Source organism: Platalea leucorodia (assembly GCF_965183815.1).
Source record: "Platalea leucorodia genome assembly, chromosome: 4".
NCBI lineage: Eukaryota > Metazoa > Chordata > Aves > Pelecaniformes > Threskiornithidae > Platalea > Platalea leucorodia.
In genome coordinates, this window is record NC_138826.1 from 48,339,706 (window position 1) to 48,548,517 (window position 208,812).

At 42.5% G+C, this 208,812-nt stretch overlaps 3 protein-coding genes across 3 annotated transcripts; 2 read left to right on the plus strand and 1 right to left on the minus strand.

Annotated features, from left to right (window-relative positions):
• The first annotated feature begins 812 nt into the window (after positions 1-812).
• MANSC1 (MANSC domain containing 1) lies at positions 813-7,975 on the plus strand. The gene is made up of 3 exons (XM_082308971.1): positions 813-1,183; positions 2,014-2,154; positions 6,757-7,975. Exons 1-3 carry the CDS (start codon positions 964-966, stop codon positions 7,749-7,751), a joined length of 1,356 nt encoding a protein of 451 aa, XP_082165097.1. The 5' UTR covers positions 813-963; the 3' UTR covers positions 7,752-7,975.
• Positions 7,976-23,705: 15,730 nt separating this feature from the next.
• On the plus strand, positions 23,706-151,724 carry LRP6 (LDL receptor related protein 6). Its single transcript, XM_082311049.1, has 23 exons — positions 23,706-23,786; positions 38,581-38,974; positions 79,166-79,363; positions 93,575-93,771; positions 94,512-94,643; positions 103,406-103,802; positions 104,334-104,505; positions 120,051-120,267; positions 121,638-121,927; positions 123,625-123,851; positions 126,033-126,217; positions 127,950-128,276; positions 131,832-132,034; positions 133,900-134,111; positions 134,302-134,492; positions 138,836-139,045; positions 140,377-140,502; positions 141,867-142,103; positions 143,820-143,930; positions 145,783-146,013; positions 147,257-147,393; positions 148,580-148,677; positions 150,478-151,724. The coding sequence occupies exons 1-23, from the start codon at positions 23,732-23,734 to the stop codon at positions 150,767-150,769; spliced, it is 4,839 nt and encodes a 1,612-aa protein (XP_082167175.1). The 5' UTR covers positions 23,706-23,731; the 3' UTR covers positions 150,770-151,724.
• Positions 151,725-170,900: 19,176 nt separating this feature from the next.
• BCL2L14 (BCL2 like 14) lies at positions 170,901-177,177 on the minus strand (the record flags this gene model as incomplete). The annotated part of the gene is made up of 5 exons (XM_082310645.1): positions 170,901-170,942; positions 171,705-171,977; positions 172,978-173,045; positions 173,989-174,153; positions 176,769-177,177. 5 exons carry the CDS (start codon positions 177,175-177,177, stop codon positions 170,901-170,903), a joined length of 957 nt encoding a protein of 318 aa, XP_082166771.1.
• Positions 177,178-208,812: the final 31,635 nt, after the last annotated feature.

Sequence of the window (208,812 nt, forward strand, 5' to 3'; positions counted from 1 at the left end):
TAAGGAAGAATCTTTTTATTCCTTGCACTTCTTACTCTCTGGGCCACTTTTACTCCTAAACACTGCCCCAAAAATAATAAGGAAAAAAAAAATTAAAAAGAGGAAACGAAACATTTCCAAGGAAAAACATTCCTTAAGCAAGCAACAGCACTCAGGCTGTTGAGGGAAGAACGGCCAGGCCGCCAGTCCGTGCTCCCAGTAGAGAGGCTTGTCCCTACAGCTCCCACCCCGCCAACAGCCTGCGCGGGGCTGTGGTTTGAACGGGGGCGCTCAGGGCGCAGAGGGGCGCCCGCGCCCAGGCAGACCAGGGTGTATGCACATGGATCGCTGTCATTGCAGCCTCCCGAAGCGGATCTCAGCCGGAGAAGAGACGGGTCGGGCTGCGAGCCCAAACCACGTCCCCGCCGCCACCCGAAGAGTTTCCCCGGGCGGGTTTCCCGTGGCGCCTGGCGCTCGGGACGAGCCCCGGGGGCCGGCGAGCGGCTGGAGGAGCGGGGACGCCACCGCAGCCCCGCCGGGCCGGCAGGCGGGCAGGCAGGCAGGAGGGCAAGCAGGAGGGCAAGCAGGCAGGCAGGCGGGCGGGCAGGCAGGCAGGAGGGCAAGCAGGCAGGCAGGCGGGCGGGCGGGCAGGCGGCCGGGGCCCGCCTCCCCCGGCCCCTCCTCCCGGACGTGCCGCCGGGCCGCCCGCCGTTCCCCTGCGCTGCCGTCCCGCCCCGGCCGCGGAGCGGAGCCCAGCCCGGCCCGGCCGCTGCCTTCCCGCCAGCGAGGGGACGGCCCGAGGGTGCCCCGAGAAAGGCGTCCCCGCCCCGGCGGCTGAGGAGGCATCTCGGCGGCGGCGGCTTCCCCGGCTGCCGGCGCTTGGGGCAGCTCGCCGCCAAATCCGGCGCCTGGCGGCGGAGGGTCCGGTAGCTCCGTGGTGCGGGGCGCCCCGCGGCCGGCGCCGAAGACCCCGCCCGAGCGACCATGCCTGCCGCCAGCCGCCGGTGGCCGGTGTGCCTGCTGGTGGTCACCTGCGTGGTGCCCGGGCCGGCCCTGAGTCAGCAGTGCTCCGCGGAGAAACTGGAAAATACCATCATCGACATAAACTTATCGCTGCCCAGAGGCGTCAGGGGCGCGGAGCCGGCGTACGCCCCAAGCCCGGCGGCTTGCCTTCGCGCCTGCTGCTCGGGGGAGAAGCTGTCAGGTAACCGGCTCCTCCGCGGGCTTCCCTCTGACGGCCTGCCGGCGCTTGGGAGGTTACTGCTGGAGCTGTCGGGGACGAGGCTGCTCGCGGTATTCAGCGCGGAAGCGTTCACTTACCCTGCCATTCACGCCGCGGCTGCTATCCTGTTTTGCCAAGTGTGAGGTCAGATCTTAAGGCAAGACCCCAGAGCGCTCAGGAAAACAGTTGCCGTAAAGAAACAGTGCTAACTTTAAAGGTTAACAGCTCTCAGACCCCCAAACCCTAAGGTGTGTAAGCTGTACTTAGTAGACGCACTACAAAGTAACTGACATTTTGCTCTACGGTTAATTTTTGCCAAAAATGAGAGTGCTTGCCCTTCTCTGAGGCAAGTGGTTTGCATCAAGCTCAAGTACAGCAGCAAGTAGCGAGGACAGTGGTAAAAGTAACCCCCCCAAGCAGCAACAAGCCAAGAGATTCCTGGGATGTGATAGGAAAAGCGTAGAAACCATTTCCTTCCCCGTGAGTATATCAAGGAGGTTTTCAGATTTATCAGGATTTGTAAGTTGTTACGTAAAGCGGTGCCAGCGCGGTACGGGCGAGGGGAGGATGAGGGATTAGACTCGTTATTTCCCCCAGTTCATCTGCACGGGAAGAGGAAGGTGTGACCTTTCGTGTATTGGCCCCGGGCCATTCTTTTTGCAGTCCTGGGTTGTTTTTCCTGTAGGAATGTTGTATGTTAGTACTTTTCCCCTTGCTCACACGAGGAAAAGCTAATTTAACAGACCAGAGCTTATTATCAAGATGGTATAAAAGTTCTTATTGCTGAAGTATGTATACATCATGTTTTGCAGGAGACAAGAAGTGTAATTTGATGATTTTTCATGATCGAAGTACGAGCGCACGTCCCAACTGCTACCTGTTTTACTGCCCGAGCACAGAGGCCTGTCCAATGAAACCGGCAACAGAATTTGTGAGCTACAAGATAACTAGAGGTAAATAACGGTAAAAGCCACCAATCCCCACACTAGATGACCTTTGCACCTGTGACTTTTCAGTAGTGACCAGAAAATTTTTGGGGGTTGCGTTTTTAGTAAAATGTTCTAAGCCGAGCACTGTAATTTGAAAATGCTGCTCTTTTGCTTTGTGGGAGATGGAGGGGCAGGTGTGTGGTGAGCTCCTGCATGAGCCCAGCTTCCCGGCTGGAACAACATCCCGACCCATATGAAATTCCTTCACGTTAGATTCAGAAATCCTCATAATTTTCCCTTGCTTAAAACAAAAAGAAGCTGTTTCCATCTTGATATATTCAAGAAGCAAAATTTTCTGTACATAACACTGAATAGTATCGCTGAAAGCAATGGAAATACGATGCCCTTGTAGCCGTCTGCGTATTCAAAGGATCCATGCTGCACTGATGAACGCCGTATACACACGGGCAGAAACACCGAGCTAATGCTGGGCCAGCCTTGGAGCACCTCTGTGATGTTACCGAGTAATTGGCAATAGTAATAATTCTTTTCTGCTTTCAGTTTGGGAACCTGAAGTGCAGATGCAGATGGACTAAGCTCAAAGCTTTATGGCATGTGGGCTGCACACTCAGAAATTTCTCGCTATCTGTCATGTGCTGTGCGATTTTTAATAGCAAGTCTTGTTGACTGGCGTTGACTTGCACCAGACCTGTTTGAACAGCTCAGATAAGAAACTGATAATTAGACTGTCCTCCTGCCAAGAGTTCACAAGGTGGTTTCAGTGTGGCTGCTTGAGAGAGCAGAAATTTTGTATTTCCAGAGACTGAACTTTTGCTGAAAAAGTGAACTTTTCCAAGAGGAACTATGCAAGGAGCAACAGCAGGATATGTAGAAAGATTATTCACATAATGTTACCAAATATTTTTGTGCAAGCACAATCACACAGGAATTGGGCAAAAGCGGCATGCAACAAATGAATTGCATGCCTGTAAAATTATCGTTAGAACTATTCTTTTCTCCAGCTCTTTCTCCCTTAGAAGAATATAGGGGTTTCAAACAAAGAAACAAAAAATGTAATCATGCTTGTGCTTTCCTCTTGCATGTAGTGTAATGCTCTGTTAACACTCGATTGCATATACCATCTAATTTTCATTTTGCATTTTATTAGCTTCTGTGAACATTGAATTATGGCAAGATTATGCTAGTTTATTTACTTATGTTCCTACTGAGTTTTCAAAGGTAGCACCTGAGTGGCGTTGGCACTGACAAACATTTCAAGCTCTGTTTTTTCACATGAGAATCTGCATGTGGTTACACTGAAAAACAAACTAAAAGGGGGAAAGATACTCTGTGGGTAATAAAGTAACTTAAAGTACTGATGCTATGTTAGTAATGAGGTGTTGTTTTTCTTTTTTTAACTGTTCTTGTGGCTTGGTAACTAATGGAAACAACGTATGGCTCGGGAAGTAAAACACTTCCTGGTCCCAGTCACAAAGAGCTATTGCTGAAAAGAAATAACATTTCTGATTTCTGCTCTTCATGTACTACTTTGGTGTTTGCCTTTTCTACTCCATTAAGATACTGGTGGGTTCTAGTAAAGTAAGTTCAGGAGGTTCTTTGTTTTTAAGTGACAACCCTGAAGTTTGGTTTCTAATGCAGCTTACTGATTTTGAGGTATCAGCAGGACCACTTTGTTTTTTTAATCTCTTTGTAGAGGTTGACTTGTGTAGTGCCCTCGTTCTTTCTTACTAACAAGCTTATCTACCTTAGTACCCCAGCTGTACCTCGCACGGGACAGTTTTGGGCAATTGCATTTGGGAGCTTGTAGTCTAAAATGGAGACAAAGAATACTATAAAATCAATGTTTGATGCTGAAAATGTGGAGTAAGAGTTAGTGCAGGCAGTTAATTAACCCGAGGGCTGCAGAGTAGCAGTGATACTTATCTGTCGTATGGGACTGGTCAGGTCGCCTCCCTGTGCTCCCTCCACCCGTCCTTTGAACGCTGCGTGCGTGCTCTCTGCTTTTCTAGCTGTTGCCCAGGCGAGCGAACTGAAGGTGCCATAGCATGCTGCAAGTCCTTTGTAGCTGTCACACTACATCCGCTGCTTGTTTAAATGCACGGGGGGGAGCATCCATGGGAGTGCATCGGGAACAGGGAAAAAGCGAGCTGGGGACGGACTCCGTTGTGGTGACACGCCGTTTCCTCGCTGGTGTGGAGATGTGTCCAGAGCTGCAGAAGCAGATGAGAGTTTGGGCGTCTTTGACCATACAGTTGCTGATTCTCTAATAACTAAATGTTTCATTATTTAAAGCCACTCTCTAAAAACAGAGTATGGCTTTTCTCTAATTCATACCTTGTGGTTGCAGTCCATTATCTCTATTTAGGATCTTACTTTGCTAACAAGCTGGTGCCTGACTGGAAGGTTAGGATAAAAATTGTTGTCTATGATTCAAGTGAAGTATTTGCTGTGCTCTTGTTTAAAGCATTGCCAGTTTTTTGGTTTGTTGTTTTGGTGTTAGTTTTTTTTTTTTTTATTTCATTTTTTTGTAGAGTCTTAAGGCTTGGAAATATGTATTAAGACAGCAGCCAATTAGGCTTCCTTGCATCTATAATAAAACTGAAACAAATCCATCCCTCTAGATAGGAGTTCCTACTTGAGAAAAAAGTGACAATGAAAGTGTCATGGACTTTTCGTTATTTATTTCAATTCCAGTGCAGTTAACAAACCTCTTTGTTTCTATGAAAAAAGAGATGAGTGAGAGTCAGAACTACTTGAGAGGATGTTCCCTTTTAATGTTCTGTGTGGCAACTGAATGATAACGATTATATATATACACACACATGCATATATTATATATATGCATGTGTATATATATATATATATATAAAATCTGAATGATAAGAAACCGTCTTCCCCAGAGCTTGTGCTCACCCAAAGTCTCTCTGTAATACCTGCGCAGAATCAGGTAGCTGCTTGGATTATCGATTGTATGGAATTTCTGTCATGTAACGCTGTTGCCCTGCTTCCAAATTCTATTAAATAACAGTCACCCACCTGGTTTCCAAGCAATACATACTGACTTCTGAAGAAATGACCAAGTGCAGTCTGCTTCTTGTGGAGGCCTTCACTTGGAGACTCTTGGAGCAGTGTCTTTCTTCTAGCATGGCAGTAGGAGCTCAGGTCTTTCCTACAAATCAGTATAAAATAGTCTATAAAATGAGGATATTATTGCTACCTTGTATCATAAGACAATTTTTGTATGAGAATTGAATTGTATCAAACAATCACAGGCTGCTTGGATATTACAAGAAAGGGGAGTATATTGCCATCCAGAGGGACCTGGACAAGCTTGAGAAGTGGGCCTGTGTGAACCTCATGAGGTTCAACAAGGCCAAGTGCAAGGTCCTGCACCTGGGTCGGGGCAATCCCCGCTATCAGTACAGGCTGGGGGATGAAGGGATTGAGAGCAGCCCTGAGGAGAAGGACTTGAGGGTAGGGGTACTGACAGATGAAAAGCTGGACGTGAGCTGGCCATGTGCTCTCTCAGCCCAGAAGGCCAACCGTATCCTGGACTGCATCAAAAGCAGCGTGGCCAGCAGGTCGAGGGAGGTGATTCTGCCCCTCTACTCTACGCTGGTGAGACCCCACCTGGAGCACTGCATCCCGCTCTGGGGTCCTCAGTACAGGAAGGACATGGACCTGTTGGAGTGGGTCCAGAGGAGGGCCACAAAAATGGTCAGAGGGATGGAGCACCTCTGCTATGAGGAAAGGCTGAAAGAGCTGGGGTTGTTCAGCCTGGAGAAGAGAAGGCTGCGGGGAGACCTTATTGCAGTATTTCAAAACTTAAAGGAGGCCTACAAGAAAGATGGGGATAGTCTTTTTAGCAAGGCCTGCTGCGACAGGACAAGGGGTAATGGTTTTAAACTAAAGGAGGGTAGATTTAGACTGAACACAAGGGAAAAAACTTTCACAATGAGGGTGGTGAAACACTGGAACGCGTTGCCCAGAGAGGTGGTAGATGCCCCATCCTTGGAAACACTCAAGGCCAGGCTGGACGGGGCTCTGAGCAACCTGATCTAGTTGAAGAGGTCCCTGCCCATTGCAGGGTGATTGGACTAGATGATCTTTAAAGGTCCCTCCCATCCCAAAGCATTCTGTGATTCTATATAATCATCTTGGCTGGGTGGAAATGTGTACATCTGACAAATAAAAGTGAGGTTGATAATATCTACTTCTTAACTGACAGAGGCTGAGAATGGTTTAAAGGCAATGGGCCTACTCACTGCATTGCACTGCTCAATAAAACACTTATATGCATGCAATACAAGTATAAAACAATCAGATTGGGATGCTCGCTCTGCACAGGTGAATCCTGTAGGAAGCGTCAGTCAGGGTCTGGTGTGCCCAGGCTTGAGACTGACAGGTCTTATGACACAGAATTTAAAAGTCACTCACCATGTTTTAAAGAAAGGAAGATCTTGATGCCTCAGTTTCATTAGTCATTACTTTCTGGAGCCCCCTTTTTTCTCTCTCTTACTAAGAAATACAAATTGTTAGAGTAAGCCTGTGGTAGTCAAAAATAGATTTAATAATTAAATGCTGGTATTTCCTTTCTGTTTGCAGACACCCATGCCCTGCAGGATACGTCCTTCAAAAGTGAGGACTTTTCTTCAAATGGCTATTCTTTGTCTTCGGATGCTGGAGACTTTATTTCTCCCAGTCAGACTAGCCATCAGAATCGTACTGCTGCTTTGCGACAATCTGTCTTTCATCAGGCACCTGAACTCCGGAACCACGCGGCCGAGCATTTAGACAACAGTGAATTTCATACAGTTTTTCCTGAATCTCAAAGGGCAAAACATCCTGACAGCTTAGACCCCATCCCGCGGCAGAAAGTAATTAACCTGCCGTCAAATACGTCTTCTGCTGTTCGAATTGGAAACCCCTCTGCTTTGTTCCCCACCATTCAGTCTAGCGTTGCTGAACCCAGCAGAGCTACTCTTACTCCTCTGCCTACAAGTACCACCAGCCTGGGATCTCGTACAACCCCTCTGCCTACTGGTGGTGGTAAAGCTACTGCTGTCACCACCACAGCTACCTTTCCGCCTACTGCGAACACTAGAGTTAAACCTGGTATCCCTGCCGCCACCATCACTGTTACTCATGTTCCTCTTTCCAGTCCCACAACTTCTGCTTCAGCTCCAACAACCCAGCGCGTGACCGCAAGTTCCAGATCTGCTACTGCCCCATCAGGGCACAGAACTCCAGCCATGCCTCCTGAGCCAACAGCTGTCTCTTCCAATGACACCAGCCGCGTTACCCTCCTCTCTTTTTCAGGTTTCGCTCTGTCTACTAGTGATTCCCCCACGGCTTCCCAAAACGACCCTCAGGGTTATGACCCATCTGATTCAGAAAGCTACCTGCCAGAGAGTGTTCTGAGAGGGAAAGGTGTCGTTCAGCTGGGAGAAAAAAGCAGCCTTGTAGCGGCTTTGCTTTTTGGGATGATATTCTTGTTACTAGTTATTGCACTGACGGGGAAGAAAATACACGAATCTCTTCAGAAGAGACATTACACCAGGTTGGATTACTTGATCAATGGAATGTATTCTGATGTATGATGGGGAGAGGGAATAAGATTTTGAGGAGCATCTCTCATCTTTGAGAGGACAACTCTGAAACGGAACAGTAGATATTGAAATCTCAGAAGAGGATGGATTCCTTTTTTGGCCACTAATGGGAAAGCGGCTTTGGTGGGGAAAAGAACTGCTTTTTCTATGCTGAACTGTAACGTCTATCATTTTTGATTTATTACTAAATCCAGAAAATAAACACTAAAATCCAAGTTAAGCTAAGAAGGTCTTATATTTAAGGAGAAAAAGCATTTGAAGAGCTTAATCTGTACTGTGACAAGATTAGTGGAATAGAAGTACACCTAATAAATTGAGTACCTGTGCAGCGCCTGAGTGTTTTCAATGCTATTTGCACCCAAATGCCCTAGTGTTACATGACTGTCTGGCAATCCTATTTACTCTATCTGTAGCCTTAAAGGAGTACTTAGTAGTAGAGCTTTGCATCCAAATGGGTTTTGGTACAAACAGTAAAAGTTGTAGTACACATAACATAGTTGGCTTAATTTTCCTTAGCTACGTATAGTTTATGGATATATATGTATCTTTAATGTTTTTTTATGCATACATTGCAAGTTATCCTTAAAACCATGTGCTGCAAATTTGAGTTTGCCTTTTCCAAAGAGCTCGCCGCCCTGTAGCACATTGGGTTTTTGCGGTATGTATCAGAGAGAAAGAGTTTTTATCATATCAAAGTAAAGCAAGCTGCAATCAAGGTCTTTCGTGACAAACGTCATGACCAAGTGACTTGGCATGTGCACGAGAGAGAATCTGTTCTAATACACCTAAATCCCTGACAGCTGAGACTCAACACCTGATCGTGGAGCAGGCAGGAACTTGTGAGGGGGCTTCGCAAAGACAGCAGCTGTATTGTTGGCAGAAGCCACAGAAAAGGTGTGGTCTCCGTTTGGTGAACATCTGGAGGGACTGAAGAGAAGTAAGAAAGTTTTAAAGGAAAATGGTGGCTATGTAGGAGGGTGCCAACCTCAGAGAAGTTTCCTGCAGTCAGCAGGAGCGGATGAACAAGGTTGCGTTATCTTCATGTTTCTGGCGTTCTCCTACTTCCCTCATCAGCTCTGGAAAGAGCTGCTTGCAACAGTGCTGGACTTGCTGTCCCTCCCGAACACACAGAGCTCTCAAAGCACGCCCTCTTTACTTCTAGGGTCATCTTCATGTGACTGGTAATAAACATAGCTGCTCTATAGGTTTCCTCACCTCTGGAATAAGAGATGAGTGAGAGTATGGGTGAGCATCTGCTGCTTGCTACACAACTTCCAGTCCGTATTATTCACATTTCCCTTCGCATACACCCAGTCTAAACCTGTTTTTAGAATGAAAGACTAGATTTCAAAGTATCTGTGTGGCAGGCAGCATAATCAACAACAAACATCAAGACAGAGAAGGAAGGGTGCCTCATGAATACAAGGAAATAATTCTATCACAAAATACGAAACGTGAGTCACGTCCAAGAGGTTCTTAGATCTGTCAAGCTCAGTGCAGTGGGAAGCAGGTGTGATCCAAAAATGGCCTCAAGGCAAGCTTTCTGAGAGCTCTAACAATAACTTTATGCAGAAAATTCTCTGAAAATTCCATTATTCAAAGATCAAAGAAAAGTCAGTGTTCCTTATGTCAAGAAGTTGAATTCTTACTATATGGGGGCTGCAAATTGCTTTACAGATACAAAACCAGCTGGTCTTCTACACTGCTTAAGTCTGACAATGCTTAAATGAAAAACATTCTGGATAACCTCTTAAAAGTGAACAAAATTACAAAAGAAAAGTATCTCAAGTTCATCAGCTTGTCTGTTGACTGCACTTTGTTTAACCTCAGTTTCTTTTTTTTTTTTTTTTTTTAATAGCTATTTTCAAAGGTTTCTGGTCAAGGAACATGATGAGGGGGAATAACATTTCTGGGAAATGAGTTAATAAAATGGGAAGTACTAGGCCCAGTTGTGGGCTGTAAAAATGCAGGCACAGATCTGAGGTTGACCGTAATCTTCTCTCAAAAGAACTACAACTTTGTGAGAAGCCTTCTACGTTGCCAATGCCATCACAGCAGCTTATTGCAGGAGAGGTGTTGAGAACAATCCCTGAATCCTCACTGTGTGTTTCTGCTGTAATAAAAAATTTGCTGGCGGAAGAGATGGTTGGTATTAATTGATACAGTCCAGTACAGTAGAGATACATTCAAGAGATGGCAGGCTCAGGGTCATTCAGAGGACTGGGCATGTATTTGGCTAATATCATCAGAAACATCACCCTCCAACCCAAACAGCGACGTATATCAAGCACGGTGAATGGCAGAAGTAAAGCAGAGAGGTGCACGGGTACCATGACTAATTTGGTGAGGATGCCAAGCAGAGTAGCCTTTCACAATTTTTGAGAGAAACAAAGAACTTTAAATGTTCTTACATTAAAAATTCTTTTTTATGCTTGAGCAAAGAAAAGTACGTTCTAGGCAGGCGTACTGAAATACTTATCTTTTTTTTTTTTTTTTTTTTTTCCCATCCATTTGCCTTGTTAGGTTAAGAGCAAACAGGGAATTACTAGGCGACCAGTTTCAATCTTTCTGAAGAGGCATCGACGAGCTGTGTTTGAACACTAGAGGGCAACAACAGTTCATCAAAGAGAACTGACAAATTTTGAGCATGCCTATTTAAAAATATTTTAATTAGCTCGGTTTTTAACTTTCCAGTCAATGGCGATTTCATTGCAAAAATGTTTTATAGGAAAACTGGTTTGTTTATTGGAAGGTTCTGTGTGGAGGATTATACACGCACACTTTTAAAACTTTTTACTGTATCGTACAGTGGTAGTGAACATCTACAGAAGACAACAAAACTGAGGATATTATCGTCTCTATTTTAATAATGTTAAATCAGATTGCATTTTTAGTCACATGTTGGCATTGCCAGTTAACAGAGCAGGTGAGAGAGATTTCCTATCATCATTCTTTCAACTGTGCTGCTTAATTATGTGCATTTTCAGAGTTTATTTATTTGTCTGGATAATGCTCTTGTATCATGAAACAGAAAGGAGTGAGACAGAGTAACTGTAAAAAAAATCCATCCGGTTTTTTATGCTTTTCAACACTTTATCTAAAATTTCTATGCACTCTTCTATTTTTCCGTTGACATCTGCTGTGGTCTTAACTGCACACCACGCTCATGTCACTGGATCATCAGCCATCGCAATATGATGACAACCTGTGCACTTGGGGTGGCTCTTTCTGCAGGTAACCAGTTATGTTATGGCTCAAGGCCAAAAGCTGATTGACTTCAGTCACTCGGAGAGTGTAAACACTGTAGCTGCTTGTTTTCCTGTTGTTGCTTTATAGTGCTGAGCAAACATAAGGTGTGTAACATAGACTGTCGTGAACAAAACTGTTTTGTGGTATTGTACAGTAAGGCAAATAGAAAGCCCAAATTTTATAACCACTGCAAAGAATCATAAATAAATTGCAGATCTATTTGAGATGGATGAGAAGAGTGCACAGTCCCTACCTCTGGGCTGCAAACCCAGTATGGCGTGTTCTCTTCAAATAGTGCTTCAGTGCATTGTAATTCCTGTAAGGGTAGGAAATGCTTATACTCAGGATTCTTTCAAGTAAATTACTAACCAACCAACAGAAACAAAAAACCAAAAAAGAATTACATGAGAAGACAGTTTCAAAACTGAATCTTATTTTCCTTCCTACTACAAAACCATCTTAGTGGATTTGAATCTGATGACACCATTCGATACCACTTTGATCCCACCACCCCACACTCCATGCTGATACAAACATAAAGTGCCATTATTGCAGCCAACAGTTTCCACCCAGTATCCCTTCATATAGAGGAGCTATACTCTGTGCTCCGTCACACTCCTGAAATTGGCCTAGACTGCTGGGCCCTTCCTATGCATTACTCATTCTCTCATATAGGTAATATACTTCTCTACCTCCCTGTTCATTGATAGTTATGGGATACGTGCATCCCCTTCTCGTTTAAAAGTCTTGCACATCCCTTCAGGAGTGTACATACTATTCCCAGATGCTTTACCAGCCTCTTCATGGGTAGGTCCTCTGAAGGACTGGGATATATTGAATATTTTTCTTCGTCTTCAGGAAGCCTACACTCACTCTTAATCTCACAGTCTAAATTTGTTTTTTTCTTCTAGGTCTCTACACTTCTTGAGGGTATCAAAGTGCAAAGCATAAAACTGCTGCTCTTCCTCTTTGTGTTTGGTAGATACCATAAACAATGAATAAATGTATTTTTAAGTTTCAGTACAACTACACTGGATCACTGTTTCCTGTATATTGGCTCACTTCATGAAAAAAAAAAACAAACAACTGAGGATTGTACATTAACTCTTCTCCTTCCAACCTACAAAATGCCATTGTCTTGAGTGGCAAAAGTGTTTAGATATACCATGTCCAAGGTGTTCTGATGCCTCTTCTTTTTGGTTTGCTTTGTTTTTAATAGAAAATTGACCCAGGAATAGTCACCAGGTAATTTGTGCACTCTGTATTTTCTCAAAGAAATTTAACAAGCAGCTAACATCCAGAACAACTTCAAGATGTTGTAGGTTTGACTGGCTAAACCATAGGCGTGTTTTGAAACATTTGCCGATTTGAGCAGTGACTTTGAAGACCACTTTCTTCAAAATGCTAGGATGGTAAGGATGGCTATATAAGGTATAAGTACTTATAAGGTGCTTTGGTGCCTGCCACATCAGAAAAGCAGCTGAATTCTGGCTGAATGTTCAAAAGCCACCAGAAGCAGCACCAGGTTTTCTCTGTGCCCCGATTTACACTGAAAGAAGGATGTGATCAGTGGTGCTTAGACTTTGATGCTGTGACTTTTGCAACTCTTCTCAACACCACCTAGATTGAAAATTTGCACAAAGTTCAAATATTTATTCCCGTGCCAGGAAGATGGTAGAAAGCCCCTCACTATGACACAAATTTCCTATTTCCTGCTGTTTAGTTAGTTTCTGAGTAAGTTTTTCTGTTTGCTTTTATGAAAGAGCCTTTTTTCCCTACACCTAAATCCAAGTTCCACTGACACTGCTGAAATCCTTCTGTATAAGGATTTGGATCCTCCAATTAAGTTATTTGGATCATCCAAGTAAGGATCCAAGTAAGTTTGGGTCCTCCAAGTAAGTTACGAATGAGAGGATCCCTTTACTTCAGTGGCCCTGTGCTGCTCTGTCTTTGTGCGTGCAGCTCCCGTTGGTGTCCATGGGAGGTCCTCCAGCACATAGTTTATTGCTGTAAGTCAAGTCCTCCCACTTAGTGGCTCATAACTTTCCAAAACAATTGCCTTATAGGATGACAGGACTTCTCAGCCCAGAGGTACAATTTCTGAAAGAATCTGAAGACCATTTTCCCAGCTGACTATGACGATGTTGTTCTTGTTTTGTCTCAGGGCACAAAATAAGGACTTCAAATGTTTTTCTACCATGTGATAACTCAGGCACTATTTCTGGAAAGACTCCAGATTTGGCACATGCTATATGTTGCCTTTACGGAGCATTCCATTTTAGAAAGGGCAGAAAATAATTTGATTGTGAGGTATAGTTTTAAACAAGCAAGAATAGCTCGCGGTATGCTGCTCACTACCAAACTTAACAAGATACACATGTGGCTTTCCTACACCAACAAACACATAAAGCAAGGGTATACCCCATTCAAGTGAATGTTGTAAGGGATGGTAGAGTTTGAAAAGTGAAGGCCTGAATGCTGAAGTCTATCCACATGCTACGTCTAGCAGAGTGAGTGTAAGCTTTCCCAGAAATATGTTGAAAAATGAGTTTGAGGGTAATTCAAGTGCCATGATGATATTGCAGCCGTCAAAAATGGGTATCACTGGTGACTGCAGCAATCTCCAGTGGCTACCCCATCAATTGGTAACGAAAGTGATTTCCAGGAACTCAGTCTGCACACACCGGCAATAGCAAAAAGAGCAACCAATAAAGTGCATACGTGGTACAAGCCGTTACAGTGCAGCTTACTTCCTCGTGTCTGGAGCGTCTCCTGACCTTGTAAAACGTCAGGCTTTCAGAACACAGCAGAAGGTTACCCTGGGCAGCAGTCCAGATGGAGTTAAAGTGGGCAGATGCAGCAGCTGGGGTCCATGACCCTGCACAACAGCAAGTCACCCTGCATCAGCTGGCAAGCGACACATGGGTTCTTGTACCCGTTCTGCTGGCTGACACCTACGTTCCAGCTGAGACTGCAGAAGGAAAGTAAGCTTGAAAGGTGAATTCAGAAGATGAGTCTTGTTTTTGGGGTAAAGTTTATAACTTTGTAACTGACCCCAGTTATTTTTTTTCCTTTATTTAATTTTCACCTGATTGAATGTTGATTAAGTCCTAATTAGAAACGATCTTGGTTGCAGGTCTCGTAATGGACCTGGTAAAACAAGATAGGTCTCTCCAGGAGAGACTTTGCATATTTCTCATTTGGCTTTTGACTTAAAATTTAACAAATCTTGTTTAAATCTTTAATTCAGCTCAACTTATATTTGTTTTACCCTATTACCATCAGTTGTGACAACTCAGTATCTATCCTCTACCTTCTTTTTCTGCACAGCCGTTCCGTTGTCTATCCAATGTTGTTCAAGGGTGGACGTTTTGCACAGGGAAAGAAAAAGGGAATTTGCCTTTGTATTTGCTAGGATGAGTTTTACTTTAGTTTTCCGATCTTCCCGTTTAAAACTGAAGAGTATTTTAAACTTGAATTTTGATGTTCTAAACTTTCTTTTGAAAAGGTATCTATGTAGCAAAATAATTACTAGGTGATCCGTATGTCAAGGACTCAGGGCTGCATAACGTTGAGTGCTTCTTGCTCATGAAGAGGTCCTTCTGAATCTATTGAAAGAAAAAACAGTATCTCAGGAAAAACAGATTTTGTCCTTTGTTTGTCTCAAAGAGCCATGACAAGTGTTCCAGCTACACCATAGGCACAAGTCTCAAACATTTTGTGTTTATGGAAGTATAAGCCATGGCACATCATATAATGGAAAGAATAATAACTGGCAGATGCATAGCTGAGTACCGGGGAGCTGCTGGGGCACTGAACGAGACCAAGAGCTACAGCTCTTCTGCTTGTTCGCTGTGATCACTCAGTGGGGTAAACCAAATAAATAACGTGAGAGCAAGTGCAGGTTGCCCAAACCTTGCTGTTTTGTAAAAGCTATAGTATGTGCAGATGTCCTTGTTGCTTAATTGGAGAGATATGGGTTTGATGGATGGACTATTTGATGGATAAGGAATTTGCTGGATGGCCAAATCCAGAGAGTTGCAATGGCAAATGGAGATCAGTAACAAGTGGTGTCCCTCAGGGGTCCGTATTTGGACCGGTAATGTTGAATATCTTCATCAATGAGCGGGATCGAGTGCACCCTGCAAGTTTGCAGATGACACCAAGCTGAGTGGTGCAGTTGATATGCTGGAGGGAAGGGATGCCATCCAGAGGAACCTGGACAGGCTTGAGGAGTGGGCCCGTGTGAACCTCATGAAGTTCAACAAGGCCAAGTGCAAGGTCAGGGCAATCCCCTCTATCAATACAGACTAGGGAATGTGTGGATAGCCCTGCAGAGAAGGATTTGAGAATACTGGTAGACGAAAAATTATATATGAGCCAGCAACATGCACTTGCAGCCTAGAAAGCCAACTGCATCCTGGGCTGCATCAAAAGAAGGGTGACCAACAGGTCAAGGGGAGGTGATTCTCCTCCCTCTCTACTCCAGTCTCATGGGACCCCACCTGGAGCACTGCATCCTGGGGTCCCCAGCATAAGAAAGACATGGACCTGTTGGAGCGGGTCCAGAGGAGGGCCACAAAAATGGTCAGAGGGCTGGAACACCTCTCCTGTGAAGAAAGGCTGAGAGAGTTTGGGTTGATCAGCCTGGAGAAGAGAAGGCTCCAGGAAGACCTTATTGCAACCTTTCAGTACTTAAAGGGGGCTTATAAGACAGATGGAGAAAGACCTTTTACCAGGGCCTGTAGTGACAGGACAAGGGACAATGGTTTTAAACTGGAAGAGGGTAGGTTTAGGTTGCACGTAAGGAAGACATTTTTTATGATGAGGGTGGTGAGACACTGGAGCAGGTTGCCCAGAGAAGCTGTGGATGCCTCATCACTGGAACTGTTCAAGGTCAGGTTGGATGGGGCTTTGAGCAACCTGGTCTAGTCAGGGATGTCCCTGCCCATGGCAGGGGGGCTGAACTAGATGAACTTTGAAGGTCCCTTCCAACCCAACCATTCTGTGATTCTATGGTTCTATGGCTCTAACTGAGGGGTAGCACACAAAGTGGGAGCAACAACTAAACAACTGGTATGTACGATGCTCTGCAAACATGTTTTTCTCCTATCTTTAAGTGGTTTGGCTCTGTGGCTCCCATTGCTTTTTTTAATATGGTGACTAGAACACCTTTTGATATACTGAGTTCATGATTTACTGCCACAGTGTATCATAGGATGCACATATCCTCACTAATGTTTCCTCCAGTTAAAGTGCCAGGATTCCTAAACCACACATGAAGATAGGACTCTAAATCATAATTTCTTTCAGCACTTAGAGCTTTACTTATCTTAAAAAAAAAAAAAAAAAAAAAAGTGTTTGGGGAAAATAGCATTTTAAAGGTATTGTTCAAAGAAAAGATTTCTTAATATGCCAAAGATTAAACAGGGATTTTGTTCTGTGTAAGCTCTTTTCAGATCATTCTAAAGGTATTAGATTTTTCACAATTGCAGTGAGGAAAAAAATTAGTAGAAGTTGCATTAACTGCAAAGCTCCAACTCTGAAGAAGATATTGGAAGAAGCTTTATGAGTCAGGGCTATTCAGACACGATTCCCTGTCTTTTATTCCAAGATCCATGTGACCAAAGACTGTCTTTGTGGGTTTGACTGGAGAGGGGGTGGAAGAAGGAAGGATGAGGAATGGATTGGATAGCCTCACTCTAATCACTCTTTTTTCTTGGGAGGAAAAAATATAATCTAATTATTCCAAATCAGAATATGATGATCCTTCAATAATATCTTTATAGCAGGCACAACTGTTTTAACAAATGCATTTGGGGAGTGGGTCTGTCTTTCTCTGTGTTTTCCTTCGTCGCTTATCTACATCTAGTTGCCAGCTGTACTGGAAGAGTCTTTATCGAAGTCCACACTGTGAGGAAATTATTCAAAGAACTAATGGAGATGGAAAAGCAGTGAATGAGACTTCAACCATATATAATTTCCTCTTCCATCCTCTCATCACATGAAGAATGAGTTACAGGCCATAAGCCACGGAAACCTTTATATACGGAGCCAGTGCAAGCTGAAGGACCCACATTCATTCCTGCTCTAACAGGCAGTGAAATCAATGGGAGACACTTTAGCTACTGGCTGGGGTGAACGTTTGCCGAGCTTTTTGCTGTCCTGTGCCTGTATTTCAAGTATCTTTTGTGGAAGCATGGGTGGTTACAGCATACTCTGCACTTTCAGTGCTGCTGCCAGTTGATAGCGGGGTAGGGGGGGCACTTTGGCGCTCTCTTTCCACTTCAGCCATTCCCTCCAAGTCCTATAGCTTTGACGCTAAGATCACCATGTTTCTAATAAACCAGAAATTCACTAACTAAATTACTGGCAAGGCCTGTTAAAAAAGGATAGACTGTAGAATCAGCCAGTGTCGACTGTCTTGGGATTTCATTAGTTGAGAAGTGAGCAAGGACTAATTAAAACTATTATCTGCATTGTGATTAGTTGATTTAAAGATAAAAAAAAAAAAAAAGAAAAAGGAAAACGTAAGGATTTTGTCCTTGAAGTTTACTCATTGAAGAGTAGTATCATGCTCTAGGGCACTCACAATCATTTTTATGATTCTTAAAGAAACTGGGGACTCACATGTGTCCTGCATGCTGCCTTTCCAGGCCTTGAAACACGTGTCCCACAGTGAAACATAAAACTTCTTATCAAATAGAGTACAAGTAATAGTTCTGAATTGTCAGAGGCATCGATTTTTCTCCAAGAAATCCTGGGTAATGGTAATTTAATGAAAATGTTACCAAGAATACGGCTCCTTCCTTATTTTTAATTACTATCTATAAAGCAATTAAGAAGGTAAAAAATATTTGGGTTTTCCTTGAAATAATAAATTGTTCCAACATCTTGCATTTGTGTGACTTTACCTTACAATCTCTTGAAGAGGAGGACTTCATAAAACGTCGCAGGCATTAAACCTAAAGATTAACCATTAGAGGGCACTCTTTTCTGCTCTGAGGAGCTTACCTTGCTTTTCTAGCCTATTTTGGGAACTTACCTAACTTAGCTAATAAAAACAACACCCCTGAAGAGGTATCACGATTGATGACCGATAACCATATTCTTGAGGTGCTTAGTGTCTTGGCTGAATTGCAGGCTAATTTGTATATGAATATAAATAATATAAACACAAATACAAATATAAATATGAAATGCAAAGATGAATCTTCCTTCCAGAGTTTGACCTGGAGAGGGATGAGTCTCTTTGCTTGCCATGAACTGCGCTGCCATGGTACAGCGCTTTAGCCCAGAAGTGGCTATTTCAAATTGCAAATGAGCTCTTTCCTACGCACGGATGGTGTGTCACGCTGTGTACATTACATAAAGATTGAAAACTGTTGTAGGAAAGATTGTGAATTACTACGACACAGTGACTTACCTTTCTTGACCATAGGCATAAATTCTAGTCATTAATCCCTGTGACTAAAAGAGTGCGAGCAAATGTACAATGTTTTACCAGTAACTAATTTTTAAACTTCAAAGGCTGCACTGCAAAGCAAAATTGTTAAATATTATGGATGCATATTGCAAAACGCTGAACTCCATAAAAGGGGTTTGAAAAGGAAATATTCTTAAGTTGTTGTTACTTAAAAGGCACGCACGTTATGGTTAATAGAGCCCAGATGCCGACTGGTTTTGAAAATTTGAGCAAACTAAAACAAAATAGTGTTTTGGTGTCCATCAGCCTGAAATGTGAGCTCTTTTAAAAGGATGTTTTCGCTGTGTCGACCTAGCATTACAATACTTTACAAATTTTAGAGCTGTAACTTTCTTAAATGACATTTTTATAATTTGACTTTGAAATGTAGCCACGGCTAAATATTCATAAGGAAAATCTTGGACTTGCCCTGTGGTCTGGTGGGCAGTGCCAAATTAAAATCAGAATCCTGCATGGTTCACACTGAAAACACAACCGCTGAAGAAGCGTATCCTCAGGCAGTGCTGTTTTCAACTCCCTGGGAGATGGAAGAGGAGAAAAGAGGTAGTAGGTAGACAGCCTGACCTTGGATGCACCATCAGCAGGAGTCCAAACGCTCCTCCAAAGGTGTAAAGAAAATGCCCAAGCCTTTCAGGTCATCTTATTTCATATTTCCCCTTGGGGATATCGCCGGATTCCTGTTGGACTAGCTCGCCTGTATGGGCTGCTAACTCGAGCACCTTCTCCTCTGTGAAGTTTTTGTTGTAAGGATTTTTTTTTAGCCACAAAGAAATGCAATTCCCACCCTGTGCACCAAGCAACCTCTTCTGGTAGAGGAGATGGGAAAGAAAGAATGGGTATTATACTTAACGGGGGGAAAAATAAGGTAGTACTGAAACACAGGGAGAAGAGGCAACTCCGTATGTGATAAAAAAGGGACTTGATGGGCTGTTTGATGGGAAAATTGCCACAGAAGTAGGAGTGCTCGTTTTTGCTGTGGTTTGACAGCCTGTGGGGGGAGCCCTGCAGACAATAACTGCAAAGACAAATGAGGTCTCATGTCCTGGAGAAAATTTCTGGACTAGAGACATGACTATCAGTCCAAGGAAATCTGCTCGTAAGCTGCCTACATCCCGTTGAAAAGGTGCAGTTCATATGGTATGGGAGTAAAAGCGACAGAAAAAGTATGTCTGCTTGTCACTGAACTTCAGGAAGGAATAGAGGAGGAGGTACTCATCGAAGGAGGGACACTGTGCTGAACCCATTGCACTCTTGGAACAGGATAAACCTCGTCGGGCGTATCTATCACATCTATTACAGCCGACCTTGTTTTGGGGAAGAGTTGGATGAGGCATTTTTCTTTATAAATATAAACTGTATTACCTAGGCAAAGTGGCAAGGTGATGATGCTGCAAGTCAGGGTGTCCTATTTGATCTGCGAAATGGTGGTAACAGGCATCATTGGTGAAGTCATCACTACTTCACGGACCATTTCCTAAGCTACGGTGCTGCAGACTTTGCTGCTGGGGGCAAGAAAGGACTTGAGCTAGTTTCAGTATGAAACCTTGGCCCTTTTGAAGTCGGTGAGAGTTTTGCCATTGACTTCAGAGGGACCAGGATTTCACCACGCCATGCCCATTAATTCTTGTTGAGACATTCAGCGAGAGAGCTAATTATGATAGTGGTTTCTGTGATGTGGGCAGCCACAAATTCATTTGCTGAGCAGCCATCTTCTCCTAACAGCTTTTGCTCATTAGGGACTTTGGTCCCGGTCCTACAAAAGATCCCCTTGACTCCACTGGAACTCGGGGCACAGTTCAAAGATAAAGTGACTTTGGCAGTCGCTGCTGGTTCCAGGAGCTCCAGCTGCCATCCCTTCCTCTCCTGTGTGCCGACACAACTGCTTGTGAGGCTGGGCCACCAACCAAACCAGGGAACTAACCCTAGCATAAAAAAAACCCCTCAACTTTGAAAGCTCTTGTATCATTGAGCCACCATCTAAGTCCAGAGGTAAGGGTAAGGCTGTGCAGGTTTCTTAGCAGTTGGAGCCTCAGACTTGGACCTGAGCCGGCAAACTGAAGTTTCTCTTTCTAAGGTTAATGAAAATAACCGTATCCAACAAGGGGAGCTTCTTACTAAAATAAAAGAGGGACTCCCTCTCCACTCCCATTTACTTTGACTGTAAGCTCAAATAAAGGACCATAATCATCTCAGAGAAACCTTGCCTGTCGGAGGCTTTTCTGTGTGCCTTCTATTTTATTTTGTAAAAACCTCTGCCACGGAGTTAATTCTACGTGTACGAATTAGAAGTAAAGCTGAGAAACAGTTACGACATAGGCTTGGTCTTGAATCCTAAGTATTGATGGAAAAATGGGTTCAAAAAAGTCTACCTGGGCTGGAATGTGCAGGCTGTGGGGGAAAGGGGCTAGGCTGAGGGAGGTGAAGCCAATAATCGTTAAATGGCTCAGAGGAAAACCTAGCAGGAAAGAAAAGGGCTTGAATTATGCACCAGTGCGAGGGGTGACAGCACATAATGTTCGAAAGCTAAAAATAAAATCAGTCAGCCCGGAGAGCAGGGAAGGCATCTTTAAGAGTAAGAGCAAGCAGGCAGGGGATCAGGCTCCCAAGGGAGACAGTCAAGACACCAGAGTGTTTCCAGCAAAACAGATAAGATGCGAGAGGGAACGGCACGTAAAGAAACGTGTGCTGTGATGCAGGGGTTCAGGCTTGAGGTTTTCCTCAGCTGTGCACTGTGCGATTAAGATACGAAGAATTCATTACAGATCTGCCGTACTTCACGAGAGGTTAATCACAGATTGCGCAACATTATGAGCGTACAGTATAAGGAAAATCAACCCACAAACCTCTTTTTCTTCCCTGATTCCAGTTAAACAGTGAAAATAAATATAACGTTGTACTCCTTCTGCCGGCTCCTGCAAAATCTAGTGGTGACAGCAAGGGTTAGATGCAGGTTATCTACTGTCTAGGTACACTTCTGCATGGGAAGCCCTTCCTCTCCGCTATCCGTGTGGATCTTGGTCGAGTTTGCTAATCCTCCCAGCTGACGGCGCAGTAACAGAGGAGGCTACTTCATCCGGCTGGGAGTCAAGGACAACGTTTTGTAACGGAGACCTGGCCTCAGGCAGGTATTGCTGTTGAGTTGCATTGTTTACATATTCAACATGTTTTTTTGCAACCTTGAAGGTTGGAAATATACTTCTTTTCGTAAAAAGCTCAGGGATTTTTTTGGTTTTCCCCAGTAAAAGCTGACATTATCATATGACTCCAGGAGCCTGATGTTAAGAGTCAATCTACAATGCCCGGGCCTTTAATCTGGCCCAGATGTTATCTCCTACTGTAATCACAAGAAAAGCTATGAAAATATATGTTCAACAGATATGAAATTAAAAGTTAAATGTTTCCATAAGTTTCTAATAATCCTGAAAATAATACAGACTTCTGAATGTAAGGATCTCAAATTTTGCTGTAAGTTGTTCTGCCTCGTATCGTTATCCTACTAACCAGCTGTCATACTCCAGGAGGGAGGGAGAACGTGATGCACGCATTTAATGTTCCTTGTAGAAATCCTGAAGTAGATTTTCTAATCTAGAGGAGATGCAAGAAAGCTGCGTTTCACACTGTTTATTAGGAATGCACAAAGTGGGTAAGGAGGGAAGCTCTTTTTAAGTGAGGCTGTATCACAGAATGGTAACTTTTTAGCTTCTTCAGAAAGAACAGGGTGCGTTTACATGGACACAATAGGGGAAAAGAGTAAGTTATGTTGAAAGACAGCACATTGGCCGCTCTTTTTTTTTTTTTTTTTTTTTTTACTTGTAACTACTGCTCCAAGCAGCACAAACCTGGCTTACTACATTTAGTTTAGCAAGGGGGACAAAAACGCCAAACCGCCCCTAAAAGCACCGGGAAATAAATCACAGCCCATCACATCAGGCAAGCAGCAAGCCCTGCTGATAAGGAACATCTGCCAGCTCTCCTCTGGGGAAGATCAAGATCACTGCTCTTGAATCTCCACGCTGGGGGTATTAATTGTAACTTCGTTTTACCACATTGCTTAATTTTTATCCCCCCCCCCCCGAGGGATACGCTAATATTACAGCCCGCTCCCCCCAGTTTTGTTTCTAATTCAATCGGCGGGGCAGCGCAGAGGCGATAAACGTTGAAACGCCAGCGCGACCCGCGGCTGGCTGAGCGCCGGGCCCCGGGCAGGGCTGAGGGGCCGCCGCAGCCCGGCCCGGCCGCCTTCGCCTCGGAGGTGCCAGCGCGCCCCCCGGGAGAGCGGGCGGGCCGGCGGGCAGCACTGGGGGCAGGGGGAGGAGAGGGAAGGAGCCGGTGGCCCCGCAAGTCCCCGCACTGCCCGGCCGAGCCGCGGCCGCCGTCACCTGGCGGAGGAGCTGCCGCCGCCTTTGTGCCGCCACCGCCGCTTCTGCTCTGTGGCAGAAAGTAGTCCCGTCCCTCCCGGTCCGGTTTTACTCCGCGGGCCGCATCGCAGGCGGCGGAAGGGGTGAAGGGCTGCAAGTAGTCCCGCTGGAATGCGACAGCGGCGGCGGCCGCCCCCCGCCGCCTCCCGTCACCCTGCCCGCGGGCGGGCACCTCGGGGGGCCGCCGCCACCCCGCCCACCCTCTCCCCTGCCAGCGGCGCGGCCCGGCCCCGCCGCGGCCGCCGCCGGGCTTTTGTCAGCCGCGGGGCGGCCGGGCGTGTGCGTGAGCCCGCCCGTGTGCGAGAGGCTGCGCGCGCGGCCGCCCCCGCCCCTCCGCCCGCCCGCTCCCTCCCTCCCTCCCTGACGGGAGCGGTGCCGGGGGGGCGGGCGCTGCTCCGGGAGCCGGGAGCTGTCCGGGCGCGGCGCGGCGCGGGGAGGCGGAGGCGAGGCCGGGCCGGGGGAGGAGGAGGAGGAGGAGGAGGAGGAGGAGGGCGACTGTATCCCTGCGCCTGTGCGCGCCCGGCGGAGGCGGAGGCCGGGCGAGCGAGCGAGCGAGCGAGCGAAGGAGGGGTGGATGGGGGAACGGCTGCGGTGAGGCGGCGGCCGGCATGGAGGGCAGCGCCCGCTCCCGCGGTGGCGCGGCGGGGCAAGTGGCCTGCTAGGGACCGGCGAGGGGGGAATCTCCGCGGCCGCCCTTCCCCGCCTTCCCCCCACCCTCCCCCGCCACCTCCCCCGCCCGCCTGGAAGCATGAACTGGCAGCGGAGGTGCTGCTCCTCGCCGCCGCCTCCCCGCCGGTGAGAGCGAGGAGGGAAGGAAGATGGGGGCCGTCCTGCGCAGCCTACTTGCCTGCAGTTTTTGTTCCCTGATGAGAGGTGAGCGGGGCGGCGGCGGGGAGGCAGGGGGAAAAGTTGGAGGGTTGGTGGCGAGGGGCCATGTTTGGGCGTGCGGGAGGGGAGAGGCCTGGCTGCCGGCGGGGCGCGGGGCCCGCCGCGGGGGCAGCGCTCTCGCCCCGCCGCCGCCACGGCCTCCCCGGCTCCCCAGCAACTTCCCCGCCGCCCCGACCTGCGCTTGGGAGCAGCCCGCCCTGCCAGCGGCCACCGGCCGCTTCTCTCGCCGCCCCATTGTTGCTTTCAAGTTTGTTTTTTAAAAAAAAAACAACAAAACAAAACCAAGCCCCCAAAATCAGCGCGCCCCCCCCCCCCCCCATCTCTCCCCGCACCCCGCAGCCGGCCGGGGGCGGCAGGCAGCGCTCGGGCCAGCAGCTCGGCCGCGGCAGCGTCAGGCTGATACCGCTGTTACCGTCGCCAGGCTCCTCTCGTTCCCCCCCCCCCCCCCCCCGGCCCGAGAGTGGGGTTTTATCCTGCCGGGTGCGGGGGGGAGCGCGGAGCCTCACGTATTCAGCGGCGGGGGGGGGGGCGGGTGCGGGGTGTGGAAAGTGCCCGGGAACTGGTGTTTTCAGCAAAAGCCTCCTCGCAGCGAAGTGAGCGTGCGGAGCTGGCGAGAGGAGGAATGAATGCTCCTTTCAGCTGTGCTGGCTCTGCGCTGGGACTTGGGAGAAGTTTGTGTTTCACTGGTGAACTGCCACGGATGTTCATGCAGCTTTAAATCAGCAGTCGAGTGCCTCACAAGGGGGTGTCGCTTAAAGCGGCTGAGAATTTTTATTCCGCTTCCTCTCTGCAACAAAATTTCTTGTCTTGTAGAGCACCATTGGTAAGAAAATCGAGGATTTTTTATTAGTGTTGTTTTTAATGCTGTAAACTCGACTACAATAACTATTTCTGTGTTCAGTCTTTCTGGGAAGAAATCACCTGTGGTGTTTGCATCCATCATTTTGCCATTCACTTGTATTTTTTCATACTAGATGGGTGAAGAGGTTAATTGCTGACAGTTAATCAACCACACTTCGATTTAGAAAATTCATCAACACTAGTGTGTTTTGATGAAAGCTAGAGTAGAGGTGGTTTAGGTTGAAGTAACTGCACAGTCTTCAGTTGCTCGGTACTCTGGAAAACAAAAATTTTCCTCCCCTCCATACCCTTTTTTTTTTTCCCCTATGCATCTGTTTGCCATATTGTATCCTGTTTGCAAAGATACAAATATACTTATTTAAGTGGACTGTGTAACATTTTGTACTCCTATTGTGGCCGTTAAACCCCAATTTTCAAAAGTTAAGTTGGGTCTGGAGTATAGAGAGAAACTGTTTCCTGATTAGTTCATTTTATTAAGTAACAATCATACCTGTTCTTACTAAACCATTCGTTTGGCTCTAACTTAGTGTTCAACCTAGTTCAAATGACAGCATGGAAATTGCTGTCATATATAACGTCACATAATATTGTCACTGTAATTTCTTCAAATCTCAAAATAGTGACATACTTTTGCAAATTTTTGTAGACTTGATGATGCTTGATAAGACACTTTGAAAGAAACATTCAGTTTATAAACCATCCAGACTGTCATTTCTTTTCTCATCTTTGTCTATTGCCAAGGACATTTGTATCCAAACAGCATTTTTGTTTCTTCTGTGTTCGTGGTCTCCTGCTGTTTGATCACCTACCTGAAGTCGTAATCTTCTGTTTGTGACACGATAGTAATTTTCCTACTGGCTAATTGTTACCTTAGGTAGAGATAAACAGCAGGAACAGCTGAACTCTGAAGAAACAAAAATCAAATTTTAATGCATGCATCCTCCCTAATAAACAACATCTATGCAAGTAGAATTGGTTTGAATAAGATGTGTTGAGTTCAGAAGAGGTGTCAGCCGTTCCTTAATGAGGCAGAGGCAGCGCCAGCGTGAGTATGAATAAGTTTATACATGAAAGTAGAGGTGAAGTTATGAAGTTCACTATTTGGTTTGTGAATTCAGTGCTGTGAAGGATGCCAAGCCAACAGGGCTGGAGACTGAAGCTCAGAAAATGTAATAGTGTGTATTCATGGATTGCAGCATCCTCTCAGCTTACAGAACTAGCCTCCCTGTTCTCGTTGACTTAAAAAAAGCAAATGGTCAGAGGTTTACAACAACTGAACTGTGATCGTTAGTCTGAGGAAACTGTGGTAGACTCATTTACCAATCTGGAAAGGAATAAAATTGGTAACCTGGAAGCGCAGTGCCCTGTAAACTAATGAGGACTTGAAGAAGTACCAGGCCGGAAATGTAGTCTAGAAGTACTAGCCAGAAATGGATGCACAAGGCAAGGCACCTGTCTTTCAAAGTCGTCCAAGGACTGCGATGAGCCAGATCCTACTGACATTTTCAGGGCAGGTATTTGGATTTCTAAGAGGCAGAAGGTTACTGTCATGACAGCTTGCTGTGGAGGTTCTGTGGTTTGGGGTTGTTTTTTTGGGTTGGTGTTTTTTTTTTCATATTCTGGCTGATGGAAGAGGGAGTCACTTTCCTGGAACCTCTTGACCCTTGTCACAGTCCAGTCTCTGTTGTTCTCTCTCAGCCCCTGGTTTGATTTGGGGGATTAGGCTTCCTCCTCTCTGACCATGAACAGTGCTTCTTGAAGCCGCTCCCTGAGGGTACATATGGAGGAGCGAGTTAGAGTTGCTTCATTGCAGCTTTGCTGTATTCTTCATGACAGCTGAAAAAAAACCCCAATCAGGGTCTTGTTAGGTAACTGACAGTTGCAAAGAGGGAATAGCAGTGGCATCACATCTGTCAGGGAGCTACAGATAAGCGTGAAACTCAGGTTTCAACTTTTTAATAAGTGATAAAGAGAGAGTTCTTCCTCCGCAAGTATTCATGGCTTACATTTCTTCCAGAAATAACTCTCCAGTCAGCATGCAATTGCTGTTTTGTTTAGGTTTAAAACCCTGATCATGCAGACAGTGCATAGAGCTCTTGTTTGAATAGGAATCTTATAAATGATGTTTGTGCAGACATACTGAACGTTGCAGGCCTCTGTGCTTAAGGTCAGTTAGTGAAGACATAAAAATGCCTGTTTGGTAACAGGCATTTTAAAACTACTGCTTCCCTCTTATGCATTCAGAATAGGGTTTGTTTTAATCTGTTGTTACTGTTTTAATATTGTTACTGTTTTAATTGGTTTTAATCTATTACTTGCTTTTGATAAACAGATCATCTTTGCTTTTTTTGTATCTTTTTAGATAGGCTTGTTTGCGCGTAGGTTGGAAGAGCTTAATACTCAAGACTTCCTAAGTTGTGACTGGAGGTGTTTGTATGTATTTTTCTATTAGAAGTCAGAGAAGGGGATGAGGAATAGGCTTTTTACTTCTGAATTACTCAGGTTGGAGATGAAGTGTGGCATGTCCAGCTGGAGCTATGTTTTTGCCTTCAGGCAAAGGGTCTCTTCACCTAGGACTGTACAATACGTAAGTTTTGACAGTGAGACTTTGAAATACCTTTTTTTTTTTTTTTCTTTGTAATCATCATGGTCTATTTCTTCACCTAAGCTTGAATCGACCGTATTCTAGTCATGTTTTTTCATTGTATGATTCCTCAGAAATCAGTGTGCCTTTGTCTGCCGTGATTTCCAATGCATTTTCCTCTTTCATCTCTCCATAGAACAGTCTAAAATTAGTGTGATCTAAGGTGTTACAAAATCCACCATTACTTTAATAGTTTTTGCAGATGCATCTCTGTGATATAGTTCACTTATCATCAGATTGCTTTAGCTTTTCTTTAAAACTGAAAAATTAGAACTTAGCAAGTTTGATGGAATTTTTTGCTGTATCTTGGAGGTAAGGTGAAGTAGCATTTTTGGCAAGGTGTACTGAAGATACAGGGAAGTTCTGGGTATATGGGTGAAGCTGTGTATATGTGGTCAGAGGTGTATGCAGGTGGTGGGCTTCTTGTTTTTATAAAGATTTTCATGAAGATTTATATGAAGATACTCGGGTGAAAAGCTGAAAGCTTTGTTCATGTTTCATACCAGTACTGGTTAGAGGGGCGTTAACCATCTTCATGTTTCCTTTTTCCCTAGTGAATTGATTACATCTGCATTACCTGAGTTCTAGGTAAGGAATTTGACTAGAAGATGTAAAATGGGTAGAGGGTTTTTTTTGCAGGAAGATAGGTGAAGTTCTGGGGCATAGGACCCTTTTAAACTCTCTCTCTTTGGTAGCTGGAGAAATCTGATTCCTTTGGACATCTGTAATCCACCTTTACGATGATGTCACATCTCAAAAATGCCAGCTTCAAAAATATCTGCTGCAGTGCACGTAATATGGGATTTACTTTTTAGTTCAAATCAAGTAGAGCAAAGATAATTTTTTTTTTTTTTTTTTTTCCCTTCTGAGGGAGTGGGGTAGAAACAGGGAGAAACAGGTCTTGGTTTCTGATCTTTCACCATTCATCTCCTCTGGCAGTCCGTCTGCAGACTTAAACACTATATTCTTTGTCCCCAGCATATTTAACCTCATTAATTTCCTATGAAATGCTAAATACTTGGATTGCTTTGCTGGTGGCTTCTTCAGAAGAGTCCACTTCCTTGTACTATAGGAAGGGATATGTGTTACTGTTGAGTGGCACCAGCAATGCAGTTGTTACTAAAGCTTTGTTGCATGCTCCTGCTTCTGGCTGAGCCGGTGGCTCTGCCGTGCCTGGGAGCGTGCCCAACTCCTCTCCCAGTTCTGCTGGCGAGCTTCAGCCAGCTCACCTGAGAAGGATTTTGTTAGTAAACTACACATGGCTGGGGAAATTCTTTGCTGCCACCCACTTCTTTGATGGCATGTGAGGGCTGTTCGTACTTTGAAGGCAGTTGTTGCCAGTGAAGCAGAATTTACATTGGTAAGGAATGTCCCACAGATGGACTTCCACTGGTGAGTGATACAAGTTGCTTAGAAAGACATGGGAGAATGCAGCTGCCTTGCAGACTTCAGGGATGGTCTGTTCACGTTCATATAAAGCAGTTGGCATTGCTCGCTTAAAAGTTGAGCCCTTGAACCTAAATGCTACAGCTCACCAAGGGTGACTGTCGGTGTGTGGGCATGAGGTTTAGGATGAGCATGCAGTGAGTACTTCTACTTCTTCTGTGCCGAGCGCTTTGTAGTGATGGCTCTTCTAGAGGGTAATTGCTGTTCAGTGAAATACAGTCTCTAATAATAACTTTTATTTTTTCAACTTATACCTCACTTGTGTAGTTTCAGAGTATACCACTTGCAGAGTTACAGAATGCGCAGCGCTCTCAACAAAGAAGCTGTGTCATTCTTTGGTGGTAATTGTCCAAGGCTTGGAAGGAAAGCATTGCAACTCTAATGGATTGTACATAAATGCTGGGTATTGACACCCTAAATATTAAGTAACTTTTTCCTATTTATGTATTTGGCAGGCAAGCTGACATAGAGAGCCTTCATTATCTCTCTAGATATTCTTGTAGTTTATAAATATTTATGGCAAGAGATTCACAGTGTGAACAGGCTTGATATATGCTCCACATGGACAGAACTTGGTCTGAACAGTGATGGTGTTTGCAAGTAGAAACGAGCTTGTTGTCGTTTCTCCTTTTCCTGATATTCTCCTGTGAGACAGTTATGAAAGTAGGGTGGGTTTTTTGTCTCCTGGTGACTATCTTGCTACAGACCTTTCTATTTCAATGTAATTGGCACAGTCCCCTACCAGTTTTGAAAGGGAGTCAAACCTACCAGCCTATGATAGAACGGGAATACTGTAATACCTTTTCCCATTTGATTTATAATACAGTTTTAGGAACATACCATTCAAAGTGTACGTTAAAAGAAGCGATGGTTTAGTTAGTAATACTTTGTTTCCTTTGCAAAATGTTATAAACTATTTGGAGAAAGAAGCATGTCGGTTTAAAAGATGGAATGCTTTCTGAGCTTCATTATTTATACAGAGAGAACAATAAGAAAATGTTTTTAATATAAACAGACATGGAAAATGGCAACATTCGTACAGTTTTTTTTAGTATCTTGTTACAGGATCACATTACCTAAATAGAATTACTCCCTCGTGATATAATCAATGTGGCAGAAATCGGATTATAGTTTTAATTCTGTTTATGAGGGCCATGTGTGAGCTCTTGATGTCAGATTTGAAAAGTAATCATATTTGAGACAGAAAATCTTAATCAACTAGCTGTATAATTTTGCTTAACCAAAAATCGTTTGTTTTCCTTCTCTATGATACTGAAATGTAATTTTTTCCTTTATATTTTTCTTCTTACTCTTCCCTGCCTCCCCCCACACCCCTCCGATCTGTTCCTGAAGGAAAAATGTAGTTCGTATGTTTTGGGGGGTTTTGTTTGTTTGTGGGTTTTTTTGGGTTTTTTAAACTGTTTATGCCTCCAGAACTCCTCAACTATAAGCATTCTCCTCTGTCCATTGTCAAAGAGTTTAGGCTTCTGGAAGGTGGCCGATGTGTTTACTTGAATTCTGGAAGTTAAAGGTATGTGGAAGGTAACAGAAACATCAGGTGTTGTAGTGTTTCAGACGTTTTTTCCTTTGTTGTTCTGTCAAAGCAGTGAATAAAACTCTTGCTTGTACAAATAATACTAATGTTCATTAAAATATTAGCACTTTGGAAATCCAAGAATCCTCTTGTCCACATGTGGATTAATAGAGTAGGAATATTAAGAATAATAGAAGAGTAGGAATTTGTAAACCTTCTTGTGACTCTTATTATGTCCATTTGGAAAATGCACTGGTGTTCTAGTAACTCAGAAACTTCACTGAGGCTCAACAGTTAGCCTTTACCCTGTAGGTAATGGTAAAACTCATAAGTAAAAGTTGAGTGGTTTTGTGTTTATGGGTTTGTTTTTCTTTTGGATTACCAGAAATGAGTCATAGTCAATATGAAAAAGACCAGATTGTTCACCTTTTTCAAGGGGCCCTGCATGTGTGTGTGGTTTGTGTTTGTTTTGGTTTGGTTTTTTTTTCATGTGTTGCTACATCTAATGTAAGCCTGTTGACTTGACATTAATAGTGCTGGGATGTAAGTATTTTTGAAAGTTAAAAAATAAAATAAATCACACGAGTCCAACTGTGTTTCCAAAAAAATCAAATGTGCAATAATTTTCAAAATTCTTGACATTTGTGCACATCTTTCCTTATCCTTTAAAAACAGTCCCTAGCTGTTCATTTGAACTGGAATTGCTATTTATTATATTCATCTGTAGTAAACTTAATAGTCTTAAGAATTTGACTGTTTAAAGTGTAATTTTGGTTTGAGAACTTTTTGTCTTTTGGCTGATGGAAAGTTGTTTTAAACTTGCACTGTGAGTATTTTCTTTCAGTTCTCTTATAAAATTACTTTCTAGTTCAGTGTGAATCCTTCATGTTTTTGCAAAATTGTTGATACTGTCTTGTCTTGAAGAAAGTATCTTACCTGCATGAGGAACAAAATCTGTGAAATTGTTTCACTAGTTGGAGGTATAGCTTATTTTATTCTCAATATTTGTTACAATGGACAAAGATGCCATTCGCCAAGCTCCGTCTGGAAAGTGTGCCACAAAGAAGTCATTGGATAGCTGATATGTTCTTCGCTGAAGAATTGCAGAGAAGTGGGGATGGAAATGTGATAAGCCTTTGAGGCAGTACTGCTGCTCCCCCCACCCCCTCTGCCCCAGATTGGTCCCACTGTTGTGTCCCAGCTGAGGGCTGTCACTTACTTTTGTGGTATACTTGTCAGTGCTGGCAAGTTTTTCTGTTTTATGGGTCATTCTGTCCTCCAGCTGGAGTCTGTTGTGCTAAATTCTATGCTCATGCCTTACAGCAATTTCCTGATAGGTGATTCAAAAATCTAAACAAGCAAAAAACCCCAAACACAAAAGAGAATAAATAAATTAAAAAGCTGTTTTCTTTTTTACCTGATGAGACAAACGGACAGACTTAAGAAATACTTTTTAAGTACTAGACATGCCAGCTCGGATAAATTGCTGAAAGTCATCTAAGGGTAGCTCAGTGCCTATGAACTTCTTGTGAATGTGGAAAAAGGCTTTGTTAGTTTGAAGGTAAACCAGTGTGCTGCTGCTGCTCAGGGTGTGGATTTTTTTGGTCCACATGGAACTATTAGCAATCTGGGTGAAACCCGTTGGCTGGGACTATTCCCGCACGGTGTCTGCCAGTATAACTAGGATCCTCCAGCTATGGAGGCAAGTGGTGATTGAGGGCAAACGCTCCCAAGCCACTCTTGACTGGATCATCACCCCCAAACACGTGTGCTCTCCAGGCTGGAGCAGCTCATGAACTGTGATTGCTCCAGTGCAGCAAAAAACTTGGGAGCATTCCCGTTTCAGCTTGCCAGGGTGTGCAAGGTGCATCTTACAGCCTTCAGCCTTCCTAGGCGTTGGGAAATGGGCTGCCTCTGTCACAGCATCGCAACGTTGTGTCTTGGTCCTCTAATTCAGTGGAAGGACTTAAGCAACACACAGTCTTCCAACAGCTTCATGAGGGATATGATAGAGGCTTTTGGTTTGTTTTCTTACTGTTAGAAGCTCTGTAGGAAATTATGATGCCAGAAGGTGTGAAGGGTAGTGTTTTGTTTCAGTGTGATCAGGTCGCCTTATCTGTCATCTTATGGCTTCAAGTCTGGATTGCAAAATAGCATCCCTATTCAGATGTGGGACTCTAATTGGTGCAGTATAGCAAAACAAGATTTCTTTTTCCGCATGAGCAAAGGTGTGTACTCGGGAGAACTGTCAGAAACATACCTTGCAGACAGGAGATGCTTTGCAGCAGTCTACATGCATACTAACTTTTTCATTAAACAGATTGTGTCGATTTAAGCATGGGTGTTTCCAGTAGAACTAGGGAAGTATTGCCAATGTGCGTGGAACTGGTATGACTTCATCTGCAGCGCTGTGTGTTATTCTGACAACTGTTTGAGACACCGGGAGAGTGTTGAAGGAAGGTTATGAGGACACCTGAGGAAATGGAAAGCGTAGTGTTGAGTTCTGCAGACGTTAATACGGATCATGGTGCTACTTGGTCACATAGCCCTTTGAGCCTTCCTGCTTTCCAGAGTCTGCTGCTGGCTCAGGGAAGTGTACTGTGCTGCCGCCAGGTCACCTTTATTTTCTTCCCACTTTGTAGCTCCCTCTTATAAGCTGCAGGGTAATGGAAGAAGGTGTTAGTGTTATATGGCAAAGCAGCTGCAAGCAGATGCCTGACCAGGGAGCACAGCTCTCTGCTCATCCTAGGCTGTTGTCAGCTGGGTAGATTCAGCATATTAAGTTATAAAGATGTCAACTGCCAGTCAAAGTAGTGTGTTTTATCCCCATGAGAGTGCAATGGAAAGAGCTTCAGAGTAGGAGAGTCAATGTTACGGAAAGATGAGCCGACTCACTTTCTCCGTGCTGAGACAGTGGATCAGTGTGAGTGTGCTACCTGACTTGGAGAAGAGACATGCTGTGATAACCTAGAAATCATCAACTGCTGGCTCTATGGCTCCGTTGCCAACAGGATGGTTTGGTGGGCGACGTCTGCCATTCAGAAAGTTATTTGCCTGTGATACGTTGGCGTATTTAGTGTACTTCAGTCATGCGTGCTTTTGCTATACTCTGCCAGGTCTGTTGACTTTGTATGCCTGGACCTGGTATTTCCATCCTTCCCTGTGCTCTTTTTCCCTCCACTCATTCTCTTGCCTCCATCTGTCTAGCTCTTTAGTAAGAGAATTTTTTTCCCCGCTATTCAGCAGGCTGAAGGATGACTTTCTGCCTTTGTACCAGCTAGTCTTCCAGGATGTCTTGGTCTCCACAGCTCTTATCTGGCCAAAGGCCTGCAAAACTAACAGTAGAGGCTTGACGCAGAACCCAAGTGCCATTGTTGCTGCTTGGTGTCTTTGCTTTTGCACTGATGTTTCTACTCATCTCGTTCACTGGCAAGCCTGACTGTTTCTGTGACCTTTTGAGTTGCCATCTGAACAGCCCTTGGGTGGCTTTAGCATGTGGAATATGCTTTGGGTTAGCTGAAAAGAGGAGAAAAGGTCCTCTCTGACAAGCTTGGGCTGCCTGCTGTGTCTTGCAAGTATGTTTGTGAGAACAAGGAGGTTCAGAGAGACGAGAGCTCTTCCGTTCACAGTGAAGGTGGAATGGGGGCTACTGGTATGTTGGTTCATTAGTTTCTGTAAAAATAATTGCGTAGGATAAATCAGGAAAGGTGCTGTGATGGAGCACTTGGTGCAAAATCCTGGCCTGCTGCTTGCTGTGCTGAAACTCTCATGTATTTCCCGGTGCTTTTTTTTGTTTGTTTGGAAATATAAACCGACTCTGTATAAGTTTATTGAGGCTGGGTCCCTGCTTTTTGCATAAGTTTATCTTCATTTGCAACTTGCTTCTCTTCTGACTTGTATCAAGTCTCTCAGGCTTTTATTTGTCAACTGTCCATGACAAGACTAAATCCCTACAAACATGGCATTCATCTACATTTTTCTAAAGACTGACGAAGTCTCAAGTTCTTATTGCAGCACTACCTCTGCTCCCACATGAGGGGCAGGAACCAAAAGTCTTCTGCTGGTTTAGCTCCCTGCATTGTCTCGCTGTGGACGAGTGCTAGGGCCAACGCAAAAGAGGGGTCGGGAACTGACAACTGAAAGTGGGGCTGGGGAGAAAGGATGTGGCTGCAGTCGCATCTTGAGCAGATCTAGGAGGCTGCCAGTGAAAGGGGGGAGAGCTGCTCCCCCGTCCAACTCCCTGCTGCTTGCCTTATGTTAGTTTTGGAGTTTGCTGGACCACTTCTTGAGTCGATTCAACTTGCTAACCCAGTCAAACCTTTCGCTGATGTGATGATTTGAATCAGCTTGGGGAGGGGCCCTTAACTAAGTGAGGGGGGAGAACAGCATTGCTGGGGGTTGGGAATGAGAAAAAAGGGTTTGGGGGAAACGAGATGATGCTAATTGCTTTAACCAGGCTAAATTCCACATCAGTGAAAGAGAATGAGCATGTTGAAAGTACCCACTGACCTCGTGGCACCCGGAGGAGTCATGGATCATTGAAAGTGGAAAAGGGGCAAGTGGGAACTTGTAGAAGAGGCCTCTGGACTAGTTAAAGAAAAGTGGGACAAATTCTGACAGCTTAAAGTAGCCACTTAAACACTAAAAAAATTGAAAAACATTTTTAGCTGGTGAAATGATCATCTTATGTTGGTTCATCACTTTGCATCCTGTGGGGTGCAGCATTTTTAAGCCAGTATCAGATGTTCACAAATCAGATGTACAAAGCAAGACTTAAGTAAACAAGTGTTAGGGAAACTAGACTTAAGTATCTTGGGGAATAGCAACTTCCAGTATGTTAGGGAGAGAGACAAGAGCTGTAGCCAAGAGAAATATTTGGTACAAGAACTGAAGTTTGGTGGCGAGGAGAAGGATGCTGATGTAGAATTCTAGTTGTAAAGGTAGGGCAAGAAAGGCAGTGGCTGGATTTTAATATTGAGTGTGGTAAGCCTGGGGAAGGTGTTATGTGAATATTGGAGTTAAGAAGCAGTTAGGCTCAGTGACCCACTGTTGGCAGGAGGTTCTTATGATTTAAATTAATTTTGTTGCAGTGTTAAACTTTAGTTTTTGTAACCTTTGTGTTCTCTAAGCAAATTTTTGTTCCTGCTGGCGGATAAAAAAAAAGCTTATTTTATAACTAAGCATAGGTTTTACTCTGTATTGGGTACTTTAATTAGAAGAATAAACTGCATGTAGACCTCTCAGGTGATAGAGGACATGGTAATATTCACTACTGTTTCAGTTGTTGATTTCCAAGATGGGTGTTTCTTCTTTTACTTTTAAAAATGTGTACTTCTCTTCAATGTATTATAGTTCATTGCAGTTAAAATATATATTTATATGATGTCTACAGAAAGGGAAATAGAAACATATATGAAGACTTCAGGTTTGACTACTTAAAAAATAATCTGAGGTGTATCTTTGCCCCATTATAACTTAAACTGTGAAACAGTTGCCTAGCTTTCAAAGGAGTTTTGGACTTCTTCCCTTAGGCTATTAGTATAGTTCATAACTGCATTGTTCAAGAAAGCCGTCTTTTCAGTGTTCTGTGCTTCTTTTAAATTGAGTTATATGGGGCAAGATGGGATCTTCTGCTACAATTTTCCTTTTAGCATTGCTGTTTGAGTCAAGTAAGTGGCAAAGACGATACTAGGTACTAATGCTGCCAACTTCAGTAATTGGTTTTTATTGGATATTTGAAGCCTTCGTGTTTTCTGGGAAGGGTTGGAGGGGGTGGAGGAACAAACCTGGTTTTTATTATTTTGGTGATGCATGCTTCATTCCTGAATGTTGCAACAAATTGGAAAGCTTAATATCCTCATCTGCCAGCCCTGTGGAATGTGTAACAAGTTGCGGCTTTGAATCAATCTGCATGAAACTACACATCCTAAGCGTAGCTGTGTTTCTTCTGAGCCATCATTCAAATAACTTGTATCATCCATGAAAAGGACATTTTCTCCAGTCCTTCCTCAGCCAGATCTGAGCTCCAGCAAGGAGGAATAACCTATGCAATGCAGTTGTGTTAGGCTCAGCAGTGCCTTCAGGCCTCAGTGATTACACTTGACATGCCTGGTGTTCCAATTCAGTGCATGCTGTATGCATGGGTACTCCTGCTCCGCGTTGCACGTCATAATGGAACCTGTATTTATTTGTGCGTGGATTTACCTTTTTTCAAATGCTGGGCATGCCATCTTATTAGAGAGAGCTCTGCCAGTTGGCTGCACACTTTCCTGTGGTGCACTAGATGACATTGAGCTGGCTACTAACTAGATTTTTCAGGTTACAATTGTATGCAGGCTTTAAAAAGTAGAGGGTTTTATTGCATATTTACTTTTTTACTACTTTCAGTTTATTGAATACTTTTTTCTGAAAAATGCAGTCATCATAAACAACCCGCACTTCAAGAAACTGTACTGTAATTAATTTTAAATCTTTAGGGGTGGGAAGTTAGGCAAGGAAGGGAAGGAGATAGCAAAGCAAGGTAATAAACCTACTTAATATAAAGATTCCGCTTTCTAATGTAAAGAAGTCTACCCCTTCTCCATGGAAATATGATCTCTAAACTGAATGTTTTGCTGCACAATAAAAACTTGCTTTCTGGAGGGGGGAACACAAATTTAGCATTATTAAAAACAACAAAGCTTCTCTCCTCCCCCATTTGGTAACTTTCTATCTAAAGATTGTCATAAATCAATTTATATTCAGTGTTTTGAAAATTAGGATGACAGCCTAAACAATTTAGGTGGTAGTTTTGGTTTTGTTTTTCTTTTTTAAAAAAAAAAAAAAAAAAAAAAAAAAGGAAGAAAGTAAAAAGCTTCCAAACATACATAGCAGAACTTGTTTATTTGGAGGTAGATTAAGGAACTTCTTAGTTCCTTCAGCTTCTCTCAATACACATGTGGCAGTGTCTTTGATAAACAGTTTTGTGATAATGAGGGAAGTAGCCTGATCTTGGAAACTAGCTTTTGAATTTTCTGAAGCGTGTGTTAGTATTTCTAATTTCAATGTGAGTTTCTCATATAAGGAACTGTATCTTTTCTGGCAGTGTAGCCTTTCACATTATTAAACCATGCACATCTTTGGTTCTGTAAATGTAAGCCTTTCGGTTAGGACATATATCCCACTAGAAGTTTAAAGTGCCCACCTGTGCTGATTAATAAATCTGCATGATTTTTGTTATATTTGTGTGGTGACAGGTAGAGGAGCATTTAGTATGCCAATCATAGTATGTATCTAAATGCTCTGTTGCTACGGTGCCTGACGAAACACAGGGAAAGGTAGAAATGTTTTCTGATAGTGGGTTTAAAAGGATGTGATTGTCTGCTTTATACAATTGTAGTATTTTTCTTAACCTTTTGCTGAAGTAGGAATGAGGCTGGAATTTTCATGTTATATATAGCTTATGGGTAACGGCAATTAAACGGCCATATTATATTTAAGAAACTACTTTCCATTAGTCATCTTGGGTGTTGTGTATGAAAAATATACAGACCGTGCAAACTGATAGAGTAAGCAAATAAAGCATATAAAGTAAAGGCTTTGTGATAAACAATTAAACAGGAGTGGTAGAGCTGAGTTTGAAAGAACTCAGTGTTGTCCATTCCTGTACATTTATTTTTCTCCCTACCTCCTCATACCAGCATCAACCCTCTAAAACAACATTCATCTCATGCTGTGCAATGAATTTTGTATTTGTATGTATGATATGTAAAATGTCTGAGATATATAATTTTGGAGAGTATCAACACACAGGTGGCTTTGATAGCTTGACATGAATTATGCTTTTATAGAAGTGGGGTGCATATTACTAAATTCTAATGAAAAAAAAGAATCTTTGCTCAGGTGGGCCAGCACTGAGTGCATAGAAAACTGCTTTATCCTTGTCTTTCAGACTCTTATTTAAGCATCCTTCTCTACAGAACAGTGTCATTTGGACACTTCAAACCTCCTTTTTCTTTGTTCTCTTCCTTTTTCTTTAATCTTATTTTAATAATGCACAGCCCAGAATAATGAGCTGCCCATTACGAAGTTCCCATCTTGAGTTGTAGCACTGTTGAAAGGCTTTGAGTCGGTGCTTTTTAGTCAAACTTCAAAATGTACCCCCACCTTTTTTTTTTTTTTTTTTTTTTATTTTTATTTCTTAAATTAGTAGTTATGGCCTGATGCACCATCATAGTGCAAGTTATACTTAATGTGAGTGGTGTTAATACATCTGTCTGTCCCCCCCCCCCCCCCTTTATTTCTCCTATTTAAAGCTGCCCCACTGTTGCTGTATGCGAACCGACGTGATCTGCGACTGGTGGATGCTGCAAACGGGAAGGAGAACGCCACGGTGATTGTGGGTGGCTTAGAGGACGCAGCAGCAGTGGACTTCGTGTTTGTAAAGGGGTTGATATACTGGAGTGATGTAAGTGAAGAAGCCATTAAACGAACAGAATTCAATAAATCTGGGAGTGTACAAAATGTGGTCATTTCTGGACTTCTGTCACCTGATGGGCTGGCATGTGACTGGCTGGGAGAGAAATTATACTGGACAGATTCTGAAACAAATAGAATTGAAGTTTCTAATTTAGACGGATCACTGAGAAAAGTTTTGTTTTGGCAAGAATTGGATCAACCCAGAGCAATTGCCTTAGATCCTGCAAGAGGGTAAGTCTTTGTTAAAACAAAATAATTACAAATATTAAAATTACTGCTAGTTCTTGTTTGTTGAGTGATGTTAAATAAGCGATGGTACTGTTGTCAAAGTTGTCCTAAGTCATTTTGCATTATTTGCTTCTCTTTCTATTAGTGTGATTTGAAAACAATTTGCACTTCTGAAATTGTATTCATATTGGTTTGTGAACAATTAGGAATCATCAGACATTTTAAAAAGTACTAGAAACTTATTTTGGCAGTAGTGCAGAAGATGAATGGAACTGGAGAAGTTCTAATGTAAAATCTGATATAGTCTGCTTGAAAGGCCATCAGCTGCCTGTGGACAGGCTTGTGCCTCTCTGCAGTGTCAAGTAGCAGAGTTTTTTGGTGCTTTGTTCATTGTTGATATTTACACTTTATCGAAACAGCAGAAGAAATGAGAGAAATCAATACACTGTATTAATAACAATTTGAGACATGTTTTAGCACTTAACCAGAAGATTTACAGAAGGGTTCCTCTCCCCACCTTCAGGGAACTTTTGTTTTAAAAAGTCCTGTGTTTTGGCTTAGCCCATTCTAGAGCAGGTCTAATTATTCTCAGCTCTCATTTCAGTCCCTGGATGTGACTTACAGTATAATCTTTTTGTTCTGTTCTTGGGACAAAGCTGTGGTTACCAGAAAGGCTAAATTCAGTGGTGTGTTTGGTGATGTTATGTAAAAGGCTAGCTTGAGGTTACCCTGTAAGTGGTCATCTGTGATAAAGAGACTGTTCTCCTGAAGTGAAAGACTAATGGAATATCCTTGATGCTGTGTAATTTTTTGATAGTGTTTTTTTAATCTGTACTATGGATCGTATTTATACTATCTTTTTTTTTCCTGAACAAGCGAGAAAATGAATCTATTGTACTGCCATTTCACTTTTTTTTTTTTTTTTTTTTCAGTCAACTTTTTGGGAGTAGAAATTGATGCATTGTTTCTCTGGAAAGATGAGGGCTGTTTTAGCTGCTTGCAGCTTCTTTACGTTATAATTTGTTGAACTTGTGTGTTTGGGTATTTTCTTCCGAAAGAAGAAAGTCTCTCTGTAAAACATGGCTTCTTTCCTGAACTTCATTGAAATACCATATCTTGAATATTTTCTTCCACAGTTTCAATAGGCCTTTGACAATATATAAAGAGGAAAGATGTTTCTATTGCATTACCTATATTTCCAGCTTTGGAAATAAAAAAAGTATGGATTTATGCTTTTCCTTTCTCTTTACAACTTATAAATTGGCGCCAATCACAGCATTAGTTTTATTTTATTAGATTCTAAAACCATTTAAGAATGCAAGAAAAGATGTAACACTTATGACCCTTCCACCCACCATCCCAAAACTGAGAGAGAAAAGGGAGGAAAAACACAAAGTGTTTTTGATTTGGCTTGTAGCCAGAGAGACAGAGATTCTCACTAGTTAGGAATGACGCGCTGTTGTCAAGCCAGTTGGGCTTTTTTGGAAGAGTATTGGTATTTTCTGAATATGCACAGTAATATGCTCAGTGATCAAAACTAGATGATTGGGTACCCTTGCACTCTTTCATAATACTTTACACAAAGAGGAAACTACAAGAAGAAAAATGAAGTAGATCAAAGGTAAAGTGAACTCATAACTTTTTCCATACTGATGATCTGTTAAAGCAGGAGTAAACACTTCAATATGCCTAGATTTAAAACAAAACAAAACAACTCAAACAAAAAACCCAAACACCAACCCCCCTTTCCCCAAACTAAACAAAAATCCACAACCAAAACAAAAAAAACCCTCCAACAACTGTAATTGAAGGACCAAATTTTTTTTTTTTTTTTCTTCTAAATCTTTGTAGACATCACTTTCTAAGTTGTTATACGAAGGATATGTTTTAGGAAGGTAAAACACTAATATATCCACTGTCTGTCTTACCATATTGCAGTTGCAAAAATTGCAGTTCTCTTACACACTTTTATGACAGAAAACCACTCAGCTTTTAACAAATCTGGTTACATTTCAGACCTTCCTTCAGAGCTTGAAACATAGGTGGAAGGGTGGCATCAGCACAGGCATATAAATAAAATAATAAAAAAGAAAATCCCCAAACTGTTCTTGTATGCATGCTTCTTGCACTAATATTTACATTTTTTTAGCTCTGTAAATGTCTTTTGGTTTCACACTGTTGCCTGGCAGACAGTGGTAGGAATAAGCCATAAAAGGGTCTAAGAACAGTTAATAAAATCTGAAACTTGGAAAAGCAAAACCTCTGTCATTTTCCATCAGTCTAATCCGTCTCCTGTTATGCTGAGTCGATGGTTATTCCAGATGCAGTTTTAGAAACTCCTGCAATTCATTGAAAGTAATGATTTAGCAGCAGAATTTACACTAAGGTCATCATTACCCACAAGTTCAATTTTTCATTAAAGTTTATTTGTCAAATGTAGTTGATCTAAAGTAGGATACATCAAGTATTTCACAATCAAGTTGATTTAAATACCAAACTTCTGTTCTGTGCTTGTGTGTACAGGTATATTTATTATATGTATCTATCTTACGGAAAACATGAGAATGCCTACTTTGAAATGAAATGTTAAGAACAATATAAGCTAGCACAACTGTGTAGTCATGAATAATGCATTTTCTATTACATGGCAGTGTCCCATGTAGAAAAAAATTAAATGTTTCACCAGCATTCTGGTGTTCTTAGCAACCTGTCTGTTGTAGGATACTGAATGGTCATTCTCAGAAGGTCACTACTCAGTGCTATTGTGATAGATTGGAGGAGTATGATTGGACTCTTTCAGAGCATGTTACAGCAACAGTAGTGGCAATTTAAGAATAACTGGTTTGGGTAGCCTTTGCTACCACTGCCAAAACCATCTGTTAATTGTGTGTGAGGCTGTATGTATAACCGAGATGCTGGAGTAAAAGTTAGACTTGGTTCCCACGTCTGTTATCAATAATGAGAAATGCAATACGTTTACTAATGGAAAATATTTCTCAGTTGGTAACTGAAACACAGCAGCCAAGTCTGATTTTTACTCTGGTATTTTTGTCTAGGAAGCCATCAGAATCTAAAATGTCTAGACTCCTCTTCCTGGCCATCTCCTACTGGGCCATTTTGAGGTTTGAGCTTCTCATTCCTCAGGTTCATACACTACTACTTACTTTACTTTTTTCTATTTTAGTTATCTTGATACTCAATAAAATATTGTGTGTGTTCCAGGAGAGAGGAGAAGGGATCTCAGATAAAGAGGAAGGGAATAGGGTGCTTATTCAGCCTTCTTTTGAAGTGAGCTGGGAGGGAGTTCAGGGCAGTTTCACGACGGCTTCTTGGTCCTAGTTGTCCTTTCTGAAACTGTTTATTCTTGACCTGTGTTAAACATGAGACCCTCTTAATAAGATCAGCAGCTGGGAATAACACATACTCTGACACTTTAATATTGACTTTTTGCCAGGAGAAGACCAGGTGTTAGACCACCAAGTGCAGGAGAGCACCAGATTTAGGAACTGCTCACATGAAAGTTGAGCCAGTGGAAAAGAAGTTTTTTCTGCTTCAGCACTCTAGACGGGGAAAAAAAAAAAACCAAACGGCATATTATTCGGATTCTTGAGCAAGTACTGCTTGAAAATGCAGTATTGTATATTTGTACCGCTCTTTTCTTGTTTTGTTGTTGTTTTTTTTGTTTTTTTGTTTTTTTTTTTTAATGTGTACAGCCCTTTTGTCCTCAGGGAAAAGACTTCATTATCATTGTTCAGTTCCCCAAAAATTACCCTTTAGACAACCTGATCAGCTTTCTTCTTAAGAAGCATTATCAAAATGAACTGTCTTTTCTCACTTCTAGATGTATTGTTCACCACAAAGGGAATTTCTTTAAGTGCTTCCTAGAAGTGCTGAGTAATTGCTTACTTTTCAGGACATGTTTTAAATCAAGTGACTCTATAGAGTTACCTTAATTGTTAAACTCTTGTAAAGCTTTTGGGTTGTAAAGGTTTTCAGTTAATGAATGGAATTAGAGTACAAAGAGCTACAACACTTTTTATGACAGCTGAAGTTGATTTCTGGATGAAGTAGTTTGCATGTTAGTGAAGATCTTCAGATTTAACACATACCCCTCCCCCAGCAGACTTTTCTCTTATTTTTTTTCATGCAAAACCTTTGCAGGGAGTACATATACTTTCTTTCTTTATGGTCTTACGTCTTTTGTTTCTTTGAAAGTTGGAAACTTGCGTCTGAGCATGTCAAGCACAAAAGCAATTGTAGTACAGGCCTTACATCTGCACATCATAACCAAAGATTCATGGGAACTGGTAGTATTTGTTGCAGAGTGGTAGATCTTATACAACAATATAAGGAAAGGAAAATGGACAGTTCTAATAACAGTTACAGTATCTTTGACTTGGGGGAAAAAACATTTTTAAAGTAAAAAATTCAGAATTTCTTTGTAAATTCACCCATTCAGTGAAGGTTTTTTTTGTTTGCATGCAAGTTAGTGTTATATAAAATGGCACCTGAGATGTAAATCCCAAAATAATGCAAATAACTGAAGGCTTTGCTTCATAGCTTCTCTTGCTTGATGCCACCTCTCCCCTGAGCAGATTGCTTCTGGCTGAAAATCTTTCTGCTGCTCCTCTGCTGATACTAACATATTTCACAGGCAGCAGATTAGTGCACTCAGCTAATTGTTTGCTGTATAGCCTGGCCAGTGCAGTAAGGAGTTAATTTTGAGGTTTTATAGGTGGCTTATATGCAAGTGTTAAGCTGATATGAAATCTGCAGACTGCTGTGGTGTTGGCACATAGATTTCTAAGGTGTATTTAATCTTTCTTCACCGAAGGAGGCTCTGTTGATCAGAAGATGTTGTTGGTTGCAAATATATCACTAAATTCTGGTAACAGCTAGGATGTTAAACAAACCAAAAGGTATTTTTTTGTGACTTAAAGATAATGAAGCTAACACAAAAGATTGTAGTAGTATTGCACAGATTGTCCTGATGACACTACATCAGGAGTGGCGGGCCTTGGCTCTTGAGCTGCATGTAACTCTTGGAAGATCTAAACTGCAGCACTGGTGTCTCTAGTAACTGGATGATCCTAGCACAGGGACTGTGCTAGGGATGGGACCTGAATCTCTAGGCATGGAAGACTACAAATCAGAGAAGATTGCCTAGGCCAGGATTATACCGCATCATTCAAAACCCAACAACATGCAAAGCAGCACTTCATCCTGCAAGGGGGTAGCATGCCATCTGAAATGTCCTTGCCGTCTTCTGCCCCAGAACTACTACAAACTCCCTCTGCTTCTGAAGTGTAAGGTGTTTGGGGTTTGGCTCTTGGGCCTATGAAGATCTTTGTGGCTTCTGGGAACAAGATCAGACACTATTCACTTACCGTAATAGCATTGAATATTAACTCTAGTTTTTTGGGTTTTTTTGTTTTGTTTTGTTTTAATCTCATTGACAGTCTGTTCATTTTGAAACGTTCTTTCACAAAACTTCGCAAGGTTTGTTTGAGACTTGTCATGTATGGTTCATGTGATACTGGTTTCCAGTCCAATGCTAGGATATTTCCATGTGGCTAGATGCTAAAATTGTAAAGGTGTCACAGCTCAAAATGTTAATTTCTTTCTCCTCCTCTCTTTTTGCATCATCTGAAGGAGGAGGTGAAGGAAGGTAACCAGAAAGTAACCAGAAACCCACATATTTAAAACAGAGTGAAGGCTTGGAGAGGTGACCTCTCTTGTAAATCTTGCTGTGCTGGTTTTAGATGTTACTGCCATTGACTGCCTATCCTCACCCTACTGCCAGAGGTTGCCAGGAACTCAGGGGAACATATTCACTAATATATTTTCTTTAATTTTCAGGCGTTTTACCTAGTTTTCTCTTTGTGGAAGGAGATGGGAGAGATTTGGCTTGTTAGAAATCAGGCTAGAGTGCACAGAATTGATTAGTGCAGGACAAACATTTTTCTTGTAGACTCAGGTATCTTAAAATTGTAGATGCATTTAGCTGTAGGCAAGTTTGAAAATAGCCTTTCATCCCTACCTCCTTCATTCAGTGCGTGGGCTGTGGACTGGATCAGTTTAAGGGGCTGTGCTTTCCTTTCTGCCAACTTTCCTGTGAATAGGCTAGTAGCATCTTGAAACACTGTAGAGTTTGTCAAAATGCTAAGTTCATTGACTTTTTTTTCACTGTGTGTCTTCAGTTTCAGACTTGTTCTGGTGAGGCATGTGAATATGGTATGTTAAATGACAGTCTGTTGACAATTTAAGGTAACATTCAAGAGGATGATTTGGCCTGTCCCTTAAAGCATACCTCAGTGCTGCAGTGATAAGGGTGATAAGAATTAGTAAACTTTATGCAACGTGCTGTAAAGTATCAATGTATACTTTAGATATTTGCATGCAGTGTTTGTTCAATAAGTTAGAACTAAGTATTTAAACTGAGGTGGTAATTTCTAGTCTGCGTGAATAACCTCTGATGATGAGTCTTTGGGCATGCTTCTGTTTATCTGCATTTTCAGTCCCTGCAATTATAACTTACCGTAGAAGTCTAGACTATGAAGGCCTGTTGTATTTAAAAAAATAAATTGTGAACAAACAAGTTTTCACTAACAACATTTTGAATGAAGCTTTATGCTGAGTGAACACAAGGAAAATTATTTTTAAAATAATGATTTTAGACTTCTGGTAAGCATTACTAGCTAGATGTTAATTAAAAAATGTTTGTTCACACACTTTTAAAAATTAAAATAATCCTGAGACAACTTTTAATAACTATTAACAGGAACTCAAAGGGGCCATATTAATTTACAGCAGAGAGTTATAGTCTGATATATTGTTCATTCTGCATTCTTGCTTGAGAAGTTCAAAGTAGCATTGCTGTTAAGGAAGCAGAGTGGCTTTAAAGGAATGTCTGTGCTACTTCTGGGGAAGGGGCCAGAGTAACAAAAAAACCCAAATAATCCTCCTATCCCCCCAGATATAACTTATATAACTTGGCGGCGTGTGTCAGGAAATCATTATTTCAGAATCCATGACATCTAATAAGACTTGTAGGAGAGAGCTTTTGATTGCTCACTAAAGCCATTGCAGCTGACTCAGCATAATAATTGCAAATTGCTGCAAGAAATTATTCTTATACTTCATTTTAGGGAAAAGTTTTGTTTGCAATCTCTTTACTATTTCAAGGCAGGGTATTTTAGAGGGGATTTTTTTGGAAATGATGACGAGCCTTACAGACAATGTGTGCTAAAGCAGATCTGCACCAGAAGAAATTTATTGGCAAAGTTAGTCTTTAGCGAATACAGCTCATTGCAGTGTGGTTTAAACTTTGTTCATCTTCTGCGACCATCTTCTTCCCTTTCTAAATAAGCTTCACTGTCAAAAACACACTTTCTGCCATAAACTGAGATTATACTCGTAATTCTTGCTGCGATGTATTGACCAACACATTGTACACCCGACAAGTGCATTTGCAGCAGAAACGTATAATGTAGACTCAGCCTGAGTTGCAGTGGGTAAGAGGGGCATGGTAGTGTCTGGCCTTACTGTTAACCAGTCTGCTTGTTCATGGGCGGGTGGAGTGTGCAGATGGAAGGAGGAACGCTGGAGGAAAAAAATCTTATGTTTTCTTCATTTAAAATCAAGATAGAGTTGGTTGTGGGTTGAGTGCCCCCCCCCCCCCCCCCCCGCAGTGTTCTGGGGAGAGACTGAAATGTGTCCATTTTAGAGTTTAAAGTTTGGTCCAAACTTTAGACCAAAGGTTTTGATCTGCGTTGTAGAAAATGGAGCAGAAAGTTGCCTTTGTTCCTCTGGAGAAGTTGATCATTGGATTTACGTTGTTGACAAAAAAAAGATTGATTTATGGCTCATTTCTTGAAGAAAGCAGATAAATCCACTTGCTAGCATGATTTGAAACAGACCAATAATATTGTTTAAATTATGGGTTAAGTTTGTTTTAAAAAATGAAAATCATAGCACTCAGTTGTATGAAGGTTCAGCATGATTAACAAAGAAGTCCATAGTCTAAAGTCTACAGAAGAATCATCTTTATTTGGCTGTGTTCCTGGAAAAAATAAAGGCTATCCCTGTGGAGAACGAGTGTATTTCAGTACTGTCTTCTCTGTAGAGTGGTCAGATAAAATGTCATGGGATAATACATTGTACAGAGGACATTGAGCAAATGCAGCTTTTACAGTGCAGCTAGTAAGAAAGGAGGACATACCAGGGACATAAATTGTGAGGTGGCCTAATAAAATACCTGAATAAGTGTTTCTAGAACTTGTGCGGTGACCCCAGGACAGGAGACGATGGTTCACATTACAGTCAATGTGCCAGGGATGTTAGTTGGGCCTGTATCTGAAGCGGTACAGTTCTACTGTTTCAGGATCTGTGTATAAAAGACCTGAAAATGAGCTGAGCAAAGCAAAAAGTTAGTGCTTTGGATTTCTGCTTGATGCTTGGAGAATTACTCCTTTTAACTCTTTATTGTATTACTGTAGCCCCTCTGTTGAGTTTCTGGTCTGTCCATTTCTTCGGTATGGGATGGCCCCTTCCAGGCTGTTTTTAAAACATCTGGGCCAGTTGTGGGTGTTTCATAATAAAAGAAAACAATAGAAAAACCTGAGCCTTGTCTGTGAGAGCAGAGTCACTTCAGATGGGCCAGTGATGCTGTTCCACAGTAATACTCTAGATTTTAAATTGTGCGCCTTAAATGCATATGTGTGGGTGAGAATGTATATGTAATATGTATTTGTGGTGTCTTTGTCTAGCTAGTTGCATCTTATACTTGAAACATGCTAATTGTGTTGTACCTTAAAACCTAAAAACCAAAGCAACCAACCCCTAAAATGTGTTGGTGTCTGTGTCCCATCCCTGTTCCTCCCCCCCGGCCCCAGCCCCCAAAAACAAACAAAAAAAAAAAAACCCAACAACCCAAACCCTCATTAACGTGGACACCTTTTTTTCCTTGGACTGGTGAATAGAAATATAAAGAATAGTAACACATTTTCTGGACCTTAATGCTTTAATTAGAATCCTTCTAACACCACTCTCTTAAAAAGTCAGCATCCATTCTGGGCCTCTCTCTCCCCCTGCCACCTCCTTTCTTTCCCCGGGGTTGTTTAACACATACTTTACATTTTCATTTCTCATGGGAACCTTCTCGTTTCTTACTTTTACATCTTAATTCCATGTTTCAGCATAAAGTATTACTTGTATTAAGTTTTCTCTGTCACTTCAAGCAAGAAGTGGGAAAGATAGGAGATTATGCAACTAAGAGCACTGTTAAGTCAGAGAGCTCTTTTCTAAATAAATCTATGTAAGTGTGAAATTTATTTTTCTTATTTAAAGGATAAGTATTATCTCTGCTGTAGCAGGTTGTTAAAAATTATCGTAAAATTAAAGAAAGCTGTCTTGCAAATTAAGCTTGTGTGATTCTTTTGCTGTGTATTGTGGTGATGCATAGAAATATCTTCAATTCTCAAGTAGAAGGTTCTTTTACTAAAAATGCATTTATTTGTTGTAGAATAAAACTGTATCTTATATCACTGTCTAACTTTAAAAGTTAAGCTCTGGCAAACTTTTGAGTAAGTGGAAATAAAAGATACTGGTTTGATATTTCTTTTTTATTTTCAGCATGCACTTTTCTTGTGTGCATCTAAAAAATCTTTCTGTGAAGTACATGTTTAGATCTAGAAATAAGCATGGTTAGTCTGAGGTTAAAATTAAGGGGTAGGGAAAAAATTGCTCAAGAGGTACATGCGGTTTATCAAGTAGTGGGCTCCAGTAGGTCTCAAACTTTAAGAAGATCCTGGAAGAGCACTTTCAGATGTGTAAAACAAAACCTGCCTATTTCTTACTGTAAACACTTGAAATATGATGGAACTTGAGCAGTTGGTAACAATTCAGAGTTGCCTGGCTTTATTGTGTGTGTGTATGTTGGTAAACTGGTGCTTCACCTGGTCATGAGATCTTATGCCAATGTTCTGTTAACTGTATAAAGTACGGGTTATGCATTGATTTTATTGTGCTTTCATGATTAAACAATTTGTTGTTTCATTGCGATAGCCTGACGTGCTATTTTAAACAGCATTTAATAATGTGCTTATTGTGGCCAGAAGTGATGGCTGGAGGTTCTGACTGAGAATTTCTATTGGCCCCTCGACATGCATAAAAGTAGTTGCTTGACTGAGGAGAAGGATTGTTGGATGTGGTGTTCAAGCCAGCACTCATCATTGAGCTGGCAGGCACAGAACAGCTTGGCTCAGTAGTCAAGAGCGAAACCAGAGATTTGTTTTAGTAAAGGTCTGATCGCTGCTCCTATGACTGGAGTGTTGGAATGGAAGGATACAGGCTCTTTAGGACGGACAGGCAGGGGAGACAAGGGGGACCAAAGAGGGTGCACAGCAAGCTCACTACCCTGGAATTCAGGAGAGCAGACTTTGGCCTCTTCAGGGATCTGCTTGGTAGAGTACTATAAGATAAAGCCCTGGAGGGAAGAGGGGCCCAAGAAAGCTGGTTGATATTCAAGGATCACCTCCTCCAAGCTCAGGAGCGATGCATCCCAACAAAGACGAAGTCAGGCAAAAATGCCAGGAGGCCTGCATGGATGAACAAGTAGCTCCTGGACAAACTCAGACACAAAAGGCAAGCCTACAGAGGATAGAAGCAAGGACATGTCGGTAGCCTGGGAGGAATACAGAGAAATTGTCTTAGCAGCCAGGGATCAGGTTAGGAGAGCTAAAGCCCTGATAGAATTAAATCTGGCCAGGGATGTCAGGAGCAACAAGAAAAGCTTCTATAGGTACATTGGTAATAAAAGGAAGACTAGGAAAAATGTGGGCCCTCTCTGGAGGGCAACAGGAAACCTGGTTACCCAGGATGTGGAGAAGGCTGAGGTACTCAGTGACTTTTTTCCTCAGTCTTCACCAGCAACTGCTCTAGCCACACCACCCAAGTCGCAGAATGTAAAGTCAGGGACTGGGAGAATGAAGAACCACCCACTGTAGGAGAAGATCAGGTTTGAGACCATCTAAGGAACCTGAAGGTGCACAAGTCCACAGGACCTGATTAGATGCATCCATGGGTCCTGAGGGAACTGGTGGATGAAGTTGCTAAGCCACTATCCATCATATCTGAGAAGTCGTGGCAGACTGGGGAAGTTCCCACTGACTGCAAAAGGGGAAACATAACTCCCATTTTTAAAAAGGAGAAAAAAAGAAGACCAAGGGGACTACAGGCCAGTCAGTCTCACCTCTGTCCCTGGCAAGATCATGAAGCAGATCCTCCTGGAAACTACGCTAAAGCACATGGAAAATAAGGAGGTGATTGGTGACAGCCAACATGGCTTCACTAAGGGCAAATTGTGCCTGACAAGTTTGGTAGCCTTCTACGATGGGGTTACAATGTTGGTGGGTAAGGGAAGAGCAAATGATGTCATCCACCTGGACTTGTGCAAAGTATTTGACACTGTCCCGCACGATATCCTTACCTCTAAATTGGAGAGGCATGGATTTGACAGATGGACCACGCAGTGGATAAGGAATTGGCTGGATGGTTGCACTCAGAGTTGCAGTCAACTGCTCAACATTCAAGTGGAGACCAGTGACAACTGGCATTCCTCAGGGGTTGGTATTGGGACTGGTGCTGTTTAACGTTTTTGTTGGCGACGCAGACAGTGGGCTTGAGTGCACCCTCAGCAAGTTTGCCGACAACGCCAAGCTGTGCGGTGCAGTCAACACACAGGGATGCCACCCAGAGGGACCTTGACAGGCTGGAGAGGTGGGCCCATGCGAACCTCATGAAGTTTGACAAGGCCAAGTGCAAGGTCGTGCCCATGGGTCGGGGCAATCCCAAGCACAAATACAGGCTGGGCAGAGAACGGGTTGAGAGCAGCCCTGAGGAGAAGGACTTGGGGGTGTTGGTTGATGAGAAGCTCAACATGACCCAGTAATGTGCGCTTGCAGTCCTGAAAGCTAACCGTATCCTGGGCTGCATCAAAAGAAGGGTGACCAGCAGGTCAAGGGGAGGTGATTCTCCTCCCCCTCTACTCCACTCTCCTGAGACCCCATCTGGAGCACTGCGTCCAGCTCTGGGGCCCCCAACATAAGGAGGACATGGGACCTGTTGGAGCGAGTCCAGAGGAGGGCCGCAAAGATGATCAGAGGGCTGGAGCACCTCTCCTATGAATACAAGCTGAGAGAGTTGGGATGTTCAGCCTGGAGAAGAGAAGGCTCTGGGGAGACCTTATAGCAGCCTTCCAGTACCTGAAGGGGGCCTACAAGAAAGCTGGAGAGGGACTTTTTACAAGGGCAGGTAGTGATAAAACAAGGGGTAATGGCTTTAAACTGCAAGAGGGTAGATTTAGATTAGATATAAGGAAGAAATTCTTCACTATGAGGGTGGTGAGGCACTGGAACAGGTTGCCCAGAGAAGCTGTGGCTGCCCCATCCCTGGAAGTGTTCAAGGCCAGGTTGGACGGGGCTTTGAGCAATGTGATCTAGTGGAAGGTGTCCCTGCCCATGGCAGGGGGGTTGGAACCAGATGATCTTTAAGGTCCCTTCCAACCCAAACCATTCTATGATTCATAACCACTAAAAGTTTTAGCATTAAATAAATTATATAGTCCTAATCAACATTTTATAGCTACAAACCAAATTTGGATTTGAAAAGATGAATAATGTGAAAGCATGAAAGTACAATGTGTTCTTGAGGTTTGACAGAAATTTGTTACTTAACTAGAGAAGAATTGTCTACTTGCATAAAAACGTTCTTCTATTTCAAGGCAGAAATGAGACTCGGAAAACCCTGAGTTCCTAAACAGAGTTCTTTTTATAAATATATTTGTTTTAGCCTCATTAAAATCAGTGAAATCTCATCAGCTTATGGAACCAGAGCATTTTGCCCATTGTTTAGTAAGTAGCCGAAGGGCAGCCTTGTTGATAACTGTGAAACATACAGAGGGGCCCTTTGCTCCCAGTCCCAAGTTCCCCTGTCTGAAGCGGATTCCCTATGAACTGTGGTCGATGGCCCTATGGTTGCATGCTCTGTCTTCTCTGTATCCCCCTTCATATAAAATGGATGCTATCAGCTGATCTCACACAGACAGTTAGCTAGTGAAAGTTAAAAAAGGAAAATCCAGGTCAGAATGTAGGGGATTTCTATGCATCAGCTTTTAAATATCCAGCAGGACATACCTGAAATGGAGCCAAACAACGACTGGGAGAAAGGCTCAGTGATTTTTGAGTTTTGATAGGCTTTATGGTCATCTGGGGGCTGTACAGATACAGAGACACAAGTCTTGCCATTTTCTTTAGTGAGAATAGGATTATGGATGCCAAAGAGCCACCCGTGCAACAGGGTGGGAAGATTAAGATTTTTGAGCTCTGGTTCCTATTTAAGTTCTTTGTCTCTGTCACTCTTCTTTTGAAGCCTGGCCCTCTGCAAACAACTGCTAGTAATCTAAAGCCAAAATCTTAGGAGCTGAATTTCTCATGTGTGGCTGTGAAAGTATTAGTTGTCTTCTATTAGTTGTCTTCGATGATTCTCCAAAACACACAACATGAGACGGACTGTGGATGTGTGTAGTTTGGGACTCTTCCCCCCACCCACCTGCATGGTTTGTAAAATCTCCCAAAGCATCTTGCCCGTTCCCTTCATCCTCCTTATAAATGACATATTAAAAGCTCCCTTAGAGAATTTGACGTGTGGCACCCTAGGAAGACATAACCTCAGCCAAAACTTTGAATATAGAGATGTGACTTTGTAAAGATGGTGGACTACATTATGTTTGCCCTCAAGTGCATGCATGTGGCTGTTGACATATGTAAGTGTGTGTGTGCATGCATATTTTATCTGTAGAGTTCACCAGTGTAAATATTAACAGTACATACACCAACAAATAAGTGCCTGAAATCTGTTACAGAAGTTGACCCATTGAAAACTGAATGGAGTTACAGAAACACTTGGTTTGGGCGTAGGTCCTGGTTTCAGCTGGGATAGAGTTAATTTTCTTCTTAGTAGCTGGTATAGTGCTGTGATTTGAGTTTAGGATGAGAATAATGTTGATACACTGATGTTTTGGTTCTTGCTAAGTAGTGCCAAGCTGTTGCTAAATAGTCGCTAAGCAGTGCTCACACTGGTCAAGGACTTCTCAGCTTCCCATGCTCTGCCCGGTGCACGGGGGGCTGGGAGGGAGCACAGCCGGGGGGGCTGACCCAGACTGGCCACAGGGCTATTCCATACCATATGACGTCATGGTCAGCATATAAAGCTGGGGGAAGAAGAAGGAAGGGGGGGACGTTCGGCGTGATGGCGTTTGTCTTCCCGAGTACCCGTTACGCGTGATGGAGCCCTGCTTTCCTGGGGATGGCTGAACACCTGCCTGCCCATGGGAAGTGGTGAATGAATTCCTTGTTTTGCTTTGTTTGCTTGCGCAGCTTTTGCTTTACCTGTTTAACTGTTCGATTTTATTTTACTTCAATTATTAAACTGTTCTTATCTCAACCCACAAGTTTTCTCCCTTTTACCCTTCTGATTCTCTCCCCCATCCCACCAAGGGGAGAGTGAGCGAGCAGCTGCGTGGTCCTTAGTTGCTGGCTGGGGTTAAACCACGACAGTCTTTCACAGACTAAAGCCTTCAGACTTTTATCTGGCGACTCATAAGCATGTGTTACTTGTGACTGCTCTGTTGATCTTGACAGTACTGCTCATTCAAAATTAAAAACGTACTTGAACATTTTGCAGGACCCAGGCTGAATACTTACTTAGCAGTTTGTGGTCCTGGATCTAGGAGATTGAAGTAGCTGTCAGTATTTTTGGAAGGATGGAAAGATGGAGGAGAGAGAAACTTCTTAAGATACTGTAAAAGTAACTTTATGAAAATGGGAAGTAAAATTTGTCATATTGGGGAAAGCTGCCTGACAACTCTTTTGTACACTAGCAGAAGTCCTATATTTAAAACTAGACGAAAGGAAAGAAAGCAACCCTGAAAAATTAAATAGGCTTAAAGAGAACGCTCCTGAAATCAAGTACAAGGTCATCTACGCTAGTTACTTGATACTTAAACCTTGACTTGAGTGCTGCCTGTCATATTACAGAGTAAGAAGTCTAATCTTAGGCTCCTGCTCATGAATGATTTGGCATAAGGCTCTTCCATTGTTGATTTCCAAGGCTGAGTTTGTTTGGGGATTGTCATTCCTGAATTCACAATTGCCTGCTCAAGTAAGAAAAAAAAATTTCTTTGTGCCAATGAAAGAATCTGCAGAGCCAGTTAGCTATAAAGTAAATTTATGAAGTGACTATATTAAAAAAAAAATCATTTTGTATTAATGGAAAAGCCAGTAATATTCTGGAAATAGTTGTACTCAATAAAGTTTCTGCATTAAAAAGATAGTTAGAAGCCAATATTTGCATTTTGAAGCGGAGGAAAATGAGACTTTTTAAAAAACATATATTAATCAAGATTATCTAATTGTGCCTTTCTTCTCTCTCTCTCTCTCTCTCTCTCCCTCTCTCTCTCTCCCCCCCCCCACCTCTCCACAATATTTGCCCCCACCACGTACACTGTCCACTCTTCCAACTTTCAATTTTCAAAGTATGCTTTACATTCAACTTTTTGAGGGAATGTATATAATGTAAACATTAAGCATATCCTCTGGGGCTGTGGCTTTTAAGTGTTTTTCTTTCTGAAGTTCTGTTTTCCAAAGTATCCGAAAGATGGTTCTTAGAATCTGTCTTGTGAACTGCCTGTTTTTTCAGGCTGGCTTGTTGTGGTAGACCGTGAAGCTCGGACAGATAAAATCACAGCATTAATAGTTATTTGGCGTAGCAGTGTTGAGTATGCTGCTTAGGTAGAGAACAGTGATTTTGCACAAAGAGAGCTTGTGGCATTCCAGTGTCCAGACTTAAATGATTGTTTTCTTAGTGCAGGACCCAGATGGAACTGCTGAGTATTAACTTCAAATGTTTTCCCTTGAGGTGGCAAAGGACATGAGTAAGCTTAATCTATGTATTTTTTCTGTTAAATAAGGGAAGACCAAAATCACATTTAAAGCAGTGTAAGGGATGACTGCTCTCCCCTATGTAAGTATATGTCAAATCTGGTTAATAAAATGGAGTTTTGCTGAGAATTTGAAAAACGCACAAGCTAGGTAGTGAGAACAAGTATCAGGTTAATTCTGTGCTTGATAATTTTTATTAATTTTAGTGAAAAGAATGGCTACCTTTTTCTCTTGCACATGCATCTTCTGGGCAAGTATATTGTTCTGGTGAACTGTGAAACTTGCCATTTTCATCATTCTCTGTTGCTTCTGGATAAGTTTCCTTTGGTGTGACCACGGTCAAGAAGTTCATATGAACGTAAGATGCAGCTTGTCAAACATATGTTCAGTGAGTGCTTGACTAACGTTTTTCTGATGGAAAAGTTCTGGCTCCTTTTTTAGAAACAATAAGAAAAATCTATGGGAACACTTAGCCTTTTTACGACTGACTTTGAAGACGTTACATGACTTGTTTCTTCATTTCAGCCTGTCCCTCTGGAATTATGAAGTCACTAAGTTCTGGCATCTATTTTCTTAGTACTGTCAAGAGCTGTGTATTAATCTTTACAGAGATAGTTTGGTGTTTTCTTTGTGTGACTAACTGTAGAGTTGTCAGTCTTTAAAAAAAAAAAAAAATAATTTTAATGCTCCAAAATCATAAAATGATACGAACAATTGCTGTATCCAGGGAGTCAACAAAAAGGTTGTAGGCAAACTATGTACAGAACAAACCTTTTGACCTTAAATCATTTTATTTCACCTAGAATTACCCTGTTTTGCGTAACTGAAGACAACACTGTTTTAAGGTAATTGTGTTTCTGTGCACAACAAGAAATCAAGTAAGTTAATAAAGTGGTAATTTATGGCCTGGTGCAACCTCCACCTAGACATTTGTAGGCTGAGTTATGCAATTCACATGCCCTGTTATATGGTTAATTTGATTACAACACCTTATTCAGTGTTTCAGTAATAGGAACTGTTGACAAGAAAGGCCATGCCCAATTTTATTTCAGAGCTTAAGTGTCTTATTTATCCAAGACCTTTTTTCATGGATAGATTTGTTACCCTCTGTAGGATTCAAAGTGCTTGAAGTTCTTCTCAAAAACCTAAGTTCTCTGTGGTCAGCTGGTGAATTCAGAGGCAGTAGTGGGTATGGGCAGCATTCTGGTTTGGAGTTGCCCTTCAGGAAGGGTAACTGTAGTTTAATAGTGGAAGATTTCTATGGGTTCTTTCAGAATTCAATTTTATTTTAGCCTTTGTGTCTTCTTCACAGGTTTTACTGAATTTTGAGTTTGTGTCTAGCACTATGCTAGCTGTTGAAGTGGGAAGGTGTGACAGTGGAGTGGAAAGACAGGAGGTTCTAACTTAAATAAAAATGACTGGTAGTGAGGACGATGTCTTCCACAAAAACACGTGAACACCAGGCTCTGTTTTTCTTCTTTCTACCACTTCTTTGCAACCAAAATGTTTTACTACTCTACCTCTTAGCAGAAGCCGAGTTGGTTTCGCATATCATAAAAGGAAGCAAACTTTTTTTTGTTTTGCCAATCACTTTTTTTAAGAGTTCCTCTGCTTTTTCAGCCTTTAATCTGCATTGTAGTGCTGTGTCTGTGTCACTCTTGACATCTTTCAGAGCGTATTGGATGAATTTGTTTAGCGAAGCAGTTCTTTTATTTTCCTTTGTGTCTCTTCAGAAGCACAAGAGTGGGCAAAACGTGTCAGCAGAAGTAAGCTGAATGATCCCACAGACAAACTCTTGTTGCTGGCAGAAGAAAAATACCTTTCAATTGAATTGGCATTTTAATGGTAACACCATGTGTATACAGTTATAAAATTGTCTCCCCCAGTCTGTGACAATTTCCAAGGTGACTGTGAGTGGGGTAAATGTACTGGGATATTTGTTCATAGATGGAGACTTAGGTAGGTGCTTTTTTTTATAATTAGCGGCTTTTTCCATAGACTGTGTGATTTGTGGATTGATTGTGTGAATTATGTGCGCACCAACACATGGAAATGGTAGCTGCTGGGTTGGAACACTTGGAGGTGTCTGTTGTCTTGCGCACTTGGTTGGCCAGTCAGTGTGCGGAGGTTGTGCGTGCGCCCGCGGCACAGAACTGCTCGACTGACTCTTTCTGGCTGTGTACAACTGCCTGAACAGCTTCACCTACGAGATGGCCAGATCTGCTCTGCGTAGGCTATAGGGAGCCTCTTCAAAGTGCTGATTGATGTCCACAGGCTCAGGGTGAAGCCAGGGTGGTTTGGAGATGGTGACTTTAAGAAATGCAGAGTGCCTTCCCTTTCGTATCAGGGTCTTGTGTGTTCTGATTCTCGGAGATGGCAAAACTATTTCAGCCAAGCAGCTGGTATTTTGGTCTTGTCACCTAGTAGTGCGGAGAAAACTCCCCAGGCGCTGCAGCTGAGCCAGCAGTGGTAAGTGGTACAGGGTCTGTGGTGGTACGGCAGTGCTGGAAGTCCTGCGGCTGGGTCGTGTTACATAGCTGTGGACGTTTTCTGAACTAGGCCATAGCGAGAGCCGTGTGGCACGAAGATACTTACTCTGCTGAAGGCCTTTGATCTTGTAGAACATAAAGGTAGCTATTGTGGAATATGTGTGGCCTTGTTTATAAGGGAAATATTTCTCCTCTGTCTTTAAGCATATACATGATCGTTTAAAAATCACAACACTGCACAAAGCCTAAAATAGGCAATTGCTTAGGGCAGTGCTAAATTGATGGTTTGCCATCTGTAAGGGCATGAGCTGTGCGTTTTCAGTGTAGTAAAGGTCTGAACGTAGCCCGGGGAATGGTGGTAGTATGGAGTCAGGAAGCCTAGCAACTGGATATTTTAGTTGATGGTCAGATGCCATTTAATTTAAAGTTAAAAGCTGTCAAACCACTTGCATAGATAAATAGGCGACCTCTCAAAGGGAAGGTTTCTGTGTGTAACCCTTGGTATAACGAAAGTTTAACACCTGTGTTTAGAAGCAATCAGGTCATGATATAAAGTAACAGGTGTCCAGACAGTGTGGTCATTCTTCTTAAAATGTGAACAGATATTTTGCACAAGTAAAATCAGTGTGTGGAAAATAATAACGGTATGGTTGGATTGCATTATCTGAGCTTGCAGAGCTTAATTCTTCAGGTAAGGAATGTTTGTGTACAGATCTAGTTGAAGACTCTATGCCATGGTTTGGCAATAGTTGCAAGCATGTAACTTTACAAAAACATCACACATTCAGTGGTGTAATGTGTCTAAAAAGACAAGAGTTTTGGTAGCTGCGCAGTCTGCCTTATCGCTATAGTTGGGTGGAATGAATGATTTGTGTATCACTGAGCCGATACGCTGCTTACTGCAACATTTTTCAAGGGGTAGATGACTGAGGATTTTGTTTCTGATTCTTCTTTGTGTGGCGTGTTGTGATTTTGGTTTTTGTTTGTTTGTTTTGATGAGAAATCTTGGGCAAATCACTATTCCTGCCATAGCTTTCTCTTTCAAGACATTTGATGTTATTTAGCTGGTTTGCAAGCACAGCACAGTTCTCTGCTTTTCCTTTTCCCTCCTCTCGCTCCTGCAGATGTCTGCTGGAAGAGGTACTGAAATGCTGGCTGCCCGAATGGCATAGGCCTGGGCCACCGCTGTGCCAGCCTTTTGTGATTGTGTTTTAAAACATACGAAGCAGCAGCTGTGCTGTTGCTCGTTCGTTATAACAGCACTGCTTGTCAAACAATTTAGATGAATTAGAAGGGGAAAAGCAAAAATGTGTTTCAAAACCTAGAATGAGTATAAACACTTTTGGGAACACTTTGGGGGATGCTGAGACAGACTCAAGGAATGTTTGTGATAAAAGCACTCCTTTCCATTGCTGCATCCCCAAATGCAAAAAATATGGTGCTCATGTGCCACTGAACTGTTCATAAAGAAACAGAGGTGCTGACCTGCCTTCTTAATTTGAGGAGATGAATTATATAGACTACATTAAATGGTGAAGTAAGAGCTAATGCTTTTATTAAAGGATTTTCAGTTCGTTGAAGTTGGTGTGGAGTTATCTGACAGTTTATTTTTGTAGAAAATGCCGATTCATCAAAATGGAAATGTTTTGTGGAGACATTTGTTTTGATAACTTTTCATCAGATTGTCATCCTGGTTTGCATGGTTGGAGCCTTGAGCTTCCAGCTCTCTTGCAGTCATCCCACAGTAGCTAGCTGTATGCTGGTGAAATGGTTGAGGATTTTCAGCTGTGGTAGCATTGTGATCTTCTCACTGTTCTTAGGTGCTTCTATCCAGGTAGATCTTTCAGTTTCAAATGTTACTGTCAAGTGTTATTCCACTTCAGTGATAACTTGTAAACTTTGGTTTTGTTTCATTGATTACAGCAAGACTTAGACAAGAGCAAAACACTTCCTGCTAAAAGAAGCAGTACTGTCCTTTCCACATCCCCAGTTCTCATTCCTTTGACAGCTCTTCTTCATCCTGGCACTATGGTTCATGCTACACTGGGTATTGCCTACATGGAAGGTAGGAGTAATGCTTGTCTGGGTAATAAGAATCTTGCAGACCCTAGAAGGCAAGAGGGTGATAAAAAATTAGAGGAGGGGAAAAAAATGGATTAATTTTTTTTATTTTATTTTTTTTTTTTATGGAGACAGGAACAGAGCAGCTGAGGAGACATGGGATTTCTTTCCCTTGTCAGAAGTTTTAGCTTCCTGTGCTGGTTGACCTGTATAGCCTTGGTTGTAGAATCTGGTTATCATATAGGAATGCTAATTATCCATTCGTTGTTTTCAGAGGCAGTCTTTTTTTTAAGAATTACTAGGCTGTCTATCAGTTTTCTAATTTTTGCTCACTGGTGTTTGTTCTCTAAGGTCATTACAAATTTTAAGACACTTTTCAACTTCTGTGTCACCCCTATTAAAGGTCTGATTTTCACGGTGACATATCAAGTCCACGCTACGAAATGCAGAAGCATTTTTCTTTATTACTTGTCAAAAGCAGTGTCATTAAATTGCAACCAGCAGCCTCCTAATTCACCCTGTGATTTGTTCATCTTTTGTTTGCATACTAAGCAGCTTACTTTGTGAAAGTCGTATTGTCTTTAAATATATGAGCAGATGCAAAAGAGGAAACATACACAGTTGCTTAACCAGGTAGATACTCTTGCTCCAGCACCTTCCAGCACGGGATGCATTCTTGCTTCTACACGTGGGACTGGAAGGATAGAAAAGAAGTAGCAGCATTATACTGCCAAAATAAATAGTTCATGGGCCTCATCTACCACTCCAATCTCATCAAGACAGCTGTTAGCCAAATGTTTGACCTGCTTAATGGTGTGGGGATTGGATACTATTTTGGTGGGGCAGCATAATTAGTGACAGGTGGTGCTGCAAACGAATACCTGTTTTCTCTGATAATTTTGACTTAAATATGCACAGCTTGAAACAATCCTGGCACAGATTAGTGCTTCCAGTGGAGGGTTTAACCAAATGAGCAGTAAGCCGTTCCCGTTGGCAGTACTGCAAGAGCTAATGTTTCTCTGTACAAGAAGCTTTACCAAGAGCTCTGTTAGCTGTCTAGCTTTCCACATATTTCATGCCATGGATGTTTGGTGTCTCTTGCTACCTCTGGGATTAAAAGCCAAAACGTGTTACAAGTGTGGCAGAGTTGGTGACGGGTGGCAATTTCCACTCCCGACCTTGGGTCGCATTTACGAGTGCTAAGGAAAAGGGTTGCTGCAGAATTTTGCTGTATTCTTAATTGGCTCCTCTGAGGTTACAGGTTTATGCATCTGAGGTTTGTGTAGCTGAGAAGAGCAACGGTCACAGCTCTTTACACTGAGCATATGAGATTGGGTTATGTTAAACTAGCAATGAGCGCACACACACAAAATTGATGGATCTAGGAGCTGACAATAGCCTAAAAATAGGGACAAGCACCATTTGTAGCTAATATATAAGATGCGTGTGTGAATACTATAGGTATCTGAGCCTAAGTCAGAAAATAATTCCCAATTTGATCTTTGCAATTTGTTGCTCAATTTCAGTCAAGTCTGGCCCCAGCTTCACCTTGCTGTGGGAGCCTGGTGGCATTGTGCAGGTCTGTAACAGGGCACCCATGTGGGACAGACCTGCTCCAAACACTGTAGCTGCTGGACGTGCTTCATTCAGTGCCTCTGTTTTCATTAGACTTCAAGGAATCCAGCCATGCCTCTCTCTAGAAGGCATGCATCACATGCCTCTCTCTAGAAGACCAAGTTTTCTTAATTCCAGTGTTCACAGAGAAGCTTGCATTTTTGGTTGTTTGTTCCCCCCTCCCCGAGGTTTTGCCTGTTAGTCAGTAACAGAGTTGTTGTGTCTTGTCCTGGAAGTATGGCTGATGGAGAGGGCCCAGGCAGATGCCAGTTCATTGCAGGGGATGCACAACAGAAAAAGCAGTGCATAGATCTCTGGTACTATTTTTTTTTTGGTAACAGATAGTCAATGTGTGTAAAGTTTATGTAAATGATCTAGAAAAAGCTTGCTTGCTTCTTTGTGCTGAAAAAAAAAAACAACCACCCCAACAGTCTGCTTTGACAGAAGTTTCATATCTCTTTAGGAGGAGCTACCTATGAGAAGGAGATGATGTCTCTGCTTAAATAGCAGAGTTGGTGCCTTCGCTTAGTCCCAGATATAACCGCCTCATTTACATCAGTTTGGATTGGTGATTCTTTGCCTCTTAAAAGAGCAAAAAACCACATAGTAACCTCTCTTGTTAGGATTTAAGTGAAAGCGGAGTTCTTGCCAAGCTAAGCAAGCCTTATTTCTTTCGCTGTTTTTTTGGACCCCAAAAAAGAGAGAGAGTTTGCGCCTTTCTGTTTGAAGGTTGGCCAGAAAATGATCTTTGAGGGGAGATATTCCCATGCCATACTTAGGTCCCCAACTGCTTGAGTTGAACTAGCCAGCTTAGCTGCCTTTACAGTCCCTGGGAGAAGGGTGGCTTTCTCTTTGGGCTGAGTCCGAGCAGCAGTGTAACCTCTGCAGGAAGCTACTACTTCTCTCCGTGTCTCTTGTTTGAGGAGCCTGGGTGGTGAGCTCACCCTTCGGAACTGGGTTCTGAAATTGCACCTTGTGATTAATGCCGCTGCCCCTCAGAGGACTCTCTCATTATTTAGAAATAATAATGATTTGTTTCAGTGCCAAATTTGGTGAGTGCAATTGCTTTTATGGACCATAAACAGGAAGGAGGCAAAAATGTACATTCTTGTTTTGAAAAATTACTGTAGTTTAACAATCGAGTTTAAAAAGAAAAATACCCCCTAAAATAAAACACCATAAATGTGAATTTCTTGGATAATTTCTTAATGTGGTGTAAAAGACTGAGCAAAAGGGTCATCTCTCTCTCCTATTCCAGTTCAAGAAACTAGAGCTTCGTAAAAATTCCTGCACCGGAGGCTCCCTAGTGGACATTGACCTTGATTGAGTAACACGAGATTGACTTGCATATATTTTAGACTTGTGCGGTCATTAAAGCACTGTTCCTGATAAAACTGTGATGAAAGAAAGTGTTTCATCTCCATTAAAATAATTGTTTTATCTATGAAGCAATTTGAAGCCTTATACTTTTTTTTTTCTTCTTTTTTTCGCTTTTAATAGCAGTCCTCATGGTTGTTATAGCATTATTTCCAAAGCAAATTCAGAAAATATTCTATTAGGCGTTGCAGCCCAACATAGAGGAGCACTGAAGGGTTCTGAGTAGAGAAGACTTTCATACTGAAAATCTTAAGGCAATAATAAAGCCATCAATACGTACAACCCTGTAATTTTATGTATTACTTGGAACTTCAGCTTCTTTGCTTCCCTGAGTACGGAGCATGGTATTGAATATGGTTCAAGTTCCTATCCTAGAAAAAGACTCATTTACAAAATGAATGCTTGCTGGCCTGGAAAAGCCCTTTCTCAAGTAGTTATGTCAACTCATTCAGTTGATCCTGAAGACATCAGGCAATTAGACTTGAGGGGGGAAAAAAATATCTCAAGGCCCCCACCCCCTTTCTTCAAATTTATGAGTTGTGACTTAGGGGTCGGCGTTGTTATTGATGTAGGAGGGGAGCTGGTTAGAAGCAGCTTTCAGCAGCTAGGTCTAGCCCTACTGCCATCAATAAGTCCATTTTCTTTCCCCATGCTGTAAAAAAGCTGCAGTGCCTATTTTCTTGGATTTTTAATCAGTCAAGTTAAGGTGAATAAGAATTTGTTTCCCTTCTCAAGTAACAGAGTGTATCCTTCTGGTCTAGCTATTCCTTTTGTGCAATTGGCCTGGTTCTGTCAAGCTGTCTGTGTCAGGTGCCATTGAATCACAGTCTTCCCTGGTCTGTGCATGTCCTCTGCCTCCTCATTATATATCAGTGTGCAAAACTAACCTGTTCTGGCAGCTTCACAGTGCAGTCCACGAAGAACCACAGGAACAAGGTTATGAAGAGTTAAGCCTCTCCTGAATAATTTCACTGTCTATATTTCTTACACGCTTGGGGGAAAGTCTTACCATTGCCACTACTTCTGTGTATTGTCATAACAACTCTGTCCTCTTATGTGAATTTCTTCATATAGTTCTTTCCCAAATGTATTTTTGTCCTCAGTGGTAATCCCAAAGTTGTTTTGGTTTTTTGCTTGTTTGGTGTTTTTGTTTGTTTGGGTTTGGTTGGTTGATTGGTTTGGGTTTTGGGTTTTTTTTGTTTGTTTGGGTTTTTTTTTGTCACTTACAGAACTGGAGATCCATTCTATTACAATTAAATTCAGTTCAGAGAAGAGTAGTTAAACAGTAATTGTCAATAAAGCAGTTAAAAGCCTTTGGTAAAATTGGATAACAAGCATGAAGGGATTACTGTTTGTGACATATAACAAAAGAAAGTATTGTTATCTGAAGCAGACCATGGAATGGACAGGCTAAATTGGACCTGATATGAAAGGAATAAATTAAATTTAGAGCAAAATACAATTTTTTTTTAGAAGTGTACACAGTTTTCAGAAATGGTTGCACTTGAGATTTGAGTGCATCCCTGATGTACATAAACTCAGCTCTTGGGGAAAGAATATCCATACGAATGCATACATAATCTGAGATTTTACTTTCTTATATTTTGTTACAAGTGCTGGCTGATGCAAAACTTTGAGGGGTCAGATTGTATGAGCATGTTACTGCATTTCCATGGAAAATGTAAGCTTAAAGGAAAACGCAGAACCTAGATGAATTAATCGTACTTTGCCTTGGGACAGAAATCATATGCAGCAAAACCTGTAAATTATGCATGGCTTGGACACAAGTCTCAAGCTGTCAGCAGTCATGCTCAGTGCTGCCACTATTAATGAAGCTATCTTTCGGCACCAATCTTTTTCACCCTTAAGGTTGTAATTGTGACTCATAGAAAGAGTTTTGGAGTAGAAATGCTTTGCCCTCTTCAAAAAAAGGATACTGACGCTGTCCTGCTTCAGAGTTTGTTAGCGTGATACACAGTTGCTTGGCAGACTTGCGTTGATGGCAAATGGATGCAGTGTTCAGTCAACTTGAGAAACTCTTAACTGAAGTTACAGTTAAGCAGTAGTGAAAAGGAACAGTGTTAATACCAAGAACTAAAACCTCTGCTTTTGGGTGTAACAGGGATGTAGTGAGAACAGTGAGAGAGCACTAATAATTAAAGTGTAGTTTAAGTGGCAAGAAATTTGACAGGCATTTTGTATCCTTGAAGTCTTCCCACTAGAGCAATTCCTGTAGCGGAAAAAGGGCTGAAACTCACCGCGTTGTATGGCAGTGGTCAGAAAGAAGAGAGTAGCGTGGCAGCTGAAAACACCGATCTCTCTCATGTGTTGCATTCCCACTCCTGGAAATTAACAGCTGGACATTGGAGAATAGTTGATCTTGCCTAGTGTAAAGACTACAGGTCAGAATGTGACCCGAGTTTGCATATTAGTCAGTAAACTATTAAAAATGCAATTTTTGTGTGAATTTAGTTACTAATCATGAAAGTGGTGTTGCTTCTGCTTAGCTGTAGCTTGCTGTTGAACTGCAGTTGTGCTGGGAGGGATGTATTGGGATACTTTACCTTCTTGAATTTGCTACTGAATCTACAGATTTCTGTTCATTGTTCCTGACTTCTTTCATATAAATTATTTAGGTAATTTTGGCAAGATTGGAGTGTTACTCTGCACTTATCTTCAAGGCTCAACCTCCTCCATATCTGGATTCCCAGCTTGTAATGTTTCTTCATCATGTTGGTCTTAGGTGTAAGACAAGATCATTGTCAGCCACCAGCTCTTCTTCACGTGTGCTTTGCTACACGTAATGTTTCCATATTCCCATGAGCTCCTCTGTGCTTTTGCTCCCTTGAAGCTTTTGCATCTAGTGCAAACTTCTAAAGTGTCAGTGACTGCTATCATAGTTGTATTCAGTTCTGGGTGAAGCTTACCTAAGGCTGGCACCACCATGAGGAATGATCTAAACTTTTTGCGTATCCCTGTCTCTGGGATTGTTCCTTGTATTTTTTTTTTTTTTTCCTGTGGTCTCAACTTTTGCTTTCACTCACCTGTTGGCCATAGGCAAGAATTTAGAAGATTACCTGATGGGGGGGACAGGTCCTTTATCCATCCCTACCATGTTATTTGTATGTCCTCTAGTACAATGGTTATCGCTTGCAAAGTAAATTTAATTGTATGGAGTAATTCACATAAAAACTCAGATACAGTCTGCTGTCCAGTTTTGTTTTGTAATGTTTAAAATGTGTGATTCAGGTTTTCAGTGGTGTATTTATAATTCAGAAGAGAGCTTGCTCTGCACTTGCCTTGCTCAGTTTCCAGTCTGTTAGGTTCTCACTTACAAATTCAGCTGCCCTGTTCTGCGTTTCGCAGGAGGAGCTCAAAAACACCTGCAGAGTGGCACAGAGGACTGTGGGTTTCTCCCTATTAAAACAAGTCTGGTAACAAAGTATTACGAAAGAAACATAAAGGTAAGGGTACGTTGCAATGCCAAGTTTAAAAGACAGAAAACCACCAGCAGCTTCAGAATCTGATAGAAGTGGAGTTCCCGGCTGTATATCAACACATGTATCACTTGCTCTGTATCTTTATAGATAGATGCACGTCTATCTCTTGCTCTGTTGTGCTCTTGCACAATACCCCAAAGGGACATTGTGTGTTGCAGGTTTTAAGCATTCCAGGCCTGAACTGCTCCGTTTTCCCTCTGGATGTTCTTACGTTTTAAATTATTCTTCCAAATATTTATTCTTGAGTTAGCTGGATATGTTCGATTCCTGTTAAATGAAAGAGTAAGTTTGGCCCTCGAGCAAAATCAAAACTAAAAATCAGTTTGCTACAATAAATACCTATGCACGGGCAGGAATGCCTTTTCATGTGTTGTGCTGGCTTAGATCCTGCTGCATGTGGGAGAGTGACTGTTCCCCTTCCCCTTTTGATACTGACCGATAGTGGTGGTGTCTCCAACCCGCTGTTCTGAAGGGTAAATTATGGTCTGTGTATATTATGCTTGTAAAATGAATTAGCCATCATTGTGCTGAGTATCCACAAAATTACTAAAATCACAAATATAGCAAGCACTAATTTGTTTTTAACAAGCTGTAACTTGATGGAGTTTTTTTTGGTGTTGTTTTTTTTTTCCCTGTAAAAGTCTCAAAGTATAGTGTAGGGAAGGAGTGGAGTAAGAGAGGCACTTCTAAAACTTCCCTCCTCCCTTTTTGCAACCTGTCCAACCCGGGTTAGTGCCTGAGCTCCTTCTGTGCTCCTGGGTTCAACAGGCAGATTTCTCCCACCGATTCAGAGCAGTATGAAATTTCCCTGCCTGTGTGTGCTGGCTTTTGCTATGCTGAAGTTTAATGTTCCCAACTCTTTATTTTCTCTGTGCCTTTTTCCTGTAGACTTTTAACAGATGAACTGTAGTGAGTGAAAACACTGCAAGAAATATTATATCAGATTAAATCACATGTTTAAAGTTGCCATTTTCTATTCCTACATGGAAAATTGGGGAGCATTTTATAGCTGGATAAGAGAGACTGCCAGCTTTCTAATATAACGCAGTTGTATACTAGAAAGATCTTCCATATCTAACAGTAAGTCTTTAAAGTACTGGACTGTAAATTCACAATATATTTAGACATAGAAAAGATGTCTATTTGTGTTTGAGGTTTTTCCTTATGCTTGTTTTACATGTATTAGCATATAATTTACTTTATATGCGGTTAGTGTTTTGTTTACCGTGACAGCTGGTTTTGCAAGTTAAATGCAAAGAACAATTTCATTGTTTTGTTAAAATACTCCAAAATATTTGTATGAGTTTTTCTGTAAAACCACTCAAATTATTATCTTCTGCAGGAAAAGCTTTGAATCGGACAGATTTTGTTATGTTTGTGTGGTTTCTCACTGGTTAATACCCTCTAGTGTTGCATTCTTCTGAATTGTGCCACGTAATGTTGGGTTTGGCTGGTTTTTTGGAATCGGAGGTAAACGCTAAGTAGAACGTCTGATTTTGAAAACAGAAGATAATAGGATTTGCCTAGGTAGGCTCCTTCACTATCAGCAGTATACTTGGGACTTCTGCATGTATCTACATTTTTCTCCTGTTGCCTTGTCACTGACACCTCTTTTTCACCTCTCTGGAGGGTTTCTGAGTGGAAGAAGAGCAAACGGGCCCTGCTTGCGCTGCCCTCACCCCCTTGGTTCCGCACAGCGCAAGAAGATCCTCCATGCTTCACAAAACCTGGGCCAGATGATGTCTTCTGGACAGAGGGGTGCTAATCTTTTCTGCCTGGGCTGGCAACAGCTAGCTTGCTTGAGATGCTTGGAGACTCTGTGTGTGTGAGATATAAGGGAAGAAAGACACGTATTCCTCAGAGAGGACCTGAAGGACATTTATTAGCACAGAGGAAGGTAGCCAGCCACTAGGTGTAAGGAGAGGAGTTGTTGGTCCCTTCTGCATCAGCGACTCAACTCTCTGCCTTCTGCATTGATGCAGGGGAGGTGGAAAAGTGGCAGCCCTGAGGTGCTGAGCCTCTGGCAAAAGCAACTGCAAACAGCTTGATCAGTTTTATCCATATAGTATTTATTGAGCAGGCAAGCAGCATTCTTTAAATAAGTAAAATATTGCTTGAATCTTATTTTCTGCTTTTGTGAACGTCAGTTTCACACTAAGAAAACTGGTTTTTTGCCGATTTTGAAAATCTCTGTTTTTTTAAATAAGATGCACAATTCCTAGAGGCTGCTTCTGTATGCAACAGTTTCCCCGCTTTGTTGCTAAATAAATGTAGATTTCCCTTTTCCAAAACGTTTATCAGTATATCCTTGTATCATTTCTGTAGCACCTATTTCCCACTCCCCCTCCCAAGCACGAGCTGAGTTTCAAAACTTGTGGTTTTATCTGATTAAGTTGCTCAAAATCTGATCCTTTTTTGTCTTTTTTCAGATGCTGTAGTGAAAACAGGGAAGAGCACTTCTCTGCTTGTTTGTAAACAGCCTGTATTTTTTTTTTAATGGCATTCCATATAATTATTTTAAATTCTATGAGCTGATGGCGAATGATCAGCCCTTTTTCTTTCTTCTTTTTTTTTTTTTTTCTTCTTCAGAGCAATTCAGGGTTGAGCTGAAAGTTTTAAATTGACACTTTTGAGTGATTGCAAGCATACGTGGGTTTCCCCCCCTTAGTGTAATAGGTTGGTGGGCATTTTCTTTGTGCCTTGTTAGAAAATGTCTTGTGAGTGAGGCCTGTGCTTGGGGTGGACTTTGGATTTTTTTCACCCCTTTCAATGCATCTCTGTGCCAGAAGTGATTTGTATGCAGTGTGCATGGTTAATGTTGGCTCTTACCAGAAGAACAGGTGAATGACCTGCAAAAGAAGCTTGTAGGGAGAAATGCTAATGACTTGGATTTAAAGCTGTTTTAATTGATTTTTAACTTCAGAATTCCAAGTGCATAAATACTAGAAGTGTAGTGGCTGTAGAATGCATAGCCACTTTTACCATAAAAATTGAATCTGAGTACTTGATATTGAGCTGTTTAAAGTAGGAATGGAAAAGTAAAAGTGGTCTTACTTCCTTTATTGCAAATTCAACCTAGAAAAAGATTGAGTGAGGTCTCAGACATCTCAGTTATTTGACAATAATGTTTTCAATAGCAAAATGAAGGGGTATTTGTTTCATCCGAGTGTGAAGCTTTTGGCTGGTATTCAGATCGCATTTAGTGGGCCTTTCTAAATGCTCTGTAAAAACATTCCTCCTTCTCAGTGAAAGCCAAGCCCACCTAGGTTTGTATCTCCAGAATCAGGGCTCTAACCAGCTCTCTGGTATAATGTAGCCTGTCTCGTTATGCATTAATTACACTGTGTCCCTTTATTTCTACTCTTTTTTACCATCTATAGAGCAATCTCTCCTCTTTCCCTTATTTTTGGTTTATTTTGTAGTGAACATCATGTAGCTTTTGATGGGTTAAAAATAAGGCCTTATTTTTGGTAATTTTGTACTATGAAAAGACTAATTGGTGCATGCTGCTTTCTTACGGGAGAGTAAGCGATTTAGTGGGTCTAGTGGATGATCAAAGTATAGAAGGAAAAAAACCCAAAACAGTCAAGGCAAATAAAGCCATTTCAGAAAAGCTGAAATGAATGAATTGCTTGCCTGCGTGTTCCTTACTGAGGGCATCAGGTTGGTTTCCATATCAACCAACTGATAAACAAATCACAAAGACAGGATCTGCACTGAAAATGTACTGAAGTCCTAAATGACATTATGAATTCATTTAACAAATAAAAAAAAAAGCCTAAGGAATGATGGTTACATGTAAGTAAGCTTGATTCACATACCAAACGATAGGATGGAAACTATGAAAAAGGAATTAGCAGAGTGCTGGAAATGTGATATGAAGGGTAGGAGCCAGCTTGGTTTGGTAGAGCATTAAAGTTTATTAAGGTTCCTTGGAGGAGTTGGGAATCACGAACATAAAAATGATCCAGTTGGTAATAGTGTACTGAGAGAGGGGCTGAATAACAAGGGGGTGTTTTACTGATGAAAGACTTACTTGCAATGACTAAAAAAAAAACCTCACTGAGGAAAAATTGCAGAAGGATCTCATGATACTGAACATGCTGTTCCCCAGTTTGAGTTGAGGAAAGACAGGGCAACTCCCTGATAGTTTTTTCTTTTCAGCTAATTTAATCCCTTTTCTCCTCTTGTTGCTGGCAGTGCCATCCTGCCTTCTCATGTTTTAGCACAGGTACTCACTCGATAGCATGGTGAGCTGCTCTAGGGAATTGATTGGGCCCCAACTTAATCCAGTAAAACAGAGAATAGAGTTAAGTGAGTAGGTCTTGGATAAAAACTTTTACTGTTGTAAGCTGCATCTGCATTAAGGATTGCTAGGATAGTTATACCAGCAAATTGTGTTTAATGTCAGTGTAGTTGACGTATCTCTGTAGTACCCTATGTGCAGTTCATAACTCAAAATTTTGCACAGCAATGTACAGTGGGATGACTAGATTTTTTGCTTGTAAGAAACAGCCCAGAATGCCAAATGACAGATTTCACGCACTGGATGACACGATTGGGATGTATGACTGTGCTCTCCTACCATGGAGGAGTGGGTGTGTTCCTAGGGCTTCAATTTAAGATACAAGTTTAGGGGAAATCTTCCTCCACTTCCTGTATTCGGGATGTATAGGGAGATAAGGAGAAGAATTCTCCCAGTTTTTTACTGAAAGATAAGAAGCGAGTTTGATTATGACTGTACTGAAGAAGATTCTTGTGTGTCAAAGCAGGGAGTGAAAAATTCATAGTAGCAGCTGACATGTCTAGTTTCAGCCCAAGGCTCTTTGAAATGTCTGAATTCTAATTTCTCATTTACAAACTAAATATTTACAGTGCAAATGTTTGTATTTTTAGTGCAAGTTTCTGTAAAGAAACTGATTCTTTTTCATTGTACAAAAAATTTTATCTGGGAAAGATGGTGAACAGCGATCCCACCGTTTTCTCACTGCTCTCCACCACTTGTAGTTTTAACGTAGCTAAATATTCTTTTAGACTCGCTTTCAGCATTTTGTTCAGTTCACAGGTGTGTGGGTCTGCACCTTTTAATAGGATCGCAAAGAGCTGTTTGAAACGGGTGGTTGCGTGTGCGTGGGCAATGCTGCGTGACTGCAGCTGGAGGCACTGCCAGGGCAGCCCTCGGTGAGACTCCTCCGCCCTGAAGAGCTACCCAGTGGCAGCACGCAGTCTGTCCTGGCTCAGCATCTTTCCTGGCCTCTTGAGAGACTGTGGCACAGTCGTTAGGCGTTTTGGGTTTTGTTTGTGTGTTTGTTTTTTGAACGTCTGTCAAAACTGCCAGCTGGCTTGCTTTCCTCTGCTATTTTATTGTTATAGTTCAAGAACCAAGGTAGGTTGGAAGGCAAGGATTTTCGTTTTGTTAATTTTGTCCATCTCCTGTTACATTAACTTCTGTTTTAGTTGTCTGTTGGCTTACCTGCCGCTAAAAGGCTGGCTGAACTTCGCAGGGTCTGGTGGATTACATCTGGAGTGATTCCTGTGCAAAGGGCTGGCTGAGCCCTTCCAAAGCACGTTTGCATCTTGCTTCCATCTTGCAGTCAGTTAGGGTCTAGGGATGGTGTTAAATAGGTAACAGAGAGGGGAAATTGTTTCTTTCTGTATTTATTTGGCTTAAACTGGGAAAATTGTTGTTTCAAATATTGTTTTTAAATGCTGCTAAGTTCTGACAAGCTCTATTTCCTGCTTGCTTTAGGAGAAACCAGAAAATGGCTTCTGTTTCGTAACTGTGGAAGGCATGTTGTTAGACCTTTTGTGTCTGGAGATAGAAAAGGTTAATTTACAAGTTCAAGGAGCAAGAGACCTTTCCACCTGCTCAAACAATTGAAATTCTGCCTTTGTGAGCATTCAGCAAAAATAGCTGCTTCTTGTTTTTTAATGAGCCTCTTTCTCTTTTTCCTTGGGATCTGTGACCGAAAGGACAACCATATGCATGTGACTCTGCAGTGCATCAGCGTTATGTTTGACAGTTAAGTCAAATCTTACTTCCCATGGACTCTCAGAAATGTCTGGGTGAAAATGAAAAACAATCTCTCATCTGTGTCTTTCTTATCAGATTGCCAGCATATTCTTTAAACTAGAATACCTGAAAACAGACGGCATGATGGCTGAGACATACTGAGTTGTTTCTTTCTGTTTATGAAATGAGAATATCATGCAAGTTTGTGCTTCCATGTTGATTTCTTATGAATGACTTTCAGTGGTTTTGCTAAGGTATTTTTTTTCAGACCTTGTGAAAACCATCTCCAAAATCTCATTCTAGTTTTATACTGTGTTGTTGATACTGAGCTAGAAACAAAGCATCAGCTTCTGATCACTTCATCACAGGTTTTCTTCTTTCCAAAACTGGAGTGTTTGCATTTATCCCTTATTTTAGAAATGAATTCCAAGAAAAGGGGAGGTCTGGTGACAATTTTCTTTATCTTGCTCAACAACGTCTGAATAGGAGACTAAAGCCAGCTCTAAAGTGGGAATCCTCAATATTGCCATAGTGGTTACAGGTGGGTCTTTGCCTAACTAGTATACTGCCTGATGTCCTAGGATAAATGCAGTCATTTCCATAAAAGTACTATCACCAGGATAACCTCTTCCTCTTGAGAAAACCAGTATAGAGTATACTGGGAAAAATATTTGTATGCCTTATAAATATGTGTTCCAGTAGACCTTTTTCTAGTGTATAGTAGACATACATAGATGTGGAATTTTGCACATTGATTTCTTCCTCTTGTCAGTCGAGTCTTTTAGCATTCCTGACAGATCAGCTATGGAGGCTGCAGTAGTTCATCGTTACTGACCTCTGTTTCTGCACAAGGTTACTGCTTTGTTAGCAGCAGTGGCAGAATGAGATGTCTCTGTTACAAGTCACTGTGTTGAAGTCAGTGGACAGACTCACGTCTAGTTTTGATGGTGTGAGCACTAATAATCTGGGCTGTGAAATGGAGTAGCTGAGGTGCAAGCACCTGTGGAGTTCTGCCAGGCCTCCAGCCTTCATCCCTTCATGGGATGGGGGGAGTTAAAAAGGTGCAGCTTGGTCCGCTGGTGGTTGCTTGTCAAGCATTTTGAGCACATCTGGGTGGTTCAGTTGCTTGCTAGGCACGCTGATGCTTTTGAGGAGAGTAAAATAAAAAAGGCTTGGTTTTCAGTGAAAGAAATCTTGTTTTGTTTTTGTCCGGTGTATGTAGCAATGCTTAAGACAGGTGGTTCTGAGCCAGCTGTGCCTAGCTGAAATGAGAAACTGCAGCTTTGTTGGGAGCCTGCGGGGTCCTAAAACCAGTAAGTTTGAGGCAAGAAAATTCAGTGTGTTAGGATGTTAATAGCTTTCTACTTCACACCGATTCCCCACATAGCTGCTCTTAGTACGTGCAAGAGTGATGTTGTAGAGGCAGCTGAAAAGCTGCATAGGGCAAGTTAAATCACGCAAAAAATGGTCTTGGGTGCACTGAAGGTTAACATAAGAAATTATTGTAGAGCAGCTCTGAAAATGACATTCAACACTTATTCACAGAGACACTCTGTTGTAAAAGAGTACAGTTCTCAGCTAGCTAAGAACATCTTTTCTCTCATGTTTATCTTGATTGTATCCCAAAGGGATATTTCTTCCTCTCTTTTATGGAGAATTATCTCCATATTTAATTTGCTGTGTGCGTTTTTCGCTTGTCTTGGAGGACTGAAAATATTTCCTGAATTTTGCAGTCAGTTGAGAAACTTTGTACTAAAACCTTCCTGTGGTACTTTTAGTCCTCTTATTTGAAAATCCATTTTCTGTTTCATTCAATACTTATTATGTCCTTCTGGATTGCTGTTTCCATCCCTCCTGTCAACCTGCCTCGAGAAGTTTCTGTTAAGGATACCTGAAGGGTCACTTGATTCAAATGTCTTTTCTTAAACTCCTGAAGGCCCGCGAACATTTCTTCTTAAGTCAAGAGCTATTTTCGATAGCCAAACACATTTATTGCGCATCATTTTCCTGAACTACTCCAGCGCCTATCATTTAACTTTGTATTTCTTTGTTAGATGAGTGCCAGTCCTGCTAGTGCCGGAGCCAGAGCGGGCTGCGTTTCACAAGGACCACTGCAGAGCTGATGAGCTCCACAGGGGTTGCTGCACTTCTGAAACCTTTGCGGGCTCTGAAGTTTGGCGGCTGTTTGGGTCCCTGTAGAGCTCAGAGGTTCTTAGGGGCTGAAACGAGCATAATTGCAAAGTTGGAGCATTCACTGTGAAGGGCCTCACCAAATAATTGGCTGTCCCAATTAAGCAGCTGTTCTTCCCACTGAATAATGTTCAGGAAGGTAAACGTTTGCCTGCCCTGTAAGGTGTCCCAATTAACTGCCTTAAAATCAGCTAAGTGTCGCGTGGGGTATCTCTGTTCAGTGAGTGAAACAGTTGCATGCATCTCGATGGGGGCTGGTGTTTTAATGACACTCCTAGCAGGAGCCTGGTTTCATGCGGGATAGTAGGGCCGAAAGGATCTGCATCAGTGTTGGGGAGCCGTGTGGATCAGAAAGTTGCAAAGCTGATGGGTGCTGGTGAAGAATTTCTCTCCCTCTGTGCATACGGTCGGAAATCACTGCTAAATTACAGCATTTATTCTTGGCATTTGTACTCTGCAAGCTTTTTTCTATGTATGTGGGATATTCTGCCGTTGGCATGCCTAGACTTTATGAGCTTTTTAGAGAAGAAGCTCTGTTATTTATTATATTTGTTCATCACACAGAATGGAACCAAGAAACACAGTTTCCTCTTTTTCTTTGCCATTGCAAAACCTTTTAATTTGGGGCAAATAAAAACTGCGAAGTTACAGCTGTACAGTGCATAGTGATTTCTGATGCCTTTTAGGAGGAGGTTTTATCGCCTGGATTCACCTTACCTACCTGAGACACAAAAATTTAAAAATGCCAAATCTAAAGATGCATAGAAAAAAGTTTGTAGGGAAAAACCATCAAAGTTTTTCCTCTATTTGTTCATAATTTTTATAGATGATATAACCTTATAAGATAAACCAACATTCTGGGCCACACTCAAAATACCAGCTAAGTACTGCAGTCTAAGAACTTTCTTCTTTTCTATAAGTATATGTCAAATACTTGATGTGCCTTAATTCCTTGGGGGGGGGGGCCGGGGGCGACTGTATAATTTCCTGACACGAGTCCCTAATGTTAAAATTACAAGCATAGATAAATAGAAATACACTTCGTTGTTTTGTTTTGTTTTGTTTTGTTTTTTTCTGTTAGATTTTTATAACAGCTCGCAGCCATTTCCAAAGTCTGCTAGTAAAGTCTGACAAGCATGGCATTTAACAGTACGGAGAAAATACAACACGTGAAAAATAACGAAGCAGTTCAAAATATTAAGGTTGTTTGATTAAAGCCAAAGTTCTTAAAAATACAGTGGTTAATTATTTAAATAGGAAAAAGACTACCAGATTAACAGGATCAGTTTTAATTAGCTGTGGAGTTATTTCTTATTAGGTTGAAGAGAGATCTGGCTCTATATGGATTGATTTGATACTAAATAAAAGCTCTTCCTGCTAAGTCTGGTATTCCTGTTAGGTAAGGAAGTATGCCATGTATGTTTAAAAATCCCTAGGCATAGGGGTACATTTATTCAGGTTTGCATTTTTTACGTTTGATTGTGTTGCTGCACTACAGCTTCTCCATACTAGTTTTAAACTCCTTGCAAAGATGAGTTTGGATGAAGTAGCTGGTATTTAAAGTACAGCAGCGAGGTGTGAGCTCGCAGTTCCCGTTCTTGACCCTGGTGGGGGATGACCTTCAGCACGGAGGCAGTAAAAAGCAGCTGGATCGGTCCAGAGCTCTAGTACCACCCTGTCCTGGTTGTAACTGCCTGGAATAGCAGTACTACCGGCCAAAGTTAAGAAGCATGAGAAAGCGTTCCTGTTTCTGGACCCCAGCAGGCTTGCTGAAGTCAGTTGCAGCATGTCTGTGTATTGCCCTCTGGATCTTATGGATTTGGGATTGCCCAGCATGGAGCCCAATTCTGTGCCTGTACCACTGTACAGTAAACATGCTACATATATATGGGTTTTGTTCCTTAAAATTCAAAGGGTATTGAAATTTTATAGCTAGGTATAACTAGGTGACAAGAGAGGCAAACAGAACAATAGTCTTCTGGTGGTATCTGAATGCCATAATTTAGCACAAAACATTACTTTTCAGTTAATATTTTGCTCTATCCTGTGGCCTTTGGTGGTAACTTCTTTTTTTTAAAAAATTGAAAAACTTAAACATGTTTGAAGAGGACGGGGAGGAGGGAGAATGACCCTTACCTTGTCAGTATGGCTGGCTTACCATCGTTCAGTAAGTCTGTATGTCATAACATCTTCCTTTCTGTATGGTCTCCGTATGGATTACTTACCAACCATTATATAATGAAACAAGAATCTGCAAGTCTTCCAGTAAGGAGGAACCAGCACACATATGTGAACAGTTTGATATTACCTGGAAAGAGGGATCTGATATCTCTGTGGAAGAATCTATAGAAAGACCGCTGCAGTAATGGGAATTTGCAGTCATGTCCGCCCCCCCCCACTCCCCTTGGATGTTAGTCAGGTCTCCCTTGCCTCTTAGCAGTTGCGGATAACTTAAAGCATGGTTATGACCGGGGCATTTCTTTCAGCTGTTCTACACAGTTCTTCCCATCCGCTCCTGCTCCTATACCTGGTGCGCATGCCCTGTACTTGCTTAGCTGTTGCAGAAAAGGGCCTAAGTACACTTTCTGAGTAAGAAAGTGACTGTTGTTGGCACCTGTGCTGGTTGAGGCAGCTTATAGAAACCTACACCCTGCATGCAAGTGGAAGTGCTCACGGAGCTGTGTGCTGGAACGCATTCAGACTGATGACTGATTTTTAGCCCAGACCTGTTCCTTGAATCCAGTTTCTTCCATGGCCATATAAGCCCTGTACTGGAAGCAAAGATGATCCGCAAGAAGTTGCTTAAAAGCAGCTTACTGAAAGAAATGGTCATCAAGCTGTAATCTGCATTACTTTTGCAGTGATGAAAAGCCCAGCTTCCCAAATGAAGTACAGCCCTTGATGCCATCAGCTGGAGCATGGCTGGTTCCAAAGATTTTTAATGGAGACATTAAAACCCATAGGCTTTCAAGCAAGGTGGAGGAAAACAAACAGGCGATAGTAGAAAAAAAACTGTTGGAGAATCTGAGCAGAGGTCACTGGAGCTGACTGGAATCTTAAAGCCAGTTCTGTGTGCATGTGTGCTCCTCTGACAAATAAAATAGGGCTGGTTTTGTGAAGTCCGAGAAGGCTTTGCTTTGTTTCCAAACTACCCTTACCTGTTTTTGCTTGAGTAATTGCAGTGTGCATGAGAGGTGAGAGGGAGACGGGGAAGAAGATGAGGCTGTGCAGCGACTAATGATCTGTTTCAGCCTGAAAAATTGGTCTAGCAGGGTGGCCAGAGCCTTGGGACCTATTAACCTTGATGAAGTATTTGGAAGTCTAGGACTTGACAGCTGGGGCAAAGACGGGTCCTTTAAAAGATGTTTAAATAAATCTCTATTTTTCTCTCTTCTTTCTCACATGTGCTCGCTAGTGAAATGCTGCCTGATGTCTTTTAACTTTTCTTTTTTTCGAGTATATAGTTCTCTTATTGCATAGCTTGAACAGGTGACTTGCTACTGTGCTACCTATCTGAAAATTATTCTGTTTTTTTCTTCTTCCTGATGGAAACCCAGTTTCTCTGTAGCACTTGTTCATGCCTACAGAAAACTCATGTGTTCTCTTCAGATATTTGTGCTCTGTGTTTAAGACAGGCATGTTGCTCCATAAAGAATGACTCACTTGGGATCGAATAGGGCAATATTTGTGTTAATCAGCTGCATTTCTGTCCGCAGATATAGCTGTGCATTAAAACAAACAGGCTGTAGACATGAATTAAGGGGAAAAATATGACATGGAATTTCCTGACTTTTTAAAATAAAAAAATAAATCTTTGCCAAGAATAACTTCATCTGCAAATGTTTCTTAAATGTGTTGCACATTTGTTTTTCTTTAAAGGATGGGTGGCCAGGCCTCTTCACATGTGGGCACCATATAGTGACATATTGTGGTTGTGTGATGATCTGGGTTAGTTTAAAGGCTTCAGATCTTTCCTAATCTGGATTGTTTTGACTGAGCCAGGTTAGGGAGCACAGATACAAGCAGGTATGCTGGCAGATGTCATGGGGTTATGAGAAGCAATTTAGGACAGTAGTCGTCTTGTCTGTCCCAGCTGCAACAACAAAACAGAGCGAGCTTCATTGACACACTTTGTCTAATCTGTTTATATTATATGCTACTTCTGTTTAGTTATGCATTCTGTTAACAACCCACAAAAGTAAATCCATTTTCTACCACCTGTAGAAAAAGGACAAATATTCTTCCCCCCACTAGTCTCCAGCCATAATAAAGTGGTTTCCCTTGCTTCACCTCAGTCTTAAATGCAACTAGATAACTTCGCCCCGCCCCGCTACTTGCTAAATAATATTTAAACATGTGCCAATATGTGCTAACATGTTTTAAAACTTGCTTCACTAGTCTTAAAAGATTTTATGGAGTGTTTTGCCCGGTCAGTGGGTGCAAACTGTGCTTTTATACATGTTGACTTAGCTGCCTGTCTCTGAATTTCTCTGAAAAAAAGGACATGAATTGGTCTTCCATCAAATCCACTTCACTCCTTCGCATGCAACTGCTATGTCTACTATAAGTCCACACACCTTTTTCCGTTTTCTTTTATAATAGCCTGTAATATCTACCTTTGCTGTTTAATGTTGAATTCTGAGATTATTGTCAAGATCTGTTGGATATCCCCAACTTTCTCACTTGACCCAAGGAAAGAAAGACACATCTGGAAGTATAACTTGACATAGTACTGTGGGTTTGTCTTAAGTTGTTTTCCTTCAGCTTTTTGTGAATTAACTTTGTTCTGTTGTGCTTCACAGGACGTGTACCTTACCCAGTAGAACAGAGCTCCACAGACACTCTCTGCAGAACAGAGAGCACCTTTGCCTTTCCTGAAAGTTGTATCCAGTTGTAGATTTATACATGATTGCTTTCTTTTTTTGTCTTTTCTCTTTTTAAAATAATTACAGGTTCATGTATTGGACAGACTGGGGAGAAGTGCCAAAGATAGAACGTGCTGGGATGGATGGTTCAAGCCGCTCCATTATAGTCAACACGGACATATATTGGCCAAATGGACTGACGTTGGATTATGAGGAACAGAAACTTTATTGGGCAGATGCTAAACTGAATTTCATCCACAAATCAAATCTGGATGGAAGTCATAGGTAAGAAGTTTTTGTTTGATGTGGGTAATGCAGTGCTTTTCTTAGAAGATGTTGCTTAAGCAACATCATAAGTTGTGTTGCAGGGAATTGTCATGTTAGCACTCACAAAATTTTAAGGAAACTAGTGCTATCAGAAACTTCTATCCTTCCTGATGCTTCCCTTTCCAACACTGTGAAGTTCAGCGTGTGGTCCTTTTTGGGGTATCCTGTAACTCTCACTAAGTCTTTTCTCAGAACCAGTCCCATAAAGAAATCCTTGAATCCTGTTGTTAAGTGTGTAAGACTACATAGCAAAACTGTCCCTTTTCAATAGGTCTTCTGTGCTCTGTTGCTGTGATATTCAGAAATGCAGAAAATAATCTGAAGAAATGGATCATTATATACTAGTATTTCAGTTTCATTAATCCTAGGGGTTGGGAAATTAGTGGAAAACAGTCTATACAGAGAACTATCCTAAAATGACTGTTTTTGTCTAACAGTTTTATAGCGATGATGTAATTCTTTTTGATCCAGTCACAGCTACTTCTTAATTAAGAGTATAACTAGTACTTTGTGTGTATGCATTTATCCCTGATTTGAGCGATGACCCTCTTTGTTAAATGAGAAAGCTTTGAAAAGGACTGTTTGCACACACAAATGAATCACAGTTAGCTTGTGCCCCAAGGTATCATATAGAGATATGATTTTTTGAGGTTATCCTTTGCAAATTTTTGTGATGCTTCAGCTGGTTTATCCAGGCATGAAATATCCTTTCTTATGCTCTTCATTCTGATCTCTTAGGGACTTGTCCCTTCTTTCACCACAAACATTAATCTGGCATAAAGAAATCAATCATATTGACAAGATAGGTGCTTTGTGTGGACTTGTGAGTTAGGAACATAGGCAGCACACATGAAACATATCCACTGTGTTCCTGTGGTATTTATTTTGAACTCCATAGTTTCTTGTGACACTGATTTCATAGAATCATTGAGGTTGGAAAAGACCTCTGAGATCATCGAGTCCAACCATTAACCTAACCGCCAGGTCCACCTCTATACCATGTCCCTGAGCGCCACATCCACACGTTTTTTGAACACTTCCAGGGACTGTGATTGCACCAGTTCCCTGGGCAGCCTGTTCCAATGCCTAACCGCTATCTCTGTGAAGAAATCCTTCCTAATATCTAATCTAAATCTCCCCTGGCACAACTTGAGGCCATTTCCTCTTGTCCTATCAATTCTTACTTGGGAGAAGAGACCAACCCCCACCTTGCTACAGCCTCCTTTCAGGTAGTTGTAGAGAGCAATAAGGTCACCCCTCAGCCTCCTTTTCTTCAGACTAAACAACCCCAGTTCCCTCAGCCGCTCCTCGTAAGACTTGTGCTCCAGACCCTTCACCCACTTCAATGCCCTTCTTTGGACACGCTCCAGCACCTCGATGTCCTTGTAGTGAGGGGCCCAAAACTGAACACAGTACTCAAGGTGCGGCCTCACCAGTGCCGAGTACAGGGACACCATCACCTCCCTGGTCCTGCTGGCCACACTATTCCTGATACAAGCCAGGATGCCATTGGCCCTCTTGGCCACCTGGGCACACTGCTGGCTCATGTTCAAGCGGCTGTCAACTAGCACCCTCAGGTCCTTTTCCGCCATGCAGCTCTCCAGCCACTCCTCCCCCAGCCTGTCACGTTCCATGGGGTTGTTGTGACCCAAGTGCAGGTCCTGGCACTGAGCCTTGTTGAACCTCATACAATTGGCCTCAGCCCACTGATCCAGCCTGTCCAGGTCCCTCTGTAGGGCCTTCCTACCTTCAGGCAGATCAACACTTCCACCCAACTTGGTGTCATCTACAAACTTAGGGAGGGTGCACTCAATCCCTTCATCAAGATCATTGATAAAGATATTGAACAGAACTTGCCCCAGTACTGAGCCCTGAGGAACACGACTCGTGACTGGTCACCAACTGGATTTGACTCTGTTCACCACCACTCTCTGGGCGCAGCCATTCAGCCAGTTTTTTACCTGGCAAAGAATGCACTTACCCAAGCCATGAGCAGTCAGCTTCTCCAGGAGAATGCTGTGGGAGACAGTGTCAAAGGCTTTACTAAAGTCCAGGTAGACAACATCCACAGCCTTCCCCTCATCCACTAAACGGGTCACCTTGTCATAGAAAGAGATCAGGTTGGTCAAGCAGGACCTTCCCTTCATGAACCCATGCTGGCTGAGCCTGATCCCCTGATTGTCCCGCATGTGCCGTATGATGGCACTCAGAATGATCTGCTCCATAACCTTCCCTGGCACTGAAGTCAGGCTGACAGGCTTGTAGTTCCCTGGATCCTCTCTTTTTTTCCTGAGTTGCAGCAGAAGCTCTCTGTTCAGCCAGGACAGTCGTCTTCCCCACCTGCTCATCTTTTAGCACATGGGGATGGCCTGCTCCTGTGCCTTTAAGACTTCCTTCTTGAAAAATGTCCAGCCTTCCTGGACTCCTTTGCCCTTTAGGCCTGCCTCCCAAGGGACTCTCTCAACCAAATTCCTAAACAGGCCAAAGTCTGCCTTTCTAAAGTCCAGGGTAGTAGTTTTGCTGACCCCTCTCCTTACTTCTCCAAGAATCAAATGGTCGCTGTGCCCAAGATGGCCTCCGACCACCACATCACCCACCAGGTCTTCTCTGTTCGTAAACAGCAGGTCCAGCAGGGCACCTCCCTTGGTTGGCTCACTTACCAGCTGCGTCAGGACGTTATCTCCCACACACTCCAGGAACCTCCGAGACTGTTTCCTCTCTGCTGTGTTGTATTTCCAGCAGATATCTGGTAAGTTAAAGTCCTCCACAAGAACAAGGGCTGGTGATCGTGAGACTTCAGCCAGCCGTTTGTAGAATGCTTCGACTGTTTCTTCATCCTGGTTGGGTGGTCTATAACAGACTCCCCCCAGGATATCTGCCTTGTTGGCCTTCCCCCGATCTTTACCCGTAAGCACTCAACCTTATCATTACCATCATTGAGCTCTAGACAATCAAAACACTCTCTAACATATAGAGCTACCCCACCACCTCTCCTTCCTTGCCTGTCCCTTCTGAAGAGCTTATAGCCATCCACTGTGGCACTCCAGTCATGAGAGTTGTCCCACCATGTTTCCATGATGGCAGCTACATCATAGTTTTCCTGCCGCGCAATGGCTTCCAGCTCCTCCTTTTTATTGCCCATGCTGCGTGCATTGGTGTAAATGCACTTCAGTTGGGCTATTGATCTCGTCTCGTCTCGTTTGAAAGGTTATGTCATTTTCTTCTTAAATTCTGCCTGTTAAGAGATGAAAAGTTCACGCAGTATTTTTGTAACGGTGTTTGTTTATAGAAGGTAACAGGAACTGGATGTGTCTTTGGATTATTATATTACACATATATATATTATAACTAGCTATGTTAATTCAAAACATGGAGATATGGATATCTATTTTGAAGTAGTCCTTCATTTGCTGTTTATTTCACAAGAAAGATAACTTAATAGTACCAAAAAAGAGAGAAATATTTCGTAGTGATAATTTCTTTAAAAAGGAAGACTCACATAATTTTTCAAGTAACAGAGAGAAAGGGATTAGAATTGTCATGTAGAATAATAACTTCAGTCTTTTTTTAATTTTTATTTTTTTAATTGGTGCTGGTTAACTGGAATACCCTAAAATCTCTTTCTCTGTTAAAAATGATTTATAATGTTGTATATCTCCTGTGATAAGAATAGAGAGATCATGAAACCAGATGTGTAATGGAACTTTAGAGAGAGTCATCTCGACTGAGAGCAATCAGATGTGGGGCTCAATGCGACAGCTCGCCACCTGAAAAACTGCAGTCCAAATGTGGGTTTCTCACACAAATATGAAATTCTCAGGGTTGCTGTAGGAGTAACAGAAACAAGCAAAACAGAAACAACCCCACCCTCCAAACGATAACGCCAGTGAGAAGAAAGTAGCACTCCAAAACGACGACCGCTATGATCACACCTAAACCCCACTTTGGTGACTTTGTCCAACAGGATAATTTGGTGGCTCGTGTTGTTCTTGAGTCACCCCTTTTTGTGCTCTTCTATTTATATGAGAGGGAAAGGGCCACCTTGGTATAACGACACACTACTGCGGTCTGGCTGATGCCTTTCTAGGAAGAGAATGTGTATCAGGTCCTGCATGAAATGGTACTGCTTTCGATAGCACCCCCTGGAAAATGACGCAGGATGTAGAGATGATTTTTTTAAATGCTAATTGCTTGAAAAGTGTCCACCAATCAAAAATGGACACTACCACCATCCAAATCTATATTTGTGTTTTTCCCATGGAGTACAAACCTCCCTGTCTTATCTAGTGTCTCCAGTCTTTCCAGCTCCAGAGCTACTTCGGTGTTTCCTGCTGGCACGACTGCATTTTCAATCTTCTTTTGCTACAGACTTCTTTGCAGTTTTTCCCTTCCTGGTGGTCTGTTGCACAGTGGTGTAAATATACTTCGGTTTGGTTTTTGGGGGGTTTTTTTGGTTTTTTGGGGGGTTTTTTTGTTTTTTGTTTGTTTGTTTGTTTGTTTGGTTTTTTATTTTTATTTTTATTTTAATGGTGTTTATTCTCTGGCCTGCCTTTGGCTAACCTGGAAGTGATTCATTCTAGCGATGAGGCTGTGAAGGTGCCGGTGTGAGGGGCTGACCAACCTTGTGTGTCTGCAGAGAGCTGCATCTAACAGCTGTCTCATGATATAGAAGGGAAGTCACCTGGGTCCCAGCAGTTACCTCATTCCAGAGTACATTCTTTGGAATTGGTGAAACCTGTAATAAAGACCTGTATAGAAAAGTAATTTAGATTTTTAGATCTACGAATTCTTTCTTACATATTCATTAAAAACAAAACAGTCTAATAGCTTAAAGTTGTTGGTTTTATTTTTTAAACTGATACTGAAATGTATCAGAAATATTTCATGGCAGTATGCTAATATGTTACCATTTGAGGGGGGAGAAAGGGAAATCGTCTTTAGAGAGGAAAGTGCATATGACTTCCCTTTAAGCACTTCTAACAGCACCTGTTTTTCCCTAGGCATGTGAGAAAGTTCTGAAGATTCAGAAAATAGTCAACATCTGTATCCAGGCACTTTTGTTTTTTATTCTTTGCAATTACATCATCGGGAGGGGAAAAAAAAGGAAACAATTGCAGAAGTTAAGCGGTTCTACAATGGGGTTTTAGGTTGGGTTGGTTTTTTTTTTTTTTCCCCTCTGTTGTGACCTCTTAGCCTCTGCCTGTCTTGAGAAAAAAGATCTTCTGGGGCTGTCTAAAGTGATTCTTTTTTGTTAAATACTGTCTTTCAGTTATTCAGCAAATTCACCTTTCTCAATATTTTACAGCTGTAATTATATTTTGGCTCTTAATTATTTTATTCATCTTTTTCAATAACTGATTTTCTAATATTAAAAAACAAAAGACAATTTCTAGTTCTGCAGACAAAACAAAAACCCTTGAAATCTTCCTTTTAAGTGAACAAAAAAATAACCAACCCAAAACCCACAAAGCCTTCAGTCTTTTCTCCTAGTCATCCCTGCCCCCCCCAAAAAGAAAAAATAACCAGATTTTTCTGTGAACAGTAGAACTAATAACATCTGGGGTTAGAAGGATTTCTACTTATCGCTCCACCCCAGCACAGTCCCTCTGGCTTCTCTCTGTATGTTCCTAAGCCCTGTGCGCACATGTATGTGCACACACACACCCACACCCACCCGCTTTTTTCTCCCTGCTTCTTGCCTCAAATGCACCCATGGCTTCTTATATTCCTTCACCCAGCGTTATCCCTTACTCCTGTCGCTGTCCCCTGGGCACTCTTCGTGGGTCTGGCAACTCGACAAAGTGTTCCTGGGCAGCTTATTTCAGCTGCTCCTCTTGTCAGGTGGGTCAAATATGGGGGGTTTAGGGTTGTTCGCATCTTCACAGCCATTCCTTTGTTAAGGAAAACTTGTAAAAAGTGAAAATAAAGATCTTTTTGTTATCCCTGCTTTCCTGAATGGTTCGCCAAGAGATACAAGATGCATTGGGTATGGAGTTGGAGGAGATGGATACTGTACAGACACAGCTAGAATGATCAAATACGCTTGTTTCCGTGTGAAAAGATGACATTGTGTGATTAGGCCAGCTTTTTTCCACCACCACTTTTAAAATCCCCTTTTAAGAGGGCTACCTTTTAGAGTAATTTTCCTTAAGAGTTAAGAACAGGGGAGGACAAGATCATTATCATCCAGTGCATAATCTAACTTAAACCAGACTTTTTGGCTTACTTAGAAGCTGCTAGTTTTAGTGATTTGTTCTTGATATTTAGACCATTCTTTTAACTGCTGTTTTATATTTAGAAGGTAAGTTTAATTTTTTTGTTGCTATCTAAATTTCTCCTGATTAAAACAATTTTTTTTATTTTATCCTTGTGAAGTTTTATTAGGTTTTCTTCTGCTTTACCTACTGTCAACATGTCTGGGAAAATATTTATGCTTCTGGAAGCTGGAGCTATTGAAGAAATTAAAAAGGCAATTGAGTTATTGAAAGACATATAGCTTCATAAAAATACGATGTTCTAGATCTGAGTAGTTTTGGTAACTCAGCAAAGGAAGCAGATGAGGAAAGATTTGATCTGTCAAGTTTTTTAGTGTTGCATAACATGAGGTGGGAGTCTGTAGCAGATAAATGTAAAAGTTTTGTGTAAAGCAGGATGACATGAGTTTTAATAGCTTAGGAGGAAGTGAGAAATATTTAACAGGAACTAACATCTTTATATCAAAAAAGAGTTTCAAACAGTTCAAAGAAACCCACTTTTGTGGTCTGAATAGTGAGAGAGAATACAATGTAAATAGGAAAAGATTTTAACTGGTGTGACTGACAGTATTAAAGTGTTGAGGTTCAGGTCTCAATGGTCTAAAATTTGGAATAAGTGAAAGGGAAACATTCTTGCCATATTTCTAAATCTGTAAGAAATTCATAACTCTTTTTGTCTTTTATTCCTGTAGTCTGACTATCGTGTCTCTACACCTGGCACTACACAAGAAATAAAATGTAAACGTTTGTGTGTAAGAGAAGGACATTGATATGCATGGATGCTTCACTTCTTGTTTGCAGGGGTCTGGATAGTGGAGGAGTACAGTAGGCAGGTGAGAGAAATACGCAGTGAGAGAACAAAGGAAGCCTTGATTTTTTTATTTTTTTTTTTGGTCACCTCTTTGGACAGGACCTAGATAAGCTCCCTTTGGAGTCAGTCAGCCTCTGCATCAAAACTAGTAAGCAGCACGACAGCACAGGCAGTAGCACTCAGTAAATATGTGGTAGAGTCGTAAATTCATGAGAGAATGTCTACAGCAGATTTTACGGGGATGATGTATCGTTCGTTACCTGCTAGCCCTGGGACTTATTAGCCCTAGCCACTCCAGTGATGGGCTCATTAGAATAAAGAGGAAGAGCACGGAAGTCGATGACTAATGCCCTTGGTTTGCCAGCGAGAGAAAGGAACAAACAGTTTTTCATGTCAGAATGTAATAATTAAAAAATTAAATTGGTGCATAGAAGAGATGGTTTTGTTTTTTGCAGCTCTCGCCCTGCTCTTATCAGAGCGAACAGTTGCTTTTTGTGGGACTAATTAAACAAAACTGAATTGCAGTCAGCTCTCCTGTGAGTAGAGTACCCGAGATAGGTTGGCCTGCTAAGGCAGCTCTTGAATTAATTTTCTCTTCCTTTACCCTGCAGCAGCAGTTCTAATTAATAAGTTAACACGTTACTGGCTGAAGGGAAATGCACTTACAAGGTCCCCCAGGAAGTGTTTGTGCTAATGAGATGGGTTTTGAGGCCACTGTAAGAAAACATACTTTCAGCAACTGTCAGAAAGCTGGGAAGCTCTTGCGAGGAGGTGAATGTCTTAAGTTTGTACTCGAGCATTGATTTTTCTAGTTTCTGTTTTCAAGCATCAGCTCATGTCTGTCTGCCAGATGATTAGTTGCAGATTTGATGAAACACTAAAAATACTGTGTCCCTGCATTTAGCAGAGTTTCTTTTTCATTATTTGCATATAATGTGTACAATATATGACATTACGTGCCAGGTATAAAATATTGCATTCTGTGTATATCTGTGAGTATATTTCTGTGAGATAAAAATGCTTAATACCCTCAAGCAGTGAAGAGGAACCAGTCTATGGTGAAAATCCTGTTTCAATACCTCACCAACACATTACAGGCCAGTGCAGAAGACAAATAGTGCCCTAATTAAAACAGCTAGAGAAGCCTGCATAAGCAGAATTAATTAAATTGTTTGGACACAGGGCTAGGGTGAATTTCTTGGTTCTTCCCCAAGGTGCTTCTGAAATAAAATGCTGGAAAGGTGGAGCATCTGTAGTTGACTGCATGTGATACACATATGCTGTGTATATAGCTAGAGTCACTGGATCACAGGTCTCTGCATATTTGTAGACTTTAAATAAAAATATATAGTACAGGGTGGTATGCCCACGTGGATCAATGGAGCAGCTCATCAATACTACTCCCAAGACCTGAGATGGCAAATGCAGAATTAGTTCAGAACCACGGCCCTGCTGAAAGCAAAGGAAGAGCGGCTTCGGGTTAGGAAGCACGTAAACCACTCTGCAGTCAGTGGATCTACTGGTGCACCTTCCTTCTAAACTCCATCTTCTTCTCCTGCTGGCTTCCCAGTCTCCTCCCCTCCTGCCAGAGGCCTTTCCTCTACACTGTGTGTCATGATAGTGTTTGCCTGAAAAGTGACCTGCACAGTGACTTCATTTCTCAACCACAGTTTTACTTGTGATTGACTTTTTCAGACTTACAATGAAGGTGGGATTTGAAATGTCATTGCTAGACCTGTTATTTGTTAGATAAACCTTCTGGAAACCCATGGCAATCATGGCTTAAAGAAGTGGCAAAAAAGAAATATTTTAGTTTTAAAAGACAGTATTATATCCCACAAGTCATGTTTCCTGTTTACTTTCTCAGGTAATTAGCACCAGGAATCCTGACAGGAATACTTGAACAAGCATTCGTGGTAAAAATCCAGCTTAGTTTTCCAAGTTTGCTTCGCAAATGTTTTTGTTAGGTTGTCAGGAGAGGAAACCTTGTAAGCTTCTGAGGGAACCAGAGCTCCCTGCCCTCCTTGTGGCATCCTTGGTGTGGTGTTATACAGCTGTCTGTTGGTCTTTCATCCCGCTTCATCTGATGGTGTGTGGGGTTTGTGCTGTGCTTCGGCCATTTGGTAGTATTCTAATTGTCACAAGTCAAAGCTGTGTTCTTCTTGCAGTTTGCTGAATGCTCAGGCGTTAAGTAATCTGTAGATGGAGAGAAACATTTTATGTAAAATATTATAATTTGCTTTATGCAAGCCTGTCTGTTATATGCTTTCTTTAACATGATGAGCACTAAAAGCAAGGTTCAGAAGACAAGTCTTTACATTTTTAATCCTTCATGAAGGAAGATGTGATGGTCACTGCAGCATAACAACTTTCTGTTTTGTTTTTCTTATACCTAGGCCTGATAAGGATGTAGCCCCCAGGTATCTTTAACTGAAAATTGATTTGGTATGGCATAAGAAGGAAAATAAATTAAAATACAGTAAATGCAGATATGAGCATCCCTTAAAGACTTTTTCAACAATATATAGACTAATCCAGCTCTTAATATTGTATGGTCATTGGATGCCAATATGGTAAATTTTGCCATAGTATTAAGTAAGAAGTCTGAAGATGAATTACCTTCATTTTTTCCCAGTCTTCACAGTTGTATTTGAAATGGGATTGCAAAGACTGATACAACAGTAGATTTTTTTTTTTTTTTTTTTTTTTCTCCCTTCTGATGGCCTAGGAGATGCTAATAGGTACGGAATCCTCCAGAGGGACACTGGAGAAATGGTTTGAAACATAAATGTGAAAATTCTTGCACCCTGCCCTGGAGATTGAGTGCAGGCAGCCTCAGAGGTCACCTGAAAGGAGCTTCGCTACTGTGAAGCTGGAATGTTAATGGTTTAGAGATGTACAGGCCAGGATGTCTAAAGTACCCCAGGTTTTCTGCAGGGGTTCTGATCAGTTTTTGAAATTAGAGGACTGTAATGCAGCCAGAAAATATTTGGTTAATGGAAAGTGTTTGCTTGTTTATTTTTATGGAGAAATGCTATTATCTTTGGATGTAAAACATTATCTGTAAAAATTCTAGGGAAAAAAATAATAATTCTGATGATATTTTAAATTTACATTATCTTGATTTTTGGAGGCTTTCTTTTGGTGTGAAGAATTCTTAAATTTCCTATCTATAATCTAGCTTTGGATTTGAATGCTAGTTTTAGTTGAAGAAGAAATAAAGGCAGACTGAGGAAATCCTGGTTGTGATAAAGGATATGAATTTAGTCTTTTTAGGTCATTTTACTGTTAATTTTTATTTCAAGTGAGTTTAGTCTTTGTCTGAAATGCATATTATCCTGAAGCAGCAGCTTTTTTGTAATTGTTAGTACAAAACTGGATAGATTGTGTGTGAATTTTCATGTAAGTATTCCATTTCAGAGTTCAGTAGCCCCTTCTGTAATGCCTGCTTTAACTTGTTTATTATTTGTTTCCTTTATCTTCACAAAGTATTTCACAGGCCTCTTTAACAGAATAAGAATAGAACAAAGGTGAACGTATTTAAATTGGATCTACATTTTCTTGGGAGTGCAGAAAACTCTTTACTATAACAAGTTTTTATTGTAATTGCATCTCAGATTACCGTGATGATACTATAAATAGTTGTATTTAGGAAATCGCGATATGCAACGCAGATTGAATTTAATTTCTGTGGAAACTGCTTGTTTTCTCTCTTTTTCACTTCCAGCCTTCCTTCTCTGCTGTCCCCTTGTATGTTTCCTTCCAAGTAAACAGCCAACTAAACAAAGTAGAGATGGTAACGTTTTAAATGTCAATCGTCATCAAGATTATTAAGGCAAATTTGTGTGATTATATGCCTGGCACAGGAAAGGTTATTAAAGTTAGTGTGTGCTTAGTGCCACCTAATAGGTAGCCAATTTGCATGTTGCTGAAGCCCTAGAGATGTCTCCTGAACGAATAACGTTACTCCTTGTCCTCATCTCTCACTTTCTCATCATCTCTGGTGTCTCTTTTTAACGAGACTAATGATACGAGTACAGCAGTTTGAAGGAACTGAAGAGCTTAGGGAAGGATAATAGGATGTAGTGCTTTTTGCTGTCATATTGCTTGTTCCAATCAAGCCTGGGCTGATAACGTAGAGGCTGAAGGTAGTTGCCACCAAAGAGCTGTCAGGTCACGTCAGTCTAGTTACACCTGCAGCGCCGTACCTGGTACCTGGGTCAGTGGCTTGATGAGCGAGGCCAAAATCGTGGAGACCTGGCTGCTCCCTGACCCCACGTCGGGGCTTGTGAAACGCGCTGTAGGTGGGAAGCGCCTGCTTGCGTCAGCTGTGTGCAGCACTTGAGTACTACGGGTGATGTGCTGGTCCCCTTCATTCACCTAGGTGTATTTAATAAATAATCGGTCAAGGCAGAAGTCGGGACCCGTCTTCTCGCCTGCCAGAAACAGAGCTCTGCAGTTCCTAACGCAGATTGCACTAAGAGTAACTGCTTCAGAAGCATATTTCTTGCTCCCTCTCCCCTTCCTTTTCCTGTTTTTTAGCACCTTGGCTCTCCAGCCCTTTCCCACCTCCCCTCACTGGGCTGTGGAGGTCCGTTCAGCGCAGCTCAACCACTGTGTCTGTGCTGACGTGCATCCTGTGGCTGCCGTTCAGCAAGGCCAGCAGTGCAGCCTGTGGAGTATGTTCGGAGGGGAAAAAAGCCCTGCTGGTTTTGCTGATTGGAAGTGAGCTATCACCTTGTAATGGCTTGCTGGAAACAAGGGATATGGAGGATGTATTACTGGTAATACTCATCTTAATGAGACACAAGAAATACATGCTGTTGTATTGGGCCCCAAAGCCATTTTCATGCGAGGGTACCTTATATCTGCTGAGAAAAATTATGCAAGTTTAAGAGTAATCGCTTCAAGGCTGTGGCTGATGGTGTAGTCAAATGAAGTGCTCCTGAATCTCTCCAGATAAGGGCTGGTTTAAACAAGGTCGCAGTTCACCTTATGCGTTTTCATATGAATAGATGGTTGTTCAAAAGCTGAGCACGTCTAACAGTGTCTATTGTACCGAAAGGTTTATTCCCACCAGGAATGGTGGGTACTAATGGCATTTAAAAATCCTCTGATTTTTTTTTTTTTTTTTTTAAGTGAATTGTAAGATAGTCAGAATGCTTCAGAAAAATGTGGCTTCCCTTGTGCGTGGGAATGCTGTCTTTGGTGCAGGTTTGGTCATACTGAGAGCTTTGGACTTTTATTGCTTCTGTCCCATATGACAAATGTCATAAGTTTTGTTGTAAAGACTTAGTCTCCAAGCCTTCTATAAACTAAAATTATTCAAATCTGAAGGCATTTAGGGTTTGGGGGTGGGGTTGGTAAAAATGTTTACGGAATTAGAATGCCTTTATTCTTGGTATGGGAGTGTGTTGTGTCATTCTGGCTTCACTGTTTGGCTGGTAGGTTTCAGCTGTAAATTATATTACAATAGTCTTTTGTAAGATGCTTAGTTGGTGCATTTAATTAGAAGCAAATACATACCTGACTCCAGACAAAGATAAGAAAGAAAAGATAGTATGTCCTACTTGTGAGTGCAAAATATCAAGAAATGGAAAATTTTGCTTAGTGTAGAATTGGAACACTAGAGTGACAAGTAAGGGAATGTATGTGTTTTTCTCGGGAGCAGAAAAAAATACATGCTTTAAAGATAATGCATCTTTTCCCAGAAGCTAAGGTGAAAGAGCAGTAATGACTGCAGTCTCTTTGTACTCAGAATCATTGGCAGAAGACGCCTTCAAGTTTCTTGCTTTAATATACTCTTCTGTTATATTTTAACAGAAAATATTTGGAAAATAAGAGTATTTTTGTCCTCTACTAAACCACTTAAGTTACCGACTTCTTTGCAACAGTGATGGATAGATACAGTGTGGGGGTGTTTTCTCCGTAAATATACAGATAATGACTCTCTTCCCTGCAAGAAGAAAATTGGGAGGCTGGTGTTCATAATGTACCCTATACTTGAAGGAGAAGCAGAGCTGTGCGTCAGTCCCTTATGCTTTCAGTCCCGGAGAGGGATGGCGATCTCCTCTGTTCAGTGGGAGCTTGCATACGCGTGTGTACCCACACAGTTAAGAAGAATGGAGGTGGGAAGAAACGCTCCTGTAAATAGTACTTGTGTGGCCCTGCTTTGAGCAGGGTGTTGGTCCAGATGACCTCCAGGGTCCTCTCCATCCTCAGTTTTTCCTCTGATTCTGAATAAAATATCCCTAAGAACTGAGCTACTTAATTCCACTTCTGAGGAACCTGGGTACAGATAATTAGTTTCTACATCACAAGAACCTGGAAAAACTGTCTTCAGTAATGTTTGTGCTGCATTTTTGTGATGGCTAATGAGCATGTGTTTGTATATATACATAAAATATATGGGTATACTCTTTAATTTTGTTTATGAACCTGGAAACAGGCGGTGACCCAGTTTGCTCAGAAATGATACCATTACCATGGCAGAAGATCAGTAGAACTCTGTTTAATGGCCCTGCTTATAATAAAAACAATAGCTTAATAATTAGCATAATAATGATTCATGAAAAGTAACTTTAAGGATTTCTTTATAGTGAAACTATTTGCCATTAGAGTATTTTTCTGATGGCTCAAAAGAGCACAACTGGAAGAGATGGATGGACTGCTAATTGACCAAATGCTGTCTCAGTTTGAAATCTGCTGAGGCTGAAAATGATGGAGATCATAACTCAGCAGGCAGCAGTCAGACTTGTGTAAAATCAGCTGGCATTCTCCCCACTTGTGCATGGTGACGCAGAGCCCCGCAGGTATTGAGTGTTAAAAGGGTGCTAAGAAATAGCCACAGACCTAAGTAAGGATTTCATTTGGCATCTCTTGGCCATCTCGGCATCGCTAGGCAGCCTGGAAATAGGACTCCTTTGTTGTTCCCCCATATCATTCCCCAAACTGGGTGCACTATATTTGTTCCCCATAAATAAATAGAAAGTTTTGATTAACAATACTTGCACTGTAAAACTTCTTTTCACAAAAGCTACATTCAAGCAAAACCATAGCATGAATTGTGTTTGAGCGTTCATTTTCTTCCCTGTACTCTATTAGGCAAGCAGTGGTTAAAGGCTCCCTTCCACATCCTTTTGCTTTGACGCTGTTTGGGGACACGTTGTACTGGACTGACTGGAACACGCATTCAATCTTGGCCTGCAGCAAGTACTCTGGGGAGGACCTGCGTGAAATACATTCCAACATCTTCTCTCCCATGGATATCCATGCTTTCAGCCAAAAGAGGCAGCCAAATGGTAAGCTGTCTTGCTTTCTTTTTTTAACTGCAAGTTGGAAATGATTTGCAAAAATCTGAATTAGTCTTTCTGTATGGCGGTGGGTGGCTTCACTTGTGTCATGATGCAATTTTTCCAATGCAGAGATTGGGAGAAGACCCAAAGAGAAACCAAATATTCTCTACATTGTTTTTTTAAATGCAAAAAAACCTCTTGCTTTTTTTCTGCCTGCCACATTTATCCTGTTGTTGTATTCCCTTCTCAGCTTCATGTGCCATAACTTTAGGCAACATGGTATTTTTATATTTTCCAAGTAGTAGTTCCTGAATGGAAAGTAGTGTTAATTTCGCAGATGATATTAAGCAAGACTAGCTCTGTGTAATAACCACTGTCTTAACCATTGTGTTAATTTACTGTGTTTGCATTTTGTTTTTATATATACAACCTACTATATGTTCAGCACTGACATGCTGAATAGTTTGTGAAAATGAGAAGGGCAGAGCTGAAACAAGGCTCTTGTTTAGAGCTAAGTGCTACTTCCCCAAGAAAGGAAACGTTCAACATCCATGCATTTTGGTACCATAAATACCCCACTAGTCAACACTTGGAATTAATTTTTCCTTGTTCTGTGTTTATCATTTCCTTCTTTAGTCTGCATTGCTGCCACCGATTCTACCACTCAAATGCCGTATGTGTCTTAACACATGAGATGAGGTCATTCATTATCAGAAGCATTAATCTGTGTGATTTATGTTTAACAGCTACAAACCCATGTGGAATTAATAATGGTGGCTGCTCCCACTTGTGTTTGATGTCTCCTACCAAGCCCTCTTATCAGTGTGCATGTCCCACTGGTGTGAAACTTCTTGAGAATGGAAAGACCTGCAAAGATGGTAGGCTTTGTTTTTGAAAATCCTTTTAGATTAAGCACAAAGTAGTTTTTGGAGGGAAACGGGTTCTTCCAGCTTCACTATATAATGCATATTAGGGATGGCAAATTGTGAAATCATGCATGCTTTTGCAGTACATATAGAAGTGATTGGAAAATGCCCTCTACTTTTCAAAAAAGAAAGAGGCTCATGGCTGAATAGCAGGTTACCTCCAGTAACAAAATTTAGGTTGCAATTCTGTCTCTGTCACTAATTCCCTGCAAGTTTTTGGGGGGCTCTGTTCTTCCCTTGTCTTAGAGAAAATGATACCTACCTCCTCTGTTGTCTCTAAAATGTTTCTAACATTATTTTTCATGAATATTTGGCTAACAGGATTGTACAATGAAAACAGTTGTTTTGTTTTGGTTTTGGTTTTTTTAAGATCTGATGTCTGTTTATTATACATGCATACACCTGGAATCTCTTTCAGTTCACATGCATAAAGTTAGGCACCTACATCTCTATATAGGAACTGAAAAGAATGGCATAGTTTCTAGAGGTGTTGAAAGTGTTTCCGCCTTAAAACCCAAGATGTGATTGAGACTTAGGGCTGCTAGCATTCACCCCAAACTGCTTTTAGTGTCTCATTGTGGGCTAACGTATATGATTTTAAGTTGTTATATTTTGTAAGTACAGGTCTGTGATGTTGTGCTGTGGTTGCTGTAGTACATTAACAGGATCAAAATAAACATTGGGAGATAATTAGCTCGCTCATAAATATCCATCTTTTATGCAGATCATCTCTCTATGACAAAGGTAAATGGAGGAAGAAACAAAGATACAGCAGAATTTACTCTAAATAGGTTAAATAAAATGTATACAGAAATAATTTTTGTTAAATTGTCATTTTATATTTTAAAAATTCTTCTAGGCTTGTCAGCTACTGTTCAGTGTTTTCTTTAATTTCATGCTATTTCATGCTTCCTGCTGATTATTTTTGTGGGGCTATTTGTGTCTGTGTGAACCTTGTTAAAATAAATTGCTGCTTTTATGTGAAAAACTCAAAAGCAGCTCCCAAATTAGCTTTGCAGGATTGTTTGTAAGAACTTACCAATACGTGCACAAGATGTTTTTCTTCCATTTCTGCCAGTACAAGGAACAAGCTTTAATAATACTGCTCTGGGTTCATAATATTTAGTCAGAATGTGACACAAATTCATGCGCTTTTTTAAAAATACTTGATACGCATGGATAAACTCCTTTGTGGCAGCAGATAGCTAAAGCAGTTCTTACCCAATACAGGTATGTTTCCAAAAGCAGAGCTGCACAAAACGTCCATGTGGGGGACAGGGAGCGGTGAAGGTTTGGTCACTTGCCAAGCAGAGGTAGAAAGGTAAGGCAGCAGAGGCTGATGTACTAAGGGCAACAGCTGGAACAAGCCCTGGAGAGATGGAGAGAAATTGCTTCCCTTTGACTTCCTGCTGATAGGAAAGGGGCCAGGGACTTCAGGCAAGAGGGGCTGTATCTTTTTGCTCCCCGCTTGCTGTGTTCCAAGGAACAGCTCGTATCACAGCAGGGCCCGCTTCCCTGCTCAGATGTGGCCCCATGTCCTCATGGAGGCAACCTACACACAGGTTAACTGCTCTGTGCTGAAGTGCTGAATGGCACCGTTCTAGTGTATCAAAGTAAATTACCAAAGGCAAGTAGAGGAATGGTATTTAAAAAAAAACAAAACCAAAAAACAAAAAACAAACAAAACACAACAACAAAAAAAAACCAAACACAACAACAAAAAAACCCACAACCACAAAGTTTGTTAAAAGGACTTTATTAAAAGGACTTTAACTTCTCATGCAGAGATACTCAAAATCATCAATTCACTTTTTCAGCCATTCCTTATGTCTCAGAATTTATAGCTGTTGCTCTTTTTTCCTGCTCCCTGAACACGAGAAGCCAAATCTTATGTTCCCAGTCAGCCATAAAGTATATTTGGCTCACAAAATATAGTTCCCAATTTGATCAGAAGTTTTGTTAACAAATTTACTACAGCATGTTGTCCATCTGTATGCAAAATCTTTATACAAGAACATTTATTTATCTTATGCTTGTTAATATAATGTTGCATTTTTAACCACTGTTTGGCTATTGCATCTTTCCAAAACACTCTGCCCCTCCCTTTTCAAGAAGAAAAATGGGTGGAGATAGGGGGGAGAAAGTTGAGTCTGTGTTTGTTTAGCTCAGTGAGTGTTGCATACCACTGCTTCTTGGACTTAGAAACGAGTTACAACCTACTCAAACTATGCATCAGATCCATTGGTTTCACTTAACTTCAATGATCCTGTGCAGAGCTAACTTCTGGGAGGAGCGTGAGGAAGCTTCAGGTTCAGCATTTAGAGCTGAGCTTACCCTGAAATAATGAAGTATTTGTCACTGTTTTTTTTACTCCTCTCACTGAAGAGAGGTGCAGGTGGTAGGCTTAGGGCTTTTGCGAGTAACCTACAACTTTCCAGAGCTCTTCAAGGCAGAGATTCACTGGAATTTCTTCTCGTAGTTGCGAAGGCTGCAATTATTGATTCAGGGAAGGGAGGAGAGCATGGCAGTCAAACAGAGCCAGACTAGCCGCAGACCAGATTTTGAGATGTAAATCTGTATGTGTTTGTGTGTTGACTTCCTTTCTTAGGCTGCTCAGTGACCCTGGGGAAGTAAATTTATTTTCTCTTTTTCAGGTGGGGGTGCGGGGTGGGGGTTGTGGTTTCTTGGGTTGCTTTTTTTTCCTCTTTGTACTTGCCTGTTTACAATATCTGCTGTGAAAATAGAGCTGAACCCTGAGAACTGCACATTTTTACCTTGAATCGTTTCAGTATCTATCTGTTTTGCTGCAACAGGCTGAAACACTGAAGGATTAAATTCCCATTTGCAATTAGAACATATGTATGACTTTTGGGAAGGGAAGGAGGGGGAATGACTTACAGGTGAAGAAAGGTGAAAAATGAGGCTAAGAGTTTCTCTTCTTTAAGACTGTCTTCTAGCAGTAGACTAAAATCAGACTGGTTCCTAAACCAAAATGTTTCATGCTGAAAGGAGCCTCTTTGAGGACAGAACTCCATTTCATGCTGTGCTGATGAGAGCACCGGCCTGGACTGGAAAGATTTTGACGGGTGAATTTTGAGTGCGTGTTTGTGGTGTTTGCAGTGCTTTGGCATTGACGGATGATCCTTGCAGCCAAAGGTGAGGCTGGCTGACCCTCCCTGAGCAGTTTCCATGACAACCTAGCATTTTTGAATAATCTTGGTTTATAGGAAATCTTTTCCTCCCTCCCCTTTCTCCCAGTGTTAGTTTCTCCATTTTTTGTAGTTTTTTTTCCATCACACCTTAGAGGAGTTTTACCATTTCTTGTGAGAGCTATGAATGTAATACACACCCCACCCCCACCTCCCCATTTAGAAACACTTCTCCATAGTGTTTCAGGAAAGGGTGATAACTTGGAATAAAAGTAGCTATTTTTCTAATAACTGATAATACTGGCTGGTGGTTCGTGTCCTAATTTCTGTTCCTCTTACAAAACAAAACAGTTATTTAACTGAGATTTGGGCTTTTAGCAAGCCCTTAGCTCGCTCATTGTCTAGGTGAAAGTTTGTAAAACCCTATCCCTCAAAGAAAAGAGGGGCAGAATAAGCAGTTTTCATGGCCAGCTATTCCTTGGTCACTAACGTCCAAAACGAAGAGTCCTATCTGAGCACCCAGGCACTTTTACCCAGGGAGCTTTTACCTACTGTTGTCGTATTCTTGGTAATTTATTGTCCTCTGCTGCAGGATATACTGGGATTTCTCTTTTTCAGTATTACAGGCACTGCTGAGTTTGGCAGTGCTACGTTTAAATGACCTGTTTGGTAGTCATTTTTATAAGAAAATTTAGGTTTGTCTTACGAGTTTGTCATTGGAGTTACGTTCCTATTAGTGCTCAAAGATGTCTCTGTCCATGGGCTCAGCTTCTGTCTTTGCTTGTAGTGAATTTTACTTATTTCCCGCATTTGCTACTATCAATACAGATGTATGCTTTGTACTGAGAAAACCAATAGTGACTTCAGCTGAGCAAGGAGATGCAAATTTCTTCATGAAGAAAAAGCACTGCTTCGGACTTCCATTTCAGCCTTGCTTTGGCCATTCCATTCTCTTCCAGGCAGAGAGTCTTTATTTTGCCCACCGACGCTCACATCCCGTTTCCTTTGTAGGCCTGGAGGCAGTAGTCAGAAATTTGCACTTCCTTGTGCAATTTAGGGCTGACGAGCGGGAAATTTGCTTTGTTGGGAATAGCCAGAATCCTGATTTGACTTCAGAGATCAAGATGTTAATTTAACGCCGTAATTATTTCTTTTTTTTTTTTTTTTAAAGGAAAGAAAAAATACATGATTAATTTCAGCTACCTGTCCTTTTGTCTTTGTAGTTGTAAGGTTGAGCTTGTCTAGATGAAAAAAATCTTGTTTGTATTGTAGTATCAAGGGCTCTCTGACACTAGTGACTTTACTACTGGGGAAAGACATTTAGGAAAGAAATATTTTAGTCAAATGTGTGGTAATTCTATTGAGGATGTATTAATCATCTTGATTTCTCAGATACAGAGGATGCATTATACATGTCCTAGGTCTAGCACTTCTTATGTGTGAATTCCTGAGCGTGTGTCTGTGTAGCTGTACTAGCCTCAGCAACCAATGATGGTTTTTAAGTTCAATAACTTACAAATGACTGAGGCCTGTATATCACTGAGAAGATGTAATTAATTGTAAAGGTTAGCAGGGCATTAGACATTGGACTTTAAAGTTACGCTGCATGCTTGCTCTGTTTCCCCTTTTCTCCCCCTTCCCTTAACTTCAGCTAGCACATAAAGTATTTTGATTTTTAATAGTGACTTTTTGAGGAAAGTATTAGTTCCAGGACTAATGTAATGCACCATCCGTGAGCTTGTAATCCCAGCTTTCAAAGTGCTTAGTAAAAGTAGGCTAAAGCTCTCAAAACTAAGAGTCTGGAATAAAGCTTTTATGTCCCAAGTAAGGGACTTGATTTTGGAAAAATTGCTAACTATCCTGAATACCCCATGACTTGAGGCACTGCAAAAAGAATCTTGACCTTGGTCCCCAATTTGAATAGTTTGGGAGGGTTTTGTTAAAAATAAGTTGTGGGTTGCTAAGATCACTTAGGATTGTGTGGAAGATCATCAAGGGGGGCAAGCAGAAGGACCTGACTTTAAATATGGAACAGCCATATGCATACTCTGCCTGCAAGCGTCTGCATGGGAGCTTTCGGCACGGCGGTTTGCAGGCTGTGAGCGCACACCCCAGCATACCTGGTGGTCTGTGCCCTCAAACCCAGCACTGTCTTTGAGATGCACTTGTGCCTACAGGCGTGCTCGTGTTGGGTGCAGCAGCGATCGCCAGTAGCTAGAGAGAAGGCAGCCGTGCGGGCAGTAAACTCTGCTCCAGGTCCCCTGTGTGTTCGCCTGGGCCACGTCATCCTTGTATGTGCGGTCCGAGGTGTCTAGAGGAAAAACTGCCTCGGGTCTGCATATGCACGCTGAGGTCAGAGCTCTGGTTGCAGCCTCGGTGCACCTTTTGAAAGCGTTTGAGCCAGTTGAGGCTTGAGGTGTTTTATATGTTTGTGGCTCATTCCAGTCTCCCAGTAAGTGCTGATAAATTGAAAAGAAAAAAAAAATTATGCTGGCAGGCAACCTGCATTGTCTTTTCCTGCCTTTTAATTCTTTTTTTTGAAATATGGTTCCACACCCATGATGTTCTCCATCATGCTCGTCATTAGAGGCAGGGTTTCTCCTAGAGAGGCACAGTGAAGAAGTCTGGAGATCCTGCTGTCACATTTTAGCTTTTGTATCGTAACTGGTCTTTGGAATAGAGTTGAACAAAATTGGTTCAGTTACGTCCTGGCAACCCTGAGTACCTTGAGCAGTCTTCTGACTGAGAGGTGATCAGTGCCTCGCCAGGTAAACTTTGTACAGCTGGTGTTTGCCACAAATGCAAATTGTTTGTTTTAGTTTTGAGATCGCCTTTTTGTATTGCCTGTTATCAAGGTGGTAATGGGATCGGTCCGTAAATGTGCCCAGCTCTTGTATTTGCTGGTTTTGCTCTTGTCAGGACAAGGCAAGGGGTGCTCTCTGCTACTCAGTTTCTTTTTCCTGACCAGAATGACTGGTGATCTAACCAAGCAGCTGAGGTGTTGGTTTGCAAATGGGTGGGTAATGGCTCTAAAGAAAGCTTTAAACTTTTTATTGCTTGATTGGAGGGGTGGGGGCTGGAATGTTAGCTGAGCCCTCGGAATAAAGACCATGAAATTCTTAGCTCAGGGATCCAGAGCGCAACACGGGTTAGCTGAAAGCCAGTCATTTCTCGATGCTGAATTAAAGCTTAGACACACTGCGTTATTTGACTAAGCAACAGTGTTGCAACCCGAAAGCAGGATACTGAAGCTGTTGAAATTATTCACCTTTGAGAAGAGTTGGAAGGTCAATTGGTCAATTTTAAGGGTGAGTTTCAGCAAAGGCATGGTTGTATTCAGTAACTGAGTCTTTCTGGGGACCTGGCATTGGTCCTTCAGAATGACTGTCAACTTCAGCTAGAGCACACAAATTTTTTTTAAATTATACCTTACACTTTTTCTGTATATGGTAGACTATGTAGCTTTCTACCTGTTTAGAAATCTGAGGTTGGTGCGTTTGCTCAACCTTAATTGTACTGGATAATGCAAAAAAGGTATTATTGTTTGAGTTTTTTAATATTATTTTCATAGTTCTGTTTAAAAGGTAAGTTGGATAAATGACCGTGAAGTTGGTAAGAAAGAAAGTATTAGAGATTTCTTTCTTACTTGAACCTAAATAGCTGGAATTAGTTATGTATTAGTACTTTATACGACCATAATGCAGCTGAATGCTTGGATCTTGATGCTGAATTGTTTGATATATTTAGTAGCAACAAACACAGATGTACATATAGGCTGCTGTGACAAGATTAGTTGCTTCTGTAATTATAAAAAAATCTTACTAACATGCCTGTTTTCCATTTACTATGTCACATGCTTTACATTATTTTGAAGGATGCATAGACATGTAATTACAGGTTCCCCCTTCCTGATATTAATTAATGCATAAGAATTATTCACTAGAAGAACAATTGAGTAGTGTGTACATGTGTTTCTGAACACAAGGTGTTTTAGGACAGAGGATCCCAAAGCTGATCTTAATCTGTTCTGCACTACCAATCGGGAACACTTGTAATAATATTCTCAACTTCAGTTGTTGAAAGGTGCTGTTTCTTGCAGCACTGTGAAAGTGGCTTAGATGTTTTTAATGTGTTAAACTTGCTGTAAATGAAGCAATGGCTGCTTTGGCATCTCTCCAAAGTTTGGCAGGCAGTGAGGTTTCATCTAGCACCAACAACAATTACTGACTTTTTTAAAAAGAAATTTGGCATCAGACACTAAAATTCTTTTTTGATCAGCGACTTGCTTTAGTTGTTGCTCTTTTCGTCTTCTAGCCCTTATTTATACCTTTGTAAGATCAAGATCAAGACATGGGCAGAATGTGGCTTGGCGATGGCTCTTTTCCACTGCAATCTTTACACATTTATTTTCCTAAACCTTCCTGCCCTCCCCCCCGTCCCCGTCCCCATCCCCTCCCCCCCGTCCCCCATCCCTTCTGTCCTCACACCTACATCAGCCCCTGCCAAACCCTTTCCTCTCGCTGTTTGAGGAGAGCCATTGCAACAACACTTTCCCTGTATTAGGATGCGCACATTTTTCACCTTAGCTCAGGCTTCCCTGAGGCCTGAGCTGCTCTTATCTCCCTGAGACTCCAAACTGATAAGCCAATTTAATTGGAATGGGGTGTGGTGGTTGTTTATCCTTCATTACACTGAAATCTAGTGACATAGAATAGAAAATGAAACGAGAATGAATTAGAATAGACAATAAGTACATCTGTCATTGATCAGATGGCCAGCATGTGTACCATTAAAGAGCTTGTGTTGCCCTATGTGAAAACACCTTCTGCAGTGCAAGCTGATCTTAGTTATTTATTGTGATTCTGACTTTTGACCTAAAAGCCAGCAAGGCTTTTGTACGCTTCAGCTCAAAATTACTTTATAAGACACACTGTTACTTATCTTCATGTATTCAATAAGCTTGCTCTGAACAAACATGGGAGAAGCTGACAGCCCTCCTGCTTTGCGTGGTCACGGGACAGTTGTCAGTTCCAAAATCTGATTCCTCTGATAGGAGTTTCTCAAAGGAGACTTACTTGTGGTGTTCTGTGTTACATTTTTCCCCTTCTCAGGGTATTGTTGAAACATGCAGCTTGTTTGTCATGGTTGTCCCCTATACCAACAACAGCAAACAGTCAGTAAATTATTTATATAATTAATTTTTCATCTAAGAGGCTGCAGGCCATCTGTTGATTTGCATAAAATAGCAGCAGCATCACTGCATATCCATTTCAGTACCTTTGGAGGGAATGATACGGATAGAAAACATGTCCAGCATAATTGGACAAGGAAATGACCACTGAATTTTCTCTATAAACACATCTCTGACTTGTTCTGCAGAAGAATAACCTCACATTTGAATCCTGTGAGTGGAACTCTGTGCTGGTGCCCATCAGTTTGGTTAGGTCCTGTGAAATCAAGGTAGCTAGACTAGCTTGTACCAAATGGTGCAAAATCAGGTTCACTATTTACAGGCTTACTGTACAGTGTTTGTAAGATGGTTGTGGTTTTGCCTTGTTCATGTAGGTGCCACTGAACTGCTGCTTCTAGCCCGCCGGACAGATTTGAGGAGAATTTCCTTAGACACCCCAGATTTTACAGACATCGTTTTGCCACTGGAGGACATCCGTCATGCCATCGCCATTGACTTTGATCCTCTGGAAGGATATATCTATTGGACCGATGATGAAGTTAGGGCCATCCGCCGCTCGTTCATTGATGGGTCAGGTAGTCAGTTTGTTGTCACAGCACAGATCGCACATCCTGATGGCATTGCTGTGGACTGGGTTGCCCGAAATCTGTATTGGACTGACACTGGCACAGACCGTATTGAAGTCACAAGGCTTAATGGGACCATGAGAAAAATCTTGATATCAGAAGACCTGGAAGAACCCAGAGCTATTGTGCTGGATCCCATGGTTGGGTGAGCAGCTGTTCGTGAGCATTTTTTAAATATTAGTCATGTAAAGAAGATACCTGTGTCTACCTGTATGCAGATGTGAACTGTCTACCTGTATGCAGATGCAATGATAAACTTCTGAGTCTTCAAAATGAAAATACTGGGATTCTTTGGAAGTTAAGGCTCTGAGGCACAGGGACTGCTGCTTTCCTTTGCCTGGCTAGTCATCTTATGTGTCTTGAGGTTTTATTCTTCTGTTTAAAAATATTTTTGGGGACTGTATTGACCTGTTTGCTTATTGTAGCTAATAGCACTGGTTATGTTGTCCTGCTGAGCAGACTGATACAGGAGTTTTCTGTAAAGGGACAGTCTGTTTACATGTCAGTGCTTTCTGAATGGTTTGGGCATCCTAACTTAAGTAAGGAAATATATTTGGCTTAGAAATGTACTTTTTTGTGTGCAGTGTGGTTTCGGGGAACGGTAGTCCAGAAGAAGCTATGTGAATACTGAAAGTCTGGATTAATAAGAGTTCTTAAGATTTGGTTTCTTTTGCAGGTACATGTATTGGACTGACTGGGGAGAAATCCCAAAGATCGAGAGGGCAGCATTAGATGGCTCAGACAGAATTGTGCTGGTGAATACCTCGCTTGGCTGGCCAAATGGACTGGCGCTGGATTATGCAGAAAGCAAAATATACTGGGGAGATGCCAAAACGGACAAAATAGAGGTTTGTAATTGCACCTGCATTTTTAATTCCATGGAGTTATAGAATGTAGTTACTCTACTTTTCTAGGTGTTTAAATTCTGATATAGCCCGGAAGGGCAATGGGATAATGGTTGCTTTGTGCTTTAAGAAACAATTCAGTTTCTTCTCTGTCTTTGGGCAAGTTACTCGCTATTCTTCCTCCATTTTTGTGTGTGTAAAATGGAAATTATATCCATGTAGTAGATCCCTCTTTTTAAGAATGTGTGATAAGGATTCGTTAAGTAAGTAAAGTCTTAGGTCATCAGGAAAAAAAGCTTTTTACTGGGAGTAATGTTTGTAGGTTAAAAAAATTTCTTTCATTCTTTGTGCTGCTCAGCTTAGATGCTAGTAGAACATATTTTAAAGAAATAAATCTCATTTCACATATAATTATTTTTACTCCCATGAATCCTCTATACTGTGCATCTCCCTTGTTTTATTAGGGTTCTAGCGAGAGGATAGATTTTCCTTTCTTTCTGGTATGTTCTGCTGAAACTTTTAATTGAAAACAAAAATGCCGGTTTTTTTCCTCTCCCACATTGAAAATTTTGTGTTTATTTTGTTACATAATATTTGTGGAACAAATTTGACATTTATCATCTCTGTCAGTCTGAGAAAATAGCATTGTTTAGTATTTGTTCAGTTTACTATCAAAAGGCAGAAGTTTATCTGAAAGCAGGAGACCTGGCTACTGCCTGGTGCATAGTAGCATCATCTAGCTTTTGCTATATCCTGGTAGATTTACATTTCTTTTGATGAATTATAGCTTTCCTTAGTGAATCCTTACCATTGCAAATAATTTTCAGCACTTACCATATTAGGCACAATATCTTCTCTAGCCTTATGAAATTGTTTTATTTATTTATAACTTCAAATAAGTCAATGTGAAGTCATAGTCTTGCACTGGAAGGTCACATAACTGTTTGTTCTCCTTCAGAGTCAAAGTAACTCCAGTCCTGCAAGGTGAGATGCTCTGAAGTACTTGTTGGGAGAGCCTCAGGGAGCACGGTTTTCTTTGTCCTGAAAACAAGATTTATAGACTATAACTCACCTAATGTTATACCAGCTCTGAGAAGAGAGGGTAAAAAGAGTCTTAGCTATGATTAGAGATTTGTTTATAACAGATTGAGCGCTTCAGCCCTGATACTGTCTTGGGCTTGAATGTATTTTGCAAAAGGAAAGTTAGGCATTCTCCACTCTCATGCTTGCCAAAACATCGAGATCTTTTCATGTGCTTCAGTCTTACTTAGACCACAGTTCCATGTTCGTTAATAATGATTCTGTTCAGTGCTGGATCAGTGTGTGGTAGAAATTTTCATCTAGACCAGGCATGAGCTCACTGCTGCAATTCTGTCAAACTGGCTAGAACACATAATACAGTGTTTATGCCAACACTACAGTGTCTGTGGCAGGACAGAAGATATCTGATCTGGCACAAAATCTGCTGGGACAATTTCCATTTCATTGTTTTTAAACCAATGTAAGCCAGCAGAATGAGTTTGTTCCAGGTTGTCATGTAACATTTATGCAGGGCATCAGAGAAGATTTATCATCTTAAGTTTTCAGAATTTCTAGTTATTTTTTTCCTATGAGGCTCCAAGTGTTAGAGTTATGATTTTACTGCTGCTGCTTTTTATAAAAAGTTAACATTTGTTAACTCTTATCAATGTGCACAAAATCTTGGAAAACCCTGGCTAAAACCTTTAAAGCAACAGAGAAGAAATTCTCCCACAGTTTTTCTTCAGCATTTTTGGATTTTAGTTTTGTTTGAGGATTTGGTTTAGTTTTTATTGCAGAAGGTGTTAATTTAGGGGTATGTGACAGAGATCTATAAAATCAAGAAAATTATGTATAAGGTGACCAGGACTTTCCCACGCACACCATTTTTTGATAGAAAAAATTGGTATTTGTAAATGATACTGGCAGATGATGGGTGCAGAACAAACAAAAGCATATGGTTCTTTAAACAGTGTGTGGTAAGTTGTGGAAATGGCTGTGGATGTTAAAAGCTTACATGTGTTCCTGGGAAGACTGGGTAAGTCTGTGGAAGGGAATTCCACTGCAGTTTGCTAGAAAATAGAATTGCCTTCTGAACCACAAATCACTGAAATGTAAATTGCTGTAGAATCAAAAAGGCTTCTTGTAAAGTTTCAGTATGTATTTGCTTTATTTTGCTGCTCTGTAAGTGTAAGTCTTGATTATTCTCTGAGGCAGGATACTGGGATGGGTGGACCTTTGGATTGAACCCATACAGCCTCTCTTTCCCTGGATTGAGGCCATTCTATTCCTTGAAGGTCTGGGGAGTCTTCATTCTGTTGGCTTGTTGCATTAGCTTTAGGAAAAACTTCATGTTCTTCCATAGATGTAATATTGCTGCTACCTAACTGCACTTCAGAGGGGCAGAAATGGGTTGAAAATCGATGACCTCTGATAGTGGTAGATCAGAGTGCAAGTTCGGTACAGCTTCTGTAATTAGTAAATGAAAAGGCTCTATAGGATGAAGAGGGGGTGTTCATCCAAGAGAATGGATCAGTCTAAAGTAGATCCTCCCCTGCCCACCCTCTAATGTGCTAAGTAATGCAAATGTGGTGGTGAGTTTCTTCACTGATGAATCTTAGTGAATTTTCCCCAGGATCTTGTGTGGCCTCTCTGTAATCTTTTATGAGAGATTGACTTTTTTATGGTAGGCTACAGAAATCTCAGGCTGCAATGACACTGTCTAAATCTACGATAGCTAAAATATTACTAACATTTCAAGTCTTCCCTTTTCCTCCCACTGCCTTTCTCTCCTATGGCAACCATGAACCCTGAGGAGATTTGTAACACTTTCCCGGCCCTTCCCATCCATTTTTTATATCAGTTTAGTAAAAGGTGCTTCAACCTTCAGTTAATGTTTTAAACTTACATTTGGAGAAAGGATGGAAGGAATGAGGTGCAACAAAGAGGAGATTTGTGACAGGATCAGAAGATGAAACTTGGAATTGGACATGAAGACATCAGAATATATGCCTGATCCCTGCTTTGCTTGTGTGTGTTTGTATGTATTTGGGAGGAGGCGTAGAAGCAAGTGAAACACGTTTGTGTACTTGCACTCTATTGCCTTTAAGTAGTTTTTCACACGTGATTTTACATATGTTGTGCTTTTATTTTCCTTTTTTTTCTAGTATGTGGAATTCCTCAGAACCTTTATTTAATTGCAGAGCTACACAAAATGAATGTTTCTTGCAAGCTATGTTTCTGGTTTGTTTGTGCTACATACGAGCTTTTATTATTTATTTTTGATGCACTGATTCATGCTATGCTGTTCTGGAGCCCCCAGAGGATAATAAAGCATCAGCAGGGGTTAATGGAGACTGGTAGGGGGTACAGCAGGGAGCTTTTGTTCCCATTTTATCTGGCAGCCTGCAGCAGGCAGAAGCAGGCTGTGGCTCAACAGCTTCGTCATTTATCTCGGTCAGGTTTCACTGCTGATAAACTTCTATTGAAATGGATGGCTGCTATTGTGCTTACCAGTAGGGAAGATTTCTCATTGACTTGCTACAGGTTTAAAGCATTTTCCTGCCGTGCTATGAGGTTAAAAATGTATGATCTGCTCCGTTGAATTGGTCTTATGTTTTCCTGCTCAAGTGAATATTTGTCTTCTGAGCACGTACACTACCTGTTTTAAGGCATAGGTTGGATTTTAAATGGTCAGCAAAGCTCATATTGATAAAGCAATTATAAATGGCTGCGTGCATGTGTGGATGTGTGCGTTGAAAGGAAATAATGATGATATGGCTGATTTCTCACAATTTTTCAGTCTTTGCTTCATTTTTCTTTATTCATCTTCCTTCCTATTCTCCATTCTCAGAGCCAGAGATGACACCCACTTACACCTACTAGTGGTGAGTTTAAAGAAAGGACTCCCTGCCTCCTATACAGATCCAACCATTATCTAGTGATTTTTGAGTGCAGCTCTAACTTGAAGTGTTTCTGCATTCCCAAATCTATTAGCCGTGCCTGGCATTACTGTCTCTAATCCTCATGATTAATATGGAAAGTCTTATATCCTGCTGTTTTTCAGCATAAGCACACACAAGTCTTCAGAACCCAGCCTTGTCGGACAACAGAAAGCGGATGCTGCTAAGACTTTTTTGAGCACAAAAATTGTGAACAGAGAGTACCTTTTTGTGTTTGACCCAGGAGCTAATAGCTTGGCATCTAGAGAATGCTCTAATTCATATTCTAATCCTGAAATTGCAGGGCTACATTTTCCTCTGATGACAACTCCCTCAATTTTACCACCACCCTAATAAGGAAATTTTGTTTTCTAAGCATTCACCATTTATTTTCCGACTGAGAAATCTTGTCTCATAGCTTTAGTCTTTGTATTGTGGAATGCTGATGACGTGTAAGCCTGATTACTGGTCCTACCTCATCCACCTTTAGTTTGAAGCAGAGGTTTGAAAATTGAGAAGGACAAACATTTGAATTCCTAGCTGTTGAACACAGCTGCTTTTGTGTACTTCCATTAAGCTTTTGCAGGTATGAGAAGTAAGGTAGTTGAAACAAATATTTGAAGTTGCTTTACTGTTTAATTTTGGCCACAAACCTGGTTTGGATAGTTGTGGCACTTGGGAACTTCATTCAGGAAAGAACAAGAAGTATGTGCTGCAGAGGGTAGGGGCAGATCCCTCTCCTCCATCCCAGTTTCACAAATTTAAAGCCCACTTTGTCAGAGATTTTCCAGCTATTTCTTAATGCCTGCTAGGCCTGCATTAAGAAAAATTACAGATTTTTGAAATTAGTAGTAGAGTAAGGGCTTATTTAAAAAAATGAAACAAACAATAAAACCCAAACAAACAAACAAACAAAAAAAACCACCCAACAATTAGTTTCTACTCTGTATAATTTCCATTTGGGAGGTTTCTTTTGAACTTCTGGATGAACCTAGGGAAGAATTAAATTTCCTGATGCAGACCAAGATGGGAAAACTATATTACAAAGCAAACAAATGACAGCCATAGATCACGTATTAGTAAAGTCTCCTGACTGTCAAAGAACCAGATACAAGAATTTGAGTGGCCTCTTATCCCAAATGTTGAGCTGGGACCTCCTGGCACGGTAAGCTTGTTAATATTAAAAAAAAAAAAAAAAAATTAAAAAAAATTTAAAAATTACATTCCTTTTTTGCTTTGGCTTTTGAGCATGGTGTTACAGAATTGTCACTTAGGCATGTACCTTTTGCAGCTGTTCAAAGCATTTTAATATAAAAGTAAAAAATGAGTTCTCAGAGAAGTTCTGAGGGATCTGCTGTCAACAGGCTGTCATCCTTAATGGAACAGGGAGCGGTTCCCAGCACCTTGCAACAGAAAGAGGATACCGAGGGAAGGTTTTGGGTAGATACAGCCAGAACCCTTGTCCAAACCTAACCTATCTCCGTGATCTGAGTACCAAGCATGGTATTTTTCTAAGTGGTAAAATTACTGCCCTAAAAATTACATGATGTTACAGAAGACCTGGATGTTCAGTTTTAAAACGGTTCTTGTGTCATGGATCTGCATTTCTCCCTGAAATCTATTGGTGGTTTTCATCTAACGAAATGTAGAGATCTTCAACTCAATAAGTTGCCTTATGTTGCCTTTATAGAAAATGTCAGGAATCAGCACTTCTGCTATGTGGCTTGCTTTACTCTAAAGTAAATGTTTAGAATAGATTAGATGAGTCCTACTCTAAAAGCACCTATTCTTTTCTGTTAAGTCTAAGGAGAGCCTGGAGTGGCCATGTCAGAGGCAGATGCCCATACTCAAGACACATTTGAGCTGGCTTCTACTACCTTTTTGCACATGATTGTTAATAGCAAAAGTGTACCTTTCTCAGACTTGGTTGTTGCATATATCTGTGCAGCTTGGCCGAAACTTTCCATGTTGGAAATTCAGAGATGTTTCTTACAAGCTTTGCTTACAGATGAGCGTCCTGTTTTGCTAATGATATAGCTCTGTAAACCTCATGGCTCCCAATGGCCTAAGATGGAGCCGATTGAAGTAGAACCTTTGGATCCCACTAATGTGTCATACGTGCTTCCTAGATTTTTCCCATTGGAGTTAGGAAATTGCATTTTAGTTTACACTGTTGTCTCATCTAGAAAGTAACAAGCCTCTACTGGCAGTTCGTATTGGTTACCTAAGGGAAAACACAAAAAATCCCTCAAACTAAAATAACTAGAGCCATCATCTGACCTCATTGAGTCTGACATACTTAAAACAATATTTGAAGGCAAGCTGGAGAGTGATGTGAAGAGACATTGAGCTCTCTTCTGCATTTCTGATTCAGCCGAGTGCTGTTTGTCAGTTTGCTGTTATCCCTTACTCTCCAATATTCTGGCTTTTTTTTTTTTTCCTCCCAAGCTTAGTTGCATTACTGTACAAAAAAGATTGTACTGTTCTTGGACTTGGGCTTCTTCAGAAGCATTCACATGACCTTGTGATCCCTTTCAATAATTATTCAGCTTTCTTCACACAGGCTTTTTATTTTGCTCTGAGATTTTGTAGTCCTAACCTAAACTTTGTTCTGATGCCATTCATGATGTTGTAACTTCGCAAAGTCTGTGAGAAAAAGATTGTAGGGAAGTTCATACCTTTTATTAGGCAGGTAAATACATATGGTGGAAAAACAAGCTTTTGGACATGCAGAGACCCTTGGAATTGAAGTGATTTAGCAAAGTGAGCAGGTGAATCAACCTAATAGCGTACTGCTACCTAAAGTAGGAAGTATCCCAGAGCCATCGCCCCAGATTTGCACTGGCTGAGTCACTCATTGGACTGTTCCATGAACCACTTGGACTTGCCAAAACAGCAGAAATCTTTCTACATTTTTTCCCCTCTATGAAAAAATAAATTATAGTTGCTTATGGAGGAGCCTGGAAAGCACCAAGTTGGGTAGAGAACAAATTAAAAACAAGAAGTTCCTGGGGCAAGGTACTGAAAGAAAGTACCTTGGGAAGGACGAGGAGAGAACAGAGGCTTTTGCCCATGTGCAAGAGCATTAGAAGTTGTGTTGCTGAACTTAATCTTGTAAAACTGTCCCCCAAACCACTGTGGGGGTTCAGGTTGGTCTTGGCTAGTCTCCTTTGCTTCCTGCGAAGCATGTGTCTGGTTGCTTATAGGATTTCGTTGACAAATGGTAAGTTGCAAAATCACAGTAATTAGCTTCCTTTGTACCCCTTTAGCCTGTGCCCATGTAACGGAACACCCTCTGACTGTTGCCACTCCACTTTATGTATTAATGTACCAAAACTAATTTCCATAGCCAAGCATCTTTATTGACCTGTTTTACCACTGAATCTTCTCAGACGAGCCTCTTTTTTTTCCTGTGATAAACATCTCATCTCATCCTGTTCATCATTTCAGCTCAATTTTTTGTCTTAGCCTGTTCTTTACAAATGCAGGGGGGGTTTTTTTGTTGTTTTGGTTTTTTTTTTTTTTTAATTGCATGAGATTGCCTAGGAGACATCATATTTGATTATCACAATGGTTATGAACTCCTTTCCCTACCTGACTTGAGCCATTTCATTGAAAACCCAACCGATTGTTTCTAAAATTATATTTCAACACTGAGAAAACAATTCTGCTGTCAGCATTGATTGATCAGAGAGCTAGGACAGTTGTCCTATTGTGAAAGAAATGAGCTTATAACAGTGTCTGTAGCATGATAGAAAGGGCTATTTATGAAGTTAATCTCTATTCTGTTTTTACATGTTTATCTTCACTGCAGTGCTATTAGGAATATTATCCATGCTCAGGAAAAATTTATTTTGAATTCTTTGGAAAAATGATTAGAGCTCAAAAGGAAATTGAGGCTGCTGGGTAACTGTTAAATTAGAAATTGATAATGGCTATTATAAAACAATTAACAGTAAGAAATTGTAGAGTTGGCTGGAGGCATTTGGTTTCTGAAACAAATATAAAGGGTTCCAGGTATCCCTTCTGCTGATTTCTCAGAATTTCAATGCAGTGAAGAGATGACTTCTAAAACATTCCTTAACATTTTGGAATTGAGGGAAAATATTGTTAACAGTAAGTTAATGACACTGACAGAATAATTGTCTCAAGTTGAGTTTAAAGTTTTGATTGCTCAGTCAAAGAGGGCATAGTTGATCAGGACTTTTTTTTAGAGGGGAAGACTAATAAAACTGGAAATTTAGACAGGATTTCCCTTTTTTCCTCTGTTAGAGCAGCTGTTTTATAGTAGATACATGTGTTAATTGTGTTAATCATATGATATTACTGCAGCCATAACACTAAAATCATTCTGGTCTGTTTTGTTTATGTTGCTTAAAGAAGCAAGTTGAAAATACATCATTCTCAAACCCAGTCTGAAAAAATGCTAATGTAATGTTCAGAAGGCATTCTAGCTATCTTTTAGAATCATTTTTTAGAAATGCTGCCCCAGTTTTCTTTTTTTCTTAACCAAATAAATATAATCAGTTAGTGTTGTTTTTCACTTCTCTGATATAGTAAGACTGATTTACATTTAGGTGGAAGATGAACAGTCATATCCTTGATTAGCAGCATCGTGAACTGAGTCAATGTGTTGCATCAAACAAACAGCACATCTAAGTATTTATCATTGTATAATTAGGGCTGAAGTAACTAAGCCTAAACCTTGAATATTCTTAAACTATTTCAGGTATAATACAGGCCCTGTTCAAGATCTTTTTTAATGGTATGTTGAAATATCTGGGATATATGTATTGAATTCAGTATTTCACAGCTGTCTTACAGTCGTACTTCTTTGCAATCATCTTATGCGGATCAGTGTTAATGATCAAACTCATGAGAAATTCACTTTTTCACCTCATTGTTTTTTAGTTGTATCTATTCCTAGAGTGTGTTAGCATGACCCGTGTTGAAATTGTGAAGGTGGTAATGCTTTCTGATGTTTTTCTGCTGTCTTTCAAACTATTGCAAGAAACCCAACTTGTCATTAGAACGACTCAAGCATTTAAGGTCTGCTCGAGAAGAGTTTACCTTCCCTTCTGTGACATTTCTGAGCCAAATCGCTGGGGTTTTTTTTCATGCTGTAAGGTAAACCATAACTATGTATCTGAGAGTATGTTTCAACACGTGCCAAGGAAACAACAAGCTAGGGTGTTCTGCATTTGGGGACACGTGACATGTAAAGCATTGCCACTGACTCAGAGCACTCCCTTATCCTTTCAGAAGGAAGATAAATGCTACAATTGCATCCTTCCTCTGAGTCAGTGGGGAGAGATGGTTTCCAGCTGTGGCCCCCACTAGAAACTTTGTAGAGCTGGCGCAGTGATGGCAGCAGTACTTGAGCAGGGCAATTGAGGTCCCGTATATTAAGTGGGGTCTCCTGGCCTCTCTGAGGATTAGGAAGCTGGTACTGGTAAAGGTGCTGAAGTTCAGAAATCAATAGACGGCTAAGGTCTCTGTCGTTTGTCCAAAAACTTGCTGGCAATTTTTAAAATCAGGGCTAATGTTCAAGTTAATCTTTTGTTATGAGATGTTTGTATCTGAAATTAGAGCAGTTTATGGATTCTACCAGATGAAGTTGTTTGGGGTTTTTTGGGTTTTGTTTTACTGTTATGTGTGTATTTGTGAAATAAATAAATTTCTGGCAACATCTTGTAGTGTAGCTGGGGCCTTTCAGTCCATCACAGAGGCCTATTTCATTCTTGGAAGTAATCTTTAGTTTTTTTAAGATACAGAGTTAGTAGCTGTTGTTTATAAATTTTTGATTATCGCCTTCCTCTGTTCCAAAAATCCTGAGAGAGAGCTTAGCATGCATGATACGTACATCCTCCCTGATTATTTATTACTGCATCCAAAAGAGGAGTCATGAAAGAGGAGCCAGGAAACCACAGGGCCATTAGTCTTACTTCAGTCCCTGGGACAGTAATTGAACAAGTCCTAGAAAATATCACAAGCCAAATGAAGCAGGTGATTGGGAAAAGCCAACACGGATTTACCAAGGGCAAATCACCCTGACCAACCTGATCACCTTCTACAACAAAATAACATTTTCTGCCAGCGTGGGGGAGAGCAGTGGATGTTGTTTACCTGGACTTCAGCAAAGCATTTGACACTGTTTCCCACAGCCCCCTCCCAGACAAACTGGCAAGATACAGACTGGATGAGTGGTCAGCAAGATGGGTAGGGAATTGGCTCACAGGCCGCACTCAGAGGGTGGTGATCAGTGGTTTTTACTCAGGCTGGCAGCCTGTCACAAGTGGGGTCCCCCAGGGATCGATACTGGGCCCCATGCTGTTCAATATCTTCATAAATGATCTGGATGATGGGATTGAAAGCACTCTCACCAAGTTTGATGATGACACTAAACTGGGTGGTGAGGTGGACATGTTAGAAGGGAGAGCCATCTTCCAGAGAGACCTGGACAGGCTGGAAAAGTGAGCTGGCAAGAACTATGTGAAGTTTAACAAAGACAAGTGCAAGGTCCTGTACATGGGATGACATAACCCAAGAGCCCAGCACAGGCTAGGATCTGTGTGGCTGGGGAGCAGCCTTGCTGAAAGGGACTTGGGTGTCCTGGTGGACAACAAGTTGAAGGTGAGTCCAGTGCACTGCTGCAGCGACAAAGGCAAATCAGATCCTGGGCTGCATCCACAGGAGCGTTGCTAGCAGAGATAGAGATGTGATCATCCCCCTCTACTCAGCACTTGTCAGGCCACACCTAGAACACTGTGTCCAGCTCTGGTCCCTGTAATTCAAAAAAGATGCAGGCAGACGGGAGAGGGCCCAAAGGAGGGCCACAAAGATGGTCAATGGGCTGGAGAACCTGCCCTGTGAGGAGAGACTGAAGGATTTAGGTATATCCTCCCTGGAGAGAAGGCTTCAGGGGGGATCTTATCACAGTTTTCCAGTACTTAAAGGGCAGCTACAAGGAGAATGGGGTGTCTCCCTTCAGAAGGAGCTGCATGGAGAGGACAGGGGCAGTGGGTACAAGTTGCACTGGGAGAGGTTTCATCTCAATATAAGAAAGAAATATTTTACATTGAGAGCAATAATTCACTGGAGTAACCTGCCGAGGGATGTGGTGGAGTCCCCATAATTGCAAGCTTTCAGGGTGTGACTGGACAGGGTGCTAGATAATCTCATCTTGGCTTCCTTTCCCACAAAAGGTTGGACCAGATGATCTTTCGGGGTCTTTTCCAACCTGGGCTGATCTATGACTCTGTGGTTCTACATCCCAAAATTAAACTGTGCTTATGAGTTAAGAAGAAAGATAACGGTTTGCACACTACCACCCTGCTTATGGCACTAGGTTAATTATGCGTAAATCATATCAGCTTTGTCTGACAGTCTCCCAGATTTGCACTGGAAAGTGCTCTTTCCAGCGCCTGCGTGCTGTCTTCTCCTCCAGGAGTTGTCAGTACTGAGGCTGTCTAGCATCTCGTAGAACTGGGCTCTTATGTTTGCTATTAATCTAGGTATGGCCTGATAGGGACAAACAGTTTCTCTTACTAGCATCTGCGCAGTGCCGTGGATATGAGCTAGCGTGTATCTGCCTAGTCTCTACTGCCACTGGCCTTGGTCTGCTAGACCTGAGCAGACTGCTAGTCCTGTTTGGGGCCCTGCATAGGTTTGAGCTCTAACCGGAGCTGAACGTTATTTTCACAGATTGGGTAGGTGTAATGATTGAGCTCTACACTTAAACCAATCAAATTACGAGTGTAAACTACCGTACATTCAAATCATAGGTTATCACAAAAGTAAATTCACTGCATTAGCCTATTTATCACAGTTATTACTGAGATTCAAGAGTGAATTGAATGCAGCGTATCTGACAGCAAGAGAGACCCTTAGACGGTATCACTGTGTAATCCAGTCTGTAATTTTAAAATAGAAGTGATACTTCAATTTTGTTTTTTTATTGTTCCTGCTGACCATTAAGTACAGCATCTTAAGATACAATCATGTTTTCAGCATTAATTCATTTATTTTGAATAAGCTGTATTTTCATGAGGCCATAGGTTTGCATTCGTTATTAGGATAAGCAAAGCCGTTACCCTACAGGCAGGATATCTGGTATTTTTTTCTGAGGCCATTTAATTTTTGTACTTCGTTGTTTTGGTTTTTTTTTTTTTTTTTTTTAATGGAACTACTTGCTCTTTCAGTAAAGGTAGTGTTTGTGGTTGCACCACATCTGTTTCCTGTTGTAGCCTATATTCTCACTGTGGTTTGCAGTACTCAGAACGGCCTCAGAATGTGAAACCCACACCACATTGTGGTTAAGGCAGCACAAACCGCTGGCGACGCTGCCTTGTAGCAGCAGAAGGTGGGTTCCTCGTGTGGGGGATTCTGTGGGGCTAGGCTTCACTGCGATGAGCTGATCCACCTGGGGCTGGAGAAGGGGAATGAATGCATAAAGCAGTGTTGGCTGGGACTCAGTGGTCACCTGAATTTCAGTATGTGAAGAGATGATGCTGAAATCCTTTGAAATTGGTTGATTAGTGATTGTTTCTTTTCCCTTGTGCTTATTATATGTATTATCCCTATATCCCTTGCCACTTTCCTTCTGCCTTACACCAGACTGTTTGGTTCTGTAGCCTATTGATGAAATTCTATTCAAATCTCAAAAAATGCAGCTGAAGTGAGTGCAGACAACATGGTGCCATGGAACTATTCATATGGTAGTACCCAGCTGCTAATGGCCAGATGTTTATGTTGGGTAATATTGCACAGATGGGCTCAGGTAAGATTGCAGTGGGAGTAGGGTGGCAGGTATGTGTAAGTACTTTCAGATAGGCATCTGTTTTGTCTAGGTGGCATAAAGCTGTCTTTCAAAATAACCCGTATGTGGCAAAACAAAAATTAATTAAAAGCAGATACTTAATATGAAGTCCTCCCTTCTCTTTTCCTGACTTTCTTTCAGAATAAGAAGCAGCTTATTTGAACAGCTCCCCATTGAAAGTTTGCTAAGAAAGTTCACCTCACACCATACACCTTCCAACTAATTCTCTTTGCCAGTAGTTAAGCACCCCCTTAAATACAGAAGTTTCTTCCTTTTATAAGTACAGGGCAAAAAGTGTAGTATCTAAAGATACTTGCTGTGTGATAGTGATGTTTTAGTTGTTATTACTGTGTGGTTTTAGTCGATTCACTTTTCAACATCCATCCATTCTGTATATGTTTGGTCTGCTTAGCAAGCACTAATTGCCATATATTAATTAGTTGCAAGCAAATGGCTCATCTTTGTAGTTTAAGGGGGAGGGGGAAACAAGTCATCACAGAAATGCAAGTGACTGTGTTATGGTTAGAAAAAGGGTGGAAGGTAAAAGGGGATGACCAGTTTTGCTTGGTGGTGGTGATGGTTTCTTGAAGGGATGGTGGGCTTAAGGACTATAACTCACAGTTTATCTTACAGATGTTAAATCTGTGTCCCTGGTTCTAAAGTTAACCATTAGCCTGTTGGTTAGCAACCTCATTTGTCAAAACAGAGTGTAGGAGGCATGCTGCTAGGAATTGAGAGAGCCAGCAGATGCTGAAATTTTCTGAAGTAGAATAAATGGAATAGCAGAGCTTGTTTTCAAAAGGAAGTCCAGAAATTAGGCAATTATGCTGGGCTCTGAGCCCAGCTAAACAATCTGTGATAGGAAAAGCTATGTTTGGACTTGGTTATCAGTGTAAAGGACCTAAGTTACAGCTTTAGGATGGTAAATGCACCATGATACAAAGTGAAGCTGCAAGTACTGTGCTTGTCTTTCTAAAGGATCTTAGTGAGAATGCAGGAATAAAGCATTTCAAGTAATGCTTATCTTATTATTGTCATGCATGTGCATTAGTGCATGTGTAGAAGCGTGACATAGACTACTAGACTGAAGATTTTTTGGTAAGCCAATTCCACAGAGTAATTATGAGCTTTTTTTTAAAAAAAGTAAATACGGAGTTTGTTCCTACAAACGAGCAAGTATGCAGAGCCCCTTTCGTTTTTCTGTAGGAAATGTGCTCATAAAGATTCAATACCCATTCTAACATACTAAGTGCAGTAATGCCAGGAAGTTTATGACAGGGACTAGTCTTAACGACAAATTGAAGATCATGGCATGTCCTTCCACTTTTTCAGTGAACTTAAAAATATTTTATTAACGTGCACATTATACTGTATGCTGAGAAAGGTATGGGTTTCAGTTCTGTTTCTCTGTTCCTTTCCTCCCTCCACATCTGTGCTTGGGAGGACAAAAGGTAGGAGTTGCTCCAAACTAACCTCATTTCTCAAATTCTTCTGACCACAAAACATCATCCATCTAGCCGGAGTTATTAAACCAATTGATCCTGAAGGTTGTCATTGCACGAGTCTTTGGGTTTGAGCCATGGGAGGAATGGGAAATCATACAGACTTGTCTATGGCTATCTCAATTCCACCAAGGCAAGTGAGAGAGATTTGAAAACAGTGATTTAGTAAGGCACCCTTTTTCCAGTCCTGAACTTGGAACATCCTTGGGTAGTGGGAAGGATGTTTTAATGTTTCAGGGATTAGTATGCTACCTTGAATTTTGTGAATCACATTATTTTGGGAAGTTTTTACATTAAGGTTGGGGTTTTTTCTTTTTTTTGGAAGGGGAGTATACATGCTGTAAACTTAAACTGTAAACTTGAAACAAGCAGAAATATTTCAGAAGGAACCTTTCTATAAAATTGCAGTGCTGAATCATTTTTAAGCTTCTTTTAAAACACAGGACTTTCCACTCTTGTCACTATGGTACTTTTTATAATAATACTTGGCATTCGTAAGGTACTTGATCACTTGAACAAGCATACATATGTTTAATTAATCCTTTCAGTGCCTCTTTGAGGAAGTTAGGTATTACTTCTTTTTAGCAGTAGAGAAAAATGACACAGTAAATTCAAGTGTCTTGATCAAAGGCATGCAATTATTTACAGACTTTTATTGTTCCTTCTAGTACAAAAAATACTGAACTTAATTTTGAAGAATGTAAAACTGGTTCCTCATTCAGACTTGAGAATATAAACATATTCTGTAGATCATGTTGACGGTTTGCCTCCCAGAATTTGTGTGAGGCCTCCTCTTACTGCTATCTGTAACCTGGGCAAAGCTCACTTGGGAGGGACTGTGGACTACAAGATGCTGAGCCAGGACACCTTGACATTGTAAGCTTGTCTTCATTCATGTGAAACACAGTGTCTCTCCCATTTAAAACTAAATCAAGAGACGTAAGTCAGAAATGAGAGGGGCAACCTCCAACAGGCACACATGATATTAGTTCATAAAGCAAATACAAGGAATGTTGTGTCATAATTTCACATTATGATCTGCTTGTCAGAATAGCCTTATATATAAGGGATCCCCCGTGGTTTTTAGAGTAAGTACCTGCTGAAATACAGTCTTGTTTTATTAGACTGCTGTGTAACGTTGATAGCATTTTAATGGCTAGCAGATTCTTTTTGAATTTGACATGTAAGTGTGGAGCAGCTGGTTTAATTAATCTCATAAATAGTGACAGAATTATTCTGTATACATAATAAGTTTGTGTGTATCCATAGGTCATGAACGCTGATGGAACTGGGAGAAGAGTTCTGGTGGAGGACAAGCTGCCTCATATCTTTGGATTCACGCTGCTGGGAGACTACGTTTATTGGACAGACTGGCAAAGGCGCAGTATTGAACGCGTTCATAAGCACACAGCAGAAAGAGAGATCATCATAGATCAACTGCCTGATCTAATGGGCCTGAAAGCTACAAATGTCCGACAGATAATTGGTGAGTGAGACTACTAATCAGGCAAGTAAAATGAAATAGAAAATTTCAGCAGTGCTGTTCTGCAGATATCGCTTTGTACCAGGTCAGATTTTTAGAAATGGGCAGAATCCAGTTTTATTGCATGATAACCTAAGGCTGCAGTTTGGTGGGATGGGGCAGGTCTTTTATGAGGTGCTTCAGTTCTCTAACTTGGAAGAGTATCAGCTGAAAAACAACCAGGCATCCCCCAAAATGGATAATTTTCTGCTGCTTAGGGGATTGGAGCAGCTCATAGGTCTGAACAACCCTGGATCCAGTAAGGGGAGAAGAAGGATCATGGAAAATGAGAACTTCTCTTTGTAACAGCCAGCTATTAGATTAGCCCAGCTGTTTATGAAACTGCAGCTGTAGCAGCTTTTCATCTTGCAATCTGAACATGTGCTCCCAGTATGCAAAAAGCTAAGAATGAGCCAGTTTTAGTCTCTTCAGTGCTTTTCACATTAATACTGCAAAATACTTCAGCGGTTTTCATCATCTTTAAAAATAACTAGAAGTACTTTCTGCCTTGTAGTGTCTGTGGTGTAAAAATGCAGTATCTAGCTTTAAATTGACTATGGTTGGCTAGCCAACCACTGGTAACAGTGTAATTGTAGCATCACAGAACTCATCCTATTCCCTGAATATCCTGCTGTGTGGATAGGGTTTGCAGCTTCTTGCTGCCATGTCTGGATTGCACCCCAGGGAAAGTCAAATGTAGTTCAGGTGTATCTTTGCATTGCTGCTGCCACGTTAACAAGATGCCCTAAGTAAGGTGTGTGTGTTTTAAATGCAGCTCTCTTTCCAACTGTTTGGCTAATTGAGCTTGGTAATGCTGGGCCTCTCTTAGTAGGTGGATTTCCAGCATGTGCAGGTACACAAGTTACTATTTCAAAGAGCTGCTTTACTAGCATCCTGGAGAGGTGAGGCCATTGAATAGATGTGAAAGTAGATCTGCAAATTTGTCATCTCTAAGAACACAACTGGGGTATGTAACTGGACCAGTGTACTGTAAAAGGCAGCAGAACATACGCTTGCTTACTTACTGACCATTCAGTGCTTGTGCTGTGAATCAGGAACATCAGTAGCTGTTGGAGTCCAGATCCCTTTCCCTAATGCTGGGTTTGTTTCATGGGGTCAGGAAAACAAGCACTGGCTTTGCAGCCAAGCAGAGTAACATCTCTCTAAAGGATTACAGGAAATGAGCAAAAATTAATTCATTCAGAGAGTAAAAGGCGAAAAATTATACGTATTTCTTAAAGGACTCATAGCGTTGTTGATGCATGCGAGGACTGGCTTCATCTTCCAACTGAACTCCGTTTGCAATGATTGCTTTTGCTTTGTTGTATGCTTAGGTACAAACCCTTGTGCAGAGGATAATGGCGGTTGCAGCCATCTTTGTCTGTACAGACCACAAGGCCTTCGCTGCGCTTGCCCCATAGGCTTAGAGCTCATCAATGATATGAAGACCTGCATTGTCCCAGAAGCTTTCCTGCTGTTTTCTCGGAGAGCAGATATCAGACGAATCTCTTTAGAAACGAACAACAACAACGTTGCTATTCCACTCACTGGAGTCAAGGAAGCTTCTGCTCTGGATTTTGATGTGACAGACAATCGGATTTACTGGACTGACATTTCACTGAAGGTAGAGATGGAAGATACTTCCATTTATTCCATATTGGCTATTAAGTTGTTACAAGGTTCTTGAGATACTTAAGAATGGATTCACAAATGCGATTTACAAGATTCAAGGGATAGGTAAAAGAGTTTGTTCTAAGAATGACATACATTTTCATTATACTAGCAGCACTTTCTCCTATAAATAATTTAAATCTAATGTATATATTTTCACATGAAGGTTAAGTTTGCAAAAATAAAGTTTTTTGGTAGAAAGCTGAGAAGAGTGCCATATGGCAGGAGGTTTTGGGGATCACAGATGTTTTGCCAGATTGTTTAATGGGGGGAAACCTTGTCTTGGGTCAGGAAGTGAAAATGGGTCTTACCTATTCATTAACTTATCTAGCTGCTCTGTGTGAGACATAGTATGAATCACAGGCTCTGTAAAACAGGTCTAGGGTCTAGACTGACAAATTGGAAAAGGTTGAGGGTAGGTGTTTAAATGTAGTAGTTAATGGAGTGACAGAAATCTGTATATTGTCTATCTGTTATCTTTGTTATCGGTGAGTCTAGTTATTCCCTTTGTTTTTCATGGGTTGTAGATGCAGTCAGAATTGTGAGCACCAAAAATTAGTTTTTAATGAAAGAAAGTTTTCTGCAGTTGGGTTGAGACCTGTGCCAACAATAACTCATGGACCTTTGCAGCTGAAGAATCATAAAAGTTAAAAACACAGAGTTTAAGTGAGTTTGAGAGGTGACTTGGATGAACTCTTCAGATATGGTATTCATTTGAGCAGTGTTTGAAATAAAAATAAAGCAATGATCTGATCAATTTTTAACAGTGATACAGATGAAGACTGAGATACAAACTTCCCTGCTGTGTACTGCCACAAACTGGCATAATTAGCAGGTAGCATCCACACTGGGAAGTGAACAAAGAAAACCAATCTTTGTATTAACTTCCGATGGGTTGTGAGTATGAGGAGTGTGTGCGGAGGGGAGTATTAAGGACACAGAAAGGAAGCCTATATTTGCCAAAAAGAATGTTGTATCATCCTAACATTATTCCTTTACTTTCAGGCTTATAAATGGTCGTAGTAAAGCAGAGAATGCCTAAACTCTGATACATTATTAAAATATAATTCTGGCTGTACCTGCTATCACAGGCTGATTCACGATGGCAAGAGTTAAAAGAAGTTTTTTGAATAAAAGACCTAGAAAAAATTATGCTTGGTGAAATTAAATTAAACCATCAGTACTGAAGCACTTGCACCAGTGAGCTAATCAGCCATTAGGTTGTTTTCTTCTGTTTACTGTTCTATCCTGAACTTTGTCATTAGGCTGCTTTAAATATTGTTCCGTGCTATAACATTACTTTTGTATAGTCCTGGGAGAGCCAAAATACTTCCCCCTCGAAGTTGGCACTGAGTTATTAAGGTCACTTTGGCATGTAGACTGCTTAATTGAACCAGACTAGTTATCCCATTTATTTCCCCAGTGAAATGCTATTGTAATTGACACAGAATACATTCACAGAGTACAGTAAATCATTACTTCTGAATAGCAGCATTGTTCGCCTTGCAAATAAGTAGCATATTGTAAGATCCTCTTTCCTATGAGATGCCTAAAATCTGAAAGTGTTTAAAATGCAACAAAGACGACAACCAGCCCAATGACAGACTGGTAAAATTTCTAATTTGCCTGTGTATCTTTGTATCCCTGCAGACCATCAGCAGAGCATTTATGAATGGCAGTGCACTGGAACACATTGTGGAGTTTGGCTTGGATTACCCAGAAGGCATGGCTGTAGATTGGCTGGGGAAGAACTTGTACTGGGCTGATACTGGAACAAATCGTATAGAAGTGTCAAAGCTGGATGGACAGCATCGCCAAGTGCTGGTGTGGAAAGATCTCGACAGTCCCCGGGCTTTGGCATTGGACCCTGCTGAGGGGTAACTTGCTGATTTAATTTTATGTTTATGAACAGTGAAAAACAACATTGTAATGCTTCCTCCAGGGCATGTTAGTTAGGCAGTGCGTGTAAATCCTGAGAGAACTGAGCTGGGGAATACAACCTGGTAATTTAGAGTATGAGGGCTGGAGGAATACACTCTTAATGTCCCGAATAATCATTAAGAATACTAAAAAAAAAAAAAAATCAGAGCAGCTCATTAAAAAGGGATTTATATTTAGTTTTTTAATTAACCACAGAATCAAAGTAGTTTTACGTTTATGGAATTCATTAATTAGAAAAGGACTATAGCACTGAAAAGAAAATACTTGTTCTTTTAAAAATGAGGATCCTTTTTGTCACAAGTTAGGGTCCAATAAAGGTATTAAATTGTTTAACTTGAGAGTGGGGGAGTGAAGCTTATTGTCTGAGAGTAAGGAAGATGTTTGTTCCTTCAGATAAGGGAGCCTTTTTAGTTGGTGTGGACAAGGGAAGCAAGGACAGAGAAAGAGTGGAAACAATTATACCCACCTATCCCCAAAATGAAAGATTTCCCGAGAAGGAAATTCTCAGCTGGATTCAAATGTAATAGCAAAAGTAGGGCAATAAGCAGGGGGAGTGAGGAAGGAGTGGGGCAAGGCAAAACTATTTTTCTTCTGAAATAGCTCTTCTACGATGAAATGCTCATTTGACATTACCTAATTACTGCAAAACCTTTTTGAGCTTATACCAACATTGTATTACTCTTATTTTACAAATGAGGGAACTTCACTTTCAAGTGTTATGAAATTATCACCGTTTCCAGTGACACTGCAAGCGTTACAGCAATGCAGAGAACTCGGCACCACTCGAACGCATTCCTCCTGCTTCATTTCAACAAGGTGGTGGCAACTGTCGCAGTGCTGAGTCGAAAGGAGTTCTGCACTGCCCCCAGTGGGACACGCAGATGGGGTTCAGCCCTGACGTGCCAGAGGTTGCCTGGACGAGTGCATCAGAGGGCATCCAAGACCAGATTGTTAGATCCATTTACTCAGCTGTAACAAAAGGTTGCTACAGATGATTCTAGTTTTGTACTGGGAAAAGGTGTTTTTTTTTTTTTTTCCCCAAGGATTATTATAATTCAATACTTTGTCTCTTCACCACAGACCAGAAAAAAAAAATTACTTTAGTTTTGAGCCCAAATGCCTGTTTCTCCTTTTGTCTTACAGCTGAGCTATGTCATTGTACTTTATATGGAAGTTTTCGTGGCATTGCTACCATGGGGGCAATTCTAACACTTAGGTCCATGCTGGGCACAACTTGCAAAATTTATGCACAAAATACTTGCAAAATTTTTAAGAAAAATTTGCAAGTATTCCTGATGTCTAAAGAATAGCTCCCCCTTGATCATGAGTTTCTGAAGCAACCTTTCCCATTGTGTGGTTGGTTGAAAATAAAAGCATTTCACAGGTGTTTGTCACTAAAGGTATTAAAGGTGTAAACATCGGCTAGCTATGTCTCACTCATTTTTAAAATGGTATTGGCTTTACATTTTGGAAGAAGCGACTAACTACTTGACACCAAATGTCAAATATACAGCCCTCTACTGTACAGTGCCAGTTTATGCAACTGGCATGTGAGTATGTAATAGTTTGTACTTTTGCTCCAGTGGAAATGCCATACAGTTTTGTGTTATTCTACCCTCAACTGAAATGTAACACACTGTTACATGCTGATGGACTTAGTTGCGTGGAGATGAGCAGTGGCACCTATTAACAAAAGTACCCTGCATACCTACCTTCTTGTATTTGACAGACAATTGAATAGAAACAGAAGATAAATGCCATGGAAGGTATCTTGCTAAATAACTAGGTATAAACGAATGTGCCCAGCTGCCAACCTTTTGCCATGCACTGACGTGCATGGATTAGTTAAGATTGAAGTGCCTTCACATGGGACTTGATGGTGAAAATCCAGCTCCAAGTGGAAAAAATAATGTTGGAAGCATTTTGAGGAAACTTGACTCATTTCCTTGCTTGTATTTTGAAAAAACATTTAGTGTAATGGGGCTCAGTAAATGCTCAAATTTACAGCTCTTGTTTTTCTCCTGTTCTTTCTAAGGATTTTTGTTTTGTTTCGTTTCTCCCCTTGAGTTCTCTTTTGGATAAATAGATTATTTTTTTTCTTTTGTCCTTTTAATCAGCTTTATGTACTGGACCGAATGGGGTGGTAAGCCAAAGATTGATAGAGCTGCTATGGACGGCACTGAGCGGACTACTTTGGTACCGAATGTGGGACGTGCTAACGGCCTAACTATTGATTACGCTAAAAGACGACTGTACTGGACCGACCTCGATACCAACCTGATAGAATCCTCCAACATGCTAGGTGAGCCCCAGACCCCTGGGCAGCATCAGGGGGATGCTGCTGCTGCTTTTTCACAGTTACCTGTGGCAAATTATTGCTCAAATAATGCGAAGATACACGTCTTAAGACAAAAATAGATTTTTCCAAACTCACACACCTTTAACATTTGCTTCTATAATTGATGTTTATGCAATACAGCATTTAGCGAGGCCTCGATTTTCTTGTAGGTGATCTAGTTGCTCACAAAGTTAAAATTATACAAGCTGTACATGTTCTCAGTTATATGTAGGACAAAGCTGTCAACTTTCAGTGTTGAGTGCAAGTCTTGTTTTGCTGCTCTGAAGATTGCTGACAAATACATAACAAACACTTCATCATCTGTAGAAAGGCAGAGAGAAAGCCAAGATAACAACAGCTTTTGGATGGTTTTCACAATGTAATTTAATACAATTTGGTTTTTAATCTTTGTTGGTATCCCCAGGGTTGTTTCCCAGTATATCCTGCACATTAAAAAGCTTTTCCTGGCTAGTACTGGTCACCTGGCTCTCTCTCACACTGGGGTCTGTGTGGTTGTTTTATAAACTGGTCATTACAGCTAAATGGAGGTGGAGTATTTTATTCTTTCACTGTCCCAGGGGTAGTGTACTGAGGACCCAAGCCCCCTCAGGTTTGCACAACATCATGTTTTTAACATCTTGGCACACACAGGAGTGGACTGCCTTGTTGTGTGCCAGATTACTCAGATTAGCATTATCTCTAGCCAGTATTTAAAGCTAAAGGAGTTAGTCTGCTTTAAACAGTACATTTGCAATAGTGGAACAAAGCTAGAAAAAGATCAGAACAGGAAAATGCATTACTAGGAATTACATGTAATATAAAAGCTTTTCTTCAGCTTGTCATGTATTTTGGTATGCTGTTGGGGCTGGCTCAGTGCTTCCCTGTGCACTGTGGAACTGGACACACCATTAGAATTTCATCTTTCCTGTGCCTGTGGCTAGTGACGGCAGAGCGCAGGGCTGTGCATCCTCTTGTCTGCGCAGAGATGGAGTGACTTCTCGCTTCATAACCTCCCGTTCGTTTTCTGTGACTAGGCAGCAGGACATCCCATGGTAATGAATTGGTCGAAATAACGTGGTTGAAATAATTTCCGCCCATGCCCTCCTCCTTAAGGTCTCTTAACATTTCCATGGTATACACAATTAACTGTTTCCTACCTTGACTTTCTGACTGCTCCTTCCTGTTACGGCGTTCTGGAGACAGAGGAGTTTAACCTCGTGCGTTTGATTTTTCTCATAATACAATGTAGAATCTTCTTAAGCTCGTAACAATTCTGTCTCTAAGCAGTGGGCAGAGACCCAAACGTGATGTGAGAGATCCTGAAGTGGGAGTACAGTGTCAGGATCCTGCCTCCTTCAGTGGGATCCTGTTTGTTTCTGGGAGGAGGGAAAGGACAGAATCTTTTTGAGGACCCTTGATTATTTTCAAAACTGAGGCTTCTTTCTTTGGTAAAATACATTCTGTTCTGTGAGTCACAAGCAGGATTAGTATATTTCTGTGATAGGCTCCAAGACTTCAGACTTACACATGATAATTTACTTCTGTAATAAAGAAATAGTAACTTTAACGTAACTATGTTTTAACCTTTCTGTGCAGGGGACATGTCTAACAGCATTAAACAGCATCTCTTTTGTCCCCAAATAATTCTGCTTTTTTTTTTTTTTTTTTTTTTCCCCCCCTTCCTTTTTGGAAACAGGCCTTGACCGTGAGATTATAGCTGATGACTTGCCTCACCCGTTCGGCTTGACTCAGTATCAGGATTACATTTACTGGACAGACTGGAGCCGGCGTAGCATTGAACGAGCCAACAAGACCAGTGGCCAGAACCGAACTATCATCCAAGGGCATTTGGATTATGTTATGGACATCCTGGTCTTCCATTCCTCCAGGCAGGCAGGCTGGAACGAGTGTGCCTCTAGCAACGGTCACTGCTCTCACCTGTGCTTAGCAGTCCCTGTTGGCGGCTTTGTCTGTGGCTGCCCAGCTCACTATTCCTTGAACGCTGACAACAGGACCTGTAGTGGTAAGCCGTAATGAACGGAAATAAAACAGAGAGGCAGATGTGTTTTGTAACAGATGCAAGCATTGTACTTGGAGGAAAGAAGAGTGTTATTTTTACATGAGATGGTGAAGCTCGCTTTGCCGATAGGCCAAGTTAATGCTAGTTTCTATTTTTAATACTGAATGTGTATTTGAAAAAATTTCTGGTTCCCTAGCCTCCCTTCCTCCATAGGAAACAGAGTATATTTAAATATAACTTTCTAATACTAAAATCCTACTAATTTTTCAGAGAAGATAGGATATTGAAAGCAAAAAAGAAAAAAATCTTCCAACAGACCAGTATCACAGTAAAATAAGAAGAGTGGCTGTAGTGAATCTTTTTTGTGACTCAGCTAAACCTGCGTAAGCAGGAAAGCTCAAAATGCTTTTGGGTTTGTCTCTGTCTGTCAAACCTTCTCAAGTGCTTGCTTGCTTATTATCTACTTATTTATTTCTAATCTTGCCTGACATAAAGGATATGTGATAGTTTGGTCTGTATTCTGGACTTTGTGTAGCCTTTAGGTGGTCAAGATGTAATTCTACAGTAGCTGTGTTTGCTGGCTGATAAGATGCTGAGGTGGGCCACACTTATGCCCCTAAAAGTGTTTCTTCCTCAGTGAGGAGAGGCTGGGCTCCACAGCCTCCCCAGCACTTCAGATTTCTGATCTCAGTGCAGCCAAGCCCCATTTTTCTTTATTGTTGTGCAGAATATGAACCACAAGGCCCCTCAGGCTGTGTGTAATTAGTTTCTAACCAAATAATTTATCCATCTCTCAATAGCTGGCTGCCAGTGAAGCTCTCATAATTTTGGCAGCCACACTGGATGGCTGATTTCCACTGGTGTCATTCAGATTAGTCAGTGGGTGAAGAGATTCATGGTACGGAGAGACAGATTGTATCTCATCCGCATTATGCATGAGTAGAGAGATCCAACTGTTGTTTTAAAGCCAAAAGCAGGGCAGCTTGTTCCACAAATGCCATCTCATGGCATTTTTTGAAAATCATGCTCTTTGGAAAACTCTGCTTTTCTGCCTCCCCGTGTGTCCAGTACTTCTCCTTTCCTTTTTTATTATGAGGGGCGCTTGTATGACAACTGGATTTTTGTACTCTAAGACTCTCACACCTTCCTGCAAGTTAGAGGCACAGCTGGCACCTCTCTGGTGATGACTGTGATTTTGTAGGTGGAGGAATTTGACTTTCAGCAGAGAATAAGTAGCAAAATTATCAACGATCATGTTTTCTTGTGAAAATGCTCTTGGAAACAAAGGAAGGAGAAAAAATATAGGAAATATTTTGTGAGCAAATAGAACCATTTCCCTGCGGTACAGTTCAGGGCCATTCGTGAGGTATTAGGAGTTTTCTTTCTGCCGTGTTCAAACCTGGGAACTTTCCAACTTCTCATTTGTAGGTAATTGGAGACTTAGGCTTCTCTGTGCATAATTTAATTTTTTCTCTTGGCCGCTATAATTGGAGCATGAATCGTTTTAGCTTTCTCTTGCCTGTTTTACTTGCTTATATACTCCTGGACATTATTATTAGTCCAAGCCCTGTCTAGAGGCCAGTTCCTCCCTTCTGGATCACCCTGCTCATGCTTGCATTGATTCTTTTAATTACAGGAAGGACACGCTGCTCTGAGATCTCATCAGATCTACCACGTGTCATGAAGTTTGAAGGCAGTGTTACACAGGGGACGTGCTCGTTGCACTCCATTTGCCTGCCAGAAATATAGTTAAAATATGTGACTATTGGGAGGGAGAATGATGAAAACTGGGAAGCGATTTCTGAAACTGGGACTGTTTCAGAGATGTGGGGACTCAAGGGGGGAAATTCTGCTGTTACTTTTTATAATGAGACATCAATTCAAAGTTGGAAGCCAGGCAATCTTAGACAGTGAGAGGGTGTCTTTGGGGAAAAGTGGAAAGGATTTTAGGTGCTTATGATGGTATGTTTACCTGCACTGTTTTATCTTAAGCTTTTCTCCCTTTCCATTACTCTCTTAACTGCTTGGTAAGAATACTGATGTTTTCTGAATCTATTATTTTTCTGTACACATTCAGTATAAACTTTGCTTTGCCTATTTTTGTGCTTTCTTCTACAGTTTAGAGCTAAGTAGAAGGCGGCTTAAATTATTGGAGAAACGCTTGGAGGGGAAATACAGATTTTCCAGAAAGCAAAAATACCTTGCAATTAGGCCCGATTGTTATAGGATGTTAGGATTGAGTGTTAGTTACCAAGGAAACTCCCCCCCACCTTTTTTTTTTTTTTTTTTTTTTTTCCCTTTTCTTTTCTTTTCTTTCCCCAGCAGCCAGAATAAATGCTCAAAGCATATGCCTAAAATAACAAAGCAAGGTGATGATGTTCTCTGGAAGACTTTTGCCACCTCCCCTTTCCAAGGTGCTGCCTTACCTGTTTTACAGGCTGGATTGAATGAGTGCAGTGTCCCACTGCTAATCTCTCCAGACTTGTGCTATAGAGAATTGATTGTACAAACTTCAGGGAGGCTGCAAACTGCGTTTCTGGCTGCTGGCTCTTGTGCCGTCTTGCACAGCAGTAGCTGTAGGTAGACCATTATTGAAAAGAATGCTGTCGAAAGGGAAAATGCTTTAACTACCTCCTCTGATTTCTGACCCAGTTATGTAATACAGGGATAATTTCTTTTTAATGATGTATTAAATGCCTTGTGCACTTACTGTAAGATACAGCTAGTAAACTAGAGCTATACAGGGTGGGGAAGTCTTATTTTCTAGTTTAATACCATGTTTAATGGCATTTATAAGAAAAAAATAATTTGTCCAGGAAAGTTTTGCTGGGCATCTGGAAAGCTGGAGCAGAACATCACATTTTTTTCTGATTACAGGTTAGCATTCCCAGGTGAGCACCTTAGAAATAAGCAAGATATATACATTTGAGAAGAGTGGATAGATTTTTTCCAAAAACGCAGCCTGCACACATCTAAGATTTTCCTGTGAATTAGTTGTTTCATTCTGGTGCAGGCAGAAAAGAGGGTGTTTGGGAACAGGACTAAACCATTCTAATAGGAATCTCTGTTCCCTGGGACCTCTAAGGAACCAGTTCTGGCTTTTGCTCAGCTTCTTCTGCAAGTGGAAACATAACTGACAAAACATTCAACTTCAGAATAGTGGAGCTACATTTCCCTGGGACCCCTTTAGAAAGAAAACTGACAGTACCTTGAGAGGCATGGCAGGCTGTTCTTCTTTGAGGTGATTTTGACAGAAATCTTCACGTTCATTAGCCCTGCAACTTGCAAGATTATCTTTGCCTGTCACATCCATGTTCAGACATTTATAGTAAAAAGGTCATTTGAAAGGCTTTCCAAACTGATCAGAGGTTGGGATTTTTATGTTTTGTTTTGAATTTTTTTTTTTTTTTTTTTTTTTTTTTTTTTGTGGCAGGGGAGAAGACATAATAGATACTGTCTGGTTATATATAGTAGTTGTCATTACTGAACATACAAATGTCCAGCATTATTGCTATGTGTAACCCTTTCACCCTCCTTTTTTTTTTTTAACCCATCAAGCTCCTACAACCTTTCTGTTGTTCAGTCAGAAGAATGCAATTAATCGCATGGTGATAGATGAGCAGCAGAGTCCAGATATCATACTCCCTATCCATAGTCTCAGGAACGTTCGAGCCATTGATTATGACCCCCTGGATAAGCAGCTGTACTGGATTGATTCTCGGCAGAATATCATCCGGAAGGCACAGGAAGACGGCAGCCAGGTATCCTGCGGGTGGTAGAATTACTAAAAGATGAGGAAGGCATGCCAGACACCCAGCACTGAATGACTGCACATGAATAATTTAGATATATGGACTTCCTGTAGATTACTGGCTGTCACTTCGCAAAACAAGTGGCATCTGGAGTTTCTGGAGTCCTCAGCCAGTAATCTGGCAGGTGTAGCAGGAAATAAAACATGGAAAACTAAGGCCAACTTAAAGATACTGTTGTTTACAGTGCATTATTTGCTCAATGCTGTCTTTTGGCTGGGTACTCTTGGAAACCCATATTTGAGAGAAGAGAAACATGGATGGGAAGGTTCTTGGGAGAAACAGAGTGTGTCAGAGAGAAGGAAGAGTTGCAGATGAGCAGGGTGCAGGGGCATTGACTCTGAAATGAAGAGGGTGGGAGTTTGTGAGCACACAGCTGTGTCTGAAGTCTCCCAGGTTCTGGTGGGGGTAGGAAGAGAGTTGTTGTCAACCACCGAGGCACTGAGCGAGGAGATTGAAACTACGGACCTGTAAGAGATGTAGCAGGCTTGGGAAAATGTATTTGACTGGGGAATACAGAAAAAGTAGAGTAGGGTAGAAGGCAAAAGGTCATGCAGGTTTAGTGAGGTTAATTATGAGCAATGACTGCTTATTCATTTTCACATTTTAGAAAGATTTTTTTCTCCTGATTTTTTGAATGGGGGAGGAGCGGGAGACTATGATGAACACGGAGGTGCTATATTCAGTTTAATTTGTAAGAGAGAGAGTGGTTTCTGGTGGTGGGTGTGGTGGTAGTTGGATACTGCTGAAACGCCCTTCGACCTTAACTCTTAATTTAGCAATGGTTTTAATTTTGGAATATCTAAATAATTTAACACCCCAAACTAGTCAAAGACACCAGGTTTTTGCCAGCTTCAGCAGAATAAACAAATGCAAGACTTGTAGGCACACCCTTTCATAGAGGTGACAAGCCAAATAAAGTTAGGCAAATTTTATGGTGAAGTTTAATTTGGGGCTGAGAGGGTGGAGGCTGCTCACCTCAAAAGGATGAAGTTTTCCCAAAAGATTATGTAAGGCCGTGTTTTGTGAGTTATCAGTCCTCTTAAGATTTTTTTGAAAAGTTCATGAAAGATAGGTTCACTGTTCGCTACAAGGAGACTATGCAGTTTCTTTCTTAAAAAAAAAAATAAATTAAGAAAAGCAGGCATGGGAACTCCAGAGGTCTGGACCAGTAGAAGGAAAGAACTTTGAAGGAGAAAGGTGTTAGCTGGCAATGCTCTAAAGTCACTGTCATACGCTAGCTGATGTCCTTTCCGTCTGTTGGCAGAGTTGCCTTGCCATTTATTATTCATCCTTATGTTATGTCCCCCAAGTGTGACAGCAGCAATGGTGGAGAAGAATGAGACAAGAATTCCAAGTGCTGTCAGGCCTTACTTTGCCTGTGTTTTTATCCGTTCAGCTGCTGCTTTGGGAATTATTGGTGATGTGTTTCTGTTGTAGCGTGCTAAATGTGCTGGGTTTGGGTTTATCCAAACTGAACTTAGAGTTGTCAGGAAAGCAGAGGAAACATAGACACTGACCTTGAATCTTCAACTTAGAGACAATTTGGACTTATTGGTCAAACTTGCTAAGTCTTATGAGCTGCAACAAACTTACATGATTGCCATTACAACAAACTATGAGGACTAAGTGTCTATATCTGATCAAAGGTGTTGGTGCGGCAACTGGACCTGGGTGTCTCCTTACTTTATGATAGTATTTTGGCTGCATCCTTTTGCTGAGCAGTAGTTTGATGTGGTGCATCCATAGCAAATAAAATTGCTCATGTTGGATCAGATTAAATACTCTTCTGTGGATTGTTTTTCTTTCCTTTGTAGAGCCTCACTGTTGTGACAAGTCCAGTTCCCAATCAGAACCTAGATATGCAGCCTTATGACCTGAGCATTGACATCTACAGCCGCTATATCTACTGGACCTGCGAAGCTACTAATGTGATCAACGTGACACGCCTGGATGGGAGACCTATGGGAGTGGTGCTCAAAGGAGATCAAGACAGGCCCAGAGCCATTGTGGTGAATCCAGAGAAAGGGTATGTAGCTGAAATAGTGATGTGGGGAAATTCAGGCTGAAGGTCTTGAGAATTAAATTGTTTTCTTGCTGCTGGTTGGTTTCTGTTTGTCAGAATAAAAACATCTGACATTTGTTAAGATGTCTTGGTCATATAGCAAAAATGTGGAAAGATCAAATAAACTTTTTTCCTCTAATCATTCCTATTCCAGATACATGTATTTCACCAACCTACAGGAAAGGTCTCCTAAAATTGAGAGAGCAGCATTGGATGGAACTGAACGAGAGGTCCTTTTTTTCAGTGGTTTGAGCAAGCCCATAGCCTTAGCTATTGACAGCCAGCTAGGCAAGTTGTTCTGGGCTGATTCAGACCTGCGGAGAATTGAAAGCAGTGACCTTTCAGGTAGAGTAGCACTTTAATTCAGTGATTCATTTGTGTGGTGTGGGTGTGGGGGAATGCAGAGAAAGGTGTCTTCTTTTCCTTCCTACTATAAACAGTCTGTACTGTGATTCTAATCGCTCCCTAAATTCCCAGCCAGGGAATGTGTGTGATTCATGCAGCGTGCCTTTACAGTCTCATGCCTCTATCTATGATTTGCATTATTAATTGCTACACATGCTATTTACTTCAGTTTCTCACTGCAAGACCTTCGTGTGGTTTCCCAAAGTCAGTTCACAAATAAATTGCAGCAGTTTTGGAAAGGGGGAGGGAGAGGGTTGTTTTTAAAGGCATTGGGTTTAGTACAGTAATCTGTCAATCAGAGGAAAGTTTCCTGTTAGTAGAAAAATCTTTCCTGCAGAGTTAAAGCAGCAGGTGGGCAGGTCACTTATGTACCTGTCATTTAGGGTGAAATGATGTGAGAAGGATAGAGCAGATCTAACATCTCTCTGTTCTCAAAAGGCAAAACAACTCCATCTTCCAGCTATGGAATTCTCTTTGCCTGCTCCCTAAGGTTGGTTATGCTGCTTGTCTGACCTCCTCTATGAGTTGATTCAGCTCACTTAACCACATAAGCAAAACAATAATCTAACAACAATATACAGAAAAAGAGAAGCAGAGAACAGTGTTCTGTTGGTTTGGAAAGCTGAATTGGTTCAGCGAGAGTCCAGCAAGCAACCAGAACTGGAGCAAGAGAAGAGGCAAAATCACACAGATTGGGTGAGAGAGACTGAGATATCTCTTACTTACTAGCCAGATCCAGCAAGCTGCTGGATCAGCTCACCTGCCTCATGTGGCTTTGGTAGTAATTTGTTGTGATACGAGCTGGGCGGGATGTTGCTGATGGGAGTGCCAGGACGTTCTGAGCACATACATACCCATCTCTGTTAGGTGATGGGGTGTATGCCCCCCTCGCTCTGCTGCTAGTGGAGGGGGTGGTGGCAGTTTCCCCTTCCTCTGCAGAAAGTCCATCCTCAGTTTGAATAGTGCATGTCCTTGTACTTCAGCTGAAGGTTATTCTGCTATCGGAAGCATAAGTGCACGTGTAAGGAAATAAGGACAGGCTTCGCAATCTGTGAGCGAGTTTGAAAACTTAACGAGAGTATGGTAGTTTGTAGTAATGTTTTTCACCGATGACATGATACCTTCATTCAAAGTAGCAGCGTGTAATCCCACTGACACCAGTGTGATTTCCAGCCTTTTATTAAGCTGCTAGAATAAGCTTTTGTTTTGGAAAACATTTCAGTTTTTCTAGATGATTGGAATTGAGGCTTAGCAAGATAGTAATAGAGTTGAGTTAGTGAACTGTTTTTTTAAAAGAAGTGGTACGGTGTAGCCTGGTATGTTCTAGGCTATCCCAGATCCAGGATCTGCATGAGTAAAGTGATGGGCAGCAGCAGAACATCATAGGTGCTTTGTTTCTCTCTTTATGTCTGTTATCTGCCAGAAATTAGGACACCAGAGGAGGAGATAGTTCTAAATTCTAATCTAGTCTGTTTTTAATGATTCTGCATTTTTTTTTTAAAAGAGGCGGCTGTTGGATCACCAGTGTTGTATAGCAAAAGCTCACCATATTTTCAAAGAACATGAAGAAAAATCATTCCAAAACCTCTCTTGCTTTTTGGCATTTGCACCACAAATAGATTGCTATAATCACCACGATAAATTGCTAACTGCTGAGATGCATTCCTGTGCTTAGGAATGCTGATTAATAGGCTCTTTTGAGCGGCAGAGTAATTTTTCTGCATGTTAGCTTCTTAAAAACACGCACAGTCTCTTGCTCTGTCGACTCTGTAGATGCCAGTACCCATAAAGAGAAGGAGAGCTAGAATGCCTTTTATGTGATGCAGTCCTTCTCTTCCTCCCTGTCCTTCAGGCATGCAGTTAGGACTCGGTTATGCTACCCAAATGGGAGATCCTATTGAAGCTAACCAGATTCTTCACATGATTAAGGGGTTGTTTATGAAAAGATGACTGAAATTAGCTCCTTACCATGGAAACTATTTGGAAATTAGTTCTTCTATTCCAGAATAATTAGTGTGATTTGGAAACGTCTAATGATTCTGGAATTAAGTCATTTTTATTTGGAAACAGAATGAGCTATGGGTGTGTCCTGATTTTTGTATTTATTTGTTTGTTTTTCAGTCTTTTTGTAAAAGGTATTGCTGGAAAGAGAATGGTGATGCCAGGAGACAAAGCTCCTCTTAATCACATCTCCTTTCATCTGACATTCCCAATAAAGGAGACTAGCACCCTGATGAGCCAGCTTTGGATTTTATTGTTGGTTTATGGAAGGAGGGATTTCAGTGTCTCCATGTAGTCAGAAATAGTCAGTTACACTTGGGTACAAATATTAAAAAGAAAGATTAAGACATTAAGGGAGTGAAAAATTTAAGCTTCAGAGCTTTAGGAGCATACTGCAAAATGCCATGCTGATTGACATGGGCAAGGCAGAGCAGGTCATGTACAGACTCCCTTTGGGTAGGTCAAGGTCTTGGTTTTAACTGTATTCGTTCCCGTCGTCTTTGTATTTTCCCCTATTTGCAGCTTAGCTTTTCTGCTCCTTGAGATGCAGGTTGCTGTTTCTTACCTTTTCCCTATACAATGACTCACGTTCATGGGGGTTAATAGATGGTTGCAGTTATTTAGTTTGACTTACATCACTCGGTCTATTAATTTCTACATCAGTCTGGGTATAGCCTCCTTCAGAATCCATCAACGCCTTTTCTTAATCAGATCGTTGCTGGTGTTGCTCCAAAGTGGTGGGTGAGAGCCCAGTCTAGCTGAGGATTAATATTTGAATTTCCATGTTCTGCTTTAGATGTTACCACTTGCTAAATGTTTGGAAGGTTACTTAACTTCTGAGCTCTGTATGCATTAAGTGAAAAGCAGATAAGTATAATTTTTATAGCTGAATTTGTTAAGTCATCATCACTGACATACTGTTGATTAAATTCTCAACACGCCAAAACCCATTTTTTGCTAGTAATCAAGACAGAGGGATAGAACCTGCTCAGATTATAAAATCATAAAATATATGTGTCTTTTGTTCCATAACATTATCTTGTGTGGGTATTGTAGAGACATGGTAGAATTTTTGTGTGGTATTCAGTTGTACTAGTATATTTTTACAGGACAAAAGATAAAAACTTCTTGGAAATTGTTTTGTGGATGACCATATGCAAAGCTATTGTCTGCTCTAGTAAAAGTAAAAAAATAAGCATAGCAGTGAGCCCAGATATCTGAAATACCAGGATTTATATGTAATTTTTCAAGCTGTGGCCTAATTTTAGACTGTGTGATATTGTTTTGGCATTTCAAAATTGAAGCAGATTCCTTATGTTCATGAGTAATTTTATGCTCAGAATCTGATAAACCTTGCTGAATATTTGAGTGTTAATGACCACGTTGTGTCATGTAAAATAAACGAAGCACGGATAAAACCTCACTCTTGAGCTCTCAGGTTTTGAATAACATATTTTCCTTCTGTGTATGAGTTATGAAGTCTTCACTGTCTTTGGACAGTCTTTAATGATACCTTTAAAACAGTTGTGGACTGTCTTCTGTTTATGTGGAGTGTTAACCATGAAGTGTGGCAGTTGCTCTTGACTATGTTTAATGCCAGGTAATCTAGCATAAAAGTCAACAAATACTCTTCAGAGGTGTAAGGCTAAAGCCTCTTGGCTGCTACCAGTGCTTGCTAAAGGAACTGAGAAAAGTAAGTCTTCGCTAGGAAGGAAGGAGCATTCTCAATTTAGCATGAAAACCTTAGCAATGTAGTTGAAACAAAAGAATATGAGGAAGTCAGAAGTCAAGTGTTTACCTTAATTTCATAATTCATGTGAAAAGTACTAACTACCTTGTCTCCACTTGGATTTTATCTTGTATTAGTTAACTCAAGCTAATAATCCATCTTCTTATTCACTGTTATATGCCAAGACAAAGCACTTAAGCTCTCCAAAAAGGACAGAAGAATGAAAAGAATTACCAATTCCCATCATATCGACAAAAGACTGGATAGGCTTATGAGAGCCGAGCCCCCAACTCCAGATGCTTCTTAAATACAGTAAATTTACTTGAAGCAAAAAACCTGTCGTCTTCATGAAAGCAGAAAAAAAGATTTGATCATCTGTCTGTAAAATGCATCAGTCTTGCATCAGAGGGCCCAGGATTGCTTGTGTTTTTATAGTAGGCTTACCTATTAGTGTAAAAGTAGTAGAAAATAGTGGTCTGAGTAGTGTAGAAAATGTTTGTGGTAGTATTTCAGTTGATTCTAGTTGAGCTAAACCACTCTTTCCCTTCTGCAGGTGCTAACCGGATCGTTTTGGAAGACTCAAATATCTTGCAGCCTGTGGGACTAACTGTATTTGAAAACTGGCTGTATTGGATTGACAGGCAACAGCAGATGATTGAAAAGATTGATATGACTGGTCGAGAAGGACGTACAAAGGTCCAAGCCCGTATTGCGCAACTCAGTGACATCCATGCTGTGAAAGAGCTCAACATTCAGGAATACAGTAAGTGCAATCCCTGTTTGCAAGTGCAAACAGTGCCTGTGGGGCTTGAGGCAAGGAGTGGGCGCAGAGAAATGAGCCTGTTTTGCCTTGTCACTGATCGACATCAGTGCAGATCGAAGGGGCCAGAAGTTGATATCGTTTTGTGTCTGTACATCACCAGGGTGCAATTAAATTTGTTTCCTTTGGGCAGCTGGCAATGGACTGGAAATCTATCACAAACTCCGCATCATGTTTTGTTGCTGATGACAACTGTATTGGTAGTCCCATACAGACACCTGGCATTTGAGTGTCTGTACAGTGGAAACGTCCTGTTATCCCTAGTAGAGAGTTTTCTGGATCACACTAGTGAGTCACTATTAGGTGTTTACTCCGTTTAGACAAGCACAGCTCTCAGGGCCTTTTACTAGCAGTAAATGTTTCAATGGACTGCCTGCCTTGAAGGCAAAGTGAACAATTTTTGTTGGTGGCAATTCATATTGAAAGTGAACGACAGAAGAGCAAGATCGCATTGCACAAGGGAAGTGTGTATTAAATAACGATGTGTTGAACATGCTGCACTTCTAAAAGTTTTCTGTTTACCAGGATATAGCCTTTCCCCACACACACATACGCTTGAAACTATGGGAGCTGGATGGTTAAAGCAGTGGAGCTGCCATCATCCTGGAGGAAATAGGCCTCGTTAATAGGCTGTGGTGCATGCCTTGGAGAAATATGTAGAAAAATGTCTGGGGATGTTTAATTAAAGCATCAGTGCAGACTACTACTAGTTTTGTTTGCTATTAATCTCAGTATATCTGTCAGGAGTTCCAAGAGAAGTATGTTGTCCTTATTAAACATTAAAATGAAGAGACATATTTATCTAGAGCATGTTAATTTGAGTTTTGGAGACAGTGTGGAAGCTTCAGAATTCATAAATTAGAAAAGTTTACTTTTTTTAATGGTCTTTGATAGAGAAAATGAAGTATGGAATCCAAGGCATCTTTTGGTATTACTAATGCTACTATTTTTGCTGCAGAAGTAATTGTAAACTCGCACAAGAAGCAAAACGCTTTGACTACTGTTTACTGTTTTAGTAGACCCCATGGCACGATTCCTACAGTGTTTCAGATCATGGACAGTTATCGACGTGCGTGATAATTATTGATGTGTGTTAAGAGGAAAAATGCACACAACAAAATTCAACTTTTTCGAAGTTGTTTTTAGTAGCGCTCTCCCCAGGGGGAAGGAAGGAATGAAGGGAGTTCTGTGAGCCCAAAGAAATCACTGAAAGGGAGGAAAGGAGGTGGGGATTTCTTGTCAGTTACCTGTCTTTCTTATTTTTAAAATCACAGGACAACATCCTTGTTCTCAAGATAATGGTGGCTGCTCGCACATTTGCATCGTGAAGGGCGACGGCACCACGCGCTGCTCTTGCCCAGTCCACCTTGTTCTGCTGCAGGATGAGCTGTCCTGCGGAGGTAAGTCTTTTCTTCCCATGCTCTGTGTCGCTGAGCTCTCAGCTTCTGGGTTGGGGGGTCTCCATCTTTAGGGGTGGCTTCTGAGCGGAAAGAATATGACAGTGCACTAGGTGCTGTTACATGCTTTTACATGCTTACCTCTCTGCCTCCCGCCGCAGCTAAATCTGCAAGTATTGAGGAGTAAGAGAAGAGCAAAAATTCACTAGTTGACTGTTGAATAAGGATTTCTGTTCACACTTTCTACTTAACACCACTGAATTATTTCAACTTGATTTTTTAATTGTGTGATTATTACTTTTTTCTATCACTCTGTATGTTCTCTTTTTTCAAATAGTGGTAGATTCTCATGTTCTGCCATATTGCACCGTGTCTGTGCCCTTTTATCCTTCTCTGCTGTCCTCCTCAAACTCACCCTTGTGCCTGTCTTTCTGAACTGCAGTCCCAGAAGGGCGAGTTGCCTCCTCCATGGTGATACAGCTACTGTAGCCTACGCCCTGGTGTCTCCAAGGGTGGGGTTGAAATGAGGGAGAGGAGAGGCACTTTGGTGCTTGGGTCTCTTTGTGCCACCGTACTGAATGGATTTATTATGCAATCTTCTCGCCATCAAGGCGACGTGTGGTCTCACAATGGAACAAGAGCTAACATAATCCAGATATTTTCTCAGAGCAAGTTTAATACCAGGCCAAAAAGGGGGGAGGGAAGGGGGATTAAAAAAAGGAAAAAGAAAATCCACACTTACTTACTGCATGAGATTAACAGTTACTGTAGTAAATGTTAAATAACAGCTAACAGCTGTGTTGAGATAGCAGGACTTGAGTAGATGGAGCAGTTTTTTGTCATTTTAAAAGAATTTTGACTGAACAGAGCTGTCGAGGGCACATAACTAGACACTGAGTCACAGTGCATCCATCTGCAGCGCATTACATCCTTTTAACATTTTCTATACAATGACTGTCGAACATTAAAAAGCAAGTGAGCCATGCAGTGGTGTTACAGGAAAGGGGGAGTAGAAAAGCGTGTTGACTTTAAATGAAGACTTTTGAAGACCTACTAAGAGAAGGGTGTAAGAGGCTGAAGTGGGAAGGAAAGAAAATAATTGTGTTTTGAGTGTGCATGTTTCTGTGTTCCTCTTGTTCTTTGTCTAATGAGCCTCCATCGATGTGAGCCTGCATCAGTCACGTGGGGCTCAAGATCTGCACAAATTACTCTGGAGGCAGCGGGGGTGGAAGTTACCTTATGATGTGGCACGTTTATCAGCTGCTTGATAAATGAAAGCAGCTGAGCTCTTCTTGTCTTTACCTGTCCTAATCTGCTGTTTGTTCACCTGGATTTTTAATTTTTGTTTGTTTGCTTGATTTTTAAAGAACCACCAACATGCTCCCCTCAGCAGTTCACCTGTTTCACAGGTGAGATTGACTGCATCCCGGTGGCCTGGCGCTGTGATGGTTTCACTGAGTGTGAAGACCACAGTGATGAAAAGAACTGCCCGGTGTGCTCAGACACCCAGTTCCAGTGTGAAAGTGGACAGTGCATAGACAGTGCCCTCCGGTGCAATGGAGAAGCAAATTGCCAGGACAACTCTGATGAGAAGAACTGTGAAGGTACAGAGGATCTTTCAGAGTGTGATGAAAATAAAGCTGTCATGGGGACACTATGATAGATACCGAAGTTATTGCTGAGTAGGATTTGGAAGGATCCAAGGTTCTGCTACTTTTTAAACTGATCTATTGAATGGGAAATTATTTCACAACTCCATACTTTTGTTTCTCCACCTGTGAGACAGAAATAACACTGATCTCCTGCGCAGTGATTTAAGCTCTGTTTGTGAAAAGTATTATTAAAAAGATGATATGTTTGTAAGCTCTAAAAACTTGGTAACTGGGAGTGAATTACAAAGTGGAGCAAATCCTTGTCATAGTTTTTTGTGTACCTTGTACCGAGTAAAGGTTTTGGATTGTTTATTTTATAATACCTGAACAAAACGAAGTTAAGCTTTTGTGAGTAAGTGGGAGTGAGAGACAGACGAGATATCTGGAGACGTCTTCTTCCTATAGAGCACAGCAAAAGAGAGTATTTAAGCCATCATTACAGTATTACCAACATAATGAGAATTAGGTTCCTTTCATTTTTGGAAAGGGCAGGTTATGCTGGTGGAATCTGAACTACCCCACCACTGTACAACGTGAAATATGAGCAAACTCGCCCTTTCCCCACTGCGCAAGTAGTGAGGAGTTGCAGGGACAACTTGTAAGCTTGAAAGGATGCCTCTTCTCTGTATCCTTTCAGTACATTTTTTTTCTTTGAACAGACTGTCTAAGAGTCTTTGAATCAAGGCTGAATTTCTTTCCAAAAGATGTGTTCCAGCTCAAACAAAAGCATACAGACTGATGCAGAAATTCCTGTGTGATGAAAGGTGATTGTTAGCCAGATGAGATGCTGACATCTCACGTTGTGCAAGTTAGCTTCCCAGTTGCCATCCAGTGACTGGAGATATCAGAGCAGGGGCTGTTTATCACCTTCAAAGTGGCCCTGTTATTCAGAGTATTCAAGCTGATTACAGATCAGAAAAGCCTTTAGTTTAACTTCTTAGTTCAACTGAAGTCAGAAAGAATTTCAGGATTTATGAGAAACAGGAGGCAAAAATATGTGTAAACAACAGCAGCCAGCACCTTGCCTGCAGTACCTTTTTTCCCAAAGTGGTAGATTGTTTTTTGAGTGTACTGGCAAAGCTCCAGTTTTATCTTCTGTCTTTCATTTCAGTTTAAAAACATAATGTCAAGTGAAATATATTATCCCATGATCAAGGAGTTTTCTGGTTTACAGGAAGAGCACAAGGGCATTGAGAAACCACATTTATCTTTCTTAAATAACTTTATCATCATGGTTTAGCAGATTTATTTTTTATAACTTAATTCTTCTCTCTTACATTACAGTAAATGCTTAGAGTTGGGGATTCTTACAGTAATTTTGCAGTAACCATGTCCTGGGATAAGTGCCTGTGTTCTCAGTGGCCTTCTGCTTCTGAGTTATTTTAGTCAAGGCTACTTTATCTTGTAGTGTGCTTATTGTAAATAGGCAGTAAGGACCAGGTACCCACTGTGCAATATCCTCAACAGAATACTGAATCGCTTTTTCTGCGTGGCTGGCTTGAGGGATTTTGTGTGTCACTGGCTACTTCAAGAAATGAAGCTAGCAGCAGGCTAAGCTCTCCCAAGATACTTCTGATTGTATGCTTTGGTGTCTTGTTTTCTTAATCATTTTAAAGAGTAGAATTCTTTGATACTGACTCTTGGTGTGTGTGGGCGTTCTCTTTCCAGTGCTTTGTTTAACTGATCAGTTCCGCTGTGCCAGTGGGCAGTGCATCGGGAAAAGCAAGAAATGCGATCACAACCTGGACTGCAGTGACAGCTCAGATGAGCAAGGATGCTGTAAGTGTAAAACCTGAGACTAGAGACTTGATTGCAGCATCCGAAATTTGTTTCTTACCTTCTCTATGAGCTAGATTTTATTCTGCCAACCAGACTGAATTAATTGTTCCCAAAATGAATGCTCCTGTTCATAACTACTGTCATGCAATTAATGCACAATATGGTGGAATAGGAATAACAAAAATAACTAGTATTCTGAATTAGTAGTCTCTGAGGCAGAGCAGGCTAGTAATTTTTCCACTTACCTTTTTAAACTTCTAAAAGAAATAAAAGGTTTATTTTACTGTTATCTGTTAGTGTGCTGAGTTGGTGCAGTGTTAAAAAAAAAAAAAATCTTTCTAGCAGCATGAGGCTTTTATAAATAACTGCTCTGCTTCATCGTTTTCTCATCCAGAGAATTAATAGCAGGTGCTTTTAGAATCAGAGGACCACTCTGCTTACAGAGTAAACCTTCTAAAATTTCCTTTGTATCTTGAAAAGATGTAATTCTGAGCTTGATTTATGATTTGTAACATGTGATATCCCCTACCTTGAAATCTCCAGGGCTCTGCAAGAAAACCACTGCCTTTAAAATTGCAACTTGAAAGTTGATTTTCACTGTTGGTGCTTTAAAAGAAATTGTAAATAGGGACATCTCTTCTTGTGTTAGATCCGTACATCATGGTTGACACACACCTAACTTGAAAACGCAAAGCCAGAGCTGGACCCTTGATCTTAAGAAGGAGTAATAGGAGTTGTTCTGTCATGCTACCAAGTTATTAGTGGCATTATTACAGACATGTATAGTTACCTTTATTATAGTTCATACATTTTCTGGTTTTGTAACAGAGGATGGAAAATTAGCCCACCCAGAGTAAGACTGCAGTTGTCACTGTCCCTCTTCCAGTATGATCAGAAGTCTGTTTACTTATCTCTGTAGACTGTGACAAGCTGGTTAAAGTGTAGGTTTGGTGTTCACGGAGAAGAAAATGTGTTGAGGAAAAGACTTTCAGTAATGGATAAGATGTAAAACACTGACTAGAACAGGAAAATACTTTAAAGTCTGCTTTTCTTGTCAAATTCATGAAGCACAGGCAGGGGGTTGTCAGTTATTCCCAGAAATGTCATTGCTTAGAATTGGTATTGTAGGGAAAGCCACTCATTTTGACTGTTGAATAATCAGCTACAGATTCTTCATAAGGATGGCACCTCTAAAGCTGATGCTCAGCTATATCTGTAACCATCAGTGTGGGTCAGATGTGGAGCAGGTTACGTAGTTTAATAAACAGCAGCAACCCCAAAATTCATCATTGGTGTATCACCTCTACAGTTCAGCATAAGTGAATGTTACACGGTTGAGAAAAGGGAGTGCCGATCTGTTACATTGAGTGATAACCTAGGTGTTTATGTGATGAGGTGCAACATGAAAAGTAGTTGTCATTGTCTTCAATGACAAGAAGCAGCATAACTGGAGTCCCCAGCACAGTGCCATGTGGAGTCATCCAGTTCATCTCGTTTATCCAGTTCAAAGGATAGCCCTGCCTGTCAGCACGAAGCAAGATCAGGACCTGGTTCATCAACCCCCCTGCACATGCATGTACTGTTCATTTCCTGGCATTTGTGATTCAAAAACCTCTCTGCATGTGCGGAGGTCATCTTGTGCGCACGCAGCCCTTCTGGACATTCATGAGTCTTTAAACAGACAGGTCCCAGTACCTGTTTGTTCCTGCCATATACTAATTTGAAAGCTGTTGTCTGCCTACAGAAGAGGCGGCTTTTATTTTTCCTGTGTGGAAAGATGTCAGGAAAACTAATGTTAGTACATGAAGCTGTTAGATTAACTTACACAGTCTGATTTTCCTTTTTCCTTTAGACACAACGGAGGAGCCTGCGCCACAGCCCAACAACACAATAGGCTCCATCATTGGTGTGATCCTTACCGTTTTTGTGGTTGGAGCAATGTACTTCATTTGCCAGAGGGTGCTGTGCCCACGCATGAAGGGAGATGGGGAAACAATGACCAATGATTACGTAGTGCACGGACCAGCCTCTGTACCTCTTGGTTATGTGCCTCACCCAAGCTCTTTGTCAGGGTCTCTTCCTGGTGAGTGAATGGTGTGATCCTTATCCTGCTCTTTGGCACCACATAGTTGTAGCTGAGGATACTGTGCACATATGCACAGGAGATGTCCCTTCCAGATGCATAATTCTTGGAAGCTGTTGGAAGCCAGGACTGTCAAGGCTTGTCGCCATCCTTTATAATAATGAGCTGCTATTTTACCTATGCTGTTCAGGAGCATTTAGATACTTAGCAGAACCATAAGCTCAAAGAGATACACATACCGTGGGAGTTCTCTTCTTTTGCTACTAAAGAAGCCTCTTTTGGACTACTATAGCATCAGCAAGGTGTCATGATAGTACAGGTTAAAGTTACACAGTTATATTCATGGGACTTTAAACATTATGTAATTATTCTTGTTAGATTTGTAAACTGGGTTTGTATGCTTGTGAAACTTTTTGTAAAGTCTGTAATGACCAGCAATAACTGTGGTCTCAGCTTATTTCGTTTGATGATGAAGTTTCCAATGCCAATGCAAGTGCATGATGCTACTGCTGTTTAAAAAGTGAGACTTAACAGCAATGTTGCACTTCATTTATATGCATTGCTTCTCTATGTATTGATTAAATATCTACTGTAACTTGTGGCTTTGGATCCAGAACATAGAGGTTCTGTGAGGCTGTTACAGGGTTAAAATAATGCACCAAATTTCTTTGCTTTCTGTAATAACCTGATTTCATAAGGAGAGTCTTTGAGCAGAATTCTCACCATTATTTCGAGCACAGTGGCATACCTCTCCGTTTCCTGCTTGGACTCTCTGCCAGCGTGCTTCAGTCCAGTAGCAAAAGCTCACTTAACGGTGTGGAAATGAAAGAACACAAACCCTCTCTTCTCTCGCACAAATTTCAGTTGCTCAGTTGAGGTAGTCAGAGTCAGTTTCATGTTTTATTCTGAGGCATAGAAATCGTGCCTGAATGCCTGTTCTCTCAAGTCTTTTCCAGCCGTTCAAGTGAAAGAAATCTGTTTCTCTTCACACAGCTCTAGTATAGCCCAGTGGCAAGTCCTGCAGTTGAGTAGCTGATACACAAAACCAACAAGTTTATTCCCTGACAGTCTTCGTTCCAGTTGTCCATCAAGGAGCACTGAATTTGCTCTTATTACCAAGGAGATTAATTTTGGTTTTAGGAGTTGTGCTTATACTGCTGTTATCCTCTAGATTATTCTTTTAAGCTTTTCTCTGTTTGCTTCAAAGAATGGAATATTGACATACATCCTTGTTCCTCTTTAGGGATGTCTCGAGGTAAATCTGTGATCAGCTCCCTCAGCATTATGGGAGGGAGCAGCGGGCCACCCTATGACAGGGCCCATGTCACTGGAGCCTCTTCCAGTAGTTCTTCAAGTACCAAAGGCACTTACTTTCCTCCAGTAAGTCAATTCTATTATTCATAGACCTTTAAAAACTTTCAGGGAAGTGCCAGTGTCTTTCTGAGGATAATTAATTGACACATGAATGTTTTGGTTTAGATTTCTAGCCTAATAAACTTGTTTAAATATGGAGTAAGTGATTTTGAAAGGGGAGGGAGAGGAGATTGTCTTTTTCGAAAACAGTATAGGAATTTTCTATTAATTTTAAAGAGATGTGAGAGAGCTGAGTGCCAGAAAAAGATGTTAGATTGAATATCAGTAGAGATGAAAAAATCCCTATAAATGCTGAGTAGCTCTGGCAGAGTGATGTCTTTTCATCGTACTCTGCCATGTGCTTCTGGAGGTAAGGCTATGGTTGATTCTGCATAGACCTTTCAAGGAATTAAAATTAAGGGGTTTTTGTCATGTGTCTTGCAAGTGACTAATAAACAAACAAGTGTCTTGCAACTCTATAGCATTCCTGTAGTCACCAATGGGTAGTGTGCTGCACTAGATGCTATATAAAAGTTGGTACCAGCCCTAGAGGGCTCCCTGTCTCTTTACTTCTAGCATCAGTTGTTGTTTTAGCTATTTTTGCATGAAATCCACCATGCCGCTATCGAGTGTTAGAGTTACATGCTCGGTCAGTGCAGGCTGAAATCTTCAACTGTCTGTTTTCAGTTCCAAGAATCAACCGATCATGTTATATCTTTAAATTAATCAAAATACTGTTTGTGCAGTAAGAGCATGCCTATATAGGGAAGAAATGCTTTCCTTGGACAGCATGTTGCAAACATTATAAGCAGCATAATACTTGGAGACTACAGCTAGCAGGAGCAGACATCTGCCAGTTTGCCCAGGGCGGTGGTATCCCTAGTGACAATCTAGTATTGAACAGCTAGCTTCAACTTTACTTTTCAGCACTGGGTATGTCAAAATAGCAACAGCAGTCAGTGTTTTTTGAGAAGAGCTTAGTAATAGCTTCTATGGGAATAGTAACAAGCAACATTTCCAGTGTCTGTTAAAGAACTGGGAAACGAACAGAAGAAAAATCCTGTTTGTTGGGAGGGACTGTGCATGCACTTCTTAAGGTTCCTATTAAACAGTACTAAAAAGTAATTTATAAACTGATGGTTTTTTGATTCTCCTTCATCTTTTTTTTTTTTTTTTTTAAACTGTGGCTTTTTTCTTTTTTTCCCCCCCTTAGATTTTGAACCCGCCACCATCACCAGCTACTGAACGTTCACATTATACCATGGAATTTGGTTATTCTTCAAACAGCCCATCCACTCATAGATCCTACAGGTAATTATTATTACAATAGCTTCCGTCAGGATCAAAGCAGTTAGTGTAGAAAATGCAGAATAAAGACAGCCTCTGCTCCATAAGAATTGCAATCAAAGGCCCTAATTCTGCACGCACTAAAACAGGTGCTTAAATGGGTTCACATGTATCGCGTCACTGAAGCGTGCGTATAAGTGCAGCACTGTTTGAGGTAACTCGTACAGTTAAGTGGGTTAGTGGTACTCCTCTCGGGTGTATTGCTTTAGGGGCAATGACAGCACTCATCACAAAATTAGCTAAATGCCAAAAGAAACCTGGTATCATGATAACTTTGAGCCAAAAATGCTTTCCCTGGAGTGAACTCTGCCTTGTTTTAGGCTTCTGTCATAAATAATTTGTTATGTAATTATCAGAAATGATAGGCAAACACCACGTGGAGGAAAGTTGGCAATATAAAGGCGAGTAGGTCAGAAGTAACATTAATACTATGGCCTAGATAAAGCACAGAAATTCTGATTTGACATATTAAGGGTTAATATCTGAAAAAGGTTGCTAACCTTTTGCATATTTTCTCTGACTAATATTTATGGGCATACAAGCTTTATCTCTGTTTAGTTGACTGCATCTTTCTCACCTTCCCTGTAAGATGCTATTTAGAGTTCATTACCATTTTATAACTAGTTACCAAAAATAAAGAGAGACCTACTACCCAAGGGTGTAAAGGTTCCCCTCCCAAATCACTAGTAGATCTGGTCAACGAGAAGAGAGTGCTGTGTTTGTTTACTGAAAGAAATGCCTCCCTAACACAGAGCCTTTGGGGGCTTTTGGATAATGAGGTCTCTGGGGCTAAAAAGACATCTCTTCTCCATTAGCAGAAAATATGGCCTCTGTTGTGCAGAAGGTCAGACAAGATGATTATAATGGTCCCTTGCAGCCATATGAAAAATCTTTTAAAGTGATGAGTAATTTTCTAATGAAATAAACCCAAATTTTGGCACCGGCATGAATCATGCTCATCACTGGCTAGCCGATGTGACTTTTAGTATTTATAATGGTATTAGGAATGTAGTGTAGGGTTGAATGTTTTCTGAATGCCCTCCCCCCCAAAAATAAGCCCTGGCCTTGCTGCTTCTGATCTTCCTGTCTTTCCTAATGTTCTGCCTTGAATATAGAGGAGTTGCATCCCCACCCACCCCCAATGACTGATGTTGATGCTGGCAATTGTAGCTACCACCCATCTCCCTTTCTAATTTGCTTTCTTTAAGCTATCTTGGGCTCATTTTAAAAGATGCTTTGTGGTAGCAGCATTTGGGAATTCCATCCTGGTTACTGCTTTGGCAGGCAATTCTCCTGACTGCTATGGATGTGCCAGGTGATTTTCAGTCTACCTCTCTCTCTGGACTTGGAAATTAGCATCCATAAACTGGATAATGGAAATAGAATATCTTCTCCATATAATTGCAACACAGCTATTTTTTTCCCGGGTGCCTTTCCAGCCCCACTCTCTTAATAGCAACTTTTTCTACCTCAGCTAAGGTCTTAGGGAGCCTGTTGCCTGTAGATAATGAATAATTAGCATCCCTTTAACTGGTTGCTATAATTCGATGCTGTAGTGCAAAGGTGAGCCTCCTGCAGGGGAGTTAGCGAGTTTGTGATGTCAGAGAGAGGAGAGCGTGATGCTGTGTATCTACTGCAGAGAGGTTGACCAGCTCTCTGTTTCCACCTTGGCTTATCCACCGCTCGCTTGTTCATGGGCGCATCGCCCAAAATGCACAGTCTTTCTGTATTCCGACGCTTTTCCCATAAATCTCCCCGCTGCAGCTACAGGCCTTACAGCTACCGGCATTTTGCACCTCCCACGACGCCCTGCAGCACAGATGTCTGTGACAGTGACTATGCCCCCAGCCGAAGGGTCACGGCAGCGACGGCCAAGGGCTACACCAGTGACTTGAACTATGATTCAGAGCCCGTCCCCCCGCCACCCACTCCACGCAGCCAGTACCTGTCGGCTGAGGAGAACTACGAAAGCTGCCCGCCTTCCCCGTACACGGAGCGGAGCTACTCTCACCATCTCTACCCGCCGCCACCGTCCCCCTGCACGGACTCCTCATGAGGGGTAGCCCCCCCGCCCCGTTATCTGCCTCCGCTGTGAAAGTGTAAATACAAGATGTTCTACTGGGGAGGGGGGAGGGAGCTCTCGGCGAGGGATGAAGTAGGACAGTGTACAGTTAAATGTTATTAAATGGGGTGGAGGAATACTGAAGATATTTGTACAGAAGAAAAAAAAAAGATATTTATATATTTTCTTAAACAGCAACTGCTGCTTGTGCCATAAGAAGAAAAATTTTTGTATAAAAGAACCCTGACATTTGTACAAAAAGTTTTTATTTTTGCAAATGGAACACAAAAACATGCCTTAATCCAGTGAAGTGACTGAGCACATAAGGAAATGGAAGGACCAGGATGTGTTACTTGTCCAACGAGGTGAGATGTGGAGTTTGTTAATACCAAAAATGTTTAAAGTAATTAATAATAAAGAAGTCTGTCTCAGAGCAACATACCATAGATACTTGGAAGTAGCCAAATAACCTCTATGTTAACTACAGAGGGCCAGCAGCTAAAGTTAAACTTGAAAACGCAGTCAGGACAGATATTAACTTTACACAAAGGGCTTTGTTTTCTACAGGAATACAGCAATCGTAGCAGTGAATCCAGAAAAATAATCACACACTTTTTTAAATTAATACACCTCTGTTTTTCCTTAGTGCATTTACCAAACTAGAGCATTTAGAGCTCTCTCCTTGCTTCTGGAATTTCAATGATTTTTGTTGGGTATATTTTAAAGTTTGCTTTTTTTCTCCTGTTTAGCTTTTCCCATCTCTTCTGCATCCTTTCTTCCTGCCCGTGTCACTTTAAATCATGATATCCTTATTTAAAGTACTGCTAGAACTGGGCTGCTGTAAATTCTTTTTTTTTTTTTTTTTTCTCCTAATTAGCCTTGTCATGCAGTGAGTATCATGCTATACATAACCTTTGTCATGTTGCCAACACGGTAGGATTCTGTTTTGTACCAGGTCAGTACGATTTTCACACAATTGACAAGGGTAATATGCATATACCTGAATGATTTTTAGTCCCTTAAAAAAGAAAACCTTATTTTGACCTAGTGCCCACAAAATGTCAAATATTTTTATACCACATATAATATAGACAGCATATTTATAAACTATAAATTTAACCATGAATTGTTAGTTTTACTGTAAATGAATAATATATCCTTGCAGTACTTTCAGTGTATATTGATATCACAGTATACAAATCATATATAAAAATATATATATTATTTTTTCCTACTAAGGAAGCATTTAACTTTCAGTGGAGCAACTGTCCATAAAAAAAAAAGGATGTTTTGATCATTGGAAGGGGTTCCCATGCTGTATTAACTGCTCATTATTTCTTTGTGTTAGGTAAAGCCAGTTTTTCTCAGTATGATTTTGACATACCTCCTCTTTTGCGTGGTGTGAGTTTAATACTTTAGTATTAACCGCTGTGAATGTCAAATTTTAAGATATTCTTAACCAAACCATTTTATATTCGCATCTCTATTTTTGTATATTATCATATTTAGCCCCTTCTCCCGTCAGCCTCACCATGGTGATTTTGACAGGGAGAGCATATAATCAAGTGAAAACATTATTTGTGTAGGTTGAGGGGCAACCTAGGATATTATTAACTCCTCTTTGACTCCAGTGCAGTGTTTTGAATTTGCTTTGACTGTAGTGGAGCTCACAGTATAACTGATCTTAGATGGCATTATGCATTTGCACCTTCTGTTGACATCAAACCCACGTTCAATGTGCTCGATGCCTTGAAAGACTGGCCCTCTGAGTCCTCTCTCTCAAAACAGAGGTACCGAGGAGCTTCTGCCTCCTAGCCCTTGGGCACAGTATGGGTGCAACAACTCTTCAGAGGTGCCGTTTGGGTTTTATTGTTCTCTGTTGCTTGTTTCCCAGCCAGTTTCAACGAAAAGAGAAATAATCTGAAAAAGTGGCATGGGCTTTAAGTCATGCTGTTGACAGAATTAGTGACAAGTAATTCTTGCTAGTGCTGCCGCTCATCTGAGTACTGGAGCCTCACTTGGTTTCAGCTCCAAGGAAAACCATGGCATCTGGGATTCCAGCTGTAACAAAGGGTCTTTCTAGTAGTCCGAGATACCTGAGGAAACTTTAAAAAGCCTTGGTGGTCTCCAGGCTACTGCAGTGGATCTCTGGATCTGGCCTACTAAGGTTTTTTTGCCCAGCTTCCTTCTAGGTATCTAGGAATCGTGGTAGCTGTTCTTCTGGCTCTTCCTTGCTGGTGAAGAAGCTTGTTTGTGTTCTCCAGCAGGATGGATGTTGAGGAGGGTATTATGAACTATAAGGGAACTCGAAACCATTTATATGAAGGGGGGAGGGCGGGTGTGTTGGGGCAGGGCGTGTTGGGGCTGGCACGCCGATGAGAATAGAAACTTCTCTGTTTACATTTTTTCATGTGCAGCATTCCCTGTGGGGTTCACATGTGGAAACTTGCACTAATGAACTCAGAAGAATATTGCATTGTTGTATCTCAGTCCAAGTGCTTGTACTGCGATGGCAATGGTCTCTTCTTGCAAAATACTTTTTTCAGTGTGCCAATTTCTGTTTGAAAAACTCTAAGGTGGTTGAGCTTAAGGAGTGGTATCCTCTTTCTGGTGTGGTTGGACTGTCTCACTGAGGCTTCCCCTTGGAGGGGACTTACTGCAGGTAAATCCGTAAGTGTGTTAATTACAGTGAGGGTTCTTTAGAAGAAAAATGTTCTCTGCATATGGACTGCGCTGCCTGCTTTCTGTGCTAGTTTATGTCCACACGTAACTCAGTTGAAGTCAATGGGGTGGACGTATAATTCAGTGTGGGATTTGATCAAGTCTTCTTGACATATACGTTTCAGTTTGCGCATCAGATATTTTAAGTGATCTGCCTCTGGGAGGTTCACATGAAGCGGGGGAAAGTGGACAGACTATGTTTTTCCACTGAAGATGATCAGCATAAGGAGGAGACTGTTTCTTGTCTGGACGAACCAAAGAATTTATTTAGTGGGAAGCTGTGATCTGCCTTTGCAAGTACGTGTATTTTCCCAGTAAACCTAGAGTAAAATTTTGAAAGAGCTGATCTGTGAAGTTCCTCTTGGGCAGATCTCCAAATTACAAAAGCATTGATGCAACTAGTATGTGCACCTGACGCATTCCCAGTGGATAAACCGTAGACTGATTAAACATTGAGACTGAACAATTTTTCTCTTTTCCTCTTTGCCACTGAGCCAGTCGTGATTCATATTCGCTCCTTCCCTCAGTGAGGATCATGCTTTCTCCTGCTTCTCAAATTGGCCGAGATGTTAGGACTGTAGATAACACACACATGTCAATTCAGGAGATCGCTAAAGTGGGTTTGTAGCATTAGCATGGAAGTGGTCTCAGGGATGTCAGTGAAACTGCTCCTTGTCTTTTACGCCAAGCACAAATGTCTTTATCTTACAGCATCAGGTACATACACGGTGAGGCATTAACACAAGTACTCATTGTGCACTTTTTCCTTTATGTAGACACCTGGGGAGTCTGCATATCTGACTGTCTGGTGATGGAAATAGCTGGCATGCTCAATCAGGAAAGGAACAGTCCTTTGTAGTATAAAAAAAAAAAAAAAAAAAGGACATTACAGCATAATTTGTTGAAAACTAACTTTTGCAAGTTCAGCAGAAACTTAGCATGTTTAAATAACAACATTAATGGGACCTAATCTTACCTTTTAAAATGATACCTGCCATGTCATACTGCACGTATTTCATACCTTCCTAAGGAACACTCATTTCTCCACTGCTTTTCGATACCAAGATATTTATTTGAAAAGAACTTAGATAGGAAAAATGGAGCATGCATATAGCATTTGCATTTGAAATAAAGAATGATTTCCATGAATATAAATTCATGCAACCTGTGCTTATACATTAAATGAAATATTTACAGCAATGCAAAATATGCAAACGAGCCAGTTGATATCAAAGGATTCATTTTGCTGTGAGTTGTAACTTTCAGTATTGTAAATTCCAGATTACTGCCATCACGTTTTCCCCCTATGTGCATGTACAAGTATATGTATGCAGGTACACGTATCTTTGAGAATGTGAATTTCCCCAGAGCTAATAATTTTCTCTCTCGTGCGTACACATTCACACGCCCCCACTGGCAGATTCAGCCTCCCTGCCCTTCGGAGGGCTAATGCTGGATGCTGTCCTGCTGTCTCACATAAGCTGGGCTTCTTTTGGCCAGGTTGTAGGACAGCCAACAGAATACTTTCTACTTTCAACCTGAATAATTAATGCTCTGTCATACCAGACAGGAGAGGAAGCACGTTTTTTTTATACTGTTCCCTTACTTTTGGAGTCCATTTTGCAGATGAGTAAAACTCTTCTGTTTTCTGTAGGTACATAAAAATCAATCTGTTGTAGTCCTAGCATAATTGTGAAGAAAATTGCACCCAAACTGCTTGACACAACTACAGTCCACTGCAAGTGAAGGTGCATGCAGAAAATCCCTATTTATTGCACTAATGGGCTTTGGTGGTGTTCTGGTCTCCAGGTCGTGCATCGCTTCTCCATTTATTATAGCTCATTCTCTAGAAATGGCTTGATCGGTGCGCCTTAGACACAGATTCATTTGTTTTACTTTCAAGTATTTAAGCCTGTGCCAAGGTGAAGAAAAGGCCACTGTCTTGAATATTGAGTATTTCCATTCCTTATTGCTTGGCAAATCTCCTTGAATTAATTGATTGCCACCATTCTGAGGGGAACTGCTTAAACTATAGAACTCCCTGGTCATGCATGCTGTTGAACCAAATGACTTCTCCAGAATATCTCTTAAGAAGTAATCAATCACTTTTTTTTCCTGGCGTCTTTGTCCTGAGTGTGTTTGTCACACAATATTGTTACAGGCAGAATCTGCTTTTGAACGTGTACAGTGCATGTACCAGGTTACTTATTATTTCTACAATAAAAAAAATAGCTGGTTCATTGAGTGCAACAAGAATTTGAACATTGTTATTCAAAAATCGCTTTCTTAGCCATGGGATTTTTTTAATTGCATTGTGGTGGAGTTATTGCTTGAAAATTAACCTTTAGCTTAATTGGCAGGTGACAGATACACCTTGAAAATAAGTTAGGAATGACCTAATAGCTTGAAAATAAGTACCAAACATTCATTTTTTTTCTAAAACTAGTAAATTAAAATACCGTAGTGATCCAGAATGGGCAATTTTCTTTCCTTTTCGTCTTTAAAAAGGGCAGCTCAGTGGATGATGCCAGGGTAGCATTTATAGGGACTGGGTGATCCACTCCAAAACTGTGCAGAGCAGGGTAAGTAACTGTCCGTATTCGATTCGGGCCAGAGATTGTCTTAGTAGCACTTGGCGTGATTGTTATGGTGAAACTATTGGAGAGCAGTCTTGTTCCCCTCTTTTAAATGAACAAGAAGCGGCTTTGAAGTCCTGATTAAAATGGCTGTAGCCTTAAGCCAGGCAGTTAAGAGTCAGCGAGGGAAAATGAAAGTGTCTTTTTGTAAAGAGGATACCACCAGGCTTAAGCTGAACTAGCCTTGTTTGCAAGTGAAGGATCTGGTGCTGCTTTCAATTTTTAATCTTGTTTTTGTTTTTTGTTTTGTTTGTTCTTTTTTGTAAGCTTTAATCACTGTTTGTCATTGTCTTAAAGCCAGCTGGTGTCTCTTGTTCATCAACTTTGGTACGATGGTGCTTTGCAAGGATGTATTTATATTATAATGACCAACATTTGGTCAGCCCTATTCACTCATTCACTAACTTTTTTTTTGTAAAATAAAGTGCTTTACTTGTAAGGTGTATATAAACCTTGTACAAAAATCCTTTCCAATTATTACGATAAACTGAGTTGTAACAAATGAAATGTTGATTTTTATAATAAAACTAAAAGTGAAAAAGGAGGGGTACTCTTCATTTTATTTCAGCATCTGGAGGAAAGGTAATTAAAGGTAAAAGTCCATGTTTGTCTTTTTGCTCTCCATAAAAGCCAGAATGTGCTTAGCTTTCTGATGCTGTAGGCAGACTCTGCAAACACTGATGCATTTGCCTGAAACACATAGTTGACTTCAAGCAGTTCTGTTGATTTCCGTGATTCTGCAGTGCAACTGGATACGTTTTAAAGCTAAAAGTCTCCACTATTGATCACTTAGATTGGTTTACCAGATAAGACAAAGCAGACAATTTTACCAAGTAAATCCTTAACAGACTAGAGATGCCTGATGACTATTTTGGAGACTGCTGATCTTTAAATCTGTCTTGAAATGTTTGCAAAGAGGGAAGTGTTTAAACTGTAGAACAAATTCCCCCCCCGCCCATCCTATTGCTGCAACAAGTAATCGGATAGGAAGCAGTTCTTGAATTTATAAGCTCAGCACAGGAATTCCCAATCCACTTGCATCCACGGGTTGTGGAAAAAAATACGGCTTTGCATTAGCATGGCTCTGGCTATACTAAGATTCTTTTATAGCTCCAGTTTTTCTATACGGAGGCAGGGACAAGCCACATATCACTGCCCATATCAGTAAAACAGGGCCTACATTTATCAGTCTCACAAAATGTTATAAAAATAAAAGCTACTCATTCTCAGCTGGTGTGCCATGCTTATTTTATTTCAAGGTGCTCTATTTATTCTACCTTGGAAAGTGAGCCATTAGTCTGGAGCTGCTGGGTGCTGCTGTGTTTCTCTCTAAAACTGCCCGTTGTGAATTGGTGCTGGGCTACAGAAGGCTCACCAGCTTTTTTTTGTCCTTTCTTTTTCTTTTCTTTTTTTTTTTTTTTTAAACAATGGTGGCTACCTTTCTATAGAGTCTGTGCAGTTATTACATGGTAGAAGTTTATGTATAGCATTCATGTTTTTTTGGATTCCCTGAATCTTGGTCTTTTCCAGATACAGCTGTTAAGCATCAGGGTGCATCTCAAATGCAGTTGTGCATACCAGAGAGGCGGTATGGACGGACACTGCAAAGAGCAGGATCAGCCCTATCAATGAGCCGTTTGAGTTAAATCTTGAAAAAATAACATTCTTAGATGGAGAGCGTAGCTCAGGAAACGGAACTAAGTTGTGTTTCAGCTGCAGCTCCACCATGTGTCTTATCTGTGACAGTAATCAAGGCCTCCAGAGATGGCAGAGCTGCTGAAATCATGTTTAACCAGGCACCAAGGGACAGCAGGCATAGAAAGGGACGCTGGAGTATTTTCTGTCATTTAAAAAATATTCCCTGCCTGTCTGAGAAAAGACTACTTGCAAGTCTGAAAAGACTTGATTTCCTTTGCCTAATTCTCTGCCTTCCCTTGCACATGTGCACACAAGCAGAGGTGACTGCAAGCGCTGGAATCCTGCCATTGGTTTTATACTAGAGGAGGGATAACACACTGCATCTTTGTTTTGGTAGGGGGAAGAACGCTTCGTTAAGAGCATAAAAGATTAGTTTGGTTTGGTGTTTTTTTTTTTTTTTTTTTGGATCTGCCAGTATTGGCAGCGCTTCCCTAAGAAGGTGAGAATGCAAAATCACAGGCTTGTTCCTGGAGGGGAACTGCTGAACGTGTTTAACCTGTTTTCACAGAGGAGATTTTGTACCTAGCTGAGGAAAGTCTGCATGGGAGTCAAGGCACGCTTGGTAGGGCTGCTTACTGAAAAGCAGGCACCTGACAAGGGGAAGTTTTGCCTTGTATCAAACCTGCTGTGCGCGGCAGCTATTCCCGCGTCCCTTTTCCTGGTGCATTAGGTTGGGAACGTAAGATGTATGTTGCTGAGCTTAATGAGTTTTAAAAAAGTAAAACAATAATAAAAAACTCGTTTCTCCCGTAGAAACCGCGTGTCTGGGTAAATAAGCTTTACCCTGCCCTTGTTCACCACAAGATCTATGATGGCAGCTAAATGCAAACTCCCTGTTGATAGGAAAGATTGGGAGCTGCCAGCCCTCCCCTGCTTGCACCCTCTGTTGCATAAAGAAGCTGCTTAGTAGGAAAGGCCTGATGCTTGGGTTACCTGGCTTGGTGTGGCACAGCAGCTTTGTTTTCACAGCAAGATACCTTTGTCATGAGTTTTAGGGGAATGCTCTGCAGAAACTACGAAGCTTGCTTCTCTGAGGACGTGTAAAGAATATCATTTGGGTCTGAGAAGATAGAAGGATTTCACGTGGCACGTGTTTTCTACTTGTCAGCGTTGCCAAAATTCTTAGCCCTGTCTCCTTGCCGAGAAACCAATAACCACCTTAACCGGCGGAGCACTTGGCTGGGGAGGAATGACTAAGTGACCCACCACCGGGCTCCCCCTGCATCGCCCTGAGCAACGTGTTTCAAACAGCTGAGGATCCCTGCTGGTGGTTTGCTGAACGAAGGGCTACAGGCGGCTCTGATGGCCACTGTGGTGCCAGGAGCCTGTGGTGAAGCATCCCAGCTGTCCCAGCAGGGAAGCCCAGACGCCTTCACCTGCAGCTCAGGTGCTGTAGGAGCTGCTCCCACTTTCCTGCCCCAGTTCCCCGTGCAGGGAAATCGTAGTAGCAACACGTTGCATGTCAGAGATGGACAGAGAGGACTGATGCAGCTGGAAGGACTGTGGGGAGAGAGGAGAGGTGCGATGAGGATGTAGTATTTGTGCTCCAGGCTCCTCCTTCCTCTCCAAGGATGTGCATGGAGGGGAATGAGGGAAGTAGAGCATAAAAAAAGATGAATAACGGATGCAGGGCGTATGGTAGGAAGGGACCTGGAAGCATGTGGCAATAAGAAAGGATAATGTTATAGGCGGCTCTCTGAAGTCGCCCAGGAACACGGCGATTGCTGCTCAGCATTTCTGTAAGAACAACGTGCCTGGTGGGCATGGCAGGGACAGCAGGGGCAATAACCTGGCAAGGGTGGAGAAAAGGAACAGGTTGGTCAGTTCAGGGAGAAGAGCCAGAGGAGTCTGGCAGAAAAGCAGGGAGTCCTGTGTTTCCTGCGCCCCGACTGTGCTAGGAAGGAAATAATCATTGAGGGGCCTGACTCCTGGGGGGCCAGACAAGGTCAGTTAAGGAGGGAGCAGAAGAGACAATTTAAGAGAGGCCTCTCCTACCATCCCACCTACACTCCCAGTACTCTAGCAGGGAGGAGAGAACGAATGTGGGAGAACAGGGCACGTAAATACCCTCCTTTCTGTCCCCACATCTCAGTACAGGGTTGGGAGGGGCAAGGAGAAGCGATATGCTGAAGTAGCCAAGAGCATTCCCTTGATTCACACCCATAGCCCATCGCCTCCCAGCTTTTTCCCAGGTTCATTCCCTTTTCAAACAAACAAAAAAGAAAACAGTTGAGAAACCTTCGTAAATAACTTCAGTCCTCTAGCTCTATCATAACGTGTGAAATCCACCTGCATTTTGTGCTAGGTGGGTGCTAAGTGTTTTACACAGCTGCTTTCTGCCTAATGTCACTTGTAGAAAACCAGAATCGCAGAACGTTTGGGTCAGAAGGGACCTTAAAGATCATCTAGTCCAACCCACCCTGCCATGGGCAGGGATATAAGGCATAACAAACAGCAAGGTATGGATGAGGTGAGGCCGGGTAAGGGTCACACCAATAAATCGCTCCAGGTGAGGATGTGTTTACATAGTATGCAATCGTTTTTTCCTGGGTGACGTGGCAGCCGTGAGACTGGGACGAGGACACTGGTGAGAGCCGAGGCTGGGCATTGGTCTGAACGTAGAGCCTGAGACGGCAGAATGAAGTGCTCATACCCTGGGCGCTGGGAAAAAAAATGATGAGAATAAAGAGGGAAAAGGAGGGTCACCGGCTGCGTGGCAGAGGAAGATGCCAGGGCTGACCAGGTCGAGCACTGGATAAGGCCTTGCAGAGACTGTGGCCAGTGTGAGCCGTTTGCTGATTTTGTGACCTTGGAGACGTGTTCAAGTTTCTCCCTGCCTCCCTTTGGTCTTTAAAGTGGGAGGAGAAAACAGCCTTGAAACAGAGAGGCTCTTCTGAAGCGAAGCCGGAGAAAGCCCCGTGCTGCTGCTTCCCCTCCCTCACCTGGCAAAGGTACCAGCAGGTGGGGGAGTGGGGAGAGGCAGCGCTGAGGGAGCTGGTGACGATGACATGGTGAGATAAGCTGTTTTCTGCTCAGGCCTAAGTTGTTTTGGCTCATAAAAGCCAGCTGTGCCACTTTTGTCCTGAAGAGCAGAGCATCAGTACAGAAATCAACATCATGGCTTGACGGGGCAGAAAATGTGGCAGCTCTGGGCTGCTTCGTGAGACTATAAGGGCTGCCTGGTGGGGGTAATCCCTCTTGTGCGCTGCCCTGGCTGTGTTTTTTGGCAGCAAGGCCCTATCGTGCTGGCACGAGTTGTCATTTGACAGGGTTTGGGGCTGGCTGGAGGGCAGCAGGCAAGCTGGAGGAGGAGATCGCGATAAGGGCGATGCATCAGGAATCGGCTGAGACGCCCCGGCGTGCCGTGAGCCCTGCGCCCTCCTGTTCGTGTGCTGATGCCCGCGGAAAGCATTATAAAAATCTCCTGTGAGCTGCGCTTGTGTACAGCCTCTTTGCTGTCGTGCACCTCCCCTGGCTCTCGTCACGTGGAGTGCCTAATGAAAACCAGACATGGCCTCCAAGGGCATTTAACGTGCTTTCGTGGCTCGTTCCTTAACGGAGGCCGCCATTGCCCTCGCTGTGAAATCGCATTTGGCTGCTGTGGAAATGAGCATGGTGTTGCTGACGCACCGATTTGACTCCAGGTGGGAAGCGAGCAGCAGGTGAATCCTGCAGATAAAGATCCAGGTTTTAGGCAAACATGCCCTGCGCTGAAAAGCCAAGGAAGAAAAGATCAGAAAATGACCCCTACTGTGGACAGAAGGAGAGTTTGTAGATGAATTTTTTATTAAAACGGCTCATGAGGCAATAGATGCTTTAAAAAAAAAACCATCCATTGGTGTATTTTTCCTAACTTTACGTTTTTCAGGCATGCTCTGCTGGAGACAGAGTGATTCCTCCCTCGACGCCACTTTCTTCTTTCCATCCTGCGAACATTTTGAGAAATCCTGTGGCCGCAGCATTGCTGCACGGATGGCTTCACGTGGGCTGTTGTTCTGAAGCACAGCTGTTAGGGATGAATTACTTTATGGAAGATAACCACTTTCAGATGCTTCTAATAAAAAGTTGTTCCACCAGCAACACTAATAAGGAAGGCTTATTCTTTTTAAAGAATGTACTTCTCTCTCCCCTCCTTCCAGTGCGATGCCCACACGCCCTCTCCACACTGTCTCGGCGTTGCATCCATCTCTCCAAAACCCCCGGCCCCCTGCCTCGGCCCCCCTTGGCTTTGGCCCAGCATCCAGCGCCGGGCTGTGCGCGGGGGCTGACGGCAGCTGGTGCTGGGGGGCTCCTGGGCAGCCTGCTCAACCTCACGTGGTGGGGGAGGACCGAGGTCCACTTGTCCCCCCTCGGGGCAGGCGGGCTCTGGCGTTTGCATGGGCGAGGAGGAGGGCGGGAAGGAGGCGGTCGGGGGGAGACGGGTGCAGAGGTCGAGGCAGCGGTGACGGGAAAGGGTAGCAAGCGCTGCCTCCCAGGGAGAGGAGCCGGGGCGGCGGCGAGGCGCGTGGGAAGAGGAGCACTCGTGCGAGGGGCTGCCCGGCGGTTTCCCGATGGAGCGGGAAGCCCAGCACCGCTTCTCTGCAGGCACTCCCACATCCCCACATCCCGGGGTTTCCTGAACAGCTGGGGAAAAGAGCTGACGTCAATTAATCTTGAGTAATTGAGTAGGAAAGATGTGTTCCTTCAGGTTTTGAAGAATGAGGGGAAGAGATACCAATTGTGACCTCCACTGGCATCCCCCTTGCTCCTTAAAAGACACAAAAATTCTCAGAAGTCGAAAGTTAGACAGAATTGTGGGCTTGTCGTAAAGCCAGAATCTGAGGGAAAGTTATTTGCTGACTGGCATCAGGTAAGGAAGAGTTGGTCTTGTTTTTTCCAGGTCTTTGTAGAAAGCATAGGTCTGTCAGTCAGCGCAGAGGCCGTGGGAATGGGTGGGAAAGGGAGAGCTGGGTTTTCTGCTGCTTTAGGATACTTGGTTCCTTCTACCACAGGAGTGCTTTTTTCTCTTCTCATTTGATGTTTGAATCATCCTTCAGCTTTAAATGGCTCCAAAATGAGAGGACCAAAAAGACAGACAAGAGACATAATCCTCATGTCCCAACTGTATGTTTCCTTGAGTTAATTTTATGTTGCTAATAAAATCTATGTCTTTCCATTACTGTACAAGACAATGGGCAAACCACTTGTAAAGCTAAGAGGTCTTGGTGATTCGGATTCATCATTTACTGCAGGATTTCTCCAACATTTGTTTCCACTTTACCTGGCATTTGTCTTGCCGTTGTGCACGATTAGCTGCTGTTGCTGTAAGCAGGCACTGGGTGGATTTGGCCTCCTGGCTCTGGCACGCCGCTGGGAGCCAACTGTAAGTCACGAAAAAGATTGTTTCAGAGAGAAGGGGTTGGGTTGGGTTTTTGTTTTGGTTTTGGCAAGATGCTCTTCTTTATTGCATAGCTGCACGAGACCACTTCATATTTGAAATTATCCCTGGCCACTTCTATTCCCGTGTTATTTTGTGACATGGAAGAGTTGGGGGGGTGGGGGGGAATAAAAAAAGCACTGCAAGCAAGGATTGTATTAAATATGAAGATCCCTCCCTTCTGCCCAAAGGTGCTTTGCTACTTGTAAGTCTAAAAGTCTTCAGAACTAATTGAATTTCACATGCAGCACCAAGGGTAAGAATCTACTCCTCTCCCTCTATCTATCTGTTACTGCTGCATTGTAACTGTGATGTTAGTTTTATATTTAATGATTTCTACATCGGTTCCTTCCAGACAGAATAGGTTCAGATCTGATGTATCTGTTAAATCTTTGTGGGGTTTTAATATATTTTATATATATATAGTATATATTTTTATATACCTAGCAGAGCTCAATACCCTATTTGTAATTACAGCTGTCTCCACTTGTTTTCATTGCAGTTTTTCCAGGACAAGCCACAAACACTGGATTTTTGGGGTTTTGTATGTTTCTATTTTGGTATGTGCACAAAGAAGCTGACAGCCCATCCTTCTTGGGAACAACTACAGCAAAATATTCAACATTGCAATAGCTGTGAGAGAGCCAATCTTCACCCATCCTTGCGCTGCTAGAAAGATGGACCCCGAGGCCAGAAGGTAATTAGCCGACTTACTTTTGAGCTGAGATTCTTGATAATGTCCGTACCAACTCCTCATGAATGAACTGCAAACTCACATGCACAGTATTAACTGCAAATTTGTTCCCATAGTGGTTTTCAGCTTGCTTTGCTTGAGTCACTATCTGTAGGTAAAATAATATTATACTTTCCAACCCTTTCTTTTGAAAAACTTTAGTAGTGGTGGGGCGAGCAGGCCATTTAATGCTGGTAATTACAGTGTTTTGCAGGTTTCCCTGATCCTCTTCCCCATATGAGAGACCCTGATGTACGTATCCACGCGGCTGTATCTGCATATTTTCCTATGCTTTGTCCCAGGGTCTGTCCAAGCAGGAGAAGAGAAGGCAGTGTCAACCCATAACTGCCCGCTTGCTTTTCACGCTGCTGGGGTTACAAAACGGTGCCCAGGATGGGATGCTCAGCATCGCCCTTCAAGGGCCCAGGGGTAAGCGAAGAGGATAAGCAGTTTGCTCAGTAGCATTTGAGGGAGCGGGGAGAAGAAAGTTATCCCAGGCCCCCCCACTTAGAGCAAAATACAGTTTATGAATCTTAAAACCTTTTTCAAAAGCAGAAAGTAAAAAGAAAACTTAGCCTTCAAAGTGATTGTGAGTCACTCCCCTTCAAAGCATTTCCATGGATTTCTTGAAGTTTTTTTCCAGTGTATATTCCAAACGTTTTTGTGGGGATGATAAATCCTTCCTGTCTCACATTTAATTTTGGTCCATCAAACTGGCTCTCATTTTGGTTTTTCTTCTGGCACTAAAGGCTAATTTGCTTCCTTTAATTGAATGCAGACACTGCATCTAACATGACAGGCACTACCCACTCAATAATGGGATATTGTCTTTCCTGACTCCTACTTGCCTTAATTAAAAGCAGAGGGCTGACCTCAGCGCTGAACTCTGCCCTTTTCCTTGCTAATACTTTTACACGTCGCTTCACGCTAATGCTCGGCAGAGCACACGCAAGTTCCTGGCTCGCCAGCGTCGCTTGTTTGTTTGTTATTGTTTTAAGGGCGAGTTTCACCTAAACAACAGCGGGAGGTTCCTCCTTGCGTCGGGAGGGCTGGCCCGCCGCCCCCTCCGCTCTTCACCTGCGGGGACGCGGCCAGGGAAGAGGGAGCAGGTGCATGGGGGGGTACCACTGGGCACAGCCGCTGAAAACAGGAGCAGATTTGGGCCGGGCGAATGTTTCCATGGGCCCATGCATTTTGTAGCTGCACCACCTCCTGCGTGGCCTCCTCCGGCTTGTGTGCTCTGCCCTCCAGATGGGCAGAAAGCCATTTTCAGGGAGGACCCAGGATCCAGTAGATATTCTGAGGTCTATTAGATATCCAGCCTGGGTTTCAGGCTTGGAGTCAGGTGTTTAAACTTTTAAGGTTTGGGGTTTTTTTAACTTGTCACCTCCTATGGCTAAATCTAGGACTTCACTGTGGGCGCTTAGGTCCCCATCACTTGAACCTGCACAGGACCTCTCTTGGTCAGCCACCTCCAAAGGTTTCTCTGTGCGCTGGGAGGGCACAGCAATAGCTACCCTGGATGGGCCGCAGTGAAAGTGGAACAAATGACGTCCCACTCGCCCGAGTACCCCAAACTGGGATACAGATCGATGCCTTTACACGGATGGATGCAAACCAGAGGGCAGCAAGCGGCTGAAGGGGTGCTCTCTGCGCAACAGATTAAAGAAGTGGGACAGGCTACGTGGGGATGGTGGTGAATGCTCTCCACTCCTGTGGGAAAAGCTCAGCTTTCCTTGTGTGAGCACTGGCTTTGGAAAAACCACACAGAAATCATCTGTACAGCCAGTTTGCGCAGTGTGTTTTTGTTGCAATTATTTCTACAGAGAAGCATTTTGCTTGGTCTCCAGCTCCTGGAGAGGGTGGGATCAGAGAGCTCAGCTTTCCATTAAAAGCCTTCGCTCTCCCGCTTCCAGAGAGAAAGTAACCAAGTGGTCTGCGTTTACCTGAAAGGATAAAATACAGAAGGCAAATATGACACCCAGCCTCCACAACAATTTTGAAAAAACACCAGAACACCACCTGAAGGGGGTTAATCTTTCAGGGTTTTTCTGGGAGAGGTTGAGGTGCTCACTCAGGGCTTTTTGATGCTGGGGTTGGCAAGGCAAAGCACAAGACCTGGCTGCTATTAGCAGCCTTCCATAGCTTTGCCAAAGAAGGTCAGTCACAAGGTCACCCTCCCCTTTTCTCTATGCTTAACATGATGATAATGCCTGAAGAAACTCCCATATCCCCCGCTCCACAGAAAATCTTTGTAAAACGCAGGTGCTCACAGGAAGGCATCTTTCCCAAGATGTAGAGACGCACAAGCTCGATGAAAAAAAAAATTACCCAAGCCAGCTGAAGCCAGGCACGCACAGCTACTTTAAATACAGAGAGTGTGGCTACTTTCCCTGTATCCCGGTACAGTTCCTACCCCTGCCTCTGGCTCGTCCTAGAGCCTTGACCCACCAAAAGATTTTAATTTTGCTACAGGCACCTACACTGAATATTTAGGCACTGCTGGCATCACCATATACTTCCTTCAGGCCTCGCTTAACAAAAATAGTCCCATACTTGCCTGCATTTCTGCCACCAGACATGAGCAGAGCCCTCAGTCTGAGCAGTGATGAGCTTCTTGGTACAGGCTGTCCTCTCGCCTGTTTAGCAAACAGGACCAATCTAGCAGATGCTTCCCTGGATATACCATTTCAGGTTGGGGGGGAACAGAGAGGATAATACTGGTGGTATTATCCAAGTGGTTGTATTATCCACACTGACAGGGGTTAGAACAGCTAGCTGGCATGCAAGAAAATCCAGGTTCAGATCTCTAGGGAAGATAACATAAGCATAACCCCGATTTTCCATTGCAGTGCTGCGTTTAATGAATATTTAAAGCAGAACCACTGCAGTGGCAGACAGCAAGTTCCACTTGGGTTGTTTAACTTCTAAAAACTGAAGTCCCACCTCCCTCCAGCATCCAGTGATGAACTCGGTTCCCCTTTCAGCATGCTAGCTTTGGCTGGGAAGCATCAGAGCTTCCCCTTAGAGAAGAGATAAGAGCCATGTTTGGCACGGATCTGCCAAAAGTGACCCTGGGGTAGAAAGACGAGGGGAAGACTATCATGAAAGTTATCACAGAGATCATATCAGTCAGCAAAGATGCTGACCCCAGCAAGAAATCTTTTTGCAACCCATCATTTCTGCCGCCCCAGGCAGGAAAATGCATCGTCTCTGCATCTGCACGGCGAAAAGCTTTCTGCTTTGGCTGCAGCACATACGCAGTGGAGCAAGTCATGGGACACAGAAGAAATCTTCTCTGGGTTGACTAGGATGGATCGCAGCAGCTCCAATCCCAGAGCATCTCCTAACCCCACCCCACAGCCTGCTGCGCTAGGTATCATGCAACAGAGCTAGAATTTCTGTCTCGCTTCTGGGGTCTACCCCATCCCTGGCAAGAGCATCACAGCTGCAGGTAACAAACAAGCAAGGCAATCAGCTTTAATGTGTTCTGCTTGGTTCTCACCCCTCACTCACACTACAACGCCCCAGCTGTGAACTTTTAACCCTGAACTTGTTCCAGATTATGAGCCTCTGCAGCAGACAAGTCATAGGCTGTAAATCCACTTTTCAGACAATGGTGTCTATTGAGCTATTCCCCTCGGTGCTTCGCTGCAATTTGCTTTCTGTCCACTGCTGCTTTTCTGTCTACTCAAATGTGTGTATCAGTAGTAGCAACACACTACTCACCTGTGGGAAGGAGAGAAAGGAGAAGCAGCTTAAAAAGAGGGAGACCACGCGATGCTGTGAGAAGACCCAGGGATGCCTCCATATGCCTCATCAGCCTATTTTGGAGAAACACCGGATTTGCCAGCGTTTCCCGAGAGCTGAAAGAAATGTAGCCCTCCAAGAGCTGAAGCAAAGGTAAGTAACAGACAAGTAAAATGTTTGGTTTGAGGTGAAGGCTCCAGACTGTTTTCTGCTGTTTCTGCCTCCTGCTTACTCACTGGAGTAAGCGACACTGAGGCCACGAGCCAGGGCAGAGCTCCTTTGTGCAACGCGTGTGCACGTGGACGGCGGGACCTTCTTACCTGATGCCTTTAGCCGCCCCAGGGAGTGGCAGCTGGGGCAGGTCCCACTCACTGCTGGAGCCCCGGCTCTCGGAGGGTGACATTAGGCTGGGACGGCAGCTCCCGGGCGCTAACACAGGCTGCCCCAGTGGACTGGCTCCCTTTAACGCAGCGCTGAAGGCAGCTGCAGGACACTTCTAGCATCCTTTAAAAAGGGATCCCAGCATCACCTGCATAGGGCTAAACTCTGTTGTTGCAACCTTAACACACAGTGAAATCAGCTCATTTTAAAATGAAACTTGCTGATATAACAAATAGCATGATGCTGACCTGGGTAGATACACAGTAAGAAAAATCCCAAGCGACGCTTCTTGTTTTAACAGTAAACCTCTTTATCTTTTACAGTAACACCCCAAATGGGCACCAGAGGGTCCTACAGCTAAACACAGACAAAGACGTCTTGTGAGAGATTAACATAAAAGGAAGGCATGGCCAGCCATCCTCCCTCACAACATCCCTTCTGCTTCCACACACGCCCAAAACGCACGCCTTTGTCTGAGGCTAGTTTAGCCATCACAGATTAAAAAAAGGCAGCAAGACGAAGACTGGTTGAGCCAGTAGTAGAGCTTTGTTGATTCATGCCAGGCAGCAGCAGTGGCAACAGCTCGGTGCTCAGCCTTGCTGACTGCTCTTAGAATAAACCAAAGCCATCGTTCCAGCAAGGAGGTTACCACAGATCCCTGCCATAAAAGGAGCAGATTGCTCTTAAAAATCTAACTGATGCAGATGACAAATGTAAGAATGACTAAATAAGAAACAGCTCACTTGGCTGATTTCCTATGCTGGCCTCTAATGCTACTGAAAAAAATCCCTCTTAACAACCCAGGGAAAAATAAAAAACAGCTGAATATCTTTTCTTAGATGCCTAGTTTTCGCATTCCCATTCAAGACGGTCTATTTTGCTGTCGGCTCCGCTCTTGGCATGAAACTGGCCCTGAGGTAGCAAACTGGGAATGAGGGACAAGTGTGGGTTTAGGGCTGCTAAACCTTCAGCTGGAAAACGACACTCACAAACACAGAATTCGCACCTCGCTAAATAGCAGACTGTTATTCAAGCAGAGAAAATTAAAAAAGTGACTTCCATAAACTAGCGCCCAAGTAATGGCAAACTGGTGTACGCTAGCAGACCAAGTCTAGTCTTAGTGTAATTAAAATGGAATCAGATACAGTTCTTCAGAGCCAAGATCTAGCTAACAAGCCTGCTTTAGAAACCAGTCAAATTTATAATAAAGCAGCAGCCTCCGATGTGTGGGAGGGTACAACACGTTACAATTTTTTTTCCATAGGAAAAAGGTGTCGGAGAAAGAGACAGAAGAAGAACAACATTTTGAACTTTTGAGTAAGTTCTTGCCTCTTCCCCACAAATCATCCCCCTTTGGGGACATCTGATGTGATCAGAAAGAGTGGATGTTCTTAAAACTAAGGGAATCTTAGATTTACAGTCTAGAGATATATGAAGTATTTCCCAACTCCTTTGAAGAAGAGAGACAAAGGTAACTCGCTTCCACCTTCTCCGTCTTTTGTTTCACACATACGTGTCCAAACAGAGACAGAGTTTGCTACGCATGAGTTGAAAGTTTAAGGTTTATTAGAAAAATACTTGATCTTTGATAGCATTGCATATTTTACACATCCGGTTAAAATGCTTTTTATCACTTTCACATTCATGATTTGTTAATAACTTTTTCATGCAATCTTTGTAGTTAATGTACTTGGACACACAGAGTGAGTACCTGTAATGGAAGGGTAGCTTACTGAGAGCCTGTTCAGGAAACATTACCTGTTTGTACTGGAAAGTCACAGAAGTGATGCCATGGTTTTACAGCTTCAGCAGATGTCCTCAGTTCCCCCTTTCTCCACTGGGGATTTGTGGGGGATGGAAATCCAAAAGTCATCAAGTAAATGGGCCACAAACCAAGCCTCAAAATCATGAATAGTTTCACTGGCATCCACCTCTCCTCTAAATGATGCACTGTTATTCCTTCCACTGCCACACATACAGATTCAAGAACTCTAATCAGATCCCTTGTTTTCAATGGCTGAAAGGCCAGTTCAGTTTACAGAGAAATCCCTGAGATTACACATAGCATCAAGCTCCTTTTGAATAAGGAGGAAAACTGACACAGTAGGATAAGCTTTAAATTTCTTGGACTACAAAGTTCTCACAATGTTTGTATATCTATCATCTTCCACGTTAATGGACAAAATAATGCTGTAAAAGTCAACATCTATTGTGCTATGCTTTGAAGGGGTTTAAAACAGAAGAGTTCAAATTAGGTAGATCAAGTCTATTTTCTTGGGGGAATGGGGAAGGCACTGGAGTAAAAAGTCCTCATTAACCTTACTCAGTCCCTTTCAGACTTATAAAATGGCATTAACACTTTGGAGAATCTAATAAGAGAAGGAGAGGGGGGGAGAGAGGAGACTGACAGCAGTGTGTAGGTATGGCTTCCAACAAGGGACCTGTAGAAGGTAACAGACGGTACCCCTATGAGCCACACAAAGCTGGCAGCACTTGACTCACTTGGTTGATGGCTGATCACAGTCCATACCTAAAATCACCGTCTGTGGGGCTGAATGCTCCAGGGGAGTTGAAGGTATCTTCATATCCACTGAAGAACACTTCTACATCAATACCAACTTCAAGAAAGTGCAGTTGGTACCCATCAGAGTTAGCCATGCAACACTCCAGACTTCCATGGAAAAAATAAAAATACATAGCCACTAATCATTCTGGCATCGGATTGTGTTAAGATCCTGCATGTTCCTTAATTGAAGGCTCCTGCACCCCGAAGAATGAATTCAGTCATGGTTACTCTACTTCTTCCTGATCCAGTACAGTCAAAGCCTTCTCCTGTAACACAGAAAGAAAACTTAACAGTTATAAAAGCAACGAGGACCCTCATCCTAATATCAACTCTGCTGAGGTCAGTCAGTAGGTTTGCCAGTAGGATTTCCTGACCTCACTTGCTATCTATTCTGATGGACACAGACTGCACAGCTGCTGAATATTTCCATTCATTTCACGAAGCACAAAAGGACTAGGATCTCTGATGCAAGTGCCTCCCAGCAAATCCAGGTACATGAGCTATGAAGGGCAGCAGCTCAGCATCACTGCCGGCAAAAGAGCACCTTGCACAACTGACTTTGAAAGAGGGATAGGAAGATAAACAGATGCCTTTGTGTACAGGGAAAGTGGAAGCGTACCATATCATAAGGGCAGACCGAATGAACTGCTGAACTAGTATGCTGTCCCCAGAACCTGCCAACAGCACACTTCTAGGGAGAACTATAGGATTAGGGCAAGCGTGAAGTTTCCTGGTGTTTCTCCCAGTCTTCAGCTATTTGTGGTGGAGAGACTGTCTGTGCCAGGAATGGTGTTTTATACTTAACAACCCTCCATGAATGTCTCCTATTGATTTTTGGACCCATGTAAATAAAAAACTTGCCTCACAGAACATGTCTTATAGCAAGTAATTCCACAGCTGGAGTACATGCTGTGTTAAAGAATACGCAGTTTGGTTTGCTTTGCATCTGGCCCATGTTAGTTCTGTAAAAGTGTGCTGCTTCAGGGTGCCTTAGGCTATGCACAAGTCAAGGGAGGCAAGATGCATACCCAGCCACCCTGGTCCTGAATCCACGGCTTGAAGTGTTCTCTGAGGTACTTTAATCCGAAGCCCAAGACCAGGTTCATGGGATGGTTGTCCACAGCAGTAAGTCTGGTGGCAACTTCCATTGTAAAGGCAACTTTCGTGCATTGTACTTGGCCTTCTGGCTCACTTGTTGAATCTGCTGAGACATTCTCCAGGAACAAATCAGTGATCCTCTCAAAGAAGGTGTAGGACAGCATATCTTTAAAATCCCGATGCAAAACCTTGTCCTTTTTGATCTGAAAATAAGAATAAGGATTGGTTAAATTGAGCCACTTGTTGGAATTGCTTTCCCCATCTCACTGGGAAAGGAGAGCATCTCTAGGTAATACATGCAATATATTCTAATCGTGGTGGCGAATGCAAGAGATGACACGCAAACCCCACACCTCGCTGCAAAGCTGCTGCTTCAGGCTCTGGAGGCGGCTCTATGTTTTTTGCATTTGAATGAGAGAAGCAGAGAGAGAGAAAGCAAAGCAAGTGCGACGCTGATACTGAGACCTGTACGTGAGGACACATGGGAATACAGGAGCAGTGGGATGATGACAGTAAAGGCAAGGTTATGAGAAGTGCTGGCAACAGCTGCCATGCTAAGCTCCTTTTGCTCGGTCACGGTCTTCGTGATACTTCTTACTGTATCTGGGTACCTCTCTGCTGCAGGAGTTGAGCACGTCCTTCATGTGGGAGTATACCTTCATAGGTAGGGGGCAGCTAAAGAAGGGAGTAAAGGGAACAAGTGCCTATATTTTTAATAGAGAAAACATCCACTCCAACTAATGGACTCACGTGGAGGTTCTTCTATAGCTTTTGGGCAGGGCTGTCAAAATGCACTCAGAAGACTTATTTCCCTACAGCAGTTCTCAAAGCTGTAAAGTTTCTCTCCCTCCACTGGGAACAACTTGTATGCCAAATTTAATGCAAACACAAGTTTTTCAGAGTCAGTTGAGTGCTCAACATCCCATGAAACTCAACGGGAACGAGGCAAGTGACTCCTCTTTGAAATGCACAACATTTTTGTTGCCTTCCTCCCACACCCCAACAAAGATCTCTGCTAGTCCTCTGGTCTTAAGAAAGATTTCAGGGTGAATCGCGAAGGTTTCAGAAAGCCCTAGATGCAGAAAGAGAAGTTCAGGATACAGACGGAGAGTGCTAGGTTATAAAACTTTCACTCCCAAGAGAAGTGTAATCTCTCTCTCTCACACTGTAGCCTGTGTAGCTCCCGAAAACAGGAGGAGTTACCTTTTCTTCTAGTCGGTCCCCTGATTGTCTTAACAGTGAAACTATTGTTTGTATTATCTTTTCTTCATCTGTTAAAGAAAAGAGTAACATAAATATTGGATCCAGATAGCAAACTAGGGAAAGCCTTTGTGTCACTCAATCATGAAAACAGTTGCTAGTTTGTGCCAAATTCACGGAGAGTTGTGTATCCAGGCTTTAAGCTGAAGCTCACTATTCTAGTCTGCGTGGAGTAAGCAATGCTATTTCTCCATCTGCCTGATGTTTTGCTCCAGTCAAGAATTTGGGAAAGAGCAAGGGCTTTAACATCCCACTGCCAGCTGGCCCTTTGGGCATTGAGGTATGTCTGATAACAAGCCAGAACAAAAGAGCAGCTAGCAGAAGCCCAAGAAAATGGACTTAAAATTAGGAAAAAAAAAAATCCCCTCATCATTACCAATTACACCTTCTGCAACTCATTGGGACAAACTCCAGGTTTGTCGGATTAAAGAAAATGCAAGTATGGCAGGATTCCTCTTGTAATCCCTAGAAATCTTGCATTAAAACTAAATCTCTGCAGACATCATGGAAGACAAGCAGTTCAGACTTATAACAGGGATTGTTGAGCAGCGTTGTCCTGTCACCAAAGAGGGACTAACCAAGACATTATTGGCCCAAGGACTGGTCTTTGGCCTTAGAACTCCTGTGTATTACTGTGCCCCCAACCCTGCTGCTCCTACCACTGCTCTGTCACCTTATGTCACTTTACCTTCAATCCTCCTTCTCTCGTGTCACACCTCCTTGGGTTTTTAAGGATGCTCCCTTTAATTGCAGTAGCAGGCAGGACTTGTTGGAGGACTGCAAGAGCAATCCCTGAAATGTGGGCCACAGAACAAGAACCAGCAGAGAAAACTTCCTTCTTCACCGTGTCTTACCGCAGAAGTCCCGAGTGCTTCACCATCTCTAGAGAAAATGCCTCAGTGTGCAATCCCAACCTGACATACTGCCTGTGAGCATGAAATTCTTCACCCTTACCATGTTCCTTGCCCTCACTTCCATCAGTAGGACCACTATCATCTTGTTGCCGGCACGAGGCAGGATGCATTATCTTGAATGACACATCTGAAGGAGATTCCTGGGATTTGGAAGTAACAAGCTTGGCAAGTTTGTCTGCAATGTGGTTGACATCTGCTGTTTCACCTGAGTGGGAAGGAGGGTGGGAAATAAAGAAGGCAATTAATCTTTCCAGGAAATAATTCAGTGATCTACATGCCCCCTGAGGTGAAAGTGCCCAGAGGATACCAAGAGATACATTTCCCCATGCTGGAGCTTTGCTATTGCTTGAGATCAGCTGGTAATGATTTAGGGAGACAAGTAATGCAGTGCAACCCCTCTCTAGTATTTGAGCAGCAGCTAACTATACAGCGGCAATACAGAAGCAAGTGTGAGTGTTGCTCACTAGTGTACATACTTGCAAGACAGAAGCACACCGCGTATTCAGAAACGTGAGAGTACTGCTCTATAGGACTGTAAATCTTAGACCTTACTGTGAGAGTGGTATTGCCCGTGATTAGTTCATCTGTAGGTCCAGATTCAGAAAAGATGGTGTATTTGAACGCTCTTTCCTTGTTCTCACAGGCTAATCTTGAGCAAAGGAGAAGCAGACTTCGCTTCAGAGGCACCCCTAGCACAAAAGCTTCTTGTGTCCTTGACACTGCTGTATTAAGCAGACATGAATACTGGGAGAACTCGGCAACCAGACTGGCTTTATCCACCTTGCGTAACGACCCTGTTCAGGACCCTCACCGGCTGAAGGCATCACTCGGTGAGGGGACTCCAACGGGGATCCTGCTATAGCAAAGAGAGCAGGAGGAGCTGTTGCAAGGTTTGTTTCATCTAAAAGCTGCTCTTCCTTGCAATTCACCTCACAGAGCTTGGGATGCAAAACTCGATCTCCCCACTACCACTGCCAAGTGGCAGCTCCTGTGTGACCAGCAGACATCAAGACAAGCTCAGCAGCGGCCTGACCCATAACACATGTAAAACTCATGAGCGGAGTTTATTGTGAGGGCAGCAGGGGTTAATGCAGCCAATAAAAACTGCATTTCGAGGCTGGTGAATCAACCCCAAGACATTTCCATCCTCTCATCTGCCTGCAGAGCTTGTCAAGGAGCTGCTAAACTTCTAGGAAGGGGATTGGGCTCTTCATGACTTTGGAAACCTAAGATTAGGCAACTGGTTTTAAATTGAACAGGCTTTCAATTTAGACGGGTAATCCCCCAAAGCACCCCCATTTGCTCCAGAATGGCCTGGCCAAGCTTGCAGTGCAGCTGCTAGCAGTGTAAGTTACAAATAATAACAATAATAATGTTTTAGGAACTGGTCCAGCAATCTGCTGAAGGGAAGGTAAAGCCCAGATTTGAAGCCAAGCAGGATCCCCAGGGACGTTAACGCCCAGCACGAGGAGGTTTTACCTCGAAGCCATGCTGCCACCCATCCTGCAGGGAACATGACAATGTATTGGCAGGACCATCAAGTGATTGCACCCAAACTCCTGAGCGCTTTCCTTGGCAATGTGAAAATAAAATGGACATAAAAACGGATATCTGGATGCAGACTTATGTCCCTGGCAACCAGACAATGGAAAGTTATAGTTATTTCCCACTAGCAAAAGGCACTGGGCTGAGGCAGGGACCCTTTCCTGAGAGACAGAGCTGGATTTGGCAGCAGGGAGAGTTACGGGCTTGGCGAGTAGGAGCTGGCCCAGGACAGTTAAACTGATCAGGGATGGGGCATTAGGCTGGAGAAGTCAGTGATGGATAATTTTTAGAAATATCTTTAAATGCAGTGAAAAGGGAGAGCAATTGCTGTGACACCAATGGTATCCAACTGGGACAACTTAAACAAGCAACCCCCTGCCTTATGTATATGAAAACAATATGTCAACCTATCATATACTGTATATGGCAACTTAATGGGGATACCTCATCCTCCTCTCTGTCTTGTGTGAGAAGTTAAGGTATTAGTTATTATCCAGAGCAGAAAAGGTAAAACCTCATTGCCTGCACTGCAGCAGCTGATGTGGGGCTGGCTCTGGGGGCTGGGGTACAAGATGTTTATGTGGATGGGATCGCTGGATGTCGGATGGATTACAGCCACCTACTGCCTCTTCTTCCAACACATGGGTGGGCAGGTTCAGATTTATATAATACCAACATGTAAAGGAGACTTGGATAACCTTGGAAGGCTGTTTCCACTTAAGATACGTGGTGGGGTTATGAGAGGTGGCCCAGAAACATAGGCTGCTCTGTGCTTGAGGTTGGTCACTGCCAACTGCTTGGCACCAGAGTTTCAAGCGGAATCTAGCACTTCTGTCTTTAGCGTGGAATATTCATCGCATGATAAAGCTCCTTCAAACAACTTCTCTTCCTTGAATTTAGTGTGGAGGTCTTCAGTCTGACCAGTGTTTTATGTTTTCTTTCTAATCAGGTATGAAAAAGAAAAAGCCAATGCTCAGAAAAAAACAACCTGTGCAATTGCTCGGAAAAAAAACAACCCGTGCAATTATACAATACTTACCACCATACGATGGAAAACAGGAAACCAGTCACAAGCATGAATCTTGTGTGTGCAAGCGCTACTAAAGATCTGGCAATCTGCCTTCCTCATTGGAAATCAATAGAGCTAGCATAAGAGGTGGCAAAAAGTGAAAGAAACCACCTTCCTCCTTCTGCCTTTCCACAGGCTACCAGCCATTTAAGCTATTTAGAGAGAGATTTAAAGACAAACAGCAAAAGGAAAGAACCAAGACATACTTGTCTGCTGCTGAGAATTCCCTTCTTGAAGACTCTTAGATTGTGCCTCAAAAATGCAGAAATGTGCCTTGTGATCTTCGTGCAATGACAGTGTTCGGGGCTTTTTCTGCTCTGCTCTGCCACAGAGAAAAGGTAGACAATATCTTGGCAAACGTTTGCTTCTTGGTTGCTTTTTGCTTTGCAGTTGTCTCGTGCCACCCTGATAAACTGCTTTGCTTGGTCCATCTTTATCCCTTTGATGTAAGGACGATGATTTCTGCACATTACCCTCATTTTTCAGAAGTTTCCCATATTTACTGACAGACAACCGCCGCTGGGCATAGGCCATTAGGATCTTGTATTCTATGCTGTCTCGCTCATCATCTTCCAGCGGTATTTCTTCCATGCTGACATCATTTGGTGAAGACATCTTGGTTCCTGCAAGAACATATTCTTAGTTTTAATGGCTTAGGGAACAGCCTGTTTTTCATGAATACCAACCAGTACTTGACATTTCTACAGAACCTTTCACCAAACACCTTATTAACCTCAGTGATGTGAAAAATATTGCAGTACCCAGGAGCCAAAGAAGCACTATTTTCTAGAAAGAGAATTTGGTTACTGAGAAATACCTCAGGTGGCAATCAAGGCCATCAAAGAACAGGAACAAGAGATCTGTTACATTGCTCTTAACTGCCTTTGGTGGCTTAGGCAAGAAAGATGAGGAAATTCAAGGAGTATTTAATGGCTGGGGTGGAGTGCAGGAAACGAGGAAAGCCACCTTGTTTTCATTACTACTTTTATTCTAAGATTTTAACTTCATTTTTGTTAAAAGTTTCACATTTGTAACCTTTTAAGTTAAAGAAAACAAAAACGTTTGTGGCACTCTGTGCCATTAGCTGCAGGAAGCAATCAATATAACAAAACTTAGATAAGCCACTTAATTCCACCATGCTAAATTGGTTTTTGGTGGTGGTGTTGAGACAATAGAAGGGAAAAAAGGAACATATAAAAACCCAAACCCCTCCTTACCAAATGTATGAGCATCAGAAATTAGACCAACTCCAAACCCACATCTTACACTTACTCTCAGTCCAGAATTGTCCTTACTGGGGAAGGGGATGAGGAAAGAAAAGGGGAAAAGGAAGGAGAGGAGGAAGGGAAAGAAGCAAGGGAAAGGGCTGAGGAGAAGAAACCTGGAAGTGTCGCATCGTAGGTCCAACGTGACAGTTCTTCTAACTGTGCGCTGCTAAATGCAGCTCACAGACTACATCCCATTTTAGAGACTCTATTTTTCCCTCAAGAGAAAGGACTGTTCCAGATGTTGCTCTGGGATATCACTGGCTTACACTTTCACTTTAGGACGGTCACTAAAGAAATGAGAATGGGAATAGTGTGATAGGGAAAAGGGGGGAAAAAATTGGGAAAAAAAACCCAACACACCCACTGGTAGAGAAAGGAAAGATGACTTGTTTATCTCTCAGGGAGCTGCTATGTTAAGTCACTCCATGAGTGAGCCAAAATGTAATTTCCTAATCATGCTCACGTTAAGCCATTGACACACCACCATCCCAAGCCTTCAACGCTTGTCTCAAACACATGGCAAGAGCCTCTCTGAAGTTTTCTTCCCAGTGCAAGCCTGGGTGTCAGCTTGCTCGGTTTTCTGCTAGTAGTGTGCTACAATTTCATGTTTAGAAATCTATACTTAACTTCATGCGGCAAAACATCTCACTCTTCCCTAACTATGCGCTTGGGTGAGAATTCATCCCCACAGCACCCAAGGTACAAGCGACTACGTTGTCTTTGAACAGCCTCCTGGGTTTCAGCAGAAGCCCTGTCCTGTGAAGGGCCCAGTACTGCACTGAGACCTCTTGCTCACAAGGTCATGCCAAGGTGAGTCCCTGTTTGCTGGACACGGCCGGGGCAGTTTGGAGGCTGGGGGAGAGGGTGCGAGTTCCCCTTCTCTTGCTGGAAGCTGCCTTAAGATATTCAAAGGCTCAGCAGGAGCTTTGCGTCTTCTCACAGCGTTCGTGCAGGCGGCTTTAATGAACCTGCAAGGGAAACTGAAAGCCCAGCAGAAAAAAGTTGGCAAGAGACTGTTACAAGAAACAAACCAAGTGGAAAAAAGAAGTGGGAGCTAGAAAGACAGAGGGAAAAAAGGAGAACTGAAATGATGCAAGACAGGCATGGGGTTGCTGCTTCTTCGTTGCTGTGCCTAGGAAGGGAGCACTGCTGTGCATAAGCACCCTCGGGGGATGCGGGGGAGCAAAGGTAAGGTCTTTTCTGTGCCCCGTCGTTGTTTGAGCCCATCTTCCAGTGCAAACCAGAGCAGCTTAAAGATTGTTTTAAGCTGCACTGCACTTCTCAGTATCTCCGCTACACAGAAAGCAAGGCTACAGCAAATCCCTTCAGCTAGTCAATGATGAGCCCAGGAACAGGCACTTTCCTTTGCCCTGGAAACCAGACCAAGCATTTATTTCATTTTGAAGTTTGTCCAGAAATAGACAGAAAATTTTAAAGGCTATGCCATTCTTTTTCATTATTTAATACTTTATGCAAACTTAAGTTCCTCCTTGAAAAGATCTAACTTTGCCCTTCAGATCAGACACTGACACTACTTAAAACAGCATAGCCTTCCCCACCATCGGTACTCTTTATAGATCTAAAATCATTTGTGCAACATTCATATATACTCATTTTTCACCAATATAAAAATGTAAATAACAATATAAAAATAGACAAACTATATATAGAAAGCCTATATAAATTATAAAGTAATTATATAAAATAATACAAAAATTCATTCCCAAACAGCAAGAGGAATTACCAGTAGCAGCATTAAAAAACCCTTACAGCCCTATACACTGGGCTATTACTTATACGTTGAGAACAGCCCTACCCAAGGTGGCTGTACAGATAAAAATCAAATAAGAGTTCAAAGGTTGGTCTCCTAAACGAGGCGAAGTGCAGACCGATAGCAGGAGGTAGGGTATTATTACAGCTTGCTAGTAGGTAACATCAAATAAGCACTTGCACATCAGATGCAGCTGTACGGCTAAGCCTGCACCTCGCTCTGATGGGGAACCTCTGAGAAATGAAACAAATTATATTGCTAAAAATGTGGTCTAGGAGCTTCCTTACTGGGACTTTTTTCAGCACTGACGTCTCGGTAAGAAATCTCACCCCTGTGTATACAACAAGGCTGGAGGAGCATGAAAAGGGAACAAGGAGTCACAGCTCATTTATGCCATTACTTGCAGGTAGCAAGAAAAGGAGTTATCACCACATGCTGGCAAGCGTTTATAAAGGAGACCGCCAGTAGCTAACTCAGTTTTCAGTTCATTTTGAAGTTTGAAATCTTAATTGGTGGCTTATGTCTCTCTTTAGACTTACTTCTTCATACTATAACCACATTATTTTTCCAATATCATGCCTGGTGTGGGCCAGAGACAAGCCAGGCCTTTTGCAGAAGCAGCCCTCGCTTTGCACGAACTCTCTCTCAGAAATGAGTTTCTATAAAGAACGTTTTTTAACGCAAGCATTGATTTGGTTTGACAAGTACTTGGAAGTCCTGCTAAAACCTGAATCTGCATATTATTTCCTAGGATGATTAAAAGAAACTCGGAGGATCAGATTATGGAGAGTAGCAGCATGGTCTCATTCTGTCTACTTAAAAACTCTGGTCTAAATTATTTATCTTCTGGAGCTTGCAGGCTCTGAGAGAGCAGCGTCACCCTCTCCCTCTTTACTATCCTCCAGACCTTTTCTTCCCATTGCCAAGTATCGCATCCACATGCCATTTCCCAGAAAATGGAAACTGAACTGCCAATGCTCAGTGGTACATTTACCTATAACCCTCTACCCACTTCAAGAATTATCTGCCAGGATGGAGAAATTTGGCAAAAAAGACTTCTGTGAGCAGCACGACCAACAAAACCTGCTTTCCTGTGGAGTCTCTGAGAGCCAATACTGGCTAAACTTGCACATGTCCACAAAAATACCCCCCAAACACCACCCTGGGCCAACTGCAATGAGAGTCAACTAAAACCTTGAGAAGTTTACTACACAAGGCTGAGTGGGTGGGATATAGAAAGGAAATAATAAAAAGGAGAGAAACTAGCAACATGACTGTTTAATCTTTGTGAGGAGGAAGTGTAGCCTGGAGGTTCAAGTACAGATGAAATAACTGTTGATTTGGAGGGCGTCCAGCTATAGGCCTGCCTTCAGCAAAACTAGACCAAGTGGTGCCCTGGCTATGCCATTTCTTGACAGGTTTTGTATTGTTGTCATTTATTAATATATAGTTACATGTATAGCTGCAAACCGCCATGGTGGCTAATTCTACAAGTCCTCTTGGCCCGTGCTCACCACAGAGTCCGCTTGAGCCCGAACTTGGGTGCTGCACTCGTGCTTTCCCAGCTCCTCCTCTCCTAACCCTGCTGGCGTGCCTCCCGTCCTTCCTCCTCAGGTGCCCACAGAGCACAGACAAGACCTACCACTATTTCTTCTACGGGAAGGTTCATCTCCCTGCCTCACGGACAGCCCTGGGATTTACCTCCAAAAGGCTCAGGGACCTTGACCAAGCAGAGGCAATATCAGTGCTGACCCTGCTGTTTGGCTCGATTCCCCATCACGTACACTCACCAGTGCCAGCAAACCCCAGGGAAGCACAGGAAGCTGAAGATGGCTCTGCAGCAAGAGGCAGTGCCTGCCCTGAAAGGCTGAATAGACAAAGCAGAAAGGAGAAGTGAAAGAGGCCCCTGAAAAATGATGGTTAGTCCAAGCTATTCAGGTCTGCTCTAGTGCTCCTCTCTCAACCAGCAGAGAGAGAAATGCGGTTCCTTGCCTGGGACACCAGTTCTGAATAAAACACTTTATTTTTGAGGCAATGCTGGAGAAAGGCGCTAACAATAAAAGCACCTCTGTTTACCCTACTGACTCATCCCAGGCGCGGGTCCTTCCCTTCAGCTCTGCTCTCGCAGACAGAAGCGCAGACTGGGGCACACGGTAGTGGAGACTCCTGTGCAAGGGGAAGCAGTGGCCACGATCGCTCTCCCAGCTCTTCAAGCTAGATCCTTTCCTCTGGGTGGATGACCCGAACTTACTGATAGTTCTCATGGAGAAAAGCAGAACCACCACAAGTCTCCAGAGTTCGTTAGTATGTAAGCCACACACTTCGCTGAAGAAATATTTTGTACGAATTGAGTCAGTCATTCTCATAAAACCCTTAGCAGACAGGTATTGTCCGTGAAGAGAGGCTGAACTGTTTTAAACTGTACAGATGCTGTGGAAATCTGGTTTTACACACAAGCCCACCAAAAAGGACCTCTCCACGTGGTACCGCAATACAGTTGCCTCTAGGATGGAAATCAATAACTTGCAAGCTGAAGGATTATGCGCCCCTTATTTAATCTTAACTAAACAGAATACAACATAATTAGTGAAGGCAGAGTTACACTAGGTGCCGACAAAAACATCCCTAGTGGCAACAGATTTTTTGTGAGCACTGTTGTGCAACAGATACAACACACGCTATATAAAAAGGTCTGCGCTGATACATGTCTTTCAGAAGAGAAGCTGTCTGCTAGTCTGCGGCTGTCCAGAAGTATTTCCCATACTCAAAGCTGAGAGGCTGCCAAAGGCTCAGCCTCTAGAAGAGAAGTGATGCACTACTTGGCTTTCGGCACCAACAGAAATGGTAAGGCACGCATTTATGACCTCCAGTAGACTAAATTGGCTGCTACTGTGCAGCAAAGATCTGGGAGCAAAAAGGGAAGAGCAGATCTGGTTACTGATGATTTCAGGGGAGCACGTCACCTGCTGAATCACCTCCACCATTTACTTGCTTGGATTAGAGTTTCTTTCAGTTGTAGATGAAGGCATTTTACCAGCAAGAGGTGACCTAGCTTGAACTGGGACGACCGATAAGAACCAGGTGGTAAGGATATAAATCTACATGAATTCACTGGGTTAGTCCCACATTTTAAATTCAACCTTCCACAACTAACTGTAGTGTGGTTGGCAGAAAAGAACCTTGCTCTCCTTGGCTAGATACGTCAATCTCTTCTTTCAAAAGCATAGAGCCAACAGCAGCAAAGCTTGGATGGCAGCTCCAAAAGTCCTGGGGCAGTTCCTTCCCTTTTTGACACCACAGCTAAACCTGAAAGTACATTGTTCGGTACCTAAATAAATTAACGATGACAAATACAGCCGTTTAATCCATATACAAATAAGATCCAGAGAGTCTCGTGCTGGATTATAGACAGCCAAACATTATACAAGAGAAACCAAGTTCAGAGAAGAAAAGGGGTTTTTATTACCTTCCAGGTCTATTGCACCAGCAACCCTGGGTGCCCGCTGATCTCAATTCTTTCTCCTCCTCTTCCAGTGGCTAGGCTTGTTTTGCTAGAGCTAGCCTTGCAAGGCCAGTACTTCCCTTCAGAAACCTGAAGTTCACTTCTTTTATTTAATATTTTCAGTCTTTCATCAAAACACGTGTACATAAGCTTTCACTAAGAAGGGCACTGCACTTGCAATAAAAAAAAGTGCCCCGTGTACTTCCTTATGAGAACAATGTTCAAACATATCAGCTCACTTATAAAAACCAGAAAGGGTAGGGCCGGCCCCTCCGGCACGTGACTTGTTCTCAGCAGTGCACTAGGCAAGAGGAAAAACGTCTATAGCTCTTTGGGGCTTCTTGCCAAATGCTCTTATTTTTTTCCTTCCAAGCCCTTTTTTCTTCCATAGTACAGGTCAAATCAAATCATCATTTTGATACAGGAAGGTTTTTTTAAGTGTTTTGAAAACAGTTATACCTCTTCTTCTACAAACAACTGTAAACTAGTCTATTTTTTTTCATATGTTGTTGCTTTTTTTTTTTTTTCAAAATCATGTTAAACATTAATTAGATAAGATTGGTAAGAAACTTGCAACAGCGACATGGTACTGCTCTTGTAACTCGTGGACCAAAATTGTGATTTCGTTACCTGTATAACTAATCCCAAGTTAGTCGGGTCAGAAGCACGCATCCATTTTAAGAGGGATTTTCACCGTGCTGGTGAGCTTCCATTTTTTGAAATAAGCTTGTAGACGGAATTGTAAGCTAGGAGGGGCCTGATGCACATGGAACAGCCACGGAGGGTGAACGCTTGCCTTTATCTGTGGCAGAGAAGCAGTTCTAGGAGGTAGAGAGGGGTTTCTGACTCGGAGGAGATCCCTTCTCAGGAACAAAAGCACCTGAGGCTGCGCCTTCATCTGGGACGGTTGTACGGAAAAGGTCTGTCTGGTGCCTTTCCTGCGAAGGGAGGAATTTACTAGTAGAAACAGAAATATAAGCAGAGCCAACTTTTGCATTTCCAGGGAATAGCAGCTTGGAGTTCACTTATACGTTGCAGGCTTATAGAAGCTTTTTTGTTCGTGTTCACTGAAGCTTTCCATTTCCTTCCTGCTTTCCTAGGGCCAACTGACCTGAGAGCAATAATAGCAGATGGAAAGCGTGCGTATTACGGATTATTAACGATCTGTCATTGCCTGGACTGCAAAAACTTCAATTTTCGTTTTCTTTTCAAACATACGCTGTACCTCAACGCAGAATATACTTTCTCCGATACTAAGAGGGGAAAAAAAAGCAGTATTTGAGGCCCAGAAAAGGGGAGCGTAGCCTGCTGGAAGCATGAAAAAAAGACCTAAACAACCACCCCTTTAAAAGTGCAATTTTGTATTTTATAGCACCACTCAGAAGGTGAGAGGACTGAGAAAAAACAAACTAACGTCGACTGCTCCATTTTATCTGTTCTATTCCTATAGAAATGATTGCATTGCTGTTCCATGTTATATCATGACAAAATGGGCAAAAATTGGCCATTTTCCACTTGGCACTTGTGTTGACCTTATAACCAGAGCTGGATGTATAGCCCTGCCTCACTTTTGAAATATACTGGCAAAGTCAAACTTTGATTTGTTCTGATTTGATTTGATTTGGTTGAGGCAGCATCACTACCCATGGAGCAATGACCTCCTCCGACATACAGCTACTCACCCAACCCATCACTTCCATCAGTTTCTGCCGTTTTCCACCTCAGACCCAGAATATCCTTATACCCTTGAGAGTAGCCATTCTGGTCATCATTTTAAACTGCTGAGAAATCAAAATACCTGGATTCTTTTAAATCCCTGGTGGTATTTAGGGAAGAGTGTGGCAGTCCGTGTTTGCAATTTGTCAGCCCTGGCTGCACACAGGAAAAGCCGTAGCCAATTTTCTGCCTTGGCTGGAGCTCTGGGTTACTAAAATCTCTGGGTGGAGGGACCTGACTTTGTCTCTTATGGAGCAATATTAGGAACAGGGATATTTCTAAGTGTGTTACAGCCAGCCTGGGCAGATGTGGGTGCAGGGGAAGGCTCGCTCTGACCAGGATTCCTTTTTTTCATTTTGGCAGTAGCTTTTTCAAGCAAATAGAACAGGAAGCAGTCCCAGAGGAGGCGCGATGGATGTAAAAGGGAAACTCTCATAGATACAATACAATATATTTTTAATGTGCTTTAATTATTTTTGCTTCATTGTGCTTCTCTGTTTTCCTCCCACCGCTTTGCCTGCCAAGGAAAATTTATTTTAATAGTCTTTCCTGAAAGTGGATAGAAGAAGTGCCGTTCTGAATAATGGCAGTATAATTCCCTGTTTTACAGGAGGTTCACATTTGGTTTCTCTTTCGGTTCTCAGTCCCTTCATGATGTTTCTTAATTTAAGACCCAAACTAGGTTCTCTGTCTTGCTTGTATTATGGATTTTGTATTATGGAGTTTAATTTCCTGGAGAACCCTCATATTATCTTCTTAGGTTTCTTACCTTTTCTGTTGCCGTCTAGCTTATCTAACTCCTCCAGCCCTTTTTTAACTGTCTCATTTACCTTTAGCTAACCCAGCCAAGCACTTGGTGTTGAGTTCTCCAAAGGGGATAAGCTGCTTTAAGAGGTTTTTTCATTTCCCATCTTGGGTAAATTTAGGTCAGTTATAAGCTAGTTTTGGTTTTGTTTCTACTTACTTTCCAGCCTAAAATCATTGATACCCCAACCTTTGATTTGCACAGTCTGTAAAAGGACACTCAAAAATAAAACCATTGTTTCCACTGACTTTAAAAGTGCCCATGAGGATTGATTTTTACTATATGTATTGAGCCAAGAGTGTAAGAAGATTCCCCTCAAAAACTGGGAAGAGCTTGTGATCTCTGGTGAGAGAAACTAGTTGTTTCCAAGAGGGAAAAATAAACAAAAGGGGAAAAATAAATAAAAGAGGAAAAAACCTCTTTTGAGAGATGGAAAGGCTTGGGGTTTGGGTCGTTCCCCCCACTCCCGAAACAACTTGAGCATTTCTCCATGCTGAGTCAAAAAGATCTAAAGCAGTTTCAGTATTTGATTAGTTCTTGCCTTGCAAGTCTGAAATGGCCGAGGAGCATGTGACCCCGTCATTTTACCTTAAGGAGCTTCTTCTGACTGTGAAATCTAGAAACTGCCTCCTTCCACCAAATGAAGGGCAGGAGAGAAAAAAACCAAAGACCCATCAAACAAGGCAGACCAATCTACCCCAGTCATCAGCCAAACTTCAGGAGAGAGTCATCAATTAAAGGAGCTTTTGCCCGCGCCGGGGGCCCTCAGGGCCTGCGCAAGCTGGGCGTAGCAGGGGCCGACTCCAGGTGGGTAAGCGCTGCCTCCACGCATCATCCGCCAACAAATGCCCGCGTCTTGTTTGATACCAGAGGCTGCTGCCACGCAGAGCGCGGCCCGCCGGGCCGCTCAGGCCCGCCGCATCCCGGGCACGGGGAGCCTGCGGCGCTGCGGGCAGGGAAAAGGCGTCGGGCAGCGACACCCGGCGGCGGCGGCAGCGGTGGGCCCCGGCCCCGGCCTCGCTCCCGGCCTCGGCCCCGGCCTCGGCCCCGGCCCGGGCCTCGCTCCCGGCTCCGGCCCCGGCCTCGGCCTCGGCCCCGGCGGGCTTCCGCGGCCTGGGACAGGTGCCCTTCAGTAAATGAACGGTGAAATTCAGCTGCCTGTGCCCCCGCCAAAAACAAAAAAAACCTCCAAAAGAGGTTTGTCTGTCCTTACGTGTATTGCAATGGGGGGGTGGGGGGGAGGGGGAGGTTTGTGGAGAAAGAGGCCCAGCTGTCCTCCCCTTTTATCCCTCTGCCTTCCCCCCATGGCTCGGCGGGGCTCGGTGCTGGTGCTGCAGGCCACCCCCGATGTGGCGTGGCCAGGTCACACTGGACCGGACACCAGGGATGAGCCACGGCGAGAGGCCTTGCCGGCAGCTTCCCTGCTTTGCTCACGGGTTGCGTCTCAGCCTGGGCCCTTGCCCGAGCTGTGCTGCAGCTCTGCCTGTGCCTGGCCACATCCCCGCTGATCCAGACCCTGACCCGGACCCGCTGGCTTTGCCTCGCACCTGCCTCCTCGCTCTGGATGTGTCTGGGAATCGCGGGACTCCTGGCTGCGCTCGGTTAGGACCACCGGACCTGCTCTGCTTGCCTTGCACAGGTACCACGGGGCTGCCCTGCGCCCGTGAGGATGCTGCTTTGGGCTGCTTGCTGTCACCCTCAGCTCCTGGATCCCGTTCCCCTATGAAGCCGCCTGCTCTGGTGGCTCCCAGGCACTCTCTAGATCTTCAAGTTGTGCCATGAGGCTGTCAGTAGAAAAGTAATTTTGGACTTTATTTAGTTTGGTACATTGAGCTGGGAAAATTCACGTCCTTATTTTTCTTGTTATTTACAGTCACTTCTGGTGACTTCACCTGACCAGCAGCTTAGCGCATTTCAGGTGGTATATGGTGAAGACACTTTTTCCAGTGTCCCACAACTCTGTCCTTAAACCAGTTTGGTTTAGGATGCTGTAGGCTGTGATCTGCCCTGAATGCCAAGGATATGTTCCAGAGCCTGGGAGTCAGCATAGCATGGCAGGGTTTGAGTATTATCCTTTTTTCTCCCAGCCTTTTCAATAAGACAGTAAGTAGAGTTTGCCTAAGAGCCACTGAGCCAAAATTCCCTCTGAGCAAGTTTTCCTTAATGCCTTTATTTTATATAAGAAAAAAAAAAAAAAAAGAAACAAAACCCAAAATACTTAAGTTTCTGGATTAATAGTGAAATATGAGATAGGCGTAGACTAAAAAATCATATACAGCTGTCTCTGGAAAGTATTTTCACACTTGAATTATTGTTGGACCAGTAGCCTTTGGCATCAACTGTGCAGAATAAAGCCCAATATCTAATAAAACCAAAGACCATCTTAAGGCACTGAGTTAGTACAAACCAGCCACTGGTGTACCTCCTTCAGCACAGCACCATGATACAACTGACCATACCCTTGACAACTCTAGGAGCCTGCGGTGGAGCAGCTACAACTTGTGTTCAACTCAGGGCTCATTCCAAGTGTGGGCAAAGCCTCGGGCTGGGGTGAAATGCAGCTTGGGAAGGGCCGCTGCAAACTCTGTAGGCCTGCACGGAAATCAAGTGGCACACAGATCCTTCACCAGATGGGCGAATTTATTTCCTCAGCAGTTTTGTGGTTCTGGCAAACCAGAACATTGCTATACACATCTGGGGATGTGTATGATGCACCACACTTGTGCTGCCACAAATCGCCCACCCACAGAAGAGTATTTTCCTGATGTCACTGAGCTGTTTCAGGTGCTTGTGTTATCTGCAACTGTATATTCCTTTTGTGCATATTTACATTTCACTGCTGTGGCCAGCAGGCTGAGGAAGGTGATTCTCCCCCTCTACTCCACTCTCGTGGGACCCCACCTGAAGCACTGCATCCAGCTCTGGGCTCCCCAGCACAAGAAAGACATGGACCTGTTTTAGAGCGGGTCCAGAGGAGGGCCACAAAAATGGTCAGAGGGCTGGATCACCTCTCCTGTGAAGAAAGGCTGAGAGAGTTGGGGTTGATCAGCCTGGAGAAGAGAAGACTCAGGGTAGACCTTATTGTAGTCTTTCAATACATAAAGGCGGCTTGTGATGGAGAGAGACTTTGTACCAAGGCCTGTAGTGACAGGACAAGGGGCAACAGTTTTAAACGGAAAGAGAATAGATTTAGATTGGACATAAGGAAGATGTTTTTTGCCATGAGGGTGGTGAGGCACTGGAGCAGGTTGCCCAGAGAAGCTGTGGTTGTCCCATCACTGGAAGTGTTCAAGGCCAGGTTGGATGGGGCTTTGAGCAACCTGGTCTAGTGGAAGATGTCCCTGCCCATGGCAGGGGGGTTGGACTAGATGATCTTCGAAGGTCCCTTCCAACCCAAACCATTCTGTGATTCATTCTATGATTCTATTTCATGACTAATTACTTCATATGCGTTGAAGAAGTTTCAGTAACTTCCTAAGTGTGTTCTTCACACATGTAGATAAAAAGATTCGCTTAGATGTCCAGCTGAGATGGATGCACAGTTACCACAGCTCAGCTGGCAGAGGGGAACTCACTGGTTGTGGCATACCTCAGCCCAAGGGAAAGTCTCAATTCCTCCTGTTTGCGACTGACATTTGAAGCGGTATGAACACATCCCTGTGTAAGTATGCATAGGGTTTTTCTTCCTTTGTAGAATGGAAAGCTTTCATGAGCTTCAGGTAGGAACTATGTACAATGTTCTTATACACTTGACTCACTGCAGCTAATAGTTGTGAAGGCAAAAATGTTTTCGAGTGGGAAGCATGGGACTGGAAACCACAAGCTGAATGAAACCATATGAGGGGACTCAGGGGCCGATGCAGTTGCAGTTAGTCTGTGTTGGGTAGTTATCCTCACAGGTCAAATGGAATAAATTCTTTGATCAGGATTTCTCCAGAAGAGCAGCAGTGTAGCAAGATTTCCAGTCAGAGAAAAACACTGTATCAGAATAAAAAGCACCCCAGATTGAGCTGAACTGCCGTGCTTTGCACAGCTACGAGAGGGTGGAAAAAGCCTTGGTGGGTAACACAGATGGCAGATCTATAAGCCTCAATAATTAAAAGATTAAGAATTTATCATTTTGTGTCAAATTAGGATAATAATTCCCAAAGGAATATGTGGAATAAAATCCTTGACTTCCTGAGGAAGAAGCATGGTTTCTGAATTTTGGGATATCCATTTTGTGCTATCCTTTGGGACTTACTACCTTTTTTTAAACATTAACAATAAAAGCTGCTTTTTCCATTTAAGTTAAAACCAACCATCTGTGTGCATAAGGGTCTTTTCCTCCGAGACAGAGATACTGGGTTTCCAATCTTCCTACTTCTCTGGCATTTGTTAGTCCATTAATCATAAGATTTAGCACTCCTGTAGTGCTGTAAATCTCCAAAACTCCCTCCTACCATGAGGGCCCTCATTCTGTAAATGAATTTAAGTGGGTGGATCACTGGGCTTGGGCAGAGCCCCGTGGAAAACAGCAGGGCCTCCCGAAAATGTAAGTGGGTCTGAGGCCTGAGATACGGTCCCTCCTGGGAGCAGTGTTGTCCTCTACACTTTTTTCCAGCTGGAAACTCTAAGATGTAGCTGATGGCAAGGAAGAGCCTACATCTGTGACAATGTTTGGAACCTCTGGTCACTCAAGAGGGGAAAAGGAGGCCTTTACTGAGCATTATAACGTGCTTTACTGTCCTTTAAAACTGGATCTAAGGCTCTTTGTGAGGGTTATTTAATGACATTATTTACCTAGATACTGACACAGAACACTTGTAGCACCTCCTTCCCCATAAAAGTTGGTAAGGGGGTTCCCACTGAAATTATTTCAACTTTGCTGAATACCTGAAAAAATCCTTGAAGTGGGATATGGGATTGAAATGACATGTCTTTTTCCCTCCAAACCAAATTGTTGTACTTTACCTCTTTGGACTAACCTATGTTCAGACATATGTTTTCAATTACATTGAGGTATAACTGCCTTGCTTGGTGTTGCTTTGCTTCATGGGAGTTGTAGTTTAGGTCTCATTTTGTGCCCTGATTTTGGTTCCCTGGAGAACAGCCTCTCCCCTCTGGCTGGGCTGGCCAGGAGATATATGGGGGCTATATGGGGCAATGCATAGCAACGCAGAAATGCAGTTCAGTAAAATACTTCATCTTGCTTTGACCCAAAATATTTTATTCAAAGTAAAATTGTCTTCAGCTCTCCATCCCAAGTTGGAAGAAAACAAGATGCTGAAATAGCAGACTTTCCTGCAACATAGAAGCTCTGTTTTTCATTTGTCCCAATTCCCATTCTATGCCCAAAGGTGCTGTGCCTTGTTGCTGCTTCTTTTTTTGGTACAACATTAATTACATTTCATCTTCAGGGTGAAGAGGGATACGTACTCTGGAGATTAAGGGGGGGATTTTTTGAGAAATGATGCTGAGTGTTTACGTTTGTAAGTGTTCAAGACACAAAGTCTCACTTTCAGAAGTAACTTACAGTCTGCAGTGCCCCACAAACTGAAAACAGAAATTAGGGTCCTAATTAGTTATTAAGAGAAGACTTTCTAGTTGACTTAATTAGTAGAATATCAGGTGTAAGTCAATTCTGTGCTGAAGTCTCAAACCTCTTGATAGATATGGTGAGAACTATTTGAATTTCAAAGTGACTTTCAAGTTATTTTAAACAGAAAATTGTGTGTCTATATGTAAGGAGAATATTATATTTTAATTTTTTCATAACCGACAGCTCCTAGGATTTCCAGGTGTCACTGTTTCTCGGTGGGTTGTACAATTTTGGTGGGGTTTTGTTTTGTTTTCTTAAGAGGTGGTCAAAAAAGAGATGTGCAACAAGTTCTACTCACTGAATAGAGGTGCTGAAAATGTTGAAGAAATTTTCTGAAAGCTGCCTGAGATTAGCTTTATAATGGATTCTTTAGATTAAAAAATAAATAAATCCAGGTTTTAAATAAGCATTGCTTTTATGGTTAAAGTAATTTATCTTCACGTCTTATAGAAGCATGGCTCAATCCAGCCTTGGATATTAAAGAAATAAAGTTCAAAGATTCACTATTAAATATTTAAAACTCACTACTTTGGATCAAGAGCATCTAGAATTTGTCAGTAAGAACAATGCTATTAACCAAGTCAGGCTGCTACCAGTTTTCATACCAATCATTTATATTCAAGCAGTATTTATCATGTGCTGAATGCTGTCCACACACATGGGAGGACACTTGTCCTTTCCTGAAAATCTTGCAGTCACTGGCAAAGAAAAAAGCATTTTATTTGCTGAAGGCTGAATAGGCCCTTCAAACATCTGCATGCTGTTAAACAACACAGAAAATAATAATGGCTATAAAAATAAAGTAATGAGCTGTAGCTTCCTCCATACCTGGCTTCAAAGACACAGGCCCCCTTCACCACAGTCACTGAGCCTTTTGTTTTTAAAGATCAACCTCTTCACTCTGGAGCTAGCAACAGACTGACTTACTTTTGTGCTTGTATCACAGCAGAGAGAAAAGAGCAGCTTGCTGATAGCTCTTATTTGGACTGCAGTCACTGCAGCCTGACTAAGATCTTCTGTTGCATTTCTTCATCTCAGGAGGAGGAGGAACACCTGGTTCCCCGCACCCAAGCACAGTCCCAGCTGCTGCTTTCCTGCTCCCTCAATAGATGTTTCTATGCCAGTAGGACCGATAGCGATGGTTTTCTAATGACAGCATTTCCCCTAGTGCCTTATATGTTCTGCCTAGTAAACCTTTTGGAATGATAAGATGGATTCAGCCCATTTGTGGCAGAAGGGAGGATTGTGTGGGGCACCTGAGGGGGAGGAAGGAAGCAGGAACCCAAATTGCTGCCTGTTTAATAGCTGGACCAAAAGCGTAACACCATACAGCATTGTTTTATTTAGGTTCGGCATGGTGCTTTCGATTATGCAGCTATCTTGCCACCATTGCAATGATGCAGTGTCAATGCATCACTGAAGTCCACCTGTACCACCTTCTGTAGCAACCAGCAATCCTTGACCCAAAACCTTAGCAGAGAAGACAAAAAGCAAGTGTGGGATGCGTTCACAGAGGTCATGCAGCATATCGGAGACAGAAACAGTACCCTCTGCCTGAGTCCAGCGTATTTTCTGTTACCTCTGCCACAGCTCCCTGCAGCAGAGCAGGGTTGATTACTGTGTGAATGAGGAGAGCTGCTGGAAGCTGCTGGACTGCTAGCCCTAATCACAGCCCCAGGGCTACATGACAAATAGCATCTTTTACCACTTTATTAGATACAGTGGCCAATAATTTGACAAGTAAAAATTGATTTTCCCCTTACAAACTTCATATGAGCAGCCTGGACATTAATGAACCATTACATTTCTCATCCTTTTCTCATCAGAGAATTCACTGGGAATTTCCCCTTCTTCCCCCACTGACAAACCAGCTCTAGCGCTGCCCATCTGCAGCTTTAAAGATCTCTGTACCACTGCTAATGGGAACAAGGCAGTCAAATTCTAAATGGGATGTAACTTTAATTTTTTTTTTCCTCTTTATTTTGTCCTAAAGCCGGTGCTGCTACCTCCTGAGGACTTCAAGGAAATGTGCTGTGGTGTCTCAAGGCAGGACCAGCCTCAGCTGCCTGTTGTGCCCTCTGCTGGAGTTCAGGAGCTGGAGGGAGGCTGGAAAGGTGAGCAGTAGTTTGGATGCTCCACTCAGGAGAGTGGCTTTTGCGTCACTCAGGGAATTTCAAGGTGGAATCCCTGGGAATCAGCTGTAAAGCAGAAAGATGCTCAGGAGATCTGGCTGGTTTATAAAGAGGAGTTCTGGAGAACTCGGGGACACGTCATCCCCTTGTTGAGGAAGACAGGGAATTTTACAAGGTGCATTTTATGCTCTGACAAAAGAGAACTTATAAAAGCATTGCTTAGGTACTTGGACACAAAACACAGAAAGCCAAAGCTCAGCTTGAGATATAGCCAGCAATGGGCATTAAGGAAATGGCTGGTTAAGTGGGTGAGGAGAGAGTGGTGGAGATATCTTGACTTTAGTGAGGCTTCCCTATAGTGTCTCCTACAGCATTCCCATTTGGAAGGTGAGGAAGTATGGGGTAACCAAAAGGACTGCTGGGAAAATTGGCTGGATTGCCAGACTCAAAGGATACTGCTCAGCGGCTCATAACCTGACTCGTGGCTGGTAGTGGGTAATGCAGAAGTGAATATTGGGGGTAATGCAGAAGTGAATATTGGGTCTAATACTGTTCAACACCTTTAGCAGTGACTGGGAGGAGAACACAGAGTACACCCTCAGCATCTCTGCAGGTAACACCACAGTAGGGAAAGTGGCAGAGACAAATGGCAGAGCCTTAATCCAGAGAGACCTCAATAACCTCAAGAAAAGGACTGACAAAGACCTGTTGCAGGACTTCAGTAAGGACTCCTGTGAAGTTCCACACTGGGGCAGAATTGCCCTATGTATCAGCAACTGGCTGAGCAGCAATTTTGCTGAGAAGGACCTGGAAGTTATGATGGATGCTCGGTTGAATATGAGCTGACAAGGCACTCTCACGGCAAGCAAGGCAAACTGAACAGTAGATCACATTAGGAGGAACATGGCCAGCAGACCATGGTAAGTTCCTGTCTCCTCCTGCTCAGTGCAGCTCAGCCCACACCTGGAACAGTATGTCCAAAGAAGGATGTGGAGAAACCGAAGAGGGTCCAGCAGAAAGCTACCGGATGGTAAGGAGCCTAGAGCTCATGTCCTGTGAAAAGAGATTGAGAGAGATGGGCATGTTTAGTCTAGCAAGGAGGAGACTAAGATGTTATCTAACAGCTGCCCACAAAGTACTTGAAAGGCAGAGCCAAACTCTTCTCAATAGTGATTGAACTGAACAGTGAGTGCCGGTCTGCACTATGCTGTAGCTGTACCTATCTTCCGTCCTGTCTCCTGGATAGACCTTGGGCCTATGTCTTGTCTGTGGCCTTATCTCCTCACCAGGCTTTCTGGGTGGACCCTGGAGCTGGTTCATCACATCACCTGGTTGGGGGCTGTTAATGGACTCTGTTCAGGTCCTGTGGGACTGTGCCGGAGGGGTGGGTGTGTGAGGGCACTGCTTGTGCTCTGGTGATGCTCGGCTCCTGGTTTGTCCTTCCTTGGGGAGTAGTTTCCTCCCATACCCCTTGCTGCTCCTTGATGGACCTCTGTTTTCAAGGCCAGAACTGACAATTATATTATATACTTAAACCTTCAGTGCAAGGAATAAACATTTACCTGGTTGAACCTTTGACACTAATAGCCTTTGACTGACTGAATGTATCTACCAGGAAAGCACATGCTTCTGGGGATTTCTTTGCTTCAGGTAGTTCTCTTGGTTAAATCGAAGGTGATGCTCAAATCATGTTGGATTTCCATTTGGAACTTTTAAGACTTTTACTAAGTGAATGGCTATATTACAGAATATTTTGTATTTTAAATGATATTTATTACAGGACAATTTCTGCTTGTTTTAAATCTTGCAACTTCATGCTGTAGCTTATCTTGTGGTTAAAGCCCTCCCCCCTCCCCCCCCCAATCTTTCTCAGTAGCTGTTGCAGCAATTGAGCACGGAGCATTGTGAACAGTCCTCCTTCCTTGATGAGGGTGAATTTGGATGCCCAGCAATTGCTTAAATGTAACATTAACCATTTGGCTGCTGATGAAAGATGTTTGAAAGGGGAGGGAATCTACAAGTTTCCAAAGCAGAATCAATCTGCTCTGAGTGAATTATCATTTTGATATAACGAAGCACTGATGCCTGAGGAAATTCAATCACTTCTCTTTTCTTTCATATGTGTCCCAGAAAGCCAGAAGAGAGCGGCACAGAGACAAATGAAAAAACAATCACTCCTGCAGAAAATGGTAAGATACCCTTGTCCCGTAACCTCCCTATCTATGCCCTATTATGAGTATCTTCAAAACTGATTTCATTCATGGACAGAGCCCAGGACAGCAACCCAGTGTTTCTCTCTCTTCATAAAGTCTTGCTTCATAAGCTCCATTTCCCTCGGTTTTCATAGCAATTTGCAGCATGGTGTGCTAGACGCCAGCCTTGTGCGGATGGCAGGGCAACAGATCGATGCCTTCGGTAAGAGCACCACCTTTGGAAGCTGAATTGCACCCAAGGCCTTTGCAGTTGCTCTCTCAGACCTACAGCAACTCCCTGTCTGATTTACACGGGAGTCGCAAGTGTCCTCATCATCCTCAAGTCTGGAGTGTTTATTTAGGTGCCATCATGGGCAGAAATTCATGCGGTCTTTCTTCTGCTGAAGTCTCATCTACAGCCTAGAGCTCAGCTTAGGAAACTCGGTAGCTGGGTACAGATGGGTCCGAAGACATACCAAACTTTAGGCACCATGGTTTTAAAAATCACATTTTAGAAAAATGAAATTCTTAACTGAATAATAATGTGGACAATATTTCACTGTTGCAAACAGGGCTTACCAGGTGGAGATTCCTGAGGAAGAGATGATCTGAAACAGAAGATAACAGTAATTAACTGCAAGGCTTAATGCTTTAAGATGGGAGGTAAGACTATTACTGCTGTTGAAAAGCAGGAAAAGCTGAAAGGTGGAAATAATTATCCTGGAACTTAGTCATGTTCAAAAAAGTGCATTTTAAAGATTTAAATCATCAGGATCTCTGACTTGACTTTCGGCAACACAGTGACACCCTCGTGTCCTTTTTCCTCAGGCAAGCGCGGCAGGGCAGTACCTCAGGGCTGCCTTGCAGGGGGCCAGCTCCTGGCTGGCCCCCCCAGCCCGCTCCGCCGGGCTCCCACGCAGCACCACGGGGCGAGCAGCGGGACGGGACGGCCTCTCGCCTTTGGGGGGGGAAGACCCTTTCTTCGGGGCTTTCTTCTGTGAATTCGGGGTGTTACCCTGCCAGGCAGCCTCATCTGACAGCGCTGCCTTTCTTAATATGTCATGTGGTTGGTAGAATTGTTAGAAAGACCAGTATAATTTTTAAGCGCTTTATTTCACCGTTTACCAAGGTGACACCAGCACTTTGACGGCTTACCGAATGTCAGGAGGACTCGGTAAAAGCTAGGACTTAGGCTCCCGAGGATTTGTTTAATTTTTTTTTAACATTTTTAAATTTTAAAATTCTGAATTTAAAAAAAATAATAATTTTTTTTATTTGCATTTACTGGGGAGAGGCCGCCGCCAGGCCTCCACTTCCCCCGGCGGCGGCGCCAGGTGGCGCCATGGCGGCGCGATCCGCCGTGGCGGAGGACGGGCGCGGGTTCGGGCCGGGCTCCTCACCCCGGGGCCGGGCAAGGCTCCGCAGCCCGGTGCCGGCTCGGAGGAGCTGAAGTGCCTGTAAGGGGCACTGGAGGCCGCAGGGTTGTTTTGGGGAGGAGGCAGGACCTGGGGTCGTCGGTCGTTTGTGAGTGCAAGCTGGTGCTTTTCGGCCCCACGCAGGGACAGTGCAGGGCTGCCTTGTGCCTCAGGCAGGCCCTACCCACCACCCCGCCCCGTCTGCAGATCCACAGGGAAACACGGCGTTTCCCTCTCAAACTGGATCGCATCCGTTCAAAAACAGCGGAGAAAGGGTGCGTGGAGACACTGGTGGGTCTGCTTTAGAAAGACAGACTTTGCCTTTGATGCTATTTGCTATTGGGAGAGGGGAGAGAAAGGGGCAAACAGGTGCTTTTTGTTTTTCCTTAATTGGAAAGAAAACTTCACCTTGTTTTATGTGTGCATATACCTGCACGCTGCTTTTCCAGCCCCTCCGCTCCTGCTCTCACACGCCATGGTTGTGGCTGCTGTTACCTGCTGTCCGTTCAGGCCTTGTGCTTTGCTGTTGTTACCGACTTGAGTTTAAAGCATCAAACCACAGATTTCCTAACATCAAATTCTGCCTTCCTCACAGCCCCCTCCCTTGCCCCAGGTGGTTTCTACCAAGCTGGAGCAGTTGATCAGTCACCAAAACATAAAGGACCCCCCTTGACGGATGGTGGAGCTTCTCTAAGCCGTGTGGAGGCGCAGGCCCAGAGGGGCTGGCGCAGTTCCTTCGCAGCCCACCGCTACGCGTGGTGGTCCCTCGTCTTTGCCGGAGGCTCGTGGAGTACCGCCACGGCGACGTGAAGTGTCCTACGTCAGTCCATTTCAAAACAGTTCGATCTTGCTCTCAAGTGTTTATGTGATGCAGTTTCCTCTGCCATACAGAACCTGATGGGTGTTTGCCTGGAGCGGGATGTCCCGCAGCGTGAGATGAGTGATGAATGCTGGTTTTTCTCTTACTCTGAGCGGTGGTTAGTGTCTGCCGATGCTCTAGTGTCACTGTCAGTCCAAGTGGTGTCACTGCCACCAAGAGGAGCAGCCCACTCCTTACCTCTCACCCCTCACTCGCTGGCACTGCCTTTTGTGGGATTGCACAGTGATCGGATCCAGCTGAGAGCCAGAAAAAAAAGGGGGGGGGGCGGTGTTTGTTTTCAGTGGGATCAATTCCTTGCTCCGAACACTTGAATAAGCAAAACAGAGGACTTGGCCTGGGCACAGGAACAAACCGCGTGGGCAAGGAGGGAACACAGTGTCCCCATCAGCTAAAACTGCTGCTGGAAACTTGTGTGTCAAAAGATACCCTGGGGGCTCTTGACATGACAGTTGTTGAGACATAATCTTCCACACCTAGACATTTCTGGACTTACCCAGTGAGCTAGAAGTGGAGGAGCTAGAAGTGGCGTGGCGATAGCAGCACACATTCACAAAGTGGTTTTTTTCCTTGAAATACATACTCACAACTCTTTTAACTTAAAGAAAGAAAGAAAGGAAGGGGAAAAAAAAGAAAGAAGGAAGAAAGAAAAAACACCCCAAACCAAAACCCCAAACATGTCAGTTTTTAAAATATGGCCATTCTATTCCTGGATTGTTTTTCTAGTGCTGCACCATTAAATGGAGAAGTCTTTTCCACTTCCCTTTCCCTCTCCCTTTCCTGTGGCAATATACAGATGGACCTTAAAGAGAGAGAGGGGGGAAAGGTGCCCTGTTGATTCTTGTGAAGATTCTGCTTTTGTTCTTTCTTTGTTACTAGATTATAAAATGAAAACAGATGTTTCTTCTCTTTACAACGCACTGTATGGCCTGTCTAAACATAAGGAAAACAGCACTTCTGCAGACAGTGCTAAGTTGCATCTGAGGCTGCAGACATCTTTATCATGAGACAGTTGCATTGTGGTGGATACTTTAATGAGACCTGCATCCAAAGTCCTGCAACATCACAGTTCGGGATTTAGTTGGCTTCTGTTCCCATTATAAACTTATAATTTCCAAGATTCTCTAAATTTTTTAAATGAATGAGTGAAAAAGTGGGGGAGGCACATGTGTTCATCTGCCTGCCTGTCTTTCCTGCATGCAAAACAAACACACGCCCATTTGTTTCAGAAAAATAGTTTGCTAGAGATCTATCTACCAGCCAGCGGTTCACATGTAGGGAATACCTTTTGCAGGAGATTAAGTACTTTATCTCATGAATGAAAATATAAATAGTCTTTAAGGAGTGAAAGCAGACCAATAGACTTTGCTTTTTAAGCCAGGTAATGCTTGTTGCTGAGATTTTGTTACAATAACTTATAAATTGGGATCCTCTGTTTTCAAGTTTGTAATACGGCAGTTGTGGCTGCCTGATGTAGAAAAGCCGTAGAAAAGAGCTCTCCTTGGGCAGACAGAAGTGCCAGAGTGGGCACCGGTTTTGTGAATAGAAATGCTGAAGACACATGGATATTGGCAGATGGGAAACACTGAGTATCGCTGGGCCAGAGTCACCAGTGCACTGGTAGGAAAAATCCGAGGCCACATGAATACGCTCATTTAAACAGTTATGCAGAAGTTAAACCTTGAAAGCATTCACACTAACAGTCAATCATGTTTCTCATTTCGCAGTTGTGTTTCTCCATAGGACGTTCCTGCAAGTTTGCAGGGAAATAGCTTTGGCTTTATTTAGAGCTAATTTTCGCTAACAAAAATAACCTTTATGCTTTTCTCTTGCTTATGTGTAAGTCTGGAAAATCTTGACTCCTGAGCACCAGATGGGTTAATGCAATAACATTTCTTACTGAAACAGCTGATAGTGGCCAGGTGCTACTCTGACTAGTGCTCCATGCCAGTGACCTTCTCCCCTCATCTCGGCATTTTTGGATGGCAGTCATACGGCCCCAGAGGCCAAGCCATAGAAGCTAATTCACTGCCCAAGGCATCTGCTCCTTGGCAAGCTCCATGGGCATCTGCATAGGTGGCTCTTCATAGCTTTTCTTTCTGTCACATGGCCAGGTACCCGGGGGCGCAGCAGGGGACCTGCTTTGCTGTTTTTTTGCTTTTCTTTGGGTTTTCTGGATCTTCCTAAATAGACCGAGAGGCGTTTTCTTTATAAGGAATGGGCTGTACATCCCATATGTCCCTCTATTGTTCATGCTGGGATAATCTACACTGAAACAGGATCTTTGTTTCCGGCACCCCTGTCTCTCTCCCTGTACGCAGGCTGAAGTCATAACCCTCTCTGGGCGTCCTTAACATTGGTTACTCTAGCAGCAATTGTGTTTTTGTAGACAGCTGTTTATAATTTCAGGTCTATGAGGGAACGAGTGACAAATTTAAAGAAACAAAGCTACTTGGGAGACTTTACCCTATTTGCTGGAAAGAAGTAAGGAAAATTTGGGGAAAACAAAACAGCTGGAAGGCGGGGAGGCATCGCAAGAAGTGGGTAGTTGCAAAATGAACCTTATAAGGGAATAGCTGCTTGGCCTCACCAAATTTAGAGGACTAGACCTGGAAACGCATACTAGATGATTGCGTTTTGCACCAGCTTGAGGCAGGAAGCAGGATGAAACAGTTTTGCAGCTCTTGTAATAAGCTATGAGGTGGATAAACCATGTGCTATTTGTTTTTTTTAAGGAATGGAAAAAAGACGTCCCCCTCTGTTGTCATTCAACAGCAGGATGGCAGCATTCACCTTTCCTCCCCCTTCCCCAGGCTCATCTGCTGTCAAACGCCTTTCCTCCCCGCTTCCGAGGGTCAGCTCCCCTTGTTTTCACCACAGGTTACATGCAGTCCCTCCCAATCCTTTCGGTGAGGTGACGGGTGGCACAGGACGTTAGGGTTGTATGCTTAATGGTTTTTATCTGCTGCTCTTTGCTTCCTAGTGAGTGTTCCTCTAGGCTTCCCAGTGTTGCTGCCCTGGTTGTGGGACCGTCACAGGCTGCAGTCCCTCAGGGGTGTCCCTGCCCCAGTGTGGGTTGCCTTCTTGAAGACTGCGTCTCCAGCCATGCCCCCAACATTGTCTCCCTCCATGTTTTCCTAATGCTCCTCTTCATATATCTCCTCACATGTCTTCTCCATGTTTTTCCTGCATCTCTTCACCTGTCTCCAAACACATCTCGTCACTGAACACCTCTCCTAATGGCTGCCATTCATGCTTACTTATGTTTGAGTGGAGGTGCCACATGCTCCTTCGGTTGGACTTTTGACTCACCATGGGCTGGTCCTGTCTGTTTCAAAGCCATAGGAGACAGCTATGACTGGCCCAGGGCAGTTCATGGCCTTCTTCCACACAGGTCACCCCCACAGCCCCTGCCACTCAAACCCTGCCAGTTTTGCCCAGGGCGCCTCCTTTTCCCAAACTCTGCCTGCTTTGCCCAATACACCTCCTTTGTGTCTCTGCCCAACAACCTGCCCATCTCCTGCAGCGCACTGCTGCCTTCTGTCTCTAGCTCATCCCAGGTTTTACTTGCAAGGAAAGCTACTTTTGAAGTATTGGTGGTTATCTGGTATGACTTACATACTGGAAAAAATGCAGGCTTTTTTCCCCATTAAACCCTTGTTCCTGGAATCACATGATTAAACTTCCACTATATTTTTAATGTAAACTCATGACCCTTGCGCTTAAAGAGAAAATCTTGAAAAAGTAAACTGTAGAAGGCAAATTAAAAAAAGAAATATTATGGGAATTAATTATTTTTGTCTCTGAGCTTTTGGAGCCAGTTCATAATGTGTAAGCCTTAAGGGTTTACAGTACCATGGAAGGAGCTGCTTCTCTGTTGTGTCCATATCTGCAAAACTATAATAACCTCTGTAACTCTTTTGTGTTACATCCCTACCAAATATGTTAGTTTACATTTCAGCACATTTTTGTCAGCTTAGGTCACAGCCTACAGTGCTCTACAAACTACTAGTTGAACGGATACATGCACAGTGCTCAGAATGGACTTGCTGCAAAGCATGGTCTGCAGCAATAAAGAAAAACCTGGATTTAAAAGAAAAACTGTCACTGGCATTGCCTTTTGTAGAGAGTATCATGGGAAATGAAAATGCTCAGAATCTCTGGAAGTATAAGCTCTTAATTTTGAGTCTCTCCTGCAAGACATTTTTCTTAAGAAATACCTAGCTCTGCGTTTTCTCCCATAACACTATCTTTACCTTCCTTCTGCAAGTTCAAAAATTTCTTAATGTGCTTGTCAAGGATAACTCAGCTGTACCTCATTGAGGGAGATACCACTCATTTCAGTCCCGTAGTTTAATAACTTCAAGACAGCCAAACCTGTCATCTTTTAATGCTAAAAGCTATTTACATCAGAAACCGTTGATCAAGAAATGAATTTCCATTCCAGGGCTGACCACGGCTACACTTTAGACTTCCTTCAAACATGGAGAGGGGTGTTTTAAGTCCATGTTTTGCCCTTGAGTTTTGTGTCCCATGTTGGAGCCTTGACCATCCAACCAGTTTATGCCTAAAGTTTACAGGCTGTAGTAGTGTATGTAACTGTACCCGTGTATAAAGGAGGAGACGTGCACCAGGCTGCTTACTACTGCTCCTTTTTGCTGGAGAGAAAAGCACCGTAGCTCAGCTTGGGGCCTTGCAGAAGAACATCAACACAAGGGTAAATCGTCATGAACGAACATGACGTAGTCAGCTTTTCCCTGCTCTTCCTCGGGGGGTGGGGGTGGAGGGTTATGACTATACCTGTGGAAGCAGCCTCCAGACAAGGAGGATTTCCTTTCCTTTATTCACTGTTTAAAGCCAACCCGAAGGGATATTTACTTGTGATAGCCACAGGGGTGTGGCAGCCTCACCTTATGTTTCTCTTAGGTTCCATGGCCTCAGCCTCGTTATGCCTTCGAATGGCAACGCAACCCCTTCCTGCAGATGTGAGGGGAGATTTGGAAAGATAGATGTGAAGGCATGGAGAAGGGCTGCTGGGTCAGAATTCAGCTAAGCTGCTGCAAGACCACTTTGAACCAGTTTCAGCGCGTTCACCCAGTAAGATACATCTGTGTAGTTCATTTGGGTGTGTGGAGGGGGAAGTCAAGCTTGGAGCTTAAGCCTGGAGCTGCGTGCTGTGTGCAAGTAAGCAAGGTCCGCTTTTGAAGGGTGGAGAAACCACCTTGAAAGGTTATGTATGAAAAGGTAGGTGTCCAGGGCTAAATTTGCCACTCCTGGTCGAGGCTATATGCATTTTAAGGTGTTCTTAAAATTGAGACATTTGATTTGACATGGTTTAATGAATTTGTTTGTCCTTAGTCCGCCATGAACTGACTTTAAACCAGTACAATCCTGAGGTATAAACAAGACCTAAAAGAAGAAAAAAATTCTCAATAGATTATGTCTTTTCTTTGTCTTTAGTTAGTCAGGAATTACTACCTCTGTGCAGTAGTTGTGGTCCATTACAGAACTAGAGAGCAGGAGAAAAAGCTTTTCAAATATTAAGACTGAAGGGGGCCATACTCTCCTGAGTATTACATGCTCTGATAAACAGATCATTACTTCCAGCTTCTGGACTCAATTAAATATGGAAAATAATCTGAGTGCTTGTATAAAAAGGAAAAAGTATGCAAGGGCATACTTTGGGAAGTTGAAGTCAGACTTGCAACTTCTGAAGCCCTGATTCGTGGTTCCTGAATGTGTGGGATTGCTGATGTGGTCAAAGATTTGACCCTTAAAGCATTAAAGGCAAGTCACATCCTGTGGGGACTCTCTGATGAGGCATGTCTTGCTTGTGCAGCGTATTGGAAGCCCAGAAGATCTACGTTCCCAATGTATGTCTGTCTGGGGGAGAGAGGTATCCCCATTTTGTTAATTCTTTTTTAACACCTCAATAGCTATCAAAGCAGCAGATTCTACCTCACTCCTTCCTCACCACCCGTCTTCCCTGTAGACGTTGCAGCAACATGCTGTTATTTTCTCCCCGGTCTGGGACTCAGCTGCAGATGTCACCTGGCTCTTCCACATTCTTGCCAATGTCCAGGCTGTTCCCAAGCAGTAGTCATCAGAGGAGGACTTTATTTCCAGGGGCAGTTAAGTGACTAACCCAAGATCAAACAGCGGGAACTGAAATCAGGTCTTCTGACTCAAGTTTCTCTTGGCTGCAGTCGCTGGGTTGCACGGCAGAACTCATTTGTGTTGTTAAGTTTCAGCAGTTGCTGAGACAAAACTTCATTTTCTTTCCCCAAGATACCGTATCTGTGTCATCCTGTTCTCTGCCTACTAGGAAGCAGCTTCTTAGCATTTGATTTTAAAAAGGGAAGGCAAGCAGGAGATGTTTCTAAGTGGTTGCGCTCTTTTGATCGATGAGAGAGGTGAGCCAGAGTGTGTTCCAGTGACCTCCTGCTATATAAAAGCTTGGCCTGCCTGACAGGACTTCTGGCTGCTGAGTAGCTGTGAGTCACAGCCTTTACTGCTTGGATTCGATGCGGATTTTTACATCAGACGCTGCGGAAACGAGGTGGCCTCTCAAATATTTGCATTGCTTGGCAAGCTAGGGTAAACGGGGGTGGATTCAGGAAGTTCTGGCAAGGGCAAGCACAGCTGGTGTTAAGGTCTTTGCAGGGCTCCTTTGTGTGTGTGTGCGTGTGTATGTGTGTTTGTAGGAAAATAGTGAGGCCCCTTGATTTTTTTCCAGCCAGGGTTCCTGGGAAAGGATGAGTAATCTGGAGATTTCCTGTGACTTTTGGAGTGAAGAAAAAAAAACATGTCGCCTTTTGGGGGAATCTTCTTCGATCTTCCACCATCCCAGTTTTCCCCTGAGTGGCCCAGAAAGCCTCTCCTCTGGTCTCAGCGCTGTTTTGTTTATCACTGCTCAGCGGCTGGTGGATACTGCTCAAGAGCAACGCGAGCTGTGCAGTGTTCTCTACCCTTGTTTGCCTGGAAAGCCCAGGATTTGGACCGTACAATTCCTATTGTCACCTTGTGCATGTGCGTCGGGAACTAAACGCCGCGTAGGGTGTGGGTACCAGTGGTCAAGGTGTGCCTGGCCAGGGGTGCTGGGAGCGTTTCCCTTTCATGTCTGAGCGCATCAGCTCTGTGAGGGAGGGACCGTGTGGCCGCAGAGTGTTTTGCACAGCACCTAGGACGGCTCAGTTTGCAACTGAGTCAGCTGGGTGCTGCTGCAGTTCAAATGAGCAAATAGTAATGACGGAAGAGATGAGGGGGTTTCCTGTTGGCTGAGGAAGAAAGGAGTGAGGTACCTCAACTCTGAGGTTATTACTATTTATTATTTGACTTGCAATACTGCCTGCAGGCTGCCTTCAGGGACAAGGGCTCTGTCGCACGAGACACATGCACGCAGCAAAAGCAGGGCCACTCCCCACCCTGAAAAAGGGCGTTCTCCAACTGAGCTGAGTTGTTTGAGCTCTTTGAGAGCAGGGATACTGCGATGATACAGGGGCCGGAGGGTAAAGCGAGGGGTGTTGCTGCAACCGAGCACCATGCACAGGGAGTTTAGACATCAGGTGTATGTCCAAAGGACCTGCTTCTATTATTTCTAGACGCTCGTCACCAATATTTGACCACAACTTTCTCTTAACTAGTATTTCTTGATGTGTGCTTAGGCATTTTATGTTCTGAGTGCTTTACAAATATTATGTAATTAGGAAAATAACTCTCTATTTACACAGGCAATTGCACAACCACATGTTCAAAATTCAGCCTTTGGAAATGCAGCCTCAACTGAAATTTCCTTATCTGCTCCCAACTCTCCCAGCTGCTCTTCCTGAAATGATTTTTAATCCCCTCAACCCCATAACTGACTGCGATGATGGTAACAAAATGAATACAGCCTGGGCAGATAAACTGCTTGCCTCTGCAGTGTAAAATAACTGGAAAGTAAGGGCTGGTAGGGAGTACAGTTCGTCAGTCCGTTTGCTAGATGTGCTGGCTTTTAGTAGAAGAGAATCAGTGCAAAACAGTCACGTCCCCCGGTGCCTGATCTCCAGTGGCTGACAATAGAACCGAGGGCTCAGAAACAACCCACATAGCTGCTTCACTTTCTCACAAGCCTCAGTGTTGTGCCAGGCTGGGGCTGGGGAAGGATTTATCCCTGTGACTGCCTCTACCAAGTGTGAGCCATTGGCACAAAGCTCAAGACTTATCTCCCTACCCAAATCCAGGGTATTTTTGTTTGTTTGGTTGGTTGGTTTTTTTCCTCTCTCTCTCTCAAAGGTTAAATGGTTCCCACAGGGTGCAAGAAAGGGTTATTGAAAGCAGCAGGTCCACTTTTGAATATTGCACTTCTGGTAAATCTCTGATCCAGCATCTCGTGGTTAACCACTGATACAGGAAATGACATTTAACGTTTTATCACTCAGCCAGAAATGGAAGAACAAGGCAAGTCTGTATGTGGTGAAGATGGATCATTGCCTGCTACCTTCCCCTTAAAGGCATATCATGCCATTTAAAAGGAAATGTTTTTCAAGCCGGGACTTTTTTCTCTCTTTGTGTACCTTTCTGCTTAAGGGAGACTAAAAACCTGGAAAACAAATCCCCTTCTTCCCCCCTCCCCGAGGTTTTGCCTGTTAAAATAGGGGTGATGGCCTTATAAACAACTTAAATCCTCTTTCCTGCTCTTTTGTGTCTTTTGGAAGTGTATCCCAGGCCCTGGAGGAAGCTGGCCGGGATGCGGGGCGGGGGGAGGAACCGGTCATGGAAAATTCAGGTTTCAGTAGGTGGCACTCTCTGCTCTGACTCGGGGCTCAGCCTGTCCCTGGCACGGTCTGGTGTGTTTGGTCGAGGCAAGCGTGAGCAAATGTGCTAAAGCGGCAAAGGAAGAAAAAAAAACAGTAAAAACAAAGCAAAACAAAAAAAACCCAACATCAAAATACGGGGCCGGAATTTCAGCAAGTATAAATTGTTGGGGCTTATTGATTTCAGTGTAGCTGCATTGGTTTACAGCAACGAGCACCTGCCTATTGTCAGCACAGGCTAACCACAGCGGCTGTGCTTTCTGTCTGAGCTGCTAAAACTTTGTCCGATTACAGAGTGCATATTCAGGAAGCAAGCAAGCAAGCTCCAAAATTAAATTATATGTCCTAGTCCAACTACATCTCAAAAGGCTGCCAAATCTGCCTATATAAATTCTAACAGTTTCAGATGTTTTCATCATACATACCGGGGTGAAAAAAAAAAAAAAGAAGCAGTGAGGCACTTTCCTCTTGCGAATAGGATGCGTGGTCAAATGCTTTGGTTTTTTACCTCTTCCGGAGGCCATTTTCACCTAATGACACAGTGTGAGATGTTTTCCAAAGAAAGAACTTCACAGATTGCCAAAACTTTCCTGGAAGTGAGCACAGAAATACATTAGAAAGCAAGATACTAAAGGTAGGCCAGCCCTCCTCATCTGTGGGGCTGCATAACACGATTTTCGTGCGCCCAAGAGCCGCAAGAAGCCTCCGAGAGCCGGTGGGCGGTGGCGACAGCAGAGACCTCCATGAGAAGTTCAAAGGCTACTGATGAGGGCAGTTCTCCAGAAGTCCTGCTGCTCTCTGACTTGGCTGGAAGTGAAGCTGGATGATGGGGTGAGCACTTGGATGCCGGAAAGCTGGCCAGCTCAGTCCCGCAGCAAGGATCTTGGATCCCACTAGCCAAAACCTACTAGCACAGCCCTCCTGTAGTTTAAGCACCGCCTCGCTCAGACTGCTTGGGAGCCATCCTTGCAACATCACACTGGTAGATTAGGCAGAGGACATCAAAATGTCTGTGACCTAGAGGCAAGCTCAGATTTGTGTTCGGGTGGAGGTCCGATGTGTACTGGCGTGAACTGGAAATGGGGAGTAAGAATCTGCAGTAAAACGGTCAGTGGACATCAAAAATGGGTAAAAGAGGGAAGTAGAGTTCCAGCTCTCAGCACACTCGCTGTTCAGTTAGAGTGCCAGTTCTTCAGCCTGCTGCTCATTTTCCTTTTCGGTTGTGGAAACGCGCTTGAATGCAGCATGCAAAGTGAGAAAGCTGTGGAAGCTGCTCGGAGCATGCGGATGAGGGCCCTGCAGAAACACACGTGCGTCAGCCACAAAGAGCAAGGATGCACGTGCATTCAGGGAACCAGATTCTCAGCCCTTAACACTGCATGGTTTTGATACCGTTGTGACGTATTTTGTACCTCCGAAAGCCCACCCTGCTAAAGCGTCCTGGTCTGCGTAGAAAAATCTTTTCTCTCCAGCCTTGCAAAGCAGTTGGGCACCGGTCCTGCCAGAAAGTCTGCAGAGACTTGAGCGGGTCTTTGCCCTTTCTGAATGTTTGCCAACAAACAGAGACTGGCAGGATCAGAGCCTTGAGCTACACCTTGGGAAGTCCTACTATTTATCTCTGCACTTGATTGCTCCCAATTACTTGCTAAGAACACGTTCTTTGAAAAAAGATCTGGAGCTGGAACCTTCTCTCATTGTGACTCTGCCAGCTGCCGTCCCCAAAGCTATTTTTAATCAGACAAGCTTCTCCATCCCTGCCAAAAAAACTCGTAACAATTAATAACAATAAAATGAAGGTAGCCTGGATAAATGAGTCGTGCTGGCTCTATAAATCAGAGGCAAAGGCTGCTAGGGAAGATCAGCGCTGCATTGTTAATGTGCTGTCTTCCATTTTGCTATAGCCTCTGTCTCCTCGTTCATACTCAGTCCCTTTACGTTGTTGTGCTGCCGGTCTCCACGCTGCCTGTCGCAGGTAGGCTGGCAGATGGACACAAGCACCTCCGCACAGCGTGTTGCTTTGATCCATCTCGTTGCAGATGTGAGGTGGGTATGAATGATCCCGCTTACGTGCCCGTCGTGTTGCACTGCTAAGTTCATTAATTCTGGGAGCCGCAAGATGACAGAGAGCTGCACCCAAAGTAGGCTTGGTGGTTAAGTTAATTCTCGGCACTGTCATGTTGCAGCCTCTGGTGTGAT

Coding starts and splice junctions, on each gene's coding strand:
- MANSC1 (XM_082308971.1), top strand. CDS start 964: ATGCCTGCCGCCAGCCGCCGGTGGCCGGTGTGCCTGCTGGTGGTCACC. Junction 1,184..2,013: donor CTCGGGGGAGAAGCTGTCAG/GTAACCGGCTCC, acceptor CATGTTTTGCAG/GAGACAAGAAGTGTAATTTG. Junction 2,155..6,756: donor GAGCTACAAGATAACTAGAG/GTAAATAACGGT, acceptor TTCTGTTTGCAG/ACACCCATGCCCTGCAGGAT.
- LRP6 (XM_082311049.1), top strand. CDS start 23,732: ATGGGGGCCGTCCTGCGCAGCCTACTTGCCTGCAGTTTTTGTTCCCTG. Junction 93,772..94,511: donor CCAAAAGAGGCAGCCAAATG/GTAAGCTGTCTT, acceptor TATGTTTAACAG/CTACAAACCCATGTGGAATT. Junction 128,277..131,831: donor TGACAACAGGACCTGTAGTG/GTAAGCCGTAAT, acceptor TAACCCATCAAG/CTCCTACAACCTTTCTGTTG.